Here is a 250422-nt window from a genome sequence, read left to right on the forward strand (position 1 = left end):
TCATATTATATATGTACCATGCTGCCCCCTACAGGCTCTCTGAAAAATGTGTTGTGTGTTGAATCTGCTGAAGTCCAGCATCCAAATATAACTGAAACCACACATCACACAACTTCAGCACACTCACCGATTCAGAGTCAGAACAGTATACACAATCAAAGACATTCAAAGATACAAATCAGACTGTTCCATTTATTTATGAGATTTTTCAAATGCGGCTCTAATTGCAGTGCCAGCATGGAACACTCGCACACTGGACATTCATTGTCCATTCATTGATTGGCATGAATATGGGCTAATGGGCCTTTTCCCGCATAGATAATGCCATTGTGCAGACAGCAAAAATGACCCCTGTTGAGGCTAATTTAGTCTCTGCATGTTAAGTCCCCTTGGGCAACCTATGGTCATTATATTGAAGGTGAAAGACTGCCACATCATTTCAGTAATTCCAATAAATCACATATCTATCTGGTACTAATGCCTGAACTCTTTTTTCCCTTACACAAAGCTTTGAATAGACTTATTGCAGTTGACATTAGCTTAAGAACTGAATGAATGGGATTAATTTGAGGTGGTGTGCAGTTTTTGTACCTATGTGGAAGCTGGAATCACAAACCGGTCAGACAGTAAAATAGGCAAATCCGTCAGAATTCAAGATGAACTCCAAATAAAAAATAATTTTAAACAAACAAACACTTTGCACTTAAAAACAGACCGCGTGCAAATGAAAGAGTTCTTAATAACTTAAACTGTTCGTTTCTGCAGCGCATGTCGTTTAGAAAGGAGACGTGTGGCGCGCACAGTGCTGTTAAGTGCAGATCATTTCCTTTAGCGTGTAGGAAAGCAAAGGAACGCACAGAAAACGTGACAAAACTCTCTATATGACCTGCAGTAGAGGTGTATGGACTTTGACGCTATGCACAGAAGTTTAATTGCGCGTATAGGCTGCAAACCGCTAAATGAGCTTGGCAAGAAAGGGTGCTTTACGCACAAACTGTTACCCACAGTAAGTCTTTTGGACACGAAACCGCACATTGTACTGAGTGTGACTTATGTCTAGATGGACACTTTGGCATTTTAATTGAAGTTTACATTAAACTGACGGTCAAACGACCACAGAAGGTCTCGTTTAGCTTAACGCTTTGCCGTACCAACAGCGCAAGGTGACACTTGTAGTGCGCGAATCCCTTTGAGGTTAATCACGTTAGACAACAACTTCTCAAGCTCGAGTTAAACACAAACACTGAACTCCTTTAACTTGTGGTTTAGTAAATTCTCCCACCGAATGCAGCGGAGTGGCTCCGTGGCGCACCGGCTCATTGCGCACACAAGCACCGGGGATGGTGAGAACAACTACTGCTTCTATAGAAGTGTTTCCGCTATAAACGGTGACGTTCTGTTTATTGTACAAAAACGGAGTATTTGTGTGCCAAGCTCACTTGTCTGATATAATGCCACTCTCATATAGCATTACTTCCAAGCTCAAGCTTATCCTCGATTTAAAATCGTAAAGACACACAACAGGCTTCAAACTGCAACTAAACTATGACACAAAATAGTGCTTGAACTCATTTTACCCGCATATCAGTTCTACTCCGTGCCCCGGCTGTGGCACAATTAAAGACCAAGCATGTGTTCGGCACCTGAAAAACATTTCCAGGTAATCGTCCTTACCTTTAAAAACTTCCCCTCGAGCGGACAACAGCAGGGTTAATGCAGCAAACAAGCAATTGATAACTTTATCCATGTCGACACCGCCGTCGTCGCGTTAACCCCCAGCCGAGGGGTTAACTGGCAACTCTTCTTTCTTTACTGGAACTTGAATCCTACACCTATACTTTAAGGAGTGGGGAATCTAAAGTCCCTTCGCGTGCTCTTAGCGGAGTGAGTGGAGGCTGTCGCCGACACGGCTGCTCCTTGCCGGCTTGCTCCACACTTGAAGGAGGAATGTGTGAGTGAGTCCTGATTCCTGAATTACGCCTGGATTGAGTGGTCCGGCAGCTCCAGGAGAGCAGCGGCTGTGTGCGCGCTGTCTGGCCAGTAGAGGGCACGTGTGAGTGAGAGGACAGACGAGGATGTCCCCTCCTCTCACCTCCGACTGTGCCTCTTATTGGTTTATTTGGAACAGCTGCGAAGACTGAAGTTAGTTTAGTGTGATACTTTGGGGTAGTTAGCCATGTTAATACTAGCCTGATTTTCTAATTGTTTTTTAATTACTTATTCAAGATAATAGACGGACTGATGGATAAATATGTTATATTTAATAACACAGCTAAATACTGACACGATAAGACCTTTGTCAAAAACTAACCTTGAACATTTTATAAGCAGAATATTGGAAACAAAGTCATATGTCACATATGTCACACCGTTTTCCCACAGAAATATGTATAGAATATATTAAATCAGTCGGTTATCAGATACAATGAAGTTACCCTACAATTATAACTTCTAATTAGGCCTCTTGTGGCTAGGATGTTATAACAGAATGCCCTTCTATCTGTGATCTGTAAGAAAGACTGTTGCATTCGTGTGATTTAAAGCCATTTTTATGGAGAATGTTCATAAAATTAGACACGCAGTAAGGTTGGTGAAGCAGTGTCTTTAAGCTGAAAAACGAGTAAAATAAGTGGAAGTGAATCATAAAATAATTCACTTCCACCCAGCACTCCTTTTTTTTTTTTTAAAGTTCTTTGACATTTGAACGTCTCTATTTCCAGAACAACTAGGCAAATGTCATTTGCTGATGAACGTCATGATGTGATTAAACTTTTCATAAGTGTAGTGAGATGTTTTTACCTGCATAAATATGGAATATTTAGTCCATCCCCATACATATTATATATGCTCAATGCTTCCTATCATACTGCAGACATGCCGGTTGCAGAACATGTGCAAACTTAGTTGGGACTACAACAAACCAATCCTCACAGAAGGCATGTTGAACTTGACACCTTAATGCATTCATTTATTATAACTTCTCCCATCTAGACTCTCATCACAGTTCACCTTGTGTGTCCTTTTTGACCAAATGCATCGATCCTGTTAGAGCAAAGCTGACATTCAAAAAGCGCTCCATTATTTGACCAGGAAAACCACGGCTGCTCCGTCGCCCACATTTTTCCAGCTTCGATGAATCAGTAGTGATGCTCTGTTTTAATATATGCAAATATTTGTTTAAAATTAGATTTATCCGAGACAGCAAGTACAAACAACCCTGGGATAGTTCCCCTGCTATATCAAACAGTGGGATGAAGATCAGCTAATGACAAAGTCAACCAATGTCATCCCCTTATTGTTTTTGCATGCATAAACACACATGGCCATTTCACTTGTACCAGCAGTTTTCACGGCTAATTAAAATGCAGCTAGATTGACATGGATCTACATTTAGTTTCAAAATGACCCCCTGCTGTCAAGGATATATGGTTCCAGTTGTTGTTTTTCTAGGTAAGCACACAAACAATGGCTGAAGCATTTCATAGAAATGCCACATGTCTCTTTGTGGTGTTTTGGTATTGTTTTGGCTGTAACAGTTATGCCGCCAGGAATGCATGATTACCAGCAGAGCCGTCATGGGAATATGTGAGAATGTGAAGTCCTGTGATTGGATAGAGGAGAGAATGGATAACATCATTGTTTGTGCTTACACATGCACAGCGTGAGCGTGAGTCTGAGTGGGTTTGTGCGTCTTCGAGGGGTGTGTTGCAGTGGTTCACCACAGACACAGTCTTATGTCGTGTTCAACAAATATATCCCATCCCACTTCAGTGGCTTCTTTTGTCTGAGCTATCCCTACAGCTGTAACAAACTAAAACTGAGTAACACCACCAGCCAGGTCCCAAATGTGTCTGTTAAATAATGCTTCCATTACTTTTATCTATTTCAATCATTTATCCATTTTTTGCCTTTATCTCAGTACCTTTAACTGCATTATTTAAAGAGCTGAGAAGTTGTTTTAGCTCGATTTGATCCTTTTTAATAAAGCTTTTTATGCTTTTCACTTTTTTATTATAATCAGGTTTTTTAAAGTCACACTTCACACTTGAATTTTTTATTTGATATTTTATCGTTCACCTTTTATTTTATTTCCTACCTGTGATCTCGTCTACATCGGTTTATCTCTGTTTTGATATCTCCTGTTTGTTTAAGTGCTTATAAAGAAATTTGAATTACACTTGACTAACTATGACCAACCTGTTATCGACATTCACTGGTACTCTGTTCCAGCGTTACCTCTGACTAGACACGTACACATTTCTTAGTCAGATCAGTTTTCTTACACTAAATCGGTTCATAGTCAGCATCACACTTTTTGAGCAGTGAAACACATTCGAGTTCATCACTAAAAATCCTGTACCTGGTTGCATGCCTGTTTTTTCCCGTAACCTTTCGCAATCTTTCTTTCATCACACTCTCAAATCAAGACACAAAAAGCTGTGATATTGCACTGATTGAAGGATGGAAATGCCTCCGAAATTGATGCCAGACCAGGTTCCCTTTGATTCTATGTTTAGGCCTCATAGACTGCTGTCATATGACAGTAACTCAGTGCTGCTGATTTCTGAACAACATGCTGAGTTACCAAGTAGGTGATATTGGCATTTTGTCATGGATAGCCACCTGTTGTCCTTCCTCTAATCTATTCTCCTTCACATCTCTTCCTGCAGGGACAGTTTACACCAGCTGAATATAAGAATGATGAGCTAAATGACACTTTGTAATTGACATAAGTGGCAGTCTAATGCGTTGTCAATAAATGCCAATCACCTCACCCCATGTGAGGGCACTCAGTATGACTGAATAAATCTTAGAACTTAAACTGCACACTAAAGAAAGACTTACTAAGTCTCTCCTCATGTGGCTGCCAGACAACAGTGGTTTTGTCATTTAATTCCCCCGCGATTATCCCGTGCCGTGATTGTCAAAAGCTCAATACGAGATTGATTAGCTGTCCTTCACTGTGGGAAGTCCCTGGCTGCTAGTGATGCTAAACTGTTTTCTGAGCTTTGGCTTATGAATGCAAAACACATTTGAATGAAGACCGCCGGTGTCAGTCTGTGTTCAGTTGTTGTGTCGTGCAGAGTGTCTCATTAAAAAGCAAAGTTATTGGAGCACATAGCAATTAAACAGGATCAGCAAATCCTTTCAAAGCCTGGTAACTATAGTTATGGGTAATCCCTGGTGTACATCTGACCACTAAGTTAGCACCGCTGACTGCACTGAGGTTGATTGCGAAACAGGAAAGGATCGCATTAATTTGTTCTCGTGCTGCTTTCTAGTGTAGTTTTGTGCTTTATTTAACAATACACACGAGGTTACTTGCATTACATCAGTGGAGCCCAGACTTTACTGATGTAAAATAAGACTTTTATCTATTACTTACTGAGGAGAAATGTTTCTATGTATGTTCACTTGATGTTGAATAAGTGACACAAGCAGACAATGCGACAGTATAATGTATTGTCACTGGAATAGTAACAGTAACACACAAAACCTGAATTCAGGTCATCTGACTCACATTAAAGCCATATCTTTATAGGTACTTCATTTGACAGCATGTCCCATGATCACTATCTAGGACAAAGACTTATTCAAGAGGGGTTCATCTATCATGAATGCATGTGTGTGTGTGTGTGTGTGTGTGTGTGTGTGTGTGTGTGTGTGTGTGTGTGTGTGTGTGTGTGTGCATTGCTCAGCGAGAGAGAGAGAGAGAGAGAGAAAGAGTGAATCTCTTTGCTATTCCAGCAAACTCTTTGACTGGTGTAGTAACAGGTATATACCAACAGAGGTCGCTTTTCTTTCTTGTCTACTCCACTTTTAATCTTCACTTTGGTTAAATGTGACCTTTTAAAAGCTGGTCTATGCATTTGCATAAATACACTTAATCAAACTCATCGCATCGTAACGGTGTTCTGTTGCGGCACTAAAAGCGAGGTCATTTCATGACAAGCCATTTGCTGCTGGCTGTTGGAGAGCTGAAGGCATACTAAACCTCAGCTTTCCCCATCATGGGTGAAAAAGCAAGTCTTATTTTGAAAAACAGAAGGCTTCATCAGAATAAATAATTAACCTTTCAAAATAAATCCTCATCTACACAATTATGACAACACAGGAGTGAGAAGAGAGTGTACATGTTCACAGATGATGCTTTGGGTTTGCAGTGATCAGAATCAGAATCAGTGATTTGACCAATATTGCATTGATAATGAACTGCTGATGCTTGTGTTATCATTCCAATATTGAAGTAATCTTTAAAGGTTTTTGTAAAATGGTTACATTAAGTCAAATTTATTTATTCTTTTACACAATTAAATGGTTGAGCCAAACTTCAGCATTTAACTATACATGTACAGTCCAGACATACTGTTACTTTTATATAAAAACTAAACAAATTACACATTACTATCTAAAAGAAACTTCATAAAACCGAGTTGTTAAAGTTCTTAATGTGTCTGAACGTCCAGTGTCCGGAGGCATCAGACATAATTTTACACAAGACATCTACTGACAGTATTGGACATTTTGCTTTAACATTTTCACCTTGCAAATGGTTAATGTGATTACTGTTTTAAATATAATGTGTAATTTGTATGCACACAAATTAGTTCAACCTCAAAAGTCTACCCAATAGCTTTCAACTTTAATTACACTACATGTTTTATTCTAATTATTTGAAATTAAATGAATAATATGTCCCACTTTGGTGCACATTTATTCTGTTTTTGGAGTACATTTCATGCACTGTATGCCCTTCTCTGTCGCTGTTTTTAAAATTGTTGGTGTTACAGCATCCAGAATCCTCAGAGGAGCTGGTGCTCCCTAGCAGCCCTGCTCTGACCCGATGGAGTGGAACAACACTTAATGAGAGACAAAGTCCCTGTTGCATTTTGTTTTATTCTTTTGCAGATCTTAAGCTCCCTCCGCTGTTCTTTCCACTGACTTTACACACCTGATCCCTGTGACCTGAATGCAACAAAGAGAGCTGTGCTTAGAGAGCTGAACTTAGCCCTATGTCTTTCACTGCTGCGAGCCCAACAAGGTCAGCTGAACAGTAATCAGCACCCAAATGCAGACCTGTGAATTTTTGCTTGAGCTGAACTACTCATCCTGACCCCGTTACTTAACAAATATTTAGATGTGACACAACAGTTGGTTTATTTATAACCTAACATTACATGAAAAATAGAAAATCTGTCAGTGATTAAAAGATTACTTATAAAACTATTACTGAGCAGTTGCTTTGAATCATGATATCACTGACAGACAGTCTGAGGTAACAACAAACTCAGAGCGTGACTACAATATGCCAAGGGTCAGATTTGTGGCAGCTTCCCCTTACAGCACACTCTTTTAGACACACATGCACAGTAGTACCCTCTCAAGTGGGCTTGAGGTAGTTATAGAGAGCACTGAGTCCTCCTTGTAGCACCTCCTGGATAGGTTTGAGAAGGGGGTTATGCACAATATGGAGTCCTTTATCGAGCGGGTGGCACGCAAGCCGCCTCAGCTTACTTAACAAGTACATTTCCACTGGTACGCTTTGCAGATCATTGAAGTCAACATTTAGGAGTTCTAAAGACTCCAGGAAGCACAGAGTCTTGGGCAATGTGTGTATGCTATTTCCTTCCAAAATGAGGATTTTTAAATTAACCAGGTCCTGAATCTGGTCCGCAATGGTCTCCAGGCGGTTGCAGGCGAGATGGAGGAAGACCAGACCCTTCATGCTATAGACGCAGGTGGGAATGTGAGCGATGTGGTTGTGGCTGAGATTGAGTTTCGTGAGATTGCGCATGGCTGCCAAGCTGCTTGGCAGGCCTGTGATCTGATTATTGGCCAAACTGAGCACCTCCAGACAGGTACAGGAGCCCAGCTCCTCTGGTACCTCACTCAGGCGGTTGCGACAGGCGAAGAGCACACGCAGTTTTTTTAGAAGGCCAATCTCAGGTGGAAGGCGGGACAGGTTGTTCCCCCACAAGTTTAGAACCACCAGATTGTCAAGAGCACCCAGGGAAGAGGGCAAAGAGCGCAGGCAGTTCATTGACAAGTTTAGCTTCTGAAGGTCTTGGAGTTGCCATAGTTCAGTTGGTGTTTCATTTAGTCCTCGCATGGCTAGACTTAGGGTGCTGTAACCAAAATGCAGTCTAGTGTGTCTTCGGATCCTCCCAGCAGCCAAGGTCATGCTGGACTGGTCGTCTCTAATTGCACTCTGTCTCCGTTGGCTCACACTCATGTCATTCAACTCCTTGCTGGACAAAGTGCGGGACTGCTTCCCACCCATTGCTCTGTTGACTATAACTTATCAGAAGATGTTAGCATGCGATTAGCAAAATCACTTACTAAGAATACTGGCCTCTGATTGAACTCTGGAGTTCTTGAATGAGCCTCGCAGAACATCATCATTTGCATTATTACACTGTCTTGGTCTTGTAGAATTCCTGATGCATATTAGAAACTACACTGAATCCTGTCTAGGTTTTTCCTCACGAAGCTGAGTTACACGCCGCTGTAGCAGAGCACTCTTATGGTCTGAGCTTCCCATACCAACTGCCTCTCTGACTGGATTTCAGTCCCCAGCTGGTCCTGTCACTTCTTCCAGTCCACAGATAGCACACTGCTCCCCACCCACTTCAGGAGAGCAGGACTAGAGATAGGATTCTGTGTGTGATCAATCAGATGAGCTGAGTGCCATGATGTCATAACCTAACGCCAGAAATATACCAGTGCTTACACACGCTGTAAAATGTTACATAACCATGTTTATTTTGTTAATATACTGTAAGCTACAGCTGTTATCTTCTGCAAGAATTTTTTATTTAAAATAAGTGAGATATTTGGCATACCATCGATCGCAATGTCCCCAAACATTTTTTTTTTCTCTTGTGTTGGCCTCCGCACCTTTGTAAATGTTCCCCTGTTTCTTCTTAAACTTCTCAAACTGGCAGCTGCAAAAACACTGAGTCATCTTTCAATGAAGCAACAACTCTGTTATGTGCTGGTTTAATCTCAAGTGCAAAGGGACATGGAACATTCCAGCATGTTCCTAGAAATCTCTGCTGCTATTCAAAATCTCATTCATGTGGCCCCTGAGGAGGAGTCTATCATTTTATGCGAAAAAATATACTGTAGCACATTTCAATTTTTGAATTTGTCTTACCCCACAGCAACTTACACACCATGGTAAAAAGTTCCCAGTGTATTTTCCCTAAAGGGTTTGTCTTAGTTGCTTCCTAGCAGCCCTCTCTTAAACCTATTTGTTCCACTCAAACTTTAAAAATGTCAAACTAAAGTTCAAATATCATAATATCTCAGTTTTTATCTTGACTTCGACCTTGATGCCAGAATAGCTGCTTCATTTATTCAGGTGATTGTATACACTGTAAATGATCCATTAAGCACAAACCTATACTTACAGACAGGCGCTATACACTTAGGTCCATTTATTTTCCAGGGTAGTGACACATTTCACGCAATGCAACCAAGGATTAATGTTAAAGTTTGAAAATGATGATAGACTCTCAGCTTTAATTCAGGGGATTAAACAAAAACTTGCATTAACTAATGTGGAGTTATTACAGACATTACCAAAATATTAAATGAAATGCTAATTTTTAATACTTTGTCAGGATTTCTTAGCAGGCAGGTCCTAAAATCTGGTAACCTTGGATATCACCAAAGAATGCATTTTCTCATTTTTAATGCTTTCTATGCTTAAATAAGAGCTCTTTTAACTACATGTTGAGGGTTCGCAGCACAAACACAAATGTTACATTTGGCCAATCAGATGGGATTTTAATACTCAAGGCTAGTCAAGCTTTTTATCCTTGAGAAAACTAAATGAATAGGGCAACACTTTAGTTCTAGCTATACTGTTGGTTCCTCTGGCGGTTGCATCCATCCAACCTGCCATCCAGAGGCTGCAGTGTCACAGCTGCACAAAGCGTGATGTGTAGCCAAGTTTTGGACCAGATTAACTAGTGTGCCGATTGGTCCATCATCATATATTCCTTTGAAGCTCCTACATGGACACTCCAGTACTGGCTACAGTCCCTCAGTTTACTCACAATCTAAAACAAGTCATTTTAGCTCTTCTTCCTTTGAGCTAATGTTATTTCAGTTAGTTGCACCTCGCAAACAGAAGGCCTGAACAGAGGATAGGAGAGGCTGCTGTGCCTGAGATGAGTGTGCTCTCTTAAGCATCATACACATCCAAAATAGAAAATAGAACAGAAATAAGGAAAAAGTCTAATAGGTCTACCTTAAGTGCAAGTTGCAAATCTAAATAGTGTTTTACAGAAAGTAAATAAATACATACATGAGTAAGTAAGCGACTTCAGTTGTGGGCATCTCATGGATTAACAGGGCTATGTAGTAAAACACACCAACGGGAAGACAAATTATGTAGCTTTGCTGATTGCTACATGACATAAATTTAGCATGAAAGCGTTTTTCTTGTAAACGACTGATAAAAAATGAGCGAAGCTTGCCAGAAACAGTTGGAGAACCGCTGCTTTAGGCACGTTGTTAGCAATAGGAGTGCCCTTGTTTTATTTATTTTCAGCGCTTTGGCTTTATTTTTAATAAAAGCTTGTTTATATTGCAGCCCATGGGTTGAAATCACACAGTCAGACAGACATGCATATTCCAACTGAAAGTCTTTAGCTGGATGGTTTGCACACAGGGTGGTGCTGGTGTTTTAACGCTATATTTGTCTGTCATGCATTTACATATAAAGTAAATTTTAATGAAAATGATTTGGAAACCATAAAAATTTGCAAGCATGTCTGTAGTTTAACATGTATAGTTTTATTATCATTATAGTTACTATACCAGCATGCTGTTCTTGATGTTTCACAGGATACATCCCAGTGAGTTTAATTAAGTCTTGAAAGTATATTTCCTTAAACATTTACTAAATGTTGTCTGCTCTTTATGAATGCTATACAGCAAATGACATCTTGTCATGTTGTATAATCTATTTTAAACAATATATAACGTGAACCATAAAGATGTTGTATAAATGTTATGGGGGAAATATGAACTCGCTTTCCTTGACAGCCTTAAAGAGTCTGACCAGGACTTACAGCGGCCTTAGTCATCATTCTCCTCCCAGTCCAGTAATCAAAGTACCAGGATGACAGTTAGCAGTGATATCCTGCTCTGGGGACTCGGTGGCTCTGCTCTGAGCATGGCTACATCAGCACTTATGAATGACAGGTTGAACCATCTGTTTGCTGAATTGGACAACAGAGCTGTTGAGGTGCATTGGCCATTCAGGCAGCTGCTTGTGCAGCATGTCTCATCTTCGCAATTTTTCTTCCTTTTTTTCGTTTTGGTAAATTCTAATACCCCCACATCACAGAAACTTTTGTAGAAACTGGCTGACTGGTAGATTTCTTGTGTGTGTGTGTGCTTGCAACAAAAAACAAAGTCTTTATATAGCCCCGTTTTTGTTTTTTTAAGGCAATCTGCAGTGCTGATCTTGTGTATATGTGTGCCACGGCTAATTTCACACACAGCAGGATCGCTATATCCTGCCATCCTCTATTTACATGAAAAATGATACCTCAGCTGTAACTGTCAGACCATTGCCCCCCCCCCCCCCCCCCCCATGTGCAAACGCATCCCCGGAGTGGCAACACCGGGCTCAGAACACATGCTGTCAAATATGCAGAAAAACCTTGGCTTCATATGCATATCCCTCATTATGGGTTAACTGTGTCATCTCAATACCTGAATAAAGCCAACACGGATGGACAGATGGAGGAAGGAGATGGGACTGAAGCGAGATAGGTAGGTTGATGGATGGATGGACAGAGGGAATAATGGTTGTGTCTCTGACAGAGATGTTATCGTGACATACCTCTCTCTAACACACTGTAGCCTAACACTCTGTCATAATCATGTGTGGCATGAATCTTCATTAGATGTTCCTTTTCTCCATCCCGTGCATGTTTTCTTCGAAATGAATTGTCCTTTCTACACCAGAGGAACAGATGTGTGGAAACAGCTTGAGATTTAGATTACAAGAAAATGGGATTTACCATTCCTCCTGCATTCACACAACACCTTAATACAGAGTCCCATTAGCGCCAAATGAGGATGAGTTATTCACTCAGCGAACAGTTACACCCTCCAGTCCTCAAGGCGACAAAAATGATCTCATTTGAGAAAGCTCATCTGGTTATGTGGCACAATAATGACTCTGGATGAGCTACCTTTAGAGACTCTAGTTCAAGATATATACTATTATTACTTGTTCATTATTGTGGAAGCTTCTGGCGATGACAGATGATATATGGTTTCACTGCCACAGAACCTGCTGTAGGTGTTTCTCCCCTGTTAAAATGTAAGAACACACCAAGACCCGAGGCTCTTTAGAGCCCATATTGCAGACACATTACTCCTCGAAGCTAGCACTCCTCCTGAAGTATATGCTCGCTCTTAAGACAGAATACAAGACAAGATCAGATCTGAGAGACAAGAAATATGCATTTCGCAAGCCCTTTGACTATTACGGTCAAAATTAGCACCACGAAATGGGAGAAAGCACCCGAGCAGGGCTGCACGGTGTGCCACCTGAGCTGATAATCGTCTATTATTCAGCAGGTGCAGATGTGAATATTCACACCACTGGACACTTTCCACCACTTTCCCATTTGTGCACGTGCATGTTTTCCTCCCTCAGCTAATGGAGTCTGTGGATGTGGCTGTGTATTTTTCTAAAAAATTGAGGATATGTCACACATTTGAATTGCCATCTGGAAATTGGCTGCAACACCGCTCTGCCTGAACCTCCAGGTGACACAAAGGATCTACTAAGCAATGCAAATTAGTAGGGAGGAAATTTGAGGGAGTGTCCAACAAGTCTGCTCGGAGGCTGTGTACGAGGCCAAGAACATTTCATTTAAATGTTACAAATGTTCATTTATTTACCAGATTGGACACGCTGACGTTGCCCCTGGCTTGTTGTGCAAAATGTCAGCATGGAAATAAAAGTGTTGTTATCATATTCAAGCATACTGAAAAAATACTGGCGTTAAAACACAAATTCACAAACACTCTGCGTCTTTTTAGAATATTTTTCACTTCCTTATCAACTCTAAGTGAAACACCTCTAGTGTGTATCTTGTAATCTGCTAATCTCTCACCTCAGGCCACATGCCAGGCATCTGTAGTTAGATATGTAGTGAAGCAGCCAGATTCATCTTGAGATAAACTGGGACAACATGATGAATAGATAATAAAGGCACCCATGGGAAAGCACTATCCGGGTTAACTCCACTGCGTAAAGATACCATTTGTAATGATGGCTGGAATCAACGGGGAAGCAGAGTGAGCAAAGCTAACTGGGCTCCTGAGTGACCAAATCAGTCGTGACTTTGCTGATACAGCAGATGGGGTGTACAAACCAATTGTAGCCTTGACAACAACAAGTGGGGTGATGAAGTACCGCCGAGCATCCTATCTGGGTCTCACCTGCTCATTGCTATAGGCTACTGGATGCTAAACGAGAACAGCTGTACAGTCAATGCAGTTCTGCACAAATCACAGAGAGATAAACTTTTAAGGCTTTTTTGAAGTACAGGTTTTGACCTGGTCACAAACTTCATGCTCAAGAGAAATGTGGGAAATGATGATCAACAATTTATAGTCGAACTGGATTTTAAGTTTTGGGTAAGGTCCTAATAGGATTTCTAGTAAAACTTAAACATTATGGCCAGGCTTGCTGCTCTGATCCTGGTACTGCTTCCCGATTTCCCCTTCATCTTATTTCCTTCCCTTCACTCCACTCTCCGCCAGATTGCTCAGCTCTCTGTTTGAGGTTTTCCTGTTCAGCTGTGCACCAGCTCACCTCGCTCCAGCTCACCAAACCAACTGACTGTGGATTAATCCTATCTGTCCCACTCGCCAATCGTCTCCAGCTACCCAGTGGCCATCAGCCACTTGCCTTGCTCCAGCACCCCAGCCTCAGCCTCTACCTCTGGCTGAGCTCCTCCAGCCCCCATCATTCTACAACACCAGATGGCGAGTCAAAACTTCCTGCCTGCCACATCACATGCTGTTCATTTATTACTATAAATCTCCTTCAAATTTGCTCTTAACTCAGTTTCTTACATCCTGCTTTTGGATGTTCCAACCCAATATTATTCATAAAATAACATAAGAGGTCACGCTGAATAATCTAACATCCACATTAACAAGGCATTAAAATGCAAAGAGACATTTACAACAAGAACAAATGTCAGAGCTATGTCCTTGGAAATTGTTGTTTAACAATAAAATTAAATTAAAGAAAAGAATTGAAGTTAATGGGCTGAGTTTGCTCAGGTACTGCCAAGGCAAAGTCTGAATCAGTTAGTGTTACTATAATATCTGTTTTGGAACACATCTGATACAGTCTGGGAGGGAAATGCAGGATGTAGCTAACACATTTCAGATTTTTAATTGGGTTTAAACCAACTGTCGGCTGATATTGGCAGTGATTTGGTGCAGTTTATTTGTTTTATCAGTGCTTTTTGCTGAAAAGCTGCCTGCTACATCTAAAACGAATGAGTCTGAACCATCTGCTGGAGCAACTCTTTGCATATATATATTTCAACTATTGCATTTTTTTTAAAGATGCTGATCATAGCAACTTTAGGATGATTCTAGCTATTTTTATTTTATCTCAGTTTTCATCATGTGCAAAAGAAATGACAAAAAGTTCAGTTGGCAGTGATCATCGGGCTGATCCTGAAGTCACGGTGACAGCAAGTGTAGCGCATGTTTGAGTTAAAAGAGCAATTTAGCCGTTCAGCAGAAGGACAATAAAATAGGGGAAATGTCACTGCCAGCTAGAATAAACCATCTATCGTGTGTGGTTGTGTGTCAGGTGTTATAGAGAAACTCATATTGGAATTTTTGTTTTGACTGCAAGTGACAGAAGTTTCAGGGCTGATGATTTTTCTGTTCACGCCACCAGAACTTGAAACAATAGGATCTGACAGGCTCTGTTCTAGAAATTAGGATGCTTGCCAGACCATCACTGCCAGCAAGCCATAAATGTTTCATGTGGTGCTGATATGGTAATCATTGGACCCCTACAATGACACCTTGTGAGAGTTGGATAACGATGGCTGTCTTTCAGGCCTGTGTGACTCTGGACTCAGTCCAACAGCTGAGGCACAGCCTGAAGTGGGAATCTGTCTGCTAAAAAAGCCGAGCTGGATCCAATAGGTGGATAAAAATGTCAATAAGATGAACAATATGAAGGTGCACCAGGTGTCCTTTAGGCATCGCACAGCTATGGACTATTGCAGAGATATGCCGTACAAATACATTCCTCTTACTTAAATATGCATTCCGTTTCATGAGGTTTGCGAGAGGGTCCAGGTGCCCAGTGGTGGCACAGACCCAGCTGGAGGATGTGGCTGACTAGTGCTCAGGCTGGCATACTAACAGAGCCAGGGGTGCTTTTCACAGCGAGTTGAAAGAGGCTGGCGCTGAAGCCACGAACCCAGGATTCATAAACGCGAGCTCCAGCTGCATGCCCACTACCTCCCATATAGATAAAGAAATTAGAGACTAGAAGTTAAAAAGCATTTTTTTTAAACCACACCCAAGACTGGACTTGAATACTGGTCTTGTGACATTACCTGTCACATGCAGCAGATGCACGTTGATCACATCTTCCTGCTGATGTGAGCACGACCTGTGTGATACAATTTGCTGGTGTGAAGAAAAAAAAGAAACTTCGATGGGACGGAACAATAAAAAGGGCAACATTTCTAAAACAGCTCAATGTATTATTTGTCTGAGCTTCGTGTAAGCCTTTTATTAAAGTGAAACAATCATGTCAGACACCTGTTGTTCTTGCAGGGGGTATTTATTGTTGGTCTATGTCAGCACACTGAAATCCCTGGATAGACCATGGCTGTATTAACAGTATGACCTATTTTTGGTCATCATAATTTCCTGAGCATGTGTGTGTGCGCGTGTTTGAGTGGGAGAGGCAGAGAAAGTGACAGTGTTCGTGTGTATGAGTGGGCATTTGTGTGTCCAGTGATTGCATGCACCATATTTTCTGACACCCAATGTCATGCAGAACAAATCGCCTATTGCTGACACCAGTGATTTCTTGTCTCTACTGCTGAGAAGTGTGTGTGTGGAGGCAAAACAGTTGGGTCTTACTGACGGGGAGTTGGACATTTCTGTGATTAAGTAGTAATGGTCCAGGACGTGACAGGGAAACTGGGGATTTCCTCGGTCACAGGGCAATAAGAACTGCACAGCTTGGGCCTGCGTGCTGCTATTTTTGGGAGTGTATATAATTATTTCAAGAGTTCTGCCACCAGAACTTTCTAAACTGATGTTTAGGCGCTCTGTCCACAAAATCCAACTTTACCGGGTGAATTGCTTGTGTTTGTGCCGAGGGATGATTGGCAGACATGAGTAACATTACGGCTTTAAAAGCAAAGAGGACTCTCATTATCCCACCACCTTCTCCACGCCTGCCTTGAATTCCAGTCTGCAGATGGACTTAACCCACTAATTGCGGCTTGAGTTCCTATGGTATTGTTGCATGCCTGCGGTTTAGTTTAAGGTTTTAGTTATATTAAGAGATGGGTATTTTAGCGTTTGTAATAGAATATGCAATCAGCCCAAACAATCACGGATGTGTGCAGCGTGATTTATGCACCTTGTGCCTCACTGTTCAGGGACTTCTTATGACTCGATAGTGTGGAGCAACAGGGCAGTTTGTGATTTTAAATGTGATGCAAAAACGAGATGGAAACAAACTGTAATTGGAAGTTGATGTTTCAGTGGGAATATAAAACAGTTATTTGTGCACATAGGGCTGCAGTACTCCAGTGAGTCCTAGGTAGCTATAAATGATGCTCTGTGGACATCTAGTGGCCAATGCTGAGATAACTGAAGCAGGATTTATTTAAAAGCAGCCCAGCTTTTTAAATCATCAGGCGCTATTACAGTAGTAATAAATCTTTACTTGCAGTAATGAGTCTAAGTCTTTAGTGGCCCCTCAATTCTTTGTCTTGTTTCCATATTATATTCTTGTAATGTGTTTTAAAGTGGTATTGAGCAATAAGTCTCCAGGCTTTCTGAAGGTCTTTCAAGTTTTTCTTTGGACGTTGGCTGCTTTTTCAGTCATTTTCAATCGAGTCCACATACCTGAGTATGAATCTTTTTGTTTGTTTGTTTGTTTGTTTGTTGCACTTTTCAACACTGTCCATTGAATTATCCAAGCTTAAACAGCACTTAACAAATTTAGCAGACCACCAGCTAGTCTAAGGTTCATGCCACAGAACCCTTAAATTAACAGTATTTACAACATTCTGAGGTTAGATTGTGATAGATCCAGTACTGATACTATCGATTCCAGTATTAGCAGTATAATATTTATTTAGATTAGCCAGTGGAATGGGGAATTTGTTTCCAGCTTCTCAGCTCAGCATGTAGCCCACTGAACAGTTTTTCATTTTGTTGTTTTGTTCGTTTTTTAAATGAAAAATATACCTCAAACATAAGTATACCTTTTTGTGCTGACTGTCTATTTTATTTATAATCTATTGCACATTTAAACAACAAAAGTTGACTCAAAGTCCTTTAGAGACAGGTACATCTAGGTCTCCAAAAATCCAGTTTCAAAGCTGTGCTTTATTGTTTTTGTTTCGTTAACTAATAATTGTGAAAAGTAAAAATCCCAGTGATTTCGTGAACATTAAAATGTGTTCAGAATTTGCAAACTGGTGAGGATTTATCTCCTAAATCATGACACTCGGCTCTCCCCTACATATGCTGCCTTCATAGATTAAAAGTATCGGTATCACTGGTATCTGGCAATACTGGCCCTGAATTTACTCAATGGTATTAAAACATTTATTCATATATAATTTTCCTTTCATTGATGTTCTCCCCCAGTATTTCCAAGCATTAATCTATGTTAACCTACTAATCTGTGGGATTGCAGTCGAGGCTGTTTCATTGTCATGTGATGCCTTATAGCCTCATTTCACACGGCCTTCTGCGCATCTACATGAGTAAGGACCATCATCCCTGTTCCGGTCCTTCCTGACCCTAAAGATATGAATGACACCCCGCCCGACCACCCAGCACGTCACGAAGCCTGACACAGCCAATGAAAATGTCCAAACCGGGTGCCGCTGATTAACGGACAGCTGCCTTATCCAACGGGAGCTTTCCGTGCGCCTTCATCCCCCGCCTGTGTTCTACGTGTAGCCAATCAACGCGCAGGATCAATTACTAATTCATTACTTCGCAAAGGGGAGTGACGCAGTTATTGTAGATGTATAGATACTCCATGCTTTTCTCATATGACCTGAAATTACATTTTTTTCAAGCTTTCACGCAAAAACAAAATCCACATAAACACAGCAAAGCAGAGGGATTCCCACTGTCATCTGCAAGCTGCATGACCATTCTCTGCGCCCCTTGAATTTGGATGCCATTCCGGGAGGAGGTTGCGGTAAACCCCGAGGACTAGATGCGATAACCATAAGGAGACATGCCGCAGCCGAAATCACGAAAAATCGCCATCCTCGGGTACAGATCCGTAGGTGAGTATGGAACGGAAGCTGAGTACAGCGGGGAAAGGCGGCTTCGAGTGGGACGCAGACCCAAGATTTTTAGCGGCCTTTCAGGCCAGTACAAGTCCAGCGTGAGAGCGCTTTACGCCTCCTATAATAGACTTAAATTATAGGGAGTAACATCTGACACGCGGCGTCTCAGGGCGGGCGAATGAGCGCCACCAGGTGAGACGTGGCTCTGCGGTGTGAGTGTAGCAGCGCAAGAGGCCTCCCATAACGTGTGCAAGAGAAAGATTTTAATCGATCTTATTGATAGGTTTCCGTTAGCCCTTAACCCCGGTGCCATGTTAGGCAGTGCCATGCCACGCAAAAACCATCGACGGCTTTGACGCATTTAGTTTGCGGTTTATTTAGTGATGTGTAAAAGCAAAGGATGTTGAGGATGGCAAGATGGCACACACAGATAGCACGACTGGAGGCCCAGGCAACACCAACTGCAACCCTGTAATATCCCCACAGAGACGCGTGATGTGTTTATGTTTCCCTGCTTTGTAGTAACCTCGACGATTTCTAAACATGTTCATCAGTATAGTACAACGTGCTTCATGTGGCGCATTTAGGCTTGTTCACGGTTATTAAGCTTTATATTTGTATTTTTTTGTATCATTGTATGGCTACATTCACTCATAGAGACTGATCTCGACAAAAACAATCATAATGATGACTTCTATAGATGTTATCCCTTAATTGCTACACTGACTTCCTCCATCTGAGGTTAACTATCGTCTCTGTGTTTACAGGAAAGTCCTCTTTAACCATCCAGTTTGTGGAAGGCCAGTTTGTTGATTCCTATGACCCAACAATAGAAAACAGTAAGTGGGGATTTTTTTTGAAATTCATACAAAAACCGTGTTTCCCCCAGGAAACTCTTTACATGAGGTGGCACACAACTCAGGTCCCTGTCTCTCTTGTGAATCAGTAAGTGAAGCCTACATGTATTGGCCCCAAAATAGCTGTTTCTGTGATATCCTATCCTCAGCATTGCTGCTCAGTGTGTACCAGCAAAGCTGACTATCAAGTTTATCCTTATTTATCATCCCAGCACTACAAATGTGTCAGTTTGTCATTAGATGCTCTTCGTACAGCAATGAATAAATCCTTACTGGTGCATCTTCTGTAAGGTCAGAACATCGTGTTCCTCATTATTTGTCATTTACTGTCAGCCCCACACTCGGATTTGCTTACAGCCAATTCTCACACCTGAAAAGCTGGAATGAGGATGTGTTAGCTTACGCTTTCCAGCTTTAAGGTTGTTCAGAGCACCTCGTGACAGAAGAAGTTAACCACCAAAGGATTTCATGGAGTGACAGTTGTTTTTCTTTCATAACTGGTTTATAATTATACTACATCAGGAGTACATCCACTGTTTTTGGTCAGATGCAACATTAAATATTAGAGCTTGACCAATATAGGATTTTCAACATTTGGTGATTTAAAAAATCAGATCTATCATCATATATATTTTTTTCTTTCAGATGTGAAGCACAAACAGATTTACATTTATTAATTGTATTATTATTTATGAGTCCTTATTTTAAAAAAAACATGACAGTGCTTATTAAAATAAACTTGTCTTATTGTCACAGTTAGTCTGGAATTTCCCGTTTCTGCTCTGTCAGACTGCTCAGATCGGTGTTTGCTTTGTTTGTGGTATCCAAACGCCTGCTGGCAAAAGTCAAGTCACAGAGGGCCCTCTAGTGGACAAAATGTGCAACATCAACACTCATATCTTGAAGGGTGTTTCTCCTGTTTCTTCTTTAGTCTTTAAATGTTCATTTATTGTCTTTTGATACCTATATATCAGAAAATAGCTAATAAGGGAAAGTATTTGCTATTATTATAGCCATTATAGTTCATGTTTGCCTTTATTAGCTATTTGCCAATTTCATAGACTCCCACCGATATAGCTGCAGGACCGATATCAGTTGGGCTCTATTAGATCTTTAAACTGCACTTATATGGACGCAGATATCACACAGCAACTGTTGTACGTAAAACACAAGGTAGCTTTATAATCGCTGCTGTTTGAGTCGTAGTAGTACTACACATGACAGTAAGTGGAATGCATTTGTACGCACTGTGTATATTCCACCTTATCTTTGTGGGTTTTTAACAAGGTTTAGAGACCCTGTTATGAAAAAAAGCAAGTTTGTTGTTTACAGAATTTTGATTGAATTTACTAATGAATCACTGCAGCTAGGGCTGTTCGATATAACGATATATATCGATGACATATAAAAACGTCTATCGTTTGATTCTACACTATCGTTTGTTTCGTGGTGTCGCAAAATAAACTGTTTACGGCAATATTTTTTCATTATTTTGATGGTCACTGTAGTGGCTATATTAATTTCTTAACATTCCCTCTTTCTCTTACATTTAATATAACCACACTACAAACGGACAAGCGTTTGTTTTTATGCGTTGTCGTTAGCAACAACGACGGTAAAACCACCGCGTGTCCGCTTGTTCCACATAAACCTTTCACAATAAAGCTCAAGATCCTGTTGAGACTTTTCAAAATAAACTGAATCACGTGAAAGATGCAGAGTGTTTACGGATGAGAAGCAAAAAAGAGCCGTCAGGTGCTAAAAGATAAACCTTAGACTCAAACGTTAGAACAGGCTTTTCCCTGCAGCATGCCGTGTAATAAATACTCACAAAGAAAACGGCGGCCGTTAAAACCTATGTCTAAAAATGTATAGTTTCATACATCAGTTAAAATACTCGACTCCAGGTACACGACGCCCCACTGGAAACACTTCACACAAGTCGAGCTGCCCGAGATTCACAGAATTTACAGAAAAGGTTAAATTTTTGTGATTTATATCGATATCGGGCGATAGATGTCTTAATATCGGGATATGAGATTTTGGTCATATTGCACAGCCCTAACTGCAGCTGTAATACAGTAATTCAATGTGATAAAAATGTGGTAACATTACAAAGCTTATGCTTTATATTTTACATTTTGAACTTAAAGTGCAGTATGAGAGAAAACGTTTTCTAAATGTGTCTAAATGTACATTATGTTTAAATTATTTTTAAAACTTGTATGATCTGTTCTCAAAATCTAAATTCTATATTATGACAGCTCTATGGTCTAAGTGACTTCTGATTGAAAGATAATGATTTGCAAGACTTTGCTGTTACCCAGCAGGGTGTGATGTTCCTTCTAAGCAAATGCATTTAAACACCGCAACAGCTGATTCCACCACTTTCCACACTTTCAACCAGAAAGAGAGAGCTTTCTTTTGAGATATCAGCCGGCGTGCCGTTTGGTTGAGATAAACGTTTCTCTCCGACTCGCATGCAGCGGGACTTCTCTAGTTAAGAAAGGGAACTTTTCTTAAAGACAATTTAAAAGCACTATTTTGGAGCGCAGGAGAACTTGCAGTTATTCATAACCTCCAAAACAAACCTGATCCCGGCCACCCCAGAGATTTGAGTCTGAATTGTAGGTTGTATCTGTAGGCTATTTCTCTTCTCCCTGACATGTTCGCTCACATGCTGTCCCACCCTACGCTTCTTAAATCTGTTGTCTGTATCTATAAATAATCCCTGGATGGTTAATGTAAAATGAAGTGCCAGCATTATCAGTGAGATGCTGCAGACATTGCATGCCCGCTGTAGATAATATGACCCATCTCCAGGCTATTGACATTCCTGTCCTGAATGTGCTCATTGGGATGAATCTATAACTGGATTGTGTCTTGTATGTCCTGCAGAGAGTAATAAAGATACACTCAGCTGGATAGTACTGCATAGTTGCACAACTGTGCTATATTTGTCATACGTATAAGAGAAAAGAAATGTATTGTCGTATCTACAAAACATTGTTGTCTTGTATTTGCAGCATTTACTAAGATGATCACAATAAATGGACAAGAGTACCATCTCCAGCTTGTAGACACAGCAGGGCAGGTATGTCTCAATGCGCTGTTTATGAACCTGCCAGTGGTTTTGTTGATTTTTCTTTTTTTTTAATGTGTGTCGTAACAGTACATGCTAATTCCCTCACTTCAAATCCCTTTTCCAGGATGAATACTCAATCTTCCCACAGACTTACTCCATAGATATCAATGGCTACATACTGGTTTATTCAGTTACATCAAATAAAAGGTATAGAATTCCCTCCACTTTTCAAAACCAACCTAAATATCTCCTGTGTCCTGCATAATGAGGTGCACTGAAGAAAAGCAAATAAACTTTCCCGTTTCTTCCAGCTTTGAAGTTGTACAAGTTATCCATGAAAAACTGTTGGACATGGTGGGAAAAGTTCAGTAAGTTCAACTTTTCATTTTGCTCTTAAAGCCATTTCAAGTCATATGACATAAATCATGCATAAATGACAACATGGCATTTACTTTTTCCTTCAATGCAGAGTTCCAATTATGCTCGTCGGAAACAAGAATGACCTACATATGGAGCGGTAAGCGCTAGCACACACCTAAATTGTACATCCCTCGAGACAATAGGTATGCACATGGGTCACGTTTTTTTGGTTTGTGTGGAAATTTATATTTGGTTTCTTATTATTTGCTCGCAGAAATGAAAATTTCTTGTAAAACACACTGAAATACTGAGTATTTAATATTTAGTTCACACATGTCCCAAATGAAGACAGAAGCCATTTGCACTAAGCCAGGAAGCTGTGTTTAGCACTGTGCTTTCACTGTACACAACCCAGAGTCAGTGGATTAACATACACAAGCAGATTTCTAAGGAATTTAATACTGTGGGATATTTAAAGCAGAGACTGTGGCTTTATTCTGAAAGACAGTATTTGTGTTTTGGTCTGACTCTGCTGTCATCCCTGTGATTTTGCGCTCTTTAGAGTAATCAGTTGTGAAGAGGGCAAAGCATTAGCTGAATCCTGGAACGCTGCCTTCATGGAGTCCTCAGCTAAAGAGAACCAGGTAGGAAAGGCTTATTTAACTATCAGTGTGGGGGAGAAAAAAATGGGACTCTCCACCATTTGACTTTAGAACTGAAGAAGCTTCTCGGATGAGAGGTGAAACGTCTTCAAGTAACTTAAAGAAGTCCAGACGCTTTTCTTTGCAAGCTCCTTTGACTACGATGACCTGGATGACTGAGAACCTTCACAGGTGTGAAGTTTACACATGCTCCCTGTGACTGTGTAGGTTTCCTGCCACAGTACAAAGACATTCGAGTTTGAATGACTTTTAAATTGCCCACAGTCATGAATGTACCTGTCTTAGTATGTCAGCCCTGACATCATTTGGCAACCTGTCCGCTGCATATGACGCCTCTCACCCAGTGTCAAGTGAGATCAGCTCCTGCTTGCCTAACCCTGTAGAGCAAAAGCCTGTAGATATAATGGAAGGATATGCGGATGGAAAATTACTGAATTGCTTTCATTGCACAGTGATGGTACACATCCACAGGATTCTTCATTTTCACACTTTGCATTTTCTCTCAGTGGAGACAAAGTTTCTGGTGCTGGATTGTGTTTCAATCAGGTCATCGAGTTGCCCACTCATAGAAGCTCTAGGTTACTTTAATAAAATCAGAGGTGACCTAGTATGACTTGAGACCTGTGAGAGCTCCTGAAAAAATGTAATCTAACGTGAAGACAGCCTCATCATGGACTTCCTGGTATGTTTTTGTAACACCAAGACAGATTTGCAAAAGAACAATAAAGCTGGTTTCAATTAGAAATTGTGGAGCAGCTGAGTTATGGCTGGCATTTATTCGACACTTTTTAATGGTTCTTCTGTCAAGCATCCAGCGCAGTTTGGTATGACTGGCTTGACAACGATCGTAAAGTTGTAATCTTCATTATGATGATGTGTGAAACTTGTGAAAACTTGCCTTTAACGCCATTACCTCACGGTATTACACATCATCGAAGACCATAAAAGGTGTCACTTGGAGTCTCAAACTAACATTTGACTTTGCTTTTTACTTCAAAACTGTGACCTGCAGCATTTTTTCAATGGCAGTTGTACTTATTAATCTTTAATAATCAGTCTTTACTAAGCCACAGGCTAAAAGGCCTCATACATAAGCTATACTTGGTAGCTGGCTTTTGGTAACTGAAAACACAATCAGGTGACAGGTTCATTTAAACGAGACAATGCAAAGTGACATGTTTATGTTTGTCTTCCACTTCATTAAAGCAGACACCCCAGGAAGATCTGGTTCTGATATGCAGTCGCTTTACTGTCAAGAGCAAATATCGAACGTATGAAGTGACATTGGAATTGAAATGTGATTAAAGGCATATTATACAGCTGGATTTAAATCTGCATAAAATGTCTTTTTTTTTAAATCAGGAAACCAGATAAATAAAGCAGTCTGCACTGATTTACATCAGTCCAGGAGATAATAACTTGTCGCCTATAGTTGCTTTATACAGTATGAAAAGCTTCTCCTTTGTTTTATTATAGTCTTGCAGCTGCAATGCCACTGCATGACCTTCCACTATTTTTCTATTTATTGAATTACATACAGATAGCCTGCTTCAGAGTAAAGTCCAATCAATAGCACACACATCAGACTGGGTCTCTTATGATATGTATTGCACTGGCACTGTTAATGTGGGAGATGTAGGATCACAGTGGCTCATCAGTCCTGTCTGTCACTGCCTTCTTTCTTTTGCAAAAAGTACCATATGGTAAATGCTAAATGGACTAGTACTCATATAGCACTTCTCTGCTCTTACTGAGCCCTCAAAACACTTTTATGCTGCAAGCCACATTTATCCCTTTGCACACACACTCCCCTACAGCACTTTGTTTTGTGGCTTTAAAGGCTTTTTACCCATCATAAGCATGATCATATGTTGATATCAGAGGGATTTTGGGCTTTACTGTCTTTCCCAATCGTGCTTTAAAATGTGGTTATCGGGTAGTATTCTTCAGTAGTGAGATTGTGCTGCTTTACACCAATATGAAACCTCAACAGGAGTCCCTTAGCTCTTTGTGCATTAGCTGTTTCACAGCAATGAGCCCAGTGATTTGACTGGCTAAGAGTGAATTTAGTAGTCAACAATCAACCTCTGATTTATATTCCACTTAAGCCAGCCCAAAATAGCAGGTGTGCTTGAAGCGCCCACACAGTCTGCCTTTTCGAGACCTATCATTTGGCACTTTTCACGGCCCCTGCATTGCAGTGTAGACCAATATGTCAGCACTGTGTTTCCTCCCTCCAAGTAGACTAAATGTCACTAATGTATTTTTAACAATAGTTTATCCTCCCTAGACAAAAATGTGTTTATTCGGTATTCTTTTGATGCTAACCGTTTTTGCCACCGGCTTTGCCATCATACCCTAATAGTAGACAACAGTAAACTAGCCACATGTGAAATACAAAACAAACCCTCCTTCTGTTTGCTGCTGGATATATTTCTCAACATAGAGTAGCAAAGTTCATATTCAGGATGTCAGTTAACCAGCTTCAAATTAAGTTAGAGGCAATAGTGCTCAACTTCAACACAATGAGATCTCTGTTGTGACTAAAGTCTGTGAGGCTCCAGTGGATGAGGAGCAAATTCAAACGTGGTGTACTGAGGCATGTGACAGCATTCTTTGTGTGTGTGTGTGTGTGTTTGGCGCTCTCTTAGACGGCCGTGGAGGTTTTCCGAAGGATGATCCTGGAGGCAGAAAAGATGGACGGTGGCGTGCAGCCAGGAAAAACATCCTGCTCCATGATGTAGAGCCGCCCAATCAACACACAGGACACTGCACTGGGATATCCCGTTACTTGAAGGCTAGCTGCCAGTTCTCCTCCACCTCAACTGACTCCACCCCCAGGGTCCTAAATATCCAATATTGTCTATTTATGGCTCTGATTCCACTGTTATTTATCAGTATTCCCTTTTGTCATCCTTGTTTTTCTTCATGTGTTTGATAAAAGAAAAGGACAAGTGGTGGCTCCTTGTCTTGCATTTTCCACAACCCGCCCCTCCGTCTCTGGGCTCGGCACTGATGCAAAACACAGAATATCACAGATGTATCAGGAAAAATCCTATATCGGAAATGATGACAACTGTAACTAAGTTAGCAGTGGCTCAATGAATCTTTGCTTCCCGATATGCAGCTTCCATTTAGCCCCTTCCCTGTTTAAATAAAATGAGATAAGAGGATTGTCATATCTATCAGCCATGCATATGCCTGGAAAATGGTTAGATAAACACAGTCATTTTTTCTGATACATCACCTGCTGTTTGGTCCCATCCATATGCATCTCTTTTTCTACTTCATCTACACACCGTACCCACTTCTCTGTCCCTCGGTTTGTTTTCATAGCAGATACTGTCAGCCAAAAGGAAAAAAAGAAAAAAAAATCTGCATTCATTTTCTAATGTTGAAAATGTTGTACAAATGTTTTTGATTGTAATCATTAAAACGAAAAGTGGTTATCTAAGCAGGCTGTGTTTTTGAATTATTGCAGAGGCTGTTAGCTAATGAGTTTTGTCACTAGGAAGGCAGGGTGTTTCTCTTTGTTTGCACCCTTTTAATGATAATTGATATGTTTGGGCTAAAAGGAGAGAAGTACTTAGCCGTTTTGATTTGTTGAATGCTTTGTGCTTCTTCGTAAAAGATGGAATAAATTGAAAAGGGTGCAGGATGCAAGCACAAGGAGAATAATGATGTAATGATTTAGTGCAAAGTAATAAAGGTTTGTTCCACCTCATTGCAGTATAATAACTAAATGCTGATTCCATGCTTACTTTTTCTTTTTTTCCCCCAGGGAGCAGTTACTACACTTTAGAGGCACATCTAAGGTATCCAGCACTGACTGAGAACAGGAGTTGCAGCCATCTGCTGTTCAAACTTTTGTTTGTGAGATGTACCCAATCAAACGCAGGCTGACTTAAAGAGATGGGGGAGGGAGCTATAACAACTTATTATGGCTAGAACATGAACTGGGAGGCTACAATACTTTCTTACAAAAGAAGAAGAATTTCTATGAACTGGTATTCATGGAAGTTTCATTTAATTTAGTCCAGAAATACAAATATATATGCTCAAATATGAGCATAATAAGTCCAATTTAATGATAATCAGTGAGCTATTGTTCCTTTAATAGTAGCACAAGAGTTTTTAAGTAAATTGAGGTATATAAAGTAAAACCTTGAACTACTTGGAAGAGCTTTTATTACAAGAAATAACCCAGATAATAGTCTGTTGCAAGTATAACATGATGAGATTTTCTAACATTTGCCTATTTGGGGATTAGTAATTGGCTCTTTAAGAAAAAAAAGAAACTTAGTGTCAACACAAGAATAAGGACAAGCATAGGCGCTTTTTCAAAGTATTTTATTTTTCAGTCCAGGGAACTTCAGAGTATATTTTTCTAAAAATAGCTGCTTTAATGTGTTCACACCTGGGTTCTCCCCGAAGCAGCTGCAGTCTGCAGGATTCACTGGGGGTTAAGTGCCTTACTCACACTGGACTGCAGTAAATTGTAATTTTCTTTGATGTTGAATTTTATAAGGTGTTGCACATGTCTTCGCTGCAGCACTTCATATTAATGTAGGCGTTCATCTTCAACATTTCGCAGCTGTCCAGATCCATGCATTTCTGGTAATGGCCATCTACGAAAGCCAGATGAAAAGGTTATGTTTCATTTTTTAAACATTTACACAATTCACATACACTCGACAGTCTCCATTATTATACAAGGAATAGTGTCTCTGCTCTATGTGACCTTAGAAAGTTGATCAAAGTCATGCTTTTTTTATATAACATAATTTGCTTCTTGTACTCTTTGCCCCTTTCCCTACTGGAATAAATATAAGATGAGGAACTTACACGGTGCTTTGAGGAAGTTGGCGGAAGCGCACCCATTCTTTTCTGGTTTGCATGTTTCTACAGTGAGTTCACAGCTACCTCCAGCCCTTTTTGGGACACAGCGGTGGCAGTCCAGGGCTTCACCTGAAAACCAAGAAATAGAAAGAAGATTACAGAATAAATTCTGTCATAATGTGGCCGAAATGTATTTTGGGACAAAATAGCATTTACCAAGGATTTAGAAGTTTTAATTTAGATGTTAAAGAGTGGTTTGTGTAGGTTGTAGCTCACTGCAGTGAAGACTTTATAATGAAGAAAATGGTGCTCACTGTTGCACAGCAGCAGAGGTTATGTTTATACAGTGGAGAATCAGTGACAGACTCACCGGCTGTAAATAGCAGGGCGACAGCAAGAGCCAAGACCAACAGCTTCATTGTTCTGTTCAGCATTGCAGCCTATGCAAGATAAAGCACAGGCTTGATAACACGGACACAAAGTGCTTTCAAAACATCAAATTCCAGCACTTTTAATTCATGACATTTACCATGTATTTTAAACTTTTCCCTGTACTGAGTATTGTTTAATGGTCATATAAGACTCTAGAAAGTGACACACTCTTGAGTGAGTATATATAGTTTAATTATATAGTTTGTATATAAATGTGTCCATATATCCCAATGCAGTATTTAAATTTGACAGATCATATATGATCCCAAAACTACATCATTACCTATGTTATATGCATGTTATTAAAAATGTTCCCAAAAAACTGCTGACAAGATCTAAAAGACAAACTGCATTTGTCTGAAAAAAGTCTTTTATATATACACATACATACCTTGCTGTATGTCTGTCTTGGTTTCTCCCAGTGACTGAGAGGACATCGGCTTTCCCTCTTTATATAAACCCTTTCATACTTTGCACTGTCATGGTAACATCCCATTAGGTGCTGTGGCTCTTTTAAGTCTATATACTTAGCATCGCACTCATCCGAGTACACTGTGTTCAGGGGTCATAGTTTCCCAATGCTCAGATGCCCTCATTAAGCACGAGCTGTCCACCTTTTATCCACTGTACAGTCTATAATTCATGAGAATTGCTAATAGCAATGTATGCATTCAGTTCAACCTCATATATCTATTTCTATAAGATACATTTGTACCTCAGGGGAATAAGAGAGAGAAAGAATCAGAAAGAGTCAGACGTACATTGTGTTTGCTTAAGGTGGATCATGTGTGACCTGTAATACCTCTGTTTAAGTGCTCTTTAACCTGTACTGACCAAATTTGATTTGAATCAAAACATTACCAAGGCCCTGACATGAATCGGCTCTTGATATAAATCTAATGAAAGGAAAGTAAAAGGGTGGAACAGCCACTTGCTGTTAAACAATGAAAGGAAATGCCTTTAAGTCCTTCAGAGCTGCTGCTCATGAAACTAAGATATCTTACATAGTGCAAAGTATTACGCACATTCACTTCTACCTACAGTATGTCCACATCAAATTACATCTATTCATAGTTGAAAAGCTGGTGACAAACGTGCTTTACAACCATGCAATAACTTGCATAGCATGCATAGACTGCCTGGTCTAACTCTTGGAAACATTCGTTCGGTTAAAACGCGTGAGCTGCTTTGCACACACTCCTTCCATTAATATTCATTTTAAAATAGGTTCTATCAGCACTTCAAAACAAGATGACAGATTTATTGTTTCCACTGAGCCAACCTTTCACCTCTGCTTTAACTTTCCCTCTCTGTGTTTGTTTTCCTCCCCATCTCCTCCCTCATCTGGACACAGCCCAAATATTACCCTGCAACCCCCTCCGCCTCAGTATAACATCACTCTCAAAGCCCAATCAAAGCAAAATCTCTCTCCCGCTATTGTTTCGTCCTCCCGAGCCAAACTCCAATATCAGCACTGGCACATGTAAGGGAAACTGCCCATGTGGCAAAATATCTAAACCCCCCATTGTTGTGCTTTTGTTGCTTCTCTCTCGCGATACCGCCACACTCTGTGCTGTCCATATATATCTGGGAGTCCAAATTTGTCCACTCCTATACTGTGTGAGTAATTTGGAACAGCCAACAGTGGAAAATGTCTCAGTACTCAGGAAAGGTGAGTACCACAACAAGAATGCAGCCACAGATTTAGGCCAATGTTTCACAACAAAAGTTAATCACAATCACATTCATCTTGATGACCGGTCCAAACTTAGATGATTTTTTTGCATATCAGTTTAGCTAAACTGATATGCAACATTTTTACTGTTTATTAGGAGGAAATACTCAAATCCTCACTGTTGTTATGAATATAGATTGTCTTCTATGAGGGGAAATGTTTCACTGGGAGAAAGCTGGAGATCTGCAGCGACTGTGACAACTTCCAGGACCGAGGGTTCATGAACAGAGTGAACTCTGTCCGTGTGGAGAGCGGGGCCTTCGTCTGCTTCGACCATCCAGACTTCAAGGGCCAACAGTATATTCTGGAGCATGGAGAGTACCCTGAATTCCAGCGCTGGAATGCCCACAATGATCACATGGGATCTTGCAAACCAATCAGGATGGTAAGAGTGTGTGTGTGTGTGTGTGTGTGTGTGTGTGTGTGTGTGTGTGTGTGTGTGTGTGTGTGTGTGTGTGTGTGTGTGCGCAAAAGATAGAGACCCCAGGGACAGACAAATATTTGGTTGGTTAAAAACACAGGCAGATGGGCACATGTGTGGCCTCATTTGTGCGCCTCTGTTTGTTCAAAGTAATAATGTTGGATCTACTTTTGCATAACAGACATCATCAAAGAAACTTTCAAGTTTTTACATCTGATACTTATGTAATCAGCTTAAAGAACTGCACTTATATTTCATCCTCCACATTTTCTAACCTTTAGATTTCTATAGGTGCAAGTGTTTTGTGCCCACAATACAGCCTCTGTCACATAAAGGAGAAAGCCTTGGTCGTTTGCAGAGAGCTGAAGTCAAACACTGTTGACTCAGCGATCACGCATGTCATTATCCTCCCAGCATGGAGAGCACTACAGGATGGAGCTGTTCGAGGGGGACAACTTCTCTGGCCAGTGCGTGGAGCTGTGTGACGACTGCCCATTTCTCCAAGCACGAGGCCTGACCAAGAACTGCATCAACTCTATCAAAGTTTATGGAGATGGGGCGTACGTATCTTTGAGGCCATTTATAGTTTTTGATTTAACTGAGAGAAGAGCGCATAAGACATGCCCTAAAACATTTCCTTCATTATCCTTAAGTAATGAACTAAACCTTTGTGAAACTGGCCACTTTCGACTGACCTGTTACAAGGTCATTTCACACAATATATTTTCCCACTTGTCTTTTGTTGTACTTAACAAGGCAGATAGTTCCATAAACAGATGTAAGCACAAATACATATGATCTGTATTAATTTTCTGTAGGCGTAGAAAGCAGACAGGTTGGGTTAAAAGAAAAACAAAGGCTAGCATTCAGAGAAAGTCCAGTCTGGCTTACGTGCAGGGCAAACTTTTCTAGGTGCCAGACCAATGACCAATGTGTTGCTCCGTATTAAACCTCACACATAAAAAATTTACAGTCTTTAACAGTGTAACAGCAAAACAGATGTTTTCATCATTTTAATAGGGACTACTTCTTTGGCGGAAAGCAGACTTATTAAAAAACACTGACTAAATACAGAAAAATAAAATAAATATTAAAGTAAAGGTGGGAAATAAGTTTAAGAAAATGTGAACATAGTTATCTTGAATGCCAGTCTTTAAAAAGAGAGAAAAAGAGAGAAAATGAATTTACTGTGGATCAGAAAAAGAGCAATGTTTGACTGGATCTTCACATGTAATTGGTCAATATTGTTAGTGGCATGAACAAAATTCTGAAGTCTCAGAGGTGGGGCATTCTGGGGCTTTAACAACAATGTTCTGAGGTTCAAAGTCAGCGAAAGGGCCTTTGATAGAGACCAATTAGGGTGTCTGTTTCTCCCACTACTTATACGCTGCCAGTTGTCTCTTCAGTGTTGGTGTTTTATTGGAGGCACCATTACACAACAAGTATTACATTAGAAAGAGTCTATCTCAAAACCAGACTTCTTGAAGCCTCAGCAAATCCAAGCAAAACTATCTACACCGACTGATCTCAGCAAAAGCAAATTAGAAAATGTGTTTTTATGTTTTTAATCTTTAAACATCAACCAAATTAGAATACTGCCCGAAACTGTTTAGTAAGCTGATTTTCTTTGCACTAATTTATTACATGTTTGATCCATTAGCTCTTATTTATTCACTGCTACTGAACAGGTGGGTGTTGTACGAGGAGCCTAACTACCGTGGTCGCATGTACGTCGTGGAAAGAGGAAACTACTGCACCCACATGGAGTGGCAGGCTGAGAACCCCAACATCCAGTCTATTCGCAGGGTTGCAAACTACTTTTAAAACCATCTCACTATCGCTGTCAGTGTGACTGCAGGGAATAGATCGACTACACTGTCAAGTCATCTCACACGTGGCTCTGTGGGGCGATAATAAAGATGAAGAAAATGTTTGGCACTGCTTGTTGTTTTATTTTTGTACTGAATTATTTAAAGGTTCAAATAAAGTAGTGATCCTACAGCATCTTCAATCTTACTTCCATTTATTGTTTTCTTCTATTAATGCACACTTTTTGTGCAGCTCCCAACTTAACCATCGCATTTCATTGTAGACATGGCTACAGGCTATGATTCAGGTAATTGCTTTAAGTGCTGTGCTTTCCCGTAAACTAATGGATCCATTGCAAAGTTAAGATATCCTGAATACCACTCCCACGCAGATTAATAGATGTATGTGAATTTTATTTATCCAGGGGGGCAATTAAATTGTTGTAATAGTTTGAAAAAAAGAACTTACTGCCTGATAATCAACTATAGAAAACGCTCTAATGAAAATGTCCAGTCTTTTGGCACCTACACAGGTGAATGGTCTGCAGAGTCAGCACTGAACAGGAGAAACTGTGTGTCCTTCCTACATATACAGTGTATAAATCAAAAGAGAAAGAGAGATTCTGCACAGGGTGGCAAAGCAGCTGTGCCTGCACTTGGGAGCTCTGCTACCACCTAGTGTCATCTATCTATTTTACTGCGGAGTATTGACACTCCGCTCAGGGTGATCTAAGGATCATGGCATAATTAACACCTGAAATTAATCTGCTACATGCTTTGTATGATGTGTATGCTACAATGAAAAAAAAAAAAAAAAACAGAACAGGAAACACAATTTCCAGTATAAACCTCTTTTTTTTTTAAACCTTGTAATTTAATCTGACAATGCACATCACATATCCAATGTATTTTATGCCATCTACAATGCAACACAATAGGTGAAAGGCTGGTATACTTAAACGGATATGTAATTAACAGTCTTTTGTAACACTATGAGCTCATAGTTTCATGCTTTTAATGTGCCACTGCATCATTTCCCACATGTTCTCATTCTTCTACAAATGTCACACCAGGGCTGTGGCCGCTGGACCTTTAATGAGCACTCATGTGCTTTCTCTTCCAACTGTCATGACAACAGAACATTTATCTTTACAAGGTTTCGCTCTTGGCCTCTATTGAGTTACAGGGTCAATACAGGATAGCTTAATGAGGAAATGCTTTGTCTTAAGTTACACTGAATTGGACTAGTTTAAGGGCGATTACCTATGGCTAACCCTATTCCTAAGCCATTTGCTGCATAAATTGGCTGAGTGTCACCAACATGCCATTAGTCAGAATGTCAAAGTAGGAGAAAGAGTGGAGGGGCCGCTGTGGAAGGCTTAATGGCATTTTAACAATGTCACTGTTGATTTTCTGTGATGACGGGACTATTTATTTTGCACAAAAGACCTCAATTTTTAAAAAGTGAGCCTTAAATGCTTGGAAGGAATCTATGCACCTTACTATTAATACACCTTGAGTACTTGCTCTAATGGAGGCACAAGTTTCCTTTTAAGTAGGGAGTTCATAAAAGAGAAGCTGGATAAGCAATGAACTTTAATCCTTATGAGGGAAATACTTCTCAACTGTCTGTTGACTGTGAAAGTTAATGAACTTACTAATCCTTTGACACAAAAACATGTAAGATCACAAATTGATGGTGTTAAACAATAACATTTTAACATGAGCTATTAGTAGAATATCAGATTTGAACACTCTGGGAGATTATTGTCACACACTTTAAAAAAAGAACAAAAATAAAGGTTGCCAGTACATTATGTAGCACGGTTAGCTCTGTCTTGGTAGCTCTACATATTATATATCTTATATTTAATACTGTGTGATGGTAATTAGAACGAACGCATTTTAAACAGCATTTATGGTAACGTGCTATTCCAAATTAGGTCAGCTATTTTTAGCACCGCAACTTATGCATAAAAGATCATACAGACAGAATTTATTTAAGTACTTGTGGGGCTGCAAAAGCTATTTGTCACACTGACACAGAGGACGACGTGGTGTATTATGCATACAGCAAAAAGAGATAATTCTGCATTTGTACAAGCTTCCTTTCACATTCATAAGCATTAGCTATTAATCCTCAATTTAAAAAAAATCTTTGAAAAAGTCCACACACATTGCATTCTCACCTATACCTTCGGTTGCATTAATCAATTAGCCTCGGAATAATTATGATTATGGTTTAAATGCGAGGCTGTCTGTTAAGAACCAAGGAAGTGGTGGGTTTAAACCAAACCCCGACCGCAGAAAGTGCAAGTCTTGTATCGGCTTCGATTCGGGACACACACCGACGTGGAAAACACACCTCTCTCCGGCATTTGTATTTCTGACGTGATATGTGTAAAAAACAAAAAAAAAACAAAAAAAATGTGATAGTTATCGACAGGAAGCAAGAATAAAGTCATTTCAGGCGTGTATCTGCGGTGTCGCGTTAAGGTCACTCGCTGGCTGCCTGAATTCCCCTCTTTGTGTTTATACATCCGGGTTTCCCTGTTTGCAGCCCATTCCCCATTTAGAAGCCATTTTGGACACAGATCAGTAACATGCATGTAAACCCCGACCGACCTCCCGACGCAGCGGTGCTACTATTCAAGTGAATAACCTTAAAAAACAACGAGCTTCCATCTCGGGTGTTTTATCGGCTTCCTATTCGGGTTTTGGATCCACTTCCGACGCGAAATGAAGCACCTATTAATGGAATAACAACCTGGCAGTCAATTAATCGCCCCTATCTTTTCTTGCAACATTGTTGCAGCGTCGCGGCTATTGACACGCGCTGTGGCCGTGGTGGTTTAGGCTGCTGGAGGGACCGGAGGCCTGTGGTCGTTTTGATCCTGGACTGATGTTTTGGGCCACCTGAGTTTTAATGTTCGCGACGGAAAGCGGGGGAAATCTCTGCCCTGTATTTAAAGCGGAACATGTCTTTTTCATGGCTGACTTGTTCACTTCTTCTGGGAACTTTATGCGCAGGTAAGCCGCCGTTGTTGGTCCCGAATTTGCAACAGTTTAGTCGAACAGTTCGCCGCGATTATTTTCATTTTTTTCGTGGGAGTGTGAGTAATTTGTTCGCGTTTGAAATTTCGACCCGCGAACGAGTCCGCGGTTGCGAGTTGTTTAAACTTTGTTGGCAGCTCGTTCAGCTGGGATTTTTATTTCCCCTCTACAACCATAATCGCCTTTTCTCCGTTTAGCCCCCTTAAAGACAAATATGTCACACTCGGGATTTTCCCTCATTTAAACGCTCGAATCACACGTAGTATTTTCACAGGAGAATATATCTTTTTTTAATTTTTTTTTATTGTACATGTATCCAAATTTAAAACTGTTGCTCCTTCGCTGTGGCAGGAATAGAAGGCAGCAGCTGCATCAACATCCTGAAACCTTATAGGCTACCTCTCAGGTCTGCACTCTTGTTTGTGGTTACGGGCTCAACAAGAACCTTCTCCAAACACTCTTCCCTCTGTAAGGATTTGTATGAATCGTTGGCGTTTGATTTGGAGAGACGGCAGCTGTTGTCACAAGTCAGGTCTTTGTCGTGAATCGAGGTTATTGTCTCCCACTGCTGAAGTCTCCACAGGGTTTGACTTGGTACCACGTGAAATTGAGCAAGAGGGTTGTTTTTTTTCTTTTGTTTGTCGTTTTTTTTGCCAGCGTTTTTAAGCCCATATGGATAATTTTTAATGTCCCAAAACGCATGCAACCCCTCTTCCTAAGCTAGGTATCGCGTCTGTGACTGAACAGAGGGCTTTGAAACAATAATTTCCACTTTAGGTTTTTTTTTTCCCTCTAACTGTAATAAAAATTTAATTGAGGCACAGCTTTCTCTTGTGTGTCAGCAGCACTGTGGCTAATGTCTTTATGGTTAATAGATTAGGACTGGCAGTGTACAGTAAGCTGCTTCTGCGGAATTCATGTTGTTGTGGTGTAAAAGCTCAGTAAGTGACAGAGGGAGGGGGTTGGGGAACGATATTGTAGTAAAAGTCCTCGCGGATCATGTGACCGCAGATATCAGAAATGCCATCTCGGTTCAATGAAGCGTTGAGCATCGCTGCTGTGTTTTATCCTTTGCTACCTTGCTTACTTCCAACCTTTTTTTTAATATAATGACTGCGATCTCTGGCCACTGTGTGCATTGCCTGTTTCTTATAATGAAGTCAGTTGTGTGCTGCTGAACAGCAATATGTATGCATGCGTGCCTCTGAGTGTGTGTGTGTGTGTAATGGGTTAGTGGGGGTAATATTGGGGGATGGGCAGGCTCCTATAGGCAGGGATTTAAAGAGACAGGCACCTTTTTTTTTTTTTTTTAAACCCTCCCCCCCGCTGAACAAAGATTAGGCCTGGATGTCCAAGCTAAATTGTGACTAACATGTACTCCATGTTGTCTGCTTTTGTGTTTGCCACAAACCCAGTTAGGTAAACAATTATTAGGACACGGGACACATATTTTATAAAATTTGCCTCTTTGCAGCACCACAGTTTGTTTGAAACGAAGCAATCTGATACAGCTGGAGTTAGAATTTCAGCTTTAAATCAAGGGGTTTAAAACGAGTGATTGCATTTACAATTTTTATTTGATTTATTTATTTATTTTTTACATTTTCACAGCCTCAGAAGTAACTCAATAATTAACTGATAAGACTTTTGATATCCATAGTTATAGTATAGCTGTTCAGAGGAACTCTCAATTCACAAACCGAAGAGGTGTTAATGCAAATAAAGGAGCCCATTATTTGGCTGACAATAAATAAATAAATACAACAGGGTGTAACTTGAAGAATTGTGGGTGGGAGTGAGAATTGGGTCGAGAAAGAAAGGATGCGCTAGGCAACAGGAAAAAGTCATGCAAGACTATGAGTGACAGTTAAAGTGTTTGACTTCTTTTGTTTTTGAAGATTTTTTTTTTTCTCCCAACATCCAGACATTGAGCTGGGTGTAGGACTCAAGAACAGAAAGGTCATTGAGAATTCCATGACAAATTTCCCAGCTTTAAACAAAAGCCTGGAAAGTTTTGGAACAAAACTCTGGATAAAGCCAAACGTTTACTGGAATGATGGTAAGAGAAGAGGATGGAGAGGAAGGAGGCATCTGTCAAATATGGTTGAGATAGTGGGCGTATCATGCTGCCAGTGAAATCGAGTTGGTGTTTGTTCATAGATATACTATAGAAATACATTTTACACTGAAATTCAGTCAAGTGACTTTGTGCTGTGGAAGTCATTGTGTAGTGTTTCACAATGCAGAATAACAGTGAGCTGAAATGTGTTGCAGAAGCAACACTTAAGATTCATGTTGATTTCATTCACATGATCTCAGCCCAACTGGGTGTGCTTTTCAATAAAGATAAAAACTGAAGGCCAAAATACCCACAAACAAGCTACAACTGAAGGTGGCTGTAGTCAAGTCCAAATGAAGCATCTAAGGAAGGAAACCTGCTCAGTATTTGGTGTTGTCCATGGATTCCAGACTTCAATGAGTACAAAGAAGTTTTGTGCAAGTACTGGTAAAAACGAATCCATGCATGTTATAATTGTTTGTTCAGCTACTTGAAAATCAAGACCATGTGTTTAGAAACAAAAACAAAACTTAATTCATAAAAGGTTAGTTCAATATTTTATTAAACCCCCTGAAAATCTTAGAGTTCACACTTGAGTCACACCTAGATTGCTTCCTTTCAAATCCATGGTGGTGTGGTAAAGAGACATAATTACTGAAAGTAAGTCACCATCCAAATAATCATGGAACAAACTGACTGCACACGTCTAACATGAAATCCAAGAAGAGAAATGAGAATAATGCCTTTTCATTAAATCATTCACCACTGGAAGACTGACAGCTATTGTAAAAAAAAAAAAAAAAAATTACTGTAGTTTATTTTCTTTAGTGTTTCCTGTCAAAGCTCTCAAAGAATGTCTTATCGGTCTTTCCAGATGCGTCTGTAGTCTTTATCTATAGAAAAAGAATGCCGACGTATTCATGCTGCGATTCTTTACCACAGCAGGGCATATCATTGTTTTATAGCTAATTGAATTCTGTAATTTTCCCCTTCTTCTTTTTTAACTTTTCACTCTCTGAAAAGATCTTAGTTAATGTGATTATGCCAAACTTCTATTCAGCACAAGTTTCTTAGCCCACAGGAACTCCCTTTTTACTACAGAGAGCTCCCAAGCTTGGATACGTGCCAGAGTGACGATGGAGGCTCTGCTCGGCGATGTTTCGTCGTGGCACGGAGCGGAGCCTGCGCCATATGTCTGTGCTTCCGCCATTGAGTTTCGATTCATTACGATGTGAGCTGACTGAGACTTTTCTGTCATTCTCAGGGTACAGTCTTGGCGAAGCGGAGACCCGGGAGTGTGTGTACTACAACGATAACTGGCGTTCGGAGAGGACCAACCAGAGCGGCTTCGAGCGTTGCGAGGGGGAAAAGGACAAGCGTCTGCACTGTTATGCCTCCTGGCTCAACTCCTCAGGGACTATCAAACTGGTGAAGAAAGGCTGCTGGCTGGATGACTTCAACTGCTATGACAGGTCGGATAACCGTGCGAGGTCATTCGCTGCTGCGAATTTGCATTTATATTTCATGTACCTGGCTCGCAACCAGACTGACGACTGACTGACATTGAGGACAACAGAAAAGGTTCCCTCAGTACCTGCATATAGTTCAGTGCATCTTTTTGTGCCCCTCTCTCACTTTGCACTGTTAAAGACAAATTAAAAAAATGTTTTTGCCCGCCTTTAGTTTAATAAATGGAAGAGTAATCTCTTTTTTTCACCTCACCCTTTGGCCTCGTGATTTCGCAGAGCAGGCAACCATCTCATGCTCTTTGAATGTTTAAAGGATCTTTTTCATTTAGCCTTGTGATGTTTTAAAAGGTGAATAACAGAGAGAAACCATGGGAAAATATCAGTTGCATGCCATAAAAGCAACCACGTATAACAAGAAAAGGAGATTAACTGTGGTCCAGTTTCATATTGCTTAAGGTGCTGTCAGGCAATCAACCATACAGGTATACCGAGACAATTTTCTTGTGCATGAAGCATAAGATATATTCAGATATTTATATTAGCCACTTATCCAATTCAAGCTCACAGATATTCATCTTCAGACTGCTTGTTTTGTTTGATTAGTTGGCAAAACCTAAAACACATTCACTGTAGAATGATATAAATGTGAGAGCAGTGGCAAATATAGATATTAAGAAGCAGATGCCAGGTAATTTTTAGCAAATCATTTCCAAGTATGGGTGTTTGTGTCGGGGAAGGTTCTCTGCAGCCTACACATATTTGTGCAAAAGCCAGATAGCCTCTGTGAGCAGTGCAGCACACAGTTCAGCCTGATGATGGCAGATACATACTGTGACACGAGGCCACTCAGGATTTTGTACGTGAGGAGGAGAATTTAAAACTAGTCTTTATCAGAAGTCTGCATTGAATTGAGTGCCGCAATCAAACTTTCCAGTTATTAACATGCTATCCACAGCCTTTCCAACAAGCGGGGGTCCTCTTGTGGCATGGAAAGGGGAGCTGGAGAAACGAGAGCTGCGATAATTGATCCTACATGACACAACTGTGTGTGTGTGCTTTAAAATGTGTATTTTATGTGGCTTTTATTATCCTTTCGAATACTTTGGCATAATTTGCTAGATTAATGTGCAGATGTTGTGAGTTGCCAAATGGCAATTAAGTGACTATTTCACTGAGTGTTAGTGTGAAATTTGAGCATTACCAACATGTGACTAAAAGCTAGAGTGGCATATGTAGAAATTGTAGGTTTAGGTACAAGATGCTGAAATCTTCATTTACCCGTGAGCTGCTGAGGGTAATTACAATAGAACCTGGGAAAAAAAAATACATTTGCTGGTCAATTTAATCTGTGTGAAAAGCACCATTAAATGATTGTAGTAATTGAAGAGCAATGGAGCAGGTGGGGAATTTTGAGTACATGAACATTTAGTGTCAATGGTTAATGGGAGGAATATGCAGATGCATAAAGTGTGAGAAATCCTGTGATTCCTCGGAATTGGGAACATCTGCTGTCTTAAGAGGAGTGAAAAGATGAAAAATTGGCTGTAAAAATTATTTTTTTTCCCACCCTAAACACAAAAACTCTATAAATGTAGTCTTTCCTGCCTTATATTTGTTGATACCAGTACAAGTAACCACGCAAAGATGTGCATTAGGTAATCTGTGGCAATATCCGATCCAATTATTAGATTGCGTTGTCTTAGAGTTAATATACAGCAAATACATGAAAACCATAGACTGACACTACTAAACTTTAACAGCCAATAATAATATCAGAAAATGTTTTTGTCCGTTGGGTCTAGAACAGTAACGTTGATGCGCCATCTGTTGTTTTTAGGCAAGAGTGCGTCTCCATGGAGGAAAACCCTCAGGTCTTCTTCTGCTGCTGCGAGGGCAACTACTGCAATGAACGATTCACCCACCTTCCCGACTTGATTGGCAGTGGCAACCGAGGTGAGTGGCAAATGCATCGTATAGATAGTAAAGATCTCTTCTTTCCCACTGTGATTAGTAGGAGTGAATCTGCATTTCAATGAGACTACAAATCTCATTAATATTAATAAATGACGCCATATTTAAGAAGGGGCTATTGGATCTGACCGATTTTGATTATTGGGAATGTATATGTGTGATTCTTCTGGTTCTGGCTTTTTAATCGAGTGGGATAAAACAAAAATTAATCTCTATGTTAACTAATTTCTCATCTTAGAATTGATGTCAGGCAGTCTCTTACCCTGCCAATTTAAAATCAGCTCTCACAGCCTGTGAGGGACAAACGTGATGCTTAACATATCTTATGTGTCATACAGCTGACATGCCGTAATTATTCTGTACCTCCTTGACAGTGAAAATCCAGCCTCCACCCCGAGTACCTTCCCTGCTCAATGTGCTGGTGTACTCCCTGCTGCCTCTCTGTGTGCTGTCCCTGGCCCTCGTTCTGGCCTTGTGGATGTACCGCCACCGCAAACCTCCCTACGGCCATGTAGACCTGAGCGAGGTGAGACGGGCTATGCTCATCTTAGTGTGAGACTTGTAAGGCCATCAGTAACGTAGTCCTGACAAGGATGGAGTGCTTGTCACTTTTGTGTTTTGTAGCACTGAAATTGTTAATGTTTTGAGGTGGATTCAGCAGTAGAATAAGATGTTTTTATTTATTTTTATTTTTTCTGTTCAGGATCCAGGGCCAGCTCCTCCATCTCCCTTGGTGGGTCTGAAACCATTGCAGCTTCTAGAAATCAAAGCTAGGGGGCGCTTTGGTTGCGTTTGGAAGGCCCAGTTAATGAATGAATATGTTGCTGTTAAGATCTTCCCAGTTCAGGTATGTCATTAATTCTGGCTTAAAAATATACGTCATATGCTTCAGTGTATGAAGAGACGCCTTTTTTCTTGTTCTAGATTCCATGTGCGCCTTTTTGTTTTTGACCTCCAGAATGCTTCTTTGCATCTTCAAGCTCTAAAAATAACTCTGGTTTGTGTTTACAGGATAAGCAGTCATGGCAAAATGAGCGTGACATATTCTTGACTCCGGGGATGAGACATGAAAATATCTTGCGTTACATCGCTGCAGAGAAGCACGGAGCCAACATGGAGACGGAGCTGTGGCTTATCACAGAGTTTCATGAAAGGGTGAGAACATATTCTGTCTACATACAGAATGCACACAGACCGATACATCAACCCCAAAGCAAGTTTATGGTGAGGTATACGGCTTTTATGTCGACTAGTACCGCTGGAGGTTTTCCAATATTGAGCGAGCCTCTCTGTTTACCTCAAAACAAGAAAAGAGAATCGCAGCATTTATTAAAAAGAAGATTTCACCACATATGTCTGATCTGCTGTTCCAGTAAATCCAAAAGCAACAGATCAGGCAGTGCTGCTTAAACTTAAGGCGGTTTGTTTTTTCTAAGCGTGTAGCTTAAAACGTTTGTATTTGATATCAGATATTGCAAGATGTTGTGCATTTGCAGTGATGCTGATATATGAGGACACAATAATTCTAAACACAAGTGGGACTGATTGTTGCAGCACCTTTTTATTCTTGGTATTGATACAAACGTGGTTAGTTGGAGGCATCAGTGCATGTGTCATTGTTTTTTTTTTTTTTTTATGGTAAACGTTTAAATTGCTATTTTTGATGTTTTGAAGTATGAAATTGGGTTTCTGTTATATTCTCCCAGACTACAGTATTTGCTGTCAAATGGAAATGAAAGCAATTCCTGCTCCTTGGTGGATTCAGCAACAGCTTTTCGGTTATGCCTACGCCTGAATTCATGCGCAGTTGCTAATCCTTGTTTCATAATCCTTTTGTGTGTTTGTGTGTGAGCAGGGATCCTTGACAGATCACCTGAAGGGCAACACTGTGACCTGGACAGAGTTGTGTCACATAGCAGAGACCATGTCCCGCGGTTTGGCTTACCTTCACGAGGACATTCCCAGTTACAAGGGAGAGGGGCCTAAACCTACAATTGCACACAGGTAGGAAAATCAGCCTGGATTTCCTCAACTCTCGTTAGTTCACTAAAGATTAAACTGTTGCTTTTGATTTGAACAGAAATCTTAATTTACTGCTGCCCTCTCCTGGTTGTACCTCATTTAATATCTTTACTATGACAGTCTTTGTCTGACTTCTGTGACTAAACCTCCCTCTAATTAAGACATTGTAATGTGAAATTAATTCCCCAGGGACTTCAAGAGCAAGAATGTGTTACTACGAGATGACTTAGCTGCAGTCATTGGTGACTTTGGGCTTGCTGTAAGATTCGAGCCAGGAAAACCTCCTGGGGATACTCATGGACAGGTATGTAATAACTTCACTACTGTTTTTTGTTTGTTTTTTTTGGGGGGGGGGGTTGTCTGCATTGGCTCTGTGATGCAATTGTTTGCAGGAGTTTCCTTCTGCTTATTCTTAAGTGGATAAAACCCCCAAATTCATTATCCGTCTAGGTGGGTACGAGGCGTTACATGGCCCCAGAGGTGCTGGAGGGAGCCATCAACTTTCAGCGAGACTCCTTCCTGAGGATAGACATGTACGCTATGGGCTTGGTGCTGTGGGAGCTGGTGTCCCGTTGCTCCGACACAGATGGTGAGTCAACGTGGTGAAGGAATGTGGCTTCACATTCATAGGTGAAAAGGTCACATTGCTTGACCCCGGGCCAGTAAAGATTCGTTTTTGTTTTGTCTGCAAAGCAAATGAAGGGCAAAGCTGCAATGTGGATAAAGTTACTCTTTAAATAGTTTTGAATTTTCAGAAGTCAAAGTACTGCAGTATTTTCTTCTTCTGCGTAACACTTTCCACTCTGTTGCTTTGCTGTCCCTTTGTAGGAACAGTTGGCGAGTACATGCTGCCATTTGAGGATGAAATAGGCCAGCATCCCTCCCTGGAGGATCTGCAGGATGTGGTGGTGCACAAGAAGATGCGTCCAGTCATCAAGGACTCCTGGCTCAAGCATCCTGTGAGTAACAGCATAATAGCTACTGCAGTTTCAGCAGCAATACCAGGAAGTGGTGCATCCTTTTTTTTTTTTTTTTTTTTTTTTTTTTTTCCAGTGAAGAGCTCAATGATTTGAGGTTAAAGTTCTTTGAATTTGTTGTGGCTTTGTAACTTTAAAATGAATGGCTTAAATTTGGGGTCATTAATAGAGTTGGAGATTTCTCTGATTTGGGTTTTATATTAAAATTATGAACAGAAGATGGACAAGTTTAGTAAAAATAAGCAAATGCAACTGCCAAAAAGAAAATCCTTATATATTTTGTCTTTTGTGCGTACAGGGGCTGAGCCACATGTGTGAGACCATCGAGGAATGCTGGGACCACGACGCAGAGGCTCGACTGTCTGCAGGTTGTGTCGAGGAGCGCATCGGCCAGATCTCCAGGACAATAGGCAGCACTACCTCAGACAGCCCCATCTCTTTAGTCACGTCTCTCATCAACGAGGACCTACCTCCCAAAGAGTCCAGCACCTGAACGGGTGACACCATCTTTCACCTGAGCTCCTGACTTTTTATTTTTCAAACCCAAACTCAGCAGATTTTCGTGAATATTTAAAAAAACATATATATAAAAAAACAAAAGAAAAACAACAACAAAAAAATACATCTAGCAACTTAAATGCAGCTGCTATTTTATCCCAATACTGGTATTTTTTTTCCTGTTTTTTAAAGTGTGTGTGCGTGTGTGTGTTTCAAGTCGGATCCTACTAACACATCCATCTGCTGTAGTTGAAGTAGTAATAAGCTATGCGATGGGCACATCTGATAACACCCATGTGTCAAATCTTAAATGTTGTCATTACCTCATGTGTTTCTTTTGTGTTAGTCTATATTGTTTTTTTCTTTTTTTTTCTTTTTTTTTAAATTACCTCATGGGTTGTCATCGTCGTATTTCGCGTCGTGGTCCTGATCGTCTGCGGCCAAATGAAATGAACCTTTTTGCTCCAAACCTCAGACGACGTGCTGCACACCTCGGAGGAACCGTTTTGAGACTGTTAGACAACATAAATACATCTTCCTCAGGGGTTGAAGCTTCTCGATTTTGAAACTCTGAGTGCGCTCCCTTATTTTAAACCTGTGATTTCCTCAAAATGAAAAACGGAAAAAAAAAGTTTCAAAAAACAAAAACCGGAGCACAGCTGTTTTATTGTAAGGGAGGGAGCTAAATGGGAGCTGTATTGGACATTTTGGACTTGGATTTGGGGCAAGTGTCTTGTCCTCGGGGAACTACCTCTCAGGTATTCAGTAGGCTTCTTTGGAACATTTTCTCTAAGTTAAGAGCTGAGCTATCGAGCTAGCTATCATGGACATATTCCTGGATTTTTATTTTAGTTTTTTTATTTGTTTGAATTCAGAGTTACTCCTTTGCCAGTGCCAGGGGCATTGCTGGATGCTGTCTGAAGTTGCAATGTTACACATTCTTAATTTGAACTGTGTGAGTGAGTGTGTGAGTGAATCTGAAATTGAAATGATGTGAGATGGATAGAAAGTTTTTAAAGTGAGAGTCATGGGCCATACTTGAGTAAGCAACATGTCTGTTTTTTAATTTCCATGAGTGCGTGTTCAATAGACTCAGTCGGACACCAGTTCCCAGATACCTCAGTCACTGTATGTCATGCAAGGAGAGCTCAAATGGTTGCCTTTTGTCTCAAATGCAATGCCATAGTTGTACCATAACATGAATACCATACATTGAATGTCCGTTATGCTGCTGTGACTATTCCAGGATACTCAAGGATTTGTAGATGTACATGCATTCTTTGTTAATATAACGCTAACATGTGATTACTATCCACGATATAATGTGAGGCTAATATTCTGTTTTTGTGCGTTTTTTATTTTGACTGGGTAAGCCGTCAGGTGCTTACTCCTACAGACTGACCTCAGATATTCTGAAAAGTACCTCAGGCTTTTTCTACATGTATATCAAATTGTGTTATGTATTTTATTGTGTTTTTGGTAGTTGAGATATTTTATTGCTGGTTGGGCCTCTTGTCTGTTGAGATTGAGATTTGATTTGATTTTTTTTGTTTTTTTTAGGAGTCTGACCAGTTTTCATGGTGTTAATTCTCTACAAATCTAAAAGAAGATGGGCAGATTTATGTAAATATGGGTGTACACACAGATGGCGAACACTGCTCAGTGATTTTTGGGGTGGTTTTTTTTTTTTCTGCGCTCTCTCTTTTTTTTTTTTTTTTTAATAACACAAAATCAGGGCATTAATGTTCTCATTTTGCAGAAATGGAAGAGATTTCTCAGTTCCACCTCTATATATTTAAATAATTTTTATAACTAGCCCTGCATAATAATTGTTTTTCTTTTGGTAGAGAGTGGCGGTTACTGATTTCAGTGAATTTCAGTGAATAATGGTATCGGTCCCTCTGGATCAGAAGCTGTGTGGGTTGCACTTTGCATTATAGAGCTCAGTGTGTATATTATCAAGAACAAACAGAAAAAAACATACAGATTCCTTTTGTGATTTGGCTTCCTGTTTTGAACAGTATTGCCTCAATATTAACCTGCTGGTGTGATGTTCAGACTTGTTTAGTGCTAGTTTAGCCACATTGGACAACACACAGGCTCATCTGTTGTACGTTGATTAGTGCTGTGGAAAGATGGTGATTTTTAACAGTGATCTGTAATGCTTGCCGATGTGCAGTTTTGGTAAAGGACACTAGAAAAAAAATATCAGTCGAAATGGAACAATTACTTAACATTTTTAAAGTGTTTGGAGATCATCGTGTTTGTACCTACATTGATCGACTGATGATGCAGCACCATTGGGAGTCATGTGAGCGGTGGCATGTGCATGGTCCGAGGGTCCAGCAATATTTATTATACAGCAATAGTCTAAGTCTATCATAGTTTAAGACATTTAAACTCAGCTGTGACTTAGCAGGTTTCTTCTGCAGATCAATAAACTACATCTCATCACACCTGGACCATGTCCTGACGGCGTGGATGCGCTAAAGTCTCCTGATAAGTTGGGGGGGGAAATGCTGACGGTTGCATTTTTAATGTGAACTGAGCATGGCCCAGGTGCTTTCACGAATTGTGCCAGAAATAAAACAGCAGTCGCGTAGGGGATATCTGCTGCGGTCTGTTGTTACCTCCAAATGCTGTCTTACACCCAGCTCTTCTGAACAGAAAAACCAGTTACCTCATGCAGTACCTCATTAGTAACACTAACATGGAGTCAGCCTCATCTTCAACAAAAAGAAAAGAAAAAATGTATCAATTATTGCGTGTGTATATATCTATATATACATATATATATTTGACAAATGTAAAGGTTTTCTTCCTTTTCATGTGTGAATCCCATGAAAGAAATCTTTTTTTGTTTTTTAAAGTTCACAGTCAACATTGTTCATTTCTTGTCGTGTGGATGGATGTTTGACTGAATTGTGTGACTTTCCCTGTTTATGTGAACTGTGTGTGTGGGGTGTATGTTGGTTGATGATTTCACTAAAACAGTACGAATGGTAATTTTATCTGTGAAACAAAATGCTTAGAAATATAAACTAGATGAGAATAGTCATCCTTTTGTATATGAAAATAAAGACAAATCTTGATTAACCATTACTGGGTAAATGGAGTTCTTTGCATGTCTCTCACTGCTTTCAATACTGTCTGTCACTTGAGACAACAAAAAGATTAAAATCAAATAAAAGTGCTGTGAATATTTAATGGTAGAAGGGGAAAAAAATACGTGCACTATGCCTAAAGACTGTAAGACCGTTCAGGGTTTTTTGTGGCTGCATAAATCCACTAGATGGCAGCAATGGTGCTACTAGTTTGAACTGGTTCATTTGCAACATTTCAAGCTCAAGAGTACAGTCTGGCTTGAGTTCACAGTGAATGCTGGTATCGCTTTCCGTTAAATCATTGGCGTACGTTTTAGTTATTTTTGCGGCAATTGTGGAAGAAATTAATAAATGGACGCTCACATGATTTGTAACTCTTGCAATATTTTATAATACAACAGTAAATACAAAGCGTTAAACGTCACCAAATGTTGCCATGTATCTGATTCTAGGAAAAGCCAGAAAGTCACTACCGCATTCAGTCATCCGTATAATCTGGCTTCAGCTCATTCCTATAATGAGATCATATGCCTGATAGCTATTACATATTTTAGGCAAAGTAGAATGGCAAAGATTGGCTATTGTGTCCTCAAATGTACCCTGTATCCGATAAAGATACATTACAATACCTCACATAATTAAGCCACCTCCGTTTGCGCTTCTGTATTTGGTATCAAAATAAAACGTCCGCTAGCACATGAAGGCATCACAGAGCTATCCTTCGGAGGAATCTAGCCAATCAAAACGCGTCATGATTGTCATGTGACGAGCCGACTGGTAAATTACGATTGACTGGAGAGTTGCCGATAGTCAGCTACTTCTCGATGTACAGTTAGGCAAAGCTGACAACTTTTTGCCTTTGTTGGAGTTTGTTCGTGTCTCACGGAAATACTTTGCTGCCTTCTCCGTCTTCAATAAGCAACGTTTTATTTGGATATTGTTCCCATTATGTCAGCAAAGAGCCAAACAGGTGAGATTAGATAGCGTATTTTGGCTGTGCCAGGAATGCAGTTTATGACCCGAGGTCGACTGTTTTTACCGGGGAAGTAGCATCACTTTTTACTGTAAACTGTATGCAAAGAACCAGCACCATTTTAGTAGTTGCTAGAGTTCAAACGTCTCTTGCAAGCTTACATTGTGTTAACCTTCTTTTAACTGGATTGTTTTTTTGGGGATATTTTTTTGTGTGTGAAAATGTGTGTTACTAAAGGATAACGCTGTTGTTGTTTTTTTTTAGAACTTAACGTTACCTTAACTAGCTAAGAGCTAAACGTTGCTTTACAAAACTTTACAAAAAACGTAATTAAGTAAAAGTGTTAGCTAAAAGTGGAAAAGCAAAAGTAATTTAAAGAAATGAAAGAGTGTGAGAAAAACCCCCATTACTTTTATGAACGTTATACGTGCTGAAACTCAATAGTTTTTTTTTTAAATATATATTTCCCCTCATATAATAATCATAATAATAATGATATAGGTTGAGTTCCGTGGTCACTGTATAGTTTTTTGTAATATAGTAAATTGAAATAATAACAATAATAGCCCGATCTACAGATAGACATCAAGTCCACGCGTCATTCTCTGTCTTTCAGCTGTCCACGGACCAGGGCAGCGTGCTGAGTTCAGGGGTTAGCTGGCCTACTGTACCCCCAGTAAAGGGTCGCAGCTGCACTGAATGCTGGGATGCTACGGAAGGGCAGCGGCAGCAGCAGTAGTGGTGGTGGAGGCGGTGGAACAAAGCACACCCAGAGACTGCCACAGAACCTTTCCGAGACATCTACAGAGCCTCTATCAGCTGGATCCAGTAAGACCTTGAATATGGGGCGCAGTTCAAAGAACCCAAACCCTCTGAGCAACATGGGCCTTACCTCCCGCCTGATAGGGGCACCCGGAGTGGATGTCGAGTATGTAATGCAGCTGGTGAATGATGTGCGGTTGTTTGCTGATGTGCTACACAACCTCAAAGAAGCTTTCCAGTATAAAGGTAAGTTCAGGTAGAGCTGGAATGTGGGGGATTGTGTGGGGGCTTTGGAGGTCAGGGAACCATAAAATGACAGATGATGAAAGAAAATGCACCCTGGGCGGTAGTGCATGCGCCATTAACATCAGATTCAAGGACATTCTTGAGGTTATTTTATGATAACGTACTATTGTTAGCACCGTACCTGCTTTGCTGACAGGTACTAATCCATCAGTTATGATTTCTTTGATATCCTAAGTCACATTCAAGTGATAGTTGAGAGAGCATGAAAAGAAAAATAAGAGCAGGAAAGTTAGTTTTTCCAGTTACCTAAGTATCTGAAATCAAGCAGCAGTGCTGACCGATGGTCTAGAAATAAAATCCTTGCTCTTTGAACTGAGAAACTAAAACCCAATAGTTAAAAGTTCTCTGCCAGCAAATTCCACTAAACACCAATTTATGTGGCATCATGTTTTCTTTGTTTGGCCAGTTGTAGCAAATTCCACACACCTAAACCTTTTTATAGCAGACTGTAGTGAATATCTTGTTTTGGAATCACTATTACTATATCACACCTTCACTAACCACAACATTTAGTGGCACACGAAACTGTAAAACACTCTGAACAAAGTGCCCAGGAAGACTGTGCATTTCATTTGTGATATTACCTCCCAAAGTTTGCCACCATAACAGCCAAAACCACCTGTGGCATGTTAGTGTGATAACAGCCTCACGTCAGCTACACCATGACTACATACTTTATACAGAAGAATACAGGACGAGCAGAGATTAGAGCAGAAACAGGGTTTACATTCTTTCTGTTTTTCTCACTTGGCTTTGATTGCTCGGCACTTGTTTGGAGACATATACAAACACTCTGCCCACACAAATGCTCATTATTTCACACATTATAAATACTGATAGTAGCTTGCTGTGAAAGGGCTGTTAGAGCTTTTTTATAATCAGCACTTAAAAGTTTAAAGTTGTCAGTTTAATAATTGATGACTACTAATGTTAAATTGCAGATTATAAGTGTAAGATTATGTTAACCTTATCTCCTACTGTACTCCTAAAAGACACACATATGCTGGAGTACTACTGTAGCTCTGGTAAGGAGTGAGTTGTTTAGCCATTCCTCTGTCTTGGGGGAGGGGGTGAAACCTCTGTGTGAGAGAGAGAGACTTGGTTCTTGTCGTGCTGAGTGTTACTCTGAGCCGTCACAAAAACATTTGGGGTATTCACCTCCCCAAGAACAGCAGTGCTTATTCATCAGGTGGGATGAAATCATACCGTATGACCCCATAATGTCATTTGAATTAGTGTTTATTATTGCCGAGACACTGACATAAGCAGAATGGCAGACCAGCGCGTGCAAGATGCTGTTGCTGCAGTGTGGTTTCCTGCTCATGCAAATGTAAACAACGAGCCATTTTTAATTAGCAGTTAAGCAACAAAAAGTAACGAAAGATGGTAGGAGAAATCAAGCATTTTAGTCAATAGTTCTAGTTTAAGTAGAGGCTATGATTGGGGACTTAAAGAAAGACAAAACCAAACAATGCCCTTTCATTTTAATTCTAGCAAACATGAATCCAACAGGTATAGTACTTTGAACTAAAAACTATCTTTAAAGCTTAATAAATCTTACAATCAAAGTCTTAAGACCATTTCTTAAATGAAATGAATGAAATAGATGGATGAATGAATGGTTTACAGTAGCCCTTTATAGTGTAGGAAGATGGCTCAGCTTTTCATTTAAATCAGTTTAATCATACATATTGTTGAAAGTTTGGGGACTATAAAACAATGGGTCACAACACATGCATAGACATCAGGCATTCACAAAGGTTCTTGGTCATCATCTATGTTTGTCTACTACATTGTAGCATCCCTTGTTGACTTGGTGATGAATTGCTAATCTTATCATCTAAATCTTTAAGTCTTAAATTTGATTGGAGTTAACATATTAACAGCAGTTTCTATTTCATTTTCATGAAATCGTTTTTTAATATATATATATATATATATATGTGTGTGTGTGTGTGTATGACTGAACCATGAATTTACATCCTAAAATATTCAAATCATTAGGGTTATTAAAGGGGAATGTATACTGTAATTTCTGCCTCAGTTTGAAACAGTTTTACTGTTGTGTGATTGGCAGCATGCTCTATGTGTCCTTTACATGAACAGACATACAGCCTCAGCGACAGGAAGAAGGTTTTGAGAGAGGTGTGGAGGAGGTTAGCGAAACGTGTGTCGTCTCTTCTGTTATTCTGTTTTGTTGAGCACTCTGTGTGTGTGTGCGTGTGTGTGTGTGTTTTCTCTCTCTGAAAGGTGTGCAACCTGTTGAGATCTTGCAAGCTTTTATTCCTGTTGCAAATAGGCATCCCATATAGGCATCAGAGTCCCATATTTCCACTTATAGAGCAAATGTTAGTTTGGAATACACTTAATTTTCCACTAAGAGCTCACACCATACTTCCAAGAGGCAACACATTAGCACACAGCATGTTTGGTTGGTGGAAACCCACAGAGACTATCCATGGCCATAAGTTTGAGTTAGCTAGACCACCCACATACACACCATGAACTTAACATCTAATGTTTCTCCATAAATAGATTGTCGTGAACATTTACTCTTTGTATTATAAGTGGGCTTTCAGTTACAATGCTCACAAGAATGGTTAGCTAGCAGTAATCAAGCTGTCAAAGAATATGGTCTAAGAAAAGCATGTGAGGGTGAGTGACCTTTGATTGAGTCGGTGACCCCTGTCCCCATGCTTCTTTTATCCCTAAATTACCTCTATCCAATCTCACAGCCTATAATCAATGAACCTTATTGTGTTATCCCTCTACACAATACTCATAATGGTGTTATGATCCTGATGTAATTGTTGAACTCTAACATTAGAGTTGATTTGCCTGAAATTGTAAGTAGTGAAATGTTAACATGTAATTTCAGTATATTGTTTAGCCCAAATCTTTGCTAAAAGAAAAGTTGAGAAATTATATAGTGAAATCACATATAATCCCTTCATGTGATTGTTGTCAGTGTTGAGTCAATTTCCTTTTGATAGAATATTTCTGCACATCTGGTGAGGATGAATGGCCTTTATGCCAGTATTAGAGCATTTAATAGTATGAATGTAGTGCACAGTACTGCAGGGCCAACATTAAAATGCAATGAAAGTGTCGGGGAAGGTTCTTCATTGTTACGTTTCCATTTTTGTCTGTATTCAGCTGCAAAAGACAGTTTGGTTAATAGTTTTAATCAGCATGAAAAAGGAGTCCTCTGCACGCAGTCTAGCTGCTGTCCCCCTCCCATCCCCCCGCTCTCCTGCATACTCTGCATTCCTTCTGAACAAATGTTCACTTGTAGCTATAGTGCCTTCAATAGACTACTGGAAGGTGCGAAGCACATTAATGATAAAAACCTTGCAAAATAAATACACTTTAAATTTGAGGCCACGGTAACTATTCATAAAGTACATAGCAAAGCTTGTCGTGAAATTACAGTTATAATAAAAAAGGAAGAATAATAACCTGCTTTAAAGGGAGTAAAGAAGTATTTCGCTGAATGAATGTCACATGTTGGGCAACAAGCTTGATAGCATTTCATATCTTTTCTTTTGCTTTTAGAATTTCACACTAAAATATCTGTTTTTGTTTTTTGTTTCTTGATTTTTCTTTCTTTCTTTTTTTCCCTCAAAATGTTGAAATTGGTGACGGAGCTCACTACTTTGTCCTTCGTCAAGCCAAAACAATTTTAGGAATGTGTGTTTAGAAGTATCCATTGTAAGTTCGGGATATTGGGGCTTAACGGGATGAGGTTTTAATTTTAAATGTCTCTTATGACAACAGCAGATATGCATCGGAACAGGATACAAAATATTATTTCCTTACAGTTTTCTTTGCTCAAGAAAGTCTGTATTTCTTATGTTATTGTTTTAGCCTCAGGTGCAGAAGAATTTCACACCAGTACCTACCCAGTTGCACATCATGGTAGATTAGACATCTTAAATCATGAGCCTAACCATGAGCTTAAGAGCTTATTTAGTCATTGTATGGTTTTCATTGTACAGTGAGTTTGTCCAAAGATAAACTAAAGATGATGTTCTTCACACAATCTAGTTCTTTTTAAGAGGATTTAAATGTCTTTAAATGAGGAAGAACTGAACAGAACATAGGCCTGTGAGTCAGCTAGACTCATAAGCCCATGTTCAGCTATTAAAACTGTTGGTGTCATCATGACACTCTGATAAGATCTGGCTGTACTCCAGTTAAGCTGCATTGTTCTGTGCCTCACTGTACCAGCCTGTAACTGTGTTGTTGTCTAAAGGAGCAAATGTTCACTGTTGTGCATGACTTGTTTAACTTGATGCAGACCGTTAGAAGCAGTTAGAAGGAGTTTTTTTTTCTTGAATGTTTTTCTGCTCATAATGTTTTTTCTTGAGGTTAAAAAAAGGTTAAAACTTTGTCAGTGGCTCTCAGAAATGTTCTGTCTTTATCACTGAGCAGGGTCATTTGTTTTACGTCTATACCTTTATTTTTTTATTTATTTAGTGATTATAAAGCCACTGTGGGGGAAAAAAACAGCAATAGCTTCCACAAATATCCTTTTTCCCTCACTCATACACACACACACACACACACACGTAAGTGCTCCTGTGCCAACTGAAGTGGCCACTTGCAGGTGGCGCCTTCAATTGAGAGAAAAGCTGAAATCTACCACATAATGGTTTAATGGCCTGCTGCTCTTAGTAGAAAGAAAGGCTAGAATTGTTGGGCAGTAACTTTCCCCTGTGATGCTGAAGGATGTTTTTGTGCAAGCTTGTGGTTGGGGTGTGTTTCCTGGGGTGGGATTTATGGTTATGGGCTGTGGATGTTTGTGTAGGACAGTGGTCATGGAGAGTGCTAGATTAGGCACTGGAGCTCCTGCTAGCAGGGGATGTTACTGCTGCTGATTGGGTCAGACTCTTGAAATTTACAGCTGTGGGACAGGAGACAGGCTTGCAGCAGTGAATGAGCCAAGGCCAAACTATAAAGGGTTTTTTTTGTTTTGTTTTTTGTAGAGGAACAAAACCATCTACTGTATGTTGTTTTTCCCCAGCTCTGACTTTAGGAAGACAACAAAAACTTTGTGCATGTCCCCACAAGTTCTTAGTCTATTCGTTTTACATGTCTAAAAGCATCAGTCATTTCTCTTGCCCAAGACAACAGTTTCTACAAACATTTATCAAACAGTGTTATTTAGCCAAGTAGGTGGAGATTAATTCTCACTTCTGTACTACCAAGTTCTCTAGGTGAGGTCATCACATACCTGTGCCACAAACCTCTGTAACAGTGCCAGGCATTCATCGTTCTTGTGATCATAACAATAGCCTTGAAGATGACACTATTAGTTCATTAACTGGCTTGAATCATTCTTCAGACAATAAATAAATGAATAAATAAATATTTCAAATTCAAGCATTTGCTGCACTTCTCTAAAAATCATCATCATGGATTTTGGACAGTTCGAAAATGTCACTTTATGCTCTTAGAAATTATGCTTGGCATTTTCCTTAGAGTTTTATAAACATGAATAAGGGTGCAAATAACAAAAATTAACAATAATAATAATAATGATAATAATAAGAATAATAAGAATAATTCAAGTCTCTAATCAGAGAAATTCAAGAATACATGTAATGAAGTGATGCCCAGACCTTACTCAGTGTAGTTCACTATTAGTCCGAGAGCAGGTAGATGTTTATGGGCTGCCCACTGTTTACTGTCTGTGTTAAGTCTGGGGCTCACTTTGTCTCCAAACAAGGCATGGGAAAGAAAGAGCAGCACCCAGCAATGCTGTGTTTGTTTAGGCAGAAGGGGAAATTAGTGCTTAGAGACGGGATCCTGACAAAACAATTCCACCTATTCCATATCAAGTTGCAGGCAGCTCAGTAATACCAGCAGAGTATGATACAGTGATGTTTTCTGGCTTAACAGTTTGCTGTTGAAGACATTTGTGTATAATCTCTGCTTGGCTTATTTATTTCTATCTGTGGGAAACACGGAAACAAACAAGTGGCCGTTGGAGGGGGAGTATTTGGGTTGATGGCTGATTCACCAATCAGAACAGTGTGTCATCAACCTGGTATGTGGCACACAGATATACATCTGAAACTAAATCTGAAAATCATCCGCTGCAGTGCGGTGTGAACGTGTCACCTTTCCTTCTTGAAGAAAAGAACGAAAGGTCTTGGTAAAGCCCTGCAGCTGTTTCCCAAAGCAGCGCTGTGCCACCAGAGATCCTGAGGCTTGTTTCATGTCGAGCAGATCGCGTGTCCAGACAGGCCAGTTGAAAGCTTGTTGTTATCAGTGGGGGGAGCAGAGGCTGTAACCTCTGTCAGGCCACCTGAAGATTTGGATTAGATTGGTCTCTGCAACCACTACACTCACAATGAGCTTTATTAGACACAATGGGTACCCACCTCCCAAACACACACACATGCACGCATGCACAGACACACACACGCACACACACACACACACAATAATCTGCGAGGCAACATTAATTTAAAGGCCCAACGTTTGAGCTGCTGTATGACGTTAAAGTCAAGTCACCACAGACCTGCTTAGACATTGTACTCCGGAGCACATGTTTTGAGTATTTAGGAATATAATGGCATTATATATGTGGGTGTTTGCAACACACTGCATAGAGATTTGACAGCAGAGAAGCGGATTATTCTGAATGAGTGGTTTGAGAACTTTTTATTGCCCTTCTTTTCCTGGTCACTAGTTTTAGATTAATTCCTTTACCACTTTTCACTCTACACCCATTGCATTTTTCAACCATGTTATTTAGAATCTATTAGATGAAAAAAGGCTGCAGATGTTAAAGGACTTTCAGATTAAGTCCAATAGTATGGTCTTGTTTTCACAGCATAATGGACACTGAGGAAAATCTTTATCTTTACTAAGAAACAATAACAGCTATTGGTTTGGCTTTTTATTTGTTTCAAGTTCGTTTGAATATTATTTAACCATCCAAATGGCCAATACATTTAGAACTAATTCTAGAAGCATGTCTACCCAATATGCCATGATGTTATAGAGCTTAATTAATTTATTAGCAGTTTATGACATTTTAAAAGCAACAGTACCAGCTATTTCATGGTTGCAGTCTTAATTATGCATATGTATCTGCATTTTCCTCTGTTTAAATATATTTTCCTAAAAGAGAATGAGATCTTGATCTTGTAGGAAGTAAATGAAGTAGACTAAGCCTTAAGTGTGGTTGGGACAACACCAGCTCATCCCACCACTGTAAAGAAAGACAGGGGAGGTTTGAGAATCACTGAGGTAGGTAGGGGGTCTTCCTTTAAACAATGTGGCCTGGCTGTATGCCTCAACCCTGTCATCTCTACCAGAACAATGGAGTGGCCCCCACAATCACCAGCGAATTTCCAGTAAGCTTTTTGATGCCATTGTTGTGACAAAGCCACTCATCCACTGCTTTTTTTTGCTAACCAGCTTTCTGACTTGTCTCATGCTGCAGTAAGCAAAGATACTCTTATACAATTTAAAAAAATAAAAAAAGAAGCAACAATGGTAAACACTGACCTTGCTTTGGCAGCTTTATTCATGTTCCTAACGTTGAAAAGTCTTTTTGGAAATTAGCTGCAATTTAAGTAACCTCTCTGGGCCCAGACTATACTGGCAGAAAAAAGGAAAAGTATGTGTAGCTTGGTCAGAAAATAGTTTAAGTATTTTTGCACAGATGGAATAGTATAATGTCTGATATTTTTATATGCAGATTTTTTTTTCACAAACCCTTGACTGAAATGTGGAAACTGTTTTTGCTTGCCTATTTATATTCCAGCAAAACAATCCAGCAGGTTTCGCAGGTGTGGTGCAAAATGTTGTTTCAGTGGATTCATGAAACTCTTCTCTCATCAGTGTAGATGCTGTCTTTATTTGTTCATGCTCGCTGGCAATATGTTTATCATTAATTGAGATTGCTGGCTGCTATTTATACATTTGTGCCATTCCAGTGTAATGTTTTAGCTCTGCACAGTGCCACATGTCTGACAGCAGGCAGTGCAGCAGTAAACAAAGGATGAAAAAATGCCTTTTTTGGCTTCAAGTATCATCTTGTAGATTGGCTCAGGACATTTGTCCTTGCTGCCACAACATCATGGCTATTGTTATTTCCTCACAATTTCTGCCCCCTATAGTGGTCTGAAGAATAGATTAGTCTAATTAAATTCTTTTCTTTTCAGAGGAAAAGGAAATGGGTGATTCTCATCTACACTACTGCTGTGATACTGTAACAGAACCTTCAGTCATGCTCCACTAGTGTCATGCTAAGTAAAACAATTCTCAGGTGTGCATCTCATTAGGACTGGCTCTTATATGCTAATATATGACTCACACATGCCTTTGATAAGAAAATCTTCAAAAGCCAGTGAGCTAGCCACTCAGTCCCTGAAGGGGGTTGGGGGTTTGGGGGTGGTTAAAAGGAAGGAAAGGGTGCTTAATGAAGACCTATCTTCAATAGGTGGACTTCAAAGTCTGTGTTGCAAGGTCAGGGCCTTGCACCTTGGGGGAAATGACCAAGTGAACCACCTGCTGTAATGGACACCTTTTTGTTAATCCTTGGGTGGAACCTTTGGACAGGGTATGAGGGGCAAGATGGACCATGTTGTTAAGCCATTTATATTTTGTGAATGATAAAAAAACAGGTCTTGTTGTTACTAACCTAACCTTGCCATTCTTCTTCCTTAGTCTCTTTGAATTTCTTTTAATTAAATTCAGTGTCTGTTTTTCTAGTCATTAGTTAAATGTCACAGATGGTGAGATGTCGAAATTTCAAATGGTCCTTTTTACATTTTTTACACCAGCCAGTTGGAGTGGTGTGTGTGTGTTTAAAAAAGAGTAGGAAGTGCAACAAAACCACTCCCAGACTTTCTTTTTCACTCCCTCTCTAATTCCTTTTAAATTTCCAATAAATTTTGTCTCGCCTCACCCTCCTGACTGCTAGTGTAGCTTTGATGAAGAACAGATGAGTTTCTTTTCTCAGCCGGTGCCCCTGCTTCTTCCAAAACAGTGAGTTAAAGATGAATTCACCTATTGTGTGGTGAAGCTTACAGGGCTTCTGGTGATTAGGTTGGATCAGAGCAGGACTCCTCTCCTGTAGTTGCTGTGTTGTGTGCATAGGTTCTTTGTGTCACATGATTTATTGTTTTTCATGCTGACTTCTATTTTTCCCAAAGTGCTCAGCTGTCTGTTAAAACCCTGTCTACGACCACTTGGAATGATGTAGAAATGAAAAAAATCAGAGCAGCTATGGAATTAGAAAGAAGACAATCTGCGGGTAGAAAAATTCTTGGTTAGATACGCAAAACTGTTCTTCGGCTTTGCGTGGTTTTACAGGAAAGAGATACCTTTCATAGCAGTGATACACTGATGCAGTGTGATAACATAAAGAAAAGAAAGTACAGGAGTAATCAGATTGCATTTTGCACATTTTTTTTCATGTCGTCATCTTGGGTAACTTTACTGGCATTCAAAATATCTTGCAGAATCCCCCTTAAACAAAACATTCTATGTTGCTAACACTGTGTAGAAATTTCATTTCTACATCCTTGTCCACAGAAAGAGCCCTATGACTTGTATTCATTTTACAGATTGTATGGAGCACAAAGTCCTTCCCAGTACTGTTGCACTAACCATTCCTAATAACTAATAACTAATAATAAATATTAGATTTACCTGTCCATCAGGACTGAAATAATGACAGAAACTATAGATGGATTTTTGGCTCACTTCTGACTACAAAAACACACAAAAAACACGTCATCATTTCAGGATTCATCATCTCTCCATGTATATGAATATTAAAGTTGTGACTGAGACAGATTAACCTGTTTACAACATACACCTCTTCCGTTGTACGTGTTGTCACTCTGCCTGGAGGAAGCAGAAAACAGCTTGCATCACAGCAGTTTCATGCAACCGAGATCATTGCTGTCACAACCACAAGCTTCTGTTTTCCACCTTTAAACTGGTAGAGACACAGCTATAGACACTGATTAAAAAAAAAAGTTACACAACGTACAGTTATGTGAAAAAGAAAGCACACCTTCTAAGGTTTTATACGTCAGGACATAATAAAAAAAATCTAGTCCTTATCACCCTCAATAAATACAACATCAGATGAACAACAACACAACCCATATTTGCAGAACAAATACATCACATTTGTATTGCTGTTTCTCAGCATGAAGCTACAGTATACTGCTGCTCAATAATCACTTCTCTCCTACTCATCTGCATAACTCCACAGGCATGTTATCTGGGCCAACCAGTTTTCCACTTTTCATCGTCTTCATAGCTACCTTTACTTCCTCCTTGCTAATCCTCTGCGCCTCCTGATTGACTAACTGTCCCTCTTTCTTTCATTTTCATCATCCTTGACTTCTTCAAATCTTCTGAACACATTCTTCACTTGTCAGTAAATTTCCATCTCTCTATTAATCATCTATCTATTCTATCTATTAATCCAGCTCTGCGTTTCAGTCTCTCTGCCTCACTAATTGATAAAAGTCATTTTCTCCTTCCGTGTCCAGCTTTACATATAATTCGCTATAAGCCTTTTGCTTTGCCACACCTAGGCTCCCAGTACTCCTGTCTGCTTTTGCCATAAACTTGACTTTCACACTATTTCTTTGCATTCCTTTGAATATTTTCCTTCCCTTCCACATTCCACCACCCAGTTTTCTGTCTTTCCTTAAGAAATCCAGAGGATACACAAGATACCTTTGTGGTCGTTTCCCTCACCATTTCAGCGGTCCTTTCCCAGTCATCTGGTAACTCCTCCCTACCACACAGAGCCTGTATCAACTTCTTCCCTGGACTCTGGAAAACATTCTTCCTTCTTCGGATTCCTCCATTTAATCCTTGCTTCTGCTTTCATTCCTTCTCCTTGATTTCTATCTTACTAAATCTATTGATCAGGAAAAAAAAATTACACCAGTATTGTAATCTTTATTTTTCTTTTAAAAGCTTCTTTAAAAGCTTCTTTTTATTTTTTCATTAAAATTTTCCCTATAGTATTGAAAATGGCATCATAGCAACACTACTTTGTACATAGAGGAGTTCATGGTCAGATCAGTGCTTGCAAAACAAGCCCCTCCACTACCATGCTTGACAGTTAGTATGGGGCGTTTGTGTTGATATGCTGTGGTTGGTTTCTGCTGAACATTGCGGTATGGTCTCATCTGTCCAAAGGAAATCGTTCCAGAAAGCTTGTGGTTTTGTTCAGATGCAACTTTGCATTCGTGAGCGGTGCTGCCATATTCTTTTTAGAGTGAAGAGGCTTCCGCCTGTCAACTCTTCCAAACAGGTCATACTTGTTCAGTCTTTTTCTAATTGTGCTGTGATGAATTTAATATGCTAACTGAGGCCTGTAGAGTCTAAGATGTAGCTTTTGGGTTTTTATGCAGTTTTTCAGAACATGACGGACTCTTCATAGTTTCCAAAAACATTTTAAAAATATTTGTGAAGTATTGTTTGTGACACTGACAAAGGAATGCCAAGAATTAACGTGACATAACTAACTTTAAAATGCAGTGTAATGGTGCTCATTTTGACTAATAGATGAAAATGTGTGATTCGTCTTGTTATGTTCTCAATACTTTCATGTGTTCTCCTTTTTTTTCCCTCAGAGAATTTGGAAGGTCTTCAGGAGGTGGTGCAGCAACGTTTGGCGGAATTAGTTCGCATCCTCAAAATTGTCATTGGCAAACACCAGACGCTCAACTCTTCTGACATTCTGGGAGCAGCTGGCACAGTTATTGCTAAGGTCAAAGGTGAGTAGTTTCTCGCTAGTATGCATGGATGAGACACACAGTTGAACTTGCACACTGGCACCCAGATGATGGTCAAATATAGATGCGTGGAATCTCACGATTATAACACTGATGTCAGCATATGGGTCTACGTCAGTCTCTCAGATCGGTGTGGCAAATACGGTGCTGGAATATTACACTGATCTCTGTTTGGTTAGGGTCGGCTTGGAGAAATGTTGCTAAAAGCTCACACTGTAAGAAGTTGTTATTCCTTAAGCAACAGATCCATTTCCTGTCTCACAAATGAACACAAACAAAGGGAAGCTCAACTGAGAGGTTAATCTGCTGGAATTGAGATCCACTGCAAGTGTAGTTCTTCTCTTGATTTGAACTCAAGATAGATATATACATATTTCAGCTAATGTGGAAGCCTTCAACAGAACTGATTGTCGATCTTTACAGTCGCATTTGTTCTTTGTTTTTACCTGTGTTGTAAGGTGTCTGGATGTCTGACAGGTCACCTGGCTTATCTCAATATTTGTGTTGTGACCTAATCCTTAAAAACACTCAAGAATGCCTGTTTGTAGCCTGAGTGTTGCTTTGACAATGATGAGAATACAAAAGGGAAACAAAATAGACAGATTAGCCAAAGAAATTATAGGCACTGTGAAGACTGATCTTTACTGATGGCATGAGTCATAAGGACAAAGAATTACACCAGCTTAGTTTAGACATATTTATGCAGCACAAAGATTCTGAATAGCTGCAAAAAATCTATTTTTTTTCTTTTATCTCAGTTAGAGAGTAAATTATACATATCAGATTGATTAAAACATTAAATGACTTCGTTGATGTAATTTTAAATTTTAGAATATGTGCTGTCAGTTATATATTCTAAAAGCTATAGCTATATTTTAAATATCAGAAATTTTCTAAAAGAAAGATGAAGTAGAACTGAAGTGAAGAGAAAGTAAGCACTAGTGTGAAATTCATATCCATACCCTGATATGAGCTAAGTTGGGTGGATCCCTAATTAGAAAAATATTTCTCAAAATATTTTTCACGTCCTGGCTCTCCCTATGGTAGCTGGGATTGGATCCACTTTTCCCACAACCCTGATGAAGACAAGCGGAAGAGAATGGATGAATTTTTGAATTTTAAAAACCTTAACTATTTTTAAGTATTCAGTAAAACTAAAACTGGACAAGAGTACGCATGAATCAAGACCTTAACCAAGTTCATTGAGTCATTTGGTACTTGGAGACAACAGTTTCTTTCTTTAGAAAAGGCATTGCTTAGTTGTGGTTGGACTAACAGTTCTCCAGTTAATGCCACTGCTGAGATTAATGTGGTTTAAAAGCTACGTGCTGTGACAGAGTTATTTTTTAAATTGCAATGGTCCACTTATTTATTTAATTATTTATTGTTGACCCACCTGCTTTGGCTGCTTAACAAGAGATGGAGGCCCATGGGGAACTACATTGCTCCACTTCTCTCTGAAAACCCTGGCAAAACCAGCATGCTGACACGTGGAAACCAGGGCATGTAGTGTAAGATTGAAAATGAAAATAAAATCAACACTTCTGTCTGATGTCAGGCTTGTGTCATTCTGTACATGGCAGTGTGGTGTTGATCCTTATGTGTAAAGCTCTGCTATAGAGTGTTGCATTAAAGCCAGTGCGTTCATATGTAGTTGAGTTTGGAGTTTGCCTGTCCACAAGGGGGTGCCTTATGTCAACACTCTCCCTGGATGAACTGTCCCTAATGGCCAGTAGGTAACACAATACTGACACAGGCTGCTAGCCAGAGGATCGAAAAGGAGAGGTTGAAAGAGGGATGAATCAGTTAGACATCAGATGAAGAGTCAAAGGTCTGGATGATAACAGGCCTTGTGTGCCTCACTGTCTTCAGACCGTGTCATCTCTTCGCCCATGTTCCTCTTTGAAGCTTGGTCATGGCACCTGGAGCACTGGGACAGCTGCCAAAATTCACTGGGAAAAAAAATTCCTCCTTTCTTCTTCAAACACATGGTTGTCTAACCTGTTTCATGTGTGATATGATCTGCTCATGCTCTTACTGTTGTTTTTCTTAATTTGACGCTGTGTCGAAAACTTGACAATGTCAGAAACATGTTGTGCTCCAGTTCAACTTTTAGCCTGTGTCTTTGTGTGTCGTCACAAAGATAAAAATCTTTTTCACAGACTTTCATTGGCTCAGAACAAACCAAGTCAAGCGTTCTTTCCTGGTCACATTTCGTCTATGTGTTCCTTTTCCCCTCCCACTACTGAAAACTGCAGGGCATTGCAATAAAAGTGTTGACTTCCTCAGCTTATTGAAATTCTTTCCTCGCTTTCTGCTCCCCTTTGTCTATAAATATGCTTACAGCTGAAAGAGTGTGTTTGTCTAAAGGAGTCAGTGTTGTGTGTTCGTGACAAAGGCGATCTTATGTCCCTGTGCTCCTTATTGTAGAATGATTAAATTGATTTTAGGAAAATGTGTTTTTTACTGATAATGGATTCTGGGTTTTTTGGGGGATTTAAACACAGTTGTTGTTTTAGTTTTACCTAGTAATAGAGCCAAGTAACGTTGGTGATGTGCTTCCAATAGAAACATTGAGACATCTAAAGTCAGAATGATACACCAGCTTTAGCATACTTTTTCCTGAGCTAATGTTCCTACTTACAGCTAAACCATGAGAAAACAATGGGTCCTGCACTTGAATGATGCAGTTTCCATATTTCAGTCATGACAAGGGGGGCTGAGCTCTGGAATCATTGTTAAAGGACCCACAGGATGTCCTGAGGAAGAACTCCGCGCTGAGTTGTACGCTAGCATTCAGGGCCAGTGAGGTGCACGGCAGGGAGGTTCGCACCACACCTCCTCTCTTTTTGGTGTCCTCGAGTGTCTCCCTGGAAAGTGGGGTTGCCTCTTCAAGCCAGGATGCCGTGACTTTTCTGTGCTTCTTTATAAGCTGGGACTTAATAGTTTATGCTTTTACAACTGGCATGGATGGAGATTACTCACGATGAGAAAATGAAAGCACAAAATATAGAAAGTGTTCTCGAAACGAGATCTGTTTAGAGATTTTTGGTCCCAGTTGCTAGACAACTGAGGCGGCAAGGAGAAAAGGTAAGTGTTGAATATATCGCTACATGTCATAGAACTCAAGCTGTGTGAGTGTTTCCTGTTGTGGGGCAGACAGGAAGTACTCAGCTCAGTCAGATTTCACTGACTGTGCCTTTAGCTGTCCTGATTATTTTCTGCAAGCGTGTTCTTGCTGAGTTAAGTGTTTTATGAGAAAGAAAGTTCTGTGTACATTTTATCGAAGATTTTTCAGTCTTGGATGGATTTCTAGAGTCAAAGGACATTTTGCTGTTACCAGATCACAAAGGAAGGAATGAGATTGTGTGCATGTGTGTAGTTTGATTATTTTTTGTGAATGATCAGCGTTGGAAGATGGCCCCAGGGATATTAACACCTTTAAATGGAGGAAGAATTTCTTTAATTGTTTTTGTAAATTCTTTGAATATCAACCTCTGAAGACTTTTGAACCTGCTCCAGGAAGACATTTTGATTGGGTAGGGAGATATGCAGGCTGCACGTCATTGCGTTTGGCTGCTTCTACTCTTAACACGGTTTTTAAGCTGTTCTTGTAACATTTCTATTAAACCTCTTGACCTTGTGTTACTGACTTTTTATACATCCTCAAGTATGTCAGCACTTACTTGAAGCCACTTAAACTTATAGAGGCGTAAACACTTCCTGCAAAAGCCTAACTATGATCTTAGAGGCTTACACGGGTAAAACAAGAACAAATGTGCTTGCCATTGTTGCTTTTTTAATACTAATTTTAGAATTTTTTCACAGGTCACTCATTTGATCTGTTTGGCATTTGTTTTTTGCTTTGGAGGCTATGAACTTGTCATCTAGCCACATACAGATTCAGTTGTATCAGTGCTATTGTTGATTGATTGTGTATACAAAAGCTGGTTTGTAATTCCATTTTGTTTGACCAGAGTTCCTGTATGTCACTCTCCACAGCTGTTAACTTCTCCACAACCGTGAACCCAGAGAATAAAAAAGTTATATTTGCCGAGATACACACATCCATTGACACTTTGGCATTCACATTCGGCAATGTGTGAGTACAATGCTTGTTTACTTTTTTTAACCAATACTGGATTTTATTACTTTTTGTGTTGTTGTCAGGAAAGTTGGGCTGACTTTAGAGCTCAAGACAGCAACTTATTGGTCTTGTGAAGCTATAATTGTCTCTGTCATGTGTTTTGAATAGCAGGTTTGGGCTTTGTTCTGTGTTTTTGGTGTAAATACTATCTGTCTGAGTTGCTTTGTTATTGAATAGATTGCATTTTTGACCACAGGCGTTTACATGCTTCTCTTTTAAACTGGATTCTGACATATATGTATATATGTACACAATTATATATACCTTTAGAGTTTCTGACTTCCTTATGGGAGATGTGGACAGCAGCCCAGGGTTGGGGATCGCCCAGAAAAACAGAAGCAGGGTGAGACACTATCTTCCTTTTCCCAGCTTGCACAGTTTCCATATATCTTTTCTAAAGCTTTGTTTTGACGGTGACAGTTTTCAAAGGGGTGCACTTAAAGCAGCAATTTTACCCCGCCCCCAAGTAAAAAAGCCTCAAAGACTTGCTTTCTGTATTTAATTGGGTTGTTGAAATCCCAGCTGCCTCTGATGTCTGACTTTGATTGTATGTCTGCTGTTCCCTCCTTATAATCTGAAATGTCTTTTTCACAGTCTTCTGACAACCTCTCTGTGGATCCCGAGGGATATGTTTCAGAGAAAAGGGAGCTTGTGGGTAAGTGTTGTTCACGTTTCATCATTTATCTCTGCGCAATGAATATAAAATAAAACATCACCCTGATATGTAAGAGCTATTAATGGCTTCCTTACCAAGCATTTAATTGTTGCTGTCAGAGCAGCCTGAAGTGTCAGTTTGTGTGTTAGCAGAGTGATTTAGTGTTTGGACTCTTGAGTGCCTGAGGTAGACCCGCCTTAAAACCTCTGCTTCCACCCCTGTTATTTCTGCTGCCCTTTTCATACTACATCCTCATTTTTCCCTCTCCGTCCACATATCTGACATTCCTTGCCTGTTAAAGAGTAGTTCTGTGTGGGATGGGAAACACATGGGATTTGTGTTGAATCAGATTCCGAGTAGCTAGAAAAGGTTGTAAAAAGAAAACGCTGCTCTTAGACTATTTTAAAAGATGCCTAGTCCTTTCATATCGACCTACACTGACAATGCCGCTGACCTCGTTGTTTTTCCTTCCCCCTTCATTTACCTCCCACACACACACACGTCTGCTGGATAGTAAAAGTGAGTTCCATCAATCCAGCATTGAGATATTTTAGTCATACTACTAAACATGTGGATTTCTCTTCTGTTGACTTTACAGGCTCAGAAGTGCCACAGCCACGAGAGGAGGAAGTTGACTTGACCTTGCTGAAGAATGACAGTGGAGTTGAGTCCGCCCTACTCTATGCCAAGACCTGCTCCAAGTACATCAAAGATCTTCTGGCCTGGATGGAAAAACGGCTAGCCATGGGTGAGACTACTGACAGTTTATTAGGTTGGAAACAATGGATTACTGCACAGGGCTTAGGACATTAGATTAGATTTTTTTTTTCCAGAAAGAAAATGCTGCCAGTATAAGTCCACACCATCTGCACTGCAAAAGGCAGATAAATAGAGTTAACAGTAAAGTATATAACTGACCCATGGACAAAGCTAGAGGAGTTTTTGGAAAACTGTTTCTGCTGTTATATTTACAATATTATTTGTCTTCCTCACACTCAGGGGAAAGCTAGATTTCAGAAGAAAAACTCTTTCCATTTAGACTTCTCAATGATTAAAATCATTTTAATGTTTTGCTCAAAATTATTTGTACATTTAAGTAATTCAAAAAATAATTTCTACCACGCCTTATTGTCAATAGGCCATTCTTTATTATATATTAGACAATTACATTAACAAAAAGTAAGGCAGTAGAGGGCTACAAATTGACTAGGGTTCTAGAGGCTTTAATACTTCATACAGAATTTCCTTAAGGTTTAATAAAGTATTATCTATTTATGAACTGTATGTAAATATGTTTTTGTTGAGTCATTTCTTATTAAGCAGTCTTAACTAATTCTCAATTTTTCAGATATTGAGAATGCTAAAAGCTACGTCAAAATGGCTGAGTCTGCAAAAACACTGGCCAATCAAAAGGTAACTCAGTAGCCACGCTTTAAAGCAATATTGATTATATTGGCTGGTTGTTAGGTCTTATACAGTAACCCCAAAGACTCATGTATACATATTTTTTGTTTGTTGAAGGACTACATGCCATTCAGTGACCTCTACGTTTCTGCATTCAAGAAAGACATGGAGTACAACCAGCTGCTTATTCAAACCTCCATGACTCTTCAGACCAATAAATTCATGCAGGTAAGAGTAACGAGAAGTAAATTATGGCCCTTCACCACTTTATCTTGTCCCTAACAAAGAACATCTGTTGGGTTATTTCATTGCATAAAATAATCTGTAAAAGTACATTAGTTTATAAATTGTGTGTTATTTGCCTCGTTTTTATTAACAAGTAATACTGAAGTGTAATTGTTGACTTTCATTTCTTCTCAGCCTCTTGTGGCTCGCAAAAATGAACTGGATAAGCTGAGGAAAGAAATCAAGGAGCAGTGGCAGAGGGAGCAGAAGAAAATGGTATTTACAGAATCACTGTGTAGATGTTGTTTGATAATTACTCGTAGCTAAGTAGAAGAGCTCCACTGTAGTGTTACAGACTGGTGAGCTTTCCACAGAGCATGTTGCAATGTTATCAACCTGCCAGGAGATTAGTCATCAGTGACTGAGGTGGTGTTTCTATTATAGAAAAATGTCAAATTTTCTAGACAATGGCAACAAACGAACTTCGGTGTGCCTTTTCAAATGCAAAGCTGATCGTCCGCCAAACGTATCTGATTAAATTTATGATAACTTTTGAACACATATGCCACATTTTAATCACATGGTCTTTGTGGCTGATCTGTGTGGCTTTGGCAGCAAGAGGCAGATGCAACCTTGCGAAAGGCACGGGTACTGAAGACCCAGAGGAGGGAGGAATACCAAAAAGCCCAGTCAGCAGCAAGTCGCTCTCAGGAGGATCAGTCTAATGCTGGGAACAAACAGCTGGAGAAGAAGAGAAAGCTAGAAGAGGAGGCTTTACAAAAGGTGGGCGGGAGAAATGAAAACAGAAAAAGTAACTGGTGTCAATATTTTGTGGCATTATTTGGTATGGACAGTAATTTTTCTGTGCGCATTTCTTCTCTGTCCTTATGCTATTCTCTGTCCATTGTTTTGGGTAGGCGGAGGAGGCCCAGGGCCAGTACGAGAACTGCATAGCTGACGCAGGGAGCAGGAAAATGGATCTGGCTAATGCGAAGAGCACTATCCTGACTCAGATCCGAGAAATGATCTTCCAGTGTGACCTCACACTAAAAGCTGTGAGAAGCAGTTTATATTTCTGAAAGAGTAATTCAGACTGTACAATCACTGTTTTAAAAAAAGCGTATATCTTATATGTAGACCACAAAATGAAACTGTAAAACTTAAATATGTTATCACTTTCAGTTTAACTGACAAACCTTCACAAAAGCTGGAGTTCTGTTTCTTTCTGTGTGATTTCATTTCACAATGTTTCTCCATAATAACTGAAAATAGAAGTAGCTTGAATACTATATAACTGATATCTGTATTATATACTGCCCTTCTTTAGTTTGGGGTTAAAAAGAATTATGAATTAAAAGATTATTTTATATACATTTTAGAGGAGGGTTGAAATATGGACTGTGACCACAGTACTGGGTAATCAATTCAAATGTCAGAAAGGTCTCAAATAGTAAAAGCTTGCTCTATATATGTTTAGTCAGTGTTTGGCTGTTTTCTTATTTGGACTATGAGTCCAAGTATGATCGTAATCATTACAGTGCCATGAAAAAGTATTTGACCCCTTCCTGATTTGTCTGTTTGCATAATTGTCACAGTTAAATGTTTCAGATCATCAAACAGATTTTAGTATTAGACCCAAAGATCATCTCATTAAATAAAAAATGCAGTTTTTAAAAAAAATGTTATTAATAGAAAATTGCTATCCAAACTTACTTGGCCCTATTTGAAGAACTAATTGCTCCCTAAACCTAATAGCATTTGCGACAACTGGCAATGAATCTTTCACATCGTCTTGGAGGAATTTTGGCTCACTCATTGTTGCAGAATTTTTTTAATTCAAACATATTGGAAGGTTTTGGAGTATGAATGGCTTGTTTAATATCATGCCGAAGCATCTCAATCAAATTTAAGTCTTTGGCTAGGCCACTCCAAATCCTTCACTTTGGCTTTTTTGAGCCATTCAGAGGTGGACCTGATGCAGTGTTTTGGAGCACACAAACTGATGGCTGGACGTTCACCTTCAGGATTTTCTGGTAGACAGTTCAAGGTTCTATCAGTTATGGAAATATGTCCAGGTCCTGAAGCAGCAAAGTAGCCCCAGACCACCATACTAGCACTATGTTTGACTATTGGTTTATGTTGTTGTTTCAACTTAATATTTTCCCAAAAGTCTTGATTACCATCAAGATGCTTTTGGACAAATGTGAGACGAGCCTCTATGTTCTTTTTGGTCAGAATCGAAACTCTCATGGATGGGTTGTTGATTACTCTTCGAGTAATATGGTTGACCAGCCACTCACTGGGAAAGTTCACCACAGTTCCAAGTTTTCTCTGTTTGTGGATAATGGATTATGGTTCACCTGAGTCTCAAATGATTAGAAATGGCTGTGTATTTGATATAGACTGATAGATGCCAGTGACTTGGTTTACCATCTCTTATTTAAGTTTCTTTAGATTGTGGCGTGATCTCTTTTTGTCACACAGGTTCTAAATAAGTGATTTATGGATTTCGCAGTCTGGCAGTAATCAGCTCTGTGTGTGGCTTTTAAAAACTCAGCTTTGCAAAAATTCTGGTTAATCACAATTCATTTATGATTTAACAAGGCAAAATTACTTTTTCACATAGTGCCATGTAGATTTGGATAGCTTTTTTTTTAAACTGTTTACAGTTGTTTTGGCTCTCTTTCTTTATGTGTCATTTGCTGACTCATCCAGTTTAAATTTCTTTTTGTTTTTTTTGGTTTCAGGTGACAGTGAACTGGTTTCAAATGCAGCAGACACAGACCGTGTCACTTCCTGCACACTACCAGGCCCTGTGTGAGAATGCCAAGTTGTATGAGCCAGGCGAATGCTATGCAGAGTTTGTGCGTAACCTGTCCAAAAATCTCCCTAAAGAGCATCTTCACTCCGACTCCATCTCCTCTGAAAATACAAGGTATGAAGGACTATGAATGCAAACTCATATCCTAGAATTTTTTTAAAATTTTTAATGATTTATTGGTCCGCTAAGAGGGAAGCTTATAATAAAAATGGCTTTGAAATGATTATGCATAACATGAAACTAATGTTTTTAAAATCAAAACTTCCTAGCTTTGTACAAGTACTTTTAAGAAGGACCTGCTTGTTATACTTTTTTGTGATACTTTATTGCAGTTTAAAATTTGCCATAATTCAGCAGAATGTTGTACATGTTGCCATAATATGTGATCATTGGATTTAATTGAGTTGACACAGACTGTCTGTAAGTAGACTCACAAGTATTAGTTGTGTTGCATTTTTTGGTCATTGTAGCTGAAGCTTCATTTTTGGACGGCTGATTTTGAAAGTACCTTTTGCTGTCGCTCACACCCCTTTGGAAGTTTCTCAGTTCTTCTTTCAGCAAAGGTTAACAGTGAGTCAGAGTTGGAGCGAGAGAAAGAAACTAGGAGAGACAGAATGCGCGTTGAATTTCTTGCCCTTCCTCAGGAAATATCTGTGGCTCGGGCTGAATGCAGGAGGGAAGATTGCGAGCGTGAGAGTATGGCTCTGGTTTGGAGGAGTCCCAACACTCTATATAGTTTGTCTGAATAAGATAAATGCTCATTATTACAAAGAAAATAATGCACACTAAGTTAATAGAACAATTAATGATGCTGGTACATTACTTATTATTAGTAAATTACAGATGTTGCTACAGACTAAAATAGCTGTCTGTCTGGAATGTGAACTTAGTACTTAGCTACGTTTGTGCTTCCATTTCTCTAAAGGCATTTTTAACGTGACATTATGTGTCGTAGCCGTCTGCTCCTGGGCCTAATTTCAGTTTCTGTTCCTTAATGTTGTCTTTCAGTTTTTACCAGAGCACAAGTTACTTCTGAAAAAAAGCCTTGATAATTACACATAACGCACACACACACAAAAATTGTATGACTTTTATCAACATGTATTTATAGCTGTGCAATTACAAAAGCCCTGCCAGATCTCTTAATTCTTTTCAGTTGTTGGACTAACTAAATATTGCTGAGACTGTATACGCATGATAAAAGTGTGCTTAAATCTTGTATTTAAATGCATTAAAAACATATCAAAGGAATTCTATTCTGAGCCAGAAAAGCAAAAAACCTATGCGCCAGGTGAAGTAAGGGTTGAGTCAGCAATCCTGTCCAAATGCGACAGATACACACTGAAATGTAATAATGCTGAATAGGGCAATAGGGTTTAAAAACAAAACAAAACAATTAGTCATAATCAAAGTTCTAATTGAAAGCCTTAAATACCAACTTTATTTCTCAGATTTGGCAGCAAAAGGTCAGTGGGCAGCTATCATTCCTCCCACGGCAACCTGTCACAGGCATCCACCACCTCTTGTGACGTGTTGAGCGGAGAGGAAACGGACAGTACCATACATCGGCCTGCAAAGATCAGTGAGCACAGGTCCAGCAGCAGCACAGACATACAAGGTACATTCAAACACATGTTAAGTTTATTTAACTTGCTGATGCACTTTGAAAGTATAATGGTCAAAAAGAATGGTTGTTGTCTGTGTCTGTACAAGAAAATTCACAGAAATTCCCCCTTGGTGTCACATTAGTGCTATAAAGGGGAGTCTTAAAATAAACCTTTATCCAACATAGCTATGTACTATTTTAGAAACTGCACAATTTTAGAAACAAGCTAAGAATGATTGGCACTGTTGCTGGAGGTTGAATGTCTTTATATGAACCTCTCAGGGACTTACCCTGTGTTCTGAGTCATGGAAATGTTCTCTTGACTAGAGTCAAAACAGTTTGGGTTGTGTGTTGCTTAATCACCATAAGTCTGGAATATCTGTGTAAACTGCTTGTTTCTGAAAATAACTAAAACTGACACTACAAATGTCGCTTCACGAGCGGTTGCCATGTAGCTTTATTTTCTGTTGTTTTTCTGTTTGTGTGTGACTGTGGGTCTGTGTGTGCTTTTGCAGCTCTAAGAAACCAGACCCCACTGAGAGCATGGGGCTCAAGTAGTCAGGGGAGCCAGGGTGGGATGTGCAGTGACTCAGAAAGTGCTGGAGGCAGCAGTGAGTCAAGGTCCATGGACTCCCCCACTGCCAGTCCAGGTAAGAGGACTTTAAATTTTAAAACGTCTCATAAATTCATTATAAAGGTCTTGTGAGTGTTTGACCAGTAGTAACTGAAAATTATCACATTAGGCAGGGAAATGAGTATTTGAGGATCTGGTTAAAAAAATATGAATATACGAGACAGTAAAATAAAACTTTTATCATATTGGACACAGTCTAAGTGATCTGAGAAGATGAACAGATATGGCTTTTACTGTGATCTGTTCACTTTATCTTGTGAAATATTCAGCAGTAAATCTACTCGTGCATGGTATAGCTTATGTTTTTATCTAGTGTCCCTGATTTTGCTCTTGTGTGGTAAAACTACATTTTCATATAGTAACTGAGCATTTTGGTACACATTTGTTCAGGCGACTTTAAGCGCCGTTTGCCCAGAACTCCTTCCACTGGGACCATGTCTTCTGCTGACGATTTGGATGACAGAGAGGCACCATCCCCCTCAGACAATGGTGAGATATGTTTGTAATTGTGGGTGTGTTTTGTTCCTGTCACTGTATGCTCTCTGTGTACCCTTCTGCTCAGGAGGATAGAAAGGTAATCATTGTATACCTTTTTGTGACAAGGAAGTCTAGAAAGGGATGGAGAAATAGTTAGCGACCATTGCACAATTCTTTATCATGTATTACACATGGCGGTGTTCTGCTAGTCCAAATCTGTGGTGGTTTTTGCTTAGATCAAATGTTTTTATACTCAGTGGCACTGCACAGATAGAGGTCGTGTTAGTTTTGGCTGATAGTTTCAGCTAACTCTTCCTGTATCTGTGTTGACCTCATCCAGTCATTGTGTTCTTACTGTGAAATTAAACAGCCAATGAGCTATTTGACCTATTTTTCAGTGTGCATGGTTAGAAAGCCCATTTAACTATAAAAAGCCACCATAATAGCAGATTTTAAAATAATTATGCTAACTAGAAGATAGTGTAATTCTCTTACAATTTAGGTTTTTGTTTTTTTTTGCTTTGAAGTAAATGCCAGCTTCCCTTCTAATAATAACTCTGAATGATGTCACTTGTCGAGTTAGTTCCTTTCCTCATCAGCGGTTCTGTTTTTTAGGTCTGGCAGAGATGGTGACAGAGACCTCCAGTTCTCCTGGTCCTTTCCGAAATGCTCAGATGTCCAAAGCTGCTCAAACCCATAAGCTAAGAAAACTTCGAGCCCCGTCTAAATGCAGAGAATGTGATAGTCTGGTCGTTTTCCATGGAGCTGAATGTGAAGAGGTACAGTAAATATGCTCATCGTGATAATTGTCTTGTGTATTAGGTGTTTATAAAGGATCAGTGTATTTTGCAATTCTGCAGGGAAGACACAAGTTAATTATACTGTCGCTTCATTTGTCTTTTACAGTGCTCCTTGGCCTGCCATAAGAAGTGTTTGGAGACACTCGCCATCCAGTGTGGTCATAAAAAGCTACAAGGCAGGCTACAACTGTTTGGTATTGATTTTGCCCAAGCAGCAAAAAACAGTCCAGATGGTATCCCCTTTATAATCAAGAAGTGCACTTCTGAGATTGAGAGTCGAGCCCTCAACATCAAGGTAAGTCTTTTTTCCCTGTGATGCAGGGATGGTTACTTTTACTACCTCATCTCTTATTGTGTTGCAGTTTTAAAGCTATAAAAGTTCATGTGTGACCTTAAATACAATACCATTGACTTATGTATCAAGTATTTTCTGTGATTATGAGTTACATTAAAAAATGCATTGGTCTGTGTACATCTCACAGGGCATTTATCGTGTGAATGGTGCCAAATCACGCGTTGAGAAGCTCTGTCAGGCGTTTGAAAATGGGAAGGACTTGGTTGAGCTGTCTGATCTCTCCCCTCACGACATCAGCAATGTTCTCAAGCTCTATCTTAGACAGGTGGGCCTGAAATTCTTACTTGTTGGGAGGTTATTGAGAATTAGCATGCCACTTAAGTTAAAGGTTGTTTATGTTTAAAGGCTGTTATGATCTGAAGTATTGTTAAGTTAATGTTAAGTCGATCATTTAGATTTTACCCTTACTTTATTGTGCTTCTTTCATTTGGATTTAGTTTTTTGGGTACATGTAAAATGACTTTAATAGCATATTGATATTTTCCACTACAAGAAACTCAAAACACTTTGGTTGTTTTACTCAGTTACCAGAGCCACTGATCCATTATCGATTCTACAATGATGTCATCGGTTTGGCAAAAGAGTGCCAGAGGGTGATAGTGGAAGAGGCTGATAATAAAGCTCAAAACAACCAGCCAAGAGAGAAGACTGGGCCGAGTATGCAGCTGAACAGAGTCATTTTTAAGATCAGAGATCTCTTCCGCCAGCTGCCCCCAGCCAACTACAGGACTCTGCGCTACCTGATCGCACATCTACACAGGTAAAGGCTGAAAACCAAAACCCCGAGTTATTTCAGAGTGTAAATTCAGTCTGTTCCTCATAATTAGAATAATATGTGTAGTTCCTCATAACAGAAAGGGAAGCAGAGACTTCTCTGTAGCATAGCAGAAGTAGCAGGCTTACTAACACAAAATTAGTTCTCTGTCGATCTCATTACACGCAACTTTAAATTTACACCACCATTAATAAAACTCTAAATAGAATATATATATACTTTAATTTAACTTAGTTGATGTTCTTACTTGATTTGCAGGACTTTTAGACCACGGCATGACAGAAACATGCAATTGGCATGTAGATGATTGTTGAGGTTTTGGTAGTTGTTTCAGATTCTCAGTGTCAAAGGTGATTCGCTGAAAACTATTATCACATCTTGTTATCCAGATCAATAAAGGGACCGATGCTGCTCTACAGAATGTCGCTTTATGTTTCATTTTGTTGTGTTTCATTAAACAGATACAGCAATACTTGAACCATACCTAGAAAGATGTCTTTTTCAAATGAAAACTGTTATCACTCTTTGACTCCCACAGAGTCTCAGAACAGGCCGAAGAGAACAAGATGACTGCGAGCAACCTTGGCATCATCTTTGGCCCCACACTGGTGAAGCCACAGCATACAGATGCAGAGGTGTCTCTGTCCTCCCTGGTGGATTACCCCTACCAGGCACTGATGGTGGAGCAGCTGGTGAAACACTTTCAGACAGTCTTTGATGCATCTTTCCTACCTAGTTCTGACACAAGCAGCGCTGGCCAGGCCTCCCCCAGACTTACCCCGCAGGAGAAGATTCGACAGCTTAGCAGACACTCAACCTCCCTGACTGACATCAAAGAGGTGAGGAGGGATTAAGGCAATCATAAAACCAAATTTGAGTCATTTTGTTTATGCTGTGATTAGGGTGTAACCAGTCAAGTGAAAAGAGGCCATATGTGCCTTTAAAATGATCTTTCCCAACAGTTCAGTGTTAATAAAATCAACTTTAATACAGTATATTAATGTAATCAAAAAGATTCAGTATTTTTTTTATTTTTTTTAATAGAAATTACTCTATGGCACAATTTAAAAAAAAAAACAACTCATCTATACAAAACAGTAAACAAAAAATTCTCCCTCCTCTAGGTTTCAGGTGTTTTTGTTACATGTAGATACAGTTTAGTTTATTGTAATCTGTTTATATCGTTTCAGAGCACCAAAATCTACAAAAGATACTCATCTGTCATCCCATCATCTCACATCATGGGTGAGGTGCAGGAGGTCCGACCAGGAAAACACAAAATAGGGGTCTCGACATTGGACAGAGTCAACGGGGTCCAGGCTTCTAGTGGAGGAGATGTTCAGAGATCAACCTTAGTGTTTGGTCGTCCCAGCACCATCGTCTCCTCTGTCACCACCATGGCACCAAAGGTACAGCTGCGCCACCAGCGCGCCAGACAAGCGTCTCGACCAGTCAGCATGCCACTGGAACGCCTGCCCGCACCAGCTCAAATCGGCGAGAGGAATAATCGAAACACCAGCGATGTTGTTGATTCAGGCTCTGTTAAGCGGGAGACCATTGCTGAAACTATACAGGAGATGCCAGAGCCAGAGAGGGCTCGGCAAAGTGGCTCATCCAGGGTTAGTACCTACTACATTACTCCTTTTATTGACACTCAGAGGAGGACGTGGGACAAGAAGTACAAGCACTATGATGTTACACCCAGGACTGCTATGATAATGGCCAACCTACCATCTGCCAGTTCTGGAGTGCAGCCTGTAAAGGCAACGATACCTGTTAGCAATGTTGCAACCCCAACAACTGCGTCTGTGGTTCCAACGACGAGTAGCGTTAGCACCGTATTCTCCAGTAACCTTTACACATCGTCACTCAAGTCTGTTTGGACCTCCAAAAGGGAAAATGACACTCAGAGTTCACTCCGCGAGTCTAGCAGCTCACCAAACCTTCCACTAACACTCAGGGCACCGAGGACTCTGCACCCTCCTTCTGGAACTTTCTACAAGCCCCCTGTTTCCAACAACGGCCGTGCTACAACACTCCCAAACTGGAATACTACTTTAACTACCGCCACCACCACCAGCTTATCATCCACCCCCACCATCATCTCCACTACCATTACTTTGTCACCCACCACCAACATCACCATCATTACCACATCACCTGCTACTACCACCACCACCACCTCATCGTCTTTCCCCAACAGCCCTGTTGAAGCAGCGTGTCCGTCCCCTGTCCTTAAAAGCCCCACACAGACGCCACTCCAGACTCAGGACTCCACTGACAGTGCCATAGACTCTGGGGTCTCAACCTCTGCTCCCATGTCACCCCCTCAGTCTCCTCCCCCTAGCAGCCCTGACGACCTTAGCCCTAGTGAGAATAAACCTGTTTACCAAAGACTGCGACCCCGGCGGCTGCAGGAGCTCGAACACAGAGAGGCTCATTTTGTCTGACACCAAAAAAAGGAGAAACAAACAAAAAAACTCATATGATATCTGTAAATATTACTTTATCACAGTGAATGCTGGGGAAAAGATTTTTATCATCAAGCTGAGCATGGAAGGAAATGTCGACCTGTGAAAATAAACCATAAAAGTGTTATAAAAGTGCTAATATATTCTTTCATATGTCTAAGTCAACAGCAGCTGGTTTAAGCGCTCAAAATGTCGATGCCAACACAATCGTTTATTGCCACATTTTTAAATAAATAAATTGATTAAATGTATGACAAAGAAAACTGGCAACAAATCAATTTCTGTCTGAAACGAACTTTAAGCCTATCACATTTCTTCTTGAATATTTGATTTATACAGAAATATATTTTACACACTGCACTTAATAATCCAGGTTCAGATTCTGGGGTTCCTTTCATTTTCAAAAATTAGTTTAACTCTTATTCCACTAGGTATAGATGTAAGTACTTCAAGCATGAGGGTTCTTACTGATAAAGAAGTCAACATTTACATCTTTTAATGTGTTCATAGCCTGTGATTGGTACATCTTTTCTCAGCATGTAAATCATTTGTATCTTTGTACATTTTTATATTCATTGATGCATATTCCATGTCTGTCACAAAGGTTGTGTTTATTCACATTTTTGTGACTATACGGAAGACGAATGACACGCAACAGTTCCTGCTGCAAATTAAACATTTGAAATGACTCTGTTTGAGATTGAGTTTTGTTGTTGTTGTTTTGTTTGTAGATTTCTGTTCAGCGCCCTGGAGAATCAAGGTTATATTTGAAAGGTTGTTTTAAATTTATTGCTTTATGCTATATTTATTTGGTGTGTGTCTGTTTCAGTTTTCCCTCTTACTTATAAGGGTACTCACTTTTTTCTTCTTTTTTATCTCTACACAGTAGCTTTAATGTGATACCGTCAAGATTTCAGATTCCCTTCACCTAATTTCCCATGTCACCTACTCCACCTTGTCGAGCTGCTCAAAACAATGAGTCATTTCAGAACTGAAACAAACCCCCTTGTCTCTGAGTCTGATCAGCTCCTGTGTCACTCGGTCCAAACTGATTTATTATGGAGGTGCTTAGCTGAAAGGCTTTCTTCCAGAGTGATGTGCAGTGACTGTGCAGGTAAATCTTGCTCCTTTATCTTTCTAAAAGCACACTGGTTGCCGCCGTGATGAAACACATCTCCAGTATAGGATGAAACATCTCTCCACCTGGATTCCTCCTTTCCTCTTCCGTAGGTATCCCCTTAATTCTGCCTCAAAATGGATGACGGTTGTGTTTTTTCTGCTTGCCCATGTTGAGCTGGGAGATTAGAGCAATCAGATTAGGAGTGCTGCTGACCTGCAGGCAGAGGAGAGGGAGTGGGCAGCTAGAAGGCACACGGATCTCTTACCTTGCTTAATTTTTTCCCAATACTTCAGCTTGTCGGTGAACCTGTTTCTCTAGATGTCGTTCTACTTTTCTATCATTCCATAACAGGTAAGGATCTATATTTACTTGTTTAAGCTTGTTGTTGACTAAGTTGTTTGGAAGATCGTGTAACAAAGAGATATGGCTGCTAATTACTGTTTGGCTTTTAGATTCACTCAGAACATCTTGGTATTGATTTGCTGTGACCTTTCTTTAAAGGGATGAGTGGACCCAAACTGTATCAGAACTGCCCCCATATTCCAAAATGACTATTTTTCTAACTTGCATAAAGGTAAATGACAAATTTAACAACAAACAAAATAAGACTTCAGACTCAGTGAAGGGTGTCATGGCCACTGGTTATACTTGAGGGAAGCTTAGCCAGTTCGTACACCTGTGGGAGATATTGGAGCGGTGTGTTAGGGTGTTTTCTCCACCATCACCACAGCAAATGAGGGACTATCAATGCAATAATTGCAATGGTGTTCACTCTGACCAATAGAGACATAGAAAGGTGCCTAGGTACATTAAAGCTGTTCTGGTGGAACATGGCAGACCAGTGCCTTTTAAAGTGATTTATGCCAGGGTTTTTTTTCTTCTTTTTTTCAGCTTTTTTTCCCAAAGATGAGAGCAGAAAGCACAAAAACCCCCAAAATTACATCCAGAGATGTCACATACATAATGATAGCTTTTACTCTCCTGTTTCAGTCTTACAGCATCCCCTGTTTTCCAGACAGGTGTTCATGCGCTCTGAGGTAATCTGTTGGACACGTTGCACTGAGCAAATTACTCTTCATGTCCGAGATTTTCTGAAGCACCATCTGCACATATCCTGTATATGTCACTGGCATTTTCCCCTTAACATCTCCCTGAAAATTAATTTGCCTTTGGAATACATCTGCATGAGAGTAGGTTCAAATTGCAAGTATAAAGCTTTATTTGTATACACGCACAAAGTCATGTAAATACATCCTGTAACCGTGTCTGTTAACACATATGGTAGTTAATAACATCACCCATTGCCACTGCAGGTAAAATTTGTCCTTTTGCATTAATTAATAGAGGTTCAGTGGTTTTGCGGAGCCTGTCAGGGTTCTGTGTGTTTTGTGAATTAATTATCTGCAGTTGTAGTAAAACCTCTCATAAACCAGTTCAAATATAAGTCTGATATGAAATGAGCACAAGACAAAATCCAGCCCAAGACAAGACGTGCTCTTAGGGCTAGATCCACATATGGGTCTTTCTGAACTCCAATAATTTGATCTAGTTTGTCTCGTGTCTTCGAAATAGCTGTAGTAAATGTCATCACTAATGGAGTTATGTTATCTACAGGTTTATTAAAGTCTGATGACCCCTTCCAGGGGTTGAGCTGCAGAGCAATGAAGACTGGCTCTCAAGTCAGCCTGTTACTGTGGAAAAACTGGACTCTTCGAAAGAGACAGAAGGTAACACTTTTTATATATATTGTATATCTATAAATAAATAGTATGAGAACGACAGAAACACAACCAAAACAATTACCATAGGGTTTGAACATTAATATACATACATATATATATGTATAATATATGTATATATATTAATGTTCAAACCCCATGGCAATTGTTTTGGTTGTGTTTCTGTTGTTCTCATACTTCACGGTGTATGACTGCATCACATCTGTCTATCCAGATCCGCTTCCTGGTGGAGATCTTCTGGCCAGTGTTGCTATTCATTGGTTTGGTGTGGCTGAGGAAAGCCAATCCACTGTACCAACAACATGAGTGTAAGAAGAATTCGCCAATTATGCATCAAGTTTTCAAATTAGAAAAGAAAAGAAAAAGACAAAATTGTATTTGCTGAAATTCCTTTCTTTCCTTGTAAAAATAGTATCCCTTTACCCTTTCACAGTTCTGTTAACATCAAATCACAACCTCTCACATTGCCTCTAACGTAGTCTGTGTTTCTTTAGGTCATTTCCCCAACAAGGCGCTGCCCTCTACAGGGATTCTCCCTTGGATTCAGGGCATCTTCTGCAACGTCAACAATCCCTGCTTTAGATATCCAACCCGAGGAGAATCCCCAGGCGTTGTTTCCAATTATAATAACTCGGTGTAAGCATAACTCAGCTCTTTTAAACTTGGTAAAAAACACTTTTAACCTTATAAAAAAATGTTTTTTTTGTGTGTGTTTTTTGGGGGGGTTATTCCAGATTGGCGCGATTCTACACCAACATCCAAAAGCTTCTGCTCAATGACACGGAGGTCCAACAGCTTGGCAGGCTTTGGCATGAAATGTCATCATTCTCAAACTTCATGGAAACTTTACGCAACAATCCATCTGCAGTCTCAGGTGAAGTCAAAAAAGAGGAAAGTGGCCAGTAGACGTTTTTATTAATAAGCTGACAAAAAAATGACTATTGAGAACAAGGTTTCTGGACAGATGTGAACCCAAAGGTGCTAATAATTTTCCTTTTAAGAGACATTAATTCTTAACCTAACATAAACAGAAAACAGTAGCTATAAAAATATTTATTTATTTTGTCCAATTTCTGTAAATTACGTTATACATTTTCAGTGCTGCATGGATGCAGGCTTTAAAAATATCTTTTATTGTAGATTTTGCCACTTGCTTTAAAAAGTACGTACATGACATCTACACAAAAAGAATTCCTCCATGGTGGTTTATAAACTTCCCTTCACTATTTTTCACTTTGGCCTTTTAATCCTGGGTAATTTGCACATTATGGTGCTGAGTCACATGCCGTTTTTTATGACTAGGCCCAAAGGCATACCCGAAATGTGTTCTCAGTATTTCTTCCTAAGAAATTAGCTTTCGTTTTTGGCAGGGAAATGTGCATAAACACCCTTCCTCACTGCGTTTTCTCTGAAAATCTGTGTCAATCTTTTCTGCTGTGAATCATTTCCTCAGCACAGTGGGTCAAAGTTATTTTTTGCTGATTTTGACCTTTCGCTATCTCTGTTCATGATTTTCCGTTTAGGTCGCGGGCTGAAGGTGGAGGATATTTTGAAGGATGATGAAGTTCTCACAGCCTTCCTGTTAAGAGATGCCGGGCTCTCGGAGTCTATAGTTTATCAACTTGTCAATGCACAAATACGACTTGAACAGGTACATCTTTTTAGAAAGATTTTTGCAGAGGTTAATGATGAATTTTTGCAGAGAATCAAAATTAAAACCATGCTTTACCTGGATTGTGGCAATTGCACTTGTCTAAAAAGACATTATATACATTATAGTAACTTACTGAATATGAATACAAATATTTTGATGCTGTTTTGCAGTTTGCATTTGGAGTCCCAGACCTGCAGCTGAAAGACATAGCATGTAGTCAGGCCCTCTTGGAGCGTTTCCTGTTCTTCCCCACTCGCATGGGACTGCATGGGGTCCGCAATGCTATGTGTGCCCTGAGCCAGCAAAGGCTCCAGAGGATAGAGGATGTCCTGTATGCTAATCTGGACTTCTTCAAGATCTTTAAGCTGGTTAGTAGCTTGTTTTAACTTATACAGTGGTGCATCATTCATATCACTAGGTGATGATCTAGTATGTCTAACAGCAGATGTTGGTTCCCACATCCACGCACTGCTCTCTATTGAAAGACTGGTGGATATCGATGAGCATCTCTTGTGTTACTGTATTGATTTTGCATATTTACTCTGCTTTGGAATGTCAGGATGTATTAATGCATTAAGTCGTGTACATATTTATATTATATATTATTTAATATTTGTAAGCACTTTAATCTATCAAAGTCTGGTAGCTTCACAGTTTAAACCTGAAGCGATAAATGTGGGTCCAAACTGTCACAATTTCTGGAGGCAAATCGTGCGGAGAGAGAGAGAGAGGTGTGGATCCAAACGCAGACACAGAGGGAAACTGAGCTGAGATGTGAACCAATAGCGGACCGTTTATTTAGCTGCTGATTGATTACAGGAACGAAACTGAACAGTGACTTGACTCAAACTGAGATGTCAAACTATGACCTTTACTTTGGCTGTGACTATGGGAGAGAACATAAGCAGACAACCAGACAGCTAACAGTAAGAAACACGAGACCTAAGTACACTGGAGGGTAATTGGGAAAGTGAACACACATTGGAAAACAGCTGACACAATTACCCATAATGACACAACAGGGAAGTGTAAACAAAACACATAGAAATGCAGCAACAAGAGGAGGTAAACCTAAGAACTAGAATTTGCAGAACAGAGAAGAACTTGAGTGCTGGAAGTACAAAACAGAAACCATAACACTAGAAGTCATAGCCATAAATAAACCCAAGAACAATAGTAATCATAATAATAGTAATACAAATTCCAAAACCCTGGGTCACTGACCCAAGACCATAACACAAACTCAGGCAAAATTGTCCTACACAGTTTTAGAGACACACACTGCTGTGTATTTTCCGACTGTTTCAGGCATATTCACTGCAAGACGTTTTCAGAGAGAATTCATTAAATTTTGGCCAATAAATACAGCTCAAACCTGGATTTAGTCGGTGCAGACCAGACAGTCACTCATCTACAAACCTATTATATGGACTTTTTAATATTAGCTGCGGGATCAGTAAAATTGATGTAGTGGAAGATGGAAAGTCTTCACATCTGGCATTTAGTCATGGAGTGCCACAGGGTTCTGTGCTGGCACCAATACTTTTTACATTATACAGTACATGGTTTCCTTAGGCAATAACAATATCAAGTACCACTGTGTTCATTTCCATTGGTTTACAGATGATACCCAGCTTCATTTCTCAGTGAAGCCAGGTGACACAAATCAATTAGCTAAACAATGGGAATCTTTTTAAGACAAAACAAAGTTATTATATAAAAATAATGGATCTTACCTGGTGTCTAACCAGACATATACCCTTGATGGCATTACACTGGCCTCCAGCAAAAGTGTGAGAGCTCTTGGAGGCAGTTTTGACCAGGATATGTTGGATAGTGTGGACATTAAACACATGTGAAAGAAAGCAGGACTGCTTGCAATATCTCTTAAATTAGAAACATCCCATCTTAGAGTGATAAAAAAAAAAATAGTTCATGCATTTATTAGGTCTAGGCTGGATTATTGTAATTTGGACTATTGTCATTTATTTTTATGAATTTGTTCTAAATGTTCCCAGCAAATACTCAAGTTTATCCAAAGAGTACTAACAGATCATACTTCATACAGAGATCACATTTCTCTCATATTAGCGTCTCTTTACTGGTTTCATAATGAATCCACAATTTAATCTGAAATCCTTCTCCTCACATACAAAGCTCTGAATAATCAGGGCTCATCGTATATGAAGGACCTCATTGTACCATTTGATTGCAACAGAGCACTTCACTCTCAGACTGCAGGCTTACTTGTGGCTCTTAGAGTTTCCAAAAGTAGAGGGAGAGCTATCAGCCCCGTCTCGCATGGTACCATCTCCCACTTTGGATTTAGGAGACAGACACACTTTCTAGTTTTAAGATTAGGGTTAGGATCCCTTTTGATAAAGCTTACAGTTAGGGCTGGAATAGGTGTCTCTGAACCATTCCTTATCTATGCTGCTGTAAGCTCAGACAACTGCAAGACTTCATGTGATACACTGACTACTTCCCCACTCATTTCTTCTTACTCACCATGTGTTTGTATACCACTGCAGCATGTCATTACATTTTTGTCTACTCTCTCCCTTAGTGTGTGTTTTGCCCGTCTCTTCTCTTTCTCCCCCGCCAGCGGGTTGTGGCATATGGCTGCACTTCCTTGACTCTGGTTCTGCCAGAGCTTTCTTCTCGTTAGAAGGCAGTATTTTTTTTCTTTCCACTGTGGCAAAGCACTTGCTCACAGGGGGCTGGTTGTTGGCGCTTTCTCCAGAATACTGTACAGTTGTTACCTTATTCTATAAATGGCCTTGAGGGGACTGTTGTTCAAATGTGGTGCTATCTAAATAAACCAGAATTGAATTGAACTGAGCTGAATTGGTACTGTCCTCCAAAAGCTTCAAAAGTGCTACAATACCAGTAAATCTTCTCTGTAGAAACTGTACATGTATGTCGAGGTTTGCATAGATATCAGTGCTGCACGTGAGGCCCAGTAGCTGGCTCTAGCAGGGGAGTCTGTAGAAGTGTTTGCTGGTTTTATTTTAGGCACTGGCTCTCTTTAGAAATGTTCGATTATCTTAAAAGCATATTGGGACTAAAACAGACCCTTTCTTTTTTAATAACACTTGTATTCACCTGTGATTATTTGAGCAAGTTATCCTCAACTCAAGAAATGTTATCTTCATTTTTGTCCCTTGTCTCCTTGTTCTGCACGCACACACAAATAGTGAAACAAAGAGTATAAGATCCACAAAACAACAGCAGGGACTCTCACGCTCATCTGAAATGATAAGTTTCGCATATACAAAATGCACCTGAACTTTTTTTTACATTATTAAACAGCTAACAGTGTATAACTAGTGTTAGCTTACGCAATAGGAAAAATCTTTTTCCTAACGTGTAACAAAAGATTTGTTTGTTGAGACAGGAAACCTGGCTATTGGAATATATGTAACTGACACTGTAATTGACAATCAAATTAGTCATTCTGTCCATACTCTTCCATCTTATAAATTGCATCGTATTTATATGATATCAATGTCAAAAACTCCATTTCACTGCATGTCCAGCTGTAAATGTTGTACTCTCTCTTTATCATATGTCTGTGTTGTTCAGCCTGGGTGAGTCAGGTGATTGGCTGAGGGAGTTTACATGGCATTATCCTTCTTGGCCTGTTTCTTTAATGGGCTTAGAGCCTGCCTGCAGATTCTGTGGTATTCTGTAAGACAGGATGCCACTTCTCATACATATATTTTGAGTCAACATAGCTTCTAGCAAACCTGGTTTATATGGTTGCTAAAAACCTGACAAATAGTGCATCTTCACAGTGTTGCTGTGGCTTTAATTACCATTTTTTAAAAGAAAATCCTTGGAATAGTGAAGAAGTTGCTATAAATAGCTTGCAAATTAGGGTCAATTAGAGACTACCCTATATTTAGACTTGAGAGATGTATGTTGTCAAATATCTTAGAGATGAAAAATCTGACCTAGAACCTTAAATTCCCCCTTTTGCCCTATGGTAACTGGAATAGTCTCCAGCCCCCCCACGACCCTGACAAGGATAAGCATAAGAGAATGGATGGATAGACAGTTTATGTGTGGGAAATCTGATCTCTTAATTTAACTCGTTAACTCCATCGCACATCATGCCCATTACCACATTGACCTTGGTCTCATAGCAGCTGTCCTCCCATCATTACACTCTTGACTCCCTTCTTGCATCAACTTTTCAGTGCCCTCCCTTCCCACTCCCTTGCTTTCTCTCTATCCCCCTCACCATACTGCCTCCCTCCTTCCTTCGTTCATTGAAATTCAGGCACGAAGAATGCGAGAAGAAGGATATCTCATGTGTGTGTGTGTTTGTCTTGGCACTCCTGGTTTCCTTACCCTCAGCACTCCTGCCCTGACCAGTCATTTCCTAACACCTACTGTTAATGGTTTCTCAAGAAGATAATGCCACTGAAGGACGCGTAGGGGAGTTATAATACGTAGTTCCACATCAAACAATTGGTGGATCTCAAGTTTAGCACAGGTTAAAAAAAATATGGCATTTTCTGTGCGTTTGATGTGGTTTTGCCCAGTAGTGTATTGCTTCAAATTCCTGGAAGTTTCCTGGAAATCACTTGTGACCAGATATGAATTTACAAGTCACAAGCTGAGATATTATATGATTTAAAAAGAGCAGTAATGGTTATAACATAAAAGAACAAAGGACCAGTTGTGTTTAAATCCCCCTTTATCTGTAATAATCTCATTTTACTTTAATAGATCTCCTGTTTTGTTCCCCCCTAGATGCCTCAGGTTTTGGACAGAAGCTCCGTGGGCATTGACCTGCATTTCTGGGGCCAGGCTTTTAAGGCAACATCAGCGAAGATCCAAGATGTAAGTAGTCCAAATGTCATCCATCCCTTCTCTTCTGCTCCTTGAGTCTCTTCTTCTTCTCAAGCCCTCAGTATCAAAGGCACTAGTATTTTTAGTCATGCAGGAAACTCGCCTCTTCCGTTGCTCCCCGTTCAAGAATCGCTCCCAGAAGAAGCTGAATGATGTGCTCAATACTGTGAGGGTTACATGTACAGTATGTGTTAAAAAATACATTTTTGCAAGTGCTTTGTGAGCTAAAAATATGTCTGTTGTGTATCTGCATACATGTAATGTATATGCATGCACATGCATTATAAATGAATGGATCTGAAACACTAACTACAATGGAATAGAACAGGGTTGAAGAGAATACAGTAGATACTGTAGATTACATTTTTTTTCTACAAGAAGAACACACGTGGAATGGAAATGTAAACACATATACACACACTTGCGCAAATGAAAGAAAAAAATGTATGAATGAGAAGATAATTTTCATTTCATTTCATTTATTTATTTATTTCACACTACAACAGATCAAACAATGAACAAATAACTGAAAAAGTAAAAAGAAAATGGATGATAAAAAATAATAAAATCAGCTTTCAAGAACTATCACTATTCAATTAAAGTCAGAAGAAGGAGACATAGTATGCTGACATGTTGTCAACAAGTCACAGCCACACAGAAACACTGATACGTTATTACACATCTAAAATATTAGACTAAAATAGAATAAAACTAAGAGAGTCGACTAGAACAAATACGGTAGAACATAATGAAATGGGATGCATTGGTTTATATATAACAAAAAGCACAAACAGTATAAAACAGCATTGTAACACAATAGAGTAGAATAATGTGTTTATCAGGCAACACATACACACAAATCACTGTGACTGAGATGTGTGTTTAGGCACGTTCACGGTTTGTCCCAAGGGAGAGCGTATCCCATCATCACCTTAGCCAGGGGTGAGAGAGAAAGAGAGAGGAGGGTGGGAGGTAGAGGGAGGGAGGAAAAGAGGGACATTCTTTTGAGGTGACACATCCTGTAGGTGGGACCTTCGTATCACCGTGGTGACAGAAAGGCGAGCCAAAAGCTCTCATTACCCACCTCTTCTTCCTTTCAGTTCAGTGTGTGTGTGGATGTTTCTGTGCGAGAAATAATACACAAGGAAACAGAGGAAGAGGGAGTGAGCGCGACAGACATGAGGGGTGTGTTGTAGCATGCTTATGTCTGCGCGTGTCCACATGTAAAAGGTAGCTTTGAGTAGGAGTCATAAACGATCAAAGAGCCATTTTCATCACTCACCTCTGGAGCCAAATCAGTGATGACCCGTGCTAATAAATCCAAATATGATTTGAACCAAAACGCTCCCGGAGGAACTCAGTCCTACCAACATGTAGGAGCAACATGCAATACAATTATTGATGGCCTCCTTCATTATCTTCACAGAGGAAATTACATGTAGCAGGGAGAATTGCTCTCCTGGTTGAAGCTATTTTTGTTCTCTCAATAGGAGGATATTTAATCCACCTTGCAGCTCAGCTCTGTCCAACTTCTTTGCTTATCTTTAAGCTATTGTTTTCTTGTGACCGTTTATACTTAAAAATTCACAGGGCATGAATGAGTATGACAAACATAAATATCCCTGATCTGTGTATAATTATCTGATGAAGGTCAAATAACTCAAAATGGATTGTTTACACTTTCCAGCAATACCTAATAGTTACTCATCCTGCTGTAGGCCAGAAAATGTTTGGTCGTACTTCTCAGCAATGATCAACAGACACGCCAGACAAAAAAAAATATAAAACTTAAAAACTAACAGCCAGTCAGGGTTTGAGATACAGCATATAAACCATTTGGTGTTAGGGGTGTGTACTGTATATTAGACAGAGGTGATTGAACTCTAGTTTATAGGTTAAAGGTGCTTTAAATCCTAGTTTATTCTGACGATAGTAAATCCTATTTCCCGACTTGTGTTATCCGAGTAACCAACTTGTAAATATAAGCTATTAATCATGTTCATATCTTCTTTATAGTTTACACATATTTTACTTCATGTAAAGTGTTACCAGTATCTCATTTTCTCTGTGTGTACAGGGAACTCACTTTTTAGGATGTGCTCTGCTTTGTTGACCTTTCCACCAGTAAAATCCAATTTCCGTTTGATTTGGGCTCACCTTTTTTGTATTTTGCATTTTGTGATTAGTGCTAATTGCAGAGTGTGTTCACTGTGACCATGTTAGCATGCTAATATTGAAGCACTGCTGTATAGATACAGCCTCATGGCTGCAGACTATCGGATTGTTTAAAAGTTTAACTGGGCCTCTCTGTCTTGCGCAGATGATGCAGCAGGAGAGCTCTCAGGAGCTCATGAAGGCAGTGTCCTCCCTGTTCCAAACTGGGGGTCCTTCCTCTTTCACCCAGTTGATGTCCAGCGTGTCAAGTCTCTTCTGTGGATATCCTGAGGGTGGGGGCTCTAGGGTCCTGTCTTTCAACTGGTATGAAGACAACAATTATAAGGTGTTTCTGGGGGTCAATGGCACCAAAAACCACAACTATGCCTATGATGATACTACCAGTAAGTAAAGAGGGATTTTTAAAAAATACTCTACTCAAATATAGTATTAAGACTGTACTTGTTACAGATAAAAATCACAGAAACAGAAATATACCTGTACCTGCTGTATATGATAGCGCTATATATGATAGTGTTTTGCAGACACCACAAGTAGTTATAGTATGACTTTTTTGAAATCTAAAACAACGAGTAAAAAATATCACAAGTTTGCATCACAACACATACTTATGAAAATGTCACAGCTCTGATGCCTGCTGTGACATTCAGATTGTCCAAATGTCACAGAGTTATACATTTTCACGCTTACACAACCTGCAAACACCTCTCTTTCATTTGGAATGAAAAGTTTAGATTGGAAGTGACTGGTTGACCTGGAAAGAAAATACTACAACGGCCATTCAGTTTCACTCGTTCAGTGCTTTTCATCATATAGTTTCATTCAACATGAAGCAAGAAATAAATGTGCTGTAATTAAAGTGTGACTTAAGAAAAAAATACCAGTCAGATATAGTTAAATATTAGAAAAACACACCTTCTTACTTCACGTATTTATTTCTATTTATGCAAATGCAGTCTTTACCTATGCTTATTGTGTATTTGTTACATGTCGTTTGCTTTCATTAGCATGAGAAGGTGGGACAGAACTAATTTCACAAGCATAAAGAAAGATGTTTAGATCACTCAGTTATCATTTGGACAGAGTTTGCCTCAAAAGGCAAAATTTGTTCCAGAAGGTTGGCTGATATGCTCTGATTGGCTATTTTTTTTTAATATTAAGATTCTTTAGTTGATCATTTATTACGTCTGAATGCTTGAGACTTATGGAGGCCATAAGGAAAAATTATTATATATGAATACCATTTGTTTCTCATTCTCTTCATCTTTCCCTACCCCTAGCTCCCTTCTGCAATGCCCTGATGCAGACCCTGGAGTCCAACCCTGTCACGAAAATTGTGTGGAATTCAGTCAAGCCCCTGCTGATGGGAAAGATCCTTTACACCCCCGACTCCCCCGCAGCCCGCAAGATATTAAAGAGTGTGAGTGAGACCACCTCCAGCCTGACCCATCACCTCTCTCCCTTTTCCAACTCACTTTTGCCCCACTTCTGCGATTCTTTCAACACTCAGTATCAGTGTAGATGCATACAAACCAACCACCCACCTTTGGAATGAGCTGACTAAAGAAGCAGAGGAAAGCAAAGGGATGGTGGCGGTGATGGGGGTGAGGGGTAATGTGATGCAATGTGAGGGATGGGAAGAGGAGGGAGAGAATTCAGTGTAAGTGTGGGGGCGCGGCAGTGGAAGGAAAAACAGATCTGTTATGTCTCTTTTAATCCTCCTGACACAAAACAGAGTGGGGTTTCGAGAGTTTTGAGCGGCGTTTTGAATGTAGCCAAATTACATAATGTAACATTCCATTGTTATCCGCTGTATGTTGCAGCTTAAACCTTAGATAAAGTGTTAGTGGACTTTTTTGATCTCTCCTTTTTTTTTTTTTTTAACTGACACTATCCTTTAACAACTGACACGTCCACCAAACTCATTATTGACAGTGTATTTAGCACAGAACGCGACCGCTGTGTGTTAAATATGCTTTTGTTGTACTACTCTGGAAATATTTTTCAACTTTCATAGGATGTGTGTATTTGTGTTTGTCCAGGCCAACACAACCTTTGAGGAGCTAGAGAGGCTCCAAAATATGGCCAAGGCCTGGGAAGAGGTGGGACCTCAACTCTGGGCTTTCTTCCAAAACAGCGTTCAGATGAACATGATCAGGGTATGATTACTGCACATTCCTGCACACTAATTTAATGCACATTTGCACATCAACTCTCCTTACTACCACTGACATTATATAAAGAGATGGACACAGCCACTGTGAATCCACCCATTAGTTTGTGAAATCCTATTTTGAGCCCTTCATTTCATTACTTGGATAATAAAATAAAGTAAAAAAAACAAAAAAAAAGCAGCTAATGCTAGCAGGCTTTTTAGCAAGCTGCATCCATATATATATATACACTGCTGATACTGGCATCTTTATTAGTACTCCTGCTCAGCTGTTTGTAATTGGAAATATTTAATCAGCCAAACACATCGCAGCAACTTGATGCATTTAGGCATGCCGACATGGTCATGACAACCTGCTGAAGTAGAAACTGAGCATCAGATTGAAGAAGAGTAGTATTTAACTGTGGAGTGTTTTAGAAACTGCTGCTTCACCAGGATCTTCACACATAACCATCTCTAGTGTTTACAGCATTTCTGGGTGAAAATGCTGTGTTGACTACTTCAATCAAATAGGAAACCAACAGTAACTCAAATAATACATTTTGCAAAACAGCATCTATAATTGCACAATCCATGAAGCAGATGGGTTACAGCAGCAGAAGACCACACTGGGTGCCACTCCTGTCAGCTGAGAACAGGAAACTGAGGCAACAATTTGAGGCTCACCAACATTATAATTGAAGATTGGGAAAATGTTGCCTGATCTGATTGTTCTGATGAATGCTGTGAGATTCAGATGGTAGGGTCAGAATTGGCATAAACAACATCTTTCCTCGTAACATTTCAGATTCCTGGTGGTGATGTAATTGTGTGAGAGATATTTTCTTGACACATGTTGGGCTCCTTATTACTAAATGACCATCAATTAAACACCACAGCCTACCTGAGTATTGTTGCTGACTATGTCACAAAGCTCAAATCATCTCAAACTGTTTTTTTGAACAAGACAGTTGCTTCACTGTACTCAAATGCCATCCGGAGACACGAGAACTTAATCTAGTCGAGCACCTTTGGGATTTAGTTGAACAGCAGATTCACAACATAGATGTGCGGCCAAAAAATCTTCCACAGCTGCATGATGGGGGCTTGAGCCTATACCAGCTACCATAGGGCGAGAGGCAGGGTACACCCTGGACAGGTCATCAGTCTGTCGCAGGGCTAACATAGAGAGACAGACAACCATTCACACTTACATTCACACCTATGGGCAATTTAGAATCACCAATTAACCTAACCCCACTGCAAGACAGACATTTGCATTAAAAATGCTCCTGAAGGGACCCCAAACATGGATGAGTTCGGTGACTTGAATTAACAGGTGATATTTCATAGATGACTACCAGCTACAGCTGCCTGTGTTAGTTTCCACCTGTCAGGTACTGAATAATCCACTCAACCATCTGATTCAGTTCTGTGACTGAGTGGTTTGTGGTTATGTGTGTGCTGTCAGTCAGCAACCTCAAACCTAGTAAAGCAAATTTAAAGTCTTTCTATAACTAGTATTATTTAACCGCCCCCCCAGATACATTTAAAAGCACTAGCTAGTTGAATATTATGTCCACCCACATTATGTCCATGTCTACCTAGCATAGATAATTTGTTCCCAGTTAATTACTCCTGATATTTAGAGATTCATATTTATGGCCTCTAACATAAGGTTGGTCAGCACAACCTTGAAAATGTTAAATTTTACTCCTTACTCTACTATGTAGCCACCTGAATCAAACATTTTCTTCTACATGAGCATGTATTGTACTGTATTTCTATTATGCACAGTAACTCTAATCTCTCTCACTGAAGGATACACTGAGGAACCCAACGGTGATGCATTTCATGGACAACAGTCTGGTGGGAACTGAATTTACCACAAAAGACATTCTCAACTTCCTCTATAATGGACCAGAGCGAGAGAGAGAGGCGGGCATGCCAAACTTTGACTGGAGGAACATTTTTAACATCACCGACCAGCTCATACACATGTTCAACCAGTATGGAGAGGTTAGTAACCTGTCTCTATTTCTGTGTCTCCCTACTTTTTTCCTCAATTTTGCACATTCCTATGACAAGGCATTTGGCCTTTTTGGTAGGCTTTGTCTAAATTCTACAGACAAGAGCGTCTGTCTCCCAGGTCTTCTTCCTGGAGACTGTGCCAGGCTTTTTGACACAGGGCACAACCACTTAGCACAGCTCTTCCATACAGCAGCCTGAAAGGTGGCAAGAACATGTTTGCTGTCACCCCCTTCCCTTGTTTCCATTGTACATTCAGTGATAAAGTAGAGAGTAGATGGGAATGAGTCACCCCCCTCAAAACCCAGTGCTTTTTTAGTGTACAGCACTTCATTCAAACAAACTCCTGTGCTTGCTACATAAAAGAGGGCAAATCACTCTATCCATCCTTCACGCCTTCGCTCTCTTCTTGTGTCTGATTAAAAGGGGGTAGGGTTTGGATTTTGGAAAGAGCCCTATCATTGCAGGCACCTCAATCTACCCTTTGTCTCCTAGTTTAGTGCCAAGACCCTTCAGAGCTCCACAAACAATCCAGGGGGATTTAGCAAATTAGATATAGCTGTCAGTAATCACTGGGCCATAGGATAACTGCTGTAGTTAGCATGAGGTCCTCTTACTCTGTCAGGGGTATGTTTCTCACACTGGCATCCTATTGGAACATGTGTATCAGTGAGGCTCCTTCTTCTCAGCCCATCTCTGAGAGAACATCATTGTGTAGTGACTGTGTGTTCACATAAAGATGAATGGGAAGTGATCTCTTGTCTGTCTTTGAGTGCTCTGGGGGTATTGTACAGTAATGTGAATGAGGACATTAGACACGGTCTACATGGGAGTGTGAGAGTGGGGTTAGAGAGCTGTATCTATGGTGTACATAGTGGGAGTTTCACATGGTAATTACACACGTGGTAAATAAATATAGCAAGTGTGTGTGAGAAAATGAGAGTTGCGATTAGTGTGTGTACATTAAATGGATTTTGCTTTCCTGCTTGCATATATGAACATGCCTATGTTTGCCACTGCACCATGAATATATTGGCTCACATTTTCCCATGTGGCCAGATTACTCCACTGAAAAACCCATAAAAACAACAACAATGATTTAGGATTCAGCTCAGAAAATAGATGCTTAGAAAATAAGGAAACACGATTTGCTTCCAGTATTTCATGGTAGTTATAGTGTTCAGCATCTAATCTAATGCATAATCTAATTAGAATCGTACATGCACTTGCATACTGTTACATCGATTTAGATGTTATAGAAGAAAGGGTTATATATTTTTTCTTCTGTCAGCACATTGAACAACACCACTGCTTAAAAGGCATCAGTAACTACACATACATGAAAACATAAATATTTATACTTGCTAAATGCTAAATCATCGCCCTGTTTCACTGCTTCTTATGAACACAAATCCACATCCTCCTCCATGTTTCTCTGTCTGCAGTGCGTTAGTCTGGATAAGTTTGTGGCCTACACAGACGAGTCCCAGATGATCCATGAGGCTTTGCACCTGCTGGAGGAGAACAAGTTCTGGGCTGGCGTGGTCTTCATGGACCTGTATCCCTGGACCACAAGTGTTCCGCCGCATGTCAAGTACAAGATCCGCATGGATATTGATGCGGTGGAGCGTACCAACAAGATCAAAGACAGGTCAGTAATGAATGACTACTCAACATTTGTAACCCCCTAAAATAAAGCTAAATGACAGCTTTTGTTGTACCTTAACCACTGCACTCAGAAAGTATCCAAATCCCTGAAGCTTTTCACATTTTTTTATATTGCACTGACAAGCTAAAAGTGTTCAAATTAGATGTTCTTTTGTGATCAATTTGCACTCAGTCCCCCTCCACAATTATGAAAATTCTTTAAACTGATTACAAGGATGGAAGAAAAAGAAACATTCAGTCGACAGACCTTGAAATGTAGCCCAGGCTTTGCTGCATTTAATATTCCCAAGAGCACATTGAGTGACCTCTATAATTCTTAAACTGAAAAGGTTTGGATTCAAGAGGGTGACTATATGATCAAACTAAGCAACTGGGTGAGCAACTCTTACAAAGTGAAAACCTGCGTGTAGTTTACAAAAGTTCTTCTAAAGGACTGTCAGAAAGTAGAAATTAGGTGATTTGGTCTGATTAAACCAAGATTAGACTGTCTGACATCAATTCTAAGCACCGTGTCTGGAGAAAGCACCCCAAACAGTGCACTATGGTGAGCATGATGCAGGGGTGGGATTTTCTTTTTAGAGCCAACACAGGGAGAATGGTTAGGGTTGAGGGAATTGAGCTAATGGAGCAAAGCACAGAGACATCTTCCATCTCTGTGCTTTAAATGAAAACAAACTCCACTGGGCTCAAGACCTCAAGGTGGGTTGAAGGTTCACCTCCAAATAGAATAATTACACTAAAGACACATAAATCCAATACCGGAGTGGTTTGGGGACAGCTCTGTGAATGTCCCTGAGTAGGTTGTTGGAGAGACCTGAAAATGTCCCTCAAAAACTAAGAGGATTTTCAAAGAATGACAAGAAAGTCGTGAGCCAAGGAATCACTGTGTCATAGCAAGGAAACCCTGCTTCAAAGCCGAAGGTGCTTTAGCAACAAGCTGAATAAAGTGTCTGAATATTTAGATTTGTGTGACAGTTTTTCCTGCTGTGCAGTAGTTTAAAGAAAATACAGTTTTGAGCACAACATGTGAAAAAGTAAAGCGTTCTTGCAGTCTAACCCATGTTTTTGATGCTTTTGTTTCATTGGAGTAATTATTTATTTTTTCGATGCCAAAAATATCTGAAAAACTTCCTCTTTACTGTTTAAATTAATTTATCTTGGGACCAAACAAAGAGCTCGCAATTATAATAAACATCTTTGGCAAATAACAAAAGCCATTCATGGGCTTTAATTGTACTTAATTAAAAGTAGAAATAAAATTGATTAGATCCATCAATATCATTTTAAAATCAAAACCAATATCATTTAAAGCACTAAATATCCCTGTCAGCTTGGTCCTAGATTTTTTTAAAATCTTGTTACTGCCACTTTAATGAGGCAATTTATATGGATTTGTGACATTCCCCAGAGGAAAAGCTTCTCTCGCTGTCTTCCAAAGGTTTTTGGCTGTTCCATACCTGCCCTTTCATCCAACCATGTGTAGCTCTTACATGCATTTCCCCTTTCTCTTTGATCTCTTTTTCATAAGCACACAGTATGTCAATATCCCCCGGGGTGAACAAGCAGATTTAGCTGTTTGCAGCACACCAGCAGGCTGTAATGGAAGCAGTGGGACTCCTGCCGCTATACAATTGAATAATCAGATTGTAAAAGAGCTTTGAGTCAGACTTATCCGCTTAAGTAAAATCAGTGTGCACAGCGTTAAAGACTTTGGCTTTAGGATAATTTATGGTGGAAAGAAAATCAGTGGAGATTGTGGCCGGGATTATTTAATACAACTACAACAACTTATATATTATTCTGATGTGATGACAAACACCATAATAGCGTAGATCTGGACATCTTTCATTCTTCTGTGTCCTCTCTCTCAGGTACTGGGATCCTGGTCCTAGAGCAGACCCCATGGAGGACCAGAGATACATCTGGGGAGGTTTTGCTTACCTGCAGGATATGATTGAACACGGCATCATTAAAATTCACACAGGCAACGACTGGCCACTCGGGGTCTACGTCCAGCAGATGCCATATCCATGCTACGTAGATGACCTGTGAGTTTACCAGTCACTGCAGTCCTGCAGCATTTTTCACAATATGTCTTTTCATTAAGAAAGCTTTAAAAAGAAATAGATAAAACACTTGCTGCACATCAGAAAGTGTAACAGTGCTTTAGAGGGCTGCAAAACCTATTATTAATAGAATAATATACAATTAATTGCAGAATAAAAATGATGCTCCTGCATATACTGTCCATGCAACTGATTCAATTTAACCTAAATTGGTGTATAGTTAAGATGAAGCTTTAATTTATTAATAGATGCGTTGAATAACTGTCCAACTCGGTGATTAACTGCTTAACTTCTTTCTGTGTGGACAGGTTTTGTAACTGAATTTCAGTAGGTTTCAAAGCCCAGTCAAGCCGACTCAGACATACAGTAGAATGAGAATGAAAACTCACATTATGAATTAAACATTTTCAGACTAATCAGCCAACTTGAGTGCTGGTTTGTTGAAAGCTAAGCCAAGGACAGTAAAAAGGTAAATTAAAAAAATCTGCTGTTGCTTTCATGCCATTCATCTTGGTGGCTCTTGTTTGAACGTAGAGTTGGGTATTGCTGTTTATTGCAGTCTGTATTAGTGCTATTCTAGTTATTATCAATGGAGGAACCAAATGTGTGAAAATTTCTAGTAGGCGTACTACACTACACTGAATTTCCTCTCTAGAATACAGCCTTTTTTTGGAAATACGTGCTGCTCTTTTGTCTGACTAAAATTGAGATTAATGCATTCTGTGCTGAGAGATCACAGAATCAGTGTAATCCTAATTCCTTCCTCTCTCCTACTTCCACTCTAGCTTCATGATCACACTGAACCGCTGCTTCCCAATATTCATGGTGCTGGCCTGGATCTACTCTGTGTCCATGACAGTGAAGAGCATCGTGCTGGAAAAGGAGCTCCGTCTTAAAGAGACCCTCAAAGCCATGGGGGTCAGCAATGGAGTCATTTGGTACACGTGGTTCATCGACAGTTTCCTCATGATGACTGCGAGCACAGTACTGCTGACCTCTATTGTCATGGTAAGAAAACACAAAGAGCTGGTGAGAAAAGGTGAAAAAAAGCTGAAAGTAAGACTGAGGGTGTTTTGTCAGCTCTTAAGAGCATGTTTATTCAAACCTGCAGCTTGACCCTTGGGCCTATATGTTATATTTGCTATCAAAGCAGTTTTAATTTGATTCCTCAGCACAAAGTGGCCTGCATGGCACATTACTTTGTTTTGAAGTAAACTTATTTGATAGTAGATTTGTTATTTAGTTCTGAACTCTGAACTCAGTTAACATGTTATTAATGTAATAAAAATGCAAAAACCAGTTAAATACCAAATCCTCATATAAACTAATTTATGCTTGAGAGGTTTAATTACTGTGACCTTAATTATAGGGCCCAAAAATACTTTGTGGCTCCACACAGATGGAAAAATTGCTAAATATGTCTCTTTTGAATAGTAAAGGTTGCCATACCAAAAGGTTGTTTCGGAGGGTTCATGTTTCACAGGGTTTAATGCTGCCCTCTTGTGGATCATATTAACACACACACACACACACACACACACACACACACACACACACACACACACACACACACACACACACACACACACACACACACACACATATATTTTATGTGTTTTTCCTCTCTCTACCTTTTTTTAAACCCTAAATGTGCATGTTTAAATGTGAAAGTAAAACTCGCTGCAGAGATAGTCATGCTCTATATATATCTCCTTTTTAATCTCAGGGTGGCAAAGTGTTGCATTACAGCGACCCGATCCTTGTCTTCTTCTTTCTGATGACTTTCACTCTGGCCACCATCATGCAGTGTTTTCTGATGAGCGTGTTCTTCAACAAGGCCAACCTGGCAGCAGCCTGCAGTGGCATCATTTATTTCACCCTCTACCTACCTCACATCCTGTGCTTTGCCTGGCAAGACCGCATCACCAAGAGCATGAAACTGGCTGCAGTATGTTTATTTTTTTGTTTAAAGTACAAAATCAGACCTGAAGTTATGCTTTTCAAGCATAGTAAATATGATTTACAGTGCTTAACACATTCATTAAACTACTAATGTATAGTTTATACTATAGTTCCCCCTGCATATACTGGGTAATCCAACAGTATATGGTGTATTTTTTATAAATATGTCAAATTACTCTTATTTACTTCCATTTCTGAACAGAAAGAATTGTTTTAGCGGTTGAATGCTTGATTAATTTCTATGAATTCAGTCGTTTTGCATCATAAATAACAATAAAATTTTAAGTTTTAAACAAGTTTTTAACAGATTTCAAAAATATTTGTGCTGTCATGTTTTATGACGAGTCTAATAAATTAGTTAAGCGCTGTATTTAAGTAAATCTCATGGTAAACATTAGCAAATTTAACCCAGCTGACTTTCATGCCTACACACAGATATTTAGCAACAAATGAAACGAGTGATAATCCTGTTTTTTTTACCCCTCATGTTTTTCAGAGCTTGTTGTCACCTGTGGCCTTTGGCTTCGGGACAGAGTACCTGTCACGGTATGAGGAGCAGGGTTTGGGCCTGCAGTGGAACAACATTAAGACCAGCCCCTTGGAGAAAGACACTTACTCCTTTCTCACCTCCATCCTCATGATGATTTTTGATGCTGTCCTCTATGGTATCCTGGCCTGGTATCTGGATAATGTTTTCCCAGGTTGGGCTTACTTTATATTCTACAGTATTTTAGCAATTAATTGATAGTATGAGCTTATTACTAATAAAATCAAACTATTTGTGTCTGCCCATTAGGACAGTATGGCATTGGTCGGCCATTCTACTTCCCGTTCCAGCCCTCCTACTGGCAAAGACCTAAACCCTCACACACAGAAACGGCAGACAGAGGTTAGTCAACAACAGAGCAGCACTATGACTAAAACAGGAGTCAAAGAAATGAATTTCTACCTTTATTCTTTATGTTTAAAATTGCGGCTAGAAGGGCAAATTATTACCAGAGGAATAGTGTTGTTGTTCCATTGAATGTCAATATAAGGTGAAGTTAAGGCTCATCCAGCCCATCCCATCAGTGTCAGAGCTGGAAGTAAAATCTAAAGCTTAGTAAAAGACAGATAATAGGGTGTCTGCACTTTGAGTAACTGTCCTTATAACCATATGATGGGTCAACAAAGCAGTGTATTATTTGAACAAAGAAAAGATTAGGTGCTTTCTTTCTTCTTTCTTTTTAACTGGAGAGTAAAAATCAATATGTAACTTCAGCGCTTTCATGGTGATGATTTTTAATTATAGGCCTGGTAAAACTTTGATCAAAAAGCATGCTAGTAAGCTGATGTACTGTCTATTCCTTATAGTTCCTGAGAAACCTGAACCAGAAAACCAAGAGAAGGATATCGAGAGCAGACCAGAGACAAACACCTGTAACGGCTCAGCCAGCAGGAAAATCTGCAAACACCAAAGTAAGAGGGAGCAGCGGGAGAGACAGAGGGAACTGCTGAAACAGCAAGAAGAAGCGCCAAACCAGGAGGACGGCCAGGACTCGGGAAATGAAGGTGATGACACAAATACAGAAGAAAAGCTCAGAATGCTGAAACAGTAACTTTGACTACACTTCACAGACTAAACAAGGAGAAGGCATACTAGATAATGACACAGTTGGAGAGAGATGCCACACTGCATGTGAGGAACTCTCTGGGGGCACCTGGTGGAAACATGCAAATCCTGCAGCAGACTGGAAAAACACAGGGGAAAACGGAAAATGACAAATTTGTGCTGATTAGAAGCTGTAATTATATTGTTATTAGGGAAACTGCTGGGACAAGGCCTCAGTCAGGTTAGTGAAAGGAAGGGAAAATAGTATTAGGTAGGTAAAACACTGAGAAATCAGACTAAAAACTCTCTTTCCTCTAAGTGCTCTCAGAAACTTTCTTTCAGAAAGAATTCCATCAAATTAAAATAAACGTTGAGAGATACTGTGTTATTTCTGTCATGTTTTGATAATATTTTAAATCTCTTTTTGCATGCAGACCAGTCGTTCTTTGAGCCTGACCCAGTAGGCCTTGTCATGGGGGTGCAAATTCAGGATCTGGTGAAAGTCTTTGATGGATGCTCTCGTCCAGCTGTCAACTGCCTCAACATTAATTTCTATGATGGGCAGATCACATCCTTCCTGGGGCACAATGGGGCTGGAAAAACCACGACAATGTAAACTGAAATGTTGTTGTATGAGTGTTTCTTATAGAAAGTACACTGATTTTTTAAAAAACACACACTGAAAAGATGTAAAGGGAATTCATGTAGTGTGTCTGAGCGGCAATGATTCAGCAACATTTCAGATTTGAATGGCTTTCACAGAAGCCTCTATGCATTTTGGAAGCTCCCTGCAAGGGTATTTCATTAAAACTTGACAATCGTCTTTAAAAAGTCTTTAAAAATGATCTACTCAGAACTTTCTGTTTGGTTTAGATTCAAACTGAATTTTGATAGCTACTTAAAGGTTGGTAACACCTGTTTATGATGCTCTGTTTCTGGTTTTTGCAGGTCCATCCTGACCGGGCTCTATCCTCCCACATCTGGCACAGCCTATATTAACGGGAGAGACATTAGAACTGACATAGACATTATACGCACGTCAATGGGGATGTGTCCTCAACACAACATCCTCTTTAACAAGTAAGTTCTATTTTAGGTAATTTAATCAACTAAACAACCAACAACAATATTAGTAACTTTTAAGTTATTCAATCATTCACAATCAGCCTTCTTACAGAAACGTCTCACTTACTGCTGCTGTGTTTTGTACCAGTCTTACAGTAGAAGAGCACATCTTGTTCTATTCACTGCTGAAAGGTCGGACCCAGGCGGAGGCAGAAAGGGAGGTCGAGGACATGCTTGTGGACCTTGGGCTGCCTCACAAGAAAGATGATGAGGCTCAGAACCTCTCAGGTCATTGCTTGTTTCTCTTTGTGTGTGAGAGAAAGCAGGAGAAAAAAATCTCTTTTAAACATCTGTTCTATTCACATTAAAGGCGGCATGCAGAGGAAATTGTCGGTGGCTATGGCGTTTGTCGGAGGGTCAAAGGTCGTCATCTTAGACGAGCCCACCTCAGGAGTGGACCCCTACTCCAGACGATCCATTTGGGACCTCTTACTGAAATACAGAACTGGTAAAAGCTGTCTGTAAAGTCACATTTAATGGTCTGGTCCACACTTTAACTCTCTCAGTAACTTCATTTTGTAACTCTTAAAAGGTGTTTTTTATCCTCAAGTTGACTTTTCACTGTTCCAGAATTTACTGAAGAATGAAAGAAAGTCTTTTGAAGCTGTACAGCTCCCCTGAGGCACTTGGATTTTGTAGAGAACTGATCAAAAGGGGAAAATTCAACTGGGTGGCTACAACAAAAGACAGAATTTTAGTCATAAAACCAATAAATTCTGCATCCGCTGTAAAAGCACTGAAAAGCTTTGGTATCACACACTACTTTGTTCATGTACAACAAGCCAAGATTTTGATAAAAGCTCGCTCCTTGTGCAGGCCGCACTGTGATCCTGTCCACTCATCACATGGATGAGGCCGACCTGTTGAGCGACCGCATCGCCATCATCTCCAAAGGGCAGCTGCACTGCTGCGGGTCCCCCCTATTCCTCAAAAACTGTTTTGGAGTTGGTTTCTATTTGACGCTTGTACGGAGGATAAAGGACCTCAGGAAGAAGGAGGTGAGGATGAACTTTTGTGCTTAATCAACCATCTGTAATGCTTCTCATCTCAGCAGGTTTCTGCACAGAAAACAAATCTGTTTCTACCACAGACATATGCAAGAGAATACGTGATTTTTGTCTGCTCACTTTTTAGTCAGAAAATCCTCTTTTTCTTCTTTTGCATTGTTCAAGGTGTTATTTTCTATTTTTGTCAGAATAACTGCGACTGTGCCTCAGACTGTTCGTGTTCCTGTTCCATCTGCACCAGATATAAAGATGAGTCTCAGAATCAGTTTCAGCACCTAGACAGAGTTTTGGATGGTAAGTGGATATCGTATATCCCTTTAATCTTCCTCCTCATGAGCAATGCCTCAGGAGTTGGTTTGTTTTTGCGTCTGTCTATGTTCTCTTGTTTTTCTGTTCCACTGAAGACAAAGTTTACACAAAATGTAGATTTTGGAAGACAGTTTTGGAAAACGAAAGGATTTTGGCTCGCTCTTTCTTCTTCAAGGTGTGTTTTGGAAAGTAGAACTCGGTTTTCAAGTTCAAATTAAGTTTTGTTTTAGGGTAAGGACGAGGATAAGGGTGCGGCTACCACACTGGATATCAGAGAAGTCACTGTAACAATACTATTGGCTAAGAGCAACATTAGAGGTAGCACATTTTAAAATTGGTGCATTGGGCTTAAAGCAAAGCCCCAGTTTCTCAAGACTCTCAGGACTCTGCTTGGTTCAGCTATGGTTTTACCCTCTTTTACCCACTTGGCCCATTTAACACTAGAATATATGCGACTCTTTTACACTTTTCATCTATCATGCTAGCTCTGACTTATGTTATCATTAGCAGCAACTGGGCAACTGGTAAATAGAGTTTAAAGGCAATCAGCTAAACTGATAAAGACCAGATCCACACGGTCCAACTATCAACACAATGTTGAACTGTTAGCCATAAAGTAACTGGTGCTGATATTATCATATGTGTGTTATTAACTCAATATCTGTATCTATGAGTGGAGTCATATAAGTGATGCTTAATGAATGTGGACAAGGGTATTATTACTATTACTATCAAAAAAAAAAAGCCCAAAATACTGCCTTCAAAAATGTAATTATATGTAAATTTCCATATATTTTGTTACATGAGAACAATGTCAAATGTTAGAGTTAATAGAATCTGGTAAAATGAAGTTTACTTGATTGGTATGCATTAATTATTTGAATAAACCAGCCTTTATGTATGTCAGAGGTATTTTATTCAAAATTATTGCTTTATGTTTACTGAGAGAATGAAGAATAATTTTTTGACTCTAGGCTTGTGGTGTTGTTATATATAAGAAACAAAGCCAAAGGCAATTGAGATAATAAATGTTTGAACTGTCTGTGATTATAATTATAATCCTGGCAGCGATGGAGTCATCAGTATTCAGATGACTTACATACACTCACTCACTTTATTAGGCATACCTGGCTAGTACTGGGATGGACTGGGTTGGTCCATATTGAGGTAATAGCACCACACAGTTGCAGTAGATTTACTGGTTGCACATCTATAATGTGAATGTCTCATTCCACCAAATCCCAAAGGTGCTCTACTGGTTTGAGCTCTGATGGCTGCGGCGGTCATGTGAGTGCAGTTGGAGATGATCTGAGCTTTGTGACATGGTCAGCAACAATGCTCGAGTAGGCTATGGTGCCACAATAATTTTTAGTTGCACAAGTTTGTGCGCACAGACAAGGAATTTTACTTTGCTCTCTTCATGATATGGTTAAATAGGCAGTAACTAATTATGTAACTTAGTACTAAAAGGGTTCCGAAGTGTGTCAAGAAAATATCTTCTGTAGCTGTAGCTCAGCAGGTTCAAGCTGTTCTGCATCCTGCAGAGATTGTCTTCTACCTTGGTTGTAACAAGTGTTTATTTGATTGACTGTTGTCTTCCTTCAGCTTAAAGCAGTCTGACCATTTCCCGGCTGATGTCTGAAAACAAAAAAGGCATTTTCACACAGAGAACTGTTGTTCACTGGATATTTTCTCTTTTTCTGATCATCCTCTGCAAATCCTAGAGATGGTTGTGCGGGAAAATCCCAGTAGAGCAGCTGTGTCTAAGATTCTGTCTCAGAGCAGCTTGTCTAGCACCAACAATGATGCCACAATCAAAGTCAATTAAATCACATTTCTTCCCCCTTTTGATGCTTGGTTTGCATTCTAGAAGGTCGTCTCAACCATGCCTGTATGCTAATTATATATGCTTAAATGCACTACTGGCATTTCTGTTAATAAGCAGTTGAATAGGTGTAAATAATAAATGTATCGTACAGTGAAACTCCTGGTGCATAGCATCAGCCTTTTACAATAGAACCCTGCCTAATAAAAATGTAGTAGTAATGATAATAATGATAACAATAATAACGATAATAATAATAATAATAATATAATGTCATAATAATAATACGTTTTTTCTTTTGTAAGTGAGCGCCCTCACAAGTGTAGCAGAGGAGCACGTGTGTGTGTGCAACCTGCTGAGTTGTTTATACGTTTCAGTATGGACTTGTTGAAATTTGCATCACTGGCCCACTTATCAAAGTTGTAAAACAGAACATAAACAGACAATTTTTTTTCACATTCCCAATTTAATGGTCATATTGACCCATGAGCTTGCTATTACTGTTCTGCCTGAGGACACGTACTTAAGATGCAACCCCGTGAAGCTGGTGAAGTGTAAATTTGCTTATGCGTTTATGTGCTTGAATAAAATTTTTTGTTTTTTGTTTTTTTGTTTTTTTTGCATCTCAAGCAGTTTTTGTTCCTTTGTCCTTGTGTTGGTTTCTGCTATTTTGGGAACACTTTGCTCCTAAGTAGCTCATTTATATGTGAATTTCTGTCCTCTTTCCAGGGGATATAGACAGCATCACAAGTCTTATCCACCACCATGTCCCCGAGGCCAGGCTGATTGAGATGATTGGACAGGAGTTGACCTATTTGCTCCCCAGTAAAGGGTTTAAACATCGGGCCTATGCTAGCCTGTTTAGGGAGCTGGAGGAGACACTTGCTGATATGGGTCTAAGCAGCTTTGGCATCTCTGATACATCACTAGAGGAGGTACGGATGTCTGTTGTTTGTTGATACTGTGGATAGCTTAAGAGTCTTCAGAATATGTATTTATATTAAATTTTGGAAAGTTTGAATTTTGATAAACCCCGTTTGAAAATTCTGATAAATGAAATAAAGAGCCAGACATTGTAAGAGAAGTTTGTTTTTTGCCCTTATTAGTACTTTTAAAAGCTCTGAAAAGGTCAACATTTGTTTTCATTGGATGGATTAGAAAAATTGTGTACTTTTAAACATGACATGCCTCTGCAGCATTTTAACTATATTAATACATCTGTAAAGTTTTTTTTTAAAGACCAAGTGCTATAAGATTTCAGCTAATGTCTTTATTAGACTTGGATCCTGCATCTTTTCTTCTTTTCTCTTTTCTGCTGTTGCTTTCTACTTGCACACAGTTCTAGGGATTTGTCAGTTAAAAATTAAAAAAGAAAAAAGGGTACAATATATTCAGAACATAAAGGATGAACTTATACTACATGAATGAAAAGTTTTGAAAGTTAAGGAAGTTCTTTTTCTCTCTCTGCAGATATTCATAAAGGTCACTGCAGACGGAGAAGCTGCGAATAATGCCACCACTCCTGGTAAATACCACCACTGATATTCTCCATGGCCTTTTGCTGGAATTGAATTTCTGACCCTTTGCCCAGTCTCACACCTGTTTTTATTAGGCTGTTAGTGTTGCGTATCCTCGAAGTAGATTATACAACTGTGACTATAAAAGCAGCCAAAGTACTTGTTTAGATTTCAAGTGTGGTGTGGTGCTTCATTTGTCTTTTTTTAACCCTCTAGTTTGTGTGCATATGTGTGTGTTTTTTGTTTCACTTATGTGTCCTACTTCTAGAACAGTGGATGTTACAAGGGAGAAAAAATGGCTGCAATGTTGGCATAGAGGGAGATGAAGGTCAGAGCGTTAAGAGCCATTAGACTGAACTCTGGCAATATAAATGCTGTTTTTTGTCACTGAACCTGGGCCAATCAGATCTTTTTTTTCTTTCATCGATTAAATATTTTATTCCTAACTTTTTATGTGGGACTTTTCACATAAGGACAGTTATTTATAACACTCTGAAAGGCATTTATCCCAACCAGGGAAGCAAGTACCCCAGAGAGTACCTTTCCAGTAGCTAGGGGTACTATAACCATTAATTAAAGAAGTGACCTCAAAAAGTTAGGTAATGGGTAAGCAGTAAAAATAACAGCCAAAGGGAATGCATACACGATTAAAATGTAAAAGTGACTGGGTACTTTAGTCAACACTGAAAATTTCATACATATTATCTATGAATTGAATTCATAGACCCAGAAAGATTTCAGTTTATGATATTTTCATGAGAACAGCAGTTTTTCTTTTTTCCAAGTGCACATATATGTTGGAGTAGAAGTCTAACTAATTACATGACCTCTTTGACAGGTGTAGAAAAATTGTAAAGTGTAGAAATAAATTCTACATGGGTTAGATGAGGTTTTCAGAGATAATTATATACCCACTTCCATTTATATTTGATATTTACATGTTTACATATTTGATTCTTTATGTATGCACTTTCAAAGCAATAATATTTATGTGTTGAATTTACCTGAGGATAGGAATTCCTGGCTTCTGATTGGTTAGTGAAGTCACAGGGGGTCCGAACAAGGAAGTTGTGCGACGAGTGAACATGCTGCTAATTTAGCTTACATCCATCTCCATCTTACTGTTTATAATAGCTCAGAGAGATTTAGAACCACATAGCGATCCCTTCGGTTTCAAAAGTATGGCTAACTAAACTATTAATAAATAGTATGGCTAATTCATAGACTGCGGCTTAACAACTACAAGTCTTAGTTGAGGAAGAGATGAAACATGCTAAAATTACTAATGAAAGTATGGCTAACAGTTTTTTTTAAACAACAATATTTTAATATAAAGACAACCCAATTAAATATGAAATGCAGTTTTTAAATGATGATTTTATGTATTAAGGGATATAAACTATACAAACCTACCTAGCCCTATGTGAAAAAATAATTGCCCCCTGACCTAATAACCATTTGTGTCACCCCTGCATTCAAGTGTTTGCAATAACTGGCAATGAGTCTTTCACATCACTTTGGAGGCATTTTGGCCTGGACGTTGTTGCAGAACTGTTTGAATTCATCTCATTGGGATGGTTTTGAGCATCAACTTTAAGATTATGCAAAGAATCTCAATCAAATTTACATAGAATACCTTTATTTTTATTACCTGAACCATTCAATGATGGATTTGCTGGTGCTCTTTTGGATCGTTGTCCTGCTGCACAACTAACATGTGCTTCAACCTCAGGGGACAAACTGATGGCCATACAGTCTACTTGAACATTTTCTTGTAGAGAGCATAATTCGTGGTTTCATCAATTATGTCAGGTCATCCAGGTCCTGAAGTAGCAAAGCCGCCATGAAAACCCTCAAAAAAGTTCAGCTTTTGTCTGGTGTGTCCACAGACAAAACGCTTGGAGACCATCAAGATATTTTTTGGTATTAGATCAGCCTTTTTGTTCTTTTTTGGTCAGCAGCGGTTTTCACGCTGCAGCTTTTCAGTAGATGCCATTTTTGCCCAGTCTCGTTCTTATTGTTAAATCATGAACTCTGAAACAAGTGAGGCCCGAAGTTCTTGCAATTTCTTTGGTAGGCTGGCCACTCCTGGGAAAGTGCACCACAGTTCACTCAATTTGCACATAATGGTGCTCACTGTGGTTCACTGGAGTCCCAGTTGTGTTGTTTTTTAAAATCTTTCAACCAACTTCACTTTGTCAAGTGTATTCTTGATTCAACAAGAAATTAATAATTGATCATTTATTATTTATTCTTCGTCTGATATTAAAATTAGTTTCATGATTTGAAACATCTAAGTGTGACAAGTATGCAAAAAAGTACTATTCGAGCACAGAACATGTTTTCTGTGACCATTTAAATCCTTTTGTGTTAAGCCTCACTCAGCTTGAATGGCCCAGGTACAGGCTGCCTTAGTTAGAATTTAGTGTCTGTTTTTGCTGCTTATATGCTCTTTTCTATTTATAGTGCTGCATCAGATTCATATATTTACTCGCATTCATGCATTTGTGGTATTCAGAAAATATATTCATAATCCTCAGAATACTTTAGATGCCTTGCTCAGTGGATTTTAGTAGTAACACTCATTCACAGCCTGTTCCCACATGCAGATTATGCAGTTCATCTAAAATGCTTTGTTTTCTGTAGATATGGTTTTAGTGCTGCTTACTGTTTTCTTGTTGAACACAGAACATAATGGAGTGAACCCCACCAACCAGTCATCGGACAGCAGTGCAGGAAAGGGCTCCAGGCAGGTGAAAGGTGGATTTCTGATCCTGAAACAGTTCCATGCTCTGCTGGTAAAGAGGTTCCACCATGCCACACGAAGCCAGAAAGACTTTTTGGCACAGGTACAGGATCTCATAAACATGGGAATGACGTGATGAGTGAAATGGCTTTGTGGTTGCATTGTGTGGAGCATATAAACTAAATAGACTGGTGTGAGTTTCTTGAGAGACCTATTTGAATGAATTTGACGGTTTTAACAGATACAGTGTGTTTACTGAGAACATTTTTTGAGCCAAATTTGTTTGGATGTATCTGCAAAAGTGTCCGCTTATTTTGCAAAACATTTTCTAAACTGTTGTTATTATGCTTGTGACTGTCTGATTCCAGATCGTCCTTCCTGCCAGTTTTGTCTTGATAGCACTGATCTTCACCATGATTGTCCCTCCTTTTGGAGAATATCCCAGTCTCACTCTGAGCCCCTGGATGTACGGACAGCAGTTCACCTTCTTCAGGTGTGAAGGCTTTAGATAAATCTTTCAGTAACATGTTGGATGATAGATATTTGCTTTTTTCTCCAATTTAATTTTCTTCTTTGTATTTTTTCATCACTGTATTAGCAATGAGAGGCCATATGACCCCAAAATGAAACACTTTATAGAGCGCTTGCTAAAGCCACCAGGCCTGGGCACGCGATGCATGGAAGGAGAACCCCTAGGGTGAGCATTATGACTAGAGATAACAACACTCCTTCTGCTACATCTTAGAGCACTGATGTCTATTTTCTTAGGGCTCATACAATGCCAGGAAACAGTATAGTCAAACAAACACATCTTTAAACTGTATCCATATGTATTTTTTTTAATAGAAGCAAATCTGCAGAATCTGGATCTGGAATAACATTAAACTCATTTAAAAAAAATAATATTCAAATTTGTTGTCAAATACTTTAATTTTAAGCTTCATACTTCCATTTTGAGTTATTAATCCAAAAGACTAAAAGTCATAACAGTCAGCTCCAAGAAGTTTGGAAGGAAAAAAAAAAGCAAAAGCAGTGAGAACAGAACTTTTTTTTTCAGTACAATAACAAGTAGCATTATACAGGGGAGTCCCGAATAAAGGTGGGAGGTAGTGACTAGACCACTCAATCTCTAGATGCTGCTGGCGTTGAAATAGAGTGAGCAGATGGCTGATGGAGACTTCGGATGAGACTCCAAGGACAGTCCGAATGAGCTGGGTGTAGGGAGGAGGAGGGATGAAAGGCACAGTGAGATATTACAATGAATTCAAAAAGCAGGAAAGTTTTGGAGAGCATAAGTAAAGTGGACAAGAGCTGCAAAATTAAAATTTAGACTTTTGACAAAAATGAAATAATGAAGAATTTAGGGCAGCAAAAAAACCTTATTGAACTCTTGCTTTAACTTCATTTAAATTATTTATTGGAGAACTGCAAAAAGCAAAAAAAGCTTCATTAAAAAAGAATAATCCAGTGGCTGAATTATATACAGTGGATGGTTAAAACTACAACTAAGTATATACAGTGCATAGATAGTAGCTTTACCGCATGAGTGATTTTACCTTTGCAGTTTAATTTCTTCACTCCTCTCCCTCCAGAGTTCCCTGCAGTAACAGGACCCCAGAGTGGGAGTATCCTGATGTCTCCCCAGCGGTTAGCAACATCTTACAAAGTCCTGCATGGAACCAGAGAAACCCATCACCTTCCTGCCAGTGCAGCACAAGTAACAAACTGACCATGATGCCCATCTGTCCAGATGGTGCAGGAGGTCTGCCCCCTCGCCAGCGACTGGAGCCAACGGAAGACACAATGCTGGATCTGACTGACAGGAACATCTCTGACTACTTGGTCAAAACCTACCCCAGTCTTATTAGAACTAGGTGAGTTTGAATGTAGTTGTAAACTGTACTCAAAAGGTAAAACCAGGTGGATTTAAAGAAGAAATACAAGTGTGTTAAAAACCCTCACAGAGCTGGAAAATATGTCCTAAAGGAAATTAAAAGGAGAAAAGGTCTAAGGCAAAAGAAAAACAAAGAGCTAAAAAAAAAAGAAAGGCAAATAGCAAATATTAATGATCATTCTCCTTAATGAAAACTACATTTCTTTTCACAGTTTGAAGAGCAAGTACTGGGTGAATGAACAAAGGTAACAATTTTATTTCTTTATTTAATATTTTCTTTCCCCATTTTTGTTTTGTCGTTTGTTACAACGACACAGCAATGTGTTAAAGACATGCTGATGTTAGGAACTGTGATGTGAGTGGATATCTTCTGTCCTCAGATATGGAGGTTTGTCAGTTGGAGGGCAACTCCCCATCCTGGATGTGGACCCTAAAGACATCCGGAACGTTTTTCATCAGCTGGGACGGATGCTCAACATCACTGGGGTGATTATTCTTGTGTTATGATTTACAGATCGAGTGTGCAAGTTTGAAATAAGTCAATAAAAATTAATAATAATGAACTGCTGTCTGCAGGGTTACTATAGCAGACTTGCCCTGAGGGACATTGGCACTTTCTTACGATATATGGAAAGTGAATTCAATATAAAGGTAGGTGTGCAGCTCGATAGAAGAGTGGGTTTTTCCACAAATAGCAAAGTGGCACAAATGACTGTAAACGCAAGCAGTTTGACAGTCTAATACTTTGCTTGTGTTTTACAAACCTTTCACTTTCTGATTGTCTGTCATGTCATTGATTGATTCCTGTAAGTTAGCTTAAATGTTTTCCACTTGTAAATTTATTCTGAAGACTACATTTGGAGATCCTCTATGTTGTGTAACAGGCTGATCACACAGTTGCGAGATGTGCTCAATTAGTTCTGTTCTTCTCTGCCAGGTGTGGTATAATAACAAAGGCTGGCATGCCATGGTGGCCTTCATCAATGTGGCTAATAATGCTATTCTGCGAGCCTTCCTACCCAGAAATGCCAACCCTGTAGAGTTCGGGATCACTGCCATCAACCACCCACTAAACCTCACTAAAGAGCAGCTTTCTGAAGTCACTGTGTGAGTAATAACTGTAGTTTTTTCTTTTTTAGCTGTGTTTAAATGTATGTGTTTGTGTAGTCTGTAAATCAACCATAGAGGGTATAAAAGATGGACATAGGTAGAAATCTGTGGGGAAGTGCCTTAAACCTATAATCTTTTCCAATGATCCACAAAGTGAAATGCAAAAAGAAGACTGATTGCCTATATATGACTAGCACATACAGCATATTATTATACATACCATATTTAATGACCCCGCTTTTCACTTGATTTACTACTTCCTAGTGACTATAAACATTTTCCTGGTGGCTTTAATGTCTCAGTTTCTTATTTATCAAATTTCATTTTCATTTTATAAATTATGATGCCATTTAATTTAGTCACATTAGTTTAAATTGGACGTTAAATCAGGATGTGATTAGGGGCAGGCTCCGTCAAATTCACTTCTTACTCATCACGTCTTGTTTCAGCATGGTGAAAGCCAACATGCTCAAGTCCATATTTTCAGAATAGGACTTCAAAAATCACAAGTGATTTTGAATCCACCTTTTTCCGTATAGTCTTTGAAGTCCAGCGTTCAGGTGTTGTGATGGACACTGCAAAAATGCATATGTACAGACCAGAATTTTATTTTGTTCTATAATTTTTCTCTTATTATGAAAAGAAACTGAACAATCAGAAGCTAAAGGCGCAAGTTACTATGTGTGTTTCTAATGTTAAGCTGTGAATTATCACATTATTTGGATTTAGCTTAATATACATGGGTTGTCTTTTCTGTAGGCTTAACATATCTAATAAGTTCAAGTACTGGTGAAAGGTTTCAAGCCACCTTTCATTTCTTTATTTTTTGTTTCCAATGAGCCAGAAGTTCTTTTAAAAGTGATCTTGAGCAATGCGTTCTGAAGCTTTCTGACGGCCTTTGAAAGATTTTCGTTTTCAGTCATTTTCAGTTCAGACTTTGTAACTGACTATTTTCAGAGGAATATATTTTTTAACCACTTAACACTGACTTATGAAACATTCGATCATAAAAAATGCACCTTATTCAAGGGATGAAAGAATATTGTTGTGTTTACACATAACAGACAAACTGGCAAAGAACCAATTTTAAGTTGTATCTTTTAGCACTTTGTTACCAGCAGCCTGTCACAAAAACACATCATTTGTTCCCATTTCTTTAGTTCAATCTGTAAAAATGCCAAAGAAAACAGAGTTTGACAGACATGAAAACATATTGTTGCACCAATAAGTTGAATCCCAAAGATTCAAAAATCATCCTCCACTTCTCCAGAAAAAAGGAGAAATGTGGTGTGGCTCAAGACTTTGGCACAGTACTATAGAGATATATTTATGGCCAAAAAATGCTTTTATTTTTAATTATCTCATTAATAATTCAGAGAAAACCTAAAGCCTCAAACCATTTGTGACTTAGCATGGATTCAGCATTGTTTTTAGTCTCTTAATAACAAACCCCAGAATATATAGAACTGACTTCATCTGCTTCCTCCATCAGGCTGACCACTTCAGTCGACGCCGTGGTGGCAATCTGTGTTATTTTCGCCATGTCCTTCATCCCTGCTAGCTTCGTCCTCTACCTCATACAGGAGCGCGTGACCAAAGCCAAGCACCTGCAGTTCGTCAGTGGGGTCAGCCCTGTAGTTTACTGGGTGTCCAACTTCTTTTGGGACATGGTAAGTGAAGCTAGACTGGCTTAAGTGAAATGTAATAACTGTATGTTAATATATCCTATATCAGAGCTATTTTTCATAATATTGGATTTCTGTCTTCTTAATCACTCTTCATGTTTATCTAGATGAACTACACTCTCAGCTCTGCAATGGTAGTTGGCATTTTCATGGCTTTTGACAAAAAGTGTTACACATCACCATCCAACCTGCCAGCACTAATAGCACTCCTTTTGCTCTATGGGTAAGCTGTTGTTTACTTTACTTTAATTTGGTTCGGTTTTGTTGTTCTGTTGCTATGGTATAACAAGACAATAACCGAATAACTAAATAATTGACAAAAAGTTAATAGAAAAGTTAAAATTAAAAGTACAAACAAAGAAAAAAATATTTTAAATTGAGAATTTTTAAAAATATGTTGGTTTTTGTCTTTTAATCTCTTGCCTTTAGGTGGTCAGTGACACCCATGATGTATCCCTTGTCCTATATATTCAACATCCCGAGTACAGCATATGTGTCTCTGTCCTGCATCAACCTGTTCATAGGCATCAACAGCAGTGCCATCACTTTCATCCTGGAGCTGTTTGAAAACAATCGGGTATGTACTGATTAAAAACCATGTAGCCTTCTAACATTTCACTGCACTTAATGCTTATTTGAATTAATCATTACATCTTACATTATGTTTTGCATTTGCACAGTTATACTCACATTCCAGTTCAGCTTCACCAGTAACTACAGGGCAACATTTTCAGTGCTATTACTTTTGGAATGAAGCAGCCACAGCTGAATCGCATACATTTATAAAACATTACAAATGTTTTTACAATAGTGAGAGAACATTTGAAAGCAAAGAATATAATTTTTGTGAAATAAACTGAATAATTCATGAAAAGTTAATAGATGGTGGTTTGATGAAGTAGCAAAACAGGATTCTGAATGAAGAAGATAGGACAAGACCTGTAAAGTCTAGACACTGGAGGATGAGTTGGATGAAACGGCAGGTGATGGTTTGATTGGGGATCAAAGACTGAGGTGATTTGAGTTTGAAAATTGGAAGTAAGATTGGATCAGAATTCTTCAGTGGGAAAGGAGATAAATAGAAGAGCAAGAACAGACCAACACATGAGTGCAGAAAGACATGAGAACACAAATGTTCCTTATTAAACTCACACAAAAGCTTTTTCATAAAACAATACAGTGATAAAACTGTCACCAAACAGTATTTTGTAACAGTGACTGTTTATATTCTAAAATATTATAATACAGCAATATTATGGTGTCATAATATCTACTATATAATATTATTATATGTATTGTAATATGACTGAGTGAATATTATGGTCATTTTATTCTTGCTCCCTGATGGCTGAATGAGTAAAATATGTTTTTAACCATATTTTTTGAATACATTCCTGCCCCCAAAGGATTTGAACACATGGCAGCTGATGTTTACCAACAGGGACAGAATGATCAGAATTAGGATTAGAGTCAGGGGAGTGCTGTTGTAGAGTATATGGCTTTTTAGCATAGCAGGAAAGCACAGGTGTTACTCATCACATTAGGTGCAGATCTATACTAAGTCAGGACAATGTGACAGTCAGCTGGCATGCAGAGCACTAGAAACCTTACACTGAAGCAGTTAAGTGGAATTTCTCTTTTATAAAACAGCTATATAGTAGGTGCTTACACAAAAGCTGATCAATTGTTTGGCACAGCTGGGGAAGCATGAGGGAAGTTAAGCTGCTGGTCTGCAGGGCAGGGGATAACTAATAACTGCAGGGCTTTTAGACTCCTGATTGACAGTTTGGTGTGAACATGTAAGTCGACCACAACAACTGCCAACACCTATGCTGGCAAGTGGAAAATAAAGGAAAAAGAGAAGCAGAAGGAAACTGAAGTTGGAGGGAAAGGGCACATATGTGCAGATGTGCTCTCATCGTGACAGGTGACTGCCTGCTCAAAAAAAAAGAAAAAGAAAATGGAGATTGTCCTTCCCTCCAGATGGTTCTGTCCAATGCACATCTGTACACAGCTTCTCTCATGACATATGAGTCATGAGAGAAGCTGAAGGTCAAATGGGCTATATTTTTGTTGCCTGATATTTCCAAGGATTTCAGAGAATTTGTGCATTTCTATGGTGAAAAAACTGTTTGCTTTATACATGAATACATTTAAAACCCATTAAAAAATTAATTGCTATATTTTAGACTTATCTGTGTAGGCGAAGCAAGACATAAAAATGATCACTGGAAAGAAAGAGGTTTTATTTCAGCTGAAAAGAAGTATCGCTTTCTTAATTTCTAGAGTCTTGTTCTTTGGGAGAAAAATAGGAAACAGCTGAGGAAGGCTGTTCTTATATCAAATGTGCAATTAACATAAGAAAAGACATCTGCTCCAGTGTCAAGCATGACTGGGTGGTGGGTCTACTTTGAAGAAAATTTCAGCAACTTTTTAAAGTTTAACAAGGAGAAACTATGTTTATACCAATTTGATTTGGGAGCCCCTGGTTATGTCTCCCAAGTTAAATTGGTCCAGGCGCAGACCTAGCAATTCAGACAACCCCTAGAAAGACAGAAAAAAGAAACAAATGAACCTCACCTGGACTATGGATACCAGAACCTCGGCCTGGAAGAGTGGCAGCCAGACCTTAGCTTGTGGACCTTATTGGGCCTTCTTTGTACCCCATCTGTAGATTCCACTGTTCGGAAGTGCACTTGAAACCAGGATAGATGATCGATTTTGTAATCATCAATCTCTGGCTGTATGTTGTGTGAACTCAGGTGAAAAGAGGGTGAAATGTCAGCTGATTATCACTTATATGAGGTGTTTTGGGAGGAGAACCTAGAATAGACACAGGACATGCTAGAGAGATGTCTCTTGGCTTGAAAAGCTGGAGGAGATGACTGAGGAGAGGGAGGCCTGGACAGTTCTGCCCCCATGACCTGGATAAGTGGATGAATATATTTTAGGTCCTCAACTTTCCCTCAAAACCAAAGTAGAATATTTGCATTTCCTGGTCATGTATATGAGCTGTTCATTCTTAGAACATCTGATGCATTTCAAAATTTTTTAGAAAAGATGTTGCAATTATGTGATATATTTTTATATTTAGATGTTTGAGGTAACTTTTTTTGTGTGGCCAGTCTTTGCTCGTGTTCAATGAGGGGCTGAAGAAAGTCCTGCTGGTGTTCCCTCACTTCTGCCTGGGACGGGGGCTGATAGACATGGCCATGAACCAGGCTGTTACTGATGTGTATGCCCGCTTTGGTATGTACTGTGTACCTATCCATCATTTTAGCTGATAAAATTTCATACTGTGTGATTTGTGAAAATATTCAAGCAAACTTTTACAAAATTGCTAATTTGGGTTCTCATAGTTTCTAGTAGTTTGTACTCTTAATACCACACTGTAGTGTCATGGCTGGGGTAGCAGACGTGTGGTGTTGAGAAGGAGGACCCAAGATGCAGGCATAGAATGTGATGCGAGTGAACTATTTACACGAGTGACAAAGTGGCAAAAACAGGAAGAGCAGAATGGGGAGTTAACAAAAGCTAAACTGGGGAAAACCAAAGAACTAACCTGAAACCATAAGAACACGGAGTGATGAACCAGGCAGAGAGACACAGAGTTACACAGATGACATGACCATAGGAGGGAAGCACAGCTGATCCTAATTCACATAATGATAGGAAGACACAAGCTGAACACAGTGAAGTCACACATGGATCTACAAAGTAAAACAGGAAGTATACACTGACGGAACAAAGAACACGAAACTGACTGGGAGCATAAACCGTAACCAAAGAACTGAAACATCCAACCCCAAATACATAATCAGAATACCCCCAAACATGAGATAATAATAATAATAATAACAATAACAACAACAAAACGCTGGGTCACCGATCCAGGACCATGACATGTAGATCTTCTAGGCTAGATTAAGCGTAGTGTTGTACCATCTGTACTGTCTATGCATAAAGTACCCTTTCACTCACTGAAAATTGTAGTAAAGTTTGAGTTTGGACCTCGTCTGTTTCCAGGTGAAGATTACACATTGGACCCTTTCCGATGGGACTTTGTGGGAAAAAATATTTCTTTCATGGCAGTGGAAGGCTTTGTTTATTTTATTCTTAATCTTCTGATCCAGTACAGATTCTTCCTGGACCACTGGTAAGAACACAGCTAAAAGCACACTAGCTTAAAATTTAAATAAACAACAGTAACTTAACCATAGGGTTAGAATTTAGAGCAGAGGAGCTCTTTTGCACTAGAAGCTTCAGTGCTGATGATTTTTTTCCAAATCTCCCAGGTTGTCAGACTACAAGCAGAGTCCTGCACAAGATGAGGATGATGATGTTGCAGCAGAGAGGCAGAGGATTTACGATGGAGGGAACAAGGCTGACATTCTGCAGATCAGGGACCTCTCTAAGGTATACATTTTAATCAAACGACTAATTTCATATTTATTGTGATATTTCATTGCGCATTTTGGATTATAAGACTGTATGAAATAGAAGTTTCAAGGTTTCTTCCAGGCCAGTTTTGTTAATTTCATTTTCAGCTTCAGAATTAAATTTATTTCCAGACATCCTTTCATTTGTATTCACATCAGCATCCAGTTAAATGAAAAATTAAAAACAGAGGGGAAGGCACTAAAGGTTAGTATTCGTGGGAACATTCAGAAAAACTCCAGTGGGATAAGTACTGAATACAGAAAAGGTCGCCACACATTGGAATTACAGCTCCCTTTAATTTCATTAGCAATGTTTCTACCAGCTACAGGTCTCATCATGCAAGTATCTGAAAAAGAAATAAAAGTTGTGAAATTCAGATTATAATGCAAAACAGCCCATAAATAACATAAGTAAATCCCTCTATGGAGACGGAGCAGGAAAGAAGGTGGGAGTTGTTTTATTTTTGTTTGTGTCTCAAGTAACGCGAGAGTGCTTTCCCGATACCAGAATCATAGAACTTTTCTTTATAAATACTGGATAGCAAACTTAATGCAGTGCTAAACATGAATTTAACTATTTTCCCAAAAAATCCACCACCTTTTTTAAACATAAATTCTTATTGTTCGAGCAGCACTACACAACTTAAATGTCTCCCTGCCTTCTCTGCACAGACGTATGTGGGCAGGAAGAGGGCAGCTGTGGACCGGATTTGTGTGGGAGTCCCTGCAGGAGAGGTAAAGTCACTGAGGACATTTATATTGAGACCTACTACTCTTTTCTATTTGCTGTCAGTTTTCTCTTTCTGCATCTCTTCAAATAAACTGACAAACTGATTTGGCATTAGAGCATTACAGCGGCATGGTAACACGCCTCGCAATTTGCAGTTCTATATTTATCTCTTCTAGTTAGTCTAATCAAGCTTGATCGAATGTGATGGAATATGAGTTTCATTCTATATAAATGGGAGTTTATTTAAGTGCATTCATAAGCCTGTTTGCGTTTTTTCCTGTTAGTGCTTTGGTCTCTTGGGAGTAAATGGAGCTGGGAAGACGACAACCTTCAAAATGCTAACTGGTGACACTGATGTCACCTCTGGAGAGGCTTCTGTGGCTGGTTACAGGTACATAAAGTTTATTCAAAAAAATGGTCCCTGGATAACAGAACACAAAATCTGTTCAGGCCTGCATCGGATGGAATTTATTCAAAAAATAGAAAACTTTGCTCTTAGTTTATCCTGCACACAGTTCCAGATGAGTGAAAACCAGAAACAGTTCACTGAATAAGACAGTTTGAATACGGGAAGGTCAACCTGACATTACCTGTGTGTTAACACCATCAGACTATTAAACTCATCACTGTGATACTCTGATTGGGGAAAAAACGCAGCCTAGGAGGGCTTGAATAACAATTAGATTTCAAAGTCTAAATTCTCATTTTGTCAAGGAGTTTCATGCCAGTTATTTGAAAATTCACAGTTTTCCCCTCAGAATACCTGCTCAGTTAAGTGGAAAATGTCTTTGAACAAAAATCTAGGGATTCAAAGAATGTAAAGCACCGATGTGTCAAATGATAGTAATTATTGTCTGACAAATATGGGCATTAAATTAAATACACTTGACAAGAAGATTAGGTAAGCAATGTTTTAGTCCCTTTCTATTGAGAGGAATCAGCTTCTGAGCTTCTTCAGATAGCTTTCTTAAATAATCACTATAGATCTGTCCCTTCTGGAATTGATTGATGTTTTGTTATTCCTACCATGTTAGGTGCTCCGTCAGCCCACTGCACTGAATTGCATTGTTTGTCCTGTTTTGTAGCATCTTGACAGAGATTCTGGATGTGCACCAGAACATGGGCTACTGCCCTCAGTTTGATGCCATCGATGAGCTTCTTACTGGCAGGGAACATCTCTACCTTTACGCTCGTCTCAGAGGGGTGCCCGAGTCAGAGATCCCCAGAGTGAGTTGGACTCCAGCTGCTTTACATATCGAACAGGCTAAGGATGTTTTTCACTCGGCTAGTCCAGTGACACTTTAGTTCAGCAAAGCAGTAGAAATCTGCTTTGTTCATAATGGTTTTGTTCTCTTTTTTTAAATATTTGCCCATTCTTCTTTTCTGTACTAATTTTGCTCATGCATTTTATGATATTTTATGAAATGCTATCTTAACGGGTGGGTTGTCCATTATAAAAGATCACTGTTTTGGATTCAAGTAGCCACTAAAGATGAATCTTTTTCTCCATCTAGGTTGCAGAGTGGGGCATTCAGAAGCTGGGTCTGTCAGAATATGCAGGCCGCTGTGCGGGGACTTACAGTGGAGGCAACAAACGCAAACTCTCCACAGCTATTGCAATGATTGGTTGCCCGGCCCTGGTGCTGCTGGTGAGTTAGCCAGTGACGAAAAGCTCATGAGCCCATTGTTTGGGATTTTAAATTTTTATGCAGGGATTTATCAATGAAATGCTCTATGAATCCAGATGGGAAGCCATATGGGTTCAGTCAAGCCTGGCCTCGAATGTTTTATACACTGGCAAGCAACTGTGCAGATCAGTTCAAATTGGCATAAATCTGAGATCTTTGCCATATGCTGATAAAGAAAAGGTTTTGGTCTCTGTTTGCATGGAATTATGTGCTCAGACATTCAAGTTGGCTGTTTCTGGCTCTGTGCGTTTAGGACGAACCCACGACAGGGATGGATCCCCACTCTCGACGCTTCCTGTGGAATGCCATCATGACTGTGATTCGGGATGGCAGGGCCGTGGTGCTAACGTCACACAGGTTCGCCTAATAATGAAATTAAAATCCTCTGGACACATTTGCTGCACCAGCTGACCAAACGGTTAACTGTTGATGAAATCATGGCTACATTTGCATTCACTTGATTTCGCCACAGAGGTCCATGAAATGATGATGCATTGCTCAAACATGAAACAGCAGCAGTAAAAATAAAGGTGGATTATTGTTGTTTTTTTACCAGCATGGAGGAGTGTGAGGCTCTGTGCACTCGACTGGCCATCATGGTCAATGGAACCTTCAAGTGTCTGGGTACCATTCAGCATCTCAAATACAAGTAAGACATATTTTGACTGTTACTATTTAAATATATAAGTGGTCATTTAGTCACAATGGCATTTTCTAGCTAATATCAACTAATGATAAGAGCACATAAGGAAACATGTTGAATGTTTTGATGCTGTTTCCTTCATTTAGATTTGGTGACGGCTACGTGGTCACGATGAAAATCAAGCCAGTTAAAGCAGGCTTGTCCCCAGAGCTGGAGCCTGTCGAGAGCTTTATGGAGACCAGTTTCCCTGGCTGCGTTCAGCGGGAGAAGCACTACAACACGCTGCAGTACGAGATCGCCTCATCCTCCCTAGCGAGGATATTTCAGCTGGTGGTGGCCAATAAAGACAGGCTCAGCATCGAAGACTACTCTGTTTCCCAGACAACACTGGATCAGGTTTGGATGACATACAACAATGAGAAATGACACTGTGTTAATAAAACGGAAGGGTATTTGTCCCATGACAAGGAGGCAATAACTGTCAGTTTTTGTCATAGATGAAAATATTCAATCTTTAGGTTGCAATTTTTGTCATTTATAAAGAGTACATAAATAACTAAACATATTATGCATGTAATGGAGTTTTACCATGAACAGCTAGAACTCTTATGAAAACATATTTCATATAATAGCATGGTTTATTTAAACACCATCTGTGTACACACATCTTCCCCTCCATAGGAGAGATTATAGTTGTTGATAAATATATTCATAATCTGCTAATAACTGCTGTTGTAAGCCTGACATTTAAATATCACTTATGTAGAGCTAGATATAAATAAATTATGATTCAATCCTATGCATTATAATTTATCACTTGCATTAAAATGTTGGCACACTTTCGGTTTTTCAGGTGTTTGTCAACTTTGCTAAGCAACAGGCTGGAGAGGACGAGGAGTTAACGCTACACAGACGAACGGCAGGTGGAAGAAAAGACATCAAGGTCTCACCGGTTAAGAGGAAAACATGAAAAAGTCATGCAAATATAGAGGTGTTACTCCGCAGGGCAGTAATATACTGTAAAACCACACACCGAAATTCAACAACTTTAAATGTTTTTCTAGCCAGCTGTTTTTTTTTTTTAGAGTAGAGGTGAATGTGACCAGCTCCCTGCCAAACTGACCTGTGGAAGAGTTTGCTTCTCGAGCTACAGTCAAACTTGAAAAGCTCTTGTCTGCAAGTGGAGAGTCATCTTATATAACTTTTAAAAATCAATAATGTCTGACACATTGCTTTGACCTGACACTTTCCGAATTACTTTAAACTTCAAGCTAAACAAAAGATTCTTCTGGAAAAAATTGAGTTTTTTCTGCTTAGACTGACTGGCTTGTATAAAAGTGTACATATTGTATGTTTAATGAATACACTAACAAATACCCTGTTAAGCATTATTTTTATTGTCTATTATAATGAACACCTGTCACTTTTATATATAATATTTAAATGAAGACTCATGCTATGTATTGTTGAACTGTCTAAATGCAAAACATGTTTACGATTGATTCTGTTCTTGTCAGTATTTTTTTGTTGTAATTTTATTACTATTTTCTGCTGTCTTTTACATCTACGTGCTTTGTCAAATAGCACAATGTTTTCCTCTTGGAAAAAAAAAAACGTATAAAGAAGCATAGCAAGGCTGAAGAGGGAATCTATTTTGCAACTGACATCTGTTTAACATGCTTTCCACATGCTCTGTGCAGTCCCTTCTAGCTGATTCGCACTTCCATCAGTCACAAATAAAGGAGTTTCATGAGCTATATATGAAGTGTGGTGTAATGTAAATGTGAAGTGCTGTATTTCCTATTAAATATTTCAGCCTTCCCGTGCTTCTTTCAAAGCTCCTTGGTGTTATGGTGGGATGCTCAAAAAGAGGAACTGAAAGGCTTTTCACATTGCTGACCTACAGTGACTCCACTGACCTCCATTCTAAAGCTAAGGAAGCAACTACGCAGATCAGTTGAGTCAGTGGCTACGAGACGGCTTTGCATCGGGGGCCAAGGCGACACTGTGCTGAGTGGCTTGTCACAACCTGGATTTTTCTGACACATAGTCCAATTACTGTTCTCCTTCAGTGAGTGGTGGTGTCATTGCCTCAGGCTGCCCATAAGTCTGAATTCCATTGGCTACCTCAAAGAAACAGAAGGATGATGGCACTGTGCAATTTCAAGGCTGCTAATGAATTCTCTGGTGGGGATCTGATGCTCACTCTCTGCCCATATGGTCATCTGGATGAGGCTGATGAGCATGAGTAGCACGCTGTGGGAGAGCAAACAAGTCATGCATCAACAGTGCGTCCAGAAAGTATTCACAGCACTTTACTTGTTCCACATTTTATGATGTTATAGCCTTATTCCAAAATGGATTCAATTCATTTTTCACTTCAAAATTCTACATACAATAGCCCATAATGACAAAGTGGGGAAAAAAAAGTTTGCTTGAAATTCTTGCAAATACAGTACGATGGTTAGTACTGTCTCACAGTAAGAAGATCCTGGGTTAAAATCCACCATCTGGCCGGGGCCTTTGTGTGTGCAGTTTGCAGATTCTCCCTGTGTTTGCAGTCTAAAGACATGCACCTAGTGGGGTTAGGTTAATTGGTGATTCTAAATTGTCCATAGGTGTGGATTCGAGTGCAAATGTCTCTGTGTTAGCCCTGCAGCAGACTGGCAACCTGTCCATGGTGTACTCTGCCTTTCACCCTATGGTAGCTGAGATCTGCTCCAGCCCCCCCTGCAACCCTGACTGGATGTATGGACGGATATTACAAATAAAAGACATAAAATGACAAATGATCATCTGTCAGATGTTCATACAACCTGATTGGAGTACACCTGTGGGAAAGTCAGGTGACTTGACAAAATTTAGAAAAGCACATATCTGTCGACATAAGATAGTTCACAGTGCATGTCAAAGCACAAACCAGGCCATGAAGTTCAATACTGTCTACAGACAATTGTCTGTACATCAGAGACAAGATTATTTTGACGTACAGATCTGCAGAAGGATACAGTGGCCTCCATCATCTTTACACGGAACCACATTTTGGAACCACCAGGACTCTTCCCAGAACTAAGGCTGAGCGATTGGGGTTGAAAGCCCTTAGTTAGGCTCAAGGCAAAGATGAATGTAGCAACATACAGATATATTCTTGATGAAAGTGCAGAGTGCTCAGGACCTTGAACTGGGACAAAGGTTCATCTTCAAACAGGACAATGACTCTAAACACCCAGCCAAGATAACAAAGGAGTAACTTCAGCACGACTCTCTGGACAGATCTGATAATGGCTGTGTACCAAAGCCACCCATCAAACTTGATGGAGTTCATGAGGTTCTGTAAAGAAGAATGGGAGAAAATGCCCAAAAATAGGAATGCCAAGCTCGTAGCATCACACTCAAAAAGACTTGAGGCAGTAATTGGTACCAAAGGTGCTTCAAGGAAGTACTGAGCAAAGGCTGTGAATACTTATGTACATGTTACATTTTACTTCTTTATGTCTATACTTATAGATATCTATTACTTACATTGGAATAGTAGTGGTAGAATAGTTAAATTTATGTCTTGCATATTTCCACAACCATATCCATAATCACATACCGTGTATGCCACCGTTGTATATAGTGTATTATCTTACTTATTTTATATTTGTTTGTATTTTCCTTCTGCTATCAGTACCTGAGCTGAGGTAACGTAAGAATTTTCCCACCGTGGGATCAACAAAGTCTTATCTTATCTTATGTTTTACAAATTTGTAGAGAATTTCAAGCTAAAATGTTTTCACTTTATCATGGTGAGGTATTGTGTGTAGACTTTCAAGGTAAAAAAAAAAAGAATTTTGGAACAAGGTGTTAATATGACAACATATGGATCAAATGAAGCGCTGTGAATACTATCTGGATGCCTGTTGTTGAATCCTGAATGAGGCCGACTTAAACATTGAGATTATCTTCAGTGCAGCTGAATCAAGAAGCCACATTTTGAATATACAGAACAGTGTGGAAAACTTAAACCTGTATTATTACATTTTAACTTTCATTTTATTCATTTATCTTTATTTTTTTTACATTGCAACTCAAGACCAGAAATCTTATCTTATCATCTTATCCCAGCTGTCACAGGCCAAGAGACAGGGTACAGTTTTCCAATTTGTCACAGACGCCTCTTTCTGTCATGTTGGGTGACATAAACTGTGTTTCACAATTTTTTTTTTCATATGATGTAGTAGCAAATACTGTATTTTCCATAGCAGCATATTGAATTGAGAGCATTATACTGAGTTACAAGAAATTAAACATGTTACATAATTGAAATGTCCTCTTTTGTGATCAGATCAACCATTAGGTCATGCCATAGTTGTTCTCTTATTTAAAGCCCTTTTTTCTGATCTTGTGGAAAGAAAATCACTCTACTGGAACTGTTGTTAATGTCAAACTTCTTGATGCTTGTTTTAATTTGTCTCTTTTCCATCATGCCTGTCAGCCAATTGCCCATAACTGGAATTTAATAGTCTTTCAAGCCCTTGAAAAAGAGGTTTCCTGTTATTTCCAGTAAAAAATCTCTTAATCCATGTGATGCTTACATCTGATTATCAGATGTTCTTGCAAAGTGTTGTGTATGAGCACCAGCAGCCACGCAAGATTTTCTGCAACAAAGATAAATACTCTTGTGTGAAACATGCCATGGTAATAAATACACAAATCTGACAAGGCTTACTATCTGATACTGATTTCTCTTTGACACCCTTTGGTGTCAGACAAATACACAGTGACAAACTTATCAAGACCTTCTCAAACAGCATCATTAAAGCATGTAGAATTGGCATCTTTAGATGTTCAAGCTGCCTGCGGTGTGATGCAATCAGGAGCACTCACGCACTTTAAATGAAAAAGGGCTCAACAACAATTTGAAATGTTAGTTAACTAGTCATAGGGGGTGTTACTGTGCCTGTGGAAAAGTGAGTATTGTGGCTGCTGTGGGTCTTAGGGAGCTTTGCCACTTCAGTGGATACTCTGAGAAAGTTAAGAGCAAGAGAAGCCACTGTTACATGCTGTTACATGCTGCTGCTGTGGACCTGAAATGAAATGGACGTTTTCAAATGTGCCACAGTGACCATTAGGATTATAGAAGGTGTAGGAAAGAGTGTTTAAATCTCTTCTGCATGTGTTCAGATTGTTTTAGTGAGCAGATTTTAGTGATCCATTGATGATTTGTAATTTGCATGCAAAGCTTAAGTCATGTCTCACTGCATGCAGTGGACAAGGGGTCCTTTTGAGTTTAATGCTATTTTTTAATCTTTTCTTTCTTTCTTTCTTTTTTTTAAACTTGTGGGTCAGAGCGGCAGATATTTTGTGTCACAAGTTTAATTGGGAGCATAGTTGAAGGATGGACTCGGAGAAGGTTAGTGGTGTATCTGTGTTCAGAGAGGGGAGTGAATAAACTTCTGGATGAAAGACGGCGCTTCCGTCTGAGGTTAAGCTGATGAAAATTGTGTATCGAAGTTGGTGAACATTATTTTTATTATGTGAGAGAGTTAGGAATTGGAAAAGGAGAGCCAGACATTGGACTGATACTTATACAGCACCTTTCCACTCAAATTCCACACTTTCTACTACAAGTGAGTAATTCCTACACACAAATATTCCTGTAGCACTTTTGTCTATGCCTAAGCACATTCTGATATTCACATAAATGCAATGGGGGCAATGTGGGGTATCTTCCCCAAGAATACTTTGTCGCGTGGACTGCAAGAGTCTGGGATTGACTCACCTGATCCAGCTTCCTACAGGAGGAAATAGTTGGCTTGATTTCTGTGGACAAAAGGACCTTAGTTAGTTTTACTGACTAGTTTTTCTTTTTCTCCCCCTCTTTTTTGGATTAGCATCTTCCAATTTTTCCCACTCTTTTAATTTGCTTTCAAAGTGTTCCTTTACCATTTTTAAACAGTGTATATATGATAGCAACTATCTGTAAGTGTTGAGCAGCACCATCCTATGTAGACGTTGCTGTGTGACCGATGAAAAGTATGGAAAGCAAAGACAATATTGAAACATTTTGCACTCTTGGAATGATTTCAATTATGTTCACTCAGCTCTGCAAAGTTTTTGTCTTCTTTTTCTTTTCCACCTTCTTCTTGGTTGGTATGCGGGATTTGCATATATAACAGATATAGTGTTGCAACACTTGGTTGACCATCTGTACCTAAAGTAAGTGGATAAAATGTCAGGTGTTGCATTTTTGGATTTGACAGTATATTTTATTTTGCTCACCGACATGTCAGTTGTATTTATCATTTACTCCATAGCTGACATTTCAACAGTTTTCATCTGACTCTACATACTCCGTGTTTGTCAGCATTTACACATCCAGTGGCATTTTCATTGCCTTCATTCCTTAAACTGAGTGATCATCAGCTTTAGGTGGTAATCCAGGTGATGTCTCAGATATCTCAGCTGCTCTCAAACACAAGGTCTTTACCTTTGAATCAAAAAGTATTTCACAACTTTCACATTGAAGCAGAATTCATGTATTTTCCTAGCTAGAACTTAAACTCACTTTAACGGAGATCCTTCAGTTTATTTGCATTTTTTGCTTTTATCTCAACTAGTCGAGCTTTAATTTGAATCAATAATTCAACTTTACATATAAAGAACTTTAAATGTTGTAAATGTAGTCATTTGTAGTCATCAAATGTTGTCCAGTGTAGTCATTCTAGTTTTGTTCTAGTTATTGCATTTTGACTGATTCTTCAGCTAAAATTTAAAGCTGCTATAATTGCGTTTTTCCATAATTACCAAACTAGATTTCTGTCATCTGCAATCCATATTCTGGCTACACCAGAAGCTGGAGTTGCTCAATTGCAGACTCAGTATCTGATGGCCAAACATAGTGGTGGGATGGTAAAGACCTAAAACAGAGTGAATAGACTTACATTTACACGCTTTAATTATACAGAGCAACACAGCAAGATAAAGAAAGCAGCACATAAATCAGCCTTTACAATAAACTATTCATACCTTCAGTGTATTGGACCAGAATCAGACAAGTGAGAGGGAACACATTCATCAATACAGTCTGAGAAAAGTCTCAGCTGTTTCCTAAATTAGCCCAATCATGGCGTTTCCACCTAGAAAGCAGGAATCATCAGTCATTTGTTGATAATCAATCTGTGACTGTACTGACCGAGTCAAACGTTTGGAACGAGATATATTCCAGAATGCAGCAAATGATGAGCACTCTGTATTATATTTCTGAGAACTCAGTGACTGCTTTGAAAGTTTTTCATGGTTTTTGAAGATGCTTTTGTCAAAAATGTGCCCCGTAATCAACCACACGAGGGCAATAATTTTATTAAAATATCCAACCAATGTCTTATGTCAACAACGTGAAGTATTTCTTCTGAGGCATCCCACTGTTATCCACTCAGTTCTGTGCCCCGAACCTTCAGGAGGTGTCTTTTGAAGTCTGAGGGATGTGTGGGCTCATAGAAGGAATTGCTGATCAAGTGTGCTTTTAAAGTACATCAGCACTGTGCAGCCCGCCTGCATCTTCTTGCCTATATGTGTGTTTTTGTCTCAGCTGCAGGAGCCGCTCTTGAGAGATCTTGAGCAAATATTTCTCTCTAACCCTCCCACAGCTGCTCCACATTAAATATTTTTCATGTTGCATAAAATGTAACTTTGTTGTTCGAATTTTAGCTCTGGTGGATGATTATCTCAGAAATAATTGCGAAAATTTTGCTTTTGTGAATTACTTTTATTATTCATAATCAGTCATAACATATTTTTGTGAAAACTTGATCTTGTCAAGTTCTCTAGGTGTGCCCTTCACTCACAAAAATCCAAAACACGAGGGCATTAGCATTCAGAATGCACACCGTAGATAAAAAACAGTCTCAAAGTGAAGTCACTTAGGACTCGTGGGACTGACGGAAGAATATGAAGCTATGCTGATGGATTGGGTTTGTTAGGCGAAATAGGGACAGAAAAAAAGAAGTTTCTGGAGTTTGTCTCGTTAAAGGCGCCTTGTCAGCAAGCGAGATAATATGGTCTGGGTGTGTGGGCTTGTGTCATCCACAGGGACAAAAATAAGCCAGCTTTAATCAATAGTAGAGTTGGCTCATCATTAGTTTGCCATTCTTGCCCTCTTGCTGATGTGAATACCAATTTCAAAACTCTGTGTGTTTAGGCTATCATTTACTGTGGCACACTGTCAACATTTTCACAACTGTGGCTCAGGAAACACTTTGGTGCCATCAGTTTAATGTTCTCCCAAGGTGTCTCATCAGCTCAGCTCGGCACACAGAAACTCAAAATCCTGAGACAGAATGCGTTTGCTTCTCTGCAGCCATGATTACCATAAACCTCTAGCCAAGGTGCCGTAGTGATATAGTGAGCCATTAGAGATATGACAAATACATTCATTAGCTTCCTCACAGCACCTCAGCTCCATGCTGTTACTCCCGGGGGTGAACTACCTTTTTGCCTCCAAAAGGTAGAGGTATTGACCCCAGGGGTAATAGAAGATGATTGAAAAAGATGGATCTGGAAGAGCTACCTTCAAGTGCTGTTCTTGGCCTATTGATTATGAAAAATCTCAGAAAGTGTGTGTGTGTGTGTGTGTGTGAGTGGGGGGTGTCATAAAAAGCTCATAAAAAATGGAGAATTTTCTCAAAACTTCTGTATGCACTATATTACTGTGTGCAAAATGATTCATCTGTGTTGCTATAGGTCTACCTACCTACCAAGCTTCCTTGGTTGTTTAATACTGTAATGATTCATCTGAATGTTGATAAGACACTAAATTTGCTTTCACTCGTGCCATATTTTGGCAAGCATTACACAAGGAAGTATTTTTAAACAAGTCTTTGTGATGGTAAGGATGATTCAGTTAAATCTGAAGGGAGGCACCGTCATACAAATGGAAAAATGGGCTGAAGCAGCCGTGGCTCAGCTGGTAGAGTGGGTGGCCATTGAAGTGTGAGTGTGTGTTAAAAGGTAGTGTGTATGTGCTGACCATTTCCTGTTTACTGTAATTAAACAAAGGGGTTTTGGAGAGCATTGACAGTGGAGGTAGGCCATTAGCCATTGTTTTTTTTCCATTTGTTTCCAATTTTATTTTATATTTTTACTGGTTAGCACTGTAGCCTCACATCAAGAGGGTCCTAGGAGTTTTCTCCAGGAGCTTCAGGGGGTCTTGGTAAGGTGATTCTTGCAAAAGACTTTTAATTTTTTTTTTTTAAATCTCAACAGTTACACTTCCTTTTTAAGCAAGATAGAAAATAAATGAAGAAGCAAGATCTATCTGGGGTAAAATGGTGAGCTGCCAGTCAAACATACCATTTCATTTGGCTAATAGCTCAAAGGCTCCACAATGGATGGAATAACTTGCACTATCAGATACTGTATGATATAGTATTATTGACAGTAATTAGGTCAACCTCGCAGACTGTGTTGTCACCGGACGCTCTGAAATATTCAGATTTTGAATGCTCTATTAGATACTCCACAAAGTGCATAATAGGTTAGCTCAACCATAGATTCAATTGTGGAAACTGAACTATGAATAGTTCCCTGTTAAAGGTCACTCAAACCTCATTTACGGAACATAATTAATTTATTTGCCTGGGGAATACATGTGAATCTCTCGTGAATGCCTAATTGATTTAAGCTTAGCCCATTAAATAATGAGAAAGTCAGAACAAGTCAGTTTTTGCTAACAAAAAAAAAAAAAAAAAAAGTGGTATGTCCACTAAATGGCACATGTTGATTGTAGTTTTTGAGTCTAGTCTAACATTTACATAACAGGCTTGTGATAGTCGCTGAGTGACAGCTTTTAGAAATAGCAGATGTAAACATTCACAGTTGGCTTCAGTCTGTCCTGATACAGAGCAGGCTCATAAAACCTGTCCCTCCTAACCTTCTGTAGTAGCTGAGCATAACGAGGATGATGCAATTAGTCTTCTAATGTCAGAGACAATAAGGCTAACAGGGCGCCAGCATACTTATTGTAGCTTATTGCAGGTCACTGTCAAGTGATCGTCTGCATTGCTAGCAATAAGGGATAATTCGGTTGGTCCTGGCTCAGCTTCGGCGCCTAATAAGCTCATCACTGGACCCACTTCAGTTTGCCTACCAGCCTGGCATTGGAGCGGATGATGCCGTCATTCACCTCCTACATCGTTCCCTCGCTCACCTGGAGACCGCTGGAAGCACTGTGAGAATCATGTTCTTTGATTTCTCCAGTGCCTTCAACACCATTCTTCCCTCGGTTCTAAAGGACAAGCTGGTGAACTCTGGAGTGGACCATCACCTCACTACCTGGATCCTGGACTACCTCACCGACCGACCACAGTATGTGAGGACTCAGGGCTGTGTGTCGGACAGGGTCGTCTGCAGTACGGGGGCCCCACAGGGAACGGTTCTGGCTCCGTTCCTCTTCACCATCTACACTGCAGACTTCTCCCACAATTCCACCCAGTGCTTCCTGCAGAAGTTCTCTGATGACTCTGCAATAGTCGGCCTCATCACTGATGGGGACGACAAGGAGTACAGAGGTCTGACCCAAGACTTTGTGGACTGGTGCCAGCTGAACTACCTCCAGATCAACGCCAGTAAAACCAAGGAACTGGTGGTAGACTTCCGCAGGCACAAGCATTCTCCACTGCAACCACTGAACATCCAGGGTATGGACATTGAGGCTGTGGACAGCTACAGGTACCTTGGTGTTCATCTGAACAATAGACTGGACTGGACTCATAACTCAGACGCCCTCTACAGGAAAGGGCAGAGCAGGCTGTACCTGCTGCGGAGACTCAGGTCGTTTGGAGTGGAGGGCCCACTCCTGAAGAAATTCTATGACTCTGTTGTGGCTTCTGCTATCTTTTATGGTGTGGTCTGCTGGGGCGGCAGCATCTCTGCTGGGGACAGGAAGAGACTGAACAGGGTGATCCGAAGGGCCAGCTCTGTTCTAGGATGCCCTCTGGACCCAGTGGAGGTGGTGAGTGACAGGAGAACGGCGGCTAAGCTGTCATCCCTGATGGACAACATCTCCCACCCCATGCAGCAGACTGTGACAGCACTGAGCAGCTCCTTCAGTGGGAGACTGCGGCACCCACGGTGTGGGACGGAGAGATTTCGCAGGTCTTTCCTCCCCACTGCTGTCAGACTCCACAATAAAGACTTTAACTGATCAAGCACACACATCCATACATATGCAATAATACTAAGTGCAATAATCCTTTCTGTCATCGTTGTATTTTTACTCAGTTGTATATAGTATTTGTATTTGTATTCTATTTTTATCTTATTGTATATTTATTTTATTTTATTCTACTGTATATAGTATTTTATTCTATTCTATTCTGTACAGTTGTGTACTGTATTATTCTTATTGTATTCTAATTTTTGCCTCATAACTTTTGCAGTGTCCACTTCCTGCTGTGACAAAACAAATTTCCCATGTGTGGGACTAATAAAGGTTATCTTATCTTATCTTATCTTATCTTAATTCAAGCTTTGGATATAAACAGGTTTTTTTGGTTGCTTTCTTGCTTAAAGTTGATGGATAAAGTATAATGGAAGCTAACTTGGCATAAACACTGTAAACACTGGAGCTGCACATATAAAACTGTGTTTATTTTATTTGTTTGTGAGTGGATTAAACACATACTGTTTGAAACATAAATAATTTGTGATCTTTTTATTAAACTCAAGAGAAAGTCCAGCTGACTGCTGCTCCCTAACTTCAGTCTGTGTTAATCAAGTCGCAACCTCCAGTAGTCAAAGCCAGGTATGGTCAGTGTCAATAACAGCATTGGTATTGGTGTCGGATAAGTATTAGTTAGTTAGTTAGTATCAGCACTTTAGTTTCACTTTCTCTTGACTATGTTCAGCATGTTGCTCCTGTTTCATCAAATATTAGACAAGTCTGTGTAAACACTGCTCCTGTCACAGCATACTGCTATGCTTTTTATTGGAACTAAAAATATATCTCAAACATGAACTAAGAAAATGTCTGAATTTAATAACCAGTGTGTGAGAACTGTGAAAGCCATTTTGTTTTAACTTATTAACATTGAAAAGGAAACACTGTAGTAGTGGTCGTTAGAATATATTCAGATTTATTGATGGAGCATTTTAATGCAATTATCCAAAGGTTAGCACGTCTTCATGTGTGGTTAACTGTACTAACAGAAGATTCAAGCAGTGTCTAGCTCAGTTTTGTTGAGTGAAATTTTACAATTTTATTTGTATCTTTCTTAGTTTCTGCTAATTAGGTATCTGTGTCCAATGCACTCGCTTTGCACATTGCTAATCATGCTCATTATCATGAGCTGATAACTTAGCACTCCACACTATCATCAAAACATGGTCACTGCTGGGTTAACACACACACACACACACACACACACAATTAAGGTCCTGACTGGGTGAGTCAGGCATCAAACCTTTGGGTTTCTAGTATCCGCCCCCCCCACCCCACCCCATTAGCATGGGTTAGATTAGACTCAGAGATTAAACTTTTTTTAAAGCATTGCAGCCACGACCTGAATCTTGGATTCATTAAGAGAGAGAGAGAGAGATTTTATAGAATAAATTGTATGAATTTGTGTGAGAACCAGGCAATTTGGCTTGTAGTATAAAAGTTCTTTGAGTGTGTTTGAAAGGTCACAGCTGGCATTGAGAATACAGCTGCAGGAGAATACAATTCATTACTTGAAATAGCAAGATCCAACTGATAACACTACAAACACCAAAAACAATGAAGGCCTTTAGTTTTAGGCGATAGAAACAGGAAAATTCTTTGTTCATCTACAAGAAATACAACTAGATAGCATCTGATATTTCATTCAATTTTCAGTTTAAATAAAGACAAAGAAAATAATATTTTTGAACGGATGTCAATATGAGAAAGACTGTGATCTTTGCTGCACTTAATTCATATTGTGCTTCAGAACTTTTCCAGCTATATATATATATATATACTGTATATATATATATATATATATATATATATATATATATATATATATATATATATATATATATATATATGGACACACACTTCGAAGTGTGTGTGTGTGTGTGTGTGTGAGAGAGAGAGAGCGCAAATTTCAGGCAGTGATTGTAAGTGATTTAATAAAACTGCCATATTTCTTTTATCATGCTCTTTCTCTCACAACCCCGGGAGCTCTTTCCTTGAAAGAACAGATCCAATCTCTTTTTACAATACCCACACGAAGGCCTTGGCAGTCGCTGGCGCAGATCAATCTCTCTGGCTTGAAAGTTAATCTGGGAGAAGGGCCTGTTTGTCTATGCCCTGACATGCTCAGCTGTCAGTCAAAGATCTCAGTGCACCTGTCCTGACAGCTGTAGAAGCTTACTTCCCAAAGAGCCCTCCCAGGACCAGTTAGATGACTACCATCTAACTTTATCAACAATTCTAGCCAAAAAAATTAAAAAATTTTAATTCAGAAAAAAATAATTTTGCCCATTTTGTCTGCTGTGGATTATATATTGAAGACATTTAGATGGCAGATAATGGAGTACTGTACTGAGTACTGTATTCATATATACCGTATTTTTCGCACTATAAGGCACACTTAAAATCCTTAAATTTTCTCAAAAATCAACAGTGCGCCTTATAATCTGGTGCACCTTATGTATGAATTCTGGTTGTGCTTACTGACCTCGAAGCGATTTTATGTGGTACATGGTGCTCAAAAATCTGTCAAAAAATGTTTTAGTACGACTTTGGTAAGCTACGAAGCCGCACCGCTTGATGGATTGTTGAAGCATTATGGCTACCGTAGTAAGGAGCCTCGCGGAGCAATCTGGGTTCAAACCTCCGTCCGCTTCAAGTTCCCAAAGTCAACATTGCTGCTTTACCAGGTGTAACAATTAAGTTTAACATCCAGGCATCCATGAAAACAGAATATATTAAATTTAATGGAGTTTGAAGTTAGCAGGAAGTTAATTCGCTAGTTTCCACCTAGACATGATATAACATGTTCTGATTGAGATATTTCTGAAAAAATGAAAACGTACAGCTCTGCTATCACTTCCAACTGTTTAGAAACTAATCAGCAGTGACGTTTGTAGGGTTACTGAAGTTGGACTAGCTGGTTTATAACAATGTGCTACGTGATCTCTAGCGTCACAGCTATGTTAGCATAACATAAACACAGTGAAGCTGGAGGATGAACGCTAACTGTTTTCCACTTGATAAAAGTTAACGGGAGAGTTCAGGATGGTTAGGGAAAAATGCAATTGCATGTCAGAATGCTGTAAACAGACCAAACTTCAGTCAGGAGAACAACTGAGATAATCCATCTACACTACGAGGTTAGTCATTAATATACTGCAACAACATGGGAATAGAGCAGCTGCGAGCAGTGTTGGTCAAGTTACTTGAAAAAAGTAATCACACACACACACACACACACACACCTATTTGTCACTTGTTTTCATGTGTAGGAGTACGGTGCATATATTCTGCATATTGTACACATATGCCTTAAAATAACTTCACAGGCCTCAGGCATCACTGACTATACCATACATCATAAGAATCACTTCTATATTAAAAGTGATATGCATTTATAGAGTACATAGTTATGATGTTTATCTTAAACACAGTGAAAGCAACAAAATCAAGGGAACATCAACTTGTATCAAGCGACTTTGTGTTTTAATACTATTGTCATGTGTGGGCAGAACATCATAGTGCAAATCTGTAGCCAAACGGAGGCTAATCAAAAGGATGGATTCCTTTAACCTGAGTAGGTACAGAGTCAACAAGTCTGGGTTGTGACAGTTTTATTGAGCTTATTCATTCAGAAAGACAAACCCTTAGCTGCTGTGCACACAGATAAGGAGTGATTGCAAAGGGGTGCAGCAGAACACACAAATGCAAACCTAAAAACAAGTGACAACTAAAATGAACATTCTTATGAAGCAACAGTGTGAAGGACAAAAACAAATTAAACTTTGTCTCCATCTCTCTCTCTTTATCTGCATCTCTTTCCATCTATCGCTACAAAGCAACAACTCATTAAAGTTGCTGTACAAAAACGTGACAAAGTAGCTTCCTCCCATTTCCTCTACCTTATCTCCCGCCGTGAAATGTCTTAAACTCTCATATGACAATTGCTGCCTCTGGGTTCAGTAACTTGGTTTGGTGGACAGACAAACCAGACTTCATAGTAGCTTTGATCATCATAACAGCTTGAGGGGATGTGACATTTATGCTGCTCACGTGTACATCTTTTTTGTCAATAATTGCCATTGGGGGAATCAGAGAGCTATGTTTTCAAGAAATAAGGGGAGGTGCTGGCAGATTACACAGCAATGTTGCTGATGGTGTTTCACTTTTCATATTTGTTCCTTATATCTCCAAAAAGTGTTTTTTTACCCTTGTACTATTTATATTTGAAGACCAAGGGCTAGCAAACTGATTCCCATTATGGTGAATCGTGCATAATACATTATAAACAATTTTGTCTCAGAGGATATACCTGTCTCTAACTATTACAAGCCCATTAAAATGAGGTCAATGAAGAATTTAGTGCTGGCATTTTTAATCTACATTAATCATTGTTTATACAAAGAGGACTGGCCTGAGGTCCAGATACATACAAAGCATTAATATTTTAAAGCAGTATTTTTTTTAAGGTTGTTGACAAGCATGCTCAAAACTGACTGCCTGAATTTGGATTAGGACTGCACCAGTGATGATGAACAGTATTCGTGCTGTGTGTAGAAAATTTAGGACATAAAACTAAAATAAAAACATTAAAAGGCAGATGGGTAATAACATTAAAACCAAACTGTGCATCTTTTGGAAGATGAGAAATTATGTAGTCCTCTGCTTACTAATAAAAACGTATTATTTGATCTGCAGTGACTGAAAACTTTATGATGACTAATGTTAAGTAGAAATACAGCTGTGCACCTACACACTCAGTAAGTAAACTGAATTAATGATATGACTCTTCTTGTTATGCAGAATTTTTGCATTTGCATGGCACAGGCAAGACTTGCGTAAGTGCTCATATTCCTATTGCTCCCAGTCAGCTCAGGGAGTCTAATTCACATCATGTGAATCTGGGGAAATGAAGAGAGCTGGGGCTCTTTGCAAAGAAAATGCAGTCCAGATGCAGCTTTGCAGACCCCACAGTTGGTGTGTCATGTTGCAAAATCTGTCTGTCACCAGCACACTTTTCCTTCTTCCTCTGCCCTCCCACAGTCACAGATGTCGACGGCGCTTTTAATTATCCGGCAGGGTATAAATACACCTACCTCTTTTTCTCCCCTAAAATAATATTACAAAAGGTTCTAAAGGGCAGTTTCTGCAGTGTAAACATCAACGGTGTAAAGGTACCTTATTTGGGAAACTGTGCATCTGTTTCAAGAACTTTTGGCTTCTGTTAATTTTTTGTGTAAAAGTACATTCACTTTTTATTAAAGAAAATTTTTTATTTTGAAAAGACACTTGAAATTCAAGCTCTCTAGGTTTCCTTCATCTCAGCTGTAGAGTTAGAAGATGCCACACACTGTATTTTATAACCCATTCCCACTTCATGCTAATTGCTTCTGAATGGCACATTATGTAGGGGGGCCTCAATGCATGAATGTGTCTCCTAGTATCCACACATGCACTCATGAGCGCTTCCATGCAATAGGTTGTAGGCGAGAAAAAAATCCTCCACAGTGCACTTGACCTGCACTTGATAAACTCTTTTCTTGATTGTGCTTTGAAGCAGTACAGTTCAGAGCTGAATCCATCTCATATTCAATACAGTCTACTGCACCCCACTTGTCTCATCTCTTGGGTTAGCCAGAAGGAGGTTAAACTTCATGACATGTTGAATCTAACCTAAATATATCACCTATTACAAAGTTATGGTAGACTCAGCCAAGATAGATCGTATAAAGATCTTTTTTTTCCTTGGATTGACCTATAAAAACAAGTATAATCCATCCATCCATGCAATTTATCCTAGGAGTAAAGGGGGACTGGAGACTATCTCAGCTGGACGAAACTACAAGCATGGGGAAAACATGCAAACTAGACATAGAAAGCTCCCAGTGAACCAGCAGGTTCAAACCCAGAGTCTTCAATCTGTGAGGAAATAGTGCTAAACATTCTAGATACTGCTTCAAATAAGACCAGTTTTAAATATAATATTAATAATAATTAATAATGAAAACTCTTTGCAAAAGGAACAATTTACAATATCCTTTATATAGAGTAGGCAAAAAATGCCTCTGGCTGTTGTCAAGACCTGTTGTGAAGTCTCTTTGTCTCTAGTGTAGTTTAGTTCCTTAGGTGTGTCTCATTTTCCATTAGCCCTCAGTGTGTCTGTTTGTATTTAAAGCCTCAGTTTGGCGTATTTCTTTGTTGTGTACTGTTTTTGTTTACTGTTGCCTTCTGTTGTCCTATCTTTGAATGTGGTGTAGCAGGCAGAGAGAGGTCCCAAAATGCAGGACTTGGCACACTGGCTGAACTGAAAAGTGTTTTATTGCAGGTAGAAGACTGACGGAAAAAATATCCAGCAAAACTAAGCTGGAGCAAACTGCTGAAATGCAAATACTGACTAACAGACAGGCGCACACGCAAAACATAAGGAGATAATGACATGACAAAGAACAGAGGGAAACTGAGGACTTAAATAGACATGAGGTAATCAGGGAAAGAGACGCAGCTGGGGAAAACAAGGCGCAGGTGAACACACACAGACACACACGGACGATCAAAATAAAACAGGAAACTAACAGTAAGATTGAGACTAAAATCCATAAACTTGAAAGACCAAAGTAAACACAAAGACAAAACTGACTAAACACGAAAGCTATAACAGAAACATAGACTCGGCATGGGGAACATAAGAGTGCTTGAGAATACCAAAGAAAATAATGAATACAAAATCAGAATGAAAACCTAACCAAGGGAAAAGTAATATTAAAACTGAAAACTACAACAAAGTTAAATGAAAAAAAAAAATCAAACACAAAAGTGAGTCTCAAAAAGAAAACGCTGGGTACAAAACCCAGAATTATGACGATCATTGCTGTTTTCTGATCGGATTCTGTTTATTTTTGGAATTTCACTGGCTCTTTGGACCGGCCTATTCCACCATTAAGAGTCAGCTTTTAATTAACCCTCCTTGTGAGTAAGCATTTGGGGCCTCATTCTCCTTCATATGAAAACTATGGAAGCGCGGTGCAAAGATGGGTTGCAAAGTGGCTTGCCGAGGCAGCAGCAGCTGTGTACAGGCTAAAGCACCAGATGCAATGCTATTCTCAATTTATATCACGCACGAAACCATTATTAACAAAGTTTTTACCAGTTGTAAGATTATTAACATCTTGTAGAGTTAACAGGCGCATGAGCACTGTGGTGATGTTCTGCTAGTATGTCTGTGTACCTGCCTGTTATGCTTATTTTGAGGAAGATCAATCAACTGCTCCTGACCAATTAGTGGTGCATGAACAAGCCTTTAGCTACTCCCTCTCTCCCAGGAATCAGGCTTTGCAGGAACAGTGAAATTCACTAGTCTTATTAGTACACAACTATATAAAAAACAATTCCTGGAGACACGGCACATGTATACTTAACATATTTCTCACCAACAGTGCAAAAGAAGCTTGTAAATCCTTATTACTGAGGGATAGAGAAGTCTGCATCTTAAAGACTGTAAAGAGTCAAGAAAAAATATCAACTTGGCTGTAATGTGCTCTGTTTACACCTTTTGAGATATTCTATAGTGCACCATACATCCCTACAAAAGTAGGGATGTATGGTGCAAACCACACAGTAGCATGTGTGGTTTGCATCTTGCAGTTTATTAACTTGCATCTGAAAGTGTATTCAGCTCACAGGTTATTTTGATAGTGTCTTAAGGTGACAGCTAAAGTACTCTATAACTGGAGACAACTGAGCTGTGAATATGTGGAATGGCAACTGCTGTTTCATTCTGAGGTCATATGGCACAGCAATATGTGTATATAGAAAAGAAGTCAACAAATGTAGGAATTACTTCCATCAGAGGTATTCATAAAAAAATAAAAACAACACACACAACACCCAGCACGCCCCTGCGGGCGGTTTATCCTTCAAGCTCGGGTCCTCTACCAGAGGCCTGGGAGCTTGAGGGTCCTGCGCAGTATCTTAGCTGTTCCCAGGACTGCGCTCTTCTGGACAGAGATCTCCGATGTTGTTCCCGGGATCTGCTGGAGCCACTCGCCTAGTTTGGGAGTCACCGCACCTAGTGCTCCGATTACCACTGGGACCACCGTTACCTTCACCCTCCACATCCTCTCGAGCTCTTCTCTGAGCCCTTGGTATTTCTCCAGCTTCTCGTGTTCCTTATTCCTGATGTTGCTGTCATTTGGAACCGCTACATCGATCACTATGGCCGTCTTCTCATGTTTGTCTACCACCACTATGTCCGGTTGGTTAGCCACCACCATTTTGTCCGTCTGTATCTGGAAGTCCCACAGGATCTTAGCTCGGTCATTCTCCACCACCCTTGGGGGCATCTCCCATTTTGACCTCGGGACTTCCAGGTTATACTCGGCACAGATGTTCCTGTACACTATGCCGGCCACTTGGTTATGGCGTTCCATGTATGCCCTGCCTGCTAGCATCTTGTACCCTGCTGTTATGTGCTGGATTGTCTCTGGGGCATCTTTACACAGCCTGCACCTGGGGTCTTGCCTGGTGTGATAGACCCCAGCCTCTATGGATCTTGTACTCAGAGCTTGTTCTTGTGCTGCCATGATTTTTGTTGATGTTTTAAAAATATTTTAATAAGTGTTAATGATAAAAATGCATCACACTAAAGTAGAGAGTTGTATCTTTTGCAACCTGAAAATTGCAATGTAATTTGTAAAGCGTCACAGCAACAAAGCACAATTTTCAAAGTTACCCATCTGGAAAAAACGTAATTATAAGGTGTTGTATACAAAAATAGGCCTTTAACGGAGGCAAAATCTTGTCTTGTTATAGCTCTACTTTAAATGTGAAATCTAAGTGTTCTCTGCCACCAATAGCTGTTAACTTTAATGGCTTCAATCATCACAGCTGACTTGTTTTAGACACATTAATCTGCAGCTCAATCTTGAACTCAAACGGTTTTCCGTTGCCCTCAAACACACCTTGAATGTAAGTGGGAACACCCGATGCAATGAAAACTGATGTTTTATAGAAGCAGCTTCTTCACTCATTTAGGTGGGAAACGAGGATGGGAACTGAAAAAAAAACTATCGGAAAACACACATTCTTTGTTTGTGTTGTATTTTTCTGTTTTTCTAAAATATGCCATATCCATCTTAAAATGGAAAAATCTCTTTCCATGCTTTTTATTATTGTCTCTGCTGATTCCACGCCTATAACTACAGCACTGAACAGTTGCATTTTCAGACAGTGATAAGGTGACACAGCAATGATTTCCTCTCTAACTATTTGCCCACAGCTGTCAGAATGATTTGCTACACCATATGCTATGATTTTCTCAATCACACAAACAGTTTTTATTTCTGCTTAAAGGATATTTCACACTTCCTATAGAGATAAACATGTGATTTGTTTCAGATCCTTTGTGTTGGCAAAGCTGAGCTGACAGCTAAAGTAATTCACACTGTTGATCAGCAGATGTTAATGTCTACACTGTCATAATTGTAAACACAGGCTCCTACTGGAATCTCATCAAATAGGATTGGTTGGACCACAGAAGTTACATTTCTCATCGGCTGATGGTAATGGCTTTCAGTATATATATATATATAAATTGGACTGTTTGTTAATTCATATCTACAGACTACTTCACATTATGTCTCATAAATTGGTCTGGTTGGGGTTCATTTCCTGTAAACTGTGTGTTGAAATCAATCACTGACAGGAAGCTGTTACCTAGCAACACATTCACAATAAAGGAAGAGGATAATCCTCAGTGTTCACACTGTATTCGTGCCCTTTTTAGTGTTTTTGTGTTGTTTGCTTTGAACTGGAGGTATTAAGTCACTAACGTCCCACATAAATGTTCAATTTAATTTCATTTGAGGTGACAAGTAAAAACAAAAGCGTGGAAAAAATACATGAGAAATGAAAGAAGATCAATACCACTCTCACTTTGCCAAATACGAAGGTACAACAAGCAGCTGCTAGCTTAGCTTAGCAAAACAACCGGAATCAGGAGGAAACAGCTTGCCTGCCTATGACTTATGGTAATAAAATCAGCCTACATGGTCTTCCAGAGTTATATTTCATGTTCTTAATCCATGAAAAGCTAAAATGTTGGTTTAAAAGCTGGGTTACGTGGAAGAATAAATAAAGTTACTTCAGGAACAGAACAGCTGCAGACTGTAGCTCTTTAAACGTCATTCAAGAATCAAAATATGAAAGCGAAAAGGGACATTTCTTCTAAATTCAAGCTATAACTTTAAATCACAGAAAAACATATTTTTCTTGGTATGAAAGTTTAGTATAAATCTAATATATATAGTAACTGTTGTAATATTCAGCTTTTAGGGCTGCAGTCTAGTTCAAGGTCCTTGATTGTTAGTTGGTGAAGTTGTAAGGTGGAGCACGGGACACAGTGCACTAAACTTAAAAAAAAGAACTAATAAAAAATCAAAACCTGAGTATGTGAGTATACTTCACTAAACTGAGCACACTAATAAAAGAAAGAAAAGAACTTTAGCCAGCGGCAAAGTTGACAGAGTTGATAGTTTATTGAGCTCTTGCCAGAAGGAGTCCTTCACGAGCGGTACATAGCTGTACCAGACCCTGACTTAAGGTTAGTTATCTGAATTTAGAATTTAGTGCTTCGAGATACCGACAGAACCATAAGCTGACACACAGGAACTTGCTTGACATTGCACTCAAGGGATCGATAACTCAAGAGAACATGAACTCAATGTGGATGCTTCCTTCTTTGTGGCTGAGCTGCATTAATCTGACCTGGGGGAGAGTTTTGGCACTCAGAATCTAGGCTGTGGGTGGTCAGTATTCTCACAGTGTATGCTACTGTGCGTCCTGTAATTGCGTGTGCTATGTGTATGTAGTGTAGGGATGTTACCCTGGCAGCAGAAGACAAACAGAGCATCATATCTCCTGACTGCATAAAGGATCCCTAATGAGCCCGTGTTCGTGCTGTATGAGTGAAAAGAGCAGCACACGAGGTGTGAAGGGAAGTTGTAAAAGAGTGTAATTGCTGTAATGTGGTAGAAGATTTTTCAGTGTTCTTACTTGTGTTACATTATTCGTATGATATGACGCACATCAAAACAAGATTGTGGCGTGAAAACCATTATTTACTTTGAAACTTCTTTAAACTTGTGGAAATGAACTTCCCCCGTCATTAACCTTACAAGATTTGATGAAGATTGTGTTTGCTTCATAATTATCTTCTATTCTTGATTTATTGTTTCTTTCCTCTACAAAATGCCATTTGAGATTGTTTACCACCCAATATTTATCCGGTTCCCATCTTACTAATCTCTTCATCTTACATTCCTTATCTTTATTTTGGAACAAATTAATTCTGATAAGAAATCACTTGTCTCAGTAGTGCACCAGCTTGATTGGTTTGGCTGGTCAAGATGAATTTCTGGAATCTTGAAAAACTGTGTCCTCGAGTTACAAACTTTTCAGTCTTTATCCATGTCAGCTAAGAGGTTGCTCCATTCTTGAAAGGTTGGCCATTTAAAATGTAACTTGTAGTGTGGAGCCTGGGTTCCTGTGTTTAATGGTCTTATGAGCAGTGGGTGGGTTTTTCCTGTCTTATGACTTTGCACCAGCGACGTTCCATCAGGGCAAGCAAGGCAACCAGTGCTTGCCCAGTGAAATATAAAAACAGTCAACAGTTAAAATAACCATGAAAGTAAGTAAAGTCTCTCTTTATTTTAATCTCATACAACAGAGTCATGAAGCTTCTCATCCATCATTTAAATTATTACCATCGTGTGCTCTCAGGTGACCCTGGAAGCAGGCTCGACCCTGGTTGACTTTGTTCACTTTGCAGTCGTTAATGCCTTTCATGCCTGGTTTAAAAAAAACAGGCAAATTGAACAGCTGAAGGCTGCACCAACACTTTTAGTTTAACATTACTGAGAAATGTCTTGGTTGACTGAATGCACTTTTTAACATAAATTTTTAATGATTTTTTTTATTTTTATTTCATTGTTTATATTTACTGTTAATGTCACATTACACTCAGGCATTTTAATTCAGCTGTGATTTTTTTGGGTGGTTGGTTATATATATATTTATTTATTTTTAAATCGATGTGTGTCCCTGTTTTTCTGATATGATTAACAGCCTTTTAGAGCAACATGGTCCACACAGGACAGCTGGACTACAAACATGATTTTATAGAAGACAATGCGTCACTGGGGATTGAACATTGAGTATAAAGTTATAAGTACAAGCATGAGTGGTCGATCTGCAGTAGTAATATCAATCCATATAGTACTGATGGGAAGTATTTTTCTGCAGATTAAGTACTTTTACTTTTAATAATTTAATTTACCAATAATGCAGTTTTTTGGGGTAAGCATTTTGATAACTATGGAATAGGTTTCAGAATTTAGCCAGGAAGGACTGCAAGTGAAGATGTCCAGGAGGAATGTAGCAAGAGGCACGAGACTCATATAAAAGAATACAAGATAAGCAGTACAAAGGGGGCGCACAGCATCTCTGCTTGGCTTTCTGTAAAAGTCACTGCATATAACTTGTTTGCGCTAATTATGCGTCCTTTTATCTTTTTCATATATACATCATGAACTGCATGAGGCATTAATACCAAAGCAATCTCACAATGTCCATCCATCCATCCATCCATCCATCCATCCATCCATCCATTATCTTCCATTTAGCCAGTTTAAGGTCACCGGGGGGCTGGAACCTATCCCAACTACCATAGAGTGAGAGGCATTAACACAGAGATACAGACAACCATTTGTGTGCATGTACACATCCTATGGGTACTTTAAAAACACCAGTTAACCTAACCTGATTAACTGCATGTCTTTTGGGTTGTTGAAGACACAGGGAGAACATGCAAACTCAAGTCTTGCTTTGAGGCAACAGTGTTAACCACTATACTGCCCCACTGTTTGGCAATGTATGTCAGTAAAAAAAAAATTCAGCATTTTAGGGAGAAAACAACAGGTTCTATCATAATCAGCACACTTATCCACTTAAGACTAGTTCACCCTAAAAACAAAAAACCACAAGAAGCATTCACACTTAAAGTTTGATTGCCTGTCTGTATATTTAACACAAACATGTAGTGAGGTGTGAAAGTGTTGGCTAGCAGTAATGCATGTTATATAAGATGGTAAGCATTCTTCTGCTTTTTCTTCTTTTTCTCCCCCTAGGAGGCCTCACAGCAGATCATTTTCCTACATCTCATCCTATCCCTACCATCCTCTTCTTACATCCACAAACCTTTACTGTGTTTTTTCTCTTATCTGAATCTTCAACAGGATGCAAAAACAAAACAAAAAACAAACCACAAGCAAGGGGAAGCTGTGGCTAACTGACAGAGGAGCTGAAAAAGCAGGCTTTGTACACTTAGTCTCTCACCCCTCTCAGGTGCAGCCAGTTCTCTGATGACCCGCATGACTGTTGCTGAAAGCAAATGGGGAGGAGCAAAAATCAAGTGTTATGCATATTCTCTGCTTGTCAGCTGTCTGTACTTTCCTTGTTTGAATCTTCTTAGTTAAAAAAACACAGCAAATGCTCATTAAAATAAATAAATAAATAAATAAATCTCAATATCTTTTTGAAGATGAAAATAGCTCTGAAAAGCCACAGATATTTGTATTTATTTAGTTTTATTTCTTCTTTAATAACTCCCAAGAAAGTCCACTGTGAACATTAAACTATATTCTTTATAGACACAGACATACCATACTATGATTTTGTTGACAGCTAAAGTGATCAGACATATAGTATTGCACAAAGGTCTAACATAACATAGTATACAACACATGGATGTCACTCATGAAAAATGGGAGTTTTTCAGTTTATAGAACCACTAAAGTCCGGGTACAATTCAGACCGTGAAGCTTTTGCAAGCTGTTGTCACCAAGTACAAAGTGATATTTACAGCTCAAACATGTTGCCCTGTTGCTTATGAAGTATTCAAGTAACAGTAAAGTTACAAAGCTCTTATCAAGAATACAGTGATTTTAAATGAGTACAGTGGTGCAGGGAATAAAGAAGAAACAATCAAACCCTTACAGCAGAAAAGGAAATGCACAGAACTATGACTTAATGAAAACAATACTTTATTTGGGTTATGTATAACTTCTTATTTACACACATGAATCCTTGTTAAAGTTTTCTACTTCTGTATAAATGGTTCTTTACCAGGGACTAGTAAAGCGCTATACAAATACAGGCCATTTACTATTTACCATTAACATAGTCAGAGAGGAGAATGGAGCGTTTTGCAAATGCAAAATACACAAACAGTTACAGTAAGAATGCTTTTACGACAACAAGCATTCATGCATGAGAGCTGTTACCATCGGGCTCACAGAATATACTGCACTGAATAAGGCATACAAACTGTTGCTGAAGTTACAAAAAAGCTGCTGTCTCAGAGTACTAAGTTAAAGGCAACTAGACTTTGGGTTGCGTTAAGTACTTTGACTTAGTACGATGTAGATGTCATAAGACCTGAATGTCTGAGGATTTTCATAGACACAAAAAAGCCAGTATTAGCAAAAAAAAAAGCCAACATTAACTGTACAGGTGCATTATGGTTCACCACATTTCTCGTTGTCTTGAACGAGGTCAAGTACAAAAGTTTTAAAGTAAAAGTACAAAGACCAACTGAAAGCGAAATGCAGGCAGTGAAAAGCAGGAATAAATTAGCAGATCATGATGAATAAATGGCAAAGAAAGAATGGAAACAAAACGAACAATTAACGAACACAGAACTCAAAAATGAATAAATTAGAGGGCCTGAATAAATGTAATACTGAACGGAGAAAACCATTATAAATATGAAGACTTCATTTTGGAAAAGCTTTCATTTCAGAGTGAAAAGGGCATGAGAAATTACTTTAAGTTCACTGTTAAGTGTTTCAGAGTTTCAAGTGCCATTATTAAATCCAAAATGTTTTCAGGATGCTTCATAATGCACTGAATTGGTTCATTTTGTGCTGTCATTTATTTTATAGGCAGTGTGACATTTTCAATTAGACAATATCTTACTCAATTAACTCTGAAAAAACAGGTAAACAGCTTCATGTCAGTAAATAAATGCAAGAAAAAAGGCAAAGCTTATTAGGAGAATTTAATAATTTAATAAATAAATAACATTTATTTTGACATTCAGGCACAACCTTTAAATTTCCATATTTTAATCTTTTATGCGTACAGTACGCTCCCCGCCTCTAAGAGTCATCCTCAGTTTTAATGATGTGGAAAAGTGTAACGTTAAACAGGACCTGGTGGCCATTGTTCCAGCCGTAGAGAGCACGGTCCCTGGCATTGTAGTCCAACATAGACATGTGGAAATACTGGTTATGAAAGGGTATGTCTGTATACTCATAAGTGGAGGTTTTAGTGGAGTAGGCATAGTACACCTTGGCTCCGGTCAGGTGGGAATTAGTAATGTATAGAGTCCCGCAGATCATAAAAGACTCTCCGGCATTCCTCTTTGAATATTCTGTGTTCCATGTGTTGATGATCTGGAGCGTGTCTGGATTCAGCTGGCTGATAACAATGTTGCCAGCATTTTGGTTGGTTGCATACACGGCCCACAGTCCCAGCTCGTCTGCCATCAGGTCGATGTCTGAGAAGCCTCCCCAGGTGTAGGGGTACACATTGTGGAAGCCTGCCGACTCCAAAGCCCTCTGCGTGACCACGCGACCTGTCTCAAAGCTGTACCTCACGATGATGTTGCTCTGCATTTTGTTGTAGTACAAAGAGCCGTTGTATACTACGTGGTTTGTTCCAGCCCATTTGAAAGGCAGATTGTAGGTTCTGGATTCAACTCCTGCGACAAAATCAGTGATGGACTTAAACTCTTTTACTATCTTGTTGTTGGTGTAGCTGTCCATGTACCACACCTGGGGGGAAAAAAACATAGAGATGATAATGAATTGTAATTGGTCAGTGGTTTGTATTTAAAATTGTGATAGAAATAAATTTTTTAGCAAAATAAAGAAATCACAGAACACATGAACTCTATGAAAGGAAAGATAGAAAGCAGCCATGGCCAGTAATTTTTTATTAGCCAGATGGTCGATGATACACTAATAAGGTCAAACCAGAACCAAGGAAGTGTGACTGCAAGCACCCAATGAAAATTTTGTAATCTAGTCACATGAGCAGTGCTTTGTTGAATAGGCCAGTCTGTATCTGTAGCAGTTCAAAGTGCTTCATGCTGTTGTCTTAATAGATATGCTAAATAGGAAAATGCATGACAAGCGTCAGAAAAAGGCAAAGAAGAAGGCAGCTAGCTAGAAAAATGATGAAGACTTTTGAGTCGATATATATAGCTTGTCCTTGCTGACTTCTTAAAAATATTTTTACTTACATACAAATTTTCTTTATTTTTTTGAGCCATATCGCCCTACACCTGTTTAGGATATTTGTAAGAGCCTTGCAGCACTTTCACTTTTTAATCTTTTTTCAGTATGAAAAGTATACTTCTAAAAGAAATTTTTTTGCTTCACTTTTTTTTAGTGATACTAAAAAGCTGGTTTGCGATGTTATGGATGAATGAAATGACATTTTATTTTATTTTGCATGCATTTACACTACGGGAAACTGTCCACCTCTGCAGTTTTTCGTATGTTCAAAACTGACTTTGCTAAGTTTTTACACTTCAACACATTTGACAAGGACACACAAAATGCATTTTGAGACAAACACTGATTGTTAAGTATGGGAATTCCAAAAGTCTGTCCTCCCCTTTTCTCAGTAACTCTAATCTTTTAGTGTCAGGGGTAAAACACTGACATGTAGTTTTTTGTGTACTTTTGTTTTGAATATTTCTGTCTTTTAATGTGTAAGATTAGCAATTAATGTGTCTAGTCATGACAGTCTCTGCAGTCTTGAACAGCAGTAGTGAACAAAGTGCAACATTTTCCACTTCTGCTGGATGAAAAGCAACCATATAAACAGCTTCAGCTACTGTATATCAAGCAGGAGCACAAGCAACATTAAGTTTAATGTCTGAACTCAGCAGTCAAGTGTGCAGAAAGCTTTTAGTAGGTGCGATGCTGTATTTCAACATCTCTCCCCTTTGAACAAAAGGAGGGAAGCCGCCACATATAAATTATTAAACTGCTCAGTGTTGTTTCAAAGACTTACAACCCAAAGAGATGCATATAAACTCACCCTGTTGTTTTTGGGAGACGCCTGCGGGTCGGTCATCCAAGCTCCGAATCTGGTGCCCGAAGTTTTCACCGTCAGTGGTCCAGTAATCTTCATAAGCTTGCCACATGCTGAAAACACACCATACAGCTGTGGTCACATATGTTATATGACTGGAATTTATCTCCAAGTGCTGGACTGCTAAGTGGGTTCTGGACAGCTTGTGTGCAGCATCTGGACACAGCTGTACTTTTGTCAGCTATTAAAGATATAAAGTAGACTGAATAAGAAGAAATGTGCCACAGAACAACAACTTATAATGTGTCTAAGCTGGGAGAACACTTACCCATATGTTTTAATGCTCAGAGTACTTGGATTACACTTAAATGATCTTGCCAGGCTTTAATGGTGCCAAATGACAGTAGGCTATCACTTGCACACAAGCTTTGAAGTTTCCTGTTAAGTATTGAAGTGCTATTTTACCCAATCAATCAAAGCTCACGCACAATGAATGCTTAAGCAATCATCTCCGGCTCCAACAGATTTCCAGCCACGTCCTATTAGCATTCCCCTGTTAGCTATTTATGTTGACACTTTGACAGGAGCCATCACTGTTGATAACCTGGCAGTTGGCAAATTGGAGCTTTAGTTATTCAAACCTTTATCAAAGGCAAAGCTGCTCTGGGGGCAGAACTGATCTTATTAGATGAATCAAACCTCAATGGGTGGAGCAATGTAACCACAAATTTTCTATAAGTGCGAATGGCAAACAAGACACAAGAAGGAATTTATAAGTTAAAATGATCAATCATCACTTTAAGTGAGCCTGAGTTGAATTTTTTCACTTAAAATCAGAGTACAAAGCTTCACATTCATCTTTAGCTTGGGAGAATGTTCTTTCACTTTGGGGTTTGTTAGCCCCCAGTAGCAGTTCTTGTCTGTCCACTGCTTTGGATCTAAAATGCCAGCCTCCTAGTAGCTGCAAGAAATGTGCCCATGATCCCTTTGCCACTGTATAATCCGATCTCACTGCGCACGAATGCCTTTTTTTTATCCCCATCGCTGGACTTACTGAGTTTACTCATACAGTTCCGAAGCCTATTTTCCAGGTTTAGGACCCTTTGTTGCAACTCCTCATAGTCATAGGCCCCCATCTCCTCCTGAATGCCCATCAACACACCAGACAGGTTTCTGATCTCCTCTTTGAACTGTGAGATGAGCTTGGCATCTGTCTTGTACTGCTCCAGGACTGGAATCAGCGGCTGCAAGGATTCCATCTTTCCCTTTAGCTCCTGCAACAGATAAGTAACAGAACAGGTATTTGGACTTTAGAAATACTAGTCTCAACAAATCTCTCAGTTTTTCAGCACATAAGTACAGCAATACCATCTTCTTATTGTTTTTTTCTTATTGTTTTGTATCAATACTTACTGTTTTGTTTTACACAAAATGCAGATTCACTTCTTATTGTTGAGTCCAGGAAAAACAGCATAATAATAATTAAAAAAAATCACAACAATGAGGAATACAAATCTAATATTTACAAGAATGTTTGCCCATATCAAACTTTCTGTTGTGAGGGAACTTAAACAAATATAGAAGCAGGGACACGCTCTAGCCGGAACCAAACAAATTCCACTAATGGATATTGCTACTACTAATAATTTAATGGAAATCCTGTCACTGTGAAGACAGATTTAGTACTCTTTACAATCAGTTTCTCCAGAATCTTTATCTTTATGGAAACAAAATCCTAGTATGGTATGTATCCTGGTATGTATTAACAACAGGTGGGTGCAAAGTTTTGAATTATAGTGGTGGCAAGGAAGACATTAACTCACCACAGTTCTGCTCATTCCAACTGTTTTTCTCAATCAAGGCTCCAAAAAGAGCGGTTTTACATGCCAAATAAATGGATAAATGTTTATTTATAATGCTGCCGTTAAGATATTTGTTATCTTTCTGTATCCATCCTGGGAGCCGCCTTCAGATTTAGTCTTGCTTTTATGATAGGGTTGCCCTTGGCTGGTCAGTGGTGGACCTGTATTGATCTTATCAGGAATGAAAGTTGATTAATTCAGATGCAACTCAGGTATCCTTGGAAGAGGTCCCTTCCCAGGCTTCCCTGTGATGTTTCTCACAAAGTTAAACATCAAACAAAAATATACCTGAAAGTTTTTGTTGACGAGCGTCTTCCTATCCGCTTCGATCTGCCGGAACTTTGACCGCAGTCCTTTGATCTGGCTCTCCATTCTCATGATATACTGAAAGTCCCTCTGCGTCCGCAGGTTCAGCACCTCGATTGACTGTGACATGTTCTGCACCTTTTGAAAAGAATGAAACAGTGCTGCATTGATTTTTCCGTCCACCACAAGATTAAAATGTCCCCCATGTTCAGCCTTTCGGTAGGATGCCATGCTCTAACTTCCCAAAGAACAAATCAACATTTTGACCTCCAAAGTGATTGTCTTTTAACAATTCAGCTGAGTAGAGCTTCAGATGATATTTTTTTCAGAGGCACAGTACTATCACATAGCAGTTTTTCATCAGTTTTAAATTTAGGTTCCATTTTGACAGATTTAATTCAAGTGTTTTTCAAATGTCATAGACAAACTACTGAATCTGATGAATTTTAATGACATATTAGGAGCAAACACTTAATGTAGAAACCTTACAGTGTGTCTTTGTGGTTGAACAAAAGCTACATTTATGGGGAATGTGAAGGAGGAAGAGATAGCTTCCCTTCTTTCTTCTCTTTAACTCAACTTATAATGAACCAACAGTACTGGTGCACAACCCCGGTAAAGCGGCGCGGGGCTTGTGTGTTGTGTTCTGCATACTTGTCTGGCTCTGGTAGAGGAATCCTGAAATGGCCTCACTGATGGCCTGAGGCAGCTTAGTACATTAGTGTCAGAGGGCCCAGTGAATGACAGAGAACACCCTTTGGCATACAACATTAAAATGTAGGCTACAGCCATGTTTTCTCATGTGACATAGTCATTGAGGAAAGTGATTCTAGGGCTGTGCTATTTTTTCGCTTGTAGATAATGCATTTAAATCGTGACAGGCATGGGGCAAAAATAACATTTGGAATTACATTCGAGATTTCCACTTCAATTCACAATGATGGCTGTCGTGTTCCAAAAATCATTTCAGGTAATCAAGACCAAATCCACACTTTTACAAAAAATGTCTATGGTAGCAGATGTAAAGGAAAAAATAAGTGATAACAATTTAATTTTACTTTTTTTTTTACAGATAACAATCCTGGTCAAATACTTAAAGCCTTCTAAAATCTGAAACCTTAAAAATATCCTTGATTGATTTGATACACAATAAAGGGATGCTCGAGTTCTATTAAGGTGGGATGGAATGTGCTCTCATCTTCCCAAGTAGTCATTCAACTGATGTCATCCATGCTATATATGCAGAAGTGGAAAACAGGGTTATGGACCTGGCTGGTGCAATCTCTCAAAGGATTAGGGCAGCAAAGAAGCATGAATAATAATTTAAATTGATGCCATATGTCTTTGAATTCAAGTGTGCTCTTTTGTTAACGCAAACACATACGGTGAAGAATGAGCATGTGCGTGCATTGTCACTTATACAGAAGCGTGTGTGTCTGTGTTGAATGCACCTTCTCCAGGAGCTGGCGGAGCTGCCTGCCTTTGGCATCTCTGGAGCAGAGATTCTGTTCAGGAGCCACCACTGTGCAGATGCAACGCCCATCTGCATCCTGAGCCGAGCTGTACACCTGCCACCCTTCCTTTGGCCTGATGGTCTGCACAGAGAGACACATGCAGCCATAAATACACAGCACACATTTCTACAGACGTGCAGTTGATGTCATGACTCTGACATTGCAGCACACAGCTGTTATGTTTTGTAATTTTGTTTATTATAGGTCATCCATTCTTCTGCCTTCTGCCCCAAAGCTGCAACACCAACCAATTCCACTGACTTAGAAAAAGTCGCTGCTTTGAAAGAACAAAGTGCTTTTGCTGTAAGATATTCCTCTGCTCACTGTGTATGGTCTCCAGCGAATTTCCTCTTCAACAATAAATAGTGTTTCCTGGCCTTGATGAATAACCCGAGAGCTGAAATTCCTCCGTTTCTCCTTACTAGGCCTTCCAGTGCTCTAACTGAAAGTCCTGCTGAACGACACAGATAAACCTGATTTGTGGGAGCTCATCCTGCTCTTTATTACAGTCAATATGTTCCACGGTGCTGGCATATAAGGCTCAAAGAACATAATGTTATGCATCATAAGCCGAAGCAGAAATTTAAAACCGTCAACTAAAGTTGGAGTGTGCACAGTAAAAAAAAAGTAGCTTTTACTCCAAACTTTGATCAAACTCTTCTGAAGTGCAGGAAAAGTTGATAGTTATCAGACACAAACAAGGGATCCATATTTGCTGTTTATTCTCTGCATGGGAAATTAACACAGGACTGGCAGCCAAATACTGGCAACCCTCGATTGTGAAAGGGAAATTTTTCTGCCTCTTTGGCAGACGGCCGATTGTTTTTGGATTTTGTTTTTACATTCAAAAACTACAGCTGGATGGAGAACAACATGTGAAACATGTGAACTCCACCAGACTCTGAAGTGTATGGCTAAAAGGTGAAGTGCCCTGTTTTTAAAGTGCAGGCATCCATTCCTTTTCCCATCCCTGCCTGTCATCCTAAGCAGTTTAAAGAGCATTTTGAATCATCCATGAAAGATCATGTCCCCTCTGAGCAGGCGAAAACGTCACACTAAGGAGAAAGCTCAGACTTTGACTCATCATTTTCACCTACAGAGAGGCCGCTTTTTGTCAGTCTGTAATCTGTTACTACCATGCAAAGTCATGCTGTTTAAGAAATAATCGATAAGGCGGTCTATTATCTCCCTTTGCAGTTTACATTCCATCACAATTTCTGTTTGTAAAATTTGCATCCTCACTCATCAGCAAAATCTTTCCCTTTAACATTTTTTAATAATGTTTCCCTTTAACATTTGCTACTGGTTATTTGTAAAGTTTGTGATTTAGGAATTAAACCCTGTGAATTGTGCCTGTGTTCTGATGCTACGTTGGCCCTGATATGATCTCATAACCCACAATATTTTCTTCTTCCTGGTATGGTCAGTGTGCATTTCATGAAAAAACAAAACCACAGTGAAAAGCATCAGTAGGAACATGAAACAAGTGCAATGGAATATCTTGAGTTCATGTGAGATACATTGCCACAGCCTGAAAATTATTAGAGATTCCAAATAGCATAGTTAACCATGACTGTCTCTCTCTCTGTATATCATAGCTGAATGGGATAAAAGAGTCAGAAAAAAAACACCCTCAGCTCTTCGTCTCCTTATTTTGCTTTGAAAGGCCCCTGAAAAGAAGCTAGTTTGACTAATCTGTTAAAATGGTCTTCCTCCTATCTCTTGAGTGATGCACATCCTTTCCACTCTTCTCACTCTCACATTTCCTCATATTAAAATGATTCTGTTGCTCAGCCAAGCCAGATGCACTCTCCAATTAGGCTTTTTTTTTATGAGGAACTCTGCACAAAGAATTTTTTCTTTCATTAAATAATTCAGACAGCTGCTTCCACTTTTGTTTGGGGCATTTAGACTTTTCTTTTTCATTATTACTGATAAGAAGGTAATTTTGAGTATTTCCTGTGCAACAAAATTTCCTGTTTTTTTTAAAGCATCATTATTTCTGTACACCACTCTCAATCGTGGCAAGGTGTTATGTGAGGGCACTGCTTTGCAATCAAGACATTGGCAAGGGGACTGTACTCTGCATGGGTGGGATGAACCTAATCGACCATTGTTCTTGTCCAACTGGCTTGCTGGTCTGCAAGCTGCTCCTCCTAATTTGTTACAATACTCCCAAACCCGACTATGTCCTTAAATGACTGCATGACCATTTGATGAATACATTTAGATTAAGTGTGATTGTTACAGAAAAACGCCACCAGCAAAATATGAGTTTAGACACAGCACCATTTTTTTCAACAAAGACGGAACTCTCCCTTAAAAGTGAGTTATAAGCCTGGCAATATTCCAGGATCGATATCAATACTCTATTGTTAATGTAAGCAATAAACAAAGTGCTATGAGGGTGGTTCTACTTCTGCCACCACTTGGAATATCTTTTGTTTTTAAAAATAAAATTGTATTTTGTCCACACATTAGGTCTGTGTGTAAATGTAAATCCCCTGCCAGTGCTGGAGCGTGTATGGTATGTATGTGTATGCTAACAATAGCAAAGAACCAGCCAAACACGCAATTATGGCAGAAAACTGACAATTTCTTTATGTTATTGTGTTTTCAGTAAACACGTTAAATACACCTCTAATCACTTGAACTCAGCATTACATGACAGTACAAGCTCATGCCCAAGTTTATTGTGCTGTTCCTGGTAGAAATACGAGAGGCAGTTGTGTTGGAAACTCACCACCGTAGGGCAGTATCCGAACAGCAGCAGAAACAGCAGCGGATTCAGGACCACGGACAGCGACCACATTCTGTCGGCTGCTACAACGTTTCCCTCCTCCACCTCCTCCGCGCCCACAAGAAGAAGAAGAAAAAAAAAATCACGCAAGTTTTTGTTTGAGTGCTCAGGCCACCACGTCCACTACGCTCTGGTAACAACGGCTTCCCGTAGAAGAGGGGGGCACATCCATCCACTGCTCCCCGTTACGCATGCCATATGGACAGCGGGGAGAAACCTCGTCACTGCAAGGAGGAAAAAAGTTTGTGGGCACGCAAGCTGCGAAAAGCCGAGCTGCGGTTTGGTCAAAGGGATCCTTGTTCACGGATATGACATCATCCAAACGTCTCTCTTGACTTTTAATGAGCTCGTGTGTGAGAAGGAACCACCGGCAGCTGTGAGGTGACAAAAGTTGCAGCTGGCAGTATTTAACAGAAAATAAGAAGGCAGAGATCAGAGCTGCTGCTGCTGCTGCGTTTTTGTCACTGCAGAGAGAAGGCGCGCCAGACGGTACTATGAGAGCAGCAGAGAAACATACTGAAGGCTAGACCCTGTTTACTAAAAAAAAATCACGGAGCAAACAAGATCTGAAAAAGCACTGATAGCTGCTTTAAGCGTCAGATCGATATAGAATAAAGCTATTGTTTTACTACCCAACTTGATCATCAATTTGAGGCCGTTGTATGGAAGCCCATTTACGCCCATTAACTAGCACTATATATATATATATATATATATATATATATATATATATATATATATATATATATATATATATATATATATATATATATACTATAATTTAATTTTATTCAATTTTATTTATATAGAACCAAATCACAACAACAGTCATCTCAAGGCGCTTTATATTGTACACTAAATCCTACAATAATAGATACAGAGGAAAACCAACAATCATATGACCCCCTATGAGCAAGTACTTTGGCATCAGTGGGAAGGAAAAAACCCCTTTTAACAGGAAGAAACCTCAGGCAGAACCAGGCTCAGGAAGGGGCGGGGCCATCTGCTGGATGAGAGAAGGAAAACAGGATAAAGACATGCTGTGAAAGAGAGACAGAGATTAATAACAGGTACGATTCAATGCAGAAGGGTTTATTAACACATAGTGAGAGAGAAAGGTGACTGGAAATGAAAACCTCCATGCATCATGGGAATCCCCCGGCAGCCTAGTCTATTGCAGCACAACTAAGGGAGGATTCAGGGTCACCTGGAACAGCCCTAACTATATGATTTAGCAAAAAGGAGAGTTTTAAGTTTTAATCTTAAAAGTAGAGATAGTGTCTGTCTCTCGAATCCAAACTGGAAGCTGGTTCCACAGAAGAGGGGCCTGAAAACTGAAGGCTCTGCCTCCCATTCTACTCTAGGAACTCTAGGAACAAAAACTCTAGGAACAACAAGTAGGCCTGCAGTGTGAGAGCGAAGTGCTCTAATGGGGTGATATGGTACTATACAATAATAATAATAATAATAAATTTTATTTATGAGCACCTTTCAAGTCACCCAAGGACACTTTACAATAGGATAAAACACTTAGTAAAACAATGGCAGAATAAGAACAATAAAATAAAAGCACAAGATAAAATTAACAAACAGTGGATTCATAGTGAATATGCAGATTTGAAATATATATATATGTATGTATGTGTGTGCGTGTGCGTGTATACTATTAACTTCAAATATGTAATGTTATGACACAGTACTATATTTTGACACAGTACTATCATGACATCTCTCTCTCTCTTTGTCTCTCACATGCCTTCACATGACACATTGTTTTTCAATTAATCCATTAAATAATGCTTTGGGCATTCTTTATGCACACAAATAGAGTTCACAGGCATGACTACTTCACACAGTTGGGGTGTTTTTTCCTTTGGCTTCTGTGCTCAAGCTGATTCCCCTAAATTGAGAAGTGGAAGAGCGCATTGGCGTAAATAAGTCAAGTCAAGTCAAGTCAAGTTTATTAAACTTTAAACCTTCAGACATTTGCTGTTTTGAAGTTAGACTTAAATAGGCTATGTTTATATTTTCTTTTATAGGCCTTCAGGCTGCTTTCATTTATCATTTATCATCTTGCCTGTTCTTTCTCCATATTTGCTAAACCATGTACTATGTTCTTCAGCATTTAAAGAAATTAGTTTGTGGCTGCTACACAACTATATGGGTTCATCAATTTCATGACAATCAGAGGACCAATGAGAGTACCAGCAACCTTTTCCTTGGCGTGCATGTGTTAAGCAGTTCCCCATTGCTTTGGTATATGTTTAAACTAATTAAATGACTTCATATGTTCAAAGTGCTATATGTTACAGTTGTGTTGCAACTGTAACAGCCTGACTATGTACGTTAGAGTGACAAATTCATGATCAACATACGATAAGAACACAGTAGCTTTAACTCACGAGCTTCTCCCTCATGCAGTATCTTTGCCTCATGCATTTCTTTCAACACTCCCACCACCATCAGGAGGCCCACCTTCAATTTGAAAACGTCCAGACAGATAATAGCAATTATTTTGCATCTAGTATACTAAAAACATTTCGCTCAGATAATATTTGACTTGTGCCATATCTTCTGTGTTCTTTGAATGCCGCTCAAGACTTCCCCCAGAAGCCATTCACAGTCTGCAACAAGCGCATGTCCTTGACAGCAGGAGTCACCTTCAACCTTCTAAGAAGACTTCAAGTTTTGCATGCCAACTGGTGTTTCCTCCTTTTTAAGGAATATAGACAGTTTGAAAGAGACACAAGGTCTCAAATGCAAATTTATGCCAGTACCAAGTTATCTTATGCTAGAAGTGTTGAGACACACTTTTGGTTTCACAAAAGGATGCGGTGATTGGCTTTACAGTTTTTTTTTCCTGGGTGCTCCAGTAAATACTGATGTAAGAGCGGCCACTATAAACTGCAGATGTGAGGAGTAGGGGAGTCTCCAGGCCCTTTTCAGATCACCAGTCAGCAGGAGGTTGGAATGAGTTGATGGGTTGGGCAATGAAGCACAGTATTGTTGGAGTGTTTCCTAGTCAAACTGTTTGAACAGGGAATACTCAAGTGTCTCTGACAGGAGAAATAGACAGAAGTTTCTTGGCACACTTGAACAAAGGGGTTTTGTAAGTCCTGACCTGCATTTCTGATGAGTTTCTCTCCAGCATTAACAGTGGCTGCTGCTTACTTTGTGGCTCAATTCAGTTCAAATTGCTTTTGACATTTGATGAGCCCAGGGTATCTTTTTCACTTCAAATAGACTTTCAGAATTGTCTCAGAGTATATACAGAAGTAGGAGGGGGAAATCCATAGACTACTGAAAATGCTAATGCTATTACCACAGCAGATTTATTTTCTTTAGGAATTCTGCCTTTCAAGAAAATATCAACAGAGAAAACAAGCAATTATCTTGCTATAAAAGAGATACCAGTCGATACAGGCTTTTCTAGTGTTCCTGCTCCAAAAAGCTGAAAATTACACAGAGTGAGCTACTTTAAGCAAGTCAGCTTTATCTCCCTTTATTCAGTGAAGTCCACACTTGTTATTTTTTGTTTTTCCCTTTTCCTTCTAAACTTTTACACAGAGTATCTTTTTTAGTACAACTTAGTTTTTCTGCTAAAGCAGTTGGATCTTTGGTAAGGAGTTGCAGCAGGATGATATGTAGCTACTCTTGTCTGTCACTGATAGCTGTCTTCAGTGTTTATTTGTGATATTTATCAATTAAATACAGTACTTCACTAAATTGTCGTATTTATAAGATCATAATTTTATTGTCCCACATGTGAAAATCACCAGTATCATTAAATCATTTAATGGAGAGAAATCAACTCGTCCTGTAACTAACCTAATACTTAGACAGCTGTCTTCTAGCTAGAGTAGTTTCAGATGTATAGATGATCTTAGATGATTTCTTGAAATAGTATCAAACTCATTAATTAAAGTAAGTGATTTTAAGTGATTCTGGATTTAAACATTCAGTATTTTAGGAAATGAAAGTGTTGGGGAAAACTAAATCTATACACTAGAATAAACTACTTGTATTGAATTACTGAAGCACACTAAGGTTACCATCACTGCTGTATACTGTGTTAGTAAATATACCAGCAACAATAATAAGTGTGTTGATGTGGCTCAGAGTGTACTCTTTTGTTTTTTGCATCTGTGTCTGTTGGAGCTGTTCACTCTCTTTTTAAACCAGACAATTAAGGTGAATCAGAGATTCTGACTTGTCAATTGCCTCAAATGTGACTGCGTGTCTCACTGTGTTAGTCCTCAGACAGAGCAGAATTTTTCTTGTCCTCAGGCTTAATTCATGCTGTGATAAGGTCCAGCTGTTCATGACCCTGGAAAGGATTAAATGGGCTGAGAGGATGTACAAGAATAGTGGGTGGAAAATTTAACACTTCCTCAGAATAGACAACACATCCCTTTCCTTTATTCACTTCCATCATTCTCCCTCTTCAAATATGACCGTAGGGCCACAGCAGCTCTGGAGTTTGGACAGAACGTTTTCAGCATGTTGACCGTTACACTGTAGGTATCCTAACAGATTGGCTGTGACTAGCTGGCTTTGGCAGGGGGATTAAGTAGCCCACATACCCCAGCAACAGCCTACAGTTTTCTGACTGGACATTTGAAGTTCACAGGAAAATATGTTTAAAAATGGAAAATAGGTGACCCTATATTGTTTTTTAAAAAATGTGAAATGATTAGCTAAGTGAAATTGTCAGGAAAACAAACTTGGTGATGACTCATCACCATATGCGCTTCCACTTGCCATTCAGATTTGAGAAGTACACAGAAAGCTCTGTAAACAGATTTGATGATTCACACAGCAGAACGAAAACAGGCCTCTAAAAAGTGTTGTAGCTTTTCTGTATGGTTAAAAACAATACTTTGAAAACAATATTGTGGGACAGAAGTTTGTGTACTAAGAAAAAATAAGTGGATTTTAGATTCTTTATTCTCCACATGACTGATTAAAGAGTAAAATCTCAACGAGCTGATCAACTAAGTATTTTTTCCTAACCCTAACTCCTTTCACCTTTCTTCTTTTCATACTTTTGTCTCTGAGAATGAACTTGGAATGAAGCAGTCAAGACGTGACTGAAGTGCAGAAATTACTGCCACTTTTTACAAGGTCCCTTCATTTTCACACGCTCAAAGGTAATTGGAAAAACGACTGATAAGTAGCTTCAGTTCCAGGTGTAGCTGGTTCCCTCACTATTTCATGAAAAATTACAGAGGCGAATGGTTCTGAGTTGATTTCAATTGTTGCATTTGGTAGCTGTTCATTAGACTTCTCAATATGAGGTTCAGAAAGGTGACAATGCGAGGGAAGAAGGCTGTGATTAGGCGGACCCCCTCCCCCCAATGATTTTACAGAGAGAAATTTTAGAAATAGCTACGTCAACAATACATGGTGGAGTTCATAGCATATTTTCTGTTCAATCAAATGCTGCAGTACAGGACAGATGGGAACTGGCAGAAAACAGTGAAAGCAATCAAAGAGGAAAAGAAAGACAAGGAAAAGAAATGAAATGGCAAACCCCACTGACTCTAACCCAGTTGAGTATATATTTTTTTTCCTTACTGAAGATAAAGTTGAAGGCAGAAATGTCTACAAACAAGCAGTAATTGAAGGCAGCTGCTGTAAGGGCCTGGCAAAGCTTCTTAAAAGAAGAAACTCAGCATTTGGCAATATTCATCAGTCCCAGACTTCAGGCTGTCACTGACTACAAAGGAATTTTAATCACACTTAAAAATAAAAATGTCTTTTGTCAGTGTGTCCAATTACTTTAGAGGGAAAAATGGCTGACATGGCTTGCATATACTTTAGCAGAAGCAACATTTAGACGCCGTTTAAATAAATAGGGACATGTGTTGTGCCAAAGTCTGTCATAAAGTGAATAATAATAATAATAATAAAAAACAGCCCAATGAAAACAATTGGAATCACAAATGAGATCATTCTGTTTTTGCCTCTTTACTGTGCTGTAACTTCACAACCTTAACCTGCACCGCTTTTAGTAACAAACCCTTCCACTTGGGAAGCTGCACAACATACCACATTTGTGTTGTTGTTCCTGTTTTCTGTGAGATAGGAAGTCATATTTGGTCTGTCACATTGGTTTTGTGAAACGTATTCAATGGTTTAGGTGCTTCATTATCATAAATGTAATCTGTTCTTTCATACTCACCACTGCTAAAATGACAAACTCCCTGGGAAGAAAAGATAATTATCGCCAATTTGCATTTGTTGTAGACACTTTAGCAGCACGCAGTCCTCAGCTATTATTATGTCTACATTATGCGGGTTGTGCTGTAAATTGCAGCCTTGTGATCTCTGTGAGCGTTTTATTTTACAGTAAAAATAAGAAATTGAAATATCAAACTCTCAAAACATATCTGCTGCCCGTTTTAAGAGGTTAAAGGTTTGACTCAGCATGTTGTTGGACAAAACATGTAGCTTTGGTCGTAGATGTGCTTTCTCTTTTTCCCGTTTTTTGATAATGCATGTTGTTTTTTTAGGTAAGTATTGTAACGTTTTGGTGTTTAACATTTCCTCAGTATTTACTATAGATGCCAGTGGTACAGTTAGGAAACTACTGTCATTCAATGTTGACAAGATCTCCGATTTTATGCACTGCAAAATCGTGGATTTTAGCAACACACACTGGTTGGATTAATTAATAAATTCATTTTTCTATAAATGACGTTTTATCTGTAAGTGGATCCAAATGATTGCAACATGAATTTGGCAAAGCACCAGACATTTATTTCAGTTGTACATAGGTTGTAAACATACTGCTATTACACAGGTTTCAAAGCGGTTCTGAAGTCTTTGCTATCATAGCTTTAAGCTAACGATGTGGAGAGGCAAACAGATCTTGATCAAAGTCAAATCTGAGTCAGAGAGAAAAGCTGGAAGAGATCACAGCGCCTGGGCTCGGCAGAATCAATCACATGAACCCAAACTCTTGGAACCACTAATCCTCACTAATCTTAAATTATAATGGCCAAGTTAAGGTAGTATGTAGAAGGCAGCGCAGAATCACAACAAGATCGCTACTTATTTCTTCACCCAAATAGCAACACAGACATTTTTGAGAATCCAGTTTTAATATTTTTAAATGAACAATTCAAGGCACATGAAAACATTTTGTCCATTGTTACAAAGAAAACATGAACAAGGCTTTTCTTGGAATTATTTCTTCGTAAAAGTTAGAAACCACAATCAAGTATTCAAACTTGATTATAAACAAGGCTGAAGAGCCAAATGTGTCCACATTTGTAACAGAGGCATCTAACGGAATAAATTCTGTCTTAAAGAATAAGCCATTTTTTGTAATATTTATATTCACGTTTAATTGTTTTTAATGGCTTGGTTTCCAAACTGAGTTTTAATAAACAAAAAAAATAAAAAATGGTGTTTGTGTTGGGTGTTCCAGTTTCTTTTTAATCACATAAAAGTTCCGAAAGTTGTGTTATTTACAAAAAGATTACGTCATACTTACAAATTGCTCTTGTCAAATATAAAATAAAAAATAATTCTCATCAGATTTGTTCTTAACAGACATTAAATAGGTTTTATTCTAATGCTGTTTACCAAATATTTATTGAAAATTTCAGAGGCGGGGCACATGCAGGTTTTTAGAGTGGATTCATAAAGGAACAGTATTGTACAAATAATAATAATAATAATTACAGTTTAATCAAAAAAAAATTTGTAGCACCTTGAGTGTTTTGTGATTCTGCACAAAAGCACATCTGTGGTTGTATTCAGAGCAGCACCGGGAGCATCGAGAGAGGGAGGCGTGGTTGTAGGGGAAGGACGAGGGAGGATTGGGCTTAGGGGGAGTGGAGCCTCTCTCTGCTGCTGTAAGTGTGCCACCGTCCACCATGGCATCAAATGTCCTTTTCCTGATGTCATTCCCATTAGTAAGTTAAAGTCATGTGATTCTGGCCCTACAAGGGCGAGGAGCAGTTTCCCCTGGTCAGCGCTTTCATGACAGGGCCTGGGGGACTCTTCTTCTCCTTGTTGGAGTGGATCTTCTTGGCAACAAAAGAAAAGACAGGCTTTCGCTTCGCGGGGAGAGAAGATGAAGGTTGTCAGATCTCAGCATGTGGGTGTTAATATATACCCTCTGACCCTGTCCTTCAGCGGGGAGCAGGGGTGTGTCTAGCCAAGGAAACACACAGGTCCGACCTCAAAGCCAAACCTCTGGTTGGATTTCCCAAAGTCATTCAGCATGACGTCAATGATGGGCAACTGGTCGATGCGGGGAGTGTTGATCTCCAACACCGTCTTTGAATAGCCCTGCTTCGCCTACAAACACAAAAGGGCGCACAGGGAGGCAGATATTTTGTTAAGGTGGTTCAAGTAAAGTAAACTAACCATGTTAACCCAATTTCCTTCATGGTCAACCTTCAGGATCAATAAAGTTTTATTGAATTGAATTGAATGTTAGCGCAAGGTACTAAATAATATAACATTATTTAAAATATAGATGGTTTTGGCACACGATACTCCTGAAACAACTGACTGATTAAATAACAAACAACAAATAATAATTTCATAGCTAATTAGTCTATTAGTCAAACATTGCGAAAAAACAAACAAAAAAAAACAACCAACATCAACAAACTAGTCTTCAAGCTACCTGATAAAAACCTTATTAAATTAATGCAACTCCAAAATAGTGGAAAAAATATAGTTTAAATTGTAATAGCTAACACATTACATGTAATATTACAAAAATTCGTACCCACGTACTGAATTCTATAATTATAGTATCGATTACATCCAGTGAAACCTAAAGTGACATTTGCCTTTTAGTCTAATACATATTTATACAGTGCTTACCAAATTTAACCCAATGTAAGGTTTATGTCCCAAATTAACAATATCAGTAATTACAGAAATCAATTTTTATGCTTACGTTTTGATCAAGATGCCGAGTTAAAGTTTATTAATCTGTTTTGGTGGTTGAAAGTTATGCTATAAAAACGGTACGCTGTGAACTCTCTGATCTTTAGTTTTTGACAGATTTGTAAAATAGTTGTGTTTTTCTGTTTCTGTGACAGTGGTCTAATAAATTTGTTAATCAATGTATGCTGTAGCCTCTGACACTCCGTAGACCTCCTATACACACAGCAAAATGTGTTTCACTAAGAATTAATTCATTGGATCCAGTTAAACTGATCACCATTTTGAAACAGGCTCTCGTTTTAGTTAAAGATCAGTGCTAACTGATCCAGTTATAGCATGTATCTACTTTTAAATGCCCTCATTGAGTCTATTAACCTTGCACTTGATCTCACTCTTACTCTATTCTCTCCAGGATAAAAATTACTTAAGATTTCTCTACAGTAGTCTACATATTTGTGAGGATTAATAGGATTTCATGGGATTTAGAAAAAAAGTTTAATTACAAACTGAAAGTTAGAAAATTAGTGTTTACCGAGCAGCCGTCCATCAGCGGCCTGATGAAGGGATTATTGTCATAAGACATTTCCTCGTCGTTGGAGCCCAGGAAGCGCAGTGCCTTGTCATAGCTGTCAGCATCTATATCGTGCCAGGCCACAGACTGATGGCAAATGTAGGTGAAGTTCTGCCGAGCTGAGGAGCTTAGCAGCTTCAGGAAGGTCATCTGCACTGGGTTGATGGCGTTGTCTGCTGCATCAACGTAGCTTAACTGGGGAAACATGGAGAGAATGAAAAAATCTGAGAGAGGGAGAAAGGATGTGGTAAAAGTTGGAAAGAAGAAATATAATTATGGTAATGAGAGATGGAGTGAGGTGAGTGAAGCTGAAAAATAGTATGAGACAGGAATGAAAAAATGAAGTAACAGGAAACAAGTGGAGGAACAAAAGGAAATTGAGGAAAGGTAAAATGCAAAGCATATGAGAGGGAGATGTATAACAGGGGAAGAAAGGAGAGATGTTGGTGGGAAAGAGTAACTGTTAGCAAGACAATATGATAGAGGAGCAAAATTGAAAAACTTATCTGAAAAGGATGTGAATGTCTACTGGGAGGTAATAGAAAAGAAAATAAGAGCTGTGCGGGTTGACTCACGATTTTGCCACGCTTAAATTCACTGAACCATGAACCTGGAGACTCCTTAGGCCAGTTAGATATTCTAGCCTGCAATAAATATCACACATTAATTAAATGAATTACCAAACTAGTAAAGTGCTAGTATTGCCACTGCTGTAAACAGACATTTAACATATAACTGCAAATAGCACTAATCTTTGTCAATACCCTACTGAACAGGGCTATGTAATTATAATGTGTTATTATTATGATTATTATTATTAGAATAAAGCAGATCAATTGTTGATTGACTGCGAGAAAAGGATAATATGTTGGCTTCAACTGTATATAATCAGGTGTCAATGTCACTTGCCCCTGTGGATTTCTTGTCTGGGTAGATGCAGGTTTCTCCACCTGCTGTGAAGTTACAGAACACTTTGATGGTGTCTCCTATACAGCCCTGGTTTGGATCAATCCAGTATTCACCTAAGAGAGAAACAGGGACATACATAAGGAGGTGGTATGATGAACAGCTTGAAAAAGACTGCTTAACTATGTAGAAATACACATTTTTTTCTACTATAAGTCACTTATAATATATAACTAAATGTTAAAATCTCAATTTTACCATCTGGGAAATCAGGCTGGCTAAGATGCAGGTCATTGCAGGTCCTGGCTGGGTTATCTTGGGTGCCCATTGGGAACTTCATGCGCTCAATGTCCTGTTTGAGGTTGTTGAGAGATCCAAAAACATCCTCCATTCCCTCCACGCCATCAACGCCGTAGTCTGCCAGTGGCTCATCTTCCTGCATCTCAGCTTGCCTTCTGGTCTTTCGGGAAGACTGCTGGATAGGCAGGGGCTGGATGACATCAGCAGGTGGACCCTGCAGCACAGAGGTTAAAGGTCAAGTGGAATTTTTGTAAACTACACTTTTCTGTCTAACAGTACAAAAGTCTAAAAAGTTCACAAATCACAAGGTGAAGAAATGACCTGTGGGCAACTGTTCAAAACCAAAGTACTTCATTCACAATAATAATTACAATTAAGGAGCCGGAACCATGCCATCATGTTTTATTTAGAAATTACCACAGTAATTAATAGACTAGAAAAATATTTGCTGATTAATCCCCATGATTTACTAAACCAGCAACTCACTAATTTTAGTTTGTGAAAAACTGTTTAGTAACAGTCTTTATTGTTAATGTAATGTAATGTTAATGAGCATTATGTACAATGTATAATTTAATGACAATAAACTCACAGGTGGTCCGGGTGGCCCAATCAATCCAGGGTCTCCCTTCTGACCAGTTGAACCCTGAAAACAAAAGTCATCATTGATTTATTTTATTTAAAGGAAGCCTCTTCTTTTAAAAACAATGCAGAAGAAAGATTACAACTTACAGTTGATCCTTTTGCGCCCTTTTGTCCTTGAGGGCCCTGAAGGGAATTAAGGCAATATTAACAGGTGAACAACACTGAATCAAAGATGGAAAACATGTTTGTTTGGCAAGATTTGTAACTTACAGAAATTCCAGGAGGACCAGGAGGGCCAAGAGGACCCGATTGACCATTAATGCCCTGAAAATTTAAAATAAATGATGTCAATCAACATGCAGTGAATAGATGTGTAAAATAAGATATGAAGTCGTATCTATTCAACTCAAAATGTCTTGCAGTAAAGGCAGTGACAGATAACCCATTTTCATTATTGATTATTTGCAACAAAGTGGCAGTACAAGAATAATTATTAGAACACAAACAAACTGATGTTCAGTGTAACTTAACAGGCTTCACATTTACTGTATAAGCTAATATAATGACTCTATGGGATACTTACAGACTCTCCCTTGCCACCTGCAGTTCCCTGGGGTCCAGGAAGACCTCTGTCTCCCTTCTCTCCAGGTTCACCAGGAGGTCCAATTAGACCAATTAGACCTGGGTGACCCTAGAGCCAGAAGAAGAAGCCAAATCAAAATATATTAAAGGGGCACGAAATCAATTCAAAAAGAAGATATTTTTACTAATTATGTTACATCATTTTCATATCGGCAATATTTTAATGTTTGTACATTTACGACCAACAAGAAAAGTAAATATGCTAATTCATATGTGAGTTTGTTCACAATGACTGGCAAGATGGCCTTAACGCTGTCTTATTTCTGCATATAAATAATTAGTGTGTTTATTGCAGTCATCATATTTAACAATGATGGTCTGTCTCAGCACCTGCTGGTGAGCAATGTTATGACCATCTGCTTCTGACTACTGCATGCTGGCATTAAACCAATGACCATTACGAAGATGATATTATTGGGCTTATACATATTCATTCACTGCATTAAATCACTGTGTGAAAGACTCCTCACAAATCAGAGCCTTTCTTCTTCTCACTGGGAGTGTGAACAAAGAGACAGGCCGAGATATTTGCTTACTTCGGGAGCTTCAGATAAGGTGCATAAGCAGACACAAGAAATATAAAATAAAGCAATTTGAGATTAGCATCGTAATAATGTCTTGCCTTCTCTCCCTTGTATCCAGAGTCACCTTTCATACCAGGAAGTCCAGGTGGTCCCTGTGGAGAGAGAATCAGGTTGTCAAGTCTAACTGTCAGTGTGAAATGAATTCACACTGTCTTACAATGACAGCCGACACTGGTCTCTGCATTTGTGTTTACTATTCAGTATCTTCTTTGCAGAGCTACAAAACTAACGATCACACCAAAAACTTTATTGTGTCATAACAATCCTGTTGAAAATGGCTGATTTATAAATATTATGACTAGAAAGCAGTTCATATTCCAGATATTAAAGTATTATATGGGGGCGGTGCAAGGAAATGTCTTACAATAGGACCAGGAGGGCCATCTTGACCGGAAGCACCAGAGAGTCCTTGCTCACCCTGAAAATAAGAAAAAATAGTATTTTTTATAATTAAATAAAACAATTATTAGGAGATTTGCCAGTAATACTTGCTTATAAAATGTATAATGGTGCAGAAAATGTGATTATCAAAGATCCACTCACAACAGGGCCAGGGATTCCACGAAGACCCTCAGCACCAGACTTTCCAGGGGGACCTTGGGGTCCCACAGGTCCAGTTTTCCCAACAGGTCCTTCTGCTCCAGCTTCTCCCTGTAAAACAAAGTAACATCAGTCCTTATCATCATCTTCATAAGTCATTCACGAGTAGTGTACCGTTTGAAAAGCAAACTTCTGGAGCACTGTAACAAAAAATAATTTCCCCCAGGGATCAATAAAGTATTCTGATTCTGATTCTGATTCTGTAGGCAAAAAAAAGAAAGAAAAAGAAAACAAACAAATCCATGTTAACTGTATTTAACTTTCTCATCAAATGTATAAAACAGATGGTCTTTGGATATTATGCACACTTATATACAGCCATGGGTAGCAGATCCAAACAAAACAAGAACCCACATATTTATTCTGGCAATTGTCAAAACTTTGCAGGGACCTTTGCTTTGCAATACAGGCAATAGGCTATATCATACCGTTCACGGTAATACCGGTGTAATGTTGGGCAACGATAGGAAAATGAAATATCGCGATAGAATATGGGTAAAACACGCATGCGCAGTGCCTTTGTTTACATACGCGCATGGCGGCGACGCAGAATGAGAAGGGCGAAAGCGGATCGTTGAATGAAACGGATGAACCAGAATTGGTTTGTAAAAATGCTGCAACTTCAGTGGTGTGGAACTGGTTTAGCTTTCATCCGTCAGATACACAACAAAGCACTATTTTTGGTAGAGCATGCTAGCAGGTCGTCGTTATTACCGTGTTTTTTGGAAAATACGGCACACTTAAAATCAATCCTTTGATTTTTCTGAAAATCGACAGTGCCCCTTATAATCCCATGTGCCTTATGTATGAATTCTGGTTGTGTTTACTGACCTCGAAACGATTTTATGTGGTACACGGCGCTTGAAAATCTGTCAAATGTTTCAGTATGTCTTTGCTAAGCTACGAAGCCACACCGCTTGATGGATCGTCGGAGCATTACGGCTATGGTAGACAGGTGCCTCGCGGAGTGATACGTACTGTGCTTCAACATAATATTACCGTATTGTGTGTATAACCTCTTTTTAAGTTTTGTGGATTTTATACATGGTTATGCTGAGGATATGTCGGCCAATTTCCACTGGAAATGCCTTTTCGTTAAACTGTCAACAAGGAATTTGCATTTGCACTGTTAATTTTTTATATAACTTTAATGCACTTAAAAAAGCTGCTTGTTAAAGTGAAAATACATTGATGTTTTGTTTTTTTGCACTAATAAAGTTGAGAAGTTGTAAAGTATTTTGTCTAGTGTCAATTATATCGTCAGTTATATCGTTATCGCAACTTTTCAAAAGTATATTGTGATAAATATTTTTGGTCATATCGCCCTGCTCTAACAGGCAAAATCCTGTGGTACCAACACTATATGACCTCTGTCCAACTTGATAATTAAACTAATCCTGTATCTCAAAGTCATACATTTCGATATTCTGAATGTTCTCTGCTGCAAAAGCTTAGAGTGGAGGGATTTGAGGATTTGCGACGTCAAAACAGACCAAATGTTACCAGGTCACATCTGCTGTCTCTGAGCAGGAACGACAGGTTTTTATGTATTGAAGTTCCAGAGATGTCATATTGACTAGGATGATAGGAGGAGCGGATTAGATTGTTCTGACAACTAATTAGGCCTGGATTTGACACTCAAGGATCACCACGCAGGCTTTGGCTTGTCTCCGTCAAATCAAGTGTAATCCTTTACCTCAGTGTGGATAGAATGTGCACTTTGTCCATATGTCCGTCTGTGAGTGTGTGCGTGTGTTGAAAATAAGTCAGAGATGGAGACTGACAAAAATACAAAAGAAGTGATATTTGTCATGTTTTCTGTTTGTGCAATTCTTTAAACCGTGTGATTTGTGTACAAAAAAACCCCAACACAATTTAAAACTTTCAATGATTTTTAAACTCTTTCAATCATTATCTTTGATTGTGCAGAAAATTGTGTACTTTAACAAAACAATCAAATCTGTTGACAGTCTCAGAAATAAGTTGTTGCTATTAATTTGTCTATTTGTGTGCAATTCAGCTGAAGAAAATGTTAGAGCAAAAGCTTTGAATGGATGTAGCTTGTTCTTTCCAGAATTTCTAGACATTTCTTTTTGCTGGAAAACATTTTTGCAAATATTTTAAAAATTTGGCATTTTATTTCAACATGCAAAGAAAGACATTAAGGAGTTGTGACAATCTTGTTGGCTCACAGTTGCTTATGACACATCCAGCAGTTTTGGAGCAGCCTTATTACTCATGTGGAGTCCTTTTTTTACTAGCAAATCCCTTGGCTGTTTTTGGTCTCTGCCAAATTCTGACTGAAATATCTTACTCTTTAAATGGTCCACTATGTTCAGTAGCTATTCAGTAGATTTGTCTATCTGCCATGTGGTCGTGAACAATGGATTTTTTTTAGCCTTTTTTAGTGAAATCAACTGAAATCATGCTAACATTTTGACATATTAACATAATCAAATTACTGTACTCAAAAAAGTTGAAAATCACTATATAAGCTGAAGGTGAAGATTAAGATGACAAATCTTTGTTCATCAGTAAGAGAAATAGCTTTCATACTTCATAGGATCAACACGTTTATTATATTCATAAGTTAGGTTAAATGCTGTAATATAGTTATAATTACCCAAACTTTTAAAAAAATTAAACAGTATATATTAACACCGTTCAAAACACGATTATAATTTACAAAATCCTACTTTCTCTAACTTACCTTAGATCCCTTTTCTCCTTGTCTGCCTGCCTGACCTGCTGGTCCAGCGGGTCCCTGGGAAAAACAAAGTTTAAACAATATGAGGATTTTGTAAGCACATACTTGGAAAACAAATCATTGTAAAACCTGCTAAAAAGCACACACCAACTGACTTTGTCCCTAAAAGTAAAATGATCCAACATTTGCAAAACACACAGCAGTTTCATATACATACTAATTATTTATCTGAAGCATGCTCTGACCTTGAGTTACGCAGTACCAGGCAACATCATTGCAAGAAAATTGTCCTACATTCCAAACATACTGAGATAAAAATGCATCAGCATTTTCACCAAACAGCCTCTGGTCAAAACCTTGTAAGTGGGCTGACATTTGCCATTACAACCCATAATCAAATAGACCAAACAAAAGCCACCAGTCCTCAATGTAGGTTACAAGCACTGGCAACTGCATATGTGCATTAGTGAATGTGTGTCTGACTGTGTGGATGCGGCCATGTGTGTGTGTGCACCCGTGCGTATGTGTGCTAATGTAGGCAAGCAGCCACATGCATCATTGAGCACCGAACCTGAGTCAATTTCGAGGAGATATTGGGCAAGAAACTAACGCAGAATTACCTTGGAGAAGGATGAAAAATCATATCGCTAAGTCTATTAATATGGACATGCAACTGGGGTCTAATTTGTTCTCCAGCCTCTGCCACCACCAAACTACCCCTTTGAATACAAATTCTCTGGATAAAAAATGTTTACCAGGCCAACGTTTTTAAAATGCACGCGCATCCATTTTATCCCAAGACACAGAATCGCATCTAAAACATCCAAACTACTGCGCCTGATGCCTAACGAATAACATTTCTAGCAGTAAAGCACCACCACCACAGGTAGATATAGTTTTTGGAACCCTCAATCTCAGATAATGCTGCAATATCTATCCAGTGATCACTTTTCTGTCCAAGAACCCACAGGGCTGTACAATATCTCCACACAAGCCCTTTGTTGCTGATAGGACTGAGAAATGAATGTGTTTAAGCCATATCAGAGCTTTTTAATCACAATTCCTGCAGTCAAAATACTGCTCAAAAAAAAGAGTACAGAAAAATGGCACTGAGATATGTTTCTCCCCTGTGACAATATCAGACTGCTCATTTTAAAGCAAAAGTTATTCCTCGAGGTCCTTAGCTGTAGATATAAATATACTTTTTTCTGCCACTAATCTGTGCCAGTGGTGATGCTGGCATTCAATTAGTCCTGACTTGGTGCCTTTTTCAGAACCACCTAACAAATATTATGTAACATTACTATGAAACACTCTGGAAATTTCCATAAAAGCAAGTGCTATCTCCTAATCATTGGTATATTTTGTCCTACAGCCCATCTCGTAGGCACTGAGGTCAGTTGTTACAGCTTTGAGGGAGTCAATTTTGTGGTGCCACAATATTTTTATGCCAAATCCTCTATCATATGAGTTTTGGCGTTTTTTCTGTATCATTATAGGGTCTGTACCTTACAATATAAAGTACCTTGTGATTTGGTGCTTTATAAATAAAATTGAATTGGAAATGTGTGGAATCGGTGCTTGATTGGGCATATTCACTGGCACCACACTGCTGGCAAAAAACCAAACAAAAAACCCCAAAGAACTTGAAATATGAAAGTGTCCTTCTCTCTTGTCACACTGTGGCAGCTTTTAATATGGTACATTAACAACATGCTTTATTGATAATTGTAAAACATTATTACCGTAATTGAAAGGCATCATAAAAAAAGCAGCCCAAGTGAAATGAAATAATCTCAGCTGAATTCTGGTGTGAATGAAAGGGTGCAGAGTGCCTGAAATTATAGTGACAAGTTCATTTACTGACATTAGCAGCAGCAGCAGTCCTACTCTTTCACTCTTGCTGCCAGTCAAATTCACAATACGCCAATACTGTCCTGCAGTATGACTGCTCATGGAAATTACTGGTTACTCTAGGATTTAACTAACGGAACAAATTTCCTGTGAAACCATGGATCAATTAAAGACCCGAGTATGTGATCATAAATATGTATCACCGTGCCGTGGATAGTAAAGTAGCACTAAGCATGTTAAGAATGCTGTGCCTCGAATCAAAGTATCATCGCATGCATCATTTTTGAAATGTACTCACCCTTTTGCCAGGAGGTCCTGGTACTCCAGCTTCACCAGATGGACCTGGAGGGCCCTAAAGTAGAATAGACAGAACACTTAACTCCACTTCATAAAAATGGAGGGTGATGTTACATAATGAGATATCTCTACATCTGTAAAACGAGATACCCAGTTTTAAAGGATGGATATGAAACAGTTTTTTGGTCTCTTTTACACTCACTTCACTGTGTTATTACTAGAGCTTCCTCATTGTAAACTGTATATATTACAGCAGAAGTAAATTGAAATTGTTTGTAATAGACACTATTAGAAATTTTATCTTCATTTTTCCATTACTGTTATTTTTAATGTTAAACTCTAAGAAAGACTGCGACTAACTAATGAAAGAGTAAATCCTGCTCCGTTCTCTCACATTTACAGTAATATGATAATGTTGGACTTACTGGCTGCCCAGCCTCTCCATCATCTCCTCTGTCTCCAGGCAAACCATCCAGACCCTAAACAAAATACACAAATGAGGCAGACAAAACACCATTAATCAATTATAGTCCTGAGACACAATATTATAATATCAAAAAGAATTTTCACAGATAAAAAGAAAAGGTAAAGTTATAATACTGAAAAACTGATCATATTTTCTTTGTTTTCGAGTTAACTGACAATCATTAAAATCCACTAACTCATAGCCATAATTATTATGATGCATATACATCAAATTCTGTGATACTGCAAACATGAAGCCACTGATTGAGGGATAAATGCAGCACTTACAGCAGCACCAGGCTCACCAGGGGGGCCAGGGTCTCCTGGGAAGCCGACAGGACCCTGCAGACACATCGAGGCATTGAAAAAAGTGAGCTTGCTTCACATATTTGACATTGTGTCAACAACAGCTGTGGCAGAAGAAAGCTCGACTGAGAAATATGACACAATGACGCTGTCGCTGGCAGCTCTAATAGTGCATCAGTCATGGATGCGTGTATGTGTTTTTGTGCAGCTGACATACAGGGTTACCCTTGGGACCATCATCTCCAGGGGGTCCACGTGCACCGGCGGGTCCAGCAGCTCCTGGGGGCCCAGTTTCTCCCTTCTCACCCGTCTCTCCTTTCGGGCCCTAAGGAAATATAAATCAATGTCTTGTCACCATGAAGACCACATAAGAGCCATCCATACTACTTTGACAATAGGATACTAAATATGGAACAAGTCAAACATGTTATTAAAGCTGTCACTCCAACTACCATCAAAACTTTCACAAAACTGCCCAGAAGAGGAGAAAACTGAAAAAAAGCCCAACTGACTGAACTTTGAGCATCTATTTCAAATGAAAATTTCTATTTTATCCAGCAGATGATAAAGCAAATTAGTCCAGCATAGTGTCTGACTGTAGTAATAGCAATCTTTAAGCATTGGCTATGACTCAGAGCAGCAGTTGAAGCATAATTACAAGCCCAGAATCATTAACTGGTCCACTAGAGCTGAGCAATGCTGGAGAAAATGCCAGCATGGCATCTTTAAAGTTGACCTCATTGTGACGTGCAGCGCTGGAGTCTATCTGTCACTGTACACAGAAGCGAGGCAGCAACCGGATACGTCAATACATCCTGACAGACTCAAGGTGAGGTGTCCCTTGCTTTACAGAAGCAGTGGCTTAGTCTGGATTGATGGCAAAGCTCTGATCTAAGATGTTCGGGATGACTACTGTGAAAACTTTTCCTTTTTTATACCGTAAGAAAGGAAAGCTGAGACCTTGTTTGCGGGCGAACACAAGGTGCTGCATCATAGAACACATTTTATGCATATTATGTAAATGAAATCGCCATAAAAATGTAATCAACAAATGTCATACTTTTGTCACAGAACATAAGATATTCAGAATTTTACCCTTATTGCAGCCTAGCATGTGATGGTAGATGAATGACACAATCAAGGGTGGAGCGTAGCAAATACGGCTGAGCTAATTATCTGCTTAAAAGCCCTCAGGTTGCTAGCATATCTACACATTGAACTAGATTAATCAGAGGTAAAAAATACTTAGAGGGACCGTAGAACAGCTGACAGCTGAAGTGTCATCTAATTACACAACTTAATTAGCTGTGCTAAGCAATATTTATAGGTTGATTGTTAAAACAGTCCCAGTTGCACAAGAACGCAGAGTGCTAGACTGTGTGGCAATCTCTGTTTAGATGTGTATAAGTAGTCAGTTCTCATGGCTTTGATGTTAAAAACGCTGTCTAGATTGAAACAAGAAAGAGCACTTACTCCGATACCAGGCTCCCCAGGTGGTCCTGGGTTGCCAGCCTCGCCGGTTTCTCCCTGTGATGTCACAGTGATATGTGAATAAGTTTGTGAAAAGTTTATTATCACACTGACATCAAACAGTCCAGCTTTATCAGCTAATTAGCGTATCAACTGACAACTCAGTGTTTTTTCAGTTTGTGTTTTAATAGCAGTGTCCTTGAGAAGTGGAAAGAGAAACGGCAAATATAACGAACATAATTTCAGGCAAAACTTACCAAAGAAAAAGATAGAATTTTATTTCTAGGAGCTGAAAAAGATATGAGCAATATTTGGTTCTTACCTTTTCACCCACACCTCCCATTGTACCAATACTCCCAGGAGGACCTTGTGCACCCTGCAGATAAATCACAGAGACAGCAGTGAGTACAAGAATCTTATGAAAAGAAATTGTTTAACAAGCTGTAATTTTTAAAAAAGCTAACTGTAACTGAAGCCTAATGGAGGACAAAGAAAACAAATATCAACTTACACTGGCTCCACCGGAACCCTGAGGACCTCTGGGGCCAGGAGGACCAGGTGGACCCTGTCAAAAGGCGAGGAGAGAGCGTATGTCCTTTATTAGGTAAACTTGGGGCATACGACTGCTGTTCAAACCTTTTGTTGGTGAGAGGCAACCAATCAGAAGAAAGAAAGAGTGTCCCAAGAGAAGGGCATTAAAACGCGTTGTTTCAAAAAGAGTATGAAGTGAGAGGCAGCACTGAGGTAAAAGCTACTCTCGGAGAATTAACATAAAAAATATGGAGTTCAAAATAAGGATAAACGGCCCCCTTCAGCGATCACTTCTTCACTCTAACACATTGTTTTCTTCTTTTATAGGATGTAACTTTAATAATAGCATTGTCATAGCTGCTGTCTTACTTGCAGATGCAGTAGCAACAACATCAACAGACATGTCAGACCCACTGTTGTAGTTTACCACATTTTTTATTGTGCCTTGTCAGTGTCAGACACAGACAGGGAGAGAAAAAACTAAGCTGCTCTGCATCTGTGTTTATCGTGTGTAAGTGCTGGTGTGAGATTAAAACAGCCCTTCATGCAAAAGCTTGTTTGTTCTGACTCTTAAAAGAGTGAACAAATAATACATGATAAAACACGATGCAAAACACAGTGCACAGAAACAGACCACACGCAAATTTAAATATTTGGAATGCTTATGTTCGGTTCTTTTACATATGCTATGCAGCTGGTGGAGCCGCCAGACTCAGCTCCAAGCCAGAACTTCTAAACAATCAGCACAATTTCTCACTTCACTGGCTTATTCGTGAAAACAATACGAAAGAGAGCTGCACTCACCATTGGTCCGACGTCTCCATTCTCTCCCTTCTCACCAGGAGGGCCGGGCAAACCCTGGAAAGCAGACAAATTTTTCAAAACTCAGAGAAAAGGTCATGCGAGGCAGCACTCGAGACAAAACTGCACATTCGAAAATCCACTAACGTAAAGACACATACAATTTTGCTGCTCATTAACAGGTACTTTCAGATGATGTGTATTGAATAGTGGGGTTGTAGTGTGCAACGCAATGGAGAATGCATTAATACAAGCAGAACCCCAGCGAGTAAACACACAATTAGTCAAAAAGGACACCTATTGTAATTAAAGGGTATTGGAGGCTTGGGTATAATCAGCCTGTGTAAATTGCAGGGTGGAAACGCCATCCATCTACGTCCACAGGAAAGTGGAAACAAAGGGGACAGCCGAGGCGATGCGTATTATCCAGCTCTGGGATTCAATCATGCTTGACTGAAACAGTATGAATACACCTTGGGAAGGAGGATCTTTAACAGAAATGAAGAAGCTCTCACTTGCTGTTGTAGCTTATTGTGTATTGGCATAATTATGGATATTATGTGTTGTGTTGGTTTAACTCCGGTGATGGAGCATGCATAATCATAAGGTGGGTGGAAAGCAGCGGTAATGATAAGTTACTCTAAAATGAAAATGACATGCATATCGATCACTGCAAAAACATACGTGTAGTTTCAGTCCATTTTGTTGATTTACTGTACCTTTGTAATGACAGGAAAGGCTTATTTATTACAGAGCGTGACTGGGATTTAGACATGGTAATAAAGCACAAGAGTTGTACTAATGGGAAAATAAATCAAGCATCAAACAATTCCATGTCTAATGCTTTGAAGTGACAGGCGTCGATCAATATCGGACTTTCAGGCTTGTTTCTAAACTGTATATTCGAACTGATATCAAAATAGGTGCCCGGATTGAATTAACAAGCATCATTCAAACACATGTAATCAATAAATATTTACTTATGACTGCCATTTCCTTTTATTTTCCACACTAGCCCTGAGCTATGAGCACACTCTGGTATAATCAAATCTGATATTTACTCTCCTCTATGTTCCCATCTTAACCTCTTAATCTGAAGATTTCTTGCGCTCAGTGAGGACTCCAATATTCCACGGCAAACATGGCCCCAAATGATGGAGGGCTTTCAGACTGGAGCCATTCATTCCCCATAGTCAAAAATCATTAATGCTACAGATAATTGCATTGAAGAGCTGAGCTCGCAGCAGCTGCTGCCATCTATTGAAGGGCAGCTTAGCCAAACATAATTAAAAGAGTTGAGATCGAGTGCATTATGCCCAATTAAAAGCCAATTGCACTTAATAACAACGTTATCTGGCCCTATTGACCAGCAGGGTTTTGCTCTAATTTCATCCTCGGTGAGTCCTTGGATAATTGACTTTGAGATATTCTAAAGTGTGCCGTTTCTTTATTCTTTGCCACCAAAGCAAGTTCCCAAAACTTCGGTTCACTGGGTTAAATGAGCGAACGCTTGACCCCTTCGCTCTTCCTTTGACTCTGTGGAGTTCTGAGTAAGGGAGGACTGAATAGAGCAGTGCAACAGTAACATGAACACTCTTGATCTTACAAACTCTCAGTTATGTATGGGAAAAACTTCTTCACTTTTAAGTTTACTTGTTATGGTCAAATGTAATTAGGGCTCTTTTGCCTCAGCGACAAACAGCTTTGGCTTCATCTACAGCTACAACACTAACAAGAACAAGTTTTTTAAAAAAAAAGAATTTAATGCACAACAACCAATAGTGAAGGATTACTATATCCTTGATTACTATACTATTTCATATTTGTATGATGTTTTATAGGTGACATGCTGATATTTTTACCTGCTATTTTGCTATAAGGGCTTATAACCGTGGTGCTATTTGTGAGACTTGCTGTTGGTAATTTAATAAATAAGAAGTGCATGCTTGGAGACGAATGCCTTCAAAATGATCAGGTTTGTTATGTTTTTCTCGCGATGTTTAGTTATAACTAGCTTGATGGTTCCCTTGAAGTTTTCCACTAAGAAGATAAGGTAACCTTAATGCTAACCTTCTGAATAAACCAAATTAGCCTAAACTAAACTATCCACATGTGCAATATCCAAATAAATTGAGCTAACATTAATCACTTCTGATCATATCAAACCAAATAATGGTGCTATTTGTTGGTTGTGCTTTAAATTTAAAATAGAAGTAGACATAGGTAAACGTGCATGGAGGTGGAACCAAAAATGAAGGTTACTTATTGACAAAAGCCCTAAAATATTACTGTCATGTATAAGTATATTTAATATGCCAGTCCAGTTTTATAAAGCAATTTTCAGACACACCAGTAATTTGTAAGGTCACTTGTTATATATGCAAAACAAGAAGTGTGTCAATTCAAACTCATTTTACATTGTGAGCCACATTTTGGCTACTTTCATCTTAAGCGGGCCAGACCAGTGACACTACATAATAAAAGTTCTGGTAGTTCATTGTTCACTGTGTCCCATAATTATAAAATATAAAGTTTACAGTCAATAAGTGAAAATTGTCTTTTTTTCTCTATGAACCCACTGCAAAAAACATCCATACTGTCCAATTAGCTGGACCGGTGTGTTTGCTGGGCTGCATCTGTCCCCGGGCCTTATGTTTAACCCCCTGGTCTAAGTCCTACAACACCCCTGACATTCTCATTGAAAGCAAATTGCTGTCCTTTTTTTCTGAATCTTCTAAGGACCAAATATTTTATCTTTACTGTAATATGCCCATTAAAAAAACATCTGCAAAAGATAAATGGATTTACCGTACATTGATTTAAATACTTGGTCAAATACCACAGCAGCTGGTCTCTTACTTAGACCTGAGAGTACTAGAGGGGAGCGGTTTACTGCATGATAATAATGTAGCCTGAGTGGAAAAACCAATGGCAGTCTCTCCTCCACCACTAATGTTGCGGCAAAATGCCAAATGCAAAAATGTTCACAATGGTGATGGATTTTTTAGCACAGTCTATGCTAAGAAAAGTCCTTGAAGGGGAAAAAGCATTATTTGCCCAGGAGCAATACAAAGTGCTATTAGGAGTCAAGGCTGCATTAATAAATTATGCTTTGTTTTGATGTAATGTAAATGATGTAAGGAGAGATGAAATGTTGTCGGTTTTAGGGGTGTGGAAGAAGTCATTCTGCTCTGGATGGCTTTGACAAGGGAAAGAAATGAACATACCTATGAGGCACTGTTCAACGTGACCTGGTTGTCATGCGTTTAGAGAACGAGAGTTAGACAGTCAAAATATAGATATAAAAGTTTCAGATTTCCTCAGATTTTGGGAATACCTGCAGTCCAATGGGTCCGGGTAAACCTGGGAATCCTCTTGGTCCTTCATCTCCTTTCTGGCCAAACATACCCTGCTGTCCTCTCGGTCCAGCTTCACCATCACTGCCCTGTTAGAGGTTAAAGTGCAAGACATGCAAACACCTTTACTCTCACTCCCACTGACCAAGTGCAATTCTACAATCATTAACTGGGATTTTTTTCTCATTCTTCTAATCAATTTCATGGTTACAGAGTATATCCAAGCTCAGACGGGAGATGGTGGGTCGATACGCACATTCAATCACAGATTAGGATGGACAGTTACAGTACTTGAATGGTTTTTTGAAGGACATTTTACTGCAGTTTTATCAATCCATCAATGCTGAGAACCAACATATTGTTCCCCAGGGTTCTTGGAGTGATTAGAATGCACCCATGACAGGTCAACGGTCTATCTCACTTCACTCACAGACTATTTAAAATGCACAGTCAACCAACATGTGGAAGTTTGATTGTTTGGTTTTTCAGAGGACTGTGTGAGGAGGAAAATTAAACTTGCGACAGGAATGGACCAGAGAGAGACAACAGTTCTAAACACTGATACATTGTGCTGCTCGTCTACCAGGGGAGCAGCCATCCTACCAAAGCTTCTCATCAGGGAATGCAGGATGGAGTACAGTATAGCCAAAGGGTTATGGTAAACAGCGTATGTGAAAGATGCTGACTTCATCTCTGAAGCCAGAGGTGCACAGAGCTACGGAGGATGGAAATAAGAGACTGTGGGGAAAGAGTGAAGTGCTGACAGACTGGGAGTTTTCAGTTCAAACGCATGTCAGCACTTGAAAGTGCTTGAGGAGCTCTTACTGAGCCCTGGGACATGTAGGACGCTTCAGGCTATGGTACTGAATGCAGAACAGTTTAGAAGGAAATATTAGGTGATTACAAGGAGGTGGACTAAAGTTAAAGTGACTTCAAGAAAAAAAAAAGTCACAAATCTAACTGTTTGAACATCTCCTTGGGGAGACTAGAAAAGAATTGTGTCTCTATGTCGAGTGCTTGACCTCAACTGCTACATAATTTGTTATTCATTGTAACACTGCATGCACAGCCTGCAACCTCCGTATATGTGTTGGCACCATCCGTGCCCTTGAATCAGAGCAATAGAGGCTTTTGCTGGAAGAAACTATCCGGACCTGCCAAAACAGATAGAAAACGCAATAACAGCTCACCATCTAAGTATGAAGCTTACTTCTTGTGTCACGTGAAAACAGTCCAACACTGGTGAATTTCTTATGTCAATTCATCATAAGCAATGAAACAAATGGCAATTTTTGGGTACAATTGTACTTAATACAAGTATAAAAACAAGTATAAACCTTTACTGAATACTATATTATGTTGAAACTCTCCACTTTTCCTTCCAGTTAAACAGAAAAACTGGGCTGTAAAAATAAAAAAGGTCTGCAGAGACACTTTAAGTACTGTCCATCTTTTACCTTGGATTGACCTTCATCTAGTCTTAATTAATTAGTATATAAATAAAGTTTTATTTGAAGTGTAATTTATGAAAAGAAATGCAAAAGCTAACTATGAACTGTAACAGTATGTTTAGCATAACTTACATACTGCTCTCTGCTCTCTGAATTAAAGATCTCAGTCAGAAACAACTTGAAATTTTCAGTTCACACTGAAGTCCTAATTAGAAAAATGCTTTGGTAGGACTTTAATCAGCACAAGTCGGTGCATAATTACGTGCTCTAAAACTGCTAGCTGAGAGCATTTATATTTTTAAGACTCCGTACTAATTTTTGCATGGATCTGTTTAAATGTAAAAAGTGTAGCTGGTGCAATTGAATGAGATATGATTCAGCATAGTTACTTGTGGTTGTGCTTAGATCTGCAGGCACCAAACGCATGCTCGGGGAGGTGTAATTTATGACATACCTGAAATGGATCTCGCAAAATTTATGTTTAGATTGTTCATGAAATAAATCTAAGTGGCTCTTGTGGGGTTTTTGTTTTCCTTACATTATGTTAGAAATAAGCTTTTTCATATCTTAAAAATGTGTTGTCCTCTCAAAAGTGACATTTCCAAGATTGCTCTTGTCAACTTCATTTTTTTGTCTTCTTATAAGCCGCTGCTAAACAAGAGCACATTTGTAGGACAGGATGTTCACCACATCCTGATGAAGATCAATACTGCTTTGCCATAGACTGTTTCATTACGAATGCTTGACCTCAGTTGCATCTTGAAGACAACAGCACCAGTGACTGAGCTGCTGTAAATCTTGTTAAGCCTTAGCAGAGAAGGAAATTGGATCGTTCATTTTGCCAGCATACACAAGCATTTTTCCAGGATTGAAAAGTGGGGTACATAGTGTAGCAACAAGTGATAACAGCATTCAGACATGCAATAATAAAAACAGAGCAGACGATGTTAAAACTACACAGCACGAGTCAGGACTCAGTTATGAAGATATGAATACACATGAGCAGACTGACTCACCAGGACAAACAACTGTTAAATAATTTGTTATGCAGCTCGGGAGCACTACCTGCTCACGGCAATCCGTCTCACTAGGTCTATTCTAGCCCCCACAGAGCCCTGCAGATGCTGGATTTGTGCTAGAATGGTTGTTAAGGCCTGATAATTTACAGCAATGAGCTGTTAGTTGCCCTCGGGCCATCAGCTATTGTAGAAACAGGACTTTCCCTGTTGTGTTAATGAGATGGAAGAGTAGAGGATGTTCTGCACCGTACAAGGCAGTATTCTCAGCTAGGTCTGGTGCCATAGAACTCAATATAAGGAAATGACTGGTGCACTGACTGGCACATTATTGCTGTGTGCAAGCCTGTTTTGTAAACGCAAGGTCACAAGCGTAATGCTTTGCATGAGTTTCCAGGATAACAAATACCAAATTTGTAATTGCATTTTAATTGATGGGGGATAAAAGCTGTCTTTTGTGAAAAAGTCTTTTTGGTACCCCGATTCTAATACAGGACTAAAAGTTGTAATTAAAAGGAAATTTGTGCAGCATTACAATGATAAAAGGATGGGGAATATTAAAATGAACAGGGACTGCAGCCAAAGGTTTTTGGACTGCAGAGGCAAGAGTAAAAAAAATAATAGTGGTTGCATAATATGGCCCTGACCTGCCTGAACAGTTGTTAATTTCTGTCCATCTGGGAAATGAAATATTGTTTATTAAACCAAGGGTCTCCAAGCAAGCACAATTATGACTCAAGTGTCCAGTTTTTAAATATATCTAAACACTTAAACAACCCATTTAACTGATTATCATACAATCGGCAAAAAATGGTTAAGCAAAAACCTGCATAGAGTAACTTTTGCTCATATCAGAGTGTTGCTGATGATGAATCAATAAAAAGGTGTCGTCCTTCAAAACGAGACACGATTCAATGGCACGTCATTATTGGACTGCAGGTCTGGAGATAACAAGTTTCAGCCGGCAGCCTTTTGGTCTTATTACACCCTCCCTGTCTTCATGGGGGCTTGTTTTGAAAAAAAATGTTTTTAAAATCTGATTTCCCATTTCACCGTTCTTACCCAGAAGCCAGTATGGTAATGAAGAGATGACATTAAGAAGACAGCACTTACTTCTGTAGGCATCACAAATGATGGTAAGAAAGTCTTTAAAAATTCACGAAAGGTGAAATAAAGGTTGGAAAGTTTTGTGAAAACAGAAAGCAATATTCGGAGTGGATTTTAGTACAGTATAAATGGGTATTCGTGTAACTTTTAATGTTTTAGGATTACATTCTTATCGGTGTATGAAAATACTTCAGAGAATAAACTTTGACATTAGATGGTCAGAGGATGAGATACTCACAGCTGGACCAGGAGCTCCAACTACACCCTGGAGACCAGTTGGGCCTGGTGGACCCTACAAACAGGAGGAAGCTGATTATTAAGATGTACATGATAGACACGCCATCTGAATCGAGCAATGAAATATAGGGCAGTTGCCTGCTAAACCTGATCTCCATCACACACTGTCTACCTGGAATAATGACATTTGAAAAATCTAATTCAATCTGGAATGTATTTGACGTGATGCGTGTGAGGACAAACAAAAGTCAACTGAAAAAATACAAGCGTTTAAGATGAGGACAGAACACGCTGCAATTCTTATTACAAACTAAGTAACCATTTTGTAAACATAGCAGCACTTCAGCTAGTATTTTATATGCTGCAGACTTTTTAGGGCAAAATAAGAAACATTTTCTAGCAATCTATTCCTTTTGTTCTACTCAATTCAGTGGTGAAATCAGCATCTTTGGTTATTTAACATGAATTGTAATAAAACTCACTGATTTGAATGAATCTGTGACATAAAACTTCATTAAAAGGGAGCGAGAGGGAAAGAAAAAGACTCACAAGTTCACCCTTGTCTCCTTTACTTCCTTTCTGTCCAGGTCCACCAACTTCTCCCTGCAGTGTAACAAGCACATACAGACAAAGCAGAGCTCAAATCTCTCTCCTCCATGTTTAGTCAAAGTCTAATATCTTAAAGTGTCACCTTTACCATGATTAGGCAGTAAATATTTCTCAAGAGAATCTAATTTGATTGGCCCACAAAGACCTTGGGTGAGTGTTTGTAATTAATTGATTGGCTCCCTGTCTAACCCCATTGGCTCTATGATTGACAAAATGCTGTGGCAGAAGACGTGACTGGGATTGAAGAGGGTGTCATGGTTACAAATGTAAAAATGCAAATTTCTGGTTCAGTGTATCAAGTGTGGATGTGGGATTTGCTGGCCTCAGGGTACACAGGATGTGTAAACAACTGGCTATTTCAGTACATGGATTTGTTTGTCTATTTGCATTTAAGAAGATTTCTAAAGCCGTTAGTGTGTGCTTATTTTGTTTACTTAATGTAAGATTCTATCGGGAGTAATTGCTGTCATAACAAGCTTGTGGTTAAGTATAGTTAAAAAAAATAAATAAATGAATAAATATAGTCCTGTGAACAGATTTAATAGCTTGTAGCACCTTTAGCAGGAATAACTTCAAATATTCATTTTCTGTATGACTTTATCAGTCTCTCACATTGTTTTGGAGGAACTGTGTCTCTGTTTTCTTTACAAACTTGCTTCAGTTCACTGATTTTTGTGAGCATTCATTTATGCACAGTTTTCTTAAGGTTACATTTCAGGCTGAGGTCTGGACTTTGACTGTGCCACTGTAACAATTTGATTTTTTCCCTTTTTCAGCCATTCTGTGGAGATTTTCTGCTGTGCTTGGCATCATTGCCCTGCTGCATGACCCACTTTTGGCCAAGTTTTAGCTGTCGGACAGCTGGCCTCACATTGATACAAGAATACTTTAGAATAAAGAGGAGTTCATAGTTGAAGCTGACAGCTCTCTTTGAGGTTATAAAATGATAGTTTTTTTTTTTCATTTCTTTGTTTTTATCTTTAACCAAGAACTTAAAAGCTTTTGTTTTTAACAAACAAAACATTATAACTCCCTGTAGCAAATATAAAGATCAATCAACTCTAGGTTTTAAGGTATTAAAACTTTGCTCCACCTTGTCACCATCTTCACCAGGAGGACCCTGTGGACCAGCTGGACCAGGAAGACCAATAGGACCTTGAATGCCATCACGGCCAGCAGGACCCATGGGACCTTTCTCTCCCTAAAACATAATTTGCACAGTATTGTAAAATCTTGATATATTGAACTTAAATAGGTATTTCACCAAGTAAAATTGAGAAAAAAACTCACAGGACCCCCTTTTTCTCCAGCAGGGCCAGGTGGTCCTTGAGGACCATTGCGTCCTGTGGGACCAATGGGACCTCCGGAGCCAGCAGGACCTCTCTCTCCAGGAGAACCCTGTAAACAAACACTCATCAGTCACTGCTGTCTTACTCAAAAATGCAATTTGCTACAGTAAAGCTAAGAAACAGTTGAGCAAAAAGCAAGTGTGTTTTGTCCAGACTTAAGCTTAAAAGGGTAAATTGATTTGAAAGTCTGCCTAGAAAGAAAATTCTGGTATTTTAAACTTCAAGGCACATTTTCATGTCTAAAGTATCAAAGAGAGCAATACTTGAAATCTGTCTCTTATTAAGCAAAAAACACAATACTTTTGACTGGATTGGCTGCATATAAGACATGTTTAGACTGTTCTCTAAAAGCAGAATGTAAGGGACTCCTTCAGAGTCAGGAATCAGAAATATTGTAAGAGGCTAATTGCTATAGAAAGACAATGGTATAAACCCGAGTGATAGTTTGAGAGAGCTGTCTAAATAAGACAGTTAGAGTTCTGTTATAGAGTTAGAGAGCAAAAAGAAATCTTACGTGTGTTATGTGAGATAGATAGATATTAAAAATGTTAAATCACAGTTCATGTTTGTGCGTGGTTGGCAATATACTGATTCCCAATATATTTTAAGGTTTTCACTTGTGTCTACTTGTGGATGGACAAATGGATGGAAACATTCCTATCTGACAACCCTGGGACTAGTAGACCACTATGACCCTTTTGACTGAAATGATTACTACCTGTCAAACAGGCGAAAAAAGTAAAATAAAAAAACTCCAACAAAAACACATTTGGTTCTAAGAATAAAGAGACCCTTTGTAGACAGAGTAGAGATAATATTATTAGCTAAAGCTATTTTGTTGACGTGGCATCAGTATATGCGACATGCATGACATGCATGACGTGCATGACAGGATAATGTCAAAAAGCAATCTCAGACACTTAGAATAACAATCTCAGCCTGCTGGACTCCTCTGTCAGATTACGTTACAGCCATTTCACAGTTGCCGGTTATATTATTGTCGCTTTCTGTCCCTATTACGAGACCCACAAATGACAAAAAAAGAGTCAAGACATTTAAACGCCATGTTTTTTTTTAACTGGATTAGCTCTAGCCTGTTAGTTTACTTTAAAGAAATTTTGAAGGAATAGGATTCCTGGAGAATATTGTCACGATAATGTGAAGAAGATTTGAATGAAAAACATCACAAACATAAAAGCCTATTATCTGTGCACATACAACAACTAAGTTTTCCCTCAAGACGATGGTAGCATTTGCAGTCTGGTGCAAATATTTAAGTTTTTATTTCATTGTTAGAAGTACTAACCACAGTAACTAACCGCAGCATTACTATAAGCTGTGACATGCTAGAAATATAGCCATTAACTGATAACCATTCTAAAATTACACTGACCCTGCTGACAGCCTCAAAGCTTACCTATGAAGGGAGCCACTGATGAACACTCTTATCTATTTAATAGGCCGGAGCTGCTTTCCCCAGCCAAGGCCTTTTGGAAGGTCTCACCATTTTCCCCACATCAGCATGCCTTATTACCCTGCTCTTCACTATTCCCAGGTGGGTGCTCATCACTGTGTAGGTACCCCAAATCACATGAACTGCCACTACATTGTTGATCACGAGGTCTTTTTGGCATTCCCTTACCCAGGGAAGGTCTGGGTAGAGCCGCTTTCAAATAAAATTAAATGTGCATGTGTACAGGCCAAAGCTTCGGACTGATTCACACGAAAAACACACACTCTGATTCAGCTGCTGATGTGAGATGCCACCTGGCACTCATATGCCTGGCCCGTTTCATGATAGACATTGCTGGTGACACACTCCAAGCTCCAAACTGTCATCCACAGCCTGCCAACTTGGCCACGATGACACACATGCACAAACAAGCACACACACATTCCTTTGACTCAAATAACTTTATACTTTTTCAGTCCATTTCCCGCCCTTTCATTTCACCCATGTTTTTCTCGTAAAGTTTGTGACTTGTCGCATTCATCCTTTCTTTTTTTCCTGTGCTATTCTTTCCTGATCAGTCTCTTTCAAACACACAGACGAGAAAAGAAACGCACACACGGAACTCACACACGTTCCCACAGAACAACAGCAGCTCAAACTCTGGCAGGAAATCGATGAAGGAAAATATCACATCTCTTGTGTGCGTGGGCATTGCACACTGGACTCCTTTTAAGGAGTTTTTTTGAAATCTACCAAAACACTCTATCACACGTTTCCATCCAATGGCTTACTTTCAAGCCAATTTAAGAAAACTATCTCATTTCGCTGTGGAAATGGTTTCACTCCTTCAGAGAACGCCCCTCTTCTCACTTTCATCATCTTTTCATCAGTGCTCTGCATATCCGCTGTCATCTAATCTGGTGTTGCTCTGTCGCTGGTGAGCAGGGGCAATTATCGGGAGCCCACGTTTAACGCTTGAACAAAATGTCAGCCAGTTCAAAGCAGCCTGTCAGTCAGCTTTCTGTACAAAATCACCGCTGGAGCTCCTGAGGCTTTTCATTGCATATATCGCAAACTGAGGGGCTTAGAGACAAAGGCAGAGTAAAAGTGCCCTACTTTTTTTTTAGATTACCCACCCAATTTTGCTTCTTTTCAGGGCCACAAAGTATGTATGAGCAAGTGCGATGACATTCCTGCTATAGTGTATATGATTCTTTACTGTGATCGATGCTGAATGAAAAAAAATGAGTTCATTACAGAAAGATAAACTTTGTTTCTTTTCTTGGAATTGTCATTTGAGTGAAAACTGTGCAACGGCAGTTGCTATAGCAACGAATAAGTATTAGAGGGAGACATTTGTGACCAATCGAGTAACAGGGATGAATTGCTGTTCGATTAAGCAATTAGGCAATGGTTAGATCATTATTCAAGCAAAGGTGTTGGACAAAACACTATAAATCAAGCAGAGTTTTTTTTCTCAAATTGTGGTACAGAGATTTATATGCTACATAAATTTAAAAAAATATTATTTTTATACTGAACAATAAACACCAGTCTGAGGCGTGAAATGCAGTGAGAAGAAAGAACAGCATTAGCAAAGACATATATACTCTATAGCGTAACTTAGGACAGAGACTTTTTACCATCCAGTTTATGACAAAAGAAGTAGCTTTACTTCTTTCTTAGCCATAAAATAAACTAAACAAAGAAAACAGAAATTAAAAATGCCATTTGGCCCTGAATATTGAATTGAATTCATATTGAATATGTACTTCATCATTTAAGCAATGATGTCACAGAATTCGATCGTATCGTACCACCCCACTTGGTTCTACCACCCTCCACACTGCAGCTTATATAGCACGTGCTGCTGGATGACCAAAGTACGGAGCTGTGCACAGCATGTGTGACTCCATTCTCCAATAGCACCAGCTACTTTTCGCTGCAATCTCTGTAGCAAGAGAGATGAGGTAACCATAGTAACAGGCTACTTACGATGGGGCCAGGGGGACCCTGAGGCCCTTCTCCTCCCTTTAAGCCACCTGGACCCTGAAAGCAGAGGACAGGAGAGGGTTAGATCTCACTCACTGCAGGCTGCCACTCAATGCTATTCAAAGAGCAGTAATCACAGCTGTCAAATGGGCCTCTGAACATTACTGTGTGGATGTATGCATGTAAGTAGATACGCATGCTTGAACTGTGTATGAGCACGCACATAAGGAGGGCTTGGCTCTAGAAAATCATAGCATAACTGGCAATTAGGAGAAAAATTGAATCATAAATAATCAAGTAAGGATGAAACAACTATTTACTAATTCAGTATCTGTTTGTACATTTTAGTTATGGGATGCTTTGATTGAATTGACTACCAAATAGTAGCCAGTTTTGGCTAATTGTGCATGTTTTTAATCCTCAATTTTAGAGTCTTTTAAAGGTTTTCTTTCAAAAAGCTTTAATAAAGCAAATGAATACCCGTGAAAAAACAAAACTTAATGACACTCAGTAAAAGTGGTATGAAACTTCAATCAGAAAGGGCATTTTCAGCCTGGTGGTAATTTACATCCTGTTAATGATTATTTGGAAGGAGTAACAGTTAGTGAGGAGATTTGCCTGAAATCCATGCTAAAAAAAGGAACTGATTAAATTAATTCATTATAGCACGAAACTTTTACTTAAGTTCAGTTCTCCACCAGAGAAAATGTATCTCTTAGTTAATAATTCGTGATACAGCTTCTTCTGTAGGCATATTTACATTATTAATATAACAGGAATAATTTCAAGAAGCATCAGAGAAAATGAAAAAGAGAAAGAAAAAAAAAAACGAGGCCAAGGTGGGCTACAAGTTCAGGTATAGTCCATTTATCTCTGGCATTTTGTCATCTCTTCAAGATCTTGGTCCTTGAATGTCAAATCCTGTGCTGAATCACAGCGCCAGGAGGCTGAGACTGCTTATGGAAAACACAGTTCACCAGAGGCTGTAAAGACTTTCATTATAATAACTAATTTACAAGCTTCAACAGAGCCAGGGGGTGCAGAGGCTGCCAAGCAGGCTCTCCACTTCCACATTTCACCACGGTGCATTAGAAGACTGGAAGGATCTTTCTTTGCTGGACAGACAAAAAGTTATTTATTGGCTCATATATCGTCACTATGCCTTTCTTTAAGACTGAGCGATGTGATGAAGAGTGTGTGTGTGTGTCTCTATGCCCATAAAAAAAGAAAAATAAACTGTGTGTGCTCAGTGGCAATATGTATATTTGTATGTGTGTGCGTGTGTGTGGTGTGTGTCTGTCTATACTTACTCTGCAAAAGGAAAAAGATTTAAACTCTTTTTCTCAAACTGATCTTTCTGAGTTAATTTCAGTCATTTCAAAGAGGTCCTACCAATAACGAATGTTTCAGTCTTAAAAATGATCAACCTATCTCTAATGTACCAGAGGCCTTCAAGCTGGCAATACTTAAACCGTTACTTAAACAGCTATCGCTTCACCCAGCTGTCTTAGGTAATTATAGGCCAGTCTCCAACCTTCCTTTTATCTCAAAAATTCTTGAAAAACTAGCTGTAAAACAGTATGTGAAGGTTACATATGATCTTTTTATGGCCTCCTACAGTGGACACATCTCAGTGCTTGTCCTGCTAGACCTCAGTGCACCATTCAGCATTGTTGACCATAACATTTTAGAGCATTAGAGCATCCTGTAGGTATTAAAGGTACTGCACTGCAGTGGTTTGAATCATATCTATCTAATAGGCTCCAATTTATTCATATAAATGGAGAGTCCTCTTTACACGCTGAGGTTAATTTTGGAGTTCCACAGGGTTATGTGCTAGAACCAATTGTGTTTACATTTAACATGCTTCTCTTAGGCATCAGAAGGTATAGCATAATTTTTCCCTACTATGCAGGTGACACACAACTTTATCTTCCTATTAAGCCAGATAACACACACCAATTAGGTAAACTTGGAATTTCTTACAGACATAAAGACCTGGATTACCTCTAATTTTATGTTTCTAAATTCAGATAAAATTGAGGTTATTGTACTCTGTCCAAAAAGTCTTACAAATATGGCATCTAACCAGATGCTTACTCTGGATGGCATTATCTTTGAATCTTGTAACATTGTGAGGAACTTTGGAGTCGTTTTTGATAAGAATATGTCCTTCAATGTGCATATTAAATAAATATGTAGGATTGCTTTTTTCCATATTGTACAATATTGAGAAATGATATGTCATGTCTCAGAATGACGCTGAAAAACTAGTTCATGCATTTATTACTTCTAGGCTGGACTGCTGTAATTCATTATTATTAGGATGTCCTAAAAAAAAAAAAAACTTCCTGAAAAGCCTTGAGTTTATCTGTGGCAGGAGTACTGACAGGGACTAGAAAGAGAGAGCATATTTCTCCTATATTGGCTTCCCTTAACTGGCTCCCTATTAAATCCAGAATCAAATTTAAAATCCTGCTCCTCAAATAAAAGGTTTTGAATAATCAGGCCCCATTTTATCTTAATGACTTTATAGTACCGCATCACCCCATTAGAGCACTACACTTTCAGACTGCAGTCTTACTTGGGGTTCCTAGAGTATTTAAAAGTATAATGGGAGGCAAAGCTTTCAGCTTTCAGGCCCCTCTTCTGTGAAACCAGCTTCCATTTAGGATTCAAGAGACAGACACCCTCTCTATTTTTAATATTAGGCTTCAAACTTTCCTTTTTGATAAATCATATAGTTAGCGTTGGATCAGGTAACCCTGAATCCTTCCTTATGTGCTCTAATAGGTGTAGGTTGCTGGGGGATTCCCATGATGCACTGGGTGTTTCTTCTTCAGTCACCTTTTTGACTCACTATGCATTTATACACCTCTCTGCATTTAATTATTAGTTATTATTAATCTCTGGCTCTCTTCCACAGCATGCCTTTCTCCTGTCTTCCTCCCCTCACTTCCAACCAGTCGCGGATGATGCCGCCCCTCCCTGAGCCTGGTTCTTCCGGAGGTTTCTTCCTGTTAAAAGGGAGTTTTTTCTTCCCACTGATGCTTACTAATAGGGGGTCATATGATTGCTGGGGTTTTCTCTGTTTTCTGTGTATTATTGTAGGATCTTTACCTTACAATATAAAGTGCCTTGAGGCAACTGTTGATGTGGTTTAACACTATATAAATAAAACTGAACTGAATTGAAGATTTATGCTTTTATTTTCACTAATACAAGAAGTGCACATATCCATGTGTGTCTGTTTCTGTGTGTGGATGAAATCACTTTGACAGAGTGGGAGGTTGTGTGAGTTTTTTTTTTTTTTTTTCACACAGTATATGTGTACTCTCGTTATAAAAGGAAAGCCATTCCTTAGCACACATGGGACAAACATAACGGCTGCAATAAGTCTGAGCAGTGCTGTCATGCACTCTCTTAATGGTCAGCCTTGAAATGAGCTTCAACCACAGTTCCTCAAGTTGATCCTCAGTCAGCATCCTCCCTGACCTTGAACTTTTTCTCACTCACACCCACTCTTATTGAGAATTAATTCAGGTTATGCAGAAGGCTAGAGTGCATGAGATGCAGTCAGTAAGTTGTGGGTTTGAATCAGAATCAAAGGGATCTGACTCATTCTTCGATAGAAAACTAAACACGAATTCCTTATAAGCTCCACTAGTGCAATTCTAAATGAGGAAATTCATGCCTACGACATGCAGCATAGTGCTGATTAGAGGGACATTCTTTATGTCATAGCCACATTGGAAAAAAACAAAACATATTTTTAAAATTGCTGACACCAGTAATGATAAAATATATCAATCTGTGTATTACTGAATCCTCTCAGTTCTATGAAAGCCCATTCTGTAACGTTCAGTCAGGTCCACTGCCAAGTGTGACATTTGGTTTAACAGCAGGTTGTTAGCCTGGTAATTGGAGTTTGGAGCTAAATTCAGCTGGGTGGATGCTCAGGATGTGGGATGGCACAGTTTCATGTGGACATGTTAAGTATGTTTGCGTTAATGTATTAATCTGTGGGAGGTCTCTGTGTTACCATGGCCCCTGGAAGACCTCTTGCACCTTGGAAACCTCTCAGGCCAGCAGGTCCTGGCTTGCCGCTAGGACCCTGAAGACCTGGATCACCCTACAGAGGGAAAGAGAATAAGTCAGTTAACTGACATTGGGTAATCATGAAAGGCAGAGTTCCTTTATGTGAAAACAAAGAACAGCTCAATCTGTGAGAATGACAGAAAAAAAAAGATTGATCTCGTGATAACAGCTAAAATTATACGTAATTATGCGGGAACAATAGCAAGTGATTAAAATGTAATGGCAAAAAAAGAAAATGTAGGCCAGTAAACATAGAGCTATCCAAAGAATAATTAAGACTAGCACAGACTGGATATTGAACAACCCCCCCACCCCAAAAAAAGAAACATGTGGTTGTTAAATAGTTTTATCAGTGTATTTCAGTTTACCTACACACTATTATACCAATATATGTCGGTTACAAAGCTGTTAAACTGGGGTGAAAAAAGCATGTTAAGAACAAAAATGAATTCTGTAAGTTGCTAAAAGAACAATAATTTTAAATAACACTAAAGTAGACAGATGCACTGTTTAACAAGGCTTTCTGTATAATCAAAGAAGTTTTGACCTATATTTATTTGAATTTGAATGCATGGTCATTTACCTTTCCACCCTCTTTTCCAGCAGCTCCAGGTAGACCTTGTTCACCAGGTGGACCAGGAGAGCCAGGGTGTCCTCGCTCTCCACTTGGTCCTGTCTCTCCAGTTGGTCCCTTTCAAGGACAAACACAACACATTAAGGTTAATCAACTATAAAATGTATGTAAAATATAATTCCTATAATTCCAGGGTCTTCATAGTAACTCCAAATTGATGATCAGCAACACCATCTAATGCATTCTAATTACTATTTTTAGGATAAGCTATTATTACTGATATATACCTAGATTTCTGTAATCCATAACTCCTAAACTAGAGACACAGAATATATGTGCACAACAGAGGAGGTAATGATGACATTCGCTGAATATCTACCTGTGGTCCAACCACTCCTCCAGGCCCCGGAGGTCCAGTCTTCCCTTGGAAGCCCTGAGGAAGATGTCAGAGATATCAAAGATATTACTGGACAAATTTTAATATTTGATTTACTGACATCTTTGTGTTGTACAATAGGTAAACATTAGGTCATAAAGAAAGTCAGTTTTAACTACACTACACTGTAATGTATAGTTAAGCTGACAAAATATTTCTCACACCCTAAATCTGGCACCTGCAGGTATAAGCAAGTTAAATCTTGACTTTTTCAAACCTTTTTAATACCACTGTAAAAGTGCTTGCATAGTAATACTTAAAGTACTATTCAGTGAAGGCTAAAAAAAACACACATAGACAGTCACTTGCTTTTTCAGTATGAAGTGCCTGTAAAACCTGTGCAGTAAACAAGATCCAAGTTTGGTTGTTCTTTCTTCAGAAGCAGAAGAAGTCCTTATGCATACAAAATGTAATGCTTAAAAATATCAGAGGTGCTGACTCTCATAATACAGCAAATTATGGAGATGTAAACACAAAACCAATTAGACAACATAGGACTGTATACCACTAAAGAAGCAAGAAAAGATAATGAGTGGCATTACAGATGCTGCACTTAATCAGCTCGTTGTCATGCCAATATCCTATTTCTGCTACTCCTAGCGATGTTACTTGTTTACCTTTTGTAAAAAAACATTTAAAAAAGTATTCATTAAAAGTAAAAAGACCCCAATCTTTACTTCAACATCATTGAAATACACTAACTGTAGCTATTTGAGAGGCTGAAAGACGCAATACGTGACTTCACAACATCACAACACAAGGTGTTAATGTACAAAACTACCCACTAACCGTTTCTCCCCGCTGTCCAGGATGACCAGGTAGCCCGTCTTTCCCTGGTGGGCCCTGGAGTTGAACAGGTGGATAGTTCATAAGAATCAAGATATCAGGTGTGTATTAATATTTGAAAAGCTTGCATGAAAAGCATCAACATGGTTGTGGATGGTGCCAGCTCACTGACAGCTTGACAGCAGCTACTTACATTAGGTCCTTTGGGTCCAGGGAAACCGACAGGTCCCTGTGGTCCTTGAGGTCCCTGAAATGAAAAGAAAATAAATCAAGCAGTCAGAATAGCGAATGACAACCACAACATGTAAATGGAATATAATTAGATTCACACTGAGAAACCTAGCTGTTTCACTGTTGCTGTTAAGAAATAAATAGCACTGCCTCGTTCATTATGAATTTGCTGGCTTTTTGTGACACAAATTAAGTTACACAAATAAGTATAAGGTTGCTCATTTAAAATTAACTAGCCGAAGGATTTAAAATCTAAGCGCTTCACTGAAATTACAAAAAGTTACAATTTACTCTGAGTTCAAGTTTAAGTTCAATCCACCTGATATACTTTTGGTGTCACAGAGTCTGTGTGCAAAACAAGAGTGGCTGATCAAACAAAATCTAATACTAACCCGCTCCCCTGGCAGGCCGGGAGGTCCATCATTGCCTGAGTTGCCCTGAGGAGATAGACAGGGTACAGAGCAATTTTGTGAACTTCATCAACACAAGTAGTGTGAAATATGAATCAAATTCATGCAAATCATTGATACTGAGGTTACACATCAAGTCAAGGTGTGCATGCATGCACATTTATTTACCAAAGGGGAACTATGTTTTATAATGTTGATACACTATAATTTTATATTTAGGTAGCTCTATATTTATGTAAGACTTTCAACAGACACACAGATACAGTATTATGTATAATAACTTATGTATAATACGTGAGCACAGTAACATGTATTTCACATAGCAGCTGTACCAAACTACTGATTTTAATCATGCCCCATTCAAAAACATAAACATAAAGAGATATTTTATATCAGGCAAACTGCCATTAAAAACCTGAAATGGGCACTTACCTTAGCACCCGGCTTTCCTGTTGGTCCTCTAGCACCACGGCCACCGCGTGGACCCTAAATTCATTAAATATATTTACAGAAATAATAAGTTCAGTTTTAGAAAGCGTAAAACAATAAGAAGCAAATCCTAAGAATAATTTTATTTAAGGGCAATTGCCATCCCTGCCCCTCTCTAAAATTCTCTACCTACTGCATATCTTTTTCAGAAAACAAAAAACACATAAACCCCATAGACAGCCCTTTAAAGGATGAGATTTTCATTTAAACACAATACATCATTTATGTGGAGAGCTCAGGCTGAGCTGGCAGACAGATGAATTGCCTACCGTTGGGCCACGTTGCCCTCTAGGGCCAGATTTGCCAGCAATTCCCTGAAAACAGAAAAACAAAAGTTTTGATTTAGGACAAAAACCATGCATCACCTAATTTAATACTTCTTAATATCCTGTTTGGGAAGTTTTAGCTGAGCCATCATCAGACAGAAGCAACTGTTCCAGGAGTTTGAGTCAGGGAAACAGCACTTTAGGACAAAAATAAATAAACAAATTGATGCTGTAAGTGGTTACCCATAGACACTCGACAGTTTGAACTAGCTGTCGGTTCTAGCATGCTGGGGCCGAGCATGTCTGCTTCTCAATGTCTGTACGAGCGCAGTTTCTCTTGTCAATAATAACCAGCTTCATTCTGAAACCCTCACTCTCATCCCTTTGGCTCAAACACTCACTAGTTTCATTCACACAGCTGAATATAGTTGTCAGTCCTCCATGAAGACCTACAGTACATCTTTACAGCAGTCTTCTGGGTACGGCCTTTGTAGCGCGACAGAGTTAGTGTTGAAAGCCTGCACTGAGCCTTGACCTCAAAGACATTCCAACAGCTTTGTTATAAAATAGGATGACAGTCCTCACTGATCCTGTGGCTAAAAGAAAGTAAATTGCTATAAGAGTCAAAATCAGACCCTTTGGTAGGCTAGGTTCAGTTATTGTGCAAATGTACTGTTTATAAGGTTGGGGAAACCTGCAGTCACCTGAGACTGAAGAAGTCAGTTGGATGGCCAGATGTCCAGATGAACAGAATAAACATTTTGGGATTCACTCACCTGGATGATTGAGCATGCATCAAGTCAATATCAGAAGGCTCTTACAGCAGCAGATTGATTGTTTTGGAAGCCGATGGTCATGTACATATTTTTGTACAAATTTCAGAGTTAATTTGAATGTATTGGAATCAAGTTGGGATTTTTTTAACACACACAGTAGAGTAGGCAGATCTATTTATTTGTTTTCTACCATATCCAGGCTAGCAGTGTCAAAGTTTAATCGTATGTGTGTCCTTTTAAGATGTAAGATGCCCCTTGATCACTAGGAAAGCTGAGTGACTCTGTATGCATGTATTTAATTTTTTTTTTTTCCTCACCCTTGTTCCTTTCTCGCCGTTTGCCCCAGGGAATCCAGGAAAGCCATTGGAGCCCTGCAGGGCAAGTAGAGAAAAAAAGTCAGAGAGAAGGATTGAGTGAGCAAAAGGAGAAATACATTCACATATTCGAGAGCATAAAATAACACTCTGCCCTGTAACAATGTCAGTGAGACTATAGAAGAAGTAGCAGCAGTCCTTTTGCACTTTACTGAACAGGGCTAATTAATAAGAAACTGTACAGTCCTTCCACATAAAAGACTAACTTGCCAGCCGATTCATATCAGTGGGTGTGCAGTTTATAGTTTGTCATCCCCTTAGAAAAATGAACACCTTCTTTTTAAGGCATCAAAAGAACCCGGTCACTTTGACACTTTCTGACACACAGACAGACAGACAAAGGTGTTGTTAGGTTGTTAGCAAAGTGTCTGGTGAGGAGGAAGATAAAACTGGCAGTGTGAGTAAATAAAGACAAAGAAAACGGAAACGGTGGATTCTCTTTGTTACCCATCAGCAATTTAGTTAGTGGACTTTTGCAGGCTGTGCTGTCTGATAATGAGAATGGTGCCAGTCAAACAAATACTAGGAGTGTAATCACTGTTGGATGAATTAACAGGAGTACCAAGCAGCTTACCAATATAGCTTCCCTTCATGCAGAATTAGGCAGCATAATTATACGTTCAACCAATTTAAGTTAAACATTTCTCTGACCCAGCTGTGCTCCAAGGTCACGGGCATGTATGGGTGTGTTGAGTTTAAAACGCTCTCTGATGCACAGTATGATGCACTATAGTGCTCATTATTGCACACATGCATATGTATACAAGGAATAATTCTGTGCAGTATGGGCAAGGGCGCCACAACAGGGCAGCGTGGGCAGAAACGCAAGAAGTAAACAGCTCAACATTGTGGAGACAGCAGGAAAGGGACATCTATGCTGCTTAATTTGTTTTTCACAGAGGTGCAGTTATGGTAAACTGAAAGGAGAGCTGGTACTGGACAAGCACGACTTGCACCATGGAGATAAGACTACTGAAGCTCTTGCAAATGGCATCCAGAATTAACAGTGTGGGAAAGCTGTTAACAGAGAGTGATGGGGTGCAGCAGCCAAAAACACAGCCATTGGAGGGATTCATGCACAGGCTGATTGAGGGGGATAAAGGCTGTTAATGGGCCAAGACTTTGACCCTGAACATACTCCTGAGGACGATTTGACATTTTATAACACTGTTGATACTTTGCAATGGAAACATGGGACGAGCAGGTTCTGTCTCATACAGCACATGATCTATTTTGGGAACAGAATTTACTTTTTGGGAACTATGGAAGTCCAAAAAGGACGGTTGGGTTCCAGACAAATATATATTAAAAAATTATTTAAAAATATTTAGTCTATGTATTTGAAAAGTCAGGATGTCTTTATTATCCTTTGAGGACTATATTTGTTGGTTTTGCTATGATTACTAGCACTGAATAACCTTTACTGTACTCTGTCTATTACACAATTGTAAAATGTCAAATCTTGAAAAGCTCCATTCTAGTTAGCATAGACAGTAAATGATTTAAAAAAGTAAATACAAATTACCGAAATATACAGTTTAGAAATTTCAAATGTATTTTGTAGCTTACTCAATTTCAGGAATATCCACAGCTCACATTTTGCTGACATTAACAGAGCAGTTCCTAAATGGATGCTCTAAGACAAGTTGTATCTGACCCATCGTATCAGTGCGAGGGTGTCAGTGCTGACAGCAGCAGAGAGGAACCAGCTGCAGCAGCACATTGTGATAGTGATGCCGTGGCACAATGGTCAGCTGTTGGAGTATTCCTGGATTTTAAGGAGGGCGGACAGCTGATGACTACAGCAGGTGATCGTGCCAGTTACGGCTTCTAAAAGAGGCCTGGAGAGTGTACAGTAGGTGTCTGTTTGGATTTGTGTTTATGAATGTGTGAGTCATCAGGTTTTTGAAAGGCACGTGGTAAGAGGTTTAGATATGGGTCAGTGCTGATCAGCCAACAAAATGTTGTGAAGTCATAGAGAAAATCAATATAGATTTCTGTACATTCATATATGTAAACACATGGAGTCTGTGCACAGATACACACATACAAACAGCTTGATACTGAAGCTGAATAGTGAGTAAACACAGTGACAGTCATGCTGTGTTGTCAACCATCTACACTGCCCTTGACCAAGACACTGAACACCAAAAGCTGGAAATTATCTTCAGTATTGGATAAAAAGGGAAAATCTATGTCACACACCTTTGGCCCTTGTCTTCCAGGGTAACCAGGCAATCCAGGAACTCCAAGTTTTCCCTAAAAAAAAGAAGAAAAAACAACATAAAGGGAATCAATTGACATTTACAAACACTGGCAGTCAGACCTGTAAACTTCATTGAAATTCACAGAAGCATTGTAAAATATAAAATTTTATTTCTGGCATGTGAAGGTTTTCAATCCCACATTTATGAAACTGACATGATCCATGCAGAGGCTTTTCTGCTAATTGTGAATTCACTTTGGTCCAATCTGGTCATCTCGGATGGCGTATGGTCATTAAGATTTACACAGAATCTGATGCAACTATCCCACATGCTTTTAAAAAAAATGTTTAACCTGATTTTTGTTTCTAAGAAAAATGAGAGCCACATATGAGGATATTTGTTTCAAATTTCAATATAACAGTAGCAGTATAATGTCCTCGTAAGTGGATATCAGGCCCTTGAGTATTTTGGTCTAAATAACAGAAAATGTGATGTCCACATATGTGGACGCCAGGTCCTAGGAGGTAAAGATAACTTTTTAATATTTACAGATAAGCTCTTGATCAAGTTTATTACTGTATTTTTCATTAGAATATGGCTAGTATGAAAGAGTGCCCACCTACTTTAGGATACACAACTGTGATGTAAATCTTGTTATAGTTATAGTGTTATTTACTTGTTATGTCAATAAGAGTGTGTTAGACTAAAGTATGACGTAAGAAAGATGACAGCTCCATGAAGAAAGTTCATGGATAGGACTGTTCTAGTGCTGAAGACAGGTGGCTGCAAAGTAATAAAGTCTGAAGACTGGATAATAAAGTATTTATGTAATATGTGTTATAATGAAAAGTTATAAAATTGCACTCGCACAACTTTATCTTACACAGTTATAGATGAACTTCAACTTCAGCACAACAAAAAACATTAAACAGGAATCTGAGATTTTATATTTTAGTTCCTGTAGGTATTGGCTCCTTACCTTCTCTCCAGCTGACCCCATAGGGCCAGACTCCCCAGTCGGTCCTGACTTTCCCTTAGGACCCTCAGGGCCATCCTCTCCTCTGAGCCCTAGTACGCCATTTTCACCCTAAAGACAGCCAAAACAAAAGTAAAAAATGTTTTTTAATTGTCCTGTCAGACTCTGTAACTGCAAACCTCAGCTGTCATTTTGGAGATGATGGTTTACCTTGTCACCTTTGAGCCCCATGTCACCTTTAAATCCTGGAAATCCATCTTCTCCCTAAAGACAAAAGACGCCAAGCACTCATGTTTAAAACTAAGAGTTTAAGATACAAAATTGATCAAATATAATATATCATATGACAGCTAAGCTATGTTAGCTATAAGTAGCTAAGATATGTATAGTGGAAAAAAAACCCACTTAGCTGTATTGTTATTTAAGTGACAAAATCACAGTGACAGTTTACCACAAAAGGCTTTGTGTATGAAAGTTACATGTTGAAGAGTGTCAGGACTCTATAAGAAAGATTTATAGTGACATCTAGTGGTCGTTTAAATGAAGCATTGACACAGGGAGTTTTGAAGTTATTTTGCTGACACCTGGTGGTTCAACTTGAGAAAGCAGTTTTCAATATTTTGTCGTTTTTATTCTTTGCTTCCGCTACTGATGTCAGTATTCAGAGATATCACGATGCATGAAACCACTAAACCAAATACTAATAAATCACAACTAAGTCAAATCGTAACTTTGCATGGGTAAGAAGAGCTATGCCACTGGATTTTATTAAGGCAGAAGCATGAAAGTAGATGATTTTCTAAGAACATGCTATGAATTTTAAAGTGATGGGAAAATGGGATTTAATAATCTGACAAAAGACCCTAAAACTTACACAGAGCGAGCAATGGGATAAGTTCAACCAATGCAATCTCAGGAAAGAATGGAAACAGATCCATCTGCACTGAGACCGCTCTACAAAGCAGCCTCATTCTAGTTTAATGTTCCACACTCCATTACAGCTCAGTGGCACGAGGGTTTAACTGCCAGTGTGATGGGCCTTTAAGAGTTTTTCCACTTGCTGGATTCGAAGAAAGCCTCATTTGGGAAGAAATTACTACTCTGATGGGTCTATTTTCAAAAGAATGACATCTGTCAACAAGGGTGGGTAAAAAAAGAGGCTGGAGCAGTGTTTACCTTTTCTCCTTTGTCACCTTTAAGGCCTCTAATTCCCTCAGCGCCCTGAAAAAAGTGAAAAAAAAAAAAAGAAGTTTAGGGAAAACTTTAGGGAAACTTTTCATGGCAGAGTGGTATTGTATGTCTGCAATGGCACATACTTTCACACCGCGAGGCCCAGGGTAGCCGATAGATCCCATAGGACCTGGATGACCCTAACGATTTAAAGAAATAAAACAGGAAAAAATGAGAAAATTCTGTAACTCTGTAGATATTTAGGTTAATAAATAAAAGCTAACAATGCTAATTTGACAGGATAGGAAAGAAAAGACATTTCACAAGTTAAACTGCAAATTGCATATAATAGCACAATTTCAATATTAACACTGATAATACCGTATTATTAACATATTACACTATTATTAATACTTATAAAGAATAGTAATACTGTATCTTTTATTCAGTCTTTTATTCAGTTTTTATCATGCTATCTAAAATGAGAGTATTTAGTGTTTAAAAATCCATGAAATAATACTGTAAAACCTCTTTACTCACTCAATAAAAACTCTGAGTATGTTAATGCCAGCTTACTGTGGTTTGTAACACAGAACAAAGTGACTAATCACAAGCCACTATGTGTGGGTCTGGTATTTTCAGAGGCAATTTACGTGATAGCATCTGAATTGCCTGCCTACATTTAACCTTGAGGCGCACTATGCAGATTAAACTGCATCTGACAAGACTGCCAGACCTCCCTTCCTTTGTTGTGCTACTTTTGATACATTTTAGGAACAGCTGTAATGAGACACTTCTCTGTAACACTAAATTAGCACCAACTTGCATCATACTTACAGCTGCTCCTTTCTCGCCTGGAGGACCCTCTTTTCCTGGGTGACCCTACGGAAGGATGTTTAGAGATTTTCAACAGTTGGTCTTTAGGATTTTGTCAAGATGACAGAAAAAATGAAAAAGTAATCAGATGTGTTACTCACAGGAGGGCCATCGGCACCAGCTAGGCCATGCAGACCTTGCTTCCCTTGAGGTCCCTACAAAGAGAAAGGAAACAGATAGAAAGAGAAGCAGATAGAGGGGGAGATACAGACACACAGATAGCTACTTTTAGAGAGGAGAGTAAGGCCTATAGCTCAGCAGTATGTCTGCAAAATCACTTAAGAGGTCCTGACTGAAACATTTGCAGTTGTGGGGGAGGACTAAGAGGGAACTGGCTTTACTTACTTTTTCACCAGGAGGCCCGATTGGACCTTGAGGACCAATGAGACCCTGAAAGGTAATGCAGATCATATTTAAGAAGGCTTAAATGATGTGGGAAAAGAAGTGATTCATTTTGAATAAAAACAAACACCTGATATGTCCATTTGGGGAAACATATACCCTATTTTATGGTGTGCTATGCGTCACTTGCTTGGTTGTAACAGATTTTCTTTTTTCCCTTTCATTATTCCAATCATTTTACCTTTTCCAACAAGTTCAGACCTATTTATTCAGCTCTATAAATGGTTTATTATTTTCTGCAGTGATTTTAAAGCCACACTTCTTGGAGACTTCTTGACAATTCAACCAGCAAAGAATAAAATGTTAATAGCAGTTTTTCTTAGAAGCAAGCTGTGTTATTTTTCAAGGGGCCAATGCTTTCACTGGAAGGCATCAGTTTGACTTTAGCCAGGTATTAACTAAAAAGAAAGAGTTATTTATTCAACCTGTATACCATCAGGACAGGTTCCTACTAATACTTTCCAAGAGAATGACGTCATCCTGTTCAGGCTGCAAGTGTCAGCAGGACTGCAAATCTTACCTGGCAATGGCCATTTAGCCCTGGATAAAATACCGAGAGCACTGTTTTGTATTAAATATGACTCAATAATGGAATATTTTTCACCAACTGGACATTGTAATTAGGTTAAGTTCTGTCAAATGAGTACAACATGTCCAATCTTAACTGGACACAAGAGATGCTCTTTTTTGTGGAAATAACAAAACAGTGTTATTGGAAATCTTTCACTCTTCCTCAGTGTGAGTTTTCTGTCAGAATTACAGCAGCTAAAGAAATGAACGTCATAGAGGGAGAAGCGAGAGGAAGGAAAAGAAAAAAACACATCTATGGACTTTTGATTGAAAAAGCAGAGGTGCAACTGATCATTTGAGGTCATCGGGTTCCCTGCTGCACAGTGGATATGGCAGAGAGAGGATAGAGCATTAAAAGGAAGGGAGCAAAAGGAGGATGAGAGAGAGAAAAGGAGACAGTTGGAGAAGCAGTCAGAGAGACTGACTGATCAGTAAAGTTTTAAATAAAGAGACAGATACAGAAAACAAGAAAGCAAAGAAAAAAACTTACATTTGGACCAGGCATACCCTGTTGCCCAGGAGGCCCTGCCTCTCCTTGTGGACCCTGCATTTAAGAAAGAAAACAAAAATGAAGTTGCAAATATCTCCAGTGATCGCAATGAATGCATTTTTTTCCCAACTGTATGCTTTGTTACGCACGACTATCAATGGAAGAATAACTAGTCCAGGGGAAATTGGATACTTCATACTGAAAACAGTCAAACAACAATCTGATTCACTCAAAGTACGAAATGGAGAAAGTGATGAGGTATAAAACTAATCGGAATGGTGATGAGTTGTTTGGCATTTCTGTTGGGATTCAGTATGTCACAACGCAAATACATAAAAAACAAAAGAAGAGACCCATGTGAAATCTACTCCAGCTGTTACAACAAACAAAATAAAGAGGCTCTATTCACAGTGTTCCAGGTTCCCTGACAGTGCATTTAAATAGATTCACCCACTGTTCTTATGTTCCTCCGGTAAAAGGTGCTCTAAAAACCCCCATATGGTGGAGAATTTTGTGTGTGCCATAATTGTTTAGAAACCCTCCTGGAAGTCCTATCGTAGTGGTAATTTTAGGTTTCTTGTTTTTTGGAATGTTGAGCTCAACACCAACTTTAAGACGTTAATGAGAAACACACTGAATGCCTATTGTTCTATACTCCTCTTCAGCTGGTTGTTTCTTTGCCTTGCTGACTCAGTGACCACAGACAGTATGTGGGCTTGTTTCACTGTCTTGACCATTGATCTGCAAACCTCACTCACACATCCCACTGAGACCCTACAGGAAGATAAATCCATGATGGGACCATTGACATACAGACTTTTCCATTTAAACCCTTGAGTGCGCAGAAAGTACGGCAGAAACTCTGAGGAGCATGATTTAACTATTATCTGATGACTAAAAGGGCCTGATTCCTGTTAGAGTAAACAGGGGTTAAAAGCCAATGACATGTTATACAGCAGAAAAAGAAAAAAAACCTCAAACTGCTTAGTTGGTTCTGTACATATTCATTGATCTTTAATATGAAGAAAACATTTCTTACCATATTTCCTTTAGGACCAGGTTGCCCATCAAGACCAGGAAGACCCTAAAGAGATCAGTTTTTGATGTTGTTTAAGAAGAAATAGGACACGATAAACAGTTTGGAGATTAAGTGATGAGGATTTACTATACTTACACGCTGTCCTGCGGGGCCAGAAGACCCTCTGGGGCCAAGCAAACCTCTAGGACCCTGTATTTTAAGACAAATATAAACTGAAGAAAACTGTATAAACTAATGCATAAACACAAAGTTCTTATACTGATTGTTTATTTGTTTGCTTTTGCATTTCCAGTGTATCTGTGCAGATTAAATGCCTAAATTATGGCATCAATGTTCTATGACTTCCCATACATGTGAAATGCTGACCTCATGTGGTCATCTATAAAAACTACTGCACAGAATACGCATGAGAGCAATTTCTCATGTCAAAAGCCTAAAATTATACACTTAGAATGAGCGCACTTAGTCTTTCATCTATTGACAGTGGATGATGAAATTCTGCACAACTGGCCCTTTAAAAAGATTGTGCTATTTTTGGGTATACCAGGGAGCAAACTATTTCTATTGCAACTCTATGCTCCATTTGAAGAGCACTGGGCAGAATATGTCAGTTTCTGGAAAGTAATGACTGAAAAACACATTCATGGTTTTATTTTCTGATCTGTTATGTAAAGCCTTTCTGCCATGGCAAGGTCGAGAATACAATGGTAATGGTCCTTCCCAGAGAGGAATGTCATTATAGCTGGAGTAAAGAGAGGATTGCAGAGCTATAGGTTTATATCAGTTAAACAAGAAAAGAAAAGAAGAAAGTTGATGAATGAGACCTGTGTTAGTATGAAAATTGAGCACATGGTTATATTTTCAGCAAATTCTGATGTTTGACATGGTGGTTTAATCTTGTTTTGACAGCTAATAAATGCACTTACCATCTCTCCGGCCACACCTCTCTGTCCAACCTGGCCATCTTCACCCTTTTGTCAGAAAAGAAAATAGTAGATTATTAACAGATGTTATGTAATTTTGAAGAAAAATGTCAACATGACTAGCTAGATTTTGAATAAAGTGCCAGAGTCTTACTCTTGGGCCATCTTCTCCTGGGGGTCCTGGAGGACCTGTCGAGCCCTGGTCTCCCTGGGGAAAACAATCACAGAAGAGAGATATCAAAAAACATTAGGATGTTAGGGTCAAGAAAGAATCTCTGTAACTAAGAAAAAAAAAAAGAAACAATCCTTTAATTAAAAAGGCGTAACACGAGCCAAAAATTGAGAAAACACAGAAAATGCTGTTAAAAAAAAAAATCAGCAACAAAGCTGCCTTTAATCTACAGTAAGCACGGTTACCACAACTGGCATGGACCTATATGGTTTGCACTATTTATATACTGTTAAGGGATTGGCCTTGTAATTACTTAGTATAGGATAAGACATGAAACCCTGTCTAGAAATACCTCTCTGTGATCTTTGTCCTTTCTTTCTGGGCTCTCCATATAGCCCATGTTACACAAACACTAAAATCAGCAGTCTTCATCTACCACCAGGACCGGTTAAACTCAGCCCAAGTGGTTTTTGAGTTAACCCCATCTTTCATAACTGGGTCAAACGCCCTAATGAGTTCCACTGGTTCAGAAGTTATGTCTGTCAGCACTGGGGTGCACATGACTTGGATGGAGTGGCCGTTAAATGACAAATCAGCACCGATGCGTCGTTCAAGGGCAATAAGTGTTTGGGCCTAAAGATGACTTTGGGACTCTGGGATTTTTATTTTTGGAGTCAGATATAAGTCTTCTGTGATGTCTGTCCTCTGACTTTATGCATTTAACAAGAGACAGATTTGCTCCTTTGATACTTACTCTATGTCCCTTCTCTCCGGGAAGACCAGGGAGACCATCAAAACCTCGATCGCCCTGAAAAGGCACGGCAAGAATTGGTAAGGCGTATCAATCAGTATGACAGGTATCACTTTAAAGACACAGCGAAGCCCAAACAATGCTTCAAACGTAGCCAGTTTACCTTGCCTCCCGCTTCTCCTGGCATTCCTCGTGCACCGTCAGCTCCATTTCGACCCTGGAGAACATGCAGATATCACGTAAAGTTCTACAGAAATCTTATTCGAAAAATATTCAGTTACTGCAGATATTTGCTGAAAATAAACAAAGTGATGATGCTTTAAATTTTTTAACTACTTCATGCTTAAATAAACACAACTTTGAGTTTAAACAGACAATTATTGGGTGCAGCTGAATTATTTGAAATGGAGCCATGCCTGAAACGAAACAGACTTTTCTCTCTGGAAACTGTATGTGCTGTTCATATTTTATTAAATATGAGGAATTTAAACATATTCTTCTATTATAATGCAACATTGTTCTGGAGAAGATTAACCATTAAAAACTTGACAGTATAGAGACCTAAGACCTTAGGGAAAGTACTCTTACCCTTTTTCCTGATTTTCCTGGTGGACCAGTTGGGCCTTGTAGACCTCTGGGTCCCTATGGAAAAGATATATAAATATTTCAATCAAGCAATAACAAAATTAAAGAAAAGATAATATAACAAAGCATTTTCATCCTACCTGTGGCCCAGTATCACCACTGTCACCTTTAAGTCCAGGAGCACCAGGTCCACCCTATTTAGAATGAAAAATAAAAAATACAGATACAAAAACACACACCAAGATTGTTTTAGTGAATGAACACATCTTCAGTGATGCCAGACATTTTGTCATTTCATTATTTCACTGGGAAATCAGTATAATCCCGGTTGGAATGGAAACTAATGTGGATGTAAACACACAAAATGTAACATCTGGATGACAGCACTGGTCGTTTCCAAGACACAACCAAGACATAAAAAAAAAAATCACAAGCAAGTCATTTGCAATCATTTAAAATGGATAAAGATCGATGAAATTAAATCAAAACTGGTGGTAGTGTGTGGGTATGAGTGAGTCGATACATTATTGGCGAGTGTGGAAGGAAGCAATAAAGGATTTAAGGAGAATGGTAGACAATAAGAAGTTCAAATTATTGACTGTATTTCTCAAGCTTAAAATGTGCAAATGTGTGTTAAACAGCACTTACCACAGGCCCAGATCTTCCTGCCATGCCCACTGGCCCTGGAGGACCTCTCATTGTCAGCTGTGGATCAGACAGAAGCAACCTATAAACAGCTTGTCACCAACTGCAGAGGCACTCTTGCATCCACATTTGTCTATTTATCTATCTAGAAGAGCTTGAAGTGCTTTGTTTCAAATATTTATATTGAATCGGCTTTGCATGCAAAAAAAAATACCTGTACTAAAGCGTGAATTTATCTTGGCACCATAACAGTTCTGCAACTATTAAAGAAAACGCTAATAAGAACTCTTTCTTTTAGCCTCTGTCGAACATGGAACCTTACAGAGTGCAAACTTTACTTTGTTCTTGTTCACGGTTTGCCACTCGGCTCATGGTTGACCACAGCATTGTACTGCCAAAAATGATGTCTGGAGTTTATTTGCAGTGTGACTACTGAATGAAATAAATTGCTAATTTAAAGAATGCTAGCTATACTAGTATGCTATACCAAGACTGAATCATGAAATTTGTTAACTTATGTGTATTTTCAGGAAAACAACTAAATACAGAAGCACTGAAGAGCACTTCACCTTTAACCTTCTCAAGGCAGACGTTGCCGATTTGCAACAGTTAACTCATTCACTGCCATTGACGTCTATAGCCGTCAATTGCAGTGAATGAGTCAATGGGTTTAACTCATTCACTGCCAATGGCTGGCAGTGAATGAGTTAAAAACGAACAACCTGATTACCCCACATACATATTTTATGAGTTTTTTTTTTACTCAGAAGTACCACTGCAGGACTTGGTTGTGCATTAGCAACAAAAAACTTAATTTGAGCCTGAGAGGGTTAAGAATCGGCCCTGAATAATTAAAATTTGTGAAAATAATTCACGCTCAGAACATTCTGGGCCTTTTTGTTTATTTCCTCCATCAGACCAAACCTTTGGCATAATAGACAAATATAGAAAGGTGACAAGTGCTTTCTAGACATTACTAAACTCCAGTGTTGGTAGCCCTCCAACTCCACAGAATGTGTTAATATATAGTATTTGTGCAATACTTAATGAACTCCATGTGTTCAACCTGTTTTTCAACAGTGTTATGGTTGTCTGGATCCCTGAGTGGGTGTGAACATCTGTGCTGGATTTATATACTACCAAACATGACACAGGTCCATATCTTGGAGTTCAGGATTTATGAATAATGATTCCTTCTGGTATTTTTTACTATAATTTCTGTTATTTAATGGTCATTTTCATGGTCTACATGACGTTACTGTATCAGTTCTATGTAACCTACTTCTGTCATCCTTGAAAACGTACCGTTTGCCACAACAGTCAGTGCCCTTCCAGTTGACCCATACATACACCTATAAGCTACTTCGTTCACAATATCAACCAATCAAGGTGTGATTGGAGTGCAGACTTTCACATTTAACAAAATTATTGGACTAACTGTTTAGCTATTACAGCCATTTTTATACATAGTGCCCTATTTTCAGATGCTCAAAAATAACTAAACATAATAAAATTATTATAAATACAAGGATTGTTTTTAATTGTTGAATGAAAATCCTTCATTCAAGTCCAAACTCTAGAATCAGTGAAGCAAGTCAGTAAAGTCTAGACGGCACGGAGATCACTAAATACTTCACCCTTGAGATACTCTGCAACTCTGCTAGGTCTTCACTGCAGCTGCTCCTTGTTTATGGGTCTTTCTGCCTCCAATTCTCTTTTTAGTAACAACGAATGATGCTCTATTGTGCTGAGATCAGGTGACTGACTTAGTAAATGAAAAATATTTCATTTCTTTGCTTAGAGAAACTCTTGGACTGCTTTTGCAGGATACGTTGGGTCATATGTGGTGTGCAGAGGCTTTAGCCCTGTACATTTCAGTATTCATCTTACTACTTCTATCAGCAGTGACATCATCAAAAATCACTACTAGCCAAGAAGCAGTGGCAGCCGCGGCAAAGTTTGCTATAACTTTGTCTCCATCATGTTGGCTAGATGGTGCAGTATGTCACAGATCATAAGCTTTTCCTTTCCTTCTAAATATTTTTTTCAAGTTAATTTTAGTAACTCTGGGCTCATATTTACCAATGATACTCACCCTAGCCTGAGACAGAATGGCTTGAGCCTGAGCTTCCTGGGCTGTAATCACAGGTCCTTTGTGTGCTTCACCACCTGCGCGGAACTGTTAGCCACAAAAGGAAGAAAGCAACATGATTAAAAACAAACTGACTTATGTTGTTTTTACAGTGTGACACGTCCAATGGTCATCCCCGGTGAGTGTGTTCAAATCTGCACTGTGTTCTGGTAAAGCGTCTTACACACACCACAGTCAAATATCTGTCACCTAGCCTTTATGGCCTCAGTCACTGGTTCTACTCCATTGCACTGGCTGACATTTACAAGGTAGGTGATTTGTAACCCAAAGAAAATAAGGCTGCAATCCTTTGGCCTACTGTTGATGCAATGAGGTAAACTTACTAAATGTAGCAAGTTCACAGGCTAGTGCCTGAGATGAAAGGAGTGCAATATGACCAGCTCTGAAAGCAGGAAGACTTACTGGAAGCATCAGAATCGTCCCTGGAGGCCCAGGAACACCATCTGAACCAGGAATACCAGGACGCCCAGGAGAGCCCTGGAGAACCACACGAGAGAGGAGAAATCAACAATCAAGCTAAAGTAACAGAATACCAATTAACTGCAAAACTGTAATTCAAAAGATTTTAATATACAGGAGTCCAGTTAACTAACACCCCCCAAATTATTGAATTCAAATCAGCCAGTGCTTCAGTTAACTTGTAAGCAAGCATGTAACATTGTTATGAATAATTAATATGTGGTTAAGATAAGATATGCAGTACTTTACTTATCCCAAAGTTAATCCCATATCCTGAAGGGGCTGAAGCAAAGTCCAAATAATAATAATAAGAGAAAACTCCTAATAAATAACATCTGCAATAATTACAAGGCAGAAACTAAAGAAATCTCTGTTCACAGTAAACCCCTGTTTATCTCCAACAATCACTTCAAAGCCAAAGTCTTCTTTCTGTATTGTTGTTCTTTATTCTGAAAACAAAAATTGACTAATCCTACTAAGATTAATTCAACCACAACTAAAGTATTTATTTATTATTATCACTGACTTTACCAAGACTAAATATCCACAGTCGTGGCCTTGAGAGGAATAAGGCTCATTAAATTAGAGGGATTTAAAATTTCTTCATTGAATGAAAAATGGAGAGTGTTTTGCTAATTTTAAAGTTCACCCCAAGAGAGAAAGAATATTTGTGGCCAACGGGTAGAATCTGAGGAAATACATAATTTGAAAGGGATAGATTCTTTTAATGCCATTGGCCAAACTGACATTGTTAATTTAAGACTGAGTTTGGTCAGCCTTTAGCTCCATCTCTTTCATATCCACATACTGTCTGCTTCAGCTTAGGCACCAACATGCACACTTCAGCTTTGCATTGTAATACTCCTACCTTGCTATATTCAGATGCCACCGACAAGCATGGAAAGTTATGGTGTAAGCTTGCAAAATCACTACTATTGTCACTACAAATTTGATTAAGATTTGTCAGCATCTGTGCCAAATTTTTCTGTATTGTAAACACAATATGTAAAAAAAAAATATCGGCATAAAAGATAACAGTATGAACAGAAGTGTCAATTTTTTACATATTTTTGATGAAAGAAAAACAAAACAAAGAAATAATCTAAAATAAGATCAAGCCTAAATAGTATCTCCTGCTTCTCAGGAAACCAGCATCGACTTTGCAGTCTAGTCATGCACGACAATCTCAGACTACTTAAATTGATGCCATGTGTTCCCCGTGCTCTGATCTGCATTTTCTCAGTTCCTGTGAATATGCTTCATCCATTACCATTATTGTAAGCATAGTGGCCTCTAGTGTTAATGAAAGTCCTATATGGCTGGGAAAATGTTTCAGTGGAAATTAGGGAGGTGGATCATGAAAAAAATGAGCAGATCAAACGCTGAGTGCAGGCAGATCCTACGCAACGGAAAACCACCAGACTTAAGAAACAAGTCACTTTTAATGCCCCTGTCAATCTTAAGCAAGACCGTTTCTCATGGGGTTGTTAAGGGAGGGGGACAGGACTTCTGGACTAACAAAATATTTTTGATCACTGTTAGTCAATGGAACAAAAGGCCTTTTTGTACTGGCCATACTGACGGAGGCGTGTTGGTGTATTTTTATGTTGACAATTATATGGTTAATCTCTAGTGAGAGAGTAGATGTGCTAAAAGGCAGATGAAAGGGGGGCTGCAGAGCATTCATCACATTTGGAAAAATGCAAGCTGAGCTCCAGCTTTCTGGAGGGGACAGACACTTATTATGTTGCAGCCAATCAATCAAATAAATGAGCCACATGGCTGAGAAAAGAAATGTTTGGGGATAATTTATGCTTCTACATATTTTACAGCCAATTCCTTGCATTTCTCACCAATCCTTAAGCATACCAGGCCTACTTCTCAGAACCTTTCTTTGTTGCTATATTGACAGTTTATGGGCATCTCATTTCCCTGCACCACTCCTCACTAATCCCTCCTACTGCCGCAGTAGCAAGCTGTGTCCAATGGTATTATTCATTCCATGGCACTGAAACTATGCTCCACAGCTTTCCAGTAGAGAAGAACAGAGAAGGATAACAAACACAGGGACATTTTTTATTGTACTGAACCCAATTATCCCGCATGAAGAATTAATGGCTATCTAGAGCTTAGATTACCATATTTTCACAATGTAACATAAATAAAGTAATAAATTTAAATATTTTTATAACAACGTCTCTGTAAATAACTAGTCAAAGGTGCAGATATGTTATCTTTAATTTAACAACAAGTGTATTTTAAGGTTTTATAACAAGGAGAAAACAAAAGCTTTTCAAATACATCTTTAATTAGTTGTACAATTATTGCAACCTTCACTCACCCTCTGACCAGGGTCTCCTGGTGGACCTGGGGAACCTTGCAATCCTGGGTTACCAGTAACACCCTGAAACCAGACGTGGATACACTTAGCATTTTATCCAAGCTACTGCTAACCAGCATTCCCACCACAGTCAGTCTATCCAACGCTTTATATGTATAAGCCAACAAAGACAGAAGCAAAGACACTGGTTTGAAAGACATAAGCCTCAAAATGAAACAGCCTCATACCCCCTTCCTCCCCTTGCATTTCACAGACACAGACATACACACATTCATGCACAAGTACACATTCTGACAGTCTCTCCCAGCTCAAGCTTCACTGGCGATCAGGACTGACGCTCTTTCCATAAAGACATTTTTTCCTTCTTTAGCTGTTCTCCATCTGTGGAAGCCAGACAGGAGTGTGGGAGAACGTGATACTCACTGCTGGGCCAGGGGCTCCTGGGGGTCCTTCTACAAGCATCCCCTGAAAAAGGAAAAAGTGGATGCAGTAGCATTATAGGGCATCCTGTAAGTTGTTGCCCACAGGCAATGGAGAGTGAAGCAAAAAATAGGAGACATGCTTGTTTGATGTTGAGGATCTTACTCATAGCTAAATGACCAGTGCTCTAGTTATCTGATACTTCTAAATGTGTGTGTGTGGTCAAAATACTTGAATGGGAGCCTGTGGTGGTACAAACAGTATGGGAAGAGAGATGTTAACTACTGCTGCTATTTTGGACACTGTTTAGCCTGTTTAAACTGTATAGGTTGAGGGACTTCTTTATGTGACTGTGGTTGTATATACAGCCTATATGTAAATCTCTCCAGAAGGCAAGCTACCCATGGCTGCCACTGCCCTAAGTAAAATCAAACAGCTAAAGTTACTTTGCACTGAAGTAAATTAAGGCACAGACAAGAGTAAATCAAGTCTGAAAGATGTTTGTGATCTGATGAAATTCCTCTAAAACAATTAAAAAAATATGCAAAATAATTTGATTGTGACATATAAATCACTGCGTGCAAGTAACATAGTGAATAGATATGAAAGTAGGCTGAGAATAATTATGAAAATGTGCTACTTGTCTGAAAAATATGTTGGTTAGAATAACAAAGAAAATATAGTGTACCAGACACAGACCAGTGTAGAGTATTAGAGTATTAGGATCTCTACAATTAAATTATTCTTAGCAATATGTTTGTTTCTTAAATATTTTACTCAGTTAGTATGTACCTATTTATTTAACTTGAACCTTTAATGGAAAGGTTTATTCTCAATAAGAGAAAGATGAGAAAGACTTTTCACTTACGGGCTCTATGACAGCAGGTTCGCCCTTCTCTCCTTTTTCTCCCAGGTACCTTTGACCTCCATGCACCTAAAGACATAGGACATACCAGGTGAATTTCTTTACAAAATAGAAACAAAAGCTTGACTTTTTGTTTCTAAAGACAGACCATCAGTGGTTTAAAGAACAAAAATGCAAATTGTGATATCAATGAACAGCAGATGTCTTGCCTGAAGCCTCCTATACTTAAAATAGTGACAAAATTGCCCATAAAAAGTAAAACTTTACCAAAATGATGACTAGTGTCCTGCATATTTTTTCAAGGCAAAAAAAGGTGTTTTTTTCTACTGGAAAAAAAATATCAAATGTCATTTTGCAAAAAGCTATAATTTAGGATATGGTCTGACTACTACTTATTAGTTATCCCAAAAGCCAGGAACTGCCCAAAAAGACCCTACTGAGCATGAATGTAGAGGTCGTTAACTGACACTATCCATACAATGACTTAACATGAGAAGAATTCACAAAGAAACAACCACAGTGTTTCCAAAACCCACAAGATTGTACAGTTCAACCTAAAGAGGAAACCAGTACTTAATGAGAAAGTCATAGAGAAAGGCTGAGACTGTGCAGTGGAAAGCAAAAACTGAGCAGTTAAGACTGAACCTAAGGAGACAGATCCCAAGCCAAGATCCAGACAGAGCCTGTGTCACTTCCTGATACTGAGAATCCTGAGGCAAAGTACAGGGCTGGAAACAAGTAACAATAGACACTAGGTCAGCAATTTCTGTCTGGCTTTATAGTTTGATCTAGACGGATTTAATGAAGAAAAGACATATTTGTAGATTTTGACTGACTACACAGTATGATCTAAAATCAAAATTGGTGTGACAACTAGTGTAAAGCATCTTTGGTAAACATTCAAGGTCACTGAGTTCAAGAGGTCATAGAAGGTCAACATCTGCTTATGTGTAAAAGACAAGGTGTGTGTTTGTGCTCTACTTGTGTATTTAAGTTTTGTCCCTGAGTAGGCAGAACGATCCAAGCTAACATTAGAAACAACAAACACAAAGGGCACCGAGAATACTCCATCAAACAAATGCTATCAACATGTTCTCCATCCTTCCACATTCCTGAACACCACCTCTACCCCCTCCATGCCCGACCCCCATCCCTCTCAGCATGACTCCTAAGCAGTCCAGCACTTACACTGCTCTCTTTGATATCTGTTTCAGCTGGAGCACCAGGGCCAACATGTTCCTCATGTGGTACAGATGTAGGCTTGGCGTTGTAGTCGAATTCATCATAGCTTTCATAATTATATTGCTTCTCTGTAAACTCTTTGTCGCCATATGCATTCAGGTCGTATTCCTTAAACTCATACACGTCAGTCCCTGGATCCACCTTCTCCTGGGTGTCCACTGGGGCAGCAGTTTCCACACCAGTAGTGGGATCTACCCCGACCTGTTCCACACCAGTGATGTAATCATCCACTATTTCCTCTACGTACGCCTGGGATCATTCAAGGCAATGCAAACAGAAGGAACAACAAGGTTTGGTTAGTGAAATGAAACCATGGGACCAATGACAATTATTCATGTGTTTTACAAAGTCAAAACAGTAATAAGCACTCTGTTTGAGCAAAAGTACTATATGGCAACTAATTTTCTAGTTAGTTCTACACACATGTCTAATTTGGTACAGCTAAATGTACAAATCCACATGTGTATTGTTAGTAAGCAATGTTACTAAGATTAACATCTGTAATCACATCAATATACCAATATTTTACATTATATATCATCAATATAGCAATTATTTATTCCTTGCAAAACAGCTGGAGTAATTTCAAACTGATATATTTTTTTTAAAAACCAATCACATAGGCACAATATGATTCAAACTAAAAGCTGAAACAACAAAACAACAAAACAAAAAAGGGGGTAATTTAGACAACAAAAACATTAATTTAATCCAATTAATAATAATAATAATAATAATAATGCAAATGCGTATATACAAATATTTTGAAGAACTTTGATCCGATGAAGAATAACTCAGGACTAAAACAGTAAAAAGTAATGTAAGCGCAGAAACTGAAGCACTGCACTGATGTCAGTCACAGTCAAACACAATGGGAAAATATCCAAGCATCTCGTAAGCACAGGAGTTTCCACCAATACGCTTTTGTACTTTAGCATTGTCTGTCGACTACACCGCTGTCCTCAGTATTTAGGCATGCATTCCTACAAAATATTTTTTTTCCCTCGGATACTCCACCATCCCATCATTTTAAATTAACCTGAGTCCTGAGCTAATTGAAGCTGCATTGTCTATCTTAAGGTACACACAAAGCAATCAGCGATCATTTGGCTGCCAGAGAACAGTATCATATTGTTTTGGTTGAACCCCCAAATGTTCCTCATTATCTTGTGTTCTGTGTGATGGTTTAGCACAAATTAAAACAGGATCTGCCAAATTCAGACTATGGAAGAAATATAGGGGATGTGCCTGTGTAGTGATTTTCCATTGGTTACAGTTCATTAAATGACAAACTTTTCCTGCTTTTGTCTTTATTCAAACTCTGTTTGATGGAGGCTGTTTCTCATGGAAATCAAGTAGTGGAGTAGGCTGTTTGATGTTAATGATGCCGTGTTGGATTGTGACCTCCAAAGATGATCATAAAAATCTGTCTTGTTGCCAGTGATGCCTTACGGTTTTACTAGCATTTCATTTTAAACCCATTTACCAGGAATTGAAACAAAACTGGAATCCAGATGTTAAATTTCAAATCAATGACACACAGATAATTTTCTACATTCAGAGGAAGTTTATCCTGCAGGGCTTATTTTAACAAACACTTTCATGGTTATGAAATTGATCTAATTTAATAAAACCAAAATTTAAGGTAACACTAAATTTAATATCCTAATGAGATTATCAACCAACCACTAATTATGTACAGTCACAAACAAGTTTACGTAGAAATCTGTGATAGTTCCCAGAAGTTTCTAATAGCTCTTCACCACAATCTATGGTAATCTTTCCAAGGTTCCTCGTTAAAACCTGCTGATTGCTCTTAAAAGCAAAAAGTACAGCACAATAAACATTTTGCATAACTAGCATCATATTGTGTGGAATGACCATATTTGACATGTGTGTATCCAGAAATAACTTTCACTGTGCCTGTACCTCCTGATGGTGATCAAACATGGTTATAGAATTAAAGTAATTTTATAAGATATAGACCTCAGGACATTTTCCCATAGCTTAGTTATCAAACATTTTTAAAATCTCAGGGTTTTAAAAATAAGCAGTTTTAAAAAGTTACCTCGCCTTGTCCTGCAGTATCAGTGGGATTCTCAGGTTGACTTCCATCCACTACGGTGTAGTCATACTCACCTGTATAATAGTCTCCACCCACATTTGTCTGAAATTGGAGCAAGAACAACACAGGGAAGGTTTGTAACGGGTAAAATACAGTAATTATCACCAATCTTGGTGATGTAGATGTCTTCATCTGCCTCTAGCACACCCTTTCTCAAACAAAGAAACACAAAGAGAGCTAATTTTATAATTATGATTGTAATAGACATGTGAAAATTATTGCTACAGAATTAAGTATATCCAGAATATGTATCATAATGAGCAATAAAAGCAACTAACAATTGCTCCAATAAAAGAAATGTAGCCAAGAAATACAACCAACAGAGACAGAGAGGGCAAAAATGAGACGATGAAAAACTAAAAATAAGGGAAAAAAGGAAACCATACATATATGTCGTTCTTGGTGACACCCATAATAACTGCTTGTCAAGTTTTACCTGAGTTTTGGCTGCTTCAGTAGGGGAAGGGTCAGTGGTTATCTCTCCCTCACTGTAGTCATAGACATCATAGTTAGGGTACTGTTAAAAAAAAAAAAAAAAAAGGAAAAAGAAGAGGCATCCACAATCAATTAGTTGGTGCGATCATGTAAATAAAGCAGCACGATGTCTTCATTTACAGACAATGTACTTCATTTACATGGCAAGTAAGCGTTCATGCTTCTCAAAACTGGTTAAAATCCAAACTTAAACCACACAAAACATTAAATATATAGCTTCTTGCTATTTTAAAAATAGCAATGGCTGGTTGATGTTAGGGGAGATTTTACATCCATATGAGGAAATGAAATCCTTTAGCACATGGATGAATGGAACATTCCTTTATCCTTCCCCTTCCTCTGAGAGACCCTCCTGAACATAAGCAAGCAAACAACAATTAAAATTCCTGTTTGCTGCTGACAGGAGGTTAATAGGTTAATGCAATGCCAGTGAAAATGTATCTGCTTCTGCCGCTTAATTTGAATGCCAACAATTGCTGGCGGCTTTCATTAGTGGCTCTTTAAAAGACAAAACTCAAGCTGTACAGAATCACCGCAAGACGGTAAATTATGGGGAGCATACAGGATAGAGCAGCAGGGGATAAAACCATTGTTCCTCTATTTTAAAACCTGACTCCTATAAAAAGAAAAACACTCACACACCCACTGGGGTATTGGAATAGTCATCGTGAAAACAATGCATTTATCTGAACAATGTGTGCTCATCAACTTCAGATGGTGATAATGGTGATGTGTGCATTATGTTGCTGTTTATATACATTTTAAACATTAATTCAACCTGCCCTGACCTGAACCTGAGGAAATATCATAATATACACTCTGCAAGACTGAGTCAAATTTATCTTATTCTCCTTAAGATGAGGTAGAGGAGCAGATGAGCGCCACTCTTAAAGCTTGTCATTAAATATCAAGCTGCAGCCTGGAGAAAATTGCCTTAGCTTAGGAGAAACACTCAAGGAACAAGGAAACATTTTTATCTTGGCTGACTTAAGACAAATCAATAAATCATATGGTCTAAATTATCTTTAAAATGTATTATGCTCATCATCTTTTGGCTTTAACTTCATATTTACAGTAAAAAGAGCAGACTTCTATCTACTTCTAGCTTCTTCTCATCTAACCCTAGACCAAAGAAAGCAGATGTGTATTATATGTTTAAATACTTAAAATCACCATTTAATGGGCATTTATTGTGATACTGCCCATAACCAACAAAGTGTTATGCAAATGAGTCACTGTAGTCCTTTAAAAGAAAAAAAAAGAAAACTTTTAGTTGTCCTAACACTGTCAAAACAGAGGCAAAGTAGATTAAGTTACCAGACCAGCCCCTAATGCTACACTCTATGCGCAGGAATAAATATTAGTCCCTGGACAACTGCTAAGCTCATAAAAACAATAAAAGAGCCACGGCCTGCTGCAAGGCTGGCCTGGCGTCCGTTCAGCGGCCCAGAGAGGGAGAGGTCACAGAAGAGAGAAGTTCTGGCCAGACTGACTGAAATGGCAGAGAGGGAGAGGGAGAGAGAGCGAGAGAGAGAGAGAGAGAGAGAGAGAGAGAGAGGGGGGGGGGGGACAGGGTTAGATGGAAATAGGGAGGGAGAGAAAGAGAGGGAGAGATAGAGAATGAAGAAATAATTTATAAAGATTTATGGTGTTGAAGTGCTTGGCTGAGCTGAAGGCCTTCACCACAGGCATGGATGAAAGACGTAAATACTAAGGGGTGCTTATAAAAAAGAGCACTCCCCCCAGCTTCCTTCTCCATCACTCCGCTTGCTCTTTTAACCAAGCTGGTAACATGTGGTTCATGACCACTTGCTTCAGGACAAAATCATTTCACCTAACAAAGGTAAATGTAACAGTTTGGGCTAAAAGATCACAAAAATATCCTTTTCAACAGTGATTTGTCATTTTCAGGAAATGTTTTTCAGTTGTGCATGAGTACATAACTTTTTTTAAAATACTGATCTGGAATGAAGGAAGAACATTCTTGTTATAAGTGTACAGAAACCAACAATGAATAAACCAGATTTACAAGGTTTTTAAAGCCAAAACATTCCCTGCTGTCTATTTGAATTGACAAGCTCCTTGTGTTGCTGCAGAGAACTAACCTGATGATGAAGCAACATTTTCCAAGACCCATACCCACTCTACAGCCAATATTTCTGAATAGAGAACCAGCTCCTGATTTTTTTTTCTTAAAAACCAAGAATCTAAAGTCGACTTTTCCAGGTACTGGAAGTCTAGCTGGGGAAGGGATAGCTTAAATTTCCCTGGGAGTTTGGGCAGAGCCTGCAGAACTCGTTAGTGATATAAATCACGGGGCCACTCCAAAGTGGGCTCAGACTTTGTGGCAGAGAAAAAAGAAAGGTTTCCAGTGTGAGCTCATCAGTTATTTAGTGAAATACTGAAGGAAAATGTCAGCCGGCAGAACAGCTTGAACTAGCAAAATAACAAAAAAATGAAGATGGAAAAAAAAGAAGTCCTGACACAAAGCACTGTATTTCAATTAAGAAATATGGCTAAAGAAACAACAAGTGGTATTTGGGAGCCAGTGGTAATAAAACTTGCATTTCAAACTAAACCATGTATTTTGATATGTCAGCATGTTTCCACTAGTAAAACACAAAGTGGAGAAAATGACAGATTTAGAGTTGACACAGAAACCCGTGCACGTACGTTCTTATTCATGGAGGACTGTTTGTAAAAAGTTTCCACACAAATTGCTGAAATTATTATTATTATTATTATTTTTGGTTTATTTCTCAGAGACTGAAACTGAGCTACATTAAACCAGGGCAAGTATACAAAACTGCACAGACACCTGGTATGTAATTACACCTTACACCCAGCCTTTCAATTCTTCCCATTTTACAAATTTAAATGTCATTTATCCCAGTCTCCTTTTTTGTCCTTTTAACTCATCTTTGACTCTCTTATTAAAAACATCAAAGAATAAAACCCTGTTTCTAAATTCCTGCTACTACTAACATATTTCCTCCCTTCCTGTTTCCTTAATTCTTTCGCTTACCACAAATATTTCTCTCTGCCTGCCTCTTCTCTATAAAATCCTCCCTACTTCCCCCTCCTCTCTCCCAGCTTTCTTTTTCTTTTTTGCTTCAGTTAAGCAGGAGATAGTGCTCCCACCTGATCTCTGTTTCTAAAGCTACCCCAGTACTGACCTCATACTCAGGTTCCTGAGCCTGTGGGGTGTCTTGATGGTTGGGGGTTTCACAGTCGGGGCTGTAGTGTTCACAGTAGTCATAGGCTGCCCTGGGGTCTGCCACTATCAGCAGCTGCTGGATGTCACCCTGGAAATGGAGGAGAAGAAGACTTTCAGCGAAAGACAAGTCAACAAAGTTTTAAGATGACAGAGTCACGAATTAGGATGCACGTTTCCCTGCTGCAAATTCAATTACCAGACTTTTTTTTTATTCTGCGTATCCCTCAACATAAACGTTCTGTTGATTGTTAATTCACAATACTATATGAGTTGGTCAGTAGTGCTATTTAGTTCAGTGTAGTTTCTGCGAAAGCAGCTTTTTTCTAGTTTGGTTTGGCAAATAGCTCCAATACCAGGAAGCCTCAGACACTGCTGAGTAGAAGCTAGTCAGGGGCATGAAAAAGAGCTGAACAGACCACTTCCCATCTGCAGCTGGAAACAAAAAGCTTAGCACAGTAGCCTAATCTATCTTCATTTAATCCAGAATCCAGCCCACTAAGTTTAACTGTATTGTCCAGGTCTCTAAACAGCACAGAAGAGAATTTAAATAAATTAATGTTCCATGGGGTTTGCATTTAAGATTTTGCTTTTCACATTTCCCATTGCAGGATTACATCTTGGACCTTTTCAATCAATAATCCCTTTTCTTTCAGTCATTTGTTTTTGTCAATCACATAAAGCTTATTGAAAAAAAGGAAAGAAAAACAAATTTAATGTCAAATCTTTCAGAGAGTCTTCTTTGCAGACACCACTAACGTTTCTTTCTCTTGTCTTTTTTTCCCCACAATTACAAATAGAAACCAAATGTTAACGCCCATGTAGCATACACCTATTTCTTCAGCTTTACACCAGCACAGTGATAATAAAATGTGACAATAAAACAACAAGGCAGATGTTGTGCAGTACCAGAGGCAGTAGTCTCTTGACTATTAATTAAGGCTTTAGGGGAGTCTGTAAGCTTTTAAAAAGAGCTATTGTACAGTTCCCCCCCAACTCAGCCGTGAGGGACGGCAAGTCCCCTTACACAGCAGATAAATAACCAAGGCCTGTACTTATCTAAGGCTGTCTGTTTTTCATGAGCTTTTGGAAAAGGAAATTAGATCCCCGCTCCCAACTGTTTCATCAGCCAAAGGCTCTTTTTCCATGATCGTCTCCGAAGGAATTTCTAAACCAGGAACTGCTTTACTACTGATATGAAGCATTCTATCTATACCCATCTACCATATGGGCACCTCAGCTGACTTTTTCAGAATCCACATGGACTAAGAAATTCAGTGGACAAACAAACAAGGAACATAACCTGAGTGCTGCATGAAGGTGAAGAGAGGCCACAAACAGGGTGGCCCCTAAAGAGGAAGCACATACATGCACATTGCATTAAATTACAAGAGGCAACATCTGTATAAGCTTAGATCTCTGGAACACATTAGAGACTAACCGCCCTGTGCTCCCATCATATGTGACCAGTATATTTCAACAGCCTATTAAACAACCAAAACAACAACAACTAACATACGTAAATAAATTTGACATATGGCTTAATGAAAGGATGTTAATGGCATATGTGCCATTTATTCTACAATTATCATAATTATGTTTGCCTATGACTCATTTGAAAATCCATCTTTCCATATGCATACATAGATTTTCCATGTAAAGACTATAACCTGTCTAGAGAAAGAAGGTGCTGGTGGTAAATGTTGGTAAAGCAATAGGAAAGAAAGAGATTACCTGCACCTGCTGTAACACTGACTGAAAGGAACAACAAAAGCTACAATGACAAGTCCCCCCTCAAACTAATACTCTAGCTGCTTGCTTGTTCTTTTTATAATTTACTACAAATGTATCCAAACTCAATGGTAGAAGATAGAACCGTTAATAACACAGACATACTGATTTTAGCAGAACTTCTTTCTGTTTCCTCTTTCTTCTATGAGTAGACAGTAACTTTTCAATTTCATGCTTTTCCAGTTCCTTCACTTAAGCATAGTTTGGCACTGGACAAGGCAACAATATATTTACTATAACAAGAAAATATGCACGAGTCCAAAAATGTCACCCAGGGATTTTCAAAAGACCACACACACACTTGGCCCATTTATGAAGCCTGACAGTGATTCAGTCACCCCCAAATTCCACAATCAGCTTCTCATTCCTTGCCCTCCTGCTCTACCCCACCCTGGATTTATTCCTTGTCTTCATCTTGGTGCATTTGTTGATGTTAGTGTCTGTATTGCATTGCACAGCTCTCTGGCATTTTTTAGTTCTTCCTCAGAGTTATAGGAATGATCCACAGCAATGGTGTGGATCTCCTCAGAGTTGGCATGGACATAATGGGATGAATCATCTGTCTAAGCCACACTAGAATAAATCAATGAATGGATCCGCGGACAATGTGCATGTGTGTAAAACAACAGCCTCGACACATGTTAACTGTCATCTCCTGCTTTCACAGCAAACTTTAACCAAAGAGCAGGACATAAAAAGGATGAGCCACTAATCAAAGAAAAGCTCTGCAAATTTATCTTTAATGCACAGGAAAACCATTTAATTCACTAAATATTTACACAAGAGTAAGGAAAATAAATGTGGGCTGTTTTGTTTCTTAAATGTGCACATTTCACATTTGATTATAAGCAAAGAGGGATAAAACAGAAGACAGACACTCTTAGATGTCCTTGGGTCTATGACCAGGGAATTCTAACATCTGCTGCAAGTAGTCGCCCTTGCTAACAAGGAAAAAGAACTGCACATGGAAAATTACATGCAGGCGGACGGTTTGTTTCTTATCTATAAAACCCATCCTTACTTTTTTTTGTTATGAAATATTTACTTTTCCTAGAAATGTTAGCCCTTAAAACTGACTTTCTTTGCTATGCAGATGACACCCACCTATATTTCCCCATAAAGTTTGGTGCTACAGATACATCTTGAATTATCTCCTGCTAAAGATTGGCCTCTTTCCAGTCCCTTTTAAACCTCAGATTTATTGTATGGGTTTGTATCAATTAGTTGTAATATTAGCTGCATTATTTAAAATGTTTTTAATCAGTGTGCCCCTTTTATGTTGCCTCAGAAATCTTTTTTGTTTTTAATTGTTTATGTTAATGCTTTACCCTGCTTTGAAGTTTTAAACTGTTACTCTTTTGTATAATATCTTGTCTTTTTTCATAAAGCACGTTGTTTTTAACACAGGTATGGTGTTGATTGTGATGATATTTGATAATTAGCACACATTTCTTCATCCATAAGTCTCAACATTCATTATTTATTTAATTTCATTGTGCATCCTTTTAGACATTATTCATTCTCATTTCACATATATTTTTAAGACTGTGAAGACTTTTACTCTTAACCGTAATACTGCCTTGATTTTTGTTCCTGCAGACTGTGTATATCTGCAATTGGTTAAATAAAATGACATTGAGTCAGGCTGTGCAGGATATTAAATTCAAGGTGGATGTCCACAGTTTCTAAGAGAAATCTGTTTGTATTTAAAGTATTTAAAAATATGAAAACTAGAATGAACTGCAATCCTAAAACATAGACTTAATTCAACTTAATTTATGAGTTATTGCCAGAGAAAAAGACCTGTCCTATAAAGATGTGAATGTAGTGTGATGTAGTCTGGTATCTGTTCTGATTAGTCAATATAACGACAGGTTATTTTTCTTTGTCTTTGGGATTGAGAATGACTGACCAAGAAAACGGAATTTGCCACCATATGCTCAATCACTTACACAAAAAGACTTGACCTTGTAAGCGTGCTAAGACATGATCCATAGTTTCCTCTATGACAGCAACTAAGTAGGTAAATATGGCACTAAATGTTACTGCCTGTGGACAGGTATACCAGGTAGTTTTAACTTGTGGAGGGAAAATTAATACACAGAGAACACATAGTTATGAAAACACTATGTAAGCTAACAGCTAGCCTTACTTAACATAAAATTTGGGGTGCTCCAAATATTTCACTGAGCCAATAAAACTTTTCACTGGAATTACTTTGTAGAATAAAATAAATAAAACTTCAATAAAACAGCAGGTGAACCTCTGAGGGCACCATGTCCATCGTGCATAGGTGTTATTGCAGATGTTTTAGCTTTTTAAATTAAAAAAAGCATTTTAAATAGACACTGCATATAATTATTTTATTTTTTCTCACAGTAATTCACTCGAGTATTTTCTTTACTTAACTTCTCACACATACCTCTGAACAAGCTTGGCATACTGATCATATGCAACGCCTATTTTTCCAAACTCTGGGGAGGGAATACATCTTGAAAGAGCCAATACACAGATGGAATTTCAAAACTGTACAAGTACAACAATTAACCAAGTAGCACAAAGGAGGAAAAGTGTATAATACTCTCCAGATTTCTTACAGTATTTCATCAAATGCAGCCACTGTGGTCAGCGCAGGGATAACGTTTCTTCTCAAGCACTGGGGGCATACAAATGTCTTGCACCCTTCAAATATTAAAACATTTGGCCTGCCAGTAGCTCACAAAACTGTTGAACTATTTGAACCATCTGTTTGCCTGTCTGCCCACACTTTCCTCACTTCTTTCTCTGTCACTTTTTCCTTGATCTGCTCTTTTCTATCAGGCAGTTCTTTTTTATTACTTTGCTCAAAATACAAAGGTAACAAATGGTGGGACTGAACTATATGCAATTATATATGTAACTAGGGCTAATTTATAGGGAAAATGCTACAGAACAAAAATGTTCTCATTTACAAATCACAGTGAACAAAAAACATAAGCAGTGACTGATGACATTCTCATCAACCTTGACATTAAATACGAACATTCCTATTACACAATCTTTACCAAAACATTTTGTGACAGATATTAGAGGGTGAAAATGACTGAGGCAGATGAGAAACACTCACAGCGCTTAACTTCTCTCAAGCCAATCATAAACAATGATTCACTTTAAGGCTAAGAGCACATCAGACTCTTGTTATATTCCCCTGCCAAGGACTGTCCTGCTTGAGGGACAGTGTTTTGGAATGAAACACTGTCCCTGTGCAGCAATGACAGACACATACACAAACCATCTCCGCCTCTCTCTCTCCGACATACACACATGGACGCTCACACTTTTTCGCACAAAACAACACAAACGTAAACACAGAGACAGACATCTGGCACAAACAAAGAATCCTTTAAAGTCTGAAAAGTCGATTTGCGTAAAAACAAGAAGAGGAGATGATTTTACTTTGAATATCTTGTGGCTTTTATTTCAAAGAAGAAAGAGGGGGGGAAAGGCATTTGGAGACCCGGTCAGTGAGCATATCTCTTAAACAGCTGTGCAATCCTAGCCAAGACTAAGCACACACTGATCATATTTTCCCCTAGCGTTCACTCTTCGGTGCGCTTCCAGCTTTGACACCTGCTTATGCAATCTACTGCAGTAAGGTAACCTACTCACAGCAACTGGAATGAGAAAGCATCATAGTGTAATTACACATAAACACAAGCTTTTTTTGCTCACCAGCCACAATTAGTATTTTAGATTGAAGAAGACTGTTCAGTCTAAGAAGATTGTTTCTTAGAATTGCACATTATCAAATCTGTTAACCTATCTGAAGGTTTGCTGCAGGTAAACTAAGTAAACTAAGTCTATGGTGTCCACTTTTTGTGAGTGTGAGACCAAAACGTGGACACCATAGCTTAATAGAACTTTAAATAAATGGAAACAAATTACATTCTGTTTCTTTATGAACAAATGATCTATTTAAAACACGTGGAGCAACTTCGAGAAAGTTAATTAATGAATTTATCTATATCTGAAGCTTTAGAGGATTTGGTAGGCATCCTTTAAAACTTCAAAGCAAGTCAGGCGTAACTCTTACTCCCAGCCGTCACGCTACACTAAGGTGAATGATTCATAGCTCTGTATTCAGTATACAGGCATGAATGTTATCAGGCACCTCTTAGACTGAAAGCATTTTTTAAAAAACACAATGTCTTCTCCACCAGCTATGTAATCAAGTCAGATAGAAATCCAACTGAAATGAATTCAACATTTTAGAGTGAAAACATCATTTTTGGTGTACCTCCACAAATTTTTAACATGAGTACATTTTATATATAAAAGACTATGAAAGAACTGGTCTGCTGATTGCAAAGCTGTTTCAAATTTTCACAATACATTTATCGAGATAGTCCGGAAAGTTTCCGCAGCCTACAAGGTATTCTGTGATATGCCTATAACAGCTGTAAATTTACAAAGAATCCCAATGCATAACTTAATGAGCAAACTCTAAACATAGCACATGGCTTTCATATACTTTCAAACACGCTTTTATCTATAAGAATATGCTAACAAACAACTTTGTGGCCAGTAAGAATTTTTTCCAAAAACAGTGCAGCTTGCCCACAAGTAGCAATTTTAAAATCAACACGTCTTGTGTTATTACACTTGAAGTGGAAATAATTACAGCTTAAGATACAATTCTAGCTGGAGCTTACTGTGTGATGCACTGATCAAAAACACCTTGCAAATCATAAAAAACGTCTTGGAACACAAGGAATCATTTTCTTCTTTCTAGGTCTTACAAAGAGCGCATCCTACATTGCTCTGTAATTTAATATCATTTAGCTTATTGTATTTTGAAACAAAGAACACTCACGCAAGCCAAATGAGAACTATTAAATCAGACTTATAAACAGAAAAGAATGACTGTGGTAAGTTTTCACTTTATCCCCTTTAATCTTATTCACCTTAATTATATTAACCAGAAATCACTTTGGAATTCATTCATTCATTATGACCTAAAACTAATTTATTTCATTATAGTTAATGACATATGCATAAAAATAAAGCTGTAAATCGACATGGGGAAAAAAACATATAAGTGAAGAGAAGCAACATCACAATTTCAAGTGGTTTCACTGTGGAAAGGCATCTCTGACCTAGAAGCAAACTTTTTGCTGACTGCCGAACTTAGCAAGCATTCTACATTCAGCTAGCCTCCAAGCAAGCCTAATGCGTTTCATGCCATCATTTATTTCAGATCTGCTGCTGAGCACAAAGTTACCAGTTCCCAGAACCATTTTATCACTGTCCTCTTAATTTTGATTCTGCTTCTCACAGTTACTGATCAATTGTGACACAATTAATTCATAAAAAAACATAATATAGTTTAGGCAGTCGACATCGAACAGACCCCTTTATTTCCTTTGTAGTTAAATATCCAAATTAGTGCTGAGAGAAAAAAAAAAACACATTGAGTAGCACACTGTGCAAGTAGCCTTCATAATAACATTGCCTATGGCTCTTGCCAAGTATACAAAGCCAATATTGTTGTTCTGGCCAATAAAATTCCCTATTATATATATGCACACAGAATGAAAGGCAAATAAAATGTCTGGCCTTAAAGCTTTTGGACTCTAAGTATTACAAACTACAATTGTCACAGTGTTAAATGGAAATCATTGAGAATAATACTCACAATGTGCGTGCAATTAAGCTTAAACAGAAAAGAGAAATTGTTGGCATCTAGGTCAGTTTTCTGTAATAGTTTCAAGGCTTAATGAATGCAATCTATTGGTGAATGTCTGCATTACACATATGTAAGACATTCCTATTGCAATTATGTGTAAGCAGGTTTTTACCTGTATAGCACTGAATCTTTGCAAACTTTGTACACCCATAACTCCATAAAAATGATCATACTCTAAAAAAAACTGTATTCAAGTCTTCTGCCCAGATGCAGCCTAGGAAAGCAATAAAGCAACAATATGACTGCAACAGGCTTGCAGCTATTCACACACCACATGGTATAAGTTTCTCTTGTCTTATCACCTAGCTTGCTGTAAAACAAATTAGTCCCAAATTTGACAACGGTCTTTAAAATAATTTCACAACATAAACACCACCAACCACACAGAGAAAATACTTCAGGTGAGAAGATATTCAATATGGCCGTCATACCTCAAAGACCTCTTCATCTAGGATTCGGGTGCCAAAGACTGTGATGCCCTCTGTGCTGATAATGGCATGGTCACTTCTGGCGAGTGGTCTTGTCACCTTTTTCTTACAGTCCACAATGATGGTAACGCTCTTCTTCTCCACACTGATAGCTACACGATGCCATCTGTTTAACAAAGAAGGACATCAGAAATACAACAATGACCCTCTGAGTTTTAGGAAAACTGCTTCAGTCCACGGCTAAGGGAATAGTTAACATTTAGTTTAGGAAGTGGAAACGCTTACCAGTATTTGCTATCACATCTGGAGTTGGATATGAAGCTCTATATGATTATACTGGTAAATACAGTCACAGGACTTATTAGCTAGATCAAGCTAGTACTGGTTTAGACCTCCGTTTGCCTTCAAAACTGCCTTAATTCTTTTGAGGCACAAATTTGACAAGGTACTGAAAACAGAGATTTTGGTCCATATTGCTAGGACAGCATCCATCATATGTATCTCACATTTCACTACATCCCAAACATGCTCTATCGGACTAAGATCTTTAGGTCAGTACAGTGAACTTATTCACTTGTTCAAGAAATCATTTGAGATTATTTGAACTTTGTGATGTGACACACTATCCTGCTAGAAGCAGCCATCGGAAGATGCATACACATTGATCATAAAGGGATACTCATGGTCAGCAACAACACTTGTAAATGATGCTGCTGCTTCCAATCAGATCAAAGGCCATTCTCTGTAAACCCTATAGATTATTGTATATAGGGAAATACCACTAGATCAACAGTTGCTAAAATATTCAAACCAGCCCACCTGGTACCTACAACCACACTCAAAGTCACTTAAATTGCCTTTTTTCTCCATTCTTATGCTTATTTTAAACTTCAACAGCTTATCAGGATTAGCTGAAGTTCAAAAGCAGTTGAGCTGGTCCACTGAACAAAGTGGCCAATGAGCGTATGTAGCTTAGCTTAACTTAGTCTAATGTGTAGAAGGATAAAACAGCTAGCCTGGCATCAATGTACCAGCTTGCACTGGCACAGTGCTATTTGCCCTGTGGCATCTGGAGAGCTATGCATAAATTTCCAAGAAGTACATGCAAAAGTTGTTTTTTTGTTAACTATGAAAGTATTCTTCAGTTTTTGCCAGAAGAGCATGTGAGTATTTTCAAACTAGTTGGACTAGTCCTATGAATGGATCCACATTGATTGAGCTGTATATTTTCACTATTTATCACCAACAAAGAACAACTCATGAAATCGCTGCAAGGCATTTCTGTTGGCATTTATATGAAAGATTGCTGGCAACTTTTAACAATGATTTGTTTCAGCTTCATTGGACAGCTATGAGAATCCTGTCCTTTACTGCATATCAGTGTATAGCAGTGTAGCTGTAAATAATTTAGAAAGGCTGTCATTAAATTGTTGCCAGCAATTTATTTGCCATTACTGTCTGAGTTGTTCCATATGGTGTTAATGACTGAACAACATATGATGATAATAAATGTGCAGAGCTGCGTGTCAGTTTACCAGGCTGGAAGAGTTAAGTATGCACTGAGTGCCTGAGAAAATACTAACAGAGCGGTTCTGCTTAGCACAAAATATAACCTGAATCTTTTAAAATAGAAAAAAATTACCCTAAATGTACTGCTTGTGAGCTAACCTCACAATTTCCATAACAAACAAACTCCAGATTTTGAGATATTGCTGAGATAATGGGATAACTGCACGTGGCATAGAAAATGTACTATTTAGGGGACACAAAAGTCTTTCATCTACATTTTCTCTTCTAGTGTGTTAAAGCGCTCCGTCACTTACTTGCCATCAGAAAGTTTGACGGAACGGAACAAAGGGTACTCGTCTGGGACAGGCTTGCCATGCTGGTCCTCATATTGGAAGATAGGGGAACGGCCCACCTCTACTCCAAGCTGCTGCACGCCTTGCTGGTTGTACACAGAAAGCAGGAAGGACTGGAGACCAGCCTTGGGCTTGATGGTAAACACTATAGAGAAATCCTCTGGGAATACCCCCCCTAAAGGTGGAACACGTAAGAGAAATATTGGGCTGTCACATTAGTAAAGATGAATATAGAGTTTATATAGTCCTAAAATTGCTGAAATGAACATGTTTTACACCAATATTCTGATTAAGAGCAATGTAATGATAAAACAGCAGACATGAAAGCTACATAGCAGAACCAAGATAGATTTAATAGTTTAATAAAAAATATCTCTTATGGGAACTTTATTATTTCATTTGTTTGGTGTTTATCAACACTTCTTTTTGCCATCTCACTGTGTACAATGATATAATGAACATAAACAGAAGGACATGATAAATTAACAAACATGTCAGCGTTTTTACTTGCTCACGGGCACAGAGTGTGTATTTTGCTTGTAATAATTAAAAACTTTCAAACTGTCCTCCCTTAAGAAGCATTTGTGCTATTGGAGACTTCCTTTTACCTTGTGCCCTGTCTTACAAACCTTCTTCTGATGTTATAACTAGGGCAATTGTATTGTAATTAGTAGAGAGAACTGCTTTTGCTCCAACTTTCTCTCCTCAGATTAACCCACAAAGTCTAGACTACTGGACGCGAGTCCGTTTTACTGGGGAAGTTAAACGAAACCTTGGCATGTCCTGAAAGGCCTTGGTAGTGGTGATGCAGCCGTATTAACTTTATAAGGGCTATAAATACAGCAACTCAAACAAATGTCATATTTTTGTGAACATAATAGTTTGGTTCAATGAAAAAATAACTAATACTAGCCAAATAAAAGTCCAATTATTCTGACTGAGGACATTTTGACACTTTACTTCATGACACCTCCAACACCTCACCTCTCAGGCTCACTTATATTACTCAAGTTTCCATTAGTGAACATGAGCATGCTGTCCAGTTAAGCCAAAAATTACACAGGCTTATTTTCTAATTCCTTCAATTACTGCATTTTAGTCTTTCTTTTTGCTCTTTGAAATGTAGCCAGATTCAAAAAGAGTAACACACACTGCACTGACTGGGACATTTCATTTCACAGCAATGAATCCTTAATAAATTTCTCTCACTTTGCTGGAAGTCCATTTTGAGTAAGTAAGCAACTGGGGACCATTTCTAAACTTTGCCCTAGTAGTAAATGAATAACAGGCCGCAAAGGGAGGCATGATTTGTTTGAGCAGCCATGCAAGCAGCAGTGGTATATTATAATTTGGGGGACTAGAAAGAGATCTCATATTTTTTTTCCAGATTAGCTTCTCCTCACTGCCTCCCTGTTAAAACCAGAGGTCTCAGTGTGCAGCTCTACTTGTGGTTCCTCAAGCTTGCAAAAGGTAGATTGGGAGGCAGATGCTTCAACATATGGTTCTCCTGCACCAAGCTTCCAGTTTGGGTTTGAAAAACAGACTTCCTTTCTACTTCTGAAAGTCAGTTTAAATTTTGCTTTTTGATAAAGGATATAGTTAGGTCTAAATCAGGTGAACGATCCCTTCATTGAAGATACTCTATTGTGGAAACAGACACTGTGGCCCTAGCCCAGATTCATTCCTATCTGACTCCTTTCACTTCCCTGTGACAGGGTGTAGGTTGGTGCATTGTAAAGTCTCTTTGAACAAGTCCACATGGTTACAAAAAGTGGCAGGCACATGGATGTCTGCTTAGAGCTTCCTGTTCACCAACTGATGACAACATTTATGACACTCAGACCCAAGAGAGGCCTAGCAAACCTGCAGATGGGGAAACTAGAACACACATATTAGTTTTGCTGCTATAAGCTCAGGCTGCTGGGGAACTTCCTATGATACACTGAGCATTTCCGCTTCCCCTTATCACTCTCCATACTTTTAAAGGTCACTCCTGCATGTGAATACATTTTGTCTTCTCTCTCCCATAGGTTGCCCTATGTTTTACAGGAACACCATGATTTTCTAATATTTCAGACTTAAAAAATCAACTAAAAATTTGACATTTGGCAAATTTGCTTCTGTTAGTAGATAATAGGTTTTGTTCTCTGCAATTGATTACTGAAATTGGGATTTGCCGAGTTTTGTTTAAAATCTACTTCCTAATAAAATAAATATGGATTAAGTTCTCAAAAACAGCCTAATAAAATAAATGTGGCCTCTCAAAAACAGAAGGGCAACACACTCCAAATGCACATACAGTACAATATGAAAAACCCTTCTAAATTTCACTACCTTAACCACAGACTGAGCATCCACATCTGCCAGCAATTAAACTTGAGGAAAGACACTTTGTTGGACAAGATCAGTGTACAAAACAATAGACATGCTTTTGTTGTTTTTTTTGTAACAGATTTGTCAGTTTTACCAAAATATCAAATAACAAAAATCTGGTGCTGCTCCGCTTACTTTAGCCATGTGTTTACACGCACCATTGTAGATTACCATCCCCTATGGGTTCTTGGAGCAAACTGAAATTCATTGGCATCCTCTAGAAAATGATTCTGGAAAGTCTGCACTGGATTTTAAATGACAGACTTTAACACTAAAGGATTTTATGAGTCATTTATCAAATCATTCTTTGTTATTTTTTGTGAAATACAATCATCTTTAACTCTTTTTTAAAACTTTATTATTCAGTGGTTCAAGAAAATAAAACTTAATCATCATACTTTAATCCAAACAACAATTGGCTTGAGCAGCCATGCAAGCACCATAGCTTCACCGATATCTGCCACCCTAACACTTTTTTCTCAGCTAAAATCTCTATGCCAGCATTGGATGAAGTTCCATAATACATTCATTTATTTTCCACGTTGGATGAATTCTAAAAACTGCTAATTTGGCAACGTTTCACCCCCAAATTGAGTCAGAATTACAATGTCTTTGACCTAAAAGCACCAAAACTTTTTAAATCAACCTTACTTACTCAACCTTACTTAACATTAACATTACACTTTACATCACCTGATGCCTTCAATTGCAATAATTTTACAATGGATATATTAGCAGTTGTCTAGAAAGCCTCACAAAGTTTCTAGTATTGTTGTACAATGTTAGTTGTAGCTTATCTTACAGGAAGGCTATTTTAAGTGCTTAAGTTTTTATGCAACATGATGGCAATTTCCATTACTAATATCTGAAATGAACTGGTCAAATTATGTAAAAACAGTCAAATTAAAGTGCATATTCCACACTACCACAAACATATGTGATCAATAAATAAAGTTCTCAACAACTTGTGTAATCCTCAAGACTCATTTTATAATCATTCTATGGTCTCTAGCATTTAAAATTGGGAGTGTTTGTTTGTTTATCTGCTTTATGGAAGACCTACTATTGTACTACTGTTTCAGTTCCAGTGTAAATACTGAGAAGTGAGGAGTTTACCTGGGAAAAGCTGCTTAGTCGGAGCACTGAGCTGAGTCCTTTTTCCCACTCGATAAGCTACGTCGGATTTGGATCCTCTCCGCACTGTGCAGAAGCCTGCTGTTTTCCTTATTCCTTCAGGAGAGCTCTGAAAGTCCAGCACCTTCAGTACATCCACGGGTTCAGCTGTAGAGAGAGAGAACAATGAATTGATAAAAATCATCAACAATTTTTCTTATACAACAATTAGTAATGCACTAAAACACAATTTTTGCCACCACAAAAAATAAAATCATTACTTTATTAAGACTCAAAATTTATGTCAGATTTTCATGTACAGTTGTAAATTTTAGTAGTTGTAAATAAAACTACTTCCATGATGAGAAGCCCTGTAAATGAGATACTGTTACAAAGTTGCAACTCTTAAAAGTTGAGTGAATAAGTGAGTCCTCAGTCTGAATGACCATATCGCCAATTGCTAAACCTATACTAAGTGCTGCTGCTATGTAAATATAAGTAGTTAAATAAAATACCAGTTGAACAAAATGAAAGCTGAGCTGATTTATTGATTAATTTAATTTTTATTTTATTATGTTTTTAGTGTCTATGTTGCATGTAACTTTACAGTACACTATAAGCATAGTTAACAGAAAGTCTAATCCAACTTGGCATTTTGATGATAAATCAGCATTTACACTCATTACACCCCTTGCTTTTTCAAGCTTTTTCTTGGCCAAACCTGTCAGTTCAACCAGTTGTTGCTTTATGAGCTGCCTTGGCAGAGGAGCAATAAAAATGTTAGGAACCAGCAGACATAATTGCCCCCCTCCTTACCTCCCCGGTTACCCCCACAGCTAAAAGCCACAGCATCTATGGGATGATAAAAATCATTGCTGCTGATCACAGGGTCTTTGGAATAAGGAGAACACAGCAAGGGGTAGCTTTACAAGCTTCTTAACACTACTAAGCTCTTTTCTATCAATGGATCTGAAAGTCAGAGGTGAAACTGCACAGAACAGCTATAAAAACTATTTCCCATTTGCTCTCTCTCCTCCAATTATCAAACGCTTACTCCAACCTAGTCTTTTTTTTGCATGTCTCCTTCTCAAACAGTTTTTCTTCTTAAAACCCTATCTTGAGGCACATCATTAGTTACACTGTAATTACAGGGGATTTAGGTAGCCTAATAGTCTATCTTTAAGGTTTGTGTATATACGGAAGGGTTGACGTCCAGAAGAACGTAATTTGTTGATTAATGCATATCTGCCCGAGGCTGCATTTGCTGAAAAATATACAGTAAGAATAAGTCAGCATTCAAAGATAATTATGAGTGCTGTCTTGCATGGGAAAGTAAATGGAAGAAATGTGTAGGCCTATCAGCAATCACCAATGCAGTCTATTCATTTTACAGACATTCAATACTGCAACATTACTTTCTGACCGTATTAAAACAACGATATGTGTTTTTAAGGCTGGCTTACATAGTGTATTTTAGACTGACACACAAAACTTAAGTCGTATCTACAAAAAGCTAATATTACCCTTACCATCACACCCTGACTTCATCAATCTTGTGCTAGTAATGGACAGCTCAAATTTCAAATGCAGGTGCAAACCAGTTACACAGAAGCTATTTGAAGGTAATATTAGCTAACATAAATATGAGCTACCACAAGCTACTGGTAATACCATACCAGCAACAACAAAACCCCCGAAAGTAGTGGAACAGCTTTAATGTTTCAGTCCTAAATATGTCGTTTTCTTTCAAAAGTTACATAGCCTGGCTTTATATAAGAAGTCAATAATAAAGCTATGATTGATTTTTGTTTGTTAGCGCTACGTTTGAAATTTTAGTTGCTAATAATATACAAGCATTTCACAAAAATTTAAATATCAAACACTTCCCATAATTTAGCTTTTTTAATGACGCACACCAAATGTTATATAATCTCTGCATAGTAAATGTTAGTTTACTGAGACAAATTAAAACTTGAGCGCTACAAATGTTCTGCAGTATTGGCGAGAAACATGTTTTTAACCAAATCTTAATGAAACATTAAAAGTGGATATTTAATTTTCAATGGGGACTATCGTGCTTTTGCTTATTTTCGGTCTTGTGTGTATTGTTATAGTGGGTGTTACAATGAGGTATTTGCAAGTAATCCCTATGAGCCAAAAGCACAACCTTCCAGGAGCTCCATTTCATACGGGTTTCTTTCTACTCTGGGCAGATTTGCCTAATATGGTCATTTCAGGTGCACAGTTTTTTGCTGTTAGCACAGATGCCCCAAACTTCTGCTGAACACACCTTGGAAGGGCCAACCAATCAGACGAAGAAGAGCTGGTCTAAGGAAGTATAAGGGAGCTCAAACAGATTGTTTCAGATACTGAATAAATTAAGCAAATTGTGAATCATGCAATGATAGTTGGTAGACTCTATGAATAAAAGCGCATAGGTTGAAATAAGCAAAATAGGTCTCCTTTAAACTTGGGTTCAGCGCAGTTCAACCGCCATTACAAACCAAGTATATACTTTCCTTTAACAGCTACAGAAACCACAGAAATAAAAACCAGGACAACTGTGTCCAGATATCACACAACACATTTGTCTTTTGAATGAGTCAAGGATGAGTGAGTGAATGAGTCTTCAAAGGCCCAGTAATGATAAACAATGTCTGAATGGTCAGCTTAAAATCTCACAGGGACCAGAAGGACTTTAAAGAAAGGGAGATAATAGGCTTAAAGGGAACTCTCCCTTGCCAGGAAAAAAGCCTAGATTAATGTGTTTGATACTGGCAAGAAAACTTTGTGGGAAAATTATTAAAGGGGATCAGACAAAAGCCTTTCATGAAGTTTACAGTGCCGAAAGTCTCCTCATTGAACTTACACTACTCAGCTAAACTCTATGACATGGGAGGGAAATTTGGTTAAAACATATGAAGTAAAGATCAAAATCGCACATACATCATATTTCAATAACTTTAATGTAAAGTTTCATAAAAACAACCATTTGGGGGTTTTTTGGGGGGTTTTTTTTAGGCAAACCACAGCCTAATTTGAATTGGCCTTTCACCATACCTTTAGATTGTGTCTTTTCTCAAAACATAAAAACATAATGCTGAAGGAATTAATATATAAATATTCAGCTGTACATTTTCCATTTTTTTAGTCATGTGGCACAAAAAGACAGGAAGTGCTGATGTAGCAGCTCCTGTTCACTTTTAGGAACCAAGAAAAGGTCTAATGGGTGGTGCTATAAGTTGACATGCTGAAACCATTATGGCTTTTTATACTGGCACCACTCCCTGTAGCCCCCCCCCCTAACTAAAACATACACGAGACTAAAGTGAGAAGGCCCCATCCCTGTAGCTACTTCTCCCGTGACCAGAAAAATAACAACTTGAGTGGAGAATCAACCCGCTCATGCTCAGGGGTCGGGTCTGAAATTTTAGATCACGCGAAGCTTTCCAGATCTGCTCCTCGAGGCATTTATGCTGATATTGCTCCAGATAATCTGGTGCCACAGTGCACAATTCTTGAATTTCATTTGTTGAGCATGTGTTAGGCAAGCTGCTCTACTAAGAATCTATTTTTTAAGGCTTTTTTTTTTTTTTGCTGACACTGCACAAAAAGCTGTTTAACAGACGGAGCGACTTCTGACTCAAACACAGACAGACTTAAAAAAAAAAAAGAGAGGAACTGACTGCCAGGTTTTAAACCTCACAAAAAATGCCTCATAAAAAGCAATACAGTCTGTGGCTCTTCTGAGTATTGTCCCAAGTACAGAGCTACTGGTTCTTGAAAAAAGTCAAGCTTGGACTAAAGGTCTCTTTGTGAGTTTCAGAATGCCTTTCTGCATTACTGCATACCTCAAGGCCTCATATATTCCAGATGTGCTGAATTGGCCAGGAACCCCCCACAGACCCACCCACCAGCATCCCATCACCCCCCTGTCCTCCCCCAAACTTTTCAGCTCCTTTCCTTCCACAACCATTCTTTCACAGAAGCCCTGAAAAACAGGCAATATCCCAAAACCATTAAAGATCCCAAATGAGTGGGCACAGCTTCATCCTGCCAAGGAGGTCGAGCCAACATAGCGTATACTGAAAAAAGATTCCCATCTTTCCACCCTAAAAAGAAATAAACCATATTCTAATGATAAGGATGTAAAACCACAAGAGAGAGAAGACAGTTCTCTCGTGCTAAAGGTACCAACGCAGTTTCAGACTCTCCACAGTCTAGTCTGAGGGGTAATTTGTCGGTCTCTATGATTTTTAATGACAGATCTTCTTATTTGCTGTCTGGGACCTGTGATATACTATCTGCCATGTTAACGATCTACTAACATGACAAACTTTGGTGATTCTTCCTCAGGCAATAAAGCGTGCAGTAACATGAAAAACCTCTGTTACATTCATTAAAGCATTTTAACCAGCAGACTCTAACACTATGAAATACATTTTTTTTGGCAAAATGTCCAACTCTCCTCATCCCAACACTTCTCAGAGCAATACATTTTGATGTTTAAGTTTAGACTTGTGATTAACTTAATCTGTGACATTCTGACTTAATGTCTTTTGTGGCTCTGTGGTCATGCAGCGGCATCTTGGGATGACTTGTCGGTCTTTTTCGTGTCGCTGCCATCTACTGAGAGTTGGCAGCATAGGCAGCAATTAGTGTACACTGGAAACCCTGTAAATGTTTGCTAGCACATCATGCAATTATGGTAAGTTTAAATATCTGTCAGAATGAAGGAAGATGGGCAGTGCGAAAGCTGTGCCACTTAGATATTTGCTTTCATAATCTTTTCATTTTGCTTCTCTGCAATTTTCCCTCTGCTGAATCACTTTGTTGTGTATCACAGTACACAAAAAACAATGATGAATGATGATGGATTTAGACAGTGGTGGGCTTGTCCAGTTAGCATAAATTAGCCAAAATTACGTGTTACAATATATCATCTTCTGATTAGCATAGCCACTTAAGACACATTTTTATTTTCTGTCGCCATCTGAAAGGATCAATAATCACATATCTGGTATCAAAATAATACAAGTGTTTAAATAAGTCTACCCAAACAGATGCATAGTTCTGAAACACACACAAATTTATCTTGGCAAAAGCCACAGTTCACTATGAATACCTATGTGATTTCATTTGATCTTCAATTTCATCGTTTTTATGACCCACATATGTATTTTCAAAACAAAGAAAAATACTCCTTTCTTTTTTCCACCTCCCTCCCCTCCCTCTTCTTTTCCCCCCTCCTTGGACTAGGAGCCCAGATAATGTGGAAAGATGGTGATCCTTCAGGCCAGAATATGAGTCTCCCTCCCAGATTTCCACAGTCTCGTGCCCAGTTATTATATAAACTTACAAAACCCATCACAAAACCTATATGTTTAAAATTATACTGTGCTACTGTAAACTCCGTTGACAGCTGTCAGACTGTGAAATAAACATGGTAGGCTACAACTTTTCAATCAAAAGAACCAAAGTTTTCCACCACATTTAAACCATTTTGTGGATTTGATTAAAGCATTGGACTCTTGCTACATATTTATGCTGTAAAAACTTAAAGCATTATCCGTGGGCTCCTGGTCATTACTACCTAAAGTCGAGCGTAAAATTTCTGCGTAAAACCTGCAGTTTATTTTGTCTGAAGAAGGATTTAAGAGCCCTCTCTGACCACACCTGGATGGCATCCATCACTCACTCACATACTCAGAGGAAAGGGACATCTTCGCCTATGTGTGCCAAGAATCAACTCTATAGCACTTGCGCTCTTGAATGATATATAGCTTTAGATGACTTTAAAGTCGTTTCAAAACTATATAACTCTCTATATGTAGCTTTAGATAATTATACAAAGTTCAGACACATGTGACCGGGAAGACCACCTTAAAGATTCTGAAATCTTGAATATGTTGGAAAGTCACATGATACAGCTTCATTTTGGTGTCAGCATTTATGAAAAGAAGAATCTTTGGAATTCTTATGATACTTCTGATAAATGTATTTACGTTTTTTAAATAATATCGTTGACAAAAACAAACAAATAACAAAACAGGCAACGAGATTGAAAATGTTTACTTGGCAACTAAAAATGTATATAAACTGAGTTAAGGTGAGTTTAAGTGATGGCGCCCGGGACACCGGGCATTAATTGAAATGAAAGCTGAGACCGTTTATAGCTACCGACTAAGCCTACTGGCATCTGGGCTGCCTGCCAGCATGAGGCGCTTTCAAACTGTCAGGGATGCCCTAGACCCGGCACAGTGACTGAGATGTATAGGAATAGCATCTTACCTGCTCTAACATTGGCAGCCTGGAGAATTAAAATAACTGTGACCGTAACGATTAGCGTTGAATCCCATAGCCACCTTTTCGTTTTCCACCTGGTGGTCCATCTTTGCATCTCCATGGTGAGCGCCCCCAGCTATACGGAAAACGGGCGACTTTCTTTACAATTTGATCCCGTCGACAGTCCACAAAAATGTGCTTATACTACAGCGCCATGTGGGAAAGTACAAGGATGCTTCTTACAGCCAGACTGGGCCCTTCAGATCCGATTCCCCTTTAGCCCAGCTCTCGCACTGGTGGCAAAGGGCTTTCATGAAAAAAGCGCAAGCCACTCCGTTCCCTGAGAGTTGTGCACCGTGAGGAGGCTGGACTAACGCCGCAACACTGAACCTGAACCGGCTCTGAGATACTGACACTGGAAAATCCTTCCTTCATCAAATCACCAGTTGGGAAAGTTGTCTCTGGGCCCGCCCCTTGTGCTTTGGATGAGGTCTAAACAGCAGCACGTAGAGCATCACTACATCCCAGTGCAAACTAATTATAGAAGACAGTACATGCCCTAGAGATACTACAGCCCGACAGTCTCAGTAGCATCTATCCTTAAAGACTGTACTTTATGGAGTTATGGAAAAAAAGAAGAAAAAAAGCGGCAAATAAGGAGAATTCCCTCATTTCCTAAATTTTAACCTGAAAGAAAAGAGCTTATATTAATGATAGAGGAGATACAGAAGTGGAGGCACTAAATGCAAATGAAGCTGTGGGGTGGAGCTGTTATTTTAGACGTTTCCTGAAAGCAAAAGAATGTGAAAAGAGTATGAATAGCTCCAGCATGGGCCAATGGTTAATATAAAAGCTTCTGTGGCCAAAATGGAATATTTTCCAGACTCCAGGAGTTTCCTCCAGAGCACTTAGATTTTCTTTCGGGTTTTTTTTCCCCTGCTGCCTGATAATTAATGGCAAACGATGACTGGAACAAGGAATGGGAGCACAGGTGGAAACTATAGTTCCCCTCCTGATTTGTTTTTTCTTGTGTGCCAGACAGATTTAACAGTACAATGGAAACCATTCTTGAAGAAACCACATTTTATAATATTTGTCAGCACAAATATTTACTTATCACAATGTAGGAAGTAGAGCTATTGGCTGAGAATGTTTAGTGTTCTGGGAAGAGATGGCTTTGCACAGGATTTGCAGTTGTGACCAAACTTAGTTAATGTATTTCTGGAATTAGGATTAAAACTGCAGAAAGCAATTGCAGCACAACTAAAATATCTTTCAAAATGAGGTCACATACCATTTTTGCATGTTCGTGTTTTTGCTTGTTTTCTAAACTCTAGGTTGCAGGAATAGTGGTCTGATAATAGGTCCCACAAACATGGGATTTTAAAAAAAAAATCTATTTGTTGTCTTTCACGACTGGTTGCTTTTTTTAAACCTTGTTCAACCTTTTTTTTAACATCGATCAAGGCAAAGAGCCCTCTCTGCTCATATATTTGATCTTTCCTTTCCTCTCAGGTGGGAGTGGGCAGGTTCCACCCTGGATTATGCCTGCTGTTGGATCCACCTGTTTTTCTGCTCTTTAGCTGATGCACCTGTTTTTCATCTAATCATAACTCAACAGCACTTAAAGACCATCTCAAACAACTATTCTCTGCCAGTTTGTTGTCTATGGTTGCACTAATCAGGCTCTCTAATGCGCTTGTCTGTGTTATTTTGCAAGCTGCCTGTGCCAACATCATCTCTTTCGGTTTCAAGTAGTTTCATCCTATCAGCCAAAGAGCTTTCCCTCTGGATCAGACTCATCTGCCTTTTTTGTTCTTGCAAAAAAGGAATTGTGGGTAATTCACATACCTGTCCACTCTACACTGACCCCTGTCTTCTGGATCCTAAAAAAGTATTCATCTATCCATACATGGAATGGCCTTCTGGATCCTGTGTTTGAATGTGCATTGCATTTAAGATGTTCCCTAAGCCAACACTACCACCATTGTAGTTCTTTTAAAAGGCACAATTAAAAAATGGGAAGGTTAGTAACATCATTCCAGTTCTTCCTCACGTTCCCAGGAATTACTGTGCCAAATTCCATGGCAATCCTTCAATTACCAAAACAATAAACTGCGATAAAAAAATATCAAATCTATGGAGGTACCTAAAGGTTCAGTTAAATTTTCATGCCTGCCTAGTTGATGCTGAAATATTTTATGAAAAAAGAAAAAAGCCTTGCTGACTTCTCTGAAAGTCAAAAAATCAACAGTGTCATTAAGCTCCGGGAAATATGAAACAGAATTTAATATTAAAAGTATGTATCAAACATGCACCTGATGTAGTTCTGAACAGTAATAACAAACTTCATGATAAATCACTCTGCCATATCTCAGTCAAGCCGTCAGAAGCACATTGCAACAAAGTGCCAATGCACAATGTACAAGAAAGTAAATAAACCATCAATTAAAGAATGAAAAAATAAGAAAATTCTTAGAAATAGCCTTCATAAAATGTAAATCTTATCCTACAAGAATGAAATATAAGCAGTAAAGAAATATAAACAGCCACAGACCTAATTCAGTCACATTTGACTGAATTAGGTCTGTGGCTAATTATAGCATAAAATGGATTGGACAAATGAAATAACTGGAAATAAAATGTTCATTTCTAATACTTGAAAATCCTTTGCGGGCAATGACATCTTGCCTGAAGTCTTGAACTCATGGACATTGCCAGATTCTGGGTTTTTACCTTTTTTTTAGGCCTTTACTGCAGCAGCTTTCAGCTGCTGTATGTGTGTGGGCCTTTCACTCCAAAGTTTAGTCTTCAACAAGTAAAATGCATCATCAGTTGGATTAATACTTGACCATTCAAGAATATTTCACTCCTTTGCTTTAATAAACTCGTGGATTGCTTTGTATGTATGTTTTGGGTCAGTGTCCATCTAGATTATGAAATGCCACCCAATCAATTTGGCAGCATTTAGCTGGATTTGAGCAGACAGTATGTCTCTGAACACCTCAGAATTAATTCGACCTCTTCTGTTCATGCAGTCTTCACTTTATGGTAGACTTGGATATCGATATGGAGAGTGTTGTTCACTGGGTTGGCTGTGTTGAAGGGGGGTCGCCATTGAAATTATTCTGCGATCATCCACCACTGTTGTCTTCCATTGACATCTAGTCTTTTTTTGTGTTGCTGAGTTCAGCAGTGCTTTTTTTCTTTCTCAGGATGTAACAATCTGTAAATTTTGCCATTCTTACTATTGTAGAAATTTCTCGGATGGGCTTTTTCTGTTTTTACAGCTTAAGGATGGCTTGTTTCACAAGGGGAGCCTTTTAGACTGCATGTTGTCTGTTTATGGAAAAATAATCCAAATGCAACTACCAAACCTCAAATTAACTACAGGCCTTTTATCTGCTTAATTGATAATGACATAATGGAGGAATTGCCCACACCTGCCCAGGAAATAGCCTCTGAGTTATTTACTTTTGGTCCCTTTAAAAAGAGGGTGGCACATGTTAGGGAGGTGAAACTGCTAAACCCTTCATCCAGTTTAAATGTGGATACTGTAGAAAATGAAAGCTGAGAGACTACACATAATTTCCATGTCCTTTATATAACTATAATTGGAATTTGTTTAAGTAAGCAGGTAAAAAAGAAACCCAAAAAAACCTTGCTCCAGTGTCCATATATATATATATATATATATAACACCCAGCACGCCCCTGCGGGCGGTTTATCCTTCAAGCTCGGGTCCTCTACCAGAGGCCTGGGAGCTTGAGGGTCCTGCGCAGTATCTTAGCTGTTCCCAGGACTGCGCTCTTCTGGACAGAGATCTCCGATGTTGTTCCCGGGATCTGCTGGAGCCACTCGCCTATCTTGGGAGTCACCGCACCTAGTGCTCCGATTACCACGGGGACCACCGTTACCTTCACCCTCCACATCCTCTCGAGCTCTTCTCTGAGCCCTTGGTATTTCTCCAGCTTCTCGTGTTCCTTCTTCCTGATATTGCTGTCATTCGGAACCGCTACATCGATCACTACGGCCGTCTTCTTCTGTTTGTCTACCACCACTATGTCCGGTTGGTTAGCCACCACCATTTTGTCCGTCTGTATCTGGAAGTCCCACAGGATCTTAGCTCGGTCATTCTCCACCACCCTTGGGGGCATCTCCCATTTTGACCTCGGGACTTCCAGGTTATACTCGGCACAGATGTTCCTGTACACTATGCCGGCCACTTGGTTATGGCGTTCCATGTATGCCTTGGATCCGGATCTTGGATCTTGTTCTTACCATTCAGCTGACTCCTCAGGACTTGCCTGACCCTCTGCAGGTACTTGGTGGTTGCAGCTTTTCTAGCGGCCTCTTCATGGTTCCCATTCGCCTGTGGGATCCCCAAGTACTTGTAACTGTCCTCTATGTCTGCAATGTTGCCTTCTGGTAGTTCAATCCCCTCAGTTCTGACTACCTTCCCTCTCTTTGTTACCATCCGACTACACTTCTCCAGTCCGAACGACATTCCAATGTCATTGCTGTATAGCCTGGTAGTGTGGATCAGTGAATCGATGTCTCGTTCACTCTTGGCATACAGCTTGATGTCATCCATGTACAGGAGGTGGCTGACAACTGCTCCGTTCCGTAGTCGGTATCCGTAGCCAGTCTTGTTAATGATCTCACTGAGGGGGTTCAGGCCTATGCAGAACAGCAGTGGGGACAGAGCATCTCCTTGGTAGATCCCGCACTTGATGGTGACTTGTGCTATGGGCTTGGAGTTGGCCTCTAGTGTTGTACGCCACATCCCCATTGAGTTCCTGATGAAGGCTCTTAGGGTCCCATTGATCTTGTACAATTCTAGGCATTCCAGTATCCAGCTGTGGGGCATTGAGTCATAGGCCTTCTTGTAATCAATCCAGGCAGTGCACAGGTTGGTCAGTCTGGTCTTGCAGTCTCGGCTGATTGTTCTGTCTACCAGTAGCTGGTGTTTTGCGCCTCTGGTATTCTTGCCAATTCCTTTCTGTGTCCCGCTCATGTATTGACCCATGTGCCTGTTCATCTTAGCCGATATGATGCCTGACAGGAGCTTCCATGTAGTACTGAGGCAGGTTATTGGTCGGTAGTTGGAGGGGACCGGTCCCTTCTTGGGGTCCTTGGGGATCAGGACCGTCCGGCCTTCAGTTAGCCATTCCGGGTGTATCTCGTTAACTAGCAGCTGGTTCATTTGTGCTGCCAGACGCTCGTGGAGTGCAGTTAGCTTCTTCAGCCAGTAGGCGTGAACCATGTCGGGCCCTGGTGCTGTCCAACTCTTCATACTGGAGACCCTTTCTTGGATATCTGCCACTGTGATGGTTACTGGACCCTGTTCAGGGAGGTCGCTGTGGTCTGCCCTCAGATCCTCTAGCCACTGAGCATTGCCGTTATGGGTTGCATCCTTCTCCCATATGCTCTTCCAGTATTGCTCCGTCTCCAGCCTTGGTGGTGCTGTTCTCTTATTGTTCCCTTGCCACTGAGAGTATACCTTTGCTGGTTCTGTGGAGAACAGCTGGTTTATTCTCCTGCCTTCTATCTCTCTGGTGTACCTCCTCAAGCGGCTGGCCAAGGCTGTGAGTCTTTGCTTGGCAGTTTCCAAGGCCTCAGGTATGGACAGCTTGCTGTATTTCTTAGGCACCTTATTTGTCGCACCTTTCTGCAACTCCGTTAGTTAGTTGGCTCCGTTAGTTGGCTAACCTCTCTCCGTGCTACTTTGATCTTGCCCTCTATATATATATATATATATATATATATATATATATATATATATATATATATGAACCTAACTGTATTTTAATATAACCCAGCTTGATAGCCTTGTGACCTTGTGCTTGCTCAGCAGTAGAAAGCAGCCTGCTAGGCTATGCATATTTGTTTCAGGCAGATGGCTGGCCCTTTTTTTCCTCTTGCTTTTTTCTTTCAACTTGTTTGGTGGAGAATGTTCTAACCTCTTGTTCATGTTGCTTCCTGGGACTCTAGCCCAAAATGTTTGGTTTAATTCGTGTAGCCCTCCACTGGAACTGAAAACATGTACAACCAAAACTAATGTCTTCAGCTTCGCTTTTCAAACAGACTGGCTCAGCCAGCCGACAAAATGTACTGAGAGACGTCCAATTGCTCCTTATATGTTCTAGTTTCTTGGGCAGTCTACAATTTTCAGAAAGGCCTAGCCTTGGAGCTGCCTCTTTGTAGCTGGAACCATATTATTACAACTGATGCATTTGCTACCAGTGTGTACCAAGATGACATTGTATAATTATTCTATAATAAGTCTCTGCTCTATGCATGGTTCAGCCCAACGCAGCTATAAAAACAAAAATGTCTTGAAAATGTTCCCCTGTGGCTTTGTTTTTCTATCAAAAGCAGCTTTTAATCAGAGTACTTTCAAGTTTCAAACTCAAATTATTCTTTCTGCTTTCCAGAAACAGATAGGATTGGAAAGACGCCGCTCTGAGTAGATATTCAGCCAGTGAGTTCTAGTCTAAGAATCAAAGCTATTTCAAATACACATTTTAGATGTTTTTGAAGAAATGTACATTTCAGCGACTGCAAAATACACTGCAAAAAAATTAACATCACTTTTATTAGAGATGCTTGGAATATTAGAGACACAGATCAAACCATCTCTGTAATGTTGGAAAAATCGGTGAACCAACACTGGCAGTGTGCACTGGAGGGCAATCTCTAACATACACTAAAGATGGAAAATGTTATTTCCACATAACTGGTTTGCAGATAATGAAGACCACAAAAACAGTCATATGAGATGCGCTTTTTAAATGATGCAAAATGGGGTGGTACCAGTTATGGTAACACAAAGTTTGTCAACACCTTCACTAATAAAGTATAAAACTTTAGACCCACACACTGAAGGATCAGGACACGTGATTTGCAAAGGCTCCTGCACTGCTGAAAAATAACTCCTTTTTCACGGGTTCTCAGCCTGAAGAAGTGAGGAAACCAAGGCGTGGGCCAAAGTTCTCTCCATGACACACTGCAATAAAATGACCATTAGCAGTTTGATATGGCATACATTTTCTCAAAAATCAACTCAAACATTTCTACATTCCACATGCTGCTCTATGTGCATCGCAGTGTGTTCTGACATGCCATTGTGATTTTATGTATAATTTTATCCTAAATCAGAGCACTTTATTTTTATTGTTACCTCTACAGAATCACATTAAGTTGTCAAATACAGTAGATTATTTGATGTAATTTCACATTTTTGTTAACTAATCACAAAAATATTTGCAGCTACTAGGTTGATGGAACTTACAAGGTAATTTGGGTCAATAAAAAAATTAGATAAGATGTAAGACATCATGTAGAGCCTATAAGTTACTGGAACCATTGTGAAGCTACAGGTAGATTTAATAGAAGATATATAACTGAAATTCTACCAAACGATGGCTGTGAAAGGAATTTAGTTTGTAGCACAGCAAATTCACACA

At 39.1% G+C, this 250422-nt stretch overlaps 9 protein-coding genes across 14 annotated transcripts in view; 5 read left to right on the plus strand and 4 right to left on the minus strand.

The window, feature by feature from the left end:
* ptprma (protein tyrosine phosphatase receptor type Ma) overlaps nt 1–2109 on the minus strand; it is a 53542-nt gene extending 51433 nt beyond the window's left edge. Inside the window, exon 1 of the mRNA XM_026150436.1 lies at nt 1675–2109. Coding sequence (XP_026006221.1) covers nt 1675–1747 — 73 coding nt within the window. The 5' untranslated portion in view covers nt 1748–2109. The remainder of the gene's footprint in view (nt 1–1674) is intronic.
* Nucleotides 2110–6362: 4253 nt separating this feature from the next.
* On the minus strand, nt 6363–8564 carry LOC113010864 (leucine-rich repeat-containing protein 30-like). Its single transcript, XM_026150108.1, has one exon. It carries the CDS (start codon nt 8279–8281, stop codon nt 7382–7384), a length of 900 nt encoding a protein of 299 aa, XP_026005893.1. The 5' UTR covers nt 8282–8564; the 3' UTR covers nt 6363–7381.
* A 9694-nt stretch (nt 8565–18258) lies between these two features.
* rheb (Ras homolog, mTORC1 binding) lies at nt 18259–27269 on the plus strand. Its single transcript, XM_026150482.1, has 8 exons — nt 18259–18578; nt 19349–19420; nt 22465–22532; nt 22648–22730; nt 22835–22891; nt 22993–23040; nt 23446–23527; nt 26197–27269. The coding sequence occupies exons 1-8, from the start codon at nt 18527–18529 to the stop codon at nt 26287–26289; spliced, it is 555 nt and encodes a 184-aa protein (XP_026006267.1). The 5' UTR covers nt 18259–18526; the 3' UTR covers nt 26290–27269.
* A 3134-nt stretch (nt 27270–30403) lies between these two features.
* LOC113010841 (gamma-crystallin N-A-like) lies at nt 30404–32910 on the plus strand. The gene is made up of 4 exons (XM_026150068.1): nt 30404–30488; nt 30688–30936; nt 31387–31532; nt 32661–32910. The coding sequence occupies exons 1-4, from the start codon at nt 30468–30470 to the stop codon at nt 32794–32796; spliced, it is 552 nt and encodes a 183-aa protein (XP_026005853.1). The 5' UTR covers nt 30404–30467; the 3' UTR covers nt 32797–32910.
* A 2332-nt stretch (nt 32911–35242) lies between these two features.
* On the plus strand, nt 35243–47604 carry LOC113010725 (activin receptor type-2B-like). The gene is made up of 11 exons (XM_026149930.1): nt 35243–35810; nt 39158–39365; nt 41200–41315; nt 41708–41859; nt 42037–42180; nt 42345–42488; nt 43189–43337; nt 43545–43659; nt 43806–43944; nt 44184–44314; nt 44631–47604. The coding sequence occupies exons 1-11, from the start codon at nt 35759–35761 to the stop codon at nt 44823–44825; spliced, it is 1545 nt and encodes a 514-aa protein (XP_026005715.1). The 5' UTR covers nt 35243–35758; the 3' UTR covers nt 44826–47604.
* A 1092-nt stretch (nt 47605–48696) lies between these two features.
* Nucleotides 48697–78269, plus strand: LOC113010691 (rho GTPase-activating protein 29-like). Of its 3 annotated transcripts, XM_026149880.1 has the most exons (22): nt 48697–48904; nt 49524–49915; nt 61606–61749; nt 65770–65869; nt 66185–66257; nt 66509–66569; nt 67168–67317; nt 67918–67982; nt 68091–68201; nt 68394–68474; nt 68814–68981; nt 69116–69253; nt 70946–71133; nt 72471–72637; nt 73141–73275; nt 73650–73748; nt 74352–74515; nt 74643–74831; nt 75019–75156; nt 75416–75651; nt 76205–76505; nt 76857–78269. In XM_026149880.1, the coding sequence occupies exons 2-22, from the start codon at nt 49615–49617 to the stop codon at nt 78114–78116; spliced, it is 4269 nt and encodes a 1422-aa protein (XP_026005665.1). In that variant the 5' UTR covers nt 48697–48904; nt 49524–49614; the 3' UTR covers nt 78117–78269. The 3 variants fall into 3 exon arrangements, with proteins under 3 accessions (XP_026005665.1, XP_026005666.1, XP_026005667.1); XM_026149881.1 differs by lacking the exons at nt 48697–48904; nt 49524–49915; nt 61606–61749 and adding an exon at nt 64191–64857; XM_026149882.1 differs by lacking the exons at nt 48697–48904; nt 49524–49915; nt 61606–61749 and adding an exon at nt 64940–65306.
* Nucleotides 78270–79481: 1212 nt separating this feature from the next.
* LOC113010690 (retinal-specific ATP-binding cassette transporter-like) lies at nt 79482–123690 on the plus strand. Of its 2 annotated transcripts, XM_026149878.1 has the most exons (50): nt 79482–79608; nt 80872–80984; nt 81211–81304; nt 81491–81632; nt 81731–81870; nt 82520–82647; nt 82821–83018; nt 87412–87501; nt 89831–90068; nt 90966–91105; nt 91728–91844; nt 93659–93856; nt 95311–95516; nt 97405–97581; nt 98385–98607; nt 99326–99547; nt 100058–100262; nt 100358–100450; nt 100915–101112; nt 101587–101764; nt 102101–102232; nt 102366–102505; nt 102588–102725; nt 103094–103275; nt 103473–103578; nt 106148–106353; nt 106889–106943; nt 107204–107263; nt 109624–109784; nt 110050–110174; nt 110280–110378; nt 111274–111555; nt 111788–111820; nt 111956–112061; nt 112152–112226; nt 112513–112682; nt 114178–114355; nt 114478–114593; nt 114800–114947; nt 117496–117619; nt 118397–118526; nt 118666–118786; nt 119482–119544; nt 119824–119930; nt 120625–120766; nt 121054–121188; nt 121481–121584; nt 121784–121876; nt 122017–122266; nt 122724–123690. In XM_026149878.1, the coding sequence occupies exons 2-50, from the start codon at nt 80919–80921 to the stop codon at nt 122838–122840; spliced, it is 6951 nt and encodes a 2316-aa protein (XP_026005663.1). In that variant the 5' UTR covers nt 79482–79608; nt 80872–80918; the 3' UTR covers nt 122841–123690. The 2 variants fall into 2 exon arrangements, with proteins under 2 accessions (XP_026005663.1, XP_026005664.1); XM_026149879.1 differs by lacking the exon at nt 107204–107263.
* A 23459-nt stretch (nt 123691–147149) lies between these two features.
* Nucleotides 147150–157152, minus strand: LOC113011335 (noelin-3). Of its 3 annotated transcripts, none has more exons than XM_026150822.1 (6): nt 156656–157152; nt 153850–153993; nt 152381–152536; nt 151393–151504; nt 150237–150343; nt 147150–148960 (listed from the first exon to the last, which is right to left on the minus strand). In XM_026150822.1, the coding sequence occupies exons 1-6, from the start codon at nt 156722–156724 to the stop codon at nt 148283–148285; spliced, it is 1266 nt and encodes a 421-aa protein (XP_026006607.1). In that variant the 5' UTR covers nt 156725–157152; the 3' UTR covers nt 147150–148282. The 3 variants fall into 3 exon arrangements, with proteins under 3 accessions (XP_026006607.1, XP_026006606.1, XP_026006608.1); XM_026150821.1 differs by having other exon boundaries at nt 151285–151504; XM_026150823.1 differs by lacking the exon at nt 156656–157152 and adding an exon at nt 154237–154300 and having other exon boundaries at nt 151285–151504.
* Nucleotides 157153–163452: 6300 nt separating this feature from the next.
* col11a1b (collagen, type XI, alpha 1b) lies at nt 163453–243451 on the minus strand. The gene is made up of 67 exons (XM_026148756.1): nt 242960–243451; nt 236672–236836; nt 233144–233357; nt 231324–231486; nt 223339–223467; nt 220104–220184; nt 219611–219709; nt 217489–217791; nt 216304–216369; nt 215439–215480; nt 215016–215078; nt 212618–212692; nt 212159–212242; nt 210067–210123; nt 209559–209612; nt 209422–209475; nt 208997–209050; nt 208837–208890; nt 208065–208118; nt 207914–207958; nt 207123–207176; nt 206988–207032; nt 205949–206002; nt 204832–204876; nt 204588–204641; nt 204448–204492; nt 203757–203810; nt 203617–203661; nt 202651–202704; nt 202444–202551; nt 201463–201516; nt 199201–199254; nt 198111–198155; nt 197785–197838; nt 197335–197379; nt 196905–196958; nt 196715–196768; nt 195869–195922; nt 195499–195606; nt 194860–194949; nt 190821–190874; nt 187314–187421; nt 187117–187224; nt 185964–186017; nt 185416–185469; nt 181585–181692; nt 178251–178304; nt 177427–177480; nt 177238–177291; nt 176919–176972; nt 175663–175770; nt 175428–175481; nt 175100–175153; nt 174676–174729; nt 172527–172580; nt 169760–169867; nt 169581–169634; nt 169255–169308; nt 168574–168681; nt 168261–168314; nt 168138–168173; nt 167998–168051; nt 167364–167619; nt 167109–167221; nt 166775–166843; nt 166161–166394; nt 163453–165025 (listed from the first exon to the last, which is right to left on the minus strand). The coding sequence occupies exons 1-67, from the start codon at nt 243072–243074 to the stop codon at nt 164879–164881; spliced, it is 5454 nt and encodes a 1817-aa protein (XP_026004541.1). The 5' UTR covers nt 243075–243451; the 3' UTR covers nt 163453–164878.
* Nucleotides 243452–250422: the final 6971 nt, after the last annotated feature.

This window comes from Astatotilapia calliptera, chromosome 18 (assembly GCF_900246225.1).
Source record: "Astatotilapia calliptera chromosome 18, fAstCal1.2, whole genome shotgun sequence".
NCBI classification, from domain to species: domain Eukaryota; kingdom Metazoa; phylum Chordata; class Actinopteri; order Cichliformes; family Cichlidae; genus Astatotilapia; species Astatotilapia calliptera.

What these genes read in the sequence shown, in the direction of transcription:
- LOC113011335 (XM_026150821.1), bottom strand. Translation starts at nt 156,724, where the DNA reads ATGTGGTCGCTGTCCGTGGTCCTGAATCCGCTGCTGTTTCTGCTGCTG. An exon ending in TCGTCAACAAAAACTTTCAG is followed by an intron (nt 151,505 to 152,380) that starts GTATATTTTTGT and finishes TATCTGTTGCAG; the next exon opens with GAGCTAAAGGGAAAGATGGA. An exon ending in GAACTGTATGAGTAAACTCA is followed by an intron (nt 150,344 to 151,284) that starts GTAAGTCCAGCG and finishes GTGTGTTTTCAG; the next exon opens with CATGTGGCAAGCTTATGAAG.
- rheb (XM_026150482.1), top strand. Translation starts at nt 18,527, where the DNA reads ATGCCGCAGCCGAAATCACGAAAAATCGCCATCCTCGGGTACAGATCC. An exon ending in CCTCGGGTACAGATCCGTAG is followed by an intron (nt 18,579 to 19,348) that starts GTGAGTATGGAA and finishes CTGTGTTTACAG; the next exon opens with GAAAGTCCTCTTTAACCATC. An exon ending in TCAGTTACATCAAATAAAAG is followed by an intron (nt 22,731 to 22,834) that starts GTATAGAATTCC and finishes CGTTTCTTCCAG; the next exon opens with CTTTGAAGTTGTACAAGTTA.
- LOC113010864 (XM_026150108.1), bottom strand. Translation starts at nt 8,281, where the DNA reads ATGGGTGGGAAGCAGTCCCGCACTTTGTCCAGCAAGGAGTTGAATGAC.
- LOC113010725 (XM_026149930.1), top strand. Translation starts at nt 35,759, where the DNA reads ATGTCTTTTTCATGGCTGACTTGTTCACTTCTTCTGGGAACTTTATGC. An exon ending in AAACCTACAATTGCACACAG is followed by an intron (nt 43,338 to 43,544) that starts GTAGGAAAATCA and finishes TTAATTCCCCAG; the next exon opens with GGACTTCAAGAGCAAGAATG. An exon ending in CTGGGGATACTCATGGACAG is followed by an intron (nt 43,660 to 43,805) that starts GTATGTAATAAC and finishes TTATCCGTCTAG; the next exon opens with GTGGGTACGAGGCGTTACAT.
- col11a1b (XM_026148756.1), bottom strand. Translation starts at nt 243,074, where the DNA reads ATGGAGATGCAAAGATGGACCACCAGGTGGAAAACGAAAAGGTGGCTA. An exon ending in GAGGTGTGGCCGGAGAGATG is followed by an intron (nt 207,177 to 207,913) that starts GTAAGTGCATTT and finishes CTTAAAATACAG; the next exon opens with GGTCCTAGAGGTTTGCTTGG. An exon ending in TGGGGCTCAAAGGTGACAAG is followed by an intron (nt 202,552 to 202,650) that starts GTAAACCATCAT and finishes GGCTGTCTTTAG; the next exon opens with GGTGAAAATGGCGTACTAGG.
- LOC113010841 (XM_026150068.1), top strand. Translation starts at nt 30,468, where the DNA reads ATGTCTCAGTACTCAGGAAAG. An exon ending in TGTCTCAGTACTCAGGAAAG is followed by an intron (nt 30,489 to 30,687) that starts GTGAGTACCACA and finishes TTATGAATATAG; the next exon opens with ATTGTCTTCTATGAGGGGAA. An exon ending in AAAGTTTATGGAGATGGGGC is followed by an intron (nt 31,533 to 32,660) that starts GTACGTATCTTT and finishes GCTACTGAACAG; the next exon opens with GTGGGTGTTGTACGAGGAGC.
- LOC113010691 (XM_026149880.1), top strand. Translation starts at nt 49,615, where the DNA reads ATGCTACGGAAGGGCAGCGGCAGCAGCAGTAGTGGTGGTGGAGGCGGT. An exon ending in AGAGAAAAGGGAGCTTGTGG is followed by an intron (nt 66,570 to 67,167) that starts GTAAGTGTTGTT and finishes TTGACTTTACAG; the next exon opens with GCTCAGAAGTGCCACAGCCA. An exon ending in GTCGAGCCCTCAACATCAAG is followed by an intron (nt 74,832 to 75,018) that starts GTAAGTCTTTTT and finishes TACATCTCACAG; the next exon opens with GGCATTTATCGTGTGAATGG.
- LOC113010690 (XM_026149878.1), top strand. Translation starts at nt 80,919, where the DNA reads ATGAAGACTGGCTCTCAAGTCAGCCTGTTACTGTGGAAAAACTGGACT. An exon ending in TGCTGACCTCTATTGTCATG is followed by an intron (nt 98,608 to 99,325) that starts GTAAGAAAACAC and finishes TTTTAATCTCAG; the next exon opens with GGTGGCAAAGTGTTGCATTA. An exon ending in TCTGGATAATGTTTTCCCAG is followed by an intron (nt 100,263 to 100,357) that starts GTTGGGCTTACT and finishes TCTGCCCATTAG; the next exon opens with GACAGTATGGCATTGGTCGG.